This window comes from Sarcophilus harrisii, chromosome 4 (genome assembly GCF_902635505.1).
Source record: "Sarcophilus harrisii chromosome 4, mSarHar1.11, whole genome shotgun sequence".
NCBI lineage: Eukaryota > Metazoa > Chordata > Mammalia > Dasyuromorphia > Dasyuridae > Sarcophilus > Sarcophilus harrisii.
The window spans coordinates 30,404,015-30,665,161 of NC_045429.1; the positions used below are offsets into that span (position 1 = coordinate 30,404,015).

The 261,147-nt window shown below is 48.4% G+C and overlaps 8 protein-coding genes and 1 pseudogene across 11 annotated transcripts; 1 reads left to right on the forward strand and 8 right to left on the reverse strand.

Annotated features, from left to right (window-relative positions):
* The first annotated feature begins 78,438 nt into the window (after nucleotides 1-78,438).
* Nucleotides 78,439-127,460, forward strand: SLC6A9 (solute carrier family 6 member 9). Of its 3 annotated transcripts, none has more exons than XM_031969256.1 (14): nucleotides 78,439-78,709; nucleotides 81,993-82,146; nucleotides 95,675-95,831; nucleotides 96,177-96,308; nucleotides 96,439-96,709; nucleotides 107,391-107,523; nucleotides 107,714-107,848; nucleotides 107,949-108,052; nucleotides 108,420-108,657; nucleotides 109,171-109,305; nucleotides 109,433-109,532; nucleotides 111,597-111,697; nucleotides 125,690-125,860; nucleotides 125,954-127,460. In XM_031969256.1, exons 2-14 carry the CDS (start codon nucleotides 82,120-82,122, stop codon nucleotides 126,146-126,148), a joined length of 1,899 nt encoding a protein of 632 aa, XP_031825116.1. In that variant the 5' UTR covers nucleotides 78,439-78,709; nucleotides 81,993-82,119; the 3' UTR covers nucleotides 126,149-127,460. The 3 variants fall into 3 exon arrangements, with proteins under 3 accessions (XP_031825116.1, XP_031825117.1, XP_031825114.1); XM_031969257.1 differs by lacking the exon at nucleotides 78,439-78,709 and adding an exon at nucleotides 79,718-80,089; XM_031969254.1 differs by lacking the exons at nucleotides 78,439-78,709; nucleotides 81,993-82,146 and adding an exon at nucleotides 86,333-86,526.
* Nucleotides 127,247-131,268, reverse strand: CCDC24 (coiled-coil domain containing 24). Its single transcript, XM_031968558.1, has 9 exons — nucleotides 131,203-131,268; nucleotides 130,886-131,071; nucleotides 130,610-130,798; nucleotides 130,153-130,265; nucleotides 129,569-129,643; nucleotides 128,664-128,718; nucleotides 128,213-128,279; nucleotides 127,987-128,107; nucleotides 127,247-127,910 (listed from the first exon to the last, which is right to left on the reverse strand). Exons 1-9 carry the CDS (start codon nucleotides 131,266-131,268, stop codon nucleotides 127,673-127,675), a joined length of 1,110 nt encoding a protein of 369 aa, XP_031824418.1. The 3' UTR covers nucleotides 127,247-127,672.
* A 2,455-nt stretch (nucleotides 131,269-133,723) lies between these two features.
* On the reverse strand, nucleotides 133,724-146,281 carry B4GALT2 (beta-1,4-galactosyltransferase 2). The gene is made up of 8 exons (XM_031968559.1): nucleotides 145,955-146,281; nucleotides 145,676-145,835; nucleotides 145,161-145,439; nucleotides 144,210-144,524; nucleotides 143,896-144,018; nucleotides 143,528-143,632; nucleotides 136,290-136,478; nucleotides 133,724-134,930 (listed from the first exon to the last, which is right to left on the reverse strand). The coding sequence occupies exons 1-8, from the start codon at nucleotides 146,163-146,165 to the stop codon at nucleotides 134,780-134,782; spliced, it is 1,533 nt and encodes a 510-aa protein (XP_031824419.1). The 5' UTR covers nucleotides 146,166-146,281; the 3' UTR covers nucleotides 133,724-134,779.
* A 303-nt stretch (nucleotides 146,282-146,584) lies between these two features.
* LOC116423572 (translation initiation factor IF-2-like) lies at nucleotides 146,585-149,181 on the reverse strand. Its single transcript, XM_031968560.1, has 4 exons — nucleotides 149,177-149,181; nucleotides 148,969-149,099; nucleotides 148,170-148,576; nucleotides 146,585-146,890 (listed from the first exon to the last, which is right to left on the reverse strand). The coding sequence occupies exons 1-4, from the start codon at nucleotides 149,179-149,181 to the stop codon at nucleotides 146,585-146,587; spliced, it is 849 nt and encodes a 282-aa protein (XP_031824420.1).
* Nucleotides 149,182-149,346: 165 nt separating this feature from the next.
* On the reverse strand, nucleotides 149,347-152,623 carry ATP6V0B (ATPase H+ transporting V0 subunit b). The gene is made up of 8 exons (XM_031969258.1): nucleotides 152,417-152,623; nucleotides 150,967-151,015; nucleotides 150,747-150,830; nucleotides 150,497-150,574; nucleotides 150,242-150,311; nucleotides 150,059-150,110; nucleotides 149,790-149,980; nucleotides 149,347-149,655 (listed from the first exon to the last, which is right to left on the reverse strand). Exons 1-8 carry the CDS (start codon nucleotides 152,481-152,483, stop codon nucleotides 149,629-149,631), a joined length of 618 nt encoding a protein of 205 aa, XP_031825118.1. The 5' UTR covers nucleotides 152,484-152,623; the 3' UTR covers nucleotides 149,347-149,628.
* An 8,449-nt stretch (nucleotides 152,624-161,072) lies between these two features.
* On the reverse strand, nucleotides 161,073-165,078 carry DPH2 (diphthamide biosynthesis 2). Of its 2 annotated transcripts, none has more exons than XM_031969259.1 (6): nucleotides 164,086-165,078; nucleotides 163,790-163,902; nucleotides 163,486-163,709; nucleotides 162,161-162,853; nucleotides 161,868-162,053; nucleotides 161,073-161,765 (listed from the first exon to the last, which is right to left on the reverse strand). In XM_031969259.1, exons 1-6 carry the CDS (start codon nucleotides 164,230-164,232, stop codon nucleotides 161,641-161,643), a joined length of 1,488 nt encoding a protein of 495 aa, XP_031825119.1. In that variant the 5' UTR covers nucleotides 164,233-165,078; the 3' UTR covers nucleotides 161,073-161,640. The 2 variants fall into 2 exon arrangements, with proteins under 2 accessions (XP_031825119.1, XP_031825120.1); XM_031969260.1 differs by having other exon boundaries at nucleotides 164,138-164,212.
* An 8,771-nt stretch (nucleotides 165,079-173,849) lies between these two features.
* Nucleotides 173,850-202,722, reverse strand: IPO13 (importin 13). Its single transcript, XM_031969261.1, has 20 exons — nucleotides 202,344-202,722; nucleotides 199,096-199,832; nucleotides 196,741-196,881; nucleotides 193,754-193,895; nucleotides 193,281-193,447; nucleotides 193,080-193,200; nucleotides 192,812-192,959; nucleotides 192,551-192,732; nucleotides 192,421-192,447; nucleotides 192,083-192,217; nucleotides 191,731-191,874; nucleotides 191,470-191,550; nucleotides 189,013-189,150; nucleotides 188,830-188,926; nucleotides 186,758-186,810; nucleotides 185,435-185,501; nucleotides 185,300-185,358; nucleotides 174,638-174,727; nucleotides 174,310-174,491; nucleotides 173,850-173,999 (listed from the first exon to the last, which is right to left on the reverse strand). The coding sequence occupies exons 1-20, from the start codon at nucleotides 202,437-202,439 to the stop codon at nucleotides 173,903-173,905; spliced, it is 2,904 nt and encodes a 967-aa protein (XP_031825121.1). The 5' UTR covers nucleotides 202,440-202,722; the 3' UTR covers nucleotides 173,850-173,902.
* Nucleotides 202,723-220,114: 17,392 nt separating this feature from the next.
* On the reverse strand, nucleotides 220,115-220,742 carry LOC111720333 (annotated as a pseudogene).
* An 8,607-nt stretch (nucleotides 220,743-229,349) lies between these two features.
* On the reverse strand, nucleotides 229,350-235,357 carry ARTN (artemin). Its single transcript, XM_031969262.1, has 4 exons — nucleotides 235,122-235,357; nucleotides 232,464-232,593; nucleotides 231,360-231,498; nucleotides 229,350-231,227 (listed from the first exon to the last, which is right to left on the reverse strand). Exons 2-4 carry the CDS (start codon nucleotides 232,506-232,508, stop codon nucleotides 230,746-230,748), a joined length of 666 nt encoding a protein of 221 aa, XP_031825122.1. The 5' UTR covers nucleotides 232,509-232,593; nucleotides 235,122-235,357; the 3' UTR covers nucleotides 229,350-230,745.
* Between the last annotated feature and the right edge of the window lie 25,790 nt (nucleotides 235,358-261,147).

Genomic DNA, 261,147 nt, shown 5'->3' on the forward strand with positions numbered 1-261,147 from the left:
GGCCCGTGGCCAGAGCCCCCTTTTCAGCATCCAGGGGTTGGCGCTCCCCGGCCAGCAGAGGAAACTAGAGTACAGGCAGCATGACCAGGAAGACTTGGAGTGGGCCTGGGCACACACAAAAGCACCGTGTTTTCTGCCTCTGAAAACCCTAGGAGCTGCCTGCAGCATGGGGAGGCTGAGCATCTTCACACAATCCGGGTCTTTCCGACTCAGGGGGCAACAATATAAAAGTAGGTGTAACAGTAATGAGTAAGAGAAGAAAGCTACAGTATCAGAGTAACAATGAGCATGATAATAACAATGTGATGATGAGGGTAACAGAGTAACCAAGAAGTCAGGAGAGTCCCCTCCCAGGCTAGATGGGCTAAAAAGAAGAATTTCTTCAAGAAACACAGTGGCCAGGGGCAGCTGGGTGGTGCAGTGGACAGAGCACCAGCCCTGAAGTCAGGAGGTCTTGAGCTCAAATCTAGCTTCAGATATTTAGCATTTCCCGGCTGTGTGAGCCTGGGGCACCTAACCCCAATTTCCTCAGCAAAGAAAAAAAGAAAAGAAACATTATGGCACAGACCAGAGCTTTCCAAACTGGGAGGACATGCCCCCTAGAGGTTCAGGGGGAGACGGACCCTGGGACGAAATAATGGCCCAGATTATCATATCTTTTAGTACAGGTCCCACAAAAATATAGTCACATTTTTCCTTTAATCAATCAATCAACAAGCATTTATTAAGTACCTATGATGTGCCAGGCACTGTGCTAAGCACAAGATAGACCCTGCTCCTAAGGATCTCAGTTTAATGGGGGAGACAACATGCACAATAGGACAGGATAGATTAAAAATGATTTAAGAGAGAACAAACTAGAATTAAAAGGCACCAGGATTCAGAGAGGTTGGAGAGACTGACATGAACTGATCCTGAGTGAACCAAGCAGAACCAGGAGATCTTGGACAGGGCGACAGCAAGATGATACGGCAATCAAGTCTGATGGACGTGGCTCTCTTCAATGATGAATTGATTCAGACTAGTTCCAGTTGTTCAGCAATGAAGAGAGCCATCTACACCCAGAGAAAGAACTATGGGAAATGAGTGTGCACCACAACATAGCATTTCCACTCCCTCTGTTATTGTTTGCTGCATTTTTGTTTTCCTTCTCAAGTTTTTTTTCTTTCTTTCTAGATCCGATTTTTCTTGTGCAGCAAGAGAACTGTATAAATATGTATACATATATTGGATTCAACATATACTTTAGCATATTTGACATGTGTGGGACTATCATGTAGGAGAGGGGGATGGAGGGAAGGAGGGGGAAAGTTGGAACAGAAGGTTTTACAAGGGTCAGTGTTGAAAAATTACCCATGCTTATGTTTTGTAAATAAAAAGCTACAATAATAATAATAATAAACAAAAGAGAAAAAAGGCACCAGGAAAGGTTTCTTACAGACCCTTTGGTAGGGTTGTTGAGTGAGACTTGAAGGAAGGCAGGAAAGCCAGAAGGCAGAGATGAGGAGGGAGAGCATTTCAGGCATGGAACACACCAGTGAAGTGCTCAGAGTTGAGATCTAGATTGTCTTCTAGTGGATGGCACAGTGGATAAAGTGCCAACTCTGGAGTCAAGAAGATTCAGCTTTCTGATTTCAAATCTGGCCTCCGGCATTTACTAGGTATGTGACCCCTGAGCAAGTCACTTGATTTCATTGATTCCAATTGACTCAATTTCCTCCTCTGTAAAATGAGCTGGAGAAGGAAATGGCAAACCTCCCTAGTATCTTTGCCAAGAAAACCCCAAAAAGGATTCTCAAAGAATCAGGCACAACTATCAGACGCAACAACAACTGAAAATGATTAACCAATAATAACACACTAGAAATAGCAAGAAACCCAGTTTCACTGATTCTGTGGAAAGAAGTAAAATGTTTAAATAAAAAAAGAAAAGGAAAGGAAAAAAAAAAAAAGACTGGGAAGGTAAAGAGGAGCCAGGTAATCAAAGCCTTTGAATGAGAAACAAAAAGTTTTCTATTTAATGCTGAAGGCAAGAGGAATCCACTGATGCAGAGTGAGTGCATGATATATTTAGACCTATATTTGGAAAGAACATTTTGAGAGGCTGATGGAAGATGGATGGGGAGAGCAGAGGCTGAGCCACCAAACAACAGGCTATTGCAACAGTCTAAGTGTGAGATGATGAGGTCGTGTACTTGGAGGGAAGGGCAGCTTCACATCAGAGAAGGAGGCAGAGGAAGGGAATATCACAAAGGTAAAATCAACAGACCTTGACAACTGATTAGATAAGAGGGTGGGGAGCCAGTGAGAAGTCAAGGATGATCCCAGAGTTGTGCATATGGGTGATGAGGACGATGGCCATGTCTTTGACAAGCAAAAGGGAAGTTTGAAAGGGAGGAAGGGTGATGTTTTTGAGGGATTTTAGGGGAGAAGTTAGGATTTGATTGTAATCGTAGCATAAATCTTTTTCTTCCTCACCCCTTCCTCACATCGTTAAGAAAGAAAGAAAAATTAAAACAAAAACACTAAATCTTGCTGTAAATATGTTGCAAATAAATAAAACCAATTCTCCCTGGCCTCCTTGGCCCTATCTAAAAACATGCTTATGACTCATTCTGTACCCTGAGTCATTCACCTCTCTATCAGGAGGTGGGTAGAATATTCCACTGTCAGTGCTTTGGAAATGAAGCTGTTCATTATTCTTTCAACAATGTTTGTCTTTACCATATTGTCACCACTATAGAAATCATTCGTTCCCTTCACTCTGCATGAGATCCTGCAGGTTTTCCCAAGTTCCCCCGGAAACCATCCTCTTCATAATTTTAATAGGATTCCATCTTATTTATGCATCAAAATTTGTTCGGCCTTGCTCTGATTTATAGTTCCCCCCCCCCTCAGATCCCCATTCTTTGTTGCCCCAAATGAGCTAGAAATATTTTTGTGTATCCTTAGTTTGCTTTGTTCAAGACTGATTCCTCTTATCTACCCCCCCCCAGTAATTTCTCCCTGATCCTGTTTTATTTCTCCATTGAGTAAAGTGTGTTTCTGTTCTCAGTTGTGTGTGTGTGTGTGTGTGTGTGTGTGAGAGAGAGAGAGAGAGAGAGAGAGAGAGAGAGAGAGAGAGAGAGAGAAAGAGAGACAGAGAGCCCACATGTGATTATTCTTTCTTCTCTAGTTCAGATGAGATTAAGGTCTGATGTTAGCCATTCTCATCTACTCTCATGTCATGTCTCCTTGAACACCCTGTTATATGAGATCATTTTCTCCTGCCTTTCTTTCTCTTTCTTTGCAGTGTCCTCTTCCCTTCTCTTTCCCATTCTTCTCTTAAGATCATTAATACATAACAGAGCCGACCTTGCCCAATTAGACTTCGCCTGTGACCCTGATAATGCTAGAGTGCAGAGGTGACACATGCATCTTCTTGCATATTTGAATGTAAGCAGTTTTTGCCTGCTTAATCCCTTGTGATCGTTCATTCATGTTTATCCTTTTATGCTTTTCTTCACTCCAGTGTTCAAACTTCAAAGTTTCTAGGCAGCTCTTGTCGTTTCATCAGGAATACTTGGAAGTCCTATTAAAAAGGTCCATTTCCCCCCTTGGGGATCATACCCTGTGTTGCTGGCTAAATTATTCTTGGCTGTAAGCTTAAGTCCTTTGCCTTCTAGAATATTGGATTCCAAACTCTCCACTGCTTTATAGTGGTAGCTGCTAAATCATTTTGTGATTCTGATTGGGGCTCTTCACCCCATGAATTCCTTCTTTCTGGCTGCTTGCAGCATTTTCCCTCTGCTGAAGCTCTGGATTTGAGCTGTGATCTTTCTGGGAGTTTTTATTTGGGGATTTCTTTTAGGAGGTGATTGGTGACCTCTTTCCATTTCCACTTTGTCTTCTGGCTCTAAAAGATATGGAGAGCCTTCTTTCAAATTTCTTGAAAAACATCTGGGATCTTTTTATTAGTCATGACTTACTGGTATCCCAATGATCATTAAACAGTTTCTCTCCAAATCATTTTCCAAATCAGTTCTTTTTGCTATGATATGCCTTGCATTTTCTTCTACTTTTTTCAGTCTTTTACATTTATTTTTAATATTTCTTGTTGCCTCATGGAGTCGTTGATTTTTGCTTGGTCCATTCTAATTTTCAAGGAGTTTGTTGCTAGGATAAAATTTTGTTCCTCTTGTGTCAAGTTGTTAATTCTCTTTTTAGTTCTTTCTTCCATAACTCTCATTTGTTTTCCAGTTTTCTCCTCTGGCAGAATCATTTCATTGATTTTTTTAAAATCTCAAATTTTAAGTCTTGCCACATCTGTTCTAGGAATTCTAGTTTGCTTTATGTCCACATTGTGTTTTTACTTGAGGCTTTGCTTGTAGATGTTTTAGAGACATTCTCTTCTTCTGGGTTTGCATCTTGAGCATCCCTGTCATCACAACTTTTTATGGTGGGCTTATTTTTTGTTTGCTCATTTTTATAACCTATCTCCTAACTCAAATTTGGTTTTAAGTCTGGATTCTGTTGCATTTCTTTAAGGGAAGGTCTCAACTGGTTCTATCATCATCACCTAACCTTGGTATTGAATGTTATGTTATTCTAGAATCTCAAGAATAGTTCAGATTGGGGATCTGCCAGCTTTTAGTGTTCCCAAAGTGGTCTCATCTTAAACAAAGTCTTTTCTATGCAAGTGATTCTTAGATCTATTTGTCCATCCTTAACCTGTCTCCTTATCTCCAAGTTCATATTCTTAACTACATATTGAAATATCAAACCAGATGTCCTATAGATATCTGAAATTGAACTCATCAAGATGACAGAGCCAAGATGGCAAAGTAGCAGGAAGTAGTGAAGGGAGCTATTCCACCTCAAACTCATCTAAAAACACCCACAAAATGCAACAAACCAAATCACTATGGGGAAATAAAAAAATGAGGGCGAATCATCTTTCTAGCACACATTGGTATAGGGAGACAAGTGGAGAAGTCTGGAGGCAGAAGAGGGCTCAGGGCAGAGTCTTGGGAGTTACTCATTGTTATTAGCAGGTATGAATTGGATGAAGATCCAGCAAAGAAGTATGGGAAAGAACAGTTAGTAGAAGAAAGTTTAGCGAAAAAACCCCAAAAGAGGATTGTCACAAAAACCTAGAGAGAAGAGTCAAAGAGACAATTTCAAAGGCTGTGGACAGATCAAGAATTGAGTAGAATTAGATTTAGCAAGTAAGAGATCATTGGAGGTAGGTGGTGCAATGTATAGAGTACCAACCCTGGAGGCAGGAGGACCTGAGTTCAAATCTAGCCTTAGACACTTACTAGCTTTACACACTTACCAATTGACCCAGGATAAGTCATTTAACCTTAATAGCTTCCAAGTAAATGGATAAGCTTTGCAAATAAGAGATTATCAGTCCCTTTGGAGAGAGCAGGTTCAGTTGAATGATGAGGTCAGAAGCCAGACTATAGAGAGTTAAGATGAGAATGAGAAGGAAAGAAGTAGTGTCTCCTACTGTGGATGGCTTTTTCAAGAAGGTTGGTATCAAAAGAGAGGAGAGCTATGGGATGATATTCAGTGAGGATGGACAGATCAGGGGGTTTTGAAGATCATAGACATGGACACATTTGCAGGCAGTGGGGAAATAGCCAATAGACAGGAAGAGGTTCAAGATAAGTGAAAGAGGGAGGATGTTAGAGGGCACAATCTGCTGGAAAGGATGGGTTGGACAAGTATCACTTGTGCATGTAGAGGACTTTATATTGGCAAGAAGGGTCACATCTTCATGTGAGATCGGGGAAGGAGAAGATAGTTAGAAAGGGCTTTTGAGTGTTGTGAAAGGAGTGGGGAAAAGAGGAAGCTCTCGGTGAATGGCCTCAAATTTGGGGGTTTTTTGGCAATGAAACATGAACAAGTTTCTCAGTTGAGAGGGTGGTAAAAGAAAGAGCCACGTGAGGTTTTGAAAAGGTTTTGGAAAAACCACAGTGCAGCTAAAATTAGAAGAGAAACAGGAAACTGGGAAAAAATATTTGTAACAAAGTTCTATAATAGCCAGTTTCCAACATATATAGGGAACTGTGTCAAATTTTTAAGACCAAAAATGATTCTTCAATTAACAAATGGTCAAAGGCATTGAATGGGTAGTTTTCAGAGGAAGAAATCTAAGCTATAAATGGTCATAGTTTAAAAGTTGCTCTAAATTACTAGTAGTTAGAGAAATGTAAACTAAACAACCCCAAGGAACTACCTAACACTCATCAGATTGACAAAGTGGACAAAAAAAGAAAATGACAAAATCTGGGGGGGGGGGGGGCTGTGGGAAGACAGGTACAATAATGCAGTGCAGTTAGGGAATTAGGAGAGAGCAGTGTCACAAAAACCTAGAGAGAAGAAAAATATCAAGGAGAAGATAGTAATTGGCAATAGCAAAGATTACAGGGAAATCAAGAAGGATGAAGTTTGAAAAAAGTCCATTTGATTGGTGATTAGGAAATCATTGGTCTAGGCATTCTGGAAAATAATTTGGTGCTTTGTTCCCAAAAGAGTTAAATTGGAGCATATGGGGTGTTCAGGGAGGACTAGCTCCTCTAATGTGAAAGCTGCTGAGCCCTTTTCAGGGCTGCTCATGCACCTTTGGTGTCCACCTGTCACCCAAATCTTACCTGTGGCTCCAAGAAGCTCTTGCATGTGCAGCAGGTGCTCCTGGAGAAAAAAAACCAACTCAGTAGATGGAATAAGCCAGGCTGGGGTAACCAAGAGTCTCACATTAATGAGCTAGTGGGGGATCTGCCCCAAGCATGTGAAAGTTTCCCTGGGGGGAATGGGTGGATGAGAACAATTTGGTTTTTTTTTTTTTTAATGGTATTATATTTTTGACATATATGCAAAGGTAGTGTTCAAACTTCATTTTTCTAAGATTTTGTCCTCCAAAGTTTTCTTCCTCTCTCCCCTAACACTCTCCTCCCGAGACAGCAAGCATTCTGACATAGGTTAAATTTGTGCAATTCTCTCAAACATTTCCACACTCATCATGTCATGCAAGAAAAATCAGACCAAAAGGGGGAAAAACATGAGAAAGAAAAAAAACAATGAAAAGATATAAATATGATGCTTCTATCCACATTCAGTCTCCTTAATTCTCTGTCTGGATGCAGACAGCATTTTCCAAGTCTATTGGAATTGCCTTGAATCACTGCTTTGTTGAGAAAGCCAAGTCCACCACAGCTGATCATCACATGATCTTGTTGTTGCTGTGTACAGGGTTACTCTGCTGCTCAGTTTCATGTAGGTCTTTCTAGACTTTCCTGAGATCATCCTGCTGATCATTTCTTATAGAACAATAATATTCCATTATATTCATATGCCATAACTTATTCAGCCATTCCCCAAAGAAGTATCCACTTAATTTTCAGTTCCTTGCCTCTACCAAAAAGGACTACCACACACACATATAGGTCCTTTTCCCTTTTTCAGTATTTCTTTGTATATAGACCTAATAGTGGCCCTCCTAGATCAAAGTACATGCACAGTGTGATAGCCTTTTGGGCACAGTTCCAAATTGTTCTCCAGAATGGTTGGATCAGTTCACAACTCCACCAACAATGCATTAGTGTTCCAATTTTTCCACATCCCCTCCAACATTTATCATTAAATTTTTCTGTCACTTTAGTTAATCTGAGAGGTGGGAAGTGGTAACTCAGAGTTGTCCTAATTTGCATTTCTCTAATTATGATTTTTTCTTTTTTTATGTTAAATATGTAAAAGTACATGTTAAACACAATATATGTATACATATCCATACAGTTATTTTGCTGCACAAGAAAAATCAGACTTAGAAATAAGGTAAAAATAACCTGAGAAGGAAATCAAAAATGCAGGGGGACAAAAACAGAGGGATTGGAAATGCTATGTAGTGGTTCGCACTCATTTCCCACAGTTATTTCCCTGAGTGTAGCTGGTTCTCTTCATTATTGAACAAATGGAACTGATTTGGTTCATCTCATTGTTGGAAAGAACCACGTCCATCAGAATTGATTGTCATATAATATTGATGTTGTTGTGTACAATGATCTCCTGGCTCTGATCATCTCCCTCAGCATCAGTTCATGTAAGTCTCTCTAGGTCTTTCTGAAATCATCCTGCTGGTCATTTCTTACACAACAATTAATTACTATTTTTTCATATGATTAGAAAAGGCTTTAATTTATCCTTCTGAAGAACAATTTGTTTCAATGGCAGCTGTGAAGGTGGCTGGAGCAGGTATTGTAGAACACTTAGAGCTTGGTCAGACATTCAAGACACAAAGGTCATCCACTGTAATCCGGGCCATTGCCAGTAATCTTGACGTTTTGTGTTGCCTCTTGACTTAACTCTGAAAGGATGAGGCTGATGACTTTGTGCAACTCTACCTTATTTAAATCCAATTCATGAGCAAATCCAGACATCATCCTATAATGTCACGTGTCCTCCTTAAAAACTAAGGGCTAGGGGCAGCTAGGTGGTGCAATAGATTGAGCACCAGCCCTGAACTCAGTAAGACCTGAGTTCAAATCTGCTCTCAGACCCTTGCACTTCCTTGACACTTTCTAGTTGTGTGATCCTGGGCAAGTCACTTAACCCCAATTGCCTCAGGGGAAAAACCCTAAGGGCTATCACCATGACTAGGCAATCTTTCAAATCCCCTGAGCTTCTTCAGCAAGGCACCAGTGGGCATATATATACTCTGACGGGGATGTGTTCTTCTGGTCCTGTCAATCATTCATGTACCACAGTCTCAAGTTCATTGTGGAATTCATCCCAATGATCCAGGGCATCTCTGTCTAAACCCCTTCCTCTTCACATGGTATTAAGCAGATTGTTAGCAAACATCAGATACTCAAGGATGTGGCCATAATAAACAGCCATCTTGGATGATCATCCTCAACTTGCTTAATTTCCTTTTTTGGAAATGTTCCTAGGAAATAAAGAGAAAACAACTAACCTAGATTGTATTTATTGATAGGACTCAGGTAAAGGCTGCATGTGTACTTGGCGTAACACTCGGTCCCGGCACTGTACGAGCAGCCTTATCGGCTTGTCAGTTAGACAGAACCGGTTTCTAACTTATAGGTGGCTGATGCCAAACAAAGCAGCTTAAAGACAGGAGAGTCTGGACTCAAACAGAAGTTTAATTACAAAGTGAGGGAAATGGCTTCCAAGCAAGGACGCATGTGCCAGATCAGACCCCCATCCCTAGTGGGAGGCAAGGTTCAGAGGTAGCGTGGGAAAATCTCAATGCTTTTACCTATGGCTACACAGAGAGCTCTGGACCTGACAGTGAGGGGTAACAGCAATAATGTGACACGTTTGATTCATAGCAGGGCTTCCTGACCGGAAACAGTTCTGGGATTTTGCTGTGGCTGAGTTCATCCAGAAGGTGAGCGCAAAGGACTGTTGTTATGTCAAGCTGGGCACAAGCTGGGCCCCAGCCTGTTTTTTCTGGGCCTTTGCTCTGAGTAAGGTCATCTCTTAATAACTTGACAAGCTCATAGGCTACACTAGAAGCGTCCTCCATCGAATACAAAAAAGTAATGTGTCACTATACTGGTTCTACAAAGAGGATACAATAGCTTATTTGGTCCCCAGCCAAATAACCTATCTGTGTCTCACTTCCCTCATTTGTAAAATGAGGTGCTGGAGGCAATGGCCTCTTTTTAGCTTTAGATTAATGATCCTCTGAGGTTAAGTAGTCCCAAGAGCATTGCACTTAGAAATGCTGTTCACACGCCTAGCTGATCACACTAGGTGTTCACACTAGCTGACCAATATCCCTGCCAAGTTTCTGAGCTTCTCACCCCAAAGAACCGGAGCCACCTAGTTTTTTTGTTTGTTTGTTTTGGAAAATGAAAAATAAATGAACCACGTACTGGGAATTGCATTGAGTTGGGCTGCATCTTTGGACTGTGTGTGGCTGAAGAAGCTAATCCAAACATGATGAAAACCAGTCAGAAAACTGAGGGAGGCCTGGGAACTTTGACCCTTAGTGACAGAGCCTGATCTACAATATCCCTGAACTCTCGGGTGAGGAAACACCCTTCCCCATGCAGGTCTGCACCTTCTCTACTACTTCCAGCCTCAGGGTTACCTGAGGCCCTGAGAGGTGGCTGGGCTCACCCAGCTGATAGATGCCAGAGTTGGGTCTTGAATTCCGGTCTCCCTGGCTTTGATACAAGTTTTCTAGCTGCTCGTCCTGTTTTTCTCTTGTATAAATATATATAATAATATACTTATATAAATAGTACCCTGTTTAGGAGAACACAAACTTCTTGAGGATAGAGACTATTTTTTTTTTGTTTCTATGATATATAATGTATTATCTTACACATAACAGGAGATTAATAAATGTTGGGTGAGGAAAAAAGATTTGCAGGCTAAATTATTCCAAATGTAATTTCCTCAGCCCTGCTTGGCACTGGTGGGATGGGTCTTTTGGACTCTAGGCTACCCTGGGGGATTGAAGGTGGACCTTTCTTTAATGTGATTATTCACGAGGTTCCCTCCAGTGTTTTACCTCCAGTATCAATTGACCAGTTCCCATCTCCTCAACTTTGATAGACCAGTGGGCCTCTCTTCATTATTTGTTAACATTAGTTAGCTTTTCTAAAGAAATGTTTACTGTGAAGACAAAACAAGGCTCAAAATACAAAAATCCACCAAACAAAAGTCTGTTGCTACATACAAGAAAATGATAAATTGAGTGAGGAGCAGAAAAGAATACACGGTAGAATCTCGGGGCTGCAAGGAGCAACATTGACTGACTGTTGAACAAGCTGCTTGAAAGAGTCATAACATTTGTGTTGACTTGACTCTCGTACAGACTTGGACTCAGACATGGCTTCTTCATGTTACAAATATATGGAAGACACCCAAGCACAACAGGAAGGCTAGAATAGTTCGTGTCTAAATGGAAAATTATTTTTTGTTTAAAACGTTATTCCAATACAATCATGTCAAGAATAACTGATGTAAAATGTCTTTATGGGAAGACAGTTTAAACTCATGGCATATATATCCCACCTTAAATCCATGAGTACCTCTCTCAAATAGACTTACATACAGCCTTCCAAATTAGAGTCAACCCTCAACATCTGATCAATCATTTGACGATTGATGTGAGTGGTGTCAAGTTATGTGATTTGTGGATCAAAGCATAGCATTTTCATCTTTTGTTGTTGTTTGTTTGCTTGGTTTTTTTCCTTTTCTTGTATTTTTTCCCCTGTGATCTGTTTTTGGGGTTGTTTTGTTTTGTTTGTGGAGCATGACAAATATGGAAATATGCTTGGAAGGATCGCACGTATTTAGTTTATATTGAATTGCTTGCTGTCTTGGGGATGGGGAAAGGGGGAGGAAAGTTTTGCAAGAGTGAATGTTGAAAACTATCTTTGCTTGTATTTGGAAAAATAAAATGCTTTTCAAATTATATGATTCTCCCTCCCCCAATGCTATCAAACAGCTTCTTTATCTCTTGGAGTCTTTCTCTAATGTTCTCAAGATGTTATTTGGACTCAGTGAGTACAAAATTCTTAATTTATGCCAAAGAAAGAGAGAGAGACTTAAGATTTCAAGCTTGAATTCACAAGTCAGACTACTCAGTAGATGAAGGCAGTAGCTACAAGCACCTTGGTCTCCTGCTGACAAAAGACACATTGAACATAAAAATATCAAAGAGAAAGGGGTAGCTGAATACATTATTAAGTTTTTAATTAAATTTTTTTTCTTTTCAAAATATATACGTGGATAATTTTCAACATTCACTCTTACAAAATCTTATGTTCTAGATTTTTTCCCTCCCTTGCCTCCACTCCTTCCCCTAGATGGCAATTAATCCAATATATGTTAACCATGTGCAATTCTTCTATACAGATTTCCACAATTATCACGCTGCACAAGAAAAATCAGATCAAACAGGAAAAAATGAGAAAGAAAACAAAATGCAAGCAAACAACAAAAAGAGTGAAAATGCTATATTGTGATCCACATTCAGTTCCCACAATCCTCTTTCTGGGTGCAGAGGCTCTCTTCAACACAAGACCATTGGAACTGGCCTGAATCACCTCATTTTTGAAGAGATCCCTGTCCATCAGAATTGATCTATCATATAGTATTGTTGTTCAAGTATATAATGATCTCCTGGTCCTGCTTATTTCACTCAGCATCAGTTCCTGTAAGTCTCTCCAGGACTTTCTAAAGTCATCCTGCTAGTCATTTCTTATAGAACAATAATTTCCCATAACATTCATACACCATCACTTATTCAACCATTCCCCAGCTGATGGGCATCCACTCAGTTTCCAGTTCCTCACCACTACAAAAAGACCTGCCGCAAACATCTGTTGGGTTTTTGTTCTTTAAAATATAATGGTCTCTCTGGGGGAGAGGGTTTCTCAGGGAGGTTTTCTGGAGGCAGCTTTAGTTTCAGTTACAAGTAAATAATCACCCAAAATGGCAGCCAGCTGATAAAAGTTCAGATCTTTTATTGTGTCCTTCAATATAGCCCAGTTAGCTCAGAGGCCTATCTCTCTGCTTGGTTCTAAGAGCTCCCTCCGAATGTCTCCAAATCCAAAGGTTTGTCCTTCAGACTCCAGCCAGCACCAAGGTGGAAAATGCAATGAATCTCTCTTGCCTTCGAGAGAGGGCTTGTGGGCTTCCTTCCAGAGTACTCCTCTCCGACCCCTGGGAACGTTCCCAAGTAAGTCCCTCGAGTAGCTCACTGGAGCTGTATTTATGCTGAGTGTAAAAAGCTGACTCTGCCTTCTGGAGGTAGGGATTAAGGGAGGTGTGAATTCAGATATCTCTTTCTAAACCCTGAAATCTCCCAAACATGTGAACTCCAATGAGTACTTAAATATTTCTTGCTTCTATGAGCTCTCTAAAGGTGTGAACACAAGCATTGTTTCTATCAGTTGTACTTAGTACCTTGTTTCAAGTTCTGGCCCAAAATATCTCCTTCTAAGAGCAAATCAATCATATTGAACCATGCCAAATTAGAGAATTATTGTCTCTATCAACTCTAATGGCTTAACAGTTTGTAAAGATTCCAACAAACATCTTTGCACATAGAGGTCCCTTTCTCTCTTTTATGATTTCTTTGGGATACAAGCCCAGTAGAAATACTGCTGGATCAAAGGGTACGCACAGTTTGAGAGCCCTTTGGGCATGTAGCTGAATACATTAAGAAAACTAGGGGCAATCCTAAAATCAAAGCTGAATGAGAATACATTTGAAACAATGAACATCCATGGAGAGTCATTCTTAATGTACACCCATAGAATTGTGAAATGGACCATAACAAATATGGAAGATTCCTTACATAAATCCATATAACATCAACGTAACATCTCCTGAAGACCCTTATAGGAAGATTAAAACCCTCTTTCACCAAAAAAGGAAGAAAATCGGTAGGCATTCATAGGACACATGATAAGCAACTCCAGAAATCCTTTTGGAGTAAGCCGGTATCACTTCACCATGCTGCAGTTAAGGCTGACAACAGGTCCATGCCGTTAGATGTGCCAGATATAAGTGAAAGTGATTTATCTATTTACCTACTGCCTTTGTTCAGTTGTGTCCCACTCTTCATTAGCCCAGTTGGGGTTTTCTTGGCAAAGACACTGGAGCGATTTGCCATTTGCTTCTCTAGCTCATTTTATAGATGAGGAAATCGGGGCAAACGAGGCTTGTTAAGTGGCTAGTCCAGTGAGACACGGCTAGTAAGTGATTGAGGCCAGATTTGAACTCAGTGATTATTCCTGACTCCAGGCCTGGCCCTCTCTCCATCACACCACCCATTGGTATTATTATTTCGCCTCTGGATGGAGCTAGGAAACAATTAAGGTCCAAGGATGGAATTAAAAGTTATTCCCTGGGAGATATCTGCATGGACTTGTCCAACGACACACTGCCAGAAAAATATTGAATAAATGGCTGAGTCATGTGGGTTTGTTTGTAGGAATGGAATTAGATTTGAAATTAGCCATTCAGGACCCGCTCATTGTCTGCAGAAACTCCAGAAGAGTTAGCCTTAAGTGTGCTGGACTTAATCATCGAGGTACAATGTGCCAAGAAATGGGAGCAGACATGCAGCTAACCTGGTTGCTAGAACTCTACGTCGAAGGACTGAGAACTGGCAAAGCTACTTACTGCCGTGAACACCTTCTCCAAAATCTCCCGGAGGACTCAGTCAATGAGATGAACTGTGAGCAGACCCTTCTCGTACTCGGAACTGTCGTCCAGACGTGAATTTCATTCATAAAAATGTAAGAATTCTATTAGATGTTACCATCTCAAATCCTTATCCTCTCCAAGTTACATGGAATAACAACAACAAAACTCTTTCTGCATATAGAGACTCAGAAAAGGGGATCAAAGTTACATGGGACTTCCTCTGCTAAAGAATCCACAGTGGTTCCCTATGGCCAAGAGGGTAAAATATAAATTCCTCTATCTGATGGTTAATACTTCTCACAATCTGGCTCCAATCTCCATTTCCAAACTGATTATACATTCCTTTCAATTAAGTACTCATACATTCCTGGCAAACTGGCCCTTATTCTCTCTGGATGTGTCTGTCTGTCTCTCTATTCCTCTTTCTCTCTCTTCTTTCTGTTCTCTTTCTCCTCCTTCTCTTCCTCTCTTTACCTCTGTCTCTTTATCACTCTCTTTCCCTCTCTCTATCTCTCTGTCTCTCTGTCTCTGTCTCTCTGTCACTTTTCCCTTTCTCTGTCTCTTTGTCTCTGTCTATGTTTCTTTGCCTGTCTGTGTCTCTCCCCCTCTCTGTCTGTTTTTCTCTCTCTCTGATGTCTCTCTCTGCCTCTCTCTGTGTTTCTGTCTCTGTCTCTCTGACACACACACATACTGGACAACATCGGACATTTCCATCCCCCACAACTGCATTTTGACCCTGACTATCCTCTGCACGGGGAGTGTCCTTTCTCCTCACTTCCACTTCTTGAAATCCCAGCCTGAAAACTCAGCCCAAGGACCACTACTTATATCAGGCATTTTCTGGTCTTCTCAGTTATTAGCGATTTCCTTCCCCACCCCCACCCCATTTGCATTTTATTTCTATTTCTATTCATTTACCTTCATTCCCACTTATCTATCTATGTGGGTTATCACTCCTTCCCTTAGAATGGAAGCTCCTAGAAGCACCATTTACATGAATTGCTCTTCAGAGAGAAGTCAGATGGGCCAGGGAACCCATGACACAATGACTGCAACAAGGGAATGGGAAAGAACAATAATCCCGAACAATCGGTGAATGCTGCAAAATTCCAGAGAACAAGAATGGCTCCAACCACAGAGACGGAGAGCTTCCGACTCCATCCCTCCGCACCCTGGGAGATTGTGGTCATGGTATCCATGGATTTTCAGACTTATACTTTTTTTCTTTTTTTTTTTCCTTTTTTTAATTTTAATTTTTATAACTTTTTATTGCCAGAACCCATGCCAGGGTAATTTTTTACAACATTATCCCTTACACTCACTTCTGTTCCGATTTTTCTCCTCCTCCCCCCTCCTTTTTCAATATATTAATTTTCAATGTGATTCAATGCTGATTTTTTTCTTCCTTCCTCCTTTTTTTCTTTTAAAAAGTACTCTTAGTTACATGGAATGACTCTAGGGAAGAGGAGAGGAAGATTTCTTTTGAAAATAAAGCAAACTCCTTGGTCTTTTTGTGCCTAACAAAGTGCCTCACAAAGGATCCAGAGCATGATCGGCCCTTAACGAGTGTGATGAGTGACGCAGGTGCCGCTGGTGCATCGGGCAGTTGGTGGTGGTGACCCTGGACTGTGACCACCCACACCTGGCCAGTTTCCCGGCTTTCTGCAAGGTGCAGAGAATTGGCCGTCACAGAAGGTGGAGCCGATTTTGGCCACCAGAGGGAGTCAGCGGAGTGCTCCAGGCTTTTCAAACATCTGCGGGATCTTCATTGAGCACCAGAGGGTGCTTTGCCTGCAAACTCCGATTTTTCAGAATGAAAGCAGGGAAGGGAACCCTGATTCAGTACTAGAGCAATGAGCCTGTTCTATCACTCTGATTTGTTATAATGACATTATTATACATACACACAATTATATCATAATTGCATTATATGTCATATTATACTATTATGTTATATTATGTATACATATATTATTTATACAACCTATATGAGGACATCTGTGATTTTATCCCACAACGTCATATTATATATTATGTAAAATAATATGTTATGCTTAAAAGGTCATCAGATCTTTTGGTCCAGCAGAGTCTCTATTAAGTTTAAATCCCAAAGAGATCTAAAAAAGGGAAAGGGACCCCCATGTGCAGAAAAGTTTGTGGCAGAAATTGGAAACTGAGGGTCTGCGCATCAGCTGGGGAATGGCTGAACAAGTGATGGGATGTGAATGTCACAGAATATTATTGTTCTGTAAGAAACGATGAGCAGGATGATTGCAGAAAGGCCTGGAAAGACTGACATGAACTGATGCTGAGGGAAATGAGCAGGACCAGGAGATCATTATATACTCAACAACAATACTGTATGATGATCAATTCTGACAGACGTGGCTGTTTTCAGCAATGTGGTGATTCAGGACCATTCCAATAGCCTTGTGATAGAGAGAGCCATCTGCACCCGGAGAGAGGATTGTGGGAACTGAATGTGGATCATGACATAATATTTTCACCTTTTTTGTTATTGTTTGCTCTGAGGTTTTTTCTTTTTCATTTTTCCCCTTTTTGATCTTATTTTTCTTATGCAGCATGATAAATGTGGAAATATATATATAGAAGAACTGCATATTTAATCTACATTGATTGGATTACTTGCTGTCTAGGGGAGGGGGGAGAGAGGGAGAAAAATGGGAACATGGGGTTTTGCAAGGGTGAATGTCAAATTATCTTTGCACATATTTTGAAAATGAAAAGCTATCGTTAAAATAATAAAATAATATATTATAAAAACTATTGTAATTATCTCTATATAATTCTGCCTGGGAAATTACCTTCCATCCAAATCACTATTTCCCTTGGTTCCCTGGGGAATCCACATAGTGGATAAAGCTCAATCAATCAAAACATTTATTAAGCACCTACTATGTACCAGCATATGAATATTTCACAGGAAAAGAGAATTGAACATGAAGCTGCATCTATTGCATAGAGCTTGGTTTTTATTTGCTTGTCTGCTTTTTTTTCTGTTTTAGCCTAGATTAAATTGAACATTGCCCTGCTGTTCAAGAGGGTCAACCAGATCCATGTCCAAAAGTAATCCTTCCTTTTCTAGGAAGTCTTCCCAGAGGCTGGATCCCAGGAACCATTAGACCAATGAAACCTTTCCCTTTCTAGAGTAGACTTGATTTATTGCACAAAGATGGAACACATAATCCTATACATCAGGGGCATGAGGATGGACTGCTGTTTAGCAGGGGTAAATGCTTGTGCTGAGATAGGAAAAGAGGACCAACTGGGTAATCTGGGACAGGATGAATGCAGACAGCTGGATGCTCCAATTAGCATGAGGAACCCTGTTAGGCGTGAGTAGCTGCCTTATTCTTAGGGGGATTGGAGGATCCCAAATGGGGCCATCCTAGATCTCCCCTTAGCATTATCAATGGAGGCACTTCCCAGCTCTGAGATTGTTGTGACTGTGTCAGACTGGTTATTTAAGTTCACCGGAGGGGATCCGGTGTCTCCTACACATGTTGGCACAATTGTACAGGACAATCGCTTCCTAGAGTGTTTCCTGGTTCCTTCACTGGGGATTGTTTGTTTGTGATATTAATTAATTCTTATACCACACCCCCCATGAAAATACCTTCCGCCTCACTCCATTTTATTTTATTTTATAAGGTCCCCAAGTTGTACTGCTACTAGCACATAACTCTTAGACTCGTTTGCTCTGCCACTGCATGTGCCGGCTCATTGTTGGTGGGTGTTGCTTTTATGTGTACGTGCACCGTGTGTCTGGTTGCTTTGCTTTATGATTATTAGTTCACAGAATTCAACTTTTCCTAATGCAAAGCAGGACGTGGGGAGCTTTGGTGACCTGCCACCTCGGGCCAATTGGTGTAGCTATAGGATACGACCACGGATTAGGTGTCCGTATGTAAACAAGGGGTTGTGAAATTTTATGAAGTATGAAGACTTGTGACACGGAAGGCTGCTCAAACCTTATTAATTTCTGTTGTATTAAGTAAACACAGTTACTGAGGTTGCTAGAAAGTACATAGAGGATTCAGATTTTCCAAAAACACAAACAATAACAGTGTGGTTTCTTTTCTTTCCTTTTTTGTTTGATATTTACTTTCATTTTCCTTAAAAAAAAAAAAAAAAACAGTCAACAATGAGGTGATTCAAATCAATTCTAACAGACTTGAGATGGAGATAGCCATCTGTACCCAGAAAGAACTGTTAGGATTGAATGTGGCTCCCAGACCTTTTTGTTGTTGTTTGCTCGCTTTTCAGTTTTTTCCTCTGTGATCTGATTTATTTTTGGTACAGCATGATAAATGTGGAAATATGTAGAGAAGAATTGTACATGTTAAACATATATTGGATTACTTGCTGTCCAGGCAAGGGGCTGGGGAGGGGGAAAATTTTGGAACACAAGGTTTTGCGAGGGTGAATGTGGAAAACTCTCTTTGCATATATTTTGAAAAAAAAAATCTATTATTTAAAAAAACATACACATCCCTATTTCTATACTTAAGCAGTCTGTCTATTCTAAGGAAATTAATGGGAGAAGGAAGGAGGGTGGAGAATGGAGTAGAGCATAAAGGAAGATACTACAACTCATGTAGAAGGCCCAGTGATTGGGGCACCTAGGTGGCACAGGGGATAGCACCAGACTTGAAGTCAGGAGGACCTGAGTTCAAATCTAGTCTCAGACACTTCACACTTCCTAACTGTGTAACCCTGGGCAAGTCACTTAACCTCAATTGCCTCAGGAAAAAAAAAAAGAAGAAGACCCAGTGCTAGGTTTGTGGGGGTCCTTGATAGTCCTAGTAGCTTCCTAAACCAGGTCACAGGTGATCTCATCATGAGCAACTGGAAAGTTTCTAAGCCCTCCAACTTAGGGGCTCTAATACATTTGTCAGGCTACCAGTGGCTTGATTCTGTTTTGGTGATTCCAGAATCACTTCCCAGACTACTCAGTCCTTCCATAGGCCTTGTTGCTGGAAGTGGAGCCCAGATGCCCTCAGTGAGTCGTTGTCCTGGGTTACTAGGAGTGAACCACTGATCACTGATGCAAACTTGGGCAGGAACTCCAGAGTCAGGCAGTGGGCTGCAGCGGATGGTCATGGGTGACCCGGCTTAGAAGGTTCTAGGTTCAGAAATTTTAAAGGAAATGCAGGAGTTTGGGGGGTTATGAATTAAGTCTGGACAGTGTACAAACAAAAATAAAAATTATCCCTTGGGGCAAGGGAGGATTTAAATAGCTAAGCCTTGGAGATAATTGAACAGTTCAAGAGTTTGGAACAGAAAAGAGAGTCAGCTCTTGGGGGGAACCCCAGGAGTGTTTGTTGTGATATAATTAATTCTCCAACAATCTGGTGTCTAGCTCATCCAAAGGGAAAACCACACCCAGGGGCTGGAGAGCCAGTTGGAGAGAGTTCTAGACCCAGTTGAGGAAGCAGAGACACGTGTACCCCAGACAGACTGTCAAGAGTAACAGTCATCAAGGCTGGACCCGGCCGAGGACTTCAGATAGCCTCGGCAATAAAGAATCGAATTGTTGTGGGGACCTTCTGAAGGCAAAATGGACTTTCCTGCAAAGAGAGAATTTTGGCAGGTTTGGAGTTAAAGATTACTTTGGCCACCCCCGGACCCTGAAATTGGCTTCTTTGTGCTTTTCTTTCCATCCCTGCCTAGTTTGCGCACCTGGATGATCGAGGGGGAGGAGTGGTACCTCCTCAGTAAAGGAGAAAGGTGGAGGAGAGAAGGGTAGTTTTAGACGTGAGATCTCTATGGGACATGTAGTTCAAGCTGTGTAATGGACTGTTACTCATTGTAAGGGGTTTAGAAGAGAGTGATGGGAGAGGAAGTATCAGAGATGGTTTTTCCAAGGAGTTTAGCCATAAAAGGGAGAGAAGATGGGAAGTAACTCTATTTGGAGCTAATCATTTCCATTGACCACTATCCATTTTTGACTTTCAATAACTTGCCTAAATAATACAGGGTTAAGTCTTCTTACATCATTTCTTTTTCTAATTTTGTTTCCTTCTTCTTGTTTAAAATAAATTCTTTGTCTCTGATGAATCAGGGCTCCGACTGCACAGACAGTTGACTCAGAGGTAACACCCACATCCATATCAGGTCTTTTCCTCTTTGTTAAAATGTAGTCAATTTCATTCTTTGGGATTTTTTTCTTTGTTTTTTTTATTCTGAACTTGAAAAAAAGTATTCCCATTCACACAGCAGAGCACAAAAAGAGGATCCTATTTAAAACTGTGAATCTTCATTTGAAAACTTTTGCTTTTACATATATATGTACATAATATGTATAATAAAATTTACAGTTAATTTAATTTGCTTGTATTTCCTTCTGAATTTCTTTCAGTTCTCTTCTATGAATTTAGAAATGTTACAATTGTTATTTTAAAATGTTATAATGGCCCGCACATTTTAAAAAATAGATATATTTTTATATTTTAAGATATTTAAATATACATTTTAGTTTTTATATTTTCAATATGTGTTTCTATTGTTTATTTATATAGCTATTTTAAATGTTTTCAAAATATATATTTTTATTGCTTAGCCTTCTTCTCCTGATTTACACACACACACACTTCACCTCAATTAATTGACTGAAAGGACCAAGAAGTCTCTAAAACCCTTGTAACAAATAAACATAGTTAAACAAAATGAATCCATACTAAAATGTATATCTCTTCTGCACCTTGTATCCATCATCTCTCTTTCAGGAGATGAATGACATGTTTATCATTGGTCATCCAGAGTGGTTGGTCATTGCTTTGATCAGGGTTCTAAAAATTTTCCAAATCATTTTTTCTTACGATATTGTTATCCTTAAATAAACTATCCTCTCAATTCTGCTCACTACAATTTATCAATTATCAATCCAATATTGTCAATTCTCTGGAATCATCTCTTTTCTCATTTCTTACAGAACAAAAATACTTCATTCCATTACTATAGGCCCATTGTTTCAACCATTCCCTAAATGCCTCAAAGGCAATTAGATTCTGGGTCTTGGATGCTAGGGCTCCTCACTCTTTTCCAGTCATCCCTTCAGGATCAAGAGTTTTGATTTGCCCTTCTATTTTTATCTCTCTATTATTTTCCTTAATTCTCAATTCCTTCCATGGCTTCATTCCTGCTTCTTTCCCTGTTGAAATAATATATTTCAACTTTCCTTTATTTGTTTCACATGAGTGAGTTTCATCTGATTCCCCCTATCCTTTCTTCCATCTTTGTGTATTCTTTTCACAAGTGGCAATTATGAGAAATAGAAAGGTCTACCCCCTTTCTCTTACTTTCTACACCAATGTATTCATCCTTTAGCCCTCCTGTCTCTTTCCCCTCTTAAAATCCTCAGAACAGAACCAGTCCAGCCTCAGGGTTCTTTTTTAAGCATTCCCAATACATTAAGGTTACAAAAGGTCATGTAAATTTGCTCTTCTCATTAATGTTAGCACTACATCATCTTAAATAAATTTCTAGGTTTCTCTGGATTCATGTTTGTATATCAAAATTTCTAGTTAATTCTAGTCTTTTCATTAGAAATGCCAGAAAGTCCTCTCTTCCATTAAAGGTCTATTTTCCCCCCTTGTAGGATGATATTCAACACTGCAGGACAAGTGATTCTGGATTGTATGCCTATATCTTTTGCATTTTGAAATGCATATTGAATAACAAGATCTCTGGTTTTTAGTAGTAACTTCCAGGACTTGTATCATTCTGACTGTAGTTCCTTGATACTTAAACAGCTTCTTTCTGGATACTCACAGTATTTTTCATTTGACATTGGAGCTCTAAACTTTGGCAATGACATTTCTGGGTCTTTTCCTTTGAGGGTTTCTTTAGGCAGTGATCAGGGAGGTCTTTCTATTTTTATACTACTCTCTAGTTCTACTAGATCTATACTATTAGACTATTTGATCAGTTTTCATTTGTGATTTCTTAAAATAATGAGTCCCAGCGTTTTTTCATCATAACTTTCAGAGATTTCAATAATTATTAAATTATCTCTCTAACCTCTTTTCCAAGTCAGTTGTTTTTGACAGTAGTTGTCTCACACTTGCTGATATTTTTTCAATCTTTGATTTGTTTTAATATTTCCTATTGTCTCCTGGAGTTATTGATTTCTGGTTTGTTCTATTCTAGTTTCCAGCAAGTCCATATCTTGGGTAGGTTTAATTTTTCTCTTTTATATAGCTTATTTTCCTTCTATTTCTTTACTCCAAAGCTACTTTTATTTTCTTGTTTCAACCTCTTTATTTCTTGTAGGTGTTCATGTGAAAATCTTTTTTTCCTTTGACTTAGGTTGCAGCTGTTGCAGAGTTAGTCTCTCTTTGAGGGCTCTCTAGATTTGCAATACTTTTATACTGTTGGGTGTTTTCTTTGATTTATTCATTGCACCAGCTTTAGTTCCCCAATTGAAGCTTTGTGATAGAGCATGCCTCTTTTCTGTTTTGCCTTAGGTGAGGCAGCTGGCTCTGCTTCATCTCACCTGGATATCCTGAGTTTTGTTTTCATTTTGTTTTGCTTTTTACTGCCCTATTGCTTCATGGGTTTAGTTTGCTTGGTTCTTGAAGTTCAGAACACTGGATTTCCAGTGTTTCATGAATGAGGATAGAGGGTTTGGGACCTCATAATCCCTGATCCTTGGATGTCCTCTTCTGAGTAGGTGACACAGGGATAGACTAGTCTTCACTATGGATGCTCTCATTCCCTGCATCTTCCAATATCCCTATCTTGAGACTTTCTTGATTGGGGGAGGGGGAGGATATTTTGGTTTTGCTGCCTCCTGACCCAGAACATTGTGGACTACACAATTCTCCTTCTGACCTTGTTCCTATCTTTTTAGACTTCAAAACTGGGCCTCTACAAGTGTCCTATCCCGGAACTTCCCTCATTTAGGAACATTCTCCTAGCCAGCCTTATGATCTGTTCATCTGGAATATCTCTTCACAATGCATGACCCCTTTTCCCACTGCTGAGTTCTTCCTAGAACTTTCATTTTGTGAAGGAGGCAAGCTGGCCTGCCTTCCTTCCCCTCCTGGTCCTCTTTTTGACTTTCTATACTTCAAAATCATGCCCCTGAATCAGGTTCCTTCATATTCCTCATCCATCACCCCAGCTTTTTAGCTTCTTTTTGTGTTGTCTTCCCCCATTAAAATGTCAATTCCTTAAGGATAGAGACTATCCTTCTTTTTAATTATATTTGTATTTCCGGTGCTTAAGAGACTTCCTGGAACATAGTAAATATTGAATAAATCTTTTCTTCTTTCCTTCCTCCCTCTGTCTCCCTTTCCTTCCATTCTTCCTCTTTCCTTCCTCCCCCACTCCATTCTCCTTCTTTCCTTCTCTCCTTTCCTTGTTCCTCCCTCCCTCCCGCTATTGCTCCCTCTTTTCCCCTTGTTCTTCCCTTCATTCCCTTTTCCTCCTTTCCTTACTTCCTTTCTCCTTCCCTTCCTTCCTCCCTCCCTCTCTCTCTCTCTTTCTCTTTTTTCCTCCTTCCTCTCTTCTTTCCTTTCTTTTTCTCTCCTTCTATCCTTCCTACAGTGTCCCTGGTTATCTCTGGTACACTGATGCTGACTTGACTGGCAGAGCACTGGCTGACTGTTGGAAAGTTCTGAGGAATAAATCACTTACTGTAATTTCTCTTTGGATTTCTTGATTTCATTTGGTCTGGTGTGAACTTCAAGTGTTTGTTGGAGTAGGTAGATGAGATTTGGGTGGTCTCCCTCCTGTTTTGACAGCCATACTTGACAGCCAAAATGCTTCCAATTTCATTCTTTGTGACATTTAGTGTTCACTTTATCCTTCACCCATCAATTCTTTTTTCAAATACAGCATTCCTAACATAGAGGCATGAGGCTTTAATGTAATATATAAATCTTGGGTTTCTCTATTTCTTTCCCACATATTTCTCCCTCTCCCACCTTTCCGTTGATGTCACAAATCAGTATGTATTGATTTGATTTCAAGCATCTTAACAAGGTCTTTTTTTCCATTTAATTTTAAGTACATCTTTATTTTTAATAGCTTTTTATTGACAAAACATATGCATGGGTAATTTTTCAACATCGATACTAGCAAAAACTTCTGTTCCAACTTTTCCCCTCCTTCCCTCCACCCCTTCCCTTGGCTGGCAGGCAGTCTCATACATGTTAAATATAACTTAACAAGTTCTTGATGTTGATGTATAGGTTTCAGTTATATTCAGTGATCTTTTTGCAAATATTTAATATCAGCACTATCGCATGCAATGACTAACTATTCCATGAGAGAGTAATGTCAGTTATAACTTTGGGGCATGCAATTACAGCCACTCCTCCAGTTCCTTTCTCTGCCTTCCCAAGGAACACTTAGGAGCCATCCTTTCCTTGAGCTGCAAAGTTCTCCTTTTTTTCTGGTTTCATTTGTAGCAAGAATGTTAAGATTGATAGAACTGACACCTTTTTGAAGGGCAGCCATTTTTCTTTACTGAAATGTAATTTGCAACAACTCTTTATTGATCCTCGTATCCTCACGACTGGGTATTCTGTCAAAAAGGATCGGTCTCTGAATCCATGGGGAATGGATTTTTATGGAGGAGTGTCTCTAGTCAACATGTTGGAGAAGCTTTAGAAAGATTTTACCCTTCCCTTCTCTTGAGATAGATCCAATGCCAACCTTTCCCTTGGACTTACAAAAAAAAGGCAGAGAATCTTTCCCCCTCCCATCCTGAGAGTAAGATATTTGTCTGGGTGATCCCGAGATCAAACTCGGGTTTCTGGATGCCCCTTCTGCTTTATGCTTCTTTCCCTAAACTCCCGTGGCTAAAAAAGTATGACTGACCTGTCAATAGTAACTCAATGTGCTTGAGAGACTGGATCAGTTTGTACCTGAGGAGACTAAAGAACTCTTTTCTGCACTTTAGTGACTTGCTTAGACGATACAGATCCATGAATTTGATCTCCTTGTAGAGCAGTACTAAAAAGTCTTCTTTACTTCCTGAAAGACAAAGCAAGGCACGCTGGGCTGGTTTATGTTTTAAGTGTTTGTTGGCGAGCTCTTGTGAATCTTTTATGATGATTCAGTCCGAGATGATGAGATGCTGTCACGGTAACAAGGTGTTAACAATGAGTCATCCATCCCTTTAAGAAATATCAGCACATCTGTGATTAAACCGGGTAGCCTGAACTCCCACCTGACTGTTCCTGACCTCTGACTTCCTCATTGTGATGAACTAACCGAGGGTGCTCAGGTCCCATCTGGGACACTACATGGACATTCTCAGAGCACAGGCTTGCAGTGACAGGGCAGTGCTTTTAACTCAGGGGCAGCACTCTGGACTAAGCCCTGGGGGGAAGCTCCTGCAGAATGAATGGCTGGCACAAAAAGGATATTGTGGGGATACTCAGGAGCAGGGGAATATAACTGAACTCAGGCAGAACTGGGCTTCAACAATGGCAATACCTGGCATAGACCTTGGCGATAAAATTCTATTATATTTACACCTGAGGAATCAGCAAATGCTATAAATCAGCCCCATTGCTTTGCGGATTCTTTACATTTAAGAAAGTGGTAGAAACAATGTTTATTAGCATGTTAACATGAAAACTTCAAAGTGTGTCCTGCTTTTTGGAGAGCCCTGTTGTTTCAGAGTTCCATTGTTAACCATTTACTGCACATCCTGGTCAGAATCATGTTGAGGAAATTTCCAAGAGTTCAAAAAGTTTAGTTTGCAAGCCTCTTAAAGGCAGAGACTGTGTTCTGTCTTTTTTTTTCTTTGATATTCCCAGTGCTTAAAATAGTATCTGGCACATAGTAGGCCTTAATGTTCATTGAATGAGGATTCTAAAACTCTTGCTCAATCCTTTCCTTTTAACCTCTCACCTCCCTTTGATTATATGGGAGGAAAGGCTGGGAAAGGGAAGCCCATGCTACTGGCAACTACCACTCCTTCCCAACCACTAGGTCTGAAAAGCCATTTCAGTTTGTTTGCATTTCTGTGCTACCTGCTTTGTCTGAAAGATCATATGACCCCTAAGAGTAAATTGTTGAAGAAATGATCAAGTAGTTCATTTTGATTTTGTTTTTAATATTATCTCTGTCATTAGCAACTCGATAAATACAAACATATCCTTATACAACAAACAGGAAGATGATCATGTATGATTCCATATAATTCTTGCACAATTTATTTTACTTTTAATTCAATTTAGCATGGTAGTTCCAACGCTACTCTGTTTGTGTCTCCTTCTGAACTTGCCTCTGCTCTACTGTATTTGTTTAAATGTTTTATTTATACTTTTCTTTCCTTTCTTTAAAAAAAATCATCATTATATAGTGCTCCCTGATTCTTTTCATAGATATTCCCTTTCATTTATATCAACTAAGTATAGTCCAACAAAACGATTTTGCATATGGGCTCTGTCTCATTCTGCACCTCTGGTCCATTTCTTTTGTGCCAAGAAATGGGAAGTATATTATCATCAGCCCTGATATAATGCTATATCATTATATATTATGGAGGAGTCTCTCTAGTCAACATGTTGGAGAAGCTTTAGAAAGATTTGACTCCTCCCTTATCTTGAGACAGATCCAATGCCAACCTTTCCCTTGGACTTACCAAAAAAAAAAAAAAAAAAAAAAAAAGGCAGAGTATCTTTCCCCCTTCCCCATCTCGAGAGTAAGATGGTTCCTTACTGGAGTCCTAATGGTTCATTGCAATGAATCAGAATTCTAAAGTCTTTCATAATTATTTTCCTTCACTATTTCATTATATAAATTGTTCTTCTTCCTTTTGCATCAGTTCATACAAGTCTTCTCAACTTTATCTGAACTCATCCTTTTTGTCATTTCTCAAATAATCAATTAATCAATCAAAACTTATTAAGCGCCTACTATGTGCCAAGCATTGTTTTAAGCTCTGGGGAGATAAAAAGAGACAAAAGATAGTGTCTGCTTTTGAGGAGCTTGCAACAGAGTGGGGGAGACAACAAACAAACAAACTGTATACAGAATAAGTAGGAAATGATTAACAGATGGAAGGCATTGGAATCAAATGGAACTGGTGAAGTCTTCTGGTAAAAAAAATGGGGTTTTGTTTCAGACTTAAAGAAGCCAGTAGGTGGTGATGAGAAGGAATAGTGTTCTAGACATGGAGGATAGCCAGAGAAAATGATTAGAGCTGAGAGATGGAGTGTCTTGTTCATAGAAGAGCAAAAAGACCAGGGTCATTGTACTGAAAAGTATGTGTCAGTGAGTAAGGTGTAAGAAGCCTGGAAAGGTAGGGCCAGATTATAAAGTGCTTTGAATGCCAAACAGAGCACTTTGTTTTTGATCCCAGAGGCAATAGGGAACCACTGAGTGAAGGAAAGACATAGTCTTAACTATGCTTTAGGAAAATCACTTTGGTGACTGATGGAGCATGGACTGGGGTGGGGACAGACATGAGAGAGGTAAATCCCCCCAGAAGCTATTGCTGTGTCCAAGTGTGAGGTGATGAGGGCTTGTCCTAGAGGGATGGCAGTGTCAGAGGAGAGAAGGAGATATATTTGAGAGATATTGCAAAGGCAAGATTGACAGGTTTTGGTAGCAGATTGGATTATGGAGGTGAGAGATAGTGAGGAATCTAGGATGGTTTCCAAGTTGTGAGCCTGAGGGATGGAGAAGGATGTTGCCCTCTACAATAATGGAAAAGAAAGAGAGAAGTAGGATTAGGGACAAGATAACGAATTGTGTTTGAGTCATGTTTAGTTTAAGATATTTCCTGGATATCCAGTTTGAGATGTCTGAGAGGCAGCTGGAGGTGTGATACTGGAGGATGGCAGAAAGGTTGAAGAAGAATATATAATGTGAAAATCATCAGGATGAAGACAGTAATTAAATCCATAAGAGTTGATGAGATCACCAAGTGAAATGGTAGAAAGGAAGAAGAAAGGAGGGTCCAGGACAGACTCCTGAAGGACACCTTCAGTTAGATAGCGTGAGTTAGAGGAGTATCCAGCAAAGGAAACAGAGAAGGAGTGATCAGAGAGGAGGAGCAGAAAGTGGGAAAGAGATGTCCTGAAACCTAGAAAGAAGAGAGTATTAAGGAGGAGAGAGTGACCAACAGTATCACAAGCTGCAGAGAGGTCAAGGAGAATGAAGGTGGGGAAAAGACCATTGGACTTGGCAACTCCAAGAGAGTAGTTTTGAAGAAATGATAAGATTAGAAACCAGATTATGAAGGTTTAAGAAGAGAGTTAGAGGAGAGAAAGTGGAGACACCTCATGTGAACGTAGAGGCCATCTTTTTGAGGAATTTAGCTACAAAGGATGCAGGATTGGGCAGTTAGATGGTGCAGTGGATAGAACTCTAGCCCTGAAATCAGGAGGACTTGAGTTCAATTTCAACCTCAGATACTGCACACTTACAAAGTATATGACCCTGGGCAAGTTACTTAACCCTAATTACCTTGCCAAAAAAAAGACACAAAATGATAGGTTTTCTCTAAATATTAAATATCAGACCCTAATCTTGAATATCAAATATCTGTTAGAGAAATTTGCTACAATTTTTTCTAATTAATTACTTCCTTTTAATTCTATATATATATATATATATATATATATATATATATATATATATATATTTTGCTGAGGCAATTGGGGTTAAGTGACTTGCCCAGGGTCACACAGCCAGGGAGTTTTAAGTGTCTGAAGCCAGATTTGAACTCAAGTCCTCTTGACTTCAGGGCTAGTGCTCTATCTACTACACCAACTAGCTGCACTAACCTTGAATTCTAAATGTATTTGTTTTGCTTGACTTCACATGTATGATGGTATATTGCTTGCTTTCTCAATAGGTGAGAAAGGGCCTGGAGGGATGGAGGAAATTTGGAAGTCAACTTTTTTTTAATGAAAGCTAAATGTATTGAATTATAGTATCACAATATATGAGAGATAGAAGAGACTTCAGTGACATTTAGCTTAGCCCATACTCAAAAGAAATCGTTAATATAATCAATAAACATATTTACTTAAGCACAGCCTCCTTGCCAGGTACATTTATTATTAAGGGTTTAGAATACAAAGTCAAAACCAAACAAAGCAAACTGTGCCTGATCTTCCTTAATGGAACAGAATGCTCACATTCTACTGGTAGTTTTGACCCATTTTATTAATAAAACCTAATTTGGATAGCTTGAATTGAAGTTTTTTTTTACTTAGACGGGCAAATTGTCTTTGAAAACATATGAGCTGTTTATAATTTTTTAAAGTTATAGTCTATATTCTAATGATAGAGATAACCAACTACATTCTATATATGGGCAGGATAATCTCAGAGGAAATATACAAATAGTAGAGTGACTAGGAAAGATGGAGAAAGTGGGGATTTGACCTGAGGTGTTTTTTTCTTTAACTTTATAATAGTATTTTATTTTTCCAAATACATGCAGAAATCATTTTAACATTCACTTTGCAAAACCCTGTGTTCTGAATTTTTCTTCCTCTCTCTCTCCTTCCCCCTTCCCCAAGATAGCAAGCAATGTAATATAGGTTAAACATATGCAATTCTTCTAAACATACTTCCATATTCATCATATTGCACAACAAAAATCTGATCAAAAGGGGAAAAAACATGAGAAAGAAAAAACTAAGCCAATACACAACAAAAAGGTGAAAATACTATGCTCTGATCCACATTCAGTCTCCATAGTTCTCTCTCTCTGGATGCAGATGGCATTTTCCATCACAAGTCTATTGGAAATGTCTTGGATCACTTCATTGTTGAAAAGAGCCAAGTCCATCACAGTTGAACATCACAAAATCTTGCTGTGTACAAGGTTCTCTTGGTTCAGTCCATTTCACTTAGAATTAAAATGATAATTGAATTAAATAAGTTAACGTGTTTACCTAGTGAAATAGTATAGATGGAGAAGAAAATATCCAGGACAGATCCCTGAAGGATACCAAGATCTAGAAGGAGATCCAGCAAAGATCAAGGAGTAGTCATATGGGTAGGAAGATGACGAGCACAGATTACTGTTGCTGAGGTTGGGAAGGGGACCCCAAAAGTTTGGGGTCACAGACCAATGTTGCAAGGTACCTCAAAATAATTTGCAGGCTTGAACCCATTTCCTGGTCAAGAGGCAAAGTTTATTGTAATTGTAATGCCATTACAAGTGGTCTAAATTCCAAAAGAATTTAGCAGAGAAATAGAAGCAAGGAGACATTTCTCTAGTTCTTCACGTCATAGATATAGTAATTTATGGCCCAGAGGTAGGACCAAGGTGTGATCTCAGGAATTTGGTTCTCACTGACAAAGAGATTATCTATTTAATAATCAACAAGGAACTGAGGAACTACCCAGAATTAGACATTGTTATTCTTAGACTGGGTGTGGGAGCTCCCTGAGGCAGAAAGTCAGAAGATTTAGAATCACTGACATACTGTTAGAACAGAAGCCCCCTAAGGCCAGGAGACTTCAAAATCATTGCTGTCTCCCCTAGAAGCTATATTACGTCACTATCATGAAAACCTAGAGAGAAACGAATATCAGGGAGAAGACAAATATTGTTAGTGTCCATGCTGCCAGGTAGCGTTTGCTTCCCTAAGGAGAAGGGCCATATCTTCAAAAAAGATGTAGGTAAAAGAGGAGGCGTTTGAGAGAGAAGGAGGGGAGAAGAGGGAACATTGGTAACTTAATTTGTATAATACTGATCTCTATATTAACTTAGATATTGTCATTTTTAACATACTGGCCCATCCAAGAACAATGAATATCTCTTCAGTTATTGTCTGCCCCTTTTTTCCTGCAAATGGTGCTTTGCACATATATCCATACATCAGATAGTCCCTCTTTTTCCTTTTGAGTATTTTTATCAATAGAAATGGGAAAAAACAAGGATAATTATGACAGACATTGAAAGAACAAGCCCTTTAGAGAAAAATATTCAACTTAGGCTATCCTCGGAACATCAGAGCAGCTAATTTCTACACAACTGCCGTGAGTACTTTAAAGCTTGATAGCTGAGAAAGACCCAAAACTAGAAGTGTTTGGGATCTATGAGACAGTCTACAATGGCTAATCGTGATATGATTGACAGACACATGGATTTGGGTTTTTTACTATAACATAGAGATGAGTCATTTCCACAAGAGACCCTGCTTTAAGACACATAAGTTTGATAAAGACCATTCCTCCAAATAGGTCTGAAAAGGATCTCAGGAGCCTTCTCAGAAAAGGGCCCCCAAATTACTGCAGAGCTGGGTCATAGCAAGACTTCGGAATCCACATTGCCATCCACCTCTTGAAACAGTGTATTAGAGGGAACGTTTTTTCCACTTGGCCAAGCTGATTGGAGGAAAGCTTTGCTGTTTGGAAGAGGGCAATGGGAAGGGGCGGAAATTCTATAGTTACTTTTCTCTGCCCTCTCAACTGTTTCCTGAGAGGTAGAAATCCCTTGGACCTCGGTCAAGGGAGAGAGCTGGAAGAGCTCCGCTCACCCCAAGTTTAGGGGAACTGTTTTTTTAGCTGACAGAATATATTGCCTCAGAGCCCAGCCAAGGGAGAGGACATGAAAAGCATTGCAATCCATGAGATTGCATGCTCTGTTTTCCTGAAAAGGCTTAATTTAAAAGCTTACAGCTTTACTTAAAGGCTTAACACGGCCTTGGCAGAGAGGAAACCGAAGGGTATTTAGCAGCCCTGGTCTAACCGGAGAGCCCAGAGGCACAGGGGAGAAGTTTTGTTAAACTCTTGTTTAACCACAGTCCAAAGCTGTAGGTTACCATGGCTGGACACATGCACCCCTATTTGTTTGCCTCAGTGCTATGGTTTCAATACGTGTTCCCTCTCTTCCCTGGACAATCTGTGCGTTCTGGACTGAGCCTGAGGCAAGCCAGCCTCCTAGTGCTATTGTAGATGCCCTTCAGGCTCATCTGATTCTCTATGACTTTTGGAATTTTCTTGGCAGAGAGATACTGGAGTGGTCTTCCATTTCCTTCTCTAGCTCATTTTACAGATGAAGAAACTGAGGCAAACAGTTAAGGGACTTGCCCAGGGTCCCACAGTTGGGAAGTATCTGAGGGCAGATTGGAACTGTGTAAGTCTTCTTGACTCTTGGTCTGGCCCTTTATCCACTGTACCAGCTAACTGCCAAGTCCCCTAATAGTTTAAATTAAGCACTGGTACAAAATGAGGCACCGCCAGGTCATTCAGTAGTTAACAAAAGGTGATTTATTCAACCATTCTAGAAGAAATTCATTCATGGAGAATGGATGGGGAGCAATTCTGTGGCCAACGGGGAAGATAGAACTCAGAACCAAGGCCAGGAGTTAGGGCCACCTGACCTCCAGCAGATTAGATTGCAGTAAGTGGCCCATGTTAGGAGCAAGAGGTCCTCTACCTCCATGGTCTCTGAGGGCCATTAAGGGAAAAGGTAGGAAGTAAGCCAAAGGACAGAGGGAGTAGAGATCCCCCGCCCCAGCCCTTTGAGCACACATGGAAATCTAAAATTGCTGCCCATTTGGTTTCATTCTACTCCCATATTTCTTCCAAGAAAACCCCCAATGGGGTCATGCAGAATTGGATACAACTGAACAATAACCTTAACAAACCAATTGATGAAAATTACTTACAATAAAAATATTCATTTTTCTCCTATTTAATGACAAACATGGCATTAAGTGATAAATGTACTTAAATTTCAATTGCAAACATTGTTTCATTTTTAACAACTTTATATACAGAAAGATTTTTGTAAGGAAAGAATCTCTTCACTTGACTTTTTTTCTTCTACCACTGACACACTGGCTATATGGCCTCACAGATATCCTGCTAAATAATAGACCAACATTTCCAACTGGTTCATATAAAAATCCACCAAAGAAAAAAATAGTAACATTAATGGAGACAAAGTTTACCTTGGAAAACAGTCTTAGTATGGCATTATAATATTTGATTCCACAGAATGTTTCTGATTGTGATGATTTCAAGATTGTGTTTGTAATTCATGTGCCTGGCCAATGTGGTTTTCAAATAGCCTGACATTTGTCCAAAGGAATGCAAATGTTGTAATATCCTGATCAGGTGATTACTTGCAGATGAAGTATTATAATAGAGTAACAGAGGGGAATCAGGCAAATTAAGGCCTGTGTATATATCTATCTATTGTGAGTCAGTTTGCTATAAAATGTTAAACCCATATGATGGTTTGGAAACAATTTGATGACAAGATGACAAACTTCAAGAACACATTGTACTTAGTCAGAAGTGGTCATTGATGTATTCAATGCACAAATATTAAAATTGTTGTACATGTGATCATAACAGTTTTGAGTTACTTGAAACCTGCACATATTTGTTATCACAGAGGAAAAATATGTTTTTAACATAATTGGGCAATTATTTATTGCTGAAGGTGCCATTAAGAAATTCTTAGCATGAATCCCTTGGACCATTATTGAAAATCCCCAAAGGGTTTGCAAACTATTAAATGGAAACCTGTATCTTAGGGGAAAAAATAGATGAATACTACAAAAAATGTAAAATTATCAAGAAAAAAGAAATAGATTATTTGCATAATCTAGTCTCCGAAAAAATACTGAAGAATTCAGAAATGAATTCCCAAAGAAAAATCTTTAGGACCAGATGAATTTAAAACTAAATTTCCCTAAATATTTAAAGAATAATTAGTTCTAATCCTGCAGGAAATGTTAGCAACAATAAGAAAAGAAATAACTCTTCTAACCTGTTACTAAGCTGCAAATATGGTCTTATGCAATGGAAAGAAAAAGAAGAGAAAGAAAAATACAGAACAATATCCTTAAAGAATATGAATGTAAAAACTTTAACATTAAATAAAATAGTATCAACATATTAGAAAAATTATATCTTATAACCAAGTTGGGTTTACATAGGAATATAAGGTTGGTTTGATATAAGATTATAAATATAATAAGCCATGTTAATAATATAAATAAAAATAATATAATCATATCAGTGGATGTTATAAAGTCTTTTTGATAAAAATCTATCATTTGTTTCTCTTCAAACCTCTGGAAATCATTGGGGAAAATTCAATATATTTCCAAAATATAGTGAATAGCATTTTTCTAAATCCAAGAACAAACAATATTTTTGATGGAGAAAAGTTAGAGGTCTTTCAAATAAGTTCCAGGATGTTATCATCACCATTTTTAACATATTACTAAAAAAAAAAAAAAAAGCTAGCTGTTTGAATAGGCAAGAAAAATAAATTGAAAGAATAATAAAGAATAAGTAAAGATACAATAAAGAAATAAAGCTATCCCCTTTTTTGCAGACAATATGCTGATAGAACTCTACTTATAGGGTTCTATACTTATAGAACCCTACAGACTCAACCAAAAATTGGTTGAAATAATAACATTAGCAAAGTCATAAGATAAATTCACATAAATCATTAGCATCCTTGTATGTTACAAAGGAAACCTAACAGGAAAAGCTAGAAAGAGAAATCCCATTTTAAAAAATGACAAAAACTATAAAATATTTGAGAACATATCTAACAAGGTTCAACCAGGTATTATATAAACCTTATTATAAAACACCTAACCTAAGATCTTTGTTGATATTGAAGTTCTCCCAGAACTATTACTTCCCACTCAGTATTCCCTGAACCACTTGTTAAAACTTCCTTCTCCCCAATGCACAAAAAACATCCCCACAGATGTTCCCTTAGAGCCTCTCTGGGAGCAGTTTCCCCTTCTTCTACCTGGTCAAATAAGAACTCTTCACTATCATCCAGTGGCTCAGAATCATCTCCAAGTCAGAGAGGGATCCCCTTTCTTCCAGGTAAAAACCACCCACTGTGGTTACGTAGCAAAAGTTTATGTTGCTCTCCTATCCTATTAGAAAACAAGACACTTCTCAACAATATGGCCACTTCGTCCAAAGAGGTCCCTGAAACCATTCTGGAGGAGGAAAAAGTCTTTCAATTGTAAAGATCTAAGTTATTTCTCCAGAGTATATGTAGCTCTGAGGGGATAAGAAGCTTGACGTCAAGGAAAGTCTATGTTGAGGAAGGAATAGGGAAGGGTCAGAATTAGCTAGAATTATATCCCAGAATAATTCATTCTTATCAAGCAAATCTTCCTGGAGAATGGATTTAAGAAATCATTGGACAAGCTTCTTTCCAGACTACTATTGATTTGTCACCAATATGGCTTCTGGTTGGATGCCTGGTTATTCAGTCATTATGCAGTTAAATGCACATTTATGCAGCTTTTCATCTGTAGAGGTGAATTTCTTATTCTGAGATGGCCATTTCGCCAATTAGGAACAGGTTTAGGACCTCTTGGGGTCAGGGTTAGCTGTCTTAAGTTTTTAGCTGACAAAATCAAAACTATCCCTAGTTATATAAATCACTATTTATTAGAGAAATGCATATCAAAATAACACTGAGGTACTACCTCAGACTTATCAGATTGGCTAACATGGCAGAAAAGGAAAATGACAAATGTTGGAGGGAATGAGGGAAAACTGGGACCTTAAGGCACTGCTGGTAGAGTTATAAACTGATCCAAGTATTCTGGAGAGCAATTTGGAATTATACCCAAAGGATTATAAAACTTTGCATACCCTTTGATCCAATAATACCACAGCTAAGTCTGTAACCCAAATGAATTTTTTAAAAAAAGATGAGGGGAGAAGAACCTATTTGTACAAAAAATATTTATAGTAGCCCTTTTTGTGGTGATTAAGAATTGGAAATTGAGCAAATTGAGGAATGGCTGAACAAGTTTTGGTATACGATTCTAATACTGTACTATAAGAAATGATAAGCAGGATGCTTTCAGAAAAACCTGGGAAAACTTACATTAACTGATACAAAGTCAAGTGAGCAGAATCAGGAGAACATTGTACACAGAAGCAATAATGAATAATTGTAAATGACTTAGCTATTTATTCTCAGTTATACAGTAATCCAAGACAATCCCAAAGGACTCATGATGAAAAATACTATCTACCTCCACAGAAAGAATTGATGTTGTCTGAAAACAGACTGAAGAATACTATTTTCTCTTCCTTTATTTTTTCCTTTCTTTCTCTTTATTTTTCTTTCCTTCCTTTTTTCTTTTTCCTTCTTTCTCTTTCTATCTGTCTTCCTTCTTTCCTCCTTTCTTTCTCTCAGTTCAAGTATTCTTGCACAAAATGAGTAATATGGAAGTGGTTTACATGATTGCACATGTATAATCTATATTGGATTGCTTACCATTGCAGTGTGGGGAGTAGGGAGGGAGGGAAAGGAGGGATAGAATTCCTAACTCAAAACAAAACAAAAACCTAAAATTTTAAAACATTGTTTTTACATGTAATTAGGGGAAAAACAATTTTCTTTAAAAAAGAAAGAAAGAAAGAAAGAAAGAAAGAAAGAAAGAAAGAAAGAAAGAAAGAAAGAAAGAAAGAAAGAAAGAAAGAAAAAGAAAAGAAAGAAAGAAATGGCTACTTTGTCTTTAGTGAGAAGGATACATAGGGTCCCATGTCCAGCACAGCATGGTATCACTAGCCAAATATTCAAATTGACACTGGACCTACTCCCCAATTTCTGCAATTTTTGTAACAGTTCCAACCAAGTTATTTATTAATGGGCACTTACATACCCCACAAATACCTATATGCAGTGGGAGGCACTGACAAAGTTCTTTCCTTGATCTTAACTCCAAAGGGAAGAACTTTAATTGCCTAGTCCTATAGTCTCCAGGCCCAAGACTAGACCCATGACCATTGCCAAGGAACTATTATGGATGAAGATTTTCTCTGCTCATGTCCTCCAAGCTCTCCCATACCAGCCATGCAGCCTAAAGGTCAGTCAATCAGAGGGACTTTCCAGTACATCTGTTCCCTAAGGTATTTCCTGTTACACATCCGTGGTTGCAGCCGTATATTCTTATTTTATAGCAAACAGAACTATCAGTTACGCAGACAAAATGGTGTTCCTCAGGAGCCATGTCCTTATAGGTGGGAAGCCATTGGGCCCTCAGTGGAGACACGGTTCCGGAATCCACACTGGAAACTCTTCTCTTTGGTATAATCAACAACTATTTGTCAAGAACAATTAACACCAGAATGACTCAAGTAAGCGTGATTTTGAATATACCTTTTCCATTTAACAATAGGAACCTTTTGTACTCTGTTTTGTTTGAGGAACCATTTACATTACCCAGCCCATAACAGACAACTCTGGAGAAAGGGTGGACAACCCAGTCCAGTTGTAACTAAGCCCAGTAAGAGGTGAGGACTTGCTATTTAAAAAAATATATACTATTTTATTTTGCCTCTTGTTTGGTCATGAATTTCTCCCTTTCCAGAGATCTGTCAAGTAGACTATTCCTAGCTCTTCTAATTTGTTTATGGTGTTTATATCTAAATCATGCACTCATTTTAACTTATTTCACCATATGGTATGAGATGCTGTTCTCTGCCTAGTTTATGTCCTATTGTTTTCCAGTTTTCTCAGCACTTTTTTGCCAAATAGTGATTTCTTAGCTTAAAAGCTGATGTCTAGGTTACCTTGGTCACTGACAAGTGTGTCATGAACCAAATCTATTCCACTGGTCCCACTATTCTATTTCTCAGCCAGTACCAGACAGTATTGATGATTACTGCTTTATAATACAGTTTGCTAGGTCACCTTTTTTTTTCATTCATTCCCTTGATATTATTATTATTATTTTTTGCTGAGGCAATGAGGGTTAAGTGACTTTCCCAGGGTCACACAGCCAGGCAGTGTTAAGTGTCTGACATCAGATTTGAACTCAGGTTCTCCTGACTTCAGGGCTGGTGCTCTATGTCCTGTACTACCTAGCAGCCCCCATTCCCTTAATATTCTTGATCTTTTTGAAGCACTTGCTTTTTAAAATTGATGTCATGTGAGAGCTGCTTGGAGAGCTTGGAGCTCCTTTTGGTCCATTATTAGAAAGCATTGTTTTCTAACTGAAGGTCATAAGTATGATCCACTTCATAACTACACTTCCAAGTACAAAATTACTATGGCCACTTATATAAATATATCCCAAAGAAAAAAGCCATGACAGTCATTAGATGTTGTACCTTGTAATCTTCTGTGATTCTTACCATGGCTCCTTTGTTAACTCCTTTTTCTGATTGTTTGGAATAGTTTTCCTTTGACTCAGTGTCTCTGGAATTTGTTTATAGCATTCCTGAGGATGTGGGGGTTGAGGTTTCCTTCAGAAGGTGATTGGGGGACTCTGTAGTTTCTCTGGGCCTCCATTTCGAATAAACCTGAACAGTTTTATTTTATGATCTTTTGAAAGAACAGCATAAAAGTTTTTGTTTCTTAATGTATTCTTAAATTCCCTTCTCTGAATGTTTTTGGGGGTGAGATTAGAAGCAGGAGGCTCACATCCAGTTCCTCAGCACCTGCCTGGTGGAAGGGTTTTAGTTAATTTGACTTAATTTATCTTTCTCTTTTATTTTTTGTTACAAAAGATATGGTGTGTGTGTGTGTGTGTGTGTGTGTGTGTGTATACAAACAACATGATTGATGACAGTATAAAGCATTAGCCATTAGATAGTGACATTTGATAAGAAACATGGACCTTCTAGTTATTAATTTGCTAAGGATCAGCTGTGCCACTGATGGGCTTTAAAAATTAAGCTGGTGGATGGGGCAGCTAGGTGATGAGTGCAGGGGATAGAGCCCCAGCCCCGAAGTCAGGAGGACCTGAGTTCAAATATGGCCTCATATATTTAATGTTTCTTAGCTGTTTGACCCTGGGAGAGTCACTTAACCCCAACTGCCTCAGCAATAAATAAAAAACAATCTGGCTTCACTCAATGAAAGTGAGCTTAAGAGTTCTCTGGCAGGCCTCATTTCCAAAATATATAGAGAATTAACTCTAATTTATAAAAAATCAAGCCATTCTCCAATTGAAAAATGGTCAAAGGATATGAACAGACAATTCTCAGATGAAGAAATTGAAACTATTTCTAGTCATATGAAAAGATGCTCCAAGTCATTATTAATCAGAGAAATGCAAATTAAGACAACTCTAAGATACCACTATACACCTGTCAGATTGGCTAAGATGACAGGAAAAAATAATGATGATTGTTGGAGGGGATGTGGGAAAACTGGGACATTGATGCATTGTTGGTGGAGTTGTGAACGAATCCAACCATTTTGGAGAGTAGTTTGGAACTATGCTCAAAAAGTTATCAAACTGTGCATACCCTTTGATCCAGCAGCGTTACTACTGGGACTATATCCCAAAGAGATTATAAAGAAGGGAAAGGGACCTGTATGTGCACGAATGTTTGTGGCAGCCCTGTTTGTAGTGGCTAGAAACTGGAAACTGAATGGATGTCCATCAGTTGGAGAATGGCTGAATAAATTGTGGTATATGAAAATTATGGAATATTACTGTTCTGTAAGAAATGACCAACAGGATGATTTCAGAAAGGCCTGGAGAGACTTACACGAACTGATGCTGAGTGAAATGAGCAGGACCAGGAGATCATTATATACTTCAACAACAATACTAGATGATGACTAGTCCTGATGGATCAGGCCATCCTCAGCAACAAGATCAACCAAATCATTTCTAATGGAGCAGTAATGAACTGAACTAACTATACCCAGAAAAAGAACCCTGGGGAGATGACTAAAACCATTACATTGAATTCCCAATCCCTATATTTATGCCCACCTGCATTTTTGATTTCCTTCACAGGCTAATTGTACAATATTTCAGAGTCTGATTCTTTTTGTACAGCAAAATAACGTTTTGGTCATGTATACTTATTGTGTATCTAAGTTATATTTTAATATATTTAACATCTACTGGTCATCCTGCCATTTAGGGAGGGTGGGGAGTAAGAGGTGAAAAATTGGAAGAAGAGGTTTGGCAATTGTTAATGCTGTAAAGTTACCCATGTATATATCCTGTAAATAAAAGGCTATTAAATAAAAAAATAAAAAAAAAAAGAGTTCTCTGGCAGAAACTCTGAAGAGTCATCTGTATATCTTGTAGAGTGTGACAAAGGGAAGGGAATTTCTCTCTCCTTCTTCCTCTCCCTGTGGCAGTATCCTGTGGAAGAAACATGTGATCATAGGAGAAGTGTGCATGTATGCACCCCAAAAGCCAAATTCAAGCACACTACTTTGTGAACTGCAGCCTTCTGAGGAAAGAGAGGGCTTGCAATTCCACTAGAACGATCATGGAGAGAGCTGTCTGCATCCAGGGAGAGGACCCTGGGGACTGAGTGTGGAGCACAACATAACATTTTCACCTCTTTTGTTGTCATTTGCTTGCTTTTTTCCCTCTTTTTTTTTACTTTTGGTTCTGCTTTTTCTTGATAATTGTGGAAATATGTATAGAAGAATTGCACATGCTTAACCTATATTGGATTGCTTGGTGTCTGGGGAAGGGAGTTGGGGAAGGGAAGGAGAAAAATTTGGAATACAAGGTTTTTTGAGGGTGAATGGGGAAAACTATCTTTGCATGGATTTTGAAAATAAAAAGCTATTATTTGAAAAAAAAAAAAAAAGGGCGGTGGGGCTTGGGTTTTGCTGCTCAGAGAAAACAGGCTTTAGGAGCTAGCAGAACTGGGAAAATGTCCAACTGCTCCTAAGGCAAGAGTTCCATTCCTATGAACAACCAGAGAGGTTCTGTAATCAAAGATGTCAGGTAAGTCAGATGCTGTAGGTGGTGGAGAATATGGCCAGCCAGCAATATGCCATGCAAAAAGTAGGCCCAGGGAGCCCAACAGAGTAACTCGTTAGGCCAAGGTGTCTCATAGAGTGAGTGGCAGGACATCACAAAAGAGCCACAGAAGGACCCACACTGTCCTAAGTGAAAGTTGTCCCTCCACTCATGTGAGCCCTTGCACAGGTCAACTCTGCACCTGAACGTTCTTCCCAAGGTTCTATATTTGTCTGCAAGAATGTTCTCTAATTTGTGGGGTGGGGGAATGCACTACCATAAATCTTCCTGTGCGATTTTATTATGGGACTCCTGTCCCAAGATCTATGGCTATGGGGCTCTCTCCTTATTAATGGAGATGAATACTCTGGCTGGTGAGAGCAGGACAACTCCAGAATTCTTCAGTCTTCAGTCTTCAAACATGTCACTTTGAGCACTTCTGGCTTCTGTCTTTGAGAGGGGAGATGGGCAAATCAAACTCTACTTCAGGTTGTTGATGGAAAAGACACTGGAAGATGAGAGGAGTCAGTGGTCTCCATCATTTCCCTGTCTCTAGCTTCTTATGCTCAAGACTTTAGATCAAGGATTCTCTCTCTCTCTCTCTCTCTGTCTCTCTCTGTCTCTGTCTCTGTGTCTCTCTGTCTCTGTCTCTCTCTGTCTCTCTCTCTCTCTGTCTCTCTGTCTGTCTCTCTGTCTCTGTCTCTGTGTCTCTGTCTGTCTCTGTCTCTCTTTGTCTCTCTCTCTCTCTGTCTCTGTCTCTCTCTGTCTTCTCTGTCTCTCTCTGTCTCTGTCTCTCTCTCTCTCTGTCTCTGTCTCTCTCTGTCTCTCTGTGTCTCTCTCTGTCTCTCTCTCCCTCTCTTTGTCTCTCTCTCTCTCTGTATCTCTCTCTCTCTCTCTCTCTCTCTCTGTCTCTCTCTCCTCCTCTCTATTGATTGGACTGAATCATCTTGCTCCTACTAGGAGAGTCCTTTCACTCTGTATTGCCTGTTATATTTTCCCATTCTCTGATTTCTGTTTTGCTATGATTTGGATAAATGAGTTTCTTTGCTATTCACTATGTGTGTGAAATTGGTATTTGGTGGGAAAGAGTCAAGCCATAGACCTAGAGCTTGGGATCTTGTTTCTTCCCCATAATGATTCAGTGATCAGCTGTTTGATGGAACCTGATCATATTCCCCAGACTAATAATATTTGAGAGAGCAGATAGACATACTTCTAGCCCAGTACACAGTTTCTCTGAGGAGGTCAGAGAGGAGGCCTCTGGTCCCAACTTCCTGTCTCTCCTCCTGGAAGGACTTAAAGATTCCCTTGGAGAAGGAGAGAGGCAGGGAGAAGAGTCTAGACAAGTCTATTCTGTTCCCCTTCAAGCTATACGATGACAGCCCATGAGAAATATGGAGCCCATTATGATAATGAAGTGCCTTTACATCAGAATAACTGTGTCCTCCGACAGACTGCTGAAAGGCAGTCACAGCAATGGGGACTTGCGTGCTGTAGTTTTAGGTGAGTCTCTTGAACTTAGATTCCTCGTTCTCCAGGGGACCCACCTGGAAGTGGGTGTGTTGGGAGGCAGTTGCCCATGGATTCATAGTATGAATGAAAGTGAGGAGAATGCAGACATGGTAAGGAAGGGACAAAAAGCGCAGAAAAGAAGGGGAATTCCTATTTTGGGTCATTTGGGGGTGATATCCAAGATCATAGCTTGAAATCTTTAGGAAACCCACAAAGTAAGGTCTCCCATTACACTTCATTCGTGCGTGTATTGGGTAGTAGAAAGTTCCTTTGGGGGAAAGGGGCGGGAGGAAGGGGGCAAACGGAATGGGAGAGCAGCTCCTGAAAAGAAATAAAACTATTTGTTCTTAAAATGTAACTACAAGGACTTTTATTTAGAAGTAGCAAATGATTAAAGCTCCACTTGTGAGGGTCCTACTGAAACCCCCCAAAGCTTCCTCTAAATTACAGTTCTAGCCCCATTTTACACCTAAGTGTTAAAGTAGGGAAAACCACCTAGATGAATCTTGGGAACTCTAAAAGCTACTTGGCCAAATCTGCTGCTCCAAGTTCCTGACAAACTCTGCAATTGTGTGCAATCCCAAATTGAGATCTAACCGATCTAATCCGAAACACAAGGCAGAGATTTGTTTCTTTGAAAATCTCTATTAAACTCGAGGCGGGGAGGAGGGAGGAGAGCCAGGACTGTCACCCATGGGCTCAGGAGACCAGAGGGAAAGTAAGCTGCTCATAGGGAATCAGAAAGCCATCTGGTGGGCAAACAACGCGTTACAGCCCTTCTGCTTGTTGGTCCAGCTGGGGTTTTCTTGGCAGAGACTGGAGTGTTGGCCATTTCTTTCTCTAGTTTATTTTATAGGCCAGGAACCGAGGCAAGCGAGATTAAATGACTTGCCCAGGCTCACACAGCCAGCGAATTATCCGAGGCTGGTTCTGAGCTCACGTTTTTCTGACTCCAGGTCCGGAGCTTTATCCATTGCGCCATCCCTACCGCTGGCAATTACTTCAGTTGCTGCTGATGATGGTAGAAATGAAAGGGAGGTCCAGGTCTCTGGACATCGCAGCAGCTCCAGCACCCAGAACTCACATGGTCATAATTATCATTTATTTTTTAAAATAATAACCATAATAACATTATGAATGTGATGGTGGTTTTGTTTTTCTAAGGAGAGTTTCTCAAAATGTGATGTTATGGACTGTGATAATGGTGTCTCTCTGATAAATAAAATTTTATTTGCCTCTAGAAAAAACAATATTTTAGGTTCAATCATTTGCTTCATATATTATCACAAGACAAGTCTACTAATTAGTTTTGTTCAGATGGCATAAGACCATATTTGTCCATGCCAAATGGATTCTTTATATAGGTCTGCAAAATAGTCTACAGAATAGCTTCTGTAGATTAATAAAAGGATCAAAAAGCAGGTCTTTACTCTTTGCTGTCTCATTTTCAAAGCAATCATTTCTTTTTAATTTTGAAAACATCCTATATTCTGCAAATTCATTATCTGTAGATATTTTCCATAAATGTTATCATTTTAGCTTTCTGAAACAAGTGTGAGGACCTTGTACTAATTTATTTGTGGCATCCAGTTTTTAAAAAAAAAATAGACACCAAGGGGCAGCTAGTTAGTATAGTGGATAGAGTCAAGAGAACCTGAGTTCGAATCTAGCTTCAGACATTTAACACTTCCTGGCTGTGTGACCCTGGGCAAGTCACTTAATCCCCATTGCCTCAGCAAAAAAAAAAAAAATTCGACACCAAGTTTCAAGGAAGAATTTTTCTTATAACATTAATTTGTGTCATCTTTACTATTGTTACTAAGAAAAATGACAATTTATTCTAAAAGCTAAAATATATTGGAAGTTCTTTGGCAAGGAAAGTCAGTGTTTTGTAAACATATAGAAGTATTTTCTTTATTCTTACATCATCACACAGTTTTGCAAAAGCTTTTATTTTAATGTAATGTTTTTGGCAATGTTGACTGTTCCCATATCAACTTAAAAGAGCGTGTCCTTAAATATATTTTTCAATTCAATCATCTGAAAAGCATGTAATGGACCCATAGCCCATAAAGAGCCGCATTGTTAATGCTTGTAGGCCTGTGTTTCATCCTAACATTGAATGAATTCCATCATTATAGAGTTCAATATCATTTTGATTAAATCTGTCAATTATATTGATGTGTTTACAAAGTAATAAATCTTCTCTGACATCAATACAGTCTGGATTTTCTGAGGCCCAGGAAGATTCAAAAAGGACCTCCCAGAAATCATAAACTTTGGAGATTATAGAAACTTGGTGAGCTAGAGTGTATACAGGCAAATCCATTGTGGAAGTCCCTCGGATTCTAGTTCTTTTGGTCTTGAAAGGACCCATTCTCAAGGCCTTAGGTGTGAGCAGCGAGACAGAGAAGAAGAAAGATGTGATTATCCATCTTCAAGAGGAGAAGCTTTCCTTCTGAATGTGGCAGAAAGTATGAGACACCACTGTGACTGGAAACAGGGAAATACTAAATCTCAATTGGGATCTCTTTGCAGATCTTGCATGGAAGTACAGAAATGGGAAAGAAACAAGAGCAGACATGCAGCCAGAGCGGCTTGGAGAAAGGCCGGGATGTCGAAGAGTGTCTGAGATCAAGAATGTAGCTCTTCCTGTTGGTGAAGTCAGAGTCCAGTCCATACCGTTTTCCTCCTCGTTTCCCCAGAATGCCGTGCTTTGGACATTCTCGGCCCCTTTCTCTTCCATCCTCTCAGCTTGGAGGAGAGCTGAGGAAGAAAGGAAAATCCAAGGCTACCACAGCATGCAATTAGAAGCATTTTCCTTTAAATATCTATTTGTGCTTTTTATGTTCAATAAATCAGTCAATGAGTATTTTATTGAGTATCTACTTTGTGCCAGACATTGTGCTGAGAACTGGGGATACAAGAACCAAAAAAACCCAACAACCTTTAAAGAAGTTTAAATTTTATTGGAGGCAGACAACATGAGCACACGTCCACATACGTGTACATATATATGTTCAGAATAAAAACAAATAAATATATATTATAAATTTAAGCTAGTTAACTACAAGGTGCTTAGCGAATAAAGGCAATCGCAATTCAAAGTTACAAGGCTATTTGCAGTGAATTACTGTATCTTATGCAATGGGGTGATTAAGATTGAGAAGAGCCCTAGGGGGAGATGGGAGTTGGAACTCATTGGAGAGAATTTTGTATTTTTTTGGTAACTTCTGAATATATTGCACAATATATTGTTCTGCCATTGAGTCTGGAGAGGGAGGGTAAGAAGGAGGTGATCTGGAGGGGCCAGAGTATGTGGGTGTCTCTAAGTGTACTTTTTAGCTCTGAATCACTACATTCAGCACATACACCACATACTTCACTCTCTATTACATCAAATTCAACATGTCACATCTTTTAATCAAACATGTATCTTTAACTACATCTGCTATTTTATCTACCGCAAGATGAAATGGGAAGATTTTAATTTGTCAATGAGTTGATCATATATATCTTTTAATGTTTACAGACAATACTGTTTCCCATAACAAGAACAACTGTTTGAAATTGCTGTGCAATTGATTTGCCAAGCACTACTTTGACTATATTGATATCTGCAGAAATAGTTTCTGCTGTCAAATGATGTTATATATCTTATTACTACTACTGCTACTTACAAAATTGCCAAGCAACCTTATCAAATGGCAGTGGGGGAGAGAATCATTTGATTATCCCAGGAATTTTATTTCTGCTGAATAGAAATCATATAATTTTCTCTGGAAAAAAAAAAGCCTTTTGCTGTGACAATGAATTCTGCATGCCCATTTTCAAGATGTTTCCATTTATTTGATTTCACACTATTTGCAGCTAAAAGTCTTACAAAGAAATACAGTGATCTTTATTCAACATTAGTAATTAGGAGTTCTTTTTAACTTGTAATTTTAACATTTTTTCAACTTTTGAGTTCCAAAGTCTTTTCTTCCATGTCACCCTTCCCCCATTTACTGAGATGAAAAACAATGATATCAATTGTGCACCATGATTTCTTGGTTGTCATTTTACTTTGCCTCAGTTCATATATGTCTTCCAAGATTTGTCTGAAATTACTCACCTCATCACTTCTCTTTTTTATTAGTATTTTATTTTCCCAAATACATGTAAAGATAATTTTCAGCATTCATTTTTTGTAAAACTTTGTGTTCCAAATTTTTTTCCTTCCCACCCTTACCGCTCTCTTCCCCAAGACGACAAACAATTGGACATACATGTACAATCATTTTAAACATATTTCCTTCCATCTTTGTCATGTTGAGAAAGAAAAATCAGATCAAAAGAGAAAAACCCAAAAGAGAAAGAAATAAAAAACAAAACAAAAAGAACATTAAAAAGGTGAAAATACTATGCTTCAATCCACATTTAGTCTCCATTGTTCTCTCTCTGGATGTGGATGGAATTTTCCAACCCAAGTCTTACTGTACCATTGAGAAGAGCCAAGTTCATCACAGCTGATAATTTCTTAATCTTCTTGTTAATGTGCACAATGTTTACTTGGTTCTACTCACTTCACTCAGCATCAGTTCATATAAGCCTTACCAAACTTTTCTGAAATTAGCCTGCTCATCATAAGAAATGTCTTATAGAACAATAATAGTATTCCATTACATTCATATACCATAACTTATTCAGCTATTCCTCAACTGATGGGCATTCACTCATTTTCCAGTTCCTTGCCACTATAAGAAGGGCCCAAACATTTTTGCACATGTGGGTCCCTTTTCCTCCTTTAAGGTCTCTTTGGGATATAGATCCAGTAGAGACACTGCTGGATCAAAAGGTATGCACAGTTTGATAGCCCTTTGAGCCTAGTTCCAAATTGCTCTTCAGAATTGTTGGATCATTTTGCATCTCCACCAACAATGCATTAGTGTCCTAGTTTTTCCATATCCCCCCCAACATTTATCATTAGCTATACCTGCCATCTTAGCCAATTTGAGAAATGTGAAGTGATACCTCAGAATTGGCTTAATTTGCATTTTTCTAGTCAATAGTGATTTAGAGAATTTTTTCCCATGACTAGAAATGGCTTTAATTTCTTCATCTGAAAAGTGTCTATTCATATCCTTTGACCATTTATCAGTTAGGGAATGGCTTGTATTTTTACAATTTGAGTCAATTCTCTATACATTTTTAAAATGAGGCCTTTACCAGAAACACTGAGTGAAAAAAAATTTTCCCAGATTTTTGCTTCCCTTCTAATTTTGGCTACATTGATTTTGTTTGCACAAAACCTTTTTAGTTTAATGTATTCAGAATTATCCATTTTGTATTTCATAATGTTCTCTAATTCTTCTTTGGCCATAAATGTCTCCCTTTTCCACTGATCCTAATTTGCTTATATTATCACCCTTACTAAATCGTGAACCCATTTTGGCCTTCTCTTGGTATAGGGTGTTAGATGCTAGTCAGATGCTAATGCTAGTTTCTGCCATACTCATTTCCAGTTTCCCAGCAATTTTTGTCAAATAGTGAGTTCTCATTCCAGAAGCTAGGGTCTTGGGGTTTATCAAACACTAGATTACTAACTGACTATTGTGTCTTATGAACCTAACCTATCCTACTGATCAACTACTCAGTTTCTTAGCTAGTATGGTTTTGATGACCACTGCTTTATAATATAGTTTTAGATCTGGTACAGCTAGACCATCTTCCTTTGCATTTTTCATCAATTCCCTTGATATTCTTGACCTCTTGTTTTTCCAGATGAATTTTGTCATTATTTTTTCAAGCTCTATAAAGCAATTTCTTGGCAGTCTACTGAATAAGTAGATTAATTTAGGTAGAATTGTCATTTTTATTATATTAGGTTGGCCTACCCATGAGCACTTGATAGTTTTTAGATCTAACTTTATGTAGATAGTGTTTTGTAATTGTGTTCATATAGTTCCTGGCTTTGTCTTTACAGATTGACTCCCAGATATTTTATATTATCCATAGTTGTTTTAAATGGGATTTCTCCTTTCTATCTCTTGCTGCTGGACTTTGTGGTTAACATCTAGAAATGATGATGATTTATCTGGGTTTATTTTATATCCTGCAGCTTTGCTAAAGTTGTTCATTATTTCTAGGATTCTCTAAATATACCATCATATCATCTGCAAAGAGTGATAGTTTTATTTCCTCATTACCTACTCTAATTCCTTCAATTTCTTTTAAGAGTTACAAGTATCATGGATAGAACACCAGCCTTGAACTCAGGAGAACCCGAGTTCAAATCTGGCCTCAGACACTTAACACTTCCTAACTGTGTGACCCTAGGCAAGTCACTTAACTCCAATGCCTCAGGGGGAAAAAAAGTTATAAGTATCATCTTCCCATGTAAGGAAGTAAACATTTTAACCTTTAAAAATATATAGATTTTTTTTTCTTCCCTGTTTACCTTTTTGTGCTTTTCTTGGGTTTTGCATTTGAAGATCACATTTTCTGTTCAACTCTGGTCTTTTCATCAGAAATGATTGAAAATCCCCTATTACATTGAATTTCCATCTTTTCTCCTGAAAGATAGTGCTTAATTTTGATTGATAATTGATTCTTGATTGTAATTCCAAGCTCCTTTGCCTTCTGGAATATCATATTCCAGACCCTCTAGTCCTTTAATATGGAAGCTTCTAGGTCCTGGGTACTCTTGATTGTGGCTCCATGATAGTGGAATTGTTTCTTTCTGACTTCTTGCAATATTTTCTCCTTGATCTGGTAATTCTGTAATTCAGCTACAACATTCCTTGGAGCTTTTATTTGGAATCATTTTGAGGAGGAGATCAGTAGATTCTTTCAATGACTATTTTACCCTCTGGTTCTAGGATTTCAGGACAATTTTCCTTGATGATTTCTTGAAAGATGTTGTCCAGGCTCTTTTTTTTTCATCATAGCTTTCCAATAATTCTTAGGTTGTCTCACCTGGTTCTATTTTCCAGGTTAGTTGTTTTCCAGAAAGATATTTTACATTTTCTTCTATTTTTTTTTTTTGAGGGAGTTTTATTTGACTCATTCTTGATGTCTCATTGAGTCATTCACTTCCATTTGTCCAGTTATAATTTTAAGTAAATTATTTTCTTCAGTTAGCTTTTTTTAAACTCCATTTCCATTTGTTCAACTTACTTTTAGAAGTTGTTTTGTTCACTGAATTTTTTTCCATTTCACCAATTCTATGTTTTCTTATATCACTTCACCAAATTTATTTTTAAGAAGTTTTCTTCAGTATATATTTTTCCATTTCACCAAATTTGTTTTTTAAAGAGTTGTTTTCTTCAGCTGATGTCTGTGCTTCTTTTTCCAGTTAGCTTTCTCCCCAAAGCTTTCATAACTCTGCTGGATAGCTCTCATTACTTTTCCCCATTTTTCTTCAGTCTTTTAAGATCCTTTTTGAATTCTTCCAAGAAGCCTTTTAAGCTGGAGACCAGTTTATACTCCCCTTTGAGGCTTCACCTGTAGTCATTTTGCCTTTGCTATCCTTTTCTGGGTTTGTGTTCTGATCTTTTCTGTCTTCATAGTAGCTCTCTGTGGTTACAACTCTTATTACTTTTTAGCTCATTTTAAAAAGTTGAACTTGGCTCCTAGGACAGGAGAAATTGTCCCAAGCTCTTTTTTATAGGGGGACAGGGACTTCTCCCTGACTTCACTGAGGCTGGTGGTGCTGCATTCTTATCCACTGCACTGGGTTAGCCTGGCCAGATCCCCAAGTTCCATGCTGGCTCTGGGAAGAAGATGGGCTTCACAGTTTGCCTTCGGTGGTTGCATTGGAGGCCTCACAGCTGGTCTGTTGATCCACTGGCCTTCTAAACATGGAAAGAGAAGCCAATGCTGTTGTACTTTGCCTAAGAGCCTCCTACTAGATTGTTCACACAGGGCATCCCTGCTCCAGGTCTCCCCATGACGTACTGTGCTGGACCACATCCCCTTTTCAATTGAGACAGAACTTCCCTGAGTCCTTCCAAGATATCTTAAATTGGAAAATTATTACACTCTGCATATTTGTGGATTCTGTCACTCCAAAATCCATTCAGAGGCTTAATGTAGCATTGATTCTAAGGGAAGTTGGGAAGAGCTCAGGTAATGTCCTATCTGCTCTCTGCTATCTTATCTCCATCCCCACCTTATCCTTTCTTATAGCACAATAGTATTCCATCATATCTTATAGTTTCCCTGCCTGTCTCTTTTAATGAGATCTAATTTTGCTTTTCCTTTGTCTGAGATCATGCTTGATAACCTACCTTTTTTAATTTCAACTGAAGCCTAATAGATTCAGATCTTTAATTTAACTCTGAATGTGTCTTTCTGTTTCAAATGTATCTCTTGTCTACAACACATTGTTGGATTCTGGCTTCTAATCCATTCTGCTATCCACTTGCATTTTATGGGTTAGCTCATTCTATCACATTCACAGTTATGATACTGTGTATTTTCCTCCACTTATTTTCCTCCTTCCTTTATCCTCCTTTCTTTTCATCTTGTCCCTCCTCAAAAGTTTGTTTTGCTTCTGACCACTGCCTCCCTTAATTGGCCCTCCCCTTTATCATCTCTCCCCCAGTCTCTTATTGCCTTCCCCTCCTGTTTCCCTATTGGGTGAAATAGATTACTATTATCAAATGAGAATAGTATGTGTGTATCCATTTATGTCTATATCTATCTGTCCTTCATGAAATTCAAGCATTGCCTGCCTCTCTTCCGCATTTTCTCAAATTTCACTATAAAAGCTCTTCCTTATGCATATCTTTTAACTGAGAAAGTTTTCCCCATTCTACTCCTCCCTTCTGCTTTCTACTAGTACTTCCTCTTTTTTATTCCACCATTTTTTTGGATATCATCCCAACATAATTGACTAATACCCATGTCCTCTGTCTATGTAAACTCTTTTTAATTTTCCTAGTTATCATTAATAACTTAGGAGCTACATGTTTCATTTTCCAATATAGGAATGTAAACAATTAAACTTTATTGAGTCCCCTATAATTACTCTTTCATGGTTACCTTTTTATTCTTCTCTTGATTATTCTGTTTGAATATCAAATTTTCTATTCAGCTCTGGCCTTTTCATCAGGAATGTTGGAAGTCCTCTCATTAAATATTCATTTTTCCTCCTGAAGGATTATACATGAAAGTTGCTAAATCCTGTGTGATCCTAACTATGGTTCCAAGATTTATGAATTGTTTCTTTCTCACTGTTTTTTCCTTGACCTAAGAGCTCTGGAATTTGGTTATAATATTCATGGGAGTTTTCATTTTGCAATCTCTTTCAAGATTAGTGAATTCTTTCAGTTTCTATTTTACTCTCGGGAGTTAAGACATCAGGGAAGTTTTCTTTTGTAATTTCTTGCAATATGATCTATGGGTTCTTTCACTAATCATGGCTTTCAAGTAGTCCAATAATTCTTAAATGACTTCTCTCCTTGATCTATTTTCCAGTTCAGTTGTTTTCTCCAAAAAGATATTTCCCAATTTCTTCTGTTTTCATTCTTTTACTTTGTTTTATTGTTTCTTGAAGTTTCATGAAGATATTAGTTTCCACTTGTACAAGTCTAATTTTTAAGGAATTATTTTCTTCAGAGTGTTTTTGTAGCTCTTTTTCCATTTTGTCAGTTCTCCTTTTTAAGGAGTTCTTCTTTTCTTCAGTGAAGAGTCATTTGGCCCATTTTTCAGTTGACCTATTCCATTTTTTAAGAAGGTATTTTTCTTATTTTGGGGAGTAAATTTTTACTAATAGCTTTATTTAAATGAGACACGGGAATTTCTCTACTAGAAAAGTACAAAATTAAAGACACATATTCCTCAGGTAAAGAAAGCATGGTAGTTGGTAACAGGCTTCAGAGGACTCAATGGACAAAAATGAATTGGGCCTGAAATGTCTCAGAGCTCCATGGATCAAACATCTGAGGTCCACAGCTTCCTGGAAATTTACATGGACAAGCAGAAGCTCTAATACAGCACATCCAAAACCCCAGATGCACTAGGAACAAATGGGCATTACAATTAATATTTAGCTTCTCATGGGAAAAAAATGCATGGAATGTCACCATTGGCTTAACTTCCTCATCCATCAGGGAAATTTAATCCTCCCTTCCTTCCTCCCTTCTTATGATCCTTCCTCCTCCTCCACTTTCTCCTTCCTCAGCCTTAGAAAAACAGCAAAGCAATAAGGGTGATCACTGCCATTGGATTTCAGGCTAAACAGGACTTGAAAGTTTCTGGAGCTCCTATTCACAGAAAATTTTTCTTTAGTGAATTTTGCAACTTTTTTTAAACCATTAGACCAACTATATCTTTTTTTTCCCCTGAGGCAATTGGGGTTAAGTGACTTGCTCAGAGTCACACAACCAAGAAGTGTTAAGTGTCTGAGGCCAAATTTGAATTCAGGTCCTCCTGACTTCAGGGCTGGTGCTCTATCCATTGCCACCTAGCTGCCCCCCAATTATATCTTTTTTAAGGTATTCTTTTCGTCAGTATTTTTTGTGCCTCTTTTATCAAGCTATCAATCCTCTTCATATTTTTCTTGCATCACTCTCATTTCTTTTCACAATTTTTCCTCTATTACTATTATTTTTTGCTCTCTTTTTTAAACTCTTCCATGAATTCTTGCTGGCCTTGAGTTCGATTAGCAATTTTCTTTGAGGCTTTGCTTGTAGCTGTTTTTACATTTTTGTCTTCTAAGTTTATGTATTGATCTTACCTTCCATTGTAGTAGTTTTTGATGGTCAAGTTCCTTTTTGTTGTTTGCTTATTTTCCAAGACTATTTTTTTTTTTCATTTTGAACTTTAAAGTTGGTCTCTGCTTATTGGTGGAAGGGGAAGCACAGTACTAAGCTTCAGGTTTTTCATGCTGCTGTTTTCAGGGTTAGCTCTGGAGTTCTGCAAGTTTTCAGTACTCTCACGGTGGTGTTATCCTGGGAGAGATGTGGTCACTCTTTTCCTGCTCTAACCTCTGATCTTTACTCAGGAAATTTGTTTGTTCCGCAAAAGCTCCAAGTGCTAGTGCTTCTTTTTGCTTTGGAACTGTGACCAGAGTCCTGATCCCTTGTGATTCCTCTCCTTCCGGGATCTGTGACCCAGAACTGCTTATGGGCAGTAAAGTTACCTCTCAGTGACAACTATAACTAACGCCAGTAAAGGGTCTCTTTTGATCTCTTTCTGACCAGTTGGTTAGCCCCCTTACATTTCTGGGGCTGAGAGCTCTCAAAGATGCTGGCGCTGCTGCTTTGGCTGCTTTCAAGGTACATTGCTGGTGCTCCTGCCATGCTCCAGACCTGTGCCGATCCTGGAGTTACAACACCTCCTACTAATCTCCTAAGTTGTCTTAGGTTGGAAAAATGTCTCCTGACCTCTTCTTGGCTCTGCCACTGCAACATTTGATTTGAGTCATTATTTTAAAATTGTTTGGAGGAGAATGTTGGGAGAGGTCAGCTGGAGCCTGGCTTAGATTCTACCATCTTGAATTATGAATCTTGATGACAAATATATTTGACTATATTTTCTGAATTTACATTTTTTAATTTTTTAAATTTTTTATTATTATAGCTTTTTATTTACAAGTTATATGCATGGGTAAATTTTCAGCAGTGGCAATTGCAAAACCTTTTGTTCCAATTTTTCCCCTCCATCCCCCCACCCCCTCCCCCAGATGGCAAGTTGACCAATACATGTTAAATATGTTAAAGTATAAGTTAAATACAATCTATGTATACATGTCCATATAGTTATTTTGCTGTACAAAAAGAATCAGAGTTTGAAATAGTGTACAATTAGCCTGTGAAGGAAATCAAAAATGCAGGCGGACAAAAATAGAGGGATTGGGAATTCTATGTAGTGGTTCATAGTCATCTCCCAGAGTTCTTTCTCTGGGCGTAGCTGGTTCAGTTCATTACTGCTCCTTTGGAAATGATTTTCTGAGGATGGCCAGGTCTATCAGAATTGATCATTATATAGTATTGTTGGTAAAGTGTATAATGATCTCCTGGTCCTGCTCGTTTCACTCAGCATCAGTTCGTGTAAGTCTCTCCAGGCCTCTCTGAAATCTTCCTGTTGGTCATTTCTTACAGAACAATAATATTACATAACATTCATATACCACAATTTATTCAGTCATTCTCCAGTTGATGGGCAGCCATTCATTTTCCAGTTTCTGGCCACTACAAAAAGGGCTGCCACAAACATTCGTGCACATACAGGTCCCTTTCCCTTCTTTATGATCTCTTTGGGATATAAGCCCAGTAGTAACACTGCTGGAACAAAGGGTATGCACAGTTTGATAACTTTTTGGGCATAGTTCCAAATCACTCTCCAGAATGGCTGGATGTATTGACAACTCCACCAACAGTGCATCAATGTCCCAGTTTTCCCGCATCCCCTCCAACATTCTGCATTATCTTTTCCTGTCATTCTAGCCAATCTGACAGGTGTGTAGTGGTATCTCAGAGTTGTCTTAATTTGCATTTCTCTGATTAATAATGACTTGGAGCATCTTTTCATATGGCTAGAAATAGTTTCAATTTCTTCATCTAAGAATTGTCTGCTCATACCCTTTGACCATTTATCATCTAATTTATTTATAATCTCATTCTTTGTGCCTAGGTCATGAACCCCTTTTGACCTTATCTTGGTGTATGATGTTAAGGGTGGGTCAATGCCTAGTTTCTCTGGCTTTACATTTTTTATTTTGTCTACATTTCTTCTTAGGTCGAACTTCTGAATCTTTGGATTTTCCCTACCTTTCCATAGCAACCCCTTTATCCTGGAAGTTAACTCCATCCTTGGACTTTCCAAATTTCTGTGCTCCTAATTCTCAGCACTTCCCCCTCCCCCCTCCAACCCTTTGATTCTCAGTTTCCTTTCACGGATTCTCTTTTCCCATTAGAATATGAGCTCCTTCACAGTAACCTAGTATTCAATAAATCTAAAGAATTCACTATTAGACAAAAATTGCTGGGAAAACTGGAAAGCAGTCAGCTAGAAAGTAGACATAAACTAACATCTCACATTATATGCCAAGATATACTCAAAATGGGCACATGATTTAGACATAAAGGCTAAAATCATAAGCAAATTAGGAGAACATGGAAGAAATTACATATTAGATTTAAGAATAGGGGAAGAGTTCATGATCAGATAAGAGGTGGGGATTCATGATGATAAAATAGATAATTATGATTATATAAAATCAAAAAAGTTTTCTACAAAGAGGCAGATTTCAGAGGAAGAAATTAAAGTGAATAATATTCATATGAATAAATAAACTACTAACAATTAGAAAAATATAAATTAAAATAACTCTGAGGTATGAGTTCATACCCATCAGATTAGCTAATCTGACAGAAACGGAAAATGACAATTATGGAGAGCATGTAGGAAAATAGAGACACGCGTTATTGGGTCTGTATCCCAAAGAGATTATAAAAGAGGGAAAAGGACCTACATGGGCAAAAATGTTTGCAGCAGCATTTTTTGTGGTGGCAAAGAATCGGCATTGAGGTGTTGCCCATCAATTGAGAAATGGTTGAATAACTTATGGTATATGGATGGAATGCATTACTGTTCTATAAAAAACGGCGAACAGGCTAATTTCAGAAAGGCCTGGAGGGACTTACGTGAACAGATGCTGAATGAAGTGAACAGAACCAGAAGAATATTGTACACAGCGACGACAAGATTATGTGATGCTCAGTCATGTTAGATTTAGCTCTTCTCAGCCATACAGTGATCCAAGAAAATTCCAATAATAGACTTGGGATGGAAAATGCCATGTGCAGAGAGAACTATGGAGACTGAATGTGGACTGAAGCATACAAATTTCACCTTTTTTTGTTTGCTTGCTTGCTTTTTCTTTCGTATGAGTTTTTGCTTCTGTGCCAATTTACTTTCACAACATGACTAATGTGTAAATATGCTTATAATGATTGTACATATATAGCTTTTGTCAGATTACTTGCTATCTTGGAGCAGGGAGGGAAAGGAGGGAAGGGGGGAAATTTGCAATCCACTATCTTACAAAAATGAATGCTGAAAACTATTTTACATATAATTAGAAAAAAATTAAATATTATTGAAAAGTAAAAGAAAAAAGAAAAAGAAACTGATCTAGTCATTCTAGAGAACAGTTTAGAACGATGTCCAAAGGGCTTAACCTTTGCATAATCTTTGACATGGCAGTACCACTACTATGTCTAAACCCCAAGGAAATCAAAGAGAAAGGGAAAGGACCAATAGGAACAAAAATATTTATAGTAATTATTTTGTAGTGATAAAGAAACAGAAACTGAGGGGATGTCCATCAATTGGAGAATGACTGAACAAGTTGTGTTATAGAGATTTGAAGGAATACTATTATGCTATAAGAAATGATGAAGGGGATGATTAGAAAAAGCCTGGGAAGATTTATATGAGCTGGTGCAAACTGAAGTGAACAGAATGAAGGAACAATCTACACAATAACAGCAATATTATAAAGATAATCAATATATGAAAGACTTAAGTAACTCTGGGCAATTGAATGGATGGACCACAGTTCCAAAGAACTCATGATATCAAATGACTTCCACAAATAGATAAGAAAACAGTGGTCTTAGGGTGTGTGTTGAAGCATAATTTTTTCTTTGTTTATTTTTCTTGCCCTTTTTTTTTTTGGAACATAGCTAATGTAAAAATGTTTTGTATGTCTTCATCTATATATATGTATATTTATACATATATATATAGGGTATTGCATTTCTTGCCTTTTCAATGGATAAAGAAAAATAATTTAGAACCAAAATGAATGTAAAATTTTAAAAAGAATGTAAGTTCCTTGACAGCAGGGATTATGTTTCTTTCTGCTTGGATTTGTATTCTCAGCTCTTAGGATCTTACTTAACATATGGCAAGTGTTGCTTGTTGACTTGACTGGACTTGAATGTTCTATATTACTGCTACTTTAACAGTCTCTATAATATTATGTTCATACTTTTTTTAGCTGCTCCGAAGCGTTTTCTCTTTAAACTGGTTATATAATTATTTAGCACAAAATTTTATTATTTTATTTTTAAATGTAAATTTAAATTTTTAAATGTTTTAATTAAAACATTAAATTTAAATATATATTTTTAAAATCCCAATTATTATGTGTAGCCATTTTTAAATTGTTTACATTTTTAAGGTTGTATCTTTCTTTTAACTAGCTTGTAACATCGAACTTATCAAAATGAATGCTGTTTTAGAAATACTTAAACCATGAATACTTATCCCAATTCCCATTCCCACTGACAAGTTGAGTCCCCAGAAGCTTGACCACAGAGCTCTCTCTCCCTCTCTCTCTCTCTCTCTCTCTCTCTCTCTCTCTCTCTCTCTCTCTCTCCCCCTTTCTCTTTCTCTGTCTTCCCTCCCTCTCCTTCATCCCTGTCTCTTTCTCAAGGATCTAGGGGTACGTACTTCTGAGAGGCCAGAGTACCACTGGCTCAGGCTCCCACAATTGTGCTTCTCCCAAAAGGTTATCAAGTGAAAATCAATTTGGTAGCTATGCCTTTTTCATAGAGAGGCATTTACTAAAGTAGTGCAGTAAGAATAGCTGGTACAAAACATCCCCCCAAGACATTCTCCCACAAAAACATACGGAGTCCAGGAGAAAGTGGTCTCAGATCTAGGGGGAACCTATGTAGAAAAATGGTAACACACTCTTTGTGCCTAAAAGAATTTCCCCTTGGGTATGTTATAGTTTTATTTTTGTTGGGTTTCATTGCAGATCCATGAATCTATGCTCATTCTGTCCTTGAATCTCAATGTAGATACCGCCACCAATTGATCCAGGGATGTCACTAGGACACCAATGGGAAGATAAAAAGTCCATAATACTCCAGACCTTGGGAAGCTTCCAAAGTCCTTGTCTTCCTTCAGGAGTAGGAGTTTGAGATCGGGGAGTAGAAAGGAGATCAACAATGAACCTGATCCAAGGCAATCTCAATAAACTTTGGATAGAAAATGCTATCTGCATCCAGAAGAATTATGGAGATTGAATGGAAATCAATACATGCTATGTTCACGTCTTTTTTCTGTGGGTTTTTTCCCCTCATTCATGCTTTTTCCCTTTAGTTCTAATTTTTATTTCTCAACATAATACATAAAGAAATGTGTATTAAAAAGATTAATATACATGGATAACCAGAAAAATAAAATAATTAATAAAAAAAAAAACAATGAAGCCTGATTTGAGACTTCTATTTCTCTCAAGTAGTTCATTTCATTTGTGTTAGCTAAGAATCATGCTGCTTCAACCCATCAAATGAATCTACTTCCAATTACTCTGATAATTTTTGGATGACCTCTGGGGGAGTCAAAGTTTCCTTAGCCCATCCTAATACATTGTTGTTTAATCATTCCACTGAAGGATTCTCTACATGTGGTTTAAAGTCTATGATTGATTGACTGATTGAGATGGATTTTAACTAGAGTATGAGATGGTTTTGACCTCATTCATACAAATCTAACAGATGTTACATGCAAAAATATTATCTAACTTTGTGTTTAAATAGTTCACATTCAAATGCACAGTGCAACAGCACAATTCAACCATGTCCTAATGGTGGTAGATGATGAAAGGGTATGATCTGGATGACATTCAAAATATTCTAATTTTACAATAATGCATTGATGGTAAAGTTGTGAATTGATTAAAAAAAACCATTTTAGAAAGTAATTTGGAATTTTTTTAAAAAGCAAATAAACTGTCTATGCTCTTGACCCAGAGTCTTCTAATAGCCATACACTCTCAAGAAAGTCAATAAGAAAAAAAGGACCCATCTATATCAAAAATACTTATAGCTACATTTTTTGTGGCGGCAAAAAAATAGAAATGAAATAAGTACCCCTCTATCGGGAACGGCTAAACAAGTTGGGGTGTGTAAATGTAATACAATACAATTGTGCCATAATAAATATTATGATAAATACAAAGTAGAATAAAAAGAGCTGATATAAAACAGAACTAGTCAAATAATATATATTGTTCTGGAAACAGCAAAAATGAAACACTTGAAATTGAATTCTGTGATTAAAATGATCAAGCTGGCTCCCAATCATCAATAGCTTTTAGGTCCACCACATCTGAGATCACAGGACCCTATGAAGAAGGGACAGGGAAGATTAAAAATGTGAGCGCCCCGCCATGCTGAACTGAGGATTTCAGGTGATCGTTGTATTCCAATTTTTCTAATGGCAAACTAGAACTCAATACCTTGCCCATCCATGGATCCTGAATGGAAGCTTACCAAAAGTCAGATGCACGTGATGGCAGAAACATCCCCAAAGCACTGATTCATCCAATTCAGAAGTGGAACCTGAGGATGTTGACTTCATTCTAGCATATCCCTTCTAATTATTTCTTATTAATATTGTTTATAGGTTGTTTGGTTATAGTTGTTTGGCTGTTGTCTCCCCCATTAATATGGCGAGTTTCTTAAGAAACTCAGAGGTCTTTTACCTCTTTTTGTATCTCCAGCACTTAGCACAATGCCTGTCACATAGCTGGCACTTAAAAATGTTTATTAAATTGACTTTTTATTCTCCAATGTCTGAAAAATGAAAGGCTTAATTAAGGTAGAAACTCCACAGGAGGTCGTGATTTCCATTGGGTGAACATGATATGGTCTAGATAGATATTAAAAACTAACTATGTGTCAGGTAATATGCTAAGGATTGATAATACAAATTTTAAAAATAAGATCAATGTGATTCAAGAAAATCACATTCCAATGAAAGAAAATAATACATAAACGGGAAATAGAAAAGGGAAAGGGGAAAATTTAGGGTTTCATTGTTGACCTAGGAGTTATGAAGGTGAAATACCATTTAGAACTACTGGAAAATTACAGAAAACTCTCTGTGACTGAGGCTCCCACCGCCCTCTTGGAAATTTTTCTGTTCTGTGCAGGATATTGTTAATTCACCGGCGATTACCTTTTCTGTGACTGCACGGTTTCTTTGTGGAACATACTAGATTTGCAAAGAAACTGTTAAACGGATCAGTCTCAGGTCCATTTCTTCCTCATGGGCCTTCCCCATGACTTTCCCCTCTTATCACATCTACCCCCTTACTCAGCTTTATTTGTTTTAATGCTTTTCCTGGGAGCTACAGGTTCCAAGGACTTCTGGTGACACTTTATTCTACCACCAACCTCTCGCTGATATTACATGTCTACAACCCAGGAACTTCCATCTTTCAACCTCTGCTTATAAGACAAAAGGTGCTGATTTACTCCAAGAAGGCACTTTAAATTTCATCCATATAAGGATCCAATAATGAAACAGTAGAAAGTCATTCTTAATTGTTCAGGCAATTGTTGATGATGAAAAAAAAAAAGATTTATGAAAACTTTTCATGTTCTCTCTCTCTTCTTCCTCCTTCTCCTATGTCTCCTTCCCTTTCTCCCTTCTCCCTCCCCCTTCCCTCCTTCCTTCTCCCCCTTCTTTCCTTCTCTCTCCTCTCTCCCTCCCTCCTTCCCTTCTTCTCTCTGTCTCTGTCTCTCTATCTGTCTCTGTCTCTGTCTTTCTGTTTCTGTCTCTGTCTCTGTCTCTTTCTGTCTCTCTGTCTTTCTGTTTCTGTCTGTCTCTCTTTGTCTCTCTGTGTGTGTCTCTCTCTGTCTCTGACTCTCTTTGTCTCTCTCTGTGTGTGTCTCTCTCTGTCTCTGTCTCTGTCTCTGTCTCTGTCTCTCTCTCTCTCTCTCTCTCACACACACACACACATTCACACTCTCTGTCTCTCTTACAGCTAGGCTTGCTACTGAGAGTTCCAGAGTGGGCTAAGATGGAGAGGGCAGGGTTTTTTCCTGTAGTGGCATCAGATAAACTCCTTCTGACTATGTTTTCCCCATTTTTAGGGACCAGGAACTAGCATCCCCCTCTTCGCCTTGACCCCTTAATACTAAATAACTTTTACAAAAAGAATATTTACCATGAGGGACTCTCACAGATTTTTTATTTGAGGTGATAGGGAACTAGTAGAGTTTATTTACTGACTGGGACTAGTTGCAGAGTTCCTACACATGCTCCGCAGTCTAAGGCACTTATTTCCCTTTGATATCAACCTAATTCTCCCAGAAGAAGGTTCCCAGCCTCTCCACACACAGAGGTTGCATGGGATCTGTGCATGTCCCGGACCCTGGCCAGACCAAGGGGAAATCTATTTGCAACATCCTGGAAGTGCAGACCAGAGAGAGAACAGTGGCCAGTTCCTCCTGAAATTGTCCAAGGCAGAACAGCTGAAGGTGATTTCTAAAATGAGTATTTCTTGAATAGTTTAGTTCTCCAAGGCAATCTGGCCATCTTGTGAAATAAGACTCTGCAGTAAATGGACTTTTCATTTATTTAATTACTCAAAGTTCCGTTCACATCTGCACAATTACAGAAAATAAGTCTGAAGGCTAGTAAAACACAATAAAATTTCAGTGAGTCAAGAACTAAGCCATTTATTCTACCACACTTCCAATGGAAAGCACGTGGTTCTGAGTGTTTGCTGTTCAGCTGATTACTTTTCTTTTGATTTAAAATGCTTTTGTTGTGTTAAGTCATGTGTATTAGAACTTTTAAAAATCGGTCAAGTACTCGGCTATTGTGGAGTGTGTCACACGATCCTCCACAAATCTCCTTCCACTCAATCTGTCACTTCTCTGAGATTCTTGAAGAACAGCACTGCACGGCCTATTCCAATGGATTATCCAAAGAATTATGGGAGTGATTGCACGTCTAGGACTATAAACATTGAGAACCAGAGGTGTAGGACAGCTGAACAATATCACCAGCCACTGAAGTATTTGGGACCGTCTCTGGCTTTGCCCCAGGTCTGGCATTTGCCCATTTGACACACTTGCTCCACTCATCGAAACTCCCGTCTCAGCAGCCTCTCTGAGGATGAAAGTTCCCGGCTTTCCATAAACCTGTGACAGAACAGAAGCTGGGAGTCTTTCTTGGGCCGCATCCGTAGTAGTTATGCCCTATAATCCTGTTGTCACTGGTCTGAAGGGAAGCCATCTAACTGCCTTCATCATAACTGACCCTCATCTTAGCAGCCAAGAATGATCACATAGCCGTGAACAAGGAAATCCTGTACAAAGATCGAGAGAAAAAGAGGCATCTAAACTGCATATCACTCATGGGAAGGAAACAAGACTAATAGGCCCAATTAGCAAGACCGTCTTCATAACATCCGCAATAGTGAAATGGTCATAGTAATACTAAATAGCAACAGTAAAAACAAAACAGGAAACATACAATTGGGTCTTTAATTTTTTTTATTTTAGATTTATCAATTATTTTTAGAATTCTCTTTTTTTTTTAAATTTTGAATTTTGAATTCTTTCTCCCTCCCACCTCTCCTCCAACCATTGTGAAGGTAAGAAATGTAATATCAATGACACATGTGAAACTGTGCAAAACATAAACACGCAATAATAATTTGTATTGCTAACATACAAAAGTGTTTGCAGTTATATACAAAAGAATTCATTTTGTCATCTGTTACACAGAGAATCACTCCTCCTTCTCCTCTTCTTCTCCTCCTCCTCCTCTCATCACCCACTCAGTACCTTCTTTTCTGCTAGTCTGTGGGAAGTATTTGACAAGCCGTAGAGCCATGTCCACATGCTTGTTGTGAGCTGGAGGAGCCGGGCTGGCTGGCCATACATTCAGGTCACCACAACCTCCTGCCTTGCTTCCCAGAGTGACCCAGAGCGGCTATTGGAATTCCCAGACACTATTGCAACAGATGTCCAGCTGAGGAAGGCGAGGGGCTGTGTCTGGGTACTCCGTACCCCACCCTCCAACCAAAGCAGCACTGGGGCTTGAGGTGCCCCGTGACTTTTTCACACAACACAAAAGCCTTCTAAGGTGATTAGCGAGTCCCCCCTTGCTGCACTGAGTGAGTGGCTCCCTCTCCCCTAGATCCCTCTAGCTGACTGAGTCCCTTCTATCCTTCTGCTCACCATACGGGTCCCATCTCCAGCAGGGCTGAGATGCACCTGGGCTCTCCTCTCAGGGGGCTCTTCCGGAAGCAGCCAGCTGCCTGGTGGCTAAGTGCATGGTGTAAACCAGGGGTCCTCAAACTTTTTAAATAGGGGGCCAGTTCACTATCCCTCAGACTGTTGGAGGCCAGATTATAGTAAAAACAAAAACTTTGTTTTGTGGGCCTTTAAATAAAGAAACTTCATAGCCCTGGGGGAGGGGGATAAACATCCTCAGCTGCCGCATCTGACCCGTGGGGGCCGCAGTTTGAAGACCCCTGGTGTAAACTGACTTTCCTCTAGTCCTCCAACTTAAATGTCCCCTGAGCCCCAAGGCTTCTGCTTAAGACCGTCACCATGTGAGAGACCTTAAAGGTGGCAAACGTGAGCCTCGGGCCATGGTTTGTTTCTGCCAGAGCCAAGGTTGTGTGCCTCTGTCTCCTCTGAGACATGGACTGTGTGTGAGCATTCACTTCTCCAAAGCACCATTTAAGAGGCAGATGTTCACAACATAACATTCTCACTCTTTTTGTTATTGTTTGCTTGCATTTTGTTTTTTTCTCATTTTTCCGCTTTAATTTGATTTTTCTTGTGCAGCAGGAGAATTGTATAAATCTGCATATATTGGATTTAAGATATTTTCCTAACATATTTAACATATATAGGACTACTTGCCATCTAAGGAAAGGTGTGGGGGAAGGAAGGGAAAGTGGAACACAAGGTTTTACAAGGGTTAATGTTGAAGAATTGTCCATGCAGATGTTTTCAAAAATAAAAAAGCTTTAATAAAGAAAAAAAGAGGCAGACGTGATTTTCACCCCAATCCCAGCCTGTGACACCATTCCTGGCAGAGCCATAGACATGTATTGTGAATGGTACAATTTCAGGTCTCAGGTCTCAGTATAATTTAGGCCTGTCAGCTTTGGATGTCTTGTAGGGGTGTGTGTGTGTGTGTGTGTGTGTGTGTGTGTGTGTGTGTGTTTGTGTGTGTGTTAGAATGGAAGCACCTATAGGGCAGGAACTGCTTCTTTTTTTCTTCCTGGTCCGAGGCCCTGTATCAATGCCAGAAACATAGTGGATGCTTCATAAAAGCTTGTGATTATAGACTGATAACATGCTTACTATTGGGCAGTTAAAATGCTCAGGTTATGTGGAGCTCTTTGGGATGATAAGAAGATGTTCTAGATGTCCTTATTCCTCCGCAAACTAATATTTCCTGCGGAGTTTCCTCTCAAAGTTTTCCTCCCCTTGGTCATTGAGAGTTGGGAGGAATGGATAAGTTTTGCAGCTGTCAGAGAAAGCAATAGCTCCTGATTGCCAGGCAGGTGAATAGCAATGGACTCTGGGAATTATCACCATCAATACAAGTGCAACCCAAGGAAGACTTCTCCTAACTATTTGGACATAGGACAGGGAAAGCTGCAGCCAGGAGCCTGCCAATCAGATGCTGGAACTTTATTCTGTCCTGAGACCTAAGTCAGAAGACTGAGATCACACTGGGAATGGAAAGGGAACATTTGGATTAGACAGGGAGCCAGAGTCCTCAATTGGGCACCGGCATTCCAAGAGCTAGATGTGGACTGGAAGGTCGCAAGACCTGTGAGAAACCCTGAGCACTTTCTGACTGCCTGGTACCACTGCTGCATTGCTATTACTGTTCCTGCTCATCCTGGACAATCCTTCACCACCATCCACCCCACCCTCCACCAGCTCAATATTTTATTCTCTTTCCATAATCTGTGGATGCAAGAGATGGGCTTTGGGATTTCACTGGGCAGATTCTCTGAAAATTTACCACATTTGCTAAACCTTACATGCATAAATAAATTGATTTGTTGTAGAAAATATTGATATATAGGGCCCAGATTGAGGTAGAAAATTTTCAGGAAAGCAGGAATGAAGATTCTAAAGTTACATATTGTCCCAATTTTTTTTTTTTACTATCCTGGGCAATTATTTTGTATCATACTCTAGAACAAAGAGATCATAAAAAAAGGAAAAGAACCCATATGTGCAAAAATGTTTGTGGCAGCCCTTTTGGTAGTGGCAACAAACTGGAAACTGAGTGGTGCCCATCTGTTGGAGAATGGCTGAATTAAGTTAAGGTATATGAATGTTATGGAATATTATTGTTCTGTAAGAAATGACCGGCAGGATGATTTCAGAAAGGCCTGGAGAGACTGACATGAACTGACGCTGAGGGAAGTGAGTAGAACTAGAAGAACACTGTGTGAAGCAACAGCAAGATTACACGACGACCAGTTCTGATGGATGTGACTCTTTTCAATAATGAGGTGATTCTGGCCACTTCCAATGGTCTTGTGATGAAGAGAGAAGACTTGGGAACTGTGTGGACCACAACATAGCATTTTCACTCTTTTTGTTCTTTGCTTACATTTTGTTTTCTTTCTCATTTTTTTGGTTTTTGATCTGATTTTTCTTGTGCAGCATGATAATTGTGGAAATATGCTTAGAAGAATTATGGGATCATTTGCTATCTAGGTGAGGGGTAGGGGGAATATAGGGAGAAAAAAATTTGGACACAAAGTTTTGCAGAGATGAATGTTGAAAATTATCTAAGCATGTGTTTTAAAAATAAAAAGCTTTAATTTGAAAAAAAATTAAAGAAAAAAGAAAAAGAAAAGAAATGATCAGGAGGCTGATTTCAGAAAGGCCTGGAAAGACCTTACACAAATTGATGCTAAGTGAAGTAAGTAAAACCAAGAGGACATTGTACACAGCAACAAGAAGATCATACAATGATCAGTTCTGATGGACGGGGCTCTTTTCAACAGTGAGGTGATGATTCAGGCCAATTCCAATAGACCTGTGATGGAGACAGTCATCTGCACCCAGAGAGAGAACTACAGAGACTGAATATGGATCACAACACAGCATTTTCATCTTTTTTGTTGTTGTTTGCTTTTTTCCTCCATTTTTTTTCCTTTTTGATCTGATTTTTCTTGTGCAGCAGGATAACTGTAGAAATATGTTTAACATATATTGGATTACTAGATGTCATGGGGAAGAGGTTGGGGAAGGGAGGAATAAAAATTTGCACACAGGGTTTTGCAAGGGTGAATGTTGAAAACTATCTTTGCAAATATTTTGAAAATAAAAAGCTGTTATTAAAAAAAAAAGAACACACCCAGAGGTGAGTAGTTTAAAAGAGTTGGGCCTTTTACATTGCACAAAGAAAATCTCTGTACAAGTCACAGGGATTTGACGGAACTGTGGGGCTGACGGCTTACAGGGTAGACTTTTTTTAGAGAGTTTGATTCTGAACCAGTCATGGGAATGGGTCAAGAATAGCAAGGGCCAGTTGGCTGAAGGCCAGCCCTCTCCCACTCCCCACTTAACCTGGCTCTCAGCCTATTCCAGGCTACTTTCTCTCCAATCCTAGGAGAGAAAGCTCTGGGTCTAAGCTGCTCTTTGTATAAAAAGAGAGCAGTCACAGGAATGTAAAAACAGAGACGGAGACAAAAGCACAGAGACTCCAAGAGATGAAGATGAAGAGAAGCTGAGACAGAAATAGTCAATCTAGTCCAGGAAGAATATTGACAAAAGGCCCTGGATCTGAAACAGACATGGAGACCCAGAGGGTCAAAAGCTCTGCGAGCGGTGCCCTTGTCCTCCAAAGTCTGTTCCTCCCTCCGGGTCCCCACTGGGGATTAGAGCAGCCACCAGACCTCGAGGGGGAGGGCAGAGTAATGAGCTTAGACCCTGTGACCCAGCTAATCCCTGGTGGCAGATGACAGTGGTCACAGATTCAGAGCCATTACTTGTCCCTTCCCAGACACTGCAGCCTTTCCAGCCTGGATCATAAGACCATATATTTATCCCAGGGAAAGGAGACTTCTTGCCCAAAGTTACCCAGGTAGTGATTGGCAGGGCTGGGATTTGGCCCCAAGTCACTCTGTCCCCGTCTTAACTGGGGATGGAGGCTGGCTGGGCAACCTGGAACTGTTCCCCAAGCCTAATGAACCTTACTGACAGCTGCGATGTGGGTGTCCTGGGAGCTCGTGACCACAAGCGCTTGTCCCCCTCTGCTATGGGACAGAGAGATACCCCGTGTTGGATGCCTCAAAGCCCCTGCCCCGAGCTGGGCAGCTCCCCACCCCCAGCCCACACCCTGGAGTCAGTCTTTACGTAATTCCCCCCTTCTCTGCTTCACCCTCCTTCCTTTGGACTTAAAGGATTCTGATAGATGAAGGAATCTGACCTGGAAGGAGACTCAGGTGACTAGTAGCCCTTGGTGACCCCAAGACTTGAAGGCCTGGGATGGTGTGCTTGGACCTTCAGAACTGTCATTGGCACTGAGGGCCTGTTCGCCTTGCACCTGCCTGCTCTGGGTAGCAGGGACCCAGCAGTCCCTTTCTGAGACTTGTTTTCCTTCTCTGAGAAATGGATTCAATCTCCCTTGTCCCTCCCTCTGTTCCTCCCAAGACTGGAGACCGGAGGTTGAGGAGGATGCACACCAGTTTAGCCTGAACACGCTGGTCTTTGGGGGGGGGCTGTCATCCAGCACTGGGGGTCCTACCTCAGACTCAAGGGTGGGAACCGCCACTAACTTAAAGAGATACGGGGGGCATAGATGGGAGGTTTCTGAACTGAGGAAGTGGCTCTCCTCTCCCCATTCTCCATTTATTTGGTCTGATTCAGTGTTCCATGAGCACCTGCTATTCAGGGAGATATTCTGGGGGCTGGGCTGGACTGCCCAGGATGCAGCACCCTCCCTCCATACTCTGTCAGTCAGTTTTTCTGCCTCACCCTTTCCCTATTTCAGCCCACCCTCCACTCAACTGACCAGAGTAAGCCTTCATTCAATAAACTACTAGTTCCCTGTCATCTCAGATAGAAAATCTGTGAGAGTCCCTCAGAACTGGTCCCCTTCCAAGCTTCCAAGCTACTTTCCTCTTCAATCCTCTGACTTGGGGCCAGAAGAGGTTGCCCCCTCTCCCTTTCTGGGGCTACCGAGGATGGGGGTGCAATGAGGGTGGGCCATTGACCACATGGCTCAGAGGAGTCTCAGAGGACAATGCCCCATCCCCTTGTACAGCAGCCCTCCACCCCCTGCTGGCTCCCCATCTCGAGGCCCATTCTCCCACCAGGACACCTGGGTGCTTTATCCTGGGTCACACCCCAGCCACAGGCTTCCTGGGAAGGGAAGGCGAGGTCTGTGAGGAGCAGATAAGTCCCTAGCAGTAGGTTGAGGGGGCTTATCCAGCCCAGGCAGGGCAGGAAGACCCCACCCTCACTGCCCCTCCCCTTTCCTGGCCTGCTTCTGAGGCTTTGATCACTAGGTCTGAGGGTTTGGGACATCTGGGCTCCCGGCAAGAACTGGCAGGTGCAGTGGAGGGAAGTCAGAGCAGTGCTTGGCCCTGGCAGGCCCTTCTTGTGCAGTCCCAAGGGAGGATCCCAGGGAGAAATCGGGCATTCTGGTTAATCTGCTGGTCTTAGGGGAAGGACTGAGAAACTGGGCGAGGGGCATCTCAAGGACTGGGGCTTCTGGACAGTGTCAGAAGTCAGGGAGGGTTAGAGGAGGTTCTAGTGCAGGGGGAGGTGCTCGCTGTGGGCCCCAGTTCCCAGCTTCAAGCCTGGCAGAGAATCCCTGTCTCTGGGATTCTTTCTGGGGTCCTCCTGGCCTTTGCTTGGAGCTGCATCAGCTAGAGGGAGCTTTAGGGGACGGAGGGCAGGCGCCCGGCCTGGGCCCCCTGGGATTCAAGCCATGAGACAGAGTAAACCTTAGTCTTCAGGGCCTCAGAAACAGGCTTGGGCCCCAGTCTCTCCCTCCCCCAAATCCACTGAGCAAAAAGCGTTGCAAGCAGCAGGAGCTTAATAAATGTGCCCTGAACATCCAGGCTACAGAGATGGCAGGGGGTGGCCGGGGGGGGACTGGGCCAATTCAGCACCATTTCTCAGGGTTGATATTATGGGGGAAGCAGGGAAGGGGCTTCTAGTATCAGCACAAGTTCCTGGGAACTGCCAAGGGGTGGGGGATGGAAAGTATCTGGTAGACCCAGAGGCCCATTAACTGCCCAGCACAGATACCAGATCCAGCCCCTGCTTGGGGGGAGGGACAAATGGGGGAATGTGGGTGGTTCCAATCTCAGTCGGGACACTCGAGTTGGGATCAGCTCAGAGTCGTGGTATCCCAACAGGAAGCCAGCAGCCTTTCCAGCGGCTTGCAGGCTGCTCACAGTTATAGCACAGTTATATAGGAGAGGGTGCTGTACAGACACTGTCTCCCTTTCCCTGCCTGTCTCTCTCTCCCCATCCCATGTGCTAACTCTCCGGATCAGCTCAGATGCAGGAGGCAGAGCTGTTCTCCAGCCCCGGGGTTCTGCACAGGGAGCTGGGAATCCAGACAGGGGAGAGCCGGATGTTCTCCTCACTGGGAGGTCCCTGCCTGAAGGGCTGGGAACCTGTGACTTAGGAGTCACAGCCGTGCATGAGCATCCAAAGAGCCAGTCCTGGGGGGTGGCTGGAGAAGTCCACAGTATGCAGAGAAACCCTATTCTTTCTCTGGCAAACTCCTGCTATTCGGTCCCCCTTCCTCCCCTCCAGCTCCTTTCCCCTAATATCTAAGCCTAAAGGAAGGAGAAGAGCCCCCAAATAACTACTCTTCCCTCCTTCCACCTCCACAGGATCCCAGACACGGCTCCCTTGCCATTCTCTCCATGTCCCAGAGAAGGCTGGCTTGGAGCCAGGCATCCTGCCCCTGGTACCTGGCCCAGTGGCCCAATAGATCCTAAGGAGCTTCCCAACTTTGGGTCTATCTTCATCCTCCCCGGCTCCCCTCTCTAAGTTCTCTCCTGGACTCACCTGGGCTGCAGATGGGGCTGTAGGTGAAAAGGGAGCTGAAAGGACAGGTAAGAAGGTGGTGCTGGGGGTGAGTGGACTAAGGAGAGGGGGATCTGGGGCCTCCAGGACAGTGCAGCACACACACACACACACACACACACACACACACACACACTCACACACACACACACACTCACTCACACACACACTCACACACCCTCTCACACACTCACTCACACACACTTACATACTCTCATACACTCACACACACACAAACTCTCTCTCACACACTCACTCACACACTTACACACACTCACATACTCTCTCACACACACACACACTCACACATATTCCACAGCCTCTTCCAACCCTTCCAGGATACACAGCAAGTCTCCCAACTGGGGACTACAAGTGGGACTGTTCAGAGGAGTTTCTCAGGAGCCAACCCATACACTGGAGAATCCCACACTGTCCCTCAGGAGTGACCGCCCAGCCTCTGTCCAAGGAGGGTGAGTTCGCTACCTCCCACGGATTCTGGGACATTCTGGGATTTGTAGGAAATGAGTTCTGTCCTCCAGGCAATTGGGCTTCTTTGTACTTGCCCCTGGTAGTCAGTCCTGGTCCTGTCCTCTGGGACCGAGAAGACAAAGGCTGATCCCTCCTTCACCTGACAGCTGTACGTGAGAACGCTTCTCATGTTCTCCCTGAACCTCCTTTTCTCCAGGGTCAGCTTCCCCACTTCCTCCAGGTAATCCCCATATGACAGCGATCCAATGCCCACCCCCAGCCCAACAGTCTCCTCGGCTCCCCTGCTGATCAGCAGCCTTCCCCTGGTGCCCAAATCTGAACCCAGAACGTGTTCTAGGGGCAGTCTGATCAGGACTACGAGCAGAGACAAGAAGGAAGGGGGAAGCGACTGGACCAGGAGGACCAGTTGGGGTTCTGAAGCCAACAAAGTTCTGTTAACTGTTGTACAATTACCTGGCACGGCTCCACAGAAGCCAGACTGGGGACAGAGCCCAGCGTTCACGATGGGCATTAATGTCACTATCTGTCAGCAGCAAGGAAGGCCCCCAGGAACACAATAGTGCCCCGTGAAGGTTCATCCCAACCAGTCTTCTCCAACTGAAAGCTGGAGACACGGCGAGGGGCTGGGCACTGATACCAGCTGTTGACTCATGGGCTCCCATAGTCAGTCAGTCAATTAATCAGAAAAGAGGTTGGGGGGGGGGGGGTAGAGCAGCAGGAAGTGAACTAGCCTTGGGGTCCTTGGGCCACACGGGGACGGACTTCCCGGTTCCTCTCTAGATTTTCTGAGGTTCCTTCCTTTGCCTCTGCTCTCATAACCAATCTATTCCCAACTGTTGTCACTTCAACTTCTCTACTGTTTCTCCATACCCACCCCTGGTCCTAGTCTACTGGAATAGCCACCAAACAGAGCTCCCTCCAGTCTAATCCATCCTTCATGCTGATTACTATCCTTTCTTGCACGAAAAGACTTCAGGTGACTTCCTGCTGCCTGCCAAGTAAAAATATCTCCAGAGCTTTGCAAGTTCCTGGCCTTTGGTAGGGGCTCAATAAATGTTTATCTAATTGACAGATTGATTGAAGAATCAAAACCTCAAAAGACCCAAAGGCTAGTGAGCAGAGCTACCTCAAGAAGAGGTAATGAGCTCCTCCAAACAGAGGCAGGATAATTACTTAGTAGGGTTCTTAAAGAAGCCCGTCCTTAATTTTATATATCTAGAGGCCTTATTGAATAAAATAAAGAGAAAGTCAATGAATTGGGCTTGCAACTAAAAAATTTGGAAAATGAACAAATTAAAAACCTCCAGTCAAACGCTAAACTTGAAATTCTAAAAATAAAGGGAGAGATTAATAAAATTGAAAATAAAAAACTATTGAATTAATAAATAAAACTAAGAGTTGGTTTTATGAAAAAAACCAACAAAATAGATAAACCCTTACTATTTACTAAATTTGACTAAAAAAAGGAAAGAGGAAAATCAAATTGTTAGTCTTAAAAATAAAAAGGGAGAACTCGGCACTAAGGAAGAGGAAATTAGAGCAATAATTAGGAGTTACTTTGCCCAACTTTATGCCAATAAATTCGATAACTTAAATGAAATGGAAGAATACCTTCAAAAATATAGCTTGCCCAGATTAAGAGGAAGAAGTAAATTAATTAAATAGTCCCATCTTAGAAAAAGAAATAGAACAAGCTATTAATCAACTCCCTAAGAAAAAAATCCCCAAGAAGAGAGTCCTTATTGTGAATACATCCAGCCATTCTGGAGAGCGATTTGGAACTATGCTCAAAATGTTATCAAATTGCGCATACCCTTTGATCCAGCAGTGTTTCTACTGGGCTTAAATCCCAAAGAGAAAAATCTTAAAGGAGGGAAAGGGACCCAACATGTGCAAGAATGTTTGTGGCAGCCCTCTTTGTAGTGATTAGAAACTGGAAACTGAGTGGATGCCCATCAGTTGGGGAACGGCTGAATAAATTGTGGTATATGAATATTATGGAATATTACTGTTCTGTACGAAATGACCACAGGATGATTTCAGAAAGGCCTGGAGAAACTTACCTGAAATAATACTGAGTGAAATGAGCAGGACCAGGAGATCATTATATACTTCAACAACAATACTATATGATGATCAATTCTGATGGACGTGGCCACCTTCAACAATGAGATGAACAAAATCCGTTCCAAGAGAGCAGTAATGAACTGAACCAGCTACACCCAGCGAAAGAACTCTGAGAGATGACTAAGAATCACTACATAGAATTCCCAATCCCTCTATTTTTGCCCGCCTGCATTTTTTTATTTCCTTCACAGACTAATTGTACACTATTTCAAAGTCCGATTCTTTTTGTACAGCAAAATAACTGTATGGACATGTATACATATATTGTATTTAACTTATGTTTTAACATGTTTAACATGTATTGGTCAATCTGCCATCTAGGGGAAGGGGGGGAAGGGGAAAAATTGGAACAAAGGGTTTGGCAATTGTCAATGCTGAAAAATTACCCATGCATATAACTTGTAAATAAAAAGCTATAATTAAAAAAATAATGATATGAACCAAATCAGTTCCATTTGTTCAATAATGAATAGAACCAGCTACACCCAGCAAAAGAACTCTGGGAGATGAGTGTGAACCACAACATACCATTTCTACTCCCTTTGTTTTTGTCCGCCTGCATTTCCTTCACAGGTTAATTATACATTATTTCAAAGTACAATTCTTTCTGTACAGCAAAATAACTGTATGGACATGTGTACATATATTGTATTTGACTTATACTTTAACATATTTAACATGTATTGGTCTGCCTGCCATCTGGGGGAGGGAGGGAAGGAAGGAGGGGAAAAATTGGAACAAAAGGTTTTGCAAGGGTCAATGCTGAAAAATTACCCATCTTGTAAAAAAAAAGAAAGAAAGAAAGAAAGAAGAGAGTCCTTGTTCAAGTCTGGGCTGGATGGGATGCTAATGAGGACCCTTCCAATAGTCAGAGATTCTGGAATTCTGAGCTTAGCACTGTCTGAGGCCTCTGGTCCTGGAATCATACAGACTCCTCTGTTTGACATTGAAAACCTTTCATTAACTACCATGTGCGTGAGTTCTGAAATTCCTTTCTCTGATCACAGTCTGCTATCGTTCCAGTTTTCCCTCTGCTTTGTAAATCCCAACCCTGCTCTTGTCTGTGCCATGACCTCCAACCCTTCCACCTCAGAGTTCTTTCCCAGATCATCACCCCGGCACTGACTATGCAGTGTCCTCCCTTTCCCATTTTGATCTTTTGGCAAATCAGCTCAACTCTTCACTATCTTCTGATCTGGACTCAATCGCTTTCTCATCCTATTTCTGATCTTGTCCAGCCAAGCCTGAGTCTTAACTCACTTCCTCCACCCATTCAGTGCCTTAACTTCTACTCATGTACTGCTGAATGAAGCTAGAGAATATCATGAAACCATGCTACGGATCTACTAAAATTTCTGCTATCCAACCTCTCTGGGCCCTCGCCACTGCAAGGCAAACTTTTTATAATGCTTCAATTGACTCACTATCCCACTCACCACAGAGACTCTTCCAAAATCTTTTCATCCTCACTCAAACAGCCCTTCCCTTACTTACCCTCTTAGCTAAGAAACTTGCCTTACATTTTTAAAAATAATGAGTCCTTCCCCAAGAGCTCCCTCTTTCTCATCTCACATTACTCATATGTCACTATCTCCTCTTTCATCTCATCTCACATGAAGAAGCGTCTCTTCTTCTTACCAAGACAAGCCTTTTACCGCACGAGCAATCCCATTCCATCCCATCTCCTCCAACAGATTGCCTCCTGTCATTTTCTCTCTCTCACTTATTGTCACTCTCTACTTATTTACAAACTGTTTCCCTCCTACCTAGAAACATGCCAGTGTCACTCCCATCTTCAAGAAATCCTCACCTGATCCACCCATCACCCCATCACCCCTCCTGCCTTTTGTGACTGAACTCCTTGAACAGACTGGCTCCAGTCCTCTCTTTTATTACTTTTTCCTCTTTATACTTTCTACAGTTATTCTGTGACCTCATGATTCACCCAAAACTGTTTGTTTCAAAGTTACCTACCAGTCTCTCAAATTGATTTCCCTTAAGCATGGGTCTGACCATTGGCTCTCCCTTTCACCTCTAGGTCAAATAAAAAAATCTTCTGTTTGGCTTTTAAAGCCCTCTCTAACTTGACCCCTTCCAGTCTTTCCATTAATTAACACGAACCTCTTCAGTCTCCTTATTGTTCTTAGCTCTAGACACTCCATCTAAGTCACTGATGGGGCCTGCTTCCTGGAGGGCTCTCCTTCCTCATCTCTGCCTCCTTCAGATTCCAGCTAAAATCCCACTTTCTTCAGAAAGCCTTTCCTGACCCCCCTTAATTCTAGTGCTTTCCCTCTGTTGATTATTTCCAATTTACCCTGGATATACCTTTTGTGTACCTGAATGTTGTCTCCTCTCTTAGACTGTAAGCTCCTTGAGAGCAGGGACTGCCTTCGCCTTTCTTTGCATCCCCAGCACTTAGCACTGAGCCTGGCACTTAACTGTTAAATGCTTAATGTTTATTGTCTGAGAGACTGAACCAGAACTCCCTTAGTTTTCCAGCTTCTCAAATAAGACTCATCTTCATACACAATTGTTCATCCTCCATTTTTGAAGAGGACCAATGACATCCCTGGGGGATGCCTTGCTGCTGAATTGGATTTCAGCTAGGCAAAGTTGCCCCAAGTCACCAGCCTCAGTCTCTTTTCCCGAGGCATCAAAGTCCAGCAGGAAGACAAAAATCAAGATGACAGGTGAATGCAGTGGATGACCTGGGCGTCTTTGATGTCTGACCAGTACCTAAGAGCTTCACGGCGGCACCTGCTTCAGCTGCCTTCATGGCAGCCATTGGAACAAACTGTTCTCTGCTGCCCGTGACTCTGAGAGCCCATGACTTCATTTGCATGCTGGGATACATACCCCCTAATTTGCTGTCAGTTACCCTCCACCTGGGTTAGCCCACCCGAGGAGATGCAGCGTGGGACAAGGCTGGCACCACAGGCTCTCGGGATCCCAGGTGAGAGCTGGTGCCCAAGGACACTACAGGCCTATCCCTACCACCTCCCTGCCAGCTCTGCTTGCTGCTCCTCACCCACAGAGCCTTATGCCTTTCTCCTGACAGTCTTGCACATCTGAAATTATGTTCCTACACTCAAGAGCCTCAGGAGAATTCTCAGCTCAGCTACTACCTCTTGTGGGAGGCCTGCCTTCCAGATTTCCTCCCAGCTGCCGGTGCCCTCCCCCCAAACCACCTTGTGTGCATTGCGGTGTAAGTATTGCCTCTTCCATTCAATTGGAGGCTGCCTGAGGAAAAGCACCGTTTCCTTTTTCCAGGTTACCACCTGGCCCAGCTACAACTGGGCCTGCCACCGGAGATACATTTCGGTGGCCTGAGAGAGACTACTGCGTAGGCCCAAATGTGTAGTAAGATGTAATTGAGGAGTTGTGTGAACAGGCGGGGCAGCCCTGGAGCAAGAGTAAAATAAGGAACAGGACCCTGGGCACAGCTGCAGCCTGCGTCCTCCTGCAGGGAGGACATGGACATCCTCCCCCAGTCTGTGACCCCCAAAGGGACAGGCCCACAGGGTCCAGAAAGGAAAGAACCAGTGTCTGCCTAGAAAATTAATTCTGGCCCATCCTCCCCTGCCCCAGTCCTCCCTCCAGCAACAACCCTACACCTAACTCCCCTTCCCAAGGCTCACACTCTCCCATGATGCCGCCTTCTTCCACACTAATGCGCCGGCCCCAGCGCTCTGGGCTGGGTTAAAGCCCTCACCACCGCACTCACAATCCCTCTGTGGCTCCCGCAATGCCAGGGGCAAACTCCCTCCCCTGCCCTCACCCCAAGCCCAGACTGGTGGCGGATTCTGAGTCCTATAAAGGCTGTTTCCTTGTGACATTTCCCCAGGGAAGAAGTATCTTCCTCTTTCCTCTTTTAAAAGTGTGAGGAGAGGTGAGATTGCACTCTGTCCTAGAGTGACACGGGGGAATGCGGGGGCTCTCTCTGCTCCTGGCTTCCTTTGGGAGGCTTGGGGGGAAAGGAAAGCAGCCCTGGGGTCATCGCCTCATCTAGGGCCACGGCCAACCCCTAGGGGCAGGCCAGGGCAGGCGGCGGCCCATGGGCCCTTCCAGGAAGGTGCGGCTGCTGCTTCCCCACAGGCCCAGGGACAGCCGAAGGAAAGGAGAAACTGCCCGGCCCACTTGTGGGGAGGAGAAGAGAAGGAGCTGTGTCTGAGCAGGAGGGAAGGAGAGGAGGGGCATGGCCCAAGCCCCAGAGCCGTGCCCTGGCACACGCCCCTCCGTGCTTCCAAAAGCCAAGCCCTGCCCTACCTAAACACACACACACATTCTCACTCACACTCACACACGCACTCTCACACTCACACACTCACTCACACACTCATACACACGCTCTCACTCACACACTCTCACACACTCACACACACATTCACTCACACTTTCATGCACACTCTCTCACACTCACTCACACTTACACACACACTCTCTCACACACACTCTCTCACACTCACGCTCTCACACACTCACGCTCTCACACTCACACACTCTCACACTCACACTTACACACACTCTCTCACACACACTCACACACTCTCACACACATTCTCACTCACACACACATTCTCACTCACACACTCACACACACTCACTCTCATACACACTCACACACACATTCACTCACACTTTCATGCACACTCTCTCACTCACACACGCTCTCACCCACACTCTCTCACACACTCTCTCTCACACTCACTCACACTTACACACTCGCCCTCTCAATCTATATCATGGTCTTAGCCCTTCTGCTCCAATGTCTTTCACTTTCTAATCATGAGATGGAGAAACTCGCACCCAGAGAGGGCGAGGGGACTTCTAAGTCAGCCAGCAAATTCGTGGTCAAGTTGTCCTGAAAGGGTGGGGCCTGGGCCCGGGGGGTTGGAGGCCCTTCCTCGCCGTCCTGGGGGAGGAGACCGAGGCGCAGGGACCGGCCCGAGGGGAAGCCCTGGGCCGCCTGACACCAGGCCGGATCCCAGGCTCGATGGGGCCCTGCGGCCGGAGGAGGGAGCAGCGCCCAAGTGTCGCGGCCCTCAGTTCCAGCCCCTAGGAGCTGCCTCCGAGCACCTGAGGGAGGGGGGAGGCGGCAGACGCAGCAGGTCTTCGGAGAGAGGTCACCTCTGACCTCCCTCACTCAGGCCGGCCCCCTCCTCACTCACGGCAGCCCCTTCCCTTCCGCTCCCAGACCGCAGCCCGCCTTCGAGGGACGGCCGGAAAGCTTGCCCCCAGGCCGGGCCAAGGAGCCCCCCGAGGGCCCGAGGCTTAGCGGAGGAGGGGAGGGAGAAGGCGGAGCGGCCCCTTCCCGCCGGCCAGGCCCCTCGGGGCGGGCTGCGGGCCCCTCCGCGCTCGGGGTCCCGGCCTCTGGGGGTGCAAGCCCGCAGCGCCCGGCCTGACTGCTGGGGGGGGGGGGGGCATGGCCAGCTCCCAGAGGCCCTTGGGGAAGGATCAGTCGCCGGGACGCCCAAGCCCCGAAGGGCGGCGGTGGAGGCGGGTAACCTCATTGCTTGGGAGGAGGAGCCTGGGGGAGACGGACGGACGGGCGGCGGGGGCAGGGGGGCGGGCCGGGGAGCTGCGCGGGGGAGGGGCTTGGCTGGGGCCCCGGAGCCGTCCCGGTTCTCCAAACTTGCCCCAAACTCCGGGCCCCCGCCTCCCTCCCTCCCCCCGACACACAAAACACAACCAGCTCGGGAGAAGCCTCCGAGGGAGCAGTCGGGGAGACGGACGCGGCAGCCTGCGTCCTGCGTCCTGCGCCCGGCCAGGCTGATGCAACTTTCCCTTTAAGAAATCCACCTGGACGCCGCGGCCCGCGGGGCTGAGCGCGGGGGGCGCGGGACAAGGACCAGGGTAAGGGGAGATGAGGCGTTGGGGGGGGCCGCTGTGCGTGCGTGAGTGCGAGTGTGAGCGCGCTGGCCGTCCCGGCGCCCGGGGCTCTGCCTGTCCCTGCCCGACACTGGCATCTGCGCCTCTTTCTGGGTGGCGTGTGTGTGTGCGTGTGCGCGCGTGTGTGTGCGTGTGCGCGCGTGTGTGTCTCCGCCTGCCCGGCCTCCGCGCCGCCGCCGCCGCCTCGGGGTCCCCAGGCTCTGGCTCGGGGTGTGCCGGGCGCGCGTCGGGGAGGATGCTGGACGGCCAGACTGCGGTGGGAACCTGTGCGCCGCTCAGCCCGCTGTGGCTCCGGGCGTGTCCGCGTGTCCCCACGCAGGGCCCGTCACCACGGCAGCCGCGGGGGGGAGCAGCGCGCAGTGCGGGGTTCCGCGCCGGCGCCGGCTGCCGCTCACTCCCGGGCATCTCCGGAGCCTCCCCGAAAACGCGTGTGCGCGCGTGTGTGCGCGCGTGTGCGCGTGTGCGCGCGTGTGCCCCGCGCCCCTGTCGGGGTGACTTCGCCTGGCCACGGGCCGCGCGCCCGCGCCCTCGCCCAGCCCGCCCGGCCCGGCCCGCATCTCTCCGCCAGCCTCCTCCTGCCCGGGGACCCCCCGCCCGGCCGCCGGCCCCATGCTCTTCCAGAGGCATTTCCCGGGAGGGACAGGCGCAGGGACGCTTGAAGGCCGGGATCGGTCAGTCAGGGCCGGGGCCTCTCGGAGCCGCCACAGGTGAGGGCGGGGAGCCTCCCAGCCCCGCCCCCGCCCGGTCTCCCCGCCCCTGCCTCCCTCCCTCCCGGGCCCCCCCTCGGGCGGGGTGGGCGGGGCCGCGGCGGCCCGGTACTTTTCCACGGCATGTGCCGGAGGCGGGGCCGCCGCGGCTCCCCCTCGGCTGAGGAGGCCCACACGTGGCGGCTGATGTAACCCCGACTCCCCCGCGCCGCATTTAAAGGGCCAGCGCCCCGCCCCCTGGAGCGGAGGCGCCGGGAGCCCCTTCCGAGCCGCCCGCGGCCCCCTCCCCGACGCCCCTGCTCCCCCCTCTCCGGAGCTGTCCGAGGAGGCCGCGCCCCTCTGCCTGACAGCCCTTAAAGGCGCCGCAGCCCCCTCCCCGACCTCCGGGCCAGCCCGCCTCCGCCCCCAGCCCCCCGTGCCCGAAGCCCGGCGCAGGCCGCCCCCGGAGGAGGCCCGGAGCCGATGAGGGGCTGGGGGATGGGACGGGGCTGGGGGGCGGGGAGGACAGACAAAGGGGGGCCGCGGGGTCCGCCCGGCTGCGGCAGAAGCAGCGGCGGCAGAGGCGGCCGGGGCGGCGGTGAGCGGGCGGGGGCGCCGGCACGCCCACCCAGGCCGCCTCCCCCCCGCAGACCTCCAGGTAGGGGAACCGAGGGGGGGCCCGAGGAAGCAGGGCCCCTGGGGTCGGGCCGGGAAGACCCCGGCCCCCCGAGCCGGCTCGGCAAAGGCCCCTCCGAGGCTGGCCCAGACTCGGCCTGAGAGGAACCCGGGCAAGGGAGGGGCGGCCGGGGAAGGGGGACGGCGGATCTGCATTTAGGAAAACCAGGTCCTCCTCCTTGCCCTGAGCAGGAGAGAGGAAGCCGCCCAGCGCCCGGGGCCAGGGGCCTGGGAGCGCCGGGAGCCGGGGGTCTCCCCCGGCCCCCAGAGCAGGGCCCCGGAATCCGGGACGCGCAGCACGCACGGCGGCCGCCCCGGCAGAAAAGGGCCGCGAGCCTCGCATCAGGAAAGCGACGCGCTCCTCCGCAGCAACTTACACACCAGCCAGTTGACCTCGGCTTCCTGGGTGAAAGCGGAGCGAAAAGCTGAGGGCCAGACTCCGGCGCTCTCAGGTCTCCTCCAGCTCGGAGCCCGCGGCCGTGCCCTGCGGCCCTGCCCCTCCGGCCCGGCCGCCTCTGCAGCGCCCGCCCTGCGGGACGGGCCTCTCCTGTCTGCCAGGCCCGGCACAAGGCGGGCGGCCGCCCCGAGGGCCTCGTTCCAGCGACCCTCCCCTGAGGCAGGTGGGACGGGGCCGGAAGCGCCGGCAGAGGAGGCCCAGGCCGGGCCAGAGCCCGCAGCCGGGCGAGAGCCCGCAGCCGGGCAGCCCTGGGCCAGGGCGAGCCGAGGAGGGGAAGGGGCCGCAGGCCGGAGCTACATCTCCCCCAAGGGGAAGCCTTGCCACCCCCCCCCCCCAAGGGGGATCCAGGCCACCAGGAAAGGAAAGGCCCTGAGCCCGGGCCTGGTTTTGTGGGCTAGTGTGAGTGTGTGTGAGTGAGTGAGTGCGAGTGAGTGTGTGAGAGTATGTGCGAGTGTGTGTCAGTGTGTGAGAGTGAATGTGTGTGTGAATGAGTGTGTGAGAGTATGTGTGAGTGTGAGTGTGTGTCAGTGTGTGAGTGAGTGTGAGTGTGTGTGAGAGTATGTGTGAGTGTCAGTGTGAGTGAGTGAGTGTGTGTGTGAATGAGTGTGTGAGAGTATGTGTGAGTGTGAGTGTGTGTGAGTGTGTGTGTGTCAGTGTGTGAGTGTGCGTGAGTGTGTGTGTGAATGAGTGTGTGAGTGTGTGAGTGTGTGTCAGTGTGAGAGTGATGTGTGTGTGTGAGTGTGTGAGGGTGTGTGGTGTGAGTGTGTGAGTGAGTGTGTGTGTGTCAGTGTGTGAGTGTGCGTGAGTGTGTGTGAATGAGTGTGTGAGAGTATGTGTGAGTGTGTGTCAGTGTGTGAGTGAATGAGTGTGTGAGAGTATGTGTGAGTGTGAGTGTGTGTCAGTGTGTGAGTGAATGAGTGTGTGAGAGTATGTGTGAGTGTGAGTGTGTGTCAGTGTGAGAGTGAGTGTGAGTGTGCGTGAGTGTGTGAGAGTATGTGTGAGTGTGTGTGTGTGTATGTGTGAGTGAGTGTGTGTGTGTGTGAGTGTGTGAGTGTGTGTGTGGGTGTGCATTGTGCTAAAAAAAATCTCTCCCAGAACTGGGCATCTGGAGAGTCAAAAATATCCCGTTATCCATCGAGAGGAAAGGGCCCAGGGTCTGAGAGGCGGCCCTGAGCTCCCTGCTGCCTCTTATGGCCCCGGCTCCTGGGGTCAGGAGGGGAAGAGATGCCCTGCAGCGGGGGTGGGGGCGCAAGGAGCAGGGTGTGCTTCCAGGCTGGGGGAGATGGGAACTGCTGAACTGAGTGGGCGTAATGTCCTGCTCCTCCGTTCCACCCAAAGCCCAACTTTCCAGGCCCCAGGCCCGTCCTGCTCCTCCCTTGGGGCAGCCCGGGCACTCACTGCCCTCTGTCCTTGTGTGCTTTGCCTTCAGCTCTTGAAGCCAGTGGCCTAAACAGAGCTGGACCCCAAGACTGAATAGAGCTGGACCCCAAGACCAGGAGTGCTGCCCGGGACTCTGGAGGCCCACACCCACGGCAGCCTGACTCTCTGGGGCCGCCATGGCCAAGAATGTCAAAGGGATGCAGGTGAGTGCAGTGGGAGCAAGGAGCAGGATGGCAGCGCCGCCTCCCCCCCTCGGTGTTTCTGGTCTGGAAGGCGCGAGCGACCGGCAGAGGAGTCAAGCCCTTCCCGAGCGGGTCTCAAGGCCCAGCCGGGCAGGCAGGGAGGACTCTAAGGATCCAGGCTTACGCAGTGAGTGGATGCCTGGCTTTTGGTCTCTCCCAGTCTCCTCTGGCAGAAAATTAGCCCAGGGCAGCAGGACGGGTCCCCCTGCGAGCTGTCCTAGGGGCCACTGCCCGAGCCCCAAAGCGGACCTGGGCTGTCAGGGTCCGGGAGGAAGAGTGTTCTCAGGGCCGGCTGGGAGGGGTCAGCACCCAGGGAGGGAAGAAGCAGACAGCAGATGGGACCAGTCCTGTGGGTGCCCCCCTTCCCCCCCCCCCCCCCAGCACATCCCATGAGGCTGTGGGGCTGTTTCTCTCTGGCCGTTCTGGGCCCAGGTAGGGTATGGAGGCCTCTGCAAACACTCTCCCTCCCCTTCTCCTCAGTATTTGTTTCTTCTGTTGCTTTCCCAGCTGGTTAAAGATTGATCTTGGGTGGGAAGGATACGGTTTAACTCAGGGCAGACTGAGGCTGCCCCCAAAATCGAGTGGCCGCTTGGTGAGAGGCCTGCCCCTCCCAACCATGCCACGTGAGGGCGAGTCCCGGGGGTCCCGGGAGGCTCCGGCTGCCTGCCCGTGGGGGGTCTGGGCGTTGACCGGGGAGGGGAGCTCCAGGGCGGCCCCTAGAATGTGATCCAGGGAAGTGGGGCAGGGCTGGGCCCCTGTGCAGGAAGGGCAGCCCCCGTGCCAGGCCCCTGCAGCAGGCCCAGGCCCTGGGCTCCCTCCCAGCTCTGTCAGTCTGCGGCTGCTCGGAATCCCGTTCCCAAAGCTCCTCTCTGTGCCCAAGTTAGCAGCGAGGGCCCGGCTTCTGCCCTCTGCCCTCCCACAGCTGGGCTCCCTGTACAGCCTGTATCCCAGGGACGGAGGTCCCGCTGGGTGCCTCTGAGATTCTAATCCTGTCTTGGACCGTGTCCCTCTGAGGATCCTGGGCAAACCTCTGTTCTCAGGCTTCCCATTTTGGACCTGAGGAGCTGTCCTTCCTCTCGAGTTTGTGCAGTCTCAGCGCAGAACTTGGCAGCCAGCCTCGGAGCCCGAGCCAGCGGCCCCTTCTGCCCCAGGTCTCTGCCTTCTCTGGCAGGGAGTGCCCCCCACCCCCACCACGGCCTCCCAGCTTCCCCCCGCTAGCCAGAGGTCTGGGGCCTCAGAATCTGGGTCTGGGGGCTGTCTCACAGCCACTCCCCAAGGGAGGCCGTCTCCACTCAGCAGCTGGACCCCCGCCAAATGGCTGGGGGGAGAGGGAGCTCCCCTGCCTCTCCAGCAGCTGATTCTCCTCTGTGTGGGAAGAGGAGAGCAACAGTGGGTCCCTCAGCCCCGGGCTGGGACAGCCAGATCTGCTGGGCTCCTTCCTGCATGCTCCCCAGACCTCAGACTGGGACCCCTGGCTCCCCTGCTTGCGGGCCGAGAAGTCCTTCCTGTGCCGTGATGGCACAGAGACTGTGACAGATGCAGGGGGCACGGGTGTGAGGTGGTCCCCGGCTCGGCCCCACCAAAGGGTCCCTGGGTCCGGGGCGTCCCCAAGAGGGGCTTCCCGCGGAGGCAGGGGGATGGTGAGAATGGCAGCTCCGCAGCATGTGCCTGGGCCCGAATCCCACGTGCCCCCTCCCCATCCCTCCAGCCCAGATGGGCTCTGCCAGGCTGCCTCGCTCACGCCTCAGTGGCTCCCAGGACATGGGCTCCCGAGAGGCCAGCTGGCCATGGAGCCTCCAGGCAAGGGGAGCAGCTGGACGAGTTGAGGGCAGATGCAGAGGGTAAGGCTGAGTCAGAACGAAGGGGGCTGCTGAGAGCCCAGTGACGCGCTTTCCCAGCGAGCCCAGGGCTGGGAGCCTCCGGGGGCAGGGAGAAGGGGGCTCAAGGAGAGACTGCGCTCTCTGGACCCAGACAAGGGACCAAGGGGCCGGCCTGCTCTGTGTCCGGTCAGCGGGGAATGCGAAGTGTGCTCTGGGAGCAGATCGGGGGCCATGAGTCCCCACAGAGGCTTCTGGAAGTAGGGGGTCATGGCTCAGGAGAAAATAGGCTCTGGGCCCGTGTTCTGGTCCCCAAAGCACCTCCCTCCCCCACCCAGCCCCCACCCCTCCTGGCTACCACCAAGCCCCTCTCCTGCCCCAACCTGCAGACTTGGGGATCTGAATTCCCTTTCCCCCCGGGGTTAGATCATGGGGGATTCGGAGCAGTGCTGCCTCAGCCTGGGGCCCCAGTGGGCAGCTCAGAGGGGCCAGGGCCAGACAGCCGGGCCCAGGCCAGGGCCGGACAGCCGGGCCCCCTCTGGGCCCAGGCACCTAATTGCTGGTTTTCTCCCCACCACCACCACTCCCAGGAAGAGGTCCTCTGGGGCCCTGGAGAGCCACTGGCTCTGGCCGCCCTCTCGAGGGACCCAGGGAGGTGTGACAGCCCGGCCCGTGGGGAGGGGCAGGGGGGCCAGGCCGAGGAACTTAAATAGCCCCAGAAATGTGGCCACGGCCGTTCCAGCTGGACCCCAGCCCAGCAGGCGGTGAGCCTGAGTGAGAGGTAGGACTGGTGCCCCAGTGAATGAGGGGCAGAGAGGAAGAAGCCAGTGTCCTTGGGGCAGCCGTCATCCCCTGGGCCCCTTGCGGTCCTCTTCCCCTCCCCCTGCCAGGCCCTCCTCGGGCTTTTCTCTGAGCGCACGTCGGCCCAGGGCAGCCCCCGTGGTTCCTGTCCCCCCCAGGCCGGGCTGGCCCCCCAGGGCCTCGGGCTCCACTCCCCGGCACGGTGGCAGTCTTGATACAGCAGGGGTCACAATGGTCTACGTGGCCCAGGAAGGGGAGCAGGAGAGTCTGTTTAGGAAAGTGGGCCTGGGAGCAGCTGGATTCCACTAATGAGGCCTCATTAAGGCCAGTGCCCAGCTGGGCCGCTGCCTCCTCCTGTCCCCGGGCTAGGGCTGTGTGTTCTGGGCACCTCGCCCAGGCCGGGGCAGCCAGAACCCTGCGCCTACCCTGGATCAGGGGTGACTGGCCCTTCCTGAAGTCAGTGAGCACGCCAGGGGCCGGAAGCAGGGACGAGCCTGACCCTGGGGAGGGCTGGGGAATCAATGAGCAACCCCCCGCCCGCCTCAGGGACTGGGCACTCTGGCCCCGGGGGCACCTGGGGGCGGGGGGCGCTCCTGAATTAGAGTCCCATCCTCAAGGCTGGGGGCCCAGCTCTCCAGTCTGAATTTCTGAGGGAAAGGCTTTACGGCCTTTGGGAGGACGAACATCTTCCTTCCTGCCCGGCTGATAAAGCGTGCCAGCCGCTGTCCCCCAGCCGCTGTCCCCAGACTTGCGCCGGGAGCAGAGGGAGCCAGAAGTTCTGCTTCTGGCTGACCATCCTTCTGTCCGGGACCGAAAAGTGGCCGTGTCTCACCAGGGAGCTGGGAGTGAGAAGCCCATCAGTGCCCGCAGGTTGGTGAGGGCATTCTGGGCCCTCCCTGAGAGCCGGGAACAGAGCAGAAAGAGCCCAGGACTCAGCACTGGAGAGCCGGCCCCGCAGTGCTTGGCTCCCCCCTCCATGGCTGTGTGGCCTTGGGCCTCGGGGCTGCTGCTTATGGAGCCTTAGTTTCCACCTCTGTAAATAAGAAGTCATATGGGATGGCCCTCTCAGCTCTGGGTCAGAATGGGGTTGTGGGGCAGGGGGCTGGTACCAGCCTCTGATCCCTGGGGACCAGGGCTTTTCCTCATGGTCCCCCCACAGGACTGGAGGGGCCCCTTGGCCTGGCTCCACTCACTCCCAGGGCCTCGAAGGGCCCTCTCGGCCCTGGGTCAGGATGGGGTTGTGGGGGCGGGGGGCTGGTACCAGCCCCCGATCCTTGGGGACCCTTCTGGTCCCCCTGCAGGACTGGAGGGGGCCCCTCGGCCTGGCCCCAGTCACTCCCAGGGCCTTGCCGCCTCCTATTGGGCTGGGGTCTCAGAGGGTGGCGGAGCCTCTGCGGGTGTGAGCATTTGTATGTTTTTTGTTCCAAGAACTTGCTGGGAAACGAGGAAAAGTACATCAGAGGCTGCTCTGAGTCGTCCGGGCTTCATGGGGACTGCAGGGGGGGCCGGGGGGGATGCTGGAGAAGGCAGAGCTCGGGAGGAGATGAGGTGAAAGTAATTCTGACGTTGGCCAAGCGCGGCAGAGGGAGTACCAGGGAGGCGGGAGGGCTGAGCTGGCAGAGGTGTGAATGAGTCTCGGACTGCGCCGCCCGCGCTCCCCACTGCTCGTCCCAGGATGGCGGAGGCCCGCGTCGGTCAGGGGGCTCCCTTCTCCCCGGAACAGGTCAGCACCGTCCCCCTCCTGGTCCCAGCTGGCCTGGGCGTCCCGCGGGCTTGGGGGGGCCGAGGGAGAAGGCATGAATGACTTGGGAGGGGGCAGGCACGGGGAGAGCGCCGCGGATAGAACTGACCCAGAAAGTCGCAACTCGGCTAAGAGTGAGAGAAGAGGTGGTTTGTGTGTGTGTGAGTGCTTGTGGGGGGTGAATAGGGGAGGGGGAGCTGCGAGGGCTCCCCCTGCCCAGGGACCTGCTGAGAATCTGCTCTGTGTATCAAAGGGGCATTGTCCTGGCTCCCGGGGAGACGGGCCGGAGGTGCCCAGGAATTGGACTAATCAATACAGCCTCATTGTCTGGGCCACGGCAGTTACTCCTGTGGGGAGGGGGGAGGGCACCAATGTGGTGCCCACAAATTCAGGGGGGGATGGGTGGCGGGAGTCTCCGGGGGAGACTTGGGGAGACGGGAGATGACCTCCCACTAACGTAGCTCCTCCAGGAGAGAAGTGCTCCAGGAGGAGTCGCCCGCCGCTGGTTTCTGGGGTCCGGGCAGGGGCTCTGGCGCCCAGCGGGATGTGGCTAGTGGGAGTGAGGGGATTCCACGGATTGGCCCCTCTCCTCTGCGTGTGGGGCAGGGGACAGGAATGGGAGAGTCTGGGTCACTCTCGGAAACAGTCGGGAGTGGCAGAGTGAGGAGATCCGGGGTGGGTCAGGTCTTTGGGAGAGGACGCAGGAATGAGAGCGCCCCGGAGAGGTTCCGGTCCCTGCCTCCAGCCCTAGGAAGTGGCCCCAGGTGTCCCTGAGCGGGCACGGCTGGCTTCCCTCCGCAGGGAGGTATCCCAGACATCCTGAGCGCCTTCCCCAGCAAGGGAGGAATTAGGGGTGGGATGGTGGTACCTTCTCAGGCTTCTCCGGCTGGGTTCCCACAGTGCCTGGGGCCTGGCCTGTCATGGCACTGGCTGGCACTCCTGGAGGGGGAAGGGAGGGCAGTCTTTTGTTTGCTCCATTGGGTCTTTGGGGCCTCTGTCCTTGTCAACAGAGCTCTGAGAGGAAATGGAGAAGGAGCCGTCTTAGGGACCCAAGTTGCCCGTGAGCTTGCACTGGCACAGGGTGCAAGGGGCTGCCCCAGGGCACCAGCCCCACTGCCAGCTCCACGAGCAGGGCGTTGGGCTCCCGGTAACTTCGCCGGGAGTCTCGGCCAGGACTTTGAGGGAAGAGGGTCTGCTCTTCCCCTGCCCCCACCATGATGGCCCAGCTTGCAGAGGGGGGAACATGACAGAAGAGGGATGACTAGGACCATCTGTGGAGGTGGGAGGCGGGACCTCAGAAAACAAGTGGTAAGAGGCAGGACCCTTTGAGATGGCCGACGGGAAAGAGTTCCATGTCTGGGGTCCCCCTTCCCGGCCGGAGAAAATTGCCAGCCTCCCAGATGGAGCTGCGGGGAAGGAGCCATGCAGGGTCCTGCCCTCTCTCTGTTGTAAAGTTTGTCTTGGATGTGACTCCGTCTCATGAGCTGGAGAGTCCTCAAGAAGTGCACGTCTGGCCGGGCAGGGGAGCTCCAAGAACCCTTCCTCGCCATTCAAGGGAGGGAGGGAGGAGCCCTCCCCCCGGGCCAAAGGGCAGAGATTGATGGGGTCTGCCTCACAGCAGCCCTGACACGGAGCAGGCCCGTCAGTCTCCCTCCCTAGAGGAGGAAACTTAGGCTCAAAAAGCTTTTCCCACCGCTGGGCCCCCTGGAGCCAGGATTCACTGCCCAGGGCTCAGCCCACAAGGGCTCCCAGGTTGGACAAATGCTTTCCCACAGTGGCAGAGCACCCTCCGTTCAGGCCAGAAACTGGTCAATGAATGGAAAATGGGCAGAATCAGAGTCTCAGAGTTATTCGGGACTCCCCCAAGATCTTGGGGTGTGCGGGAGCCACTCAGACGGGTTCTGGGAACCCATGGGGAAGGCCCTTCTCTGGGGGCTTTCAGCAGCAGTGTGATTTGGGGAAAATTCAGTTAACATCCAAGACCTACTGTGTGCAGAAAAAGCACTTTTAGGTGCTAGGGATACTGGGTAAACAAACAAGCAAGACATTTCCTGCCCGTGGAGAATTTCTAATTCCCCCCAACACACACACACACACACATACACACACACACACACACACACACACACACACACACACACGAGATCGACAATTATACAGTGGAATATTCTTACCCTTTGGTTTGGGGGTGGGGGAGAGCAAATTCTTAGGAAACCACTTCATGATTCTGCCCTGGAAACTGAGCAACCTCATTCTCAGGAAGGGCTCAGCGAGGGCGAGGAGGAGAATGGGGAAGTGCTCTGGGCCTCAGTCTCCCCTTTTGTAACTCGGGGGCCCTTCCTCCTCCATGCTGGTGCTGTTCTGAATCCCAGGGACCGGGCCACGGGCACTCAGAATTCGCTCAGCCAGCGAGGAGTTCCGGGGAAAGCTCCGGTCCCAGGTAGGAGCCCGAGGGCATCCGAGTCGTCCTGGGGCATTTAGCAACTCCTACAGGGCAGGATTTTTATTGAGGTATCTCAGGGCATGGGCTTATGCCGACAGATTGATCAGCCAACTGATTAATTAAACATCCTGGCAGGGACACTGAAAGGAGGCAGGGGCGCCCTTTGTCTCCAGAATCTCTCCTGGGTTGGTTGGGCGAGGGCCGAGGAAATATCGGTGAATAAAGGGGCCGCCACATTTTTCTGGCTGCGAGTTTTAGGAACCTGCGGAGAGAGGGCTGAGCCAAACAATTTCCAGAGACAGGCAGCTAGTAGCCCACAGAGAAGCAGCTGTTAAAATGAAGGGGATGTTCTGAGAGAAAAGGGGGGTGTGAAGACCTTTGGGAGGGAGCAGGCAGGGAAGAGGGGTATGCAGGGCAGTGTTGGGCGGCCAGCCTTGGCCGTGTTGCCCAGCAGGAGTCCTTCTCCAGCTCCTCTGGGCCCAGACCTCAACAAGGGCCTCGGCTTCCAATCCCACCCCCAAAGAGGCCTCTCCAGTGTTCTCTCCAACTGTATGGCAAGGGACAAACTGAGGCAGTAAGGAAAGGCTCCAAAGGAAACGAGTGTGGTCTGGGGGGACAGCGTTAGAGGCTCTTTGGGGGCCCCAGGGGAGGCTGTGCAGGGGAGGAGGATGAAGATCGAGAGGCCCCTGACTGAGGGGAGAACTTGGACCTTCGCTCCCCATTTACCAGAAAGAGAGAACTTGGGCCTTCGCTCCCCATTTACCAGAGAGGGAGAACTTGAGTCTTTTCTCCCCATTTACTGGAAAGAGAGAACGTGGGCCTTCTCTCCCCATTTACCGGAGAGGAAGCCGAGGCTGCAGGCGGCACTTCCCTCAGCATTCCCTTGATTGACATCTTGATCACTGGGGAGTAGCCCAGAGCCCTGGCCAGGACACCACAGGGAGGTGGGCATGGAAACCCATGATCGGGCAGCACTTTGAGGTTGGCACATGGCTAGTTCTGTGGGAGGCTGGAAGTTTTTCCAGGATCCAAAACTTCCTGGCAATGAGCGCTGTCCAAACGGCTGCCTTGGGGAGGGGTGGGGTGGGGTCCTGAGTTGCCCACAGGTGGAAGTGCTGGAGCAGAGGCTGAGTGGCTGCTTGTCAGGGAGACCCTGGGAGGTGACCCCGTTGCCCAGGGTCTCCCCTCCCCCTACATCCCCTCTCTGGGGTTCCAGGATCCTCTCGTATTAGAGGTCACCTCCTGCCAGATCCGTGCCCCCCCCAATGCCTATTTCCAGGACCCTCCTCGTGCCCTCACCCGCATGACTAGACAGGTTAGCACACGGCTCGTTGGTGTGTGTGCTGCTTGTTAAACTGAGCGGCGGGCTCGTGGGTGCTCAGCCAGGCAGCTCTGATGTGATTACCCACTGCTGGCACACGAGCCATGGTCCGGTGCCACCCCACCCCCCTTTGCTGCCCTCTCTCCCGGCCAGCCTTGTAGTAGGACCCTGGTGGCTAAGGAGGAGGAGGCGCCTGCAACTCCACTTGGTGCTGGGGAGCAGAAGGGAATCGATTCACTGGAATTTATTCAAAAACCACCCTGCCCTGCACTTGGGGAACTTCTATCTAGGGGAACAAAATAGATGGAAGACAATTTGTGGGGAGATAGGAGAGGAGCTCAAGGACGGCTTTGCTGAATCTTGAAGGAAACTGGGGATCAGAAGGGCCGGGCCGGGGGTTCTAGGGGACCATGGGTAAAAGAGCAGAACTGGGAGGTGGAGGGGCACTGTAGGAGAGCGTCTGCAAAGAGCAAGGGGAGTGACCATAGGTAATAAAAAAAGACCAGAACGGTAGGTCGGGGCCAGATTGTGAAAGGACTGAGACACAGAGCTTAGAAGTTTGTTTTATCTCAAAGGTAATAGGCAGTTTATTGAGTAGGAAAGTGACATGTTAAGACTTGTGCCTTAGGAAGCTCAAATTAGAAGCCGATTGGAGTGGGGTCTTGAGGCAGGAAGACCCAGCGACTGATTATTGCCAGAGTTCAGGCGGGGAGGGCCCACTTAAGGAGGGGCACCCCTCAAAACTCGGGCTTTCTCATCCCCACTTTTTCAGTCGAAACCTTGTTTCGCATCTCACTGAAAAAAGTGGGCCATTGGCCAAGACTCCCCACTTCTCACCCACCCCTCAGATGACTTCCCCCACTATTTCCTCTTTCATTTCTGTCTCCCATGAAGAGATAGTACTTCTACAACACGTGTCTTTGCTTCCTTCCCTCACTCTTTTAACTCTACAATCTGGTTCTTGACCTCATCATTCAATTCGAAACTGCGCTCCAAAGTTTCTGTTGCATTTCTTCAGTTATTTTCAGACATGTCTTGACTCTTTATGACCCCACTTAAGGTTCTTGGTAGACACGGGTTTGCCATTTCCTTTCCCAGGTCATTTTACAGATGAGAAAACTGAGGCAAACAGGAATAAGTCACTTGCCCCAGGGGTCACAGCTTCTAAGTGACTTGATTTGAACTCAGGTCTTCCTCCAGACGTGGTGCTCTACCTACTACCAAAGTTTCTACTGATTTCCCAATTACCAAATCTTCTCGTTCTTCCTCCATCTTGACTTCTCCAAAGCCTTTGACATTTTTTTCCTTGGGTTCTTCAGTTCTTTTTTTTTTTTTTTTTAATTTCAATAGTATTTTATTTTCCAAATACATGTAAAGATAATTTTCAACATTTATTCTTCTAAGGCTTTGTATTCCAAATTTTTCTTCTTCCCTCCCCTATCTCCCCAAGACAGCAAGCAATCTGATGTAGCCTTTGACATTATTGATCCCGCTCTTCTTCTGACTATTCTCTTCCCTAGGTTTTTATGACAGTTTTCTTCTCGTTCTTCTACTATCCATGTGACCACTGCTCAGTGGTCAGAAGATCTACTTCATTAAGTCACTCTCACAAACCTCCAGGGTTCTGCTCTGAGCTTTTTTCTCTCCTTCTATCCTATTTCTCTTGGTGACCTTATCAGCTCCCATGAATTCAGTCCCATACAGATGATTCTCAAATCTGTTTATCCAGCCCTAACTTCTCTACCGACCTCCAGTCTCCAAATGCCTGATGGACATCTCAAACTAGAAGGTCAATAGTCATCTCAATTATCTGTCCCCCAAACCTTTCCCTTCCCTAAGTTTTCTGTTCCTATTGAGGGCACCAACATCCTCCCAGTCACCAAGGTTCACAACCCAATCCTCAATTCCTCCTTTTCTCTCCCTCCCCCACGTCCAATCAGTTGAATTAGCCGGTCGATAATGACTTTTCTAGCATCTTTCACATCGTCCCCTTCTCTCCTCTGACAGTGCTATCAGCCTGGTCCAGATGATGAATTTCATAACTGGACTATGCAATAGCCTGCTGGTGGGTCCCCCTGCCTCATGTCTTTCCCCATCCAAGTCTGTCTTCCACACAGCTGTCAAATCGATTTTCCTAAGGCACAGCCCTATATGGCCCTCCCTGCTCAGTCAACTCAAGTAGCTATTTCCTCTGAGATTACATTTAAAATCAGTTTGGCTTTTGGAACCTATCCCTAACTTGGTCCTTTCCTTCCTTTCCAGTCTTCTTATTCCTTACTGTCCTCAGGCCATCACTCTGTGATCCAATTGACATTGGCATCCTGGCTGTTCCTACCAAAAGACTATCCATCTCCCGCCCCCAGGCATTTCCCTTTTTCCTGTTAGTCTCTCTCTGCCTCCTGGCTTCCTCAGCTAAAACTGTACCTTTTGCAGGAAGCCTTTCCCAATCCTCCTTTCATTTTAGTGCCATCCTTGTGCTAGTTATCTCCAATTTACCCTCCATCTATGCTGTTGGTATTTAGTTATTTGAAAGTTGTCTCCCCCTGTAGACTATGAACATTTTGAGGGCATGGCCTGGTTTCTGTCTTTCTTTTTATCTTGTGCCCGATGCAAGTGTTTAATATATGCTTGATGACTGACTGATGAGATCACAAGTAAGAAAGTATAAGAGAGAGAAGAGATCCCATGGTTCTTGGGGTCAAGTTCAAATAGGAGGTGAGGATGATGACAGAGAGCATGAAGACCAGCCAGATGAAAAGGAGAAATAAGAGTATCCAGGAGGAGATGTAGTCAACAGTGGGAAATATCACTGGGAGGTCAAGGATGAGGACTCGGACAAGACTATTAAATGTAATGTTTTGGGGTTTTTTTATATTTAACAAGCATCTATTTTATTAGCCCATCACCTTTCTGTCAGACGGCTACTAGCCACCTGCTTCATCCTTGACATTATACTTGGTTGTTGCATTGATCAAAGTATCTTTCACCATTTCCCGTTTTTACGGTGTATTTTATAATTTGTTCTCATGTTTCTATTTGCTTGATTCTGCATCCTTTCATGCAAGTCTCCCCAAATTTCTCTGAAACCATACTCTTCATCATTGTTATAGCACAGTAATATCCCATCTCATGGGAGTATCTAGATGGCACAATAGTTAAAATACTGTCCTTGGAATCAGAAAAGCTCATTTTTTTTTTCATGAGTTCAGATCCCGACTTAGACACTCACTAGTTGTGTGAGCCTGGACAAATTACTTCACACTGTTTGCCTCAGTTTCCTCATTTGTAAAACCAGATGGAGAATTTGGCAAACCATTCTGTTTTTGCCATGTAAATCTCAAAATAGGATCACAAAATCACACAACAACAAAAACTTCATCACACTCAGCCACCATAATTTGTTCAACCATCCTTCAAATGATGGCATCTTCTCGGTTTCCAATTCTTTGCCTCCACAAAAGCATTGCTACAGATATGTTTGGTACACAGAGGTCCGTTTTATTTCTTGGGATGTAGACCTGGGAGTGGTTTCTCTCTGGTCAGGAGATGTGGACACTTTAGCAGTACCTTGGACGTAGTTCAGGAAGGGCCGGACCGAGCTCTGGCTCCAGCAGCAGTGAATCAATCTGCCCATTTCCCCACGGCCCCTTCGACGCTCACCATTTTTGACATCCTTGCTGATCCGATTAGTTTGAGCTCAGGTGTACTTAATCCGTATGTCTTCATTAATGATTTTTTTTCATATGGCTATTGATAAGTCTGGATTTTTTCCCCTTGAGAACTGGAAAAGGGGATTATATTTGGCAATTAAAGATTGTTGGCAGCTTTGGACTGAGCGACGTCAATTGGTTCATGGACTCGGAAGATAAGATTGCTGGGGGTTCCAGAGTAAGTGGGGTATAAAGAAATGGAGATAAACAGCCTTGGTAGATTTTCCTCCTAGGAAATTGAGAAGGGGAAGAGAGAGAGATTCATCGATCAGTCAGCATGCATTTATTAAGTGCTTACTAAGTGCAGGACGGGGTTCACAGGATCCTAGCTCTGGAGCCAGAAGCACCTCAGAGGCAATCTCGTTCAACGACCCCATTATCCAGACAAAGAAACTGAAGCCTGTGGAAGCTTGTCCAAAGCCACACGGGCCATAAGTCTCAGAGGGAGAATTTGAACCCAAGCCTTTGGCTCCAGTCTCGTAGGCAAGGTCTGATTCAAGGGGGATTTTTTTTAATGATGGGAAGAAACGAGATCTTTGTAGGAGATGAATCAGTAAATAGGGGGAAATGAGGGCTGGAGAGAGGAAGTGCTAGTGGGCTGATCTCCCAGAAGTCTCCCACCCTCCAAGATTCTCCATATAAAAATGGTCTCCCTCCCAGAGATTGTGGCGGTTCTCCCCCCAGAGACCATCCCTCCTGTAGGTATTACAGGAAGTTGTATGTCCCCCTCAAAAACTGTCTTGGTTCTCAGGGTCTCCCCCCAATCTAAGGTGGGCATCGCCTCCTCCCTGGGAGATCAGTCTCAGGTTCCAGGGCCCTGTCTCCGGGGGTCCCTCCTTCCTCAGAGACTTCCCACCTATAATCGCTCTCCCACATTCTAGTCCCAGGGGATGAGTGCCCCAGAGGTTTGATTTTGTCTCTCTCCCCAAGGGCCTCCCTCACTTCTGTGAGTCTCTCTGGTTGCCCCAGTTTCCCCGCCAGCCCAGGCCCCTCTTCATGCTCAGCTGTGGCAGCCCACTGGTCCTGCCTTTGACATCACTGACAGGCTCTGGCCAGCCCTGGGCTGGAACCTGCTCCCCAGGGACCCCTGCCCATCCCCAGCCGATGGGCCAGGCCCACTTGTGCCAGCTGGCTCATCCCGCCTTCCACCATAGCTACTGAGCGGCTCCATCAGCCCCCAGCCCTTATGCCCAGCTGTGCCATCCTGCCTGGCTTGCCTTTGACCGAGTTGTCCTGCCCCTGGAGCCTAAAGCAGAGGAAGGGGTCCGCCCCCCCCCCCCCCGTGTGTCCAGCTGGCCCACGTGCTCAGCCTGGCGATGCGCTGGGCCCACAGGCCTGCAGGCAGGCCGATAGACTGGGGCAGGGAGGGGGCTGCACACCCTGGACACAGGACCCTTTGTTGCCAGCCCCGGCAGGGCTGCTTGGTATGACACTGAGCCGCTCACCATTCACACCCCCGAGAGCTGGGGAGGACGGAGGCCCCGGGGGACCCCAATGAGTCAGGCGGGCCTGCCTGGGGGGTCCTGGGCAGGCTGGGATGAGAGGCTGGCCCTGCCTCCTCTGGGAGCTGCCAGCCAGTGGGCACGGGGGCAGCAGAATGGCTGGCAGAGGGTCGAGCCCGGCTTCCTACTGACCGCCCCTCTCCTCTTTCCACAGAATGGTGCCGTCCCCAGTGAGGTGGCCAAACGGGACAAGAACCTCAAACGGGGCAACTGGGGCAACCAGATTGAGTTTGTGCTGACCAGTGTGGGCTATGCCGTGGGGCTGGGCAACGTCTGGAGGTTCCCTTATCTCTGCTACCGCAACGGGGGAGGTACCAGTGGGTGCTGCTTCGCGGGGCCCAGGGCAGGCCCCTCCCCCACAGCCTGGCACAGACACCCCTCTGCCCGGGGCACAGACCACCCCAGCTCCTGGCACAGACACTGGGGAGGGGGGCGGAGAGGAGCGCATCCACCCGTGTCTGGCTCCCAGGCTTGCTCCGACATTGCCAGCCCCAGCACACCCCCGCCTGCTTGGGCCCCGCTTCTGTGGGGAAGGAAGGGGCTGCAGCCCGTGCCAGGGGGGCGGTGGGCATCGGTCCCAAAGTGCGCCCTCTTCCTTGGGACTCGGGGGGCCCGGCTGCCTCCCTCCCTGAGCCCGGCCTCTCTCCCCTCCCCAGGTGCTTTCATGTTCCCCTACTTCATCATGCTGGTGTTCTGTGGGATCCCGCTTTTCTTCATGGAGCTCTCCTTTGGTCAGTTTGCCAGCCAGGGCTGCCTGGGGGTCTGGAGGATAAGCCCTATGTTTAAAGGTGAGGATTGGGGCAGTGTCAGGGTGCCCCTTCCCGCCAGGAGCACCCCCTCCCTGCCCTTGGGCTTGGCTCCCGCTGCCCCTGGGGCCCCCCCAGCCCCCCTGCAGCCTCTCATCGGCCCGCCCCACAGGTGTGGGCTACGGCATGATGGTCGTGTCCACCTACATCGGGATCTACTACAATGTGGTCATCTGCATCGCCTTCTACTACTTCTTCTCCTCCATGACCCCCGTGCTCCCCTGGGCGTTCTGCAACAACCCCTGGAACACGCGGGACTGCGCCGGGGTCCTCGATGCTACCAACTTCACCAACGGCTCGGACCTGGCCCACGGGTCCCTCAACCTCTCCCACCTGCTCAACCATACCATGAAGAGGACGAGCCCCAGCGAGGAGTACTGGCGGTGAGTCTCTGTCCCCAGGGGTCTGCTGGGGAGGGGAGGGCAGGAAGAACAGGAGGGGGGGAAAGGAGGACGGGGGGAGGGGGCGACAGGAAGGGGAGGGTGAGCTCTGGGGACGGGCCAAGCGGAGAAGGGGCTGGGGAGCTCCTGTGGGGAGCCTGGCCGAGGCAGGAGCACTGGGCCTGCGGCTCTGAGCTAGGGACCATCCTCCTTGAAAACATGGGCAATAGTCCTGTTTCTGGGGAGAACGTGCCAAGCATGTAAAGCTGGAGTCCCCAGAGGGCAAAGGGCGAGCAGCTTTGCGTATGGCTAGGCCAGGGGCAGGTGGGTCCAGCCTTGACGGGCCGGTGGGCAGGGCCCTCGCGGAGGCCTGACTGCAGCATGGACACGGGGTACTGGACTGGGGAGAACAGGGGGAGCCTGAGCCATAGCCAGCTGTGCGAGGGGGAGGAGTCCCAGAGCGGTGGTCTCTCTGAATGCGGCCCGGGCGCAGACTCCCTGGTGAGGGGGAGAGACTTTATGGGGAAAGATGCTAAATTGGAGGCTGAGAGAGGGCAGACGGGCTGTGCAAGGTCACCATCCTGCTCCTCCCCCAGCCACTGACAGCCCTGCAAATCTGCCCTTAACCTAGTCCTCTGCTGAAAAGTCTCCTGCGTGGGGGAGCGTGGGCTCGGCAGCCTCCCCGGTGCTCCCCACGCCCCCGGAGGGAGTCTTGGTTCCGTGCCCTCCCGTGAAGGAATTGGGCATTTTAGTTCTTTGTGCTCCTCCCTCTCTCTGCATCTAAACACCAGGGGGCAGGAATTCAGCTTTATATGAACTCTCTCTCCTCCTCAGGACCCAGCACAGGACTCGGCACACTGGTCCTTAAGGAAGATGCATGGATGGATGCATGGATGGATGGACAGACAGGGTGGATGGATGGATGCATGGATGCAAGGATGGAAGGATGGACACACAGACAAATGAATGGATAGCTAGATGGATAGATAGATAAATAGGATGGATGAATGAATGGATCGATAGATAAATGGATGAATGGATGATGGATGAATAAATAGAGAGACAGGAATCCATGGATGGACAGAAGGATAGATGAGTGGATGGATGAATAAACAGATGGATAGATTGATAGGTAGACAGGTGGGTCTTCAGATCTTGCCCGTGGCCTTTTGGCTTCTCTGCATAATAGTGATAGCTGCATCTGTATAGCTCTTACTGTATGCCAGCGCTATGCTAAGTGCTTTTTACACTTATTATCTCATTTGATCTTCATGGCAACTCTAGGAGGTAGATGCTTTTATTATCCCCATTTTACAGATAGGGCAACTGAGGCAGAAGAAGGCTGAGTGACTTGCCCAGAGTCATACTAGTAAGTGTCTGAGGTTAGTTGAACTCGGGTCTTCCCGATTCTAGGGCTAGCACTGCCACAGACCCTAGTATCACACAAAGGTCATACATTCTCCAAATCTTCAGGCCCCGTGATTCTGAGATGTGGAGAAGAGATCACAGGGTCACAGAAGCAGACACAGGTCTCCTCCTCAGGGAGATGGTCCCAGCTGGGAAACGGGACCAGTGTGTCCGGGGGCCCTGTTGAGAGACAGGGAGACCCGGAGAAGGGAAGGCTGTGGGAGGTGTCTTAGGTAGGAGGCAGTCAGTCATGGAAGCTGCAGGGTGAGAAAAGAGGTGAGGGCTTTGAGGGGCTCGGCAGCGGCAAAAATGGAGAGGAAGGACCAGAAGGGAGGCATTTCCAGGGAACAATGGATCGAGCCCTAGAACAGACGGGTCAGAAAGCCCAGTCGGTTCCCCTTGAAACATGGGGGAGGTCCAGGAGAGCCACAAGAGGAGAGAGAAGGCTGTGGCGCCCTTCTTACCACCCACGTCCAGGTGTGTCCCCAGCATCAGCGCCCAGGGAGTCCCCGAAAGTTCCTTGAGTGACAGCAGGAGAAGCCTCGTGAAGCGGCCTTGCTGAGGCCGGACTGAAGTCCGAGGAAGGCCAGGCCTCCTTGAGTCTCACCTGGGATGGAACAGAGGCTGAGCCCTTCCCATGGCTCAGGCCCAGCCCAGGAGTCTCAGGGCAAAGGCCATTCGCTCTGGGGAGAAGCACGGCCCGGGTTCCCTCGCTCCCCAGCAGTGGCTGCGGGCCAGCTCTGTGGTGGGTGCCCAGCCCTTGCAGCAGGATGGAGTGGGCAGACTTCCTGGTTAGGGAGGGCAGGAGTAAGTCACAGCGTGCCCTCTTCCCCATCCACCCCCGGCCCATTAGAGGCAGGTGAAATCAAGGGAATTAAAACATCAAAAGGGCACGTCACAGACCGAGGGACAGCCAGTGCCCCAGGAGGGAGGGACATCCCTAGGGACCTTCAGCGCTCACAGAGGGCTTCACAGAGCCCCCTCCCACCCCCTTCTCTCAGAGGACCCACAAGCTGAGGAGGAGAGCGACTGGCCCAGGACCGGGCCACTGAAGAGGGCAGGTTCTCTCCCTTGCCTCCCAGCCCCAGAGGCTTACGGCAGAGGGCCCAGGCTCTCAGCGCCCACTCTCCTGATGAAGGCATGAGGTCTGGCTGGGATGCTTTGCCCCAAGGACTAGGGAGGTGCTAGAGGGGAGGCTCCCCTTTGTGCCACGATGTTGGGGAGGCCGGGAGGAGAGAAAGCAGGTTCTGGTTCCCCAGGCCCGGCTCTCGAGGTGGTCAGGAACTAAAGGAGCTCCCCTAGTCCAGGGCCAAACTTCCACCCGGAGAGGTTGGAGGCTCTGAACACGCCCATAAATTTTATTGAGGAAAAAAGGAGGCTCTCACTCTCTAGAATTACTGCCTGCTAGTGGGCAGAAGAACCTGGAGGGGCAGAGGAGAAAGGCTCCGAGCTTTCCCGGAGCTCCCAGTCCCAGCCCCAGTTTTAAAGGAGACTCCCAGGAAGCCCAGGGCCCAGTCTCATAGCTGAGCATGGCAGGCTCCGGTTAGAGCTCTAGAGAGACGGAGACCAAACCGGACCTGAGGAGTCACCGGCCCACAGTTTAACCTGTTGGGTGAGATGTGGAAGGGAAAGGTCCTGGAGAGAAATGCAGCCAGCCAAGCCTGGGGGGCACACGGGCTAGTGTCCAGCCTGCTCGGGGCCTGCTGGCCTTGGCCGAGTGGCGGCCTGATGCCCCCTGCTGGGCAAGAAGTGCAAATGGCCAGAAGAAAGGAGGGAGAGAGCGAGAGAAGAAAGGAGAGAGGGAAGGAGGAAAGGAAGGAGGGAGGGAAAAAGGAAGGAAAGAGGGAAGGGGAAAAGGAAAGAAGGTTAGTATGGGAGAGAAACCAGAGGCAAGAAGACCCTTGAGGAAGGATGTTCCTGAAGTGGTCCAGTTAAGAGCTGCTAGGCCTTCCACTTAACAGGGAAGTAGGAGTGAGGAGAAGGGACTGGGGCAGAGAGAGGTTTGGAAGGCAATAAGAATCAGACTGAGACGATGAGTCAATCATGGGGTACTGCCCCCCCTTATTTTTCAGGCCCTCTAACTCCAAGCTCCTTGTATTCCCGGCCCACAGAGCCAAAGCAATGTCCTCGAGAGGACTAGTCAGGAAGAACAACTGCTGCCCCTTAGGGAAGTGGGAGTAACTCCAGATCCTTTCTGTCAGAGCTCTCCCCAACAGCTCCGAGAACAGCCTTCCTTCCCAGTGGCCCCCAGCCTTTTCCAAGGGGGCAGCAGGGAGTGAGTGCACCGGAGACCTAAGTTCGAGTCCCGACCTCAGACACTTACTGATTCTGTACCCGTGGGGCTTCATTTTCCTAGTCTGCCTCCCTCCCATGGCTGTTGTCAGGATCTAATGAGACGGTATTTGGAAAGGATTTTACAAACTTGAAGTTTTGAACCTCGTTGTGCTTGATCTCGGTCCATAAGATAAGGCCCCGGAGGACAGGAGATCAAAGGGCTTTCTTTGGCTGCATGTTCCACAATTGGACGTGACCTTAGGGTGCCACAAGTCTGATTTCAGGCCTGGCCTCTTCTTCATGAAGCCTCCGTGATCCCTGACCCATGTGAAAATAACCTCTCCCTGGTTCCTAGTAGCCTTAGTGCTTCCCACATGCTGCTTTCTGTCGAGCCTCTCCCTTTCTGTGCGTATTATTCTGTCTGGCTTATTTATTTATTATTTCAATATTATTTTCGCTACTATTTATTATTCATTGTTAATCTTGAATTATCTTATTTCCTCTTACCTTAGATTCTAAGCTCCTTCAGAGTAGGAATCTCAGTAGTCCCAGTCCCAAGTTCAGTAACCCCAGGAAGCTGTTTGTTGGATTTGTTGGATTCAGTGGAAGCGAGGTTTGTTCTCCTGTCCTCAGCCTCAGCGAGATCATAGCTGTGATTAGGAGCAATATAAAAAACTCCTAGCACTCCAAAACGGGAGAGATTGCCTTGTGAAGTAGTGAGCTGCTCGTCCTGGGAAGTGATGAAACAGAGACTGGATACTCAGTGTTGTAAAGGAACTCGCGTATCAGATGATGGATTAGATTCGGTTACTGCCAAAGCCTGAGTGAGACTGCTTCTGTAGTAGGTCTGTCCTTCCTGTGTCTGGCTCTGTGACCCAGAACCCCCAAAGCTCTGGCTTCATTCAGCCCGAGTTTGGTCTCAGGGGCCGATCCCACCGGGCCATCTTCTCTCTGCCCTCAGAGCTTCTGGCAAATCTCCAAATACACTAATTTCTAGATTTTTCACGTTTGTAGGTGGGGGGGGGGGCTTCATTTCCCTCACAATTACTCATGATAACGAAAACATACGGGTAAAGAACAACTTTATTTATTTTGCCCGTCAAAAAATGTAGACATATATATTAAAAAGGATTCTCGGGAGCCCATGATGGATACAGAAAATACTCCCAGAAGTTCCCCTCAGGAGCAACTGAATTTAGAAATGCCATTTGGGCAACCATTTGATATTTAATGTTTCAGTAAAGTTTTTATTAAGCACCTACTGCGTGGGAAGCCTTGTGCTCGGTATGAGGATACCAATACAAAGAAGGAACTCATCCATACTCACAAGGAGCTTGTAGCCTAATGAAATTAGGCACCCTAAGGAAACCTCTCATTCATATAAGGTTCTACACAGACTCGAGGTACGACCTGTGGTGTGAACCCTCCCTGAAGAGCAAACATACCCTGGGACTGTTGGACAGCAAATGTGCATTCTCTGTGAATGACTCACTATAATGACAGAGAATGGCAAGGCTAAATTGGCCCTCTTTGCAACCTCCCTCTCTTCCCCCAGACCCCCACTGATTTTGGTTCTGCTCCCCAAGGCCCAGCAGAACAAACCTAATCTGTCCAACCATGAATGAGAGCCCGTCAGATACACACGTCCCCATAGTTTCTCTTTTCCAGAAATATCCATAGTTTCTTCAGCCAATCCTGAACCAAGGCTTAAACGCACCTCCTTCCTACCAAATTTGGAACTGATATAAAGCCAGGAGGCTTTACCTTGTGCAGTGTGCAGTGTAAAGCTAGCATGTTCGATGATTGAGTCAAGATTCAAAAGGATTTCAACAGGTTAGAAGAATAGATTAAATGGAATGTAGAGTTGTAGCCTTTGATGCAAAAAATAAGCTGCACAAATATGAGCAGTAGCTCACGGGACAAAGATCTGAGGTTTATAGTGGACTGCATGCTCACTATCCCAAAGAGCCAATAAAGAACATGATGTGAGGGTGGGATTCATGAAGGATGCTAAAGTAGGAGTCAAACTGTTCCTACCCACTAGGAAATTTCAGGCTAACTGGGGGAAAGTACAGTCTCTCTATGGCACAGTGGATAGAGAGCTAGACTTGGGGTCAGGAAGAGCTGCGTTGTGTGATGCTGGGCAAGTAACTTAACTTCTATCTGCCTCGGTTTCCTTGTTTATAAATTGGGGAATCTAATAAAAGCTGCCTCCTAGGGTTATTATGAAGACTAAATGAGATATTTATAAAGCACCTTGTGAATCTTAAAGCACTATATAAATGGCAATTATTATTATAACTCTATATCCAGGGAAATCAGACAAGGTTTGTTGTAGGAGGTGGTGCATGAGCTGAGCTTTTAAGGAAATGGGAGATTTTTAAGAGGTCGAGGTGAAGAAGGAGTGTATTCTCAGCGTCAGGGACAGTCACCACAAAGACACAAAGTGGAGAAAGAATTTGTGCGTTTCCCTCCCTTTTAACCACCCCTCCCATTCCTGGTATCTTCTCTGTTGAGTCTGATATTTTTCTACTCTAAACATGTGTTTCTGTGTGTGTATGTTCAACCTTCCTTGTCCGCTTGAGATAAGAGTGAGGTTCCTTTGATGTCCCCTCCCCTCCCACTTCCTCCCTGTACACTCCTCTGAACCAGTCTTATCTAACTGCTTCAGTGCCCTTTGAAGGATTAAGGTTCTGAAGGAACTTCTCTTCCTATTAGACTGTCAGAAGCTTATTATAGAGCTCCTCAGATTTGCCTTTCTTGGTTTCTCTGAAGTCTTGGGTTCATATTTTAAATATTAGGATTTAGTTTTTAGTATTTTCATCATACATACTTGTTAGTTCTTTATTCCAATTAAGGTTCATTTCCCCCATATTAAGGGTAGTATCCAACTTAGCAGGGCAAATTATTCTTGATTGTAAGCCTATGTATTTTACCTTGTAGAATATTGTATTTCAAGAACTCCTCTCATTTTTGGTAGAAGCTTCCAGGTCCCGTGTAATCTTGATTGTTGTTCCTTGGAACTTGAACTGTTTTTTTCAGGATGTTGGCAGTATTTTTTCTTACCATAGTACTCCTAGAGCTGGACTGTGACAGTCCTAGAACTTGTTTGGGGGTTCCTTTCAGTCAGTATTCAGTGAATTCTTTTTTATGTTGAATTCATTCTCTAGTTGTAATAGTTCTAGAGCATTTTCATATATGATAATTTTTGAAATGTAGGATTCAGACTTGTTTTTAAATCATGATTTTCAGGGATTTCTAATGATTTTTAAATTATTTAATTTTCAGGACAGCTGTTTCTGGTGGCAGATATCTTATATTTCCTTCTAATTTTTAAATCTTCTGATTTTTGTTCTAAGATGTTTTGCTGTTTCAGGAAGTCAATGACTTCTGTTTGCTCTATTCTACTTTATAGGAGGAACTCCTAGATCTGGGCTATAACAGTCCTAGAACTTCTTTTGGGGTTCCTTTCAGTCAATGCTCAGTGAATTCTTTCTATGTTGACTTTGTTTTCTAGTTCTAACAATTCTAGAGTTTCCATATATGATTTTTTAAACCATCATATATAGAAAGACTTTTTTTTAAATCATGATTTTCAGGTATCCTGATGGTTTTTAAATTCTCTCTCTGATTTAATTTTCAGGTCAACTGTTTCTGATGTTGTTTTATGAAGTCAGTGATTTCTGTTTTATAGGGGAGTCTATTCCTTAGATCAGGTTTTTCTTTCTGTTGTTTTGTTTTAACTTTTTTATAAATTTTATTTTGAGTTATAAATTATCCCCCTCTTTCTAGTCTTCTCCTACCCACTGAGAAGGTAAACCATATGATAATGGGTTAACTTTCTCTTCTGAATTATATGTTCTCCTTTGATTCTTTCTTCTAGAGCTTTTACCTTTTGCTTCATTTTTTCTAAGTATTCATGTAGTTCTTGTAGTATTATTGCTTTAGCAGTTTTTGTTGTTGGTTGGTGTTAATTTATTAATTTTCCAGGTTTTCCGAATTGGTGTTTTTTATTAGAGCCAGTCTTTGCCCCCTGCTATCCTTTTCTATGGAGTGGTAAGCCCTGTTTATTCTTGTCTTGGGTTGTTTCACCAAGTTCTACCTCCTGGGGTTCAGCATCTTTGAATTTTTGAAGTTCAGAGCACTATTGTCATCAAAGAAAAAAGTATTAGGGATCTCAGGATCCAGGATGAGTTCTAAGGCACTGGGCTGAGTGGCAGTGCTGGTCACTGTGCAGATGATCTCCCAAAGATTCTCACTCTAAGGCTTTCTGCCCATCCTGGGGCTTCCTCACCAGAACTCTCAGTTCTTGCTGCCTCAGACATAGAGCCTCCTAGGCTGCTCATTGGCCCATCGCCATTCTCTTGCATTAATAGAGTTACCAGTGATATTACTTTGTCCATGGGAGAGTGTGATCACTCAGCAGAAAGGCACATGAGTAATGAAACCCATGTGCCCAAGACAGTTCACGCTTCTGGATGGCAAGACTTATGTCTCTAGAGATCAGGCTTCCCCATGGATTAATTGCTGGGCAAAAACCATTTGTTTCCCTCATAGTAAAGCTACTTCTCTGCTTACATCAGGCCCTGAAGCAATAACAGGCCCTTTTATTCTGCAGCCACTCTTGGCAAAGTACTGAGGAAAAGTCGTGCTTTTTCAGTGACAAGTAATCTCTTAAGGCTGGAGAACTACAAGACTTCCTAGGCCTTCAGTCAGTCCTCAGCAAAGATGAATTTCTCACTGCAAAACCTGTCTTTCTTCCCTCTCAAGCCAGAGGTGGGTAGTAAAGGGATTGCCCTTACAGGCAAACCCTTGAGAAGTTTCCACTCTCTCAGGCAATAATTGGTGCTGGAGCATAATCCTGCATTTTTCCAGCCCATCAGCTCTCAGCAAAGCCATGTCTTTCTTCCTGTCAGCATGGCTCCCAGCAGAACTGCAGCCAACTCTGAATATTTGTTTTTGGTCGTTTTTGTCCATTTTTTAAAAAAAAATTCTACCTTCTGTAAGAAACTCTCCTCCTGCGTCTTCGGTTTCAGACTCCTCTATCCTCAATTTACTCTCCTGTCTTCCTCTGATCATCTGTTCTTTTCCTAATTCTTGAATTCTGTAACTCAGATCAAGATCTCCTAGTAAACAATGACACATTTTTAACTTATAATGTGAAAATCAAAAAATTTACCTTTCTGTCAGGCAAGACTTCTTGCAATAATGATATGATTTTCTTGTAGTCCTTAAATGTTAATTTAGAATTTCTCTTTAGAACCTTAAAAACTTTGGAAACAGCAGCGTGCAAATAAACGAACCATGAACCCAAGGCACAGCATCCATCTTTATTTAATTCACCAGGTGTTTGGCCTTTAAACAGGTCATTTCAATATATTTATCTGGAGAAGGGTAGTGCTCTCTCAAGTCCCCACAACAGTCAGATCCTATCCTCAACATTTTATCTGAGAGACTATATCTTCTTAAGTAGATTTGATTAGTTTAATCATTACAAGTGTTTTTTCTAGCACTTTTAGAAATTTATCATACTATGATCACATAGTTTATTCTGTATGCTGGGCTACCTCTCCAATTTGGCATTCCCAGGTTTACAGGGTGATTTCCTGGAAAGCTGATATTTTATAAGGTTCTAGATGGATTAGAGTAATGGATCAAGAAACTTTTTCAAGGTCAAACAGCTAGTATGCGTCTGAGGCAAGGTTTAGATTTTCAGATCCAGTTCTCTAATCCATCTAGAACCTTAAATCTGAAAATCCAAACCTTTTTGTTTTGCTTGTGAGCATCTCTGCATCTTTTCCCCTCATGGGTCCTGGTTACCGCCTCTGTACCAGGCTCTCAAATTCCCCCAAATATGGCAGCAAAGCTCTAAGGAGGTGCTGGTTAAGACATCATTCACACCTTTTCTATCTAACCCATGGCCACGAGGGGCTACCTCCCAGAAGCCCAAATCACGAGAGCAGAGGCAGGAAGCAAAAAGGGGTGGTGAAGGCCAGATAGTCCTTCTTCCCAGTGCTCTTCTCCCAGCCTGCATTCCTATGAGAATAAAACGAGCAGCCCATCCCGTCCGCAATGCCTTGTTCTTGATGAATGGATCCTAGCTTTTTGGCAATCACTGCTCCCTTTTATCTATGTTCACAGATCACCCCTTGAGTAACAAATTCTAGGATTTTGGTAGAAATCGGAAGTCAGGTCATTGGAGCAAAGTTTGAAAAATCCCCCTTTTGCCCATTAGGCTATTTTCTCATTCTTTACTCTTTTTCAAAGATCCTGAGCAAGATTCATCAATCACTTCTGAGAGTTCTTTTAGCCCTTTGCGATGCAGTCCGGTTCCATGTGATGAACTAAACATCCTGAGGGAATCTGTATGTTCTTATTGTAACTTAATATCCATCTGTCCCAAAGATCATTGTCCCTGGTTAAGAAAATAGAAGCGAGTGAGAGTTGGGCAGCTATCTGGCTGCATTTTAGATAGAGCGCCAGGTCTGGAGTCAGCAAAGCTCATCTTCCAAGTTCTAATCTGGCCTCAGACTTATTAGCTGTGTGATCCTGGGCAAGTCACTTAATCCTGTTTGCCTCAGTTTCCCCATGTGTCAAATGAACTGGAGAAGGAAATGGCCAACCACCCCAGTATCTTTGCCAAGAAAACCCCAAACCGGGGTGGGGGGGTCCGATCGAAATGACTGAACTGCAGCAACCACTTTCATCTCTTCATAAAAGATTGCCATTCTCTCCAACAGAGAATGCTGGTTTAGCAAGGGGCCTGGTGGATGTTCCTCGCACTGATGGGCGGAGGAGGTGATGACCTTCTCTTCGCCCACCTTCCTTTCGCCCTTGTTCTCCCTTCAGAGGTGCAGCACAGGTTGCTGCCGAGCGCACCCTCTGCCCCCCGGGAGTACAGATGCCGGAGGAGGGATGCAGGCCGGAGCATCACCTCGGGGATTCCTTCCTGGGCAATAAGGGGTCCGGGGACATCCCTGGGGACACATCTTTTTCGTTCTAGGCGCTACGTGCTGAAGCTGTCAGACGACATTGGTAACTTTGGGGAGGTGCAGCTCCCCTTGCTTGGGTGCCTCGGAGTCTCCTGGGTGGTCGTCTTCCTCTGTCTCATCCGCGGTGTCAAGTCCTCAGGGAAAGCAAGTACTCGCCCCTTCCCCTGCTAGGATTTAGGGATCTCCCTAGGGACTAGGAAAGGCCAGAATGGTGAAATGGGGGAGGAGAGTGATGGGATGGGCCGGGGGGAGCAAGGGGAAGGGCTCAGTCCGTGAGTGTCTCTCCAGGAGGAGATGGGCTCTGAGCCAGAACTTCCCCTGCTGCTCCTTCCAGGTGGTCTACTTCACAGCCACGTTTCCCTACGTGGTGCTGACCATTCTCTTTGTTCGGGGGGTCACCTTGGAAGGCGCCTTCACAGGTATTATGTACTATCTGACACCGCAGTGGGACAAGATCCTGGAGGCCAAGGTGGGTATCTGGGCACCTGGGGGCCGGAGGGAGAAGCAGGAGCTGCCCGCTGCCCTGCCTGTCCCAGCTGACCGCTGACCCTCTTCCCTCACCCTCACAGGTGTGGGGGGATGCTGCCTCCCAGATTTTCTACTCCCTGGGCTGCGCTTGGGGGGGTCTCATTACCATGGCTTCCTACAACAAGTTCCATAACAACTGCTACAGGTGAAACTCAGATCTTGTTCCCTTCACCCCATGGTGCTCCCCCCCAACTCCACACTGGGCCCTCCGGGTTCCTGGGTGGGCTCTCCCAGCCCCACCTCTGGGTCTCAAATTCAACTGTGCACAGCTGACAAGCCATCAGAGCTGGAGACCCCCCCATGCCCACCCTGGATCCCCAGAGGCCAGAGGCCAGCCCTGCAAAGGATAAGGAAGGAGGGGAAGGGAGGCAACCAGAAAGACCTGGGACCGCTGGCTCAGGGAGGATTCTGGGGGCCCAGGGCTCCTTTTCCCAGGTCCTGGGGGTGGAGCGTACTGAGATTGCTCTGGACCCCGAGTCCAAAGCTGAGCCCAATTCTTCTTGCCCTTCCAGAGACAGCATCATTATCAGCATCACGAACTGCGCTACCAGTGTCTACGCGGGCTTTGTCATCTTCTCCATCCTCGGCTTCATGGCAAACCACTTGGGCGTGGACGTGTCCCGAGTGGCTGACCATGGCCCCGGCTTGGCCTTTGTGGCCTACCCAGAAGCCCTCACTCTGCTGCCCATCTCACCCCTCTGGTCTCTGCTGTTCTTCTTCATGCTCATCCTGCTGGGCCTGGGTACTCAGGTATGAGCCTGGGATGGGAAGGGGCCAGGCACTCAGGCAACAAGGCCAGCCCCAGGCTGGACACCCCAGCCACCAATGGGCTTCTCAAAGACAGCATGCCCAAACCTGCGCTCATCGTGCCCGTCCCACAAGTACTCCCCGCTTCCAAGCTTCCCTTTTATTCTTGAAGGGACGGCACCGCCCTCCCCCTCGGGTCACCCCCGGGGTGCCCTCAGCCCTCACTCCCACCCTCATGGCAGCTGTTGCCAAGGCCTATCATTTCTACCTTTCAGCAGCTCCCCAATATGCTCCCTTTCCTTCTCTGCCACTGCCAGCCCCTGGCGCAGACCCTCGTCACCTGGACCATGCTGGTAACCACTGGTGGTCCGCCTGCCCAAGGCTCTCCCTGATCCACCATGCTCCACCCGGCTGTCAGTGATTTTCCTAAAATCTGGGGCTGACCATGCAACCCCCTTATTTGGGAAACACTCCAGGATCCAGATTAAAACCCTGTTTGATGTTACATCCCTTTAGTTCTGCCTTCTGGAGACTTTGGTGACAGCGGTTGTGGATGAAGTGGGGAACGAATGGATCTTGAAGAAGAAAACCTACGTCACTTTGGCCGTGGCCATTGCTGGGTTCCTGCTAGGGGTCCCCTTGACCAGCCAGGTGGGCACACATCCAACAGGGGGTTGAACAGGATGGTTCCTTCTGGTGGATCATGGGGTATCAGGGGATGGCGGGGCAACCTGGCAGGCAGTGCCCTCCAGTGGTTAATGTGGCCTCTGTCCAACAGGCGGGCATCTACTGGCTCCTGCTGATGGACAACTATGCTGCCAGCTTCTCCTTGGTCGTTATTTCCTGCATCATGTGTGTGACCATCATGTACATCTATGGTAGGTGTCCAGTCATATGCATCTAGGGTAGCTGCCCAGTCCTGTACCTCTGTGGTAGCTGTCCAGTCATTCATGTACCTCTGTGGTAGCTGTCCGGTCATTCATGTACCTCTGTGGTAGCTGTCCGGTCACTCACATACCTCTGTGGTAGCTGTCCGGTCACTCACATACCTCTAAGGTAGCTCTCTGGTCAGTCACATACTTCTGTGGTAGCTGTCTGGTCAGTCACGTACTTCTGTGGTAGCTGTCTGGTCAGTCACGTACTTCTGTGGTAGCCATCCGGTCATTCACGTACTTCTGTGGTAGCTGTTTGGTCAGTCATGTGCCTCTGTGGTAGCTGTCTGGTCAGTCACGTACCTCTGTGGTAGCTGTCCAGTCACTCACATACCTCTGAGGTAGCTCTCTGGTCAGTCACATACTTCTGTGGTAGCCATCCGGTCATTCACGTACTTCTGTGGTAGCTGTTTGGTCAGTCATGTGCCTCTGTGGTAGCTGAGCGGTCAGTCACATACATCTGTGGTAGCTGTCTGGTCACTCACATACCTCTAAGGTAGCTCTCTGGTCAGTCACATACTTCTGTGGTAGACGTCCGGTCAGTCACGTACTTCAGTGGTAGCTCTCTGGTCAGTCACGTACATCTGTGGTAGCCATCCGGTCATTCACGTACTTCTGTGGTAGCTGTTTGGTCAGTCATGTGCCTCTGTGGTAGCTGTCCGGTCAGTCACATACATCTGTGGTAGCTGTCTGGTCACTCACATACCTCTAAGGTAGCTCTCTGGTCAGTCACATACTTCTGTGGTAGACGTCCGGTCAGTCACGTACTTCAGTGGTAGCTCTCTGGTCAGTCACGTACATCTGTGGTAGCCGTCCGGTCATTCACGTACTTCTGTGGTAGCTGTCTGGTCAGTCACGTACCTCTAAGGTAGCTCTCTGGTCAGTCACATACATCTGTGGTAGCTGTCTGGTCACTCACATACCTCTAAGGTAGCTCTCTGGTCAGTCACATACTTCTGTGGTAGCTGTCTGGTCACTCACATACCTCTAAGGTAGCTCTCTGGTCAGTCACATACTTCTGTGGTAGCTGTCTGGTCAGTCACGTACCTCTGTGGTAGCTGTCTGGTCAGTCACGTGCTTCTGTGGTAGCCATCCGGTCATTCACGTACTTCTGTGGTAGCTGTTTGGTCAGTCATGTGCCTCTGTGGTAGCTGTCTGGTCAGTCGGGCCCCGGGAGCTGTCCAGTCACCACATACCTCAGGTAGCTCTCTGGTCGTCACGCATCTGTGGAGCCATCCGGGTCATTCCGCTTTTTGGTGTGTTTCATAAATTTTGCCTCTGTGGTGGCTGAGGCGGTCACACATCATCTGTGGTGGCTGTCTGGTCCCTTTCAATACCTCTGGTGGCTCTCGTCTCATCTTCTGTGGGGCGTCCGGTCTCCTTTCGTGGTGCTCTGGCGTCCGCATACTTGGTGCCGTCCGGGTCATTCCGTTCTTGGGTGCTGTCTGGTCGTCCGGCCTTAAGGTGTTCCAGTCAATCACTGTGGTTGTCGTCACTAATCCTCTAGGTGCTCTCGTATCCATACTTTGTGGGGGCTGTCTGGTCCCCCATCCTCTAAGGTGGCTCTCTGGTCGACATACTTCTGTGGGCTGTCTGGTCATCACCTTGGGTGGCTGCGGGTCCGATATCCTCTGTGGTAGCTGAACAGTTAGTCACGTACCTCTGTGGCAGCCGTCCGGTCACTCATGTACTTCTGTGGTAGCTGTTCAGTCAGTCGCTTTCCTCTGTAGTAGCTGTCCGGTCAATCATGTTTTTCTGTGGTAGCTGTCCGGTCAATCATGTGCCTCTGTGGTAGCTGAACAGTTAGTCACGTACTTCTGTGGCAGCTGTCTGGTCAGTCATGTGCTTCTGTGGTAGCTGTCCGGTCACGCATGTGCCTCTGTGGTAGCTACCTGGTCACGTACATCTCTGGCGGGGTCTGGGCTGCTCCAAGGCTACCCCCATATACACCTCTGCCCCTCCCAGAGACTGTGCAGGGTGGGCACGGTCTCTGATGCCTTCTCTCCCCAGGACACCGGAACTACTTCCAGGACATCCAGATGATGCTGGGCTTCCCACCCCCCCTCTTCTTCCAGATGTGCTGGCGTTTTGTCTCCCCAGCTATCATCTTCGTAAGTGCCCCCATGGTCCTCCCCTCCTCCCCCAACTCCTGCTCAAGGAGGACCAGTCCCTCCTTTTTTGGGTTTAATCATTCAGAAATAAGCTTCCCAAAGGGTCTTGACAGCTAGCCAATGAGCAGTGGTGGGTGTAACTGTCAGAGTCAAGGACATGATGGATTTCCAGATGTGGGGATGGTCCTAGCCCACCCAGAGGGTAAAAACCTGGTCTTCAGCTCAAAGTGATTGAACAAATAAAGGAGCATGCAGCTGCTGGGGTGGTGGGAGAGCAGTGGGGCTCAGCATGACCCAAGAGCCTGCCCCGGCTCCTCAGATAATACTGATATAGAATCACAGAACAGACAGGACACCTCAGTGCCATTCCATATGACCCACCCCAAGGGAAGCTGTACCCCAAAGATGTGCATCTAGAGGCCTCTACTGAAAGCCCCCAGGGCGGGGGTACCTCTCCACCACCTCTCCAGGCAGCCGATCCACACTGGAACAGCTCTTAGTGTTGTCCCAACATCAGGCCTAAATCTGACTCTCCGTACCCTCCCCTCATTGCTCCTGGCTCTGCCCTCTGGAGCCCGGTGGACCAAGGCTAATTCCTCCTCATGACACAGCCACGGACCACAGTTCTTGGGCCTACCCTGAGCCTTCTGTTCTCTGGCCTAAATATTTCTACTTCCTTCAACCTTTTCTCGGATGGCTTGGATTCAAGGCCTTTTATCATCCTGAATACTCTCTGAAAGGAGATGCCCATAACCCAACTGGGCAGTAGCCCCGATGAGGTGTGCCTGAGTCAGAGGACACCCAGTGACTGAAGCTTTCTGGGCTGCCGTATCTTGCAGGTGACTCATTGGGAGCTTGAAGGCTCCTAAAACCCCCAAATCTTTTTAAGGCTGACTGCTACCCCACCATTCCACCTTCATCTTGAATTGATGAAATAGAACCCAAAGTTTTACATTCATCCCAAGCGAATATTTTGTGCAATTCAGTCCCATGTTCTTGACCATCAAAGTCTTTGGGGATCTTGACTTTTCCCCCCAGTTTGTTAGCTCTCCCTCTCCACTTTGGGTCATTTTCAAGATTGGTGAGAATATAGGACCAAGTAGATCACGGAGGAGCTCCACTGGAGACACAATGACATTGAATCATTAACACCTGCCTACTCTTCTGACTTTGGCCATTCAACTAGTTCTGAATTCACCTGTCCAAACCACTTCCTTCTACATCTTTTCTTCTTTTCCACGAGAACACCAAAGAGACATTTTTATTAAGTGATTTGTTGAGTAACCTATGTCTACAGTCACCCTCTGATTAAAAAGTTAATGAACCTACCAAAAAAAAAAAGAATCAAGGTGAGTCTCACCTGGCCCTTCCTGACATCTTGTAATCACTGCTTCCTTTCCTCTGCCTCTCTAAATTACAGTTCTTCCTTGGCTACTACATCCCAATATTGCCTCACATTAACCTCCCAAGCCTTCAAAATGTCCAGATCTTTTTCAGACAGTCCTAACCCTAACCCCACCCCATTATGTGCTTGGCAAGCTGGTTTCTGAACCCAAAGCTAAAGCTGTACATAATGGTCTCTTTAATAATACCTTAATGAAGCTTCCCAGAAATGCACGTCAAGCTCCCTGGTCTCTAGTTTGAAGATTTAATTCTCTTGCAACTCATCCTCCTCCTCTGCTGTCATCAGCTTTCATTGTCCCATCCCACTTCTGCTGGAGTCCTAGCCTTCCGATTATCCCCCTTTCCCGTATAGATCCAAAAGGATCACGCTTTTGGTTAGCTGCCCCTAGCCTTCTGTTCATTCTGATCTAGAATCCTTCTGAGACTGTTCTCCCAAGACTTTGATGGCCTCTTGTGTTTCTCCTCTGTTACCTGCCCTTGCTCCTTTTTTACATTTCTCTCTTTTTAGTCCCAGTTGGTTGGGATGCTCATTGATCTCGTCAGATAGCTTTCATTTAACTCCTTCTTAGAACTGTTTTTCTTTAGGTCTTCAGAATTTCATTCTTAAGATTCCTGTCCTCCACTCTTCTGAGGAGAGAGACAAAGAAACAGAGACACAGAAAGAACTCCAGTAGATAGCTTAATGACTAAAGTCTCCCATCACTAATATGTTATGACTTTGTCTCTATTTCCTGAACTTTTCATCCATATCCTCTCTCTGCACAGTTGGTCTACAATATTTGAGCATCAATATTGCTTCTACTTCAGTTATGGTGGATTTTTACCCACATTTCTCACTATGATCTCATCATCTTCTTCATGTAGGTCCTGAATGGCCTAGAGGATAAAGAGGAGTTCCCTGAACTCTATCTCCTTCTCTTCTGGAAAACAAGCCTGATTTTTGATCAGACACTTATCCTCCTCCCTCAAAAATTAACATTTTTTCACACCTAAATTAAAAAGACCCTGCGAAATTTTTCCCACTACCTATCCTCTTGGAAATGAAATCCACAGTACTGACTTGTTGGATTATTTGTGGGTGATTCTCACTTCCCTCTTGTCACCTGGTTCTGTTTGTTTTTACAAATTCCATTTGTGATTTTATCATAGGGAGTTCCCAGAGAAGAAACTCCCTCCTCTTCTATAACATAAAGCCTTAAAAAGCTGCATCATGTGCATTGAGAGGACCAGTGACTTGGCTGTGAATGCTAGAGGCAGGAGGGACGGGAACCTTCCCAGTTGGGAGGTTGTTCGCTCCCTGCTCTAGCAGGCTGTCTCTTAGCTGGTACCTCTTCATGCCTCTTTGGCACCCACTTACCAGGTGACAGCCACTCTCTCCCTCCCTTTCCCTTCGCTCACTAAGGTGTTACTTTGATCAGTTAGCTTTATTTAATTCTTCTCCCTCTGCCTCACCAATTCTCCCCACCTTCCTGAGGTAATCATCCTCCTTTGTTTCTTGCCTTCTTTGGGTCCTTCTCCTTCCAAATCATTCTCAATTCTGCAATCCTCCGCCTCACCTTTAGAATTCCTCTCCCACATCTGTCTGCCTTCTCCTTCTGAAGCCAGAAACAGAAAAAGCATTTTATGATGAACTTTTTGCAGTAATAGACCAATGAAATAGGTACATTTATATGTCAGGACTCAAGGAGCTGGGACTTCTTCAATGTGTACACTGGACACATTGCACCCAACGTAGCTGGGCTCATCCTTCAGCTTCTCGTCTGTCCCTGTCCATATGACTATTGGAGCAGACCAGTCCATTCAGCAGGACCTCTCCTTTCTTGAGAACTCTTAACCTCCCACGATTCCTGTGCTCTCTCAGCTGTCACCCTCTCACCATCACCTCCTGACCTGACCATCCACTTGTGCTTTTTCTGGATGGTATCTTTTACACCCCTTCTTGTGGGCAAGTCATTGCTGGAGGTTTCCCTTTGACTCACCCACAGTTCTGGTTCTTCAAATGTCACAGCATGATCCCAGCCACATGGAATCAGCAGGAGAATTCTGGCATGAAAAACAATGAAATTTTGGGCCTGGGAACAGGCTTTACTGAAGGCGCTGCATACCTGCCTAACTACATCTCAGCCCCTTTTCTATCTCCATTAAATTCTGAACCCACCTCACGGTTTGTCTGCACCCAGACAACTCCAGGCAACAAACTAAGCCAGTGAGTAACTACTGTGTGCTGAGTCTACACCAGCAACAGGGATGCTGTGTGTGGATTTTTGGGCTTCTCTTTTGAGCAGTCACAGATCTCACTGAGAAGAGCTATATCGCCCATATGTGAAAGCCCCTGGAGGATTGTGCCAGCTGTAGAGACCCTCTCTCTGTCACGGATCTCCAGAGCAATCTTTGGGAAGCTTCCAGCCCCCTAATAATTGTGCAGAATCACAAACCCTCAAAACACAGAGAGCCAGGGAGTCGTTGGGTCCTATCTGAATGAGAATTCCCCCTTGGGGGGACCCCCAAGGCAGCTTTTTCCTTTTTGGATACTGTGTTATTAGGAAGTTTCTCTTCATATTAAGGTCAAATGAAAGCTTTCTAACTCCAGAGGTTCTGCCCTCTGGGGCTAAGCAGTACAAAGATTCTCCCTTCCTCCCAGAACACCCTTCCAGATCACTGGTGCCCATACTCTCCCCAAGTCTTCTTTCCTCCCCAAAATTACCCCTACCTCCTTTAGTCAATGGCAGGAAGATCCTTTCCTATCCTGGCTGCCCACCTCTGGATGCTCTCCAGCAAACCAGTGCCCAGATGCCCAAATGTTGAGCACAATATTCCATAGCAGTCTAGAAGGATTCCTAGAATGAACACTCTTAAGGCAACTAAAGGGCACTACAGTGGATAGAGGGCTGACTCTGGAGTCAGGAAGAACTGAGTTCAAATCTCATTTTAGCCTACTTCCTAGAACTGTGTGGCCCAAGCCAATCATTTAACTTCTGTAAAACTCAGTTTCCTTATCTGTAAAATGGGCATGATAATAAAAGCATCCACCTTCTAAGATGGCTGGGAGTGTCGATTAGAATAATATGTGTAATAAAGTGTTTTCCAAACCTGAAAGTGCTATATTAGCTATTAATTATTCTTGGCCTAAAACTGCATCAGCTACTGGGATGCCGTTTAAAAAATGGCCGACTCATGTTGAGCTTGCAGCAATCCACCAAACCCACAGATCTTTTTCAGACAAAACATTGTCTAACCACAGTTCCCTCATTTTGTACTGATAAGTTTTGATTGTTTGTATCTAGGAGTAAAACTTTACATTTATTCCTATTCGGTTTTATCTAATGAGATCTAACCTGCCCAGGTCCTGTTAGAAACTGTCATCCAGTGTCTTAATTCTCCCTCCCAGATCCAGGGTTCAAATGCCAATTGTTCATGCATCCATCCATACTTTAACATTTTGATCAGTGATTGAAATAAAGTATCAATGGCATGCATAAACAATTGCCATTGACCCCTGGATCTGGGAGGGAGAATTAAGACACTGGATGACAGTCATTCCATTCCTCAGAGAGCACGTCAAAGGCATCAGAGTCTAAATGTGCTGGTACTGACATTGATGACTAGACCATGTTAAATGTTAAACCACACAGGGCCCAGTATAGATCCCTGAGACACTCTACTAGAAACCTTCTGATATCAAACCATCTGTGACTCCTCTTTGAGTCCGGCCATTCCAGCAATTACAAATATCTCTGGCTGTTCTGTTGCATACTCTATTTTCTTCCACCTTTTCTACAAGAATAATGTGAGATACTTTATTTCCTAAGATCTAGGTAAACTATAGTTTTAGAACTTCTTTAATGTGCCAGCTTAGTGACCCTGTCAAAACAAAAAAATAAAAAGGCAAAGATTTGAGTCTATCAGATAAAGCCAGGCTGGCTCCTTGCAATCACTCCTTCCCTTTCTAAATGCTCATTTAACTATTCCTTGAATAATATACTCTAGAACCCAGCTAAGAACTGAAATCCAGTTCATTTTTCTATTTAAAAAAAAAAAGGGAAGGATTTGAGTTCATCAGAACCCGTCTTAGATAAAGCCAAGCTGGCTCCTTGCAATCACTGCTTCCCTTTCTAAATGCTCATTAATTATCCCTTGGATAATATATTCTAGAACCTAGCTAAGAACCGAAACCCAGTTCATTTTTCTATATTGATCCTTGTTCTTAAAAAATAGGACCTTTGTCTTTTCTCCAGGCCTGTGAAACTTACATCAGTTATCACTATCATGGCATGGAAGTCATAGCTTCTAGCTTTTATCGCCCTAATCTAGAACCATGGAACAATTACCTCTCAGTTTGTTGCTCCAAGGGATCCTCTCAGGTAGAGATTGTGTTGTAGTATCCCTTGAGCATTGTCTCCTATGACATTTGGTGTGGCGTTGCTTATTCAGCCTCTCTCCTGCGGTTTCTCTCCTGTGACATCCCTGGCAGGCTGACTTTTTGTGTGGTGTCTCTGGAGTGGGCTCTGGGATGTCTATTGAAGGGTATCTTTGGGGTATCATCTCTAGTTTGGTGTCTCATACTACTTAATAAATAATGAGAATATTAATAGTTAACATTTACATAGCACTTTAAGGTTTGCAAAGGGCTTTACAAATATTATCCCATTTAATCTCCACAACAACCCTGGAAGGTAAGTAAGATCTTCCTGAGTCTACAGACCGCTATCTAGCCACCGGGCACGGTGTCTTTCACGTGGCTTCTCTCGTCTGTCTCTTGGACAGTGTCTGTGGTATGGTGTCTCCTGTGGTATCTCTCATGTTGCAGCTGTGGTGCGTAGCTATTGTGCTGTCTCGTGGCTCACAGGAGCTCTCCAGGTTGGTGTCTCCTGGGGGTCTCTGGCCTGCTGTCTCTGAAGTGCCATTTTTCACGTGCTGTTTTAGTGTACAGTCCCTTGCACAAGAAAGAGCTATCAATCTGTCAATCCTTTCCATGTCCAGGCCGGGTGAGGTTTCCCATGCAAGGGACTGTACACTAAAACAGCACGTGAAAAATGGCACTTCAGAGACAGCAGGCTAGAGAGCCCCAGGAGACACCAACCTGGAGAGCTCTTCTGTTTATTGGGTAGTTGACATTTGCCTTAGGTAGTTTCTGCTCTACTTCCAGTGGCAGTTTGAGGGGCCCATCCCATCTCTGTGTGTGCTCAGCATTGTTCTTCTTTCAGAGATCCTGGAAACCAGTTGGTCAGTGTTTTAAAAATGGAGTCACCTCCAGAAGGAATTTTGTCTGATTGCTTCTTAAGGTCATTCCACTTCCTCAGAGAGCACGTCAAAGACATCCAAGTGTAAATATGTGGAACTGACATGGAAGTAGATCATCCACCTTGTGTTTGCTTTAGCTCCCTCTCTCAATTCTCCTTCTACTTGTTTGTCCACTGCTTCTCATTCTCTTTGCTGAATCACCGTCTAACTCCAGCCCCTTAGTCTGGGTTTGGTTCTTGGGATTCTGCCTTTTATACATTTCCTTGCTGGCCTTATCAGCTACATGGATTCAGTGCTACCTCTGCATAAGTGATCCAGCTCCGATTGATTGCCCAAACTCAGGCTTTACATTGTCGACAGTTTGTTGGACAGCTCCTCTTAGATGCCTTATAGGCAGCTGAGAGTACTATGGACAGCTCCTCTTAGATGCTTTACTGGCAGCTGGGGGCACAGTGGACAATTGCTCTTAGATGTCTTATTGGTAGCTGAGGACACAATGGATAAAGGACTGGACCTGGAGACAGGAAGACCCGAGTTCAAATTCTGCCCAAAATACTCACTAGCTGTGTGACCCTGAGCCAATCATTTTAGCGCTGCCTACCTCAGTTTCTTCATTTATAAATTGAGTATAACAATGATACTTGCCTCACGAGATTATTGTGAGGATAAAATGATATAGTTCTAAAAGAAATTTTGTAAACCTTAAAGAGTACAAGTTCTTGTTATTCAGTCGTTTTCAGTCATGTTGTACTCCATTTGAGGTTGTCTTAGTAGAAATATTAAAATGTTTTGCCATTTCCTTTTCCAGCTCATTTTACAGATGAAAAATTGACCCAAACAGGGTTAAATGACTTGCCCAGGATCACATAGCTAGTAGGTTTCTGAGGCCAGATTTGCACTCAGAATGATGAGTCTTCCTGACTCCAGACTTGGTATTCTATCCACTGTATCACCTAGCTGCCCAAAGAGCTAGATAAGTGATAGGTATTATTATCATCATCGCCAATATCTCAAATTTAACATCTAGAACAGAGTATATAATCTTCCCAGAATCACAGACTCCTCCCTTCATTTTCTGGACTCCTCTCTCCTCTCAGCCTCCCTATTTATAGCAAAGGTGCCACCATCTTCCTAGTCACTCAGTTTGGTAATTATTATTATCCTCTCCCTCTCCCTCATTCCCATATCTGAAAGTTGTCAAGTCCATCTCTAAATAGCTCCTGAATCTGCCCGCATATGGCCGTGCTGCTAGTTCAGATTGTTGTTAGCCATTGACTGAACAAATATAATAGCCTGAGTCACTGCCAGCCTTCTAATGAGCCTCCTTGCTGCCAGTCTGTCTCCCATACAGTGATCACAGACTCATCCTAAGACCCTCTTTACTTAAGAATCTTCAAAGGTTTCTAATAACTTACAAGTTCAATTACAACCTCACATCCCTGGCTTTTAAGATCCTCCCAAATCTGATTCCAAGCAATCTTTCCAGTCTATTTCTGGACTATTCACTTTTATGAACTCTGCACTCCAGCCTGCCTTTGTTTGACATTTTATATCCCCACCTTGTACATCTGCACCGGCCATCCCTCAGGTTCGGAATATCTTTGTCCTCCTTCAAAACTGAGGCCTTCTCTATGCAGCCTTGTCCCTGGCTTTACCTCAGTGAGCAGGATTCTCTTCCTCCTCCAGTTACCTTGCATTTTCTTTATTTGTGTGCATATTGTATGCCATCAGCAGAACGTAAGCTCCTTGAGGGCAGGAGCTATTTTGCTTTTCTTAGGCTGAACTGAAAATAGAACCCTCTCAAAATGCTGGCAGGTGGGTGACATTTTTCTTCTACTGTCCACCTTCCAGTTCTCCCTGTACATAGATTTAGGCTGACCTCATGCCAATTCTACAAATCTGCTGCCCCTACAACTGCTCTTTGCTCTTTATGGGGCAGTGCTGTTGATGATCTTGCCTCAACCTTCTCCATAACCTTCTACAAATGGGTCAGTAACCTAAATCTCTTTTTTTCTGTCTCTCGCAGAGTAGCTTAAGCTTTGCTGGTTGAGACAAGTTCTGGACTACTTTTCTATGGTGATTTTTATTGTGGTGATTCCTTTTTATTGGTTACGCTTATGCAGAACGTCATATAATCCAAATTTTATAATTCCTTTTTTTTTTCATCTCCCATTTTAGTCGTTTGTCTGAATAGGGATGCTAGCTATGGTAGCTCAGAAAGAATGGCAGAGGCTTCATTTTACAGAGTTGGAAACCAAGGCCCAGTAAGTTTAAGTGACTCTCCTACAGTCATACAATAAGTCTTAGAGGCAGAGTTTCAGGTCTCTTTATTCCAGGATCAGTGTTCTTTCAACTCCTGGAACTATCCTAATGTCCCCGTTGTGTTGGTTTCATTCTCTGAGGTATTTTCTGGTCCTCTTCATGTCCAAAACTTTCTGATTCTCCTCCTGAAAAAAGTTCTCACAACACAAAGGCAAGAGGTTTCTGAGTGACCACTCTGTAAGCCTTCGACTTTCTTCCTTTCCCATAACACTGTTAACACTATGTTCTTCCAATACACCTCCTATCATCCTCCTTGTGTCTGCCTTGGAATTGCAAGCACGGGCTATCCATGTCTACACTATCTTGAGGCAGCAGATCTGGCTGCTTTGAGCACTTGTCTATGATGTCTTCAGCTCTCCACTTGGTCCATTGCTTGCTTCTGCTTCCTGTGAGCACTGGAGGGGAGGAGAATGAGCAGCCCAAGAAATGTCTCCACGTTGACTCTGGGTATAGGACCAAAATGACTTCTCTGACCTCTTTGAAGCTGTGGGCCGGACTGCCGCTGAACTTTGGCTCCCTTCTGGCTTCTTGCAAGAACGACAACAGTTTGGTTCTCCCAGCAAGAGCCCAGATTCCAGTTGTTGGGTGAGGATCTCACCTGGAGAGCACCAGAATCCCATCAGTATCATTCTCCTCATCCCTGACCCCTCCATTCTGTGCTGCATATGCAAGAACGCCCGAGTTCTCAGCTCCACAGCCTACCTGCTGGGAGGACCTACTACTCCTGGTCCTCAGAAGGCAAACACTATCTGTTGCTAGGGGCAAACTTGAACTTCTTCTGGCCTCACAGAATATGAGTCACTCTGCAACAGCACAGTACCTAAGAAGTGGGGTCAAGATAAAGCATCAGAGTAAATTTTGTGGAGAAACCTTCCAGAAATTTCACTTAAGCTACAAAATTTCGTTTATAAATAACTAAACTTGGAGAAAACCTTGAAAATGCAGCTTGTCTGAACCCACATATCCATTACTTGCACCATCAGCTTTGCGCTCTACCCCACTGGTTTTGTTCATTGGCTCTCTGTCTAAATCTACCACACCATAGTGGAATCTGAGAATTGGGAGGGATCTCATCAACTTGTCATTCATCTCTGTACAACATACCTGACCCATCTGCTCAAAGATGAACTCATCACCTTGAGAATCACTCAATGAACACTTATGAAGCACCTACTATGTGCTAGTCTACTTCTGTCCAACTCTCACTATTGAAATGTCTTTTTTAAACCACATTCCGGCAGTTTTTTCTGGTTATGTCCCCCTAAGTGTTCCCTTTTCCAGTTCCTTCTCTGAATTGGGTTCAAGGTACTTCACCATCCTGATTGATCTTTGGACATTCTCAACTTACCAACATCCTTCTTCAACCATAGCACCTAGAACTGAATGTAGTACTTCAAATGAGGTCTGAGAAAGGCAATGGGCCAAGAAACTATCGACTCTCTCTTTCTGGAAGCTACCCTCCTTCCCAGTGTAGCCCAATCCCATATTGGCTGTTTTGGCTGCCATGTCCTACTGTTAATAACCATTTGAGCTTGCGGTCTACTGAAATTTCTAGATCTTTTTCAAAACTTCTACATAACTATTAACTGTTCTACTGAAGTTGATTATTTGTAGCCATGTATAAGATTTTACATTTATGTCCAGTTAATTTCATCTTCTTAGATTCAGTCCAGTGCTTTAGCCTGTCAAAATCCTCTCGGATCCTGATTCTGTTACACGGTGTCTTAGCTCTCCCTTACCACTTGGTGTCATTCACACATTAGAAAAACATTCTATCTATGCCTTTATCTAAGTCACTGTTAGAAATGGTAAACAGCAAAGAGAGAAGCCCAGATCCCTGGAGCACTCCACTACGGACCTCCTGCCATGTTAACATGGAACCACTGACAGCTCTCTTTGAGTCTGGACATCTAGCTTCTTTTGACTTCAGATAATTTTATTATCCTCTAATTCACATCATCTCCACATGACAAGTTATTTTATCAAAGGCTTTGCTAAAATCTAGTCAAACTCCATCTACAGCATCGTTCTTATTGATTGAGTAATCCTGGCAGAAAAAAGAAGTGATGAGTCAGGCTGTATCTGGGCATCTTTGAGGAAGCCACACTGGTTTTTGGTGACTGATCACTGCTTCCCTTTCTAGATGTCCACCATCTAGCTCTTTAATGACTTCCTTCCCAGAAACTAAAGCCCACATTACTGCCCTTGAAGTTGCAGCCTACGTTGTCCTTTCACATGGTCTTCCTAAGGCCCAGGCAAGCAGCTGGGGGGCACGGTGGGTGGAGCGCCAGACCTGGAGTCAGGAAGACCTGAGTTTAAACTACTCCTTGGACATTTACCAGCTGTTTGACCCTGTGTGGGTCATTTAACCTCTGCTGGCCCGTTTCCTCATTTGTAAAATGGGAACTTAGCTCCCAGGCTTCTCAAATGGCATAACCGAGAAAAGCTCAGCACAGTGTAGCACATCGTACGTGCTCTGTAAGTGCTGTTACTATCATGCTTCTCTTCCTCCTCATGGTCTTAATCTGTATGGAACATCTGCTTTGGTGCCTGTTGTTCCCCTCATAGGATTTTCTAGAACTCTTCACAGAATTGCAGGACTCATCTGAACTAGGCTGTCCTTGAGTTCTCTCCCATTTGATTCACTTTCAGCCCCCTTGAAGCTCTTATTCCCACAGAGGCGGGACCTCCCTTTGTCAGCCAGCAGGGAGAGACCGGAATAGTTCCTGGGCAGACCACCAGATGGCTCCCACCAATCTCAGCACCCGGTGTGGAGTAGCCGGTTCCTTCATGCTGGGCGCTCGATTGGCTGGGCTGCAGCAGCTCATGACCGGGCGATGAGACAGGACCGGGTTCCATCCCAGGATAATGCTGCTCCGGCCCCCAGGCCTGCAAGACTCACTGCCTCCCCCAGGCGGGATCTGAAGGGCCTCCTTTCCCTCTTCAGCAGATCAGTTACCGCAGGAAGGAGCACATTCATGCCAGAAAAAGCCAGATTTCTAGGTCCCCCCACTTCTTTTTCATCAATCCTCCTCATTCTCACGGGGATACAGGGCCAACAAGAAAGACCTTCGAAGGGATGAACTTCCAAGTTCCCAGATATCACGGTCCCTTGGGGCTGGCCAGAGCAGGGCTTCCCCCCACCAACTCCTCCTGCTTCCTTGCCTGACAGTGGCCCAACCTCACACTTGACTGGCACCTTTGGGTCCCAGTAGTGAAGTCGCTATTCCCATGGGGCTCTACCCCCATCTTCTCTTGGAGCCATAGGTGAGCCCTGATTCTCAGAGAACCTCCTGCCTGGCTAAGGCCCAGAACAGTCTGAGAGAGGTGCAGCTTCCCCCTCAAAAAGCCTTGCCAGAGCATTTCGCGGGACAGTATCTCTTCCCTCCCTGCCCCCTCCATGTGGTTGGCATCTGGCTGCCTCAGGTTTTTGACTTTTACCTTAAAATATGGTAAATTCGAGGAAGGAAACTGCCAACTGCTGCAGGGAACGGAGCCGCTTCCACCTGTGTGCCAGCCTTTGAAATTCTAGCCATTTGTGGGCTTGTTCTTGGCACTTGAGACCATTATAATGGGACAACAGTCTCTTGACCCAAGGGAACCGTATAGACTAGAAGGATCAGTCCAATATAACGAGGTAAAATCTAACCAGGAAGTTCACAGGTACTGGAGGAGGGGTGGCCATGTAGCCAGATAACAACCAGAGAGGAAAAGGTCTGTTTAAGGGGCCTAAAAAATCAGTATAAGCACATTTGAACAGCAAATCCCCAAAAGCTCCCTTAGGGAGGAATGAGGAGCTGGCCAGCCTGCTGCCTCCGGCCTGGGTCTGAGCCCATCTGGAGGGTCAAGGCCAGTTCTGGGCAAAAGGTTGCCAAGCCAGAGAGCTTTCAGAGAAGGGTTGCCAGCCCACCAAAGGCCGAGAGTTCTTGCTTTAGTCCTCGTCCCTCAAAGGAAGTAGGGACATTTACCTTGGAAAAGAGAAGCCTCGGAGCCCCCTTTCAATGGGAAGAGCTGTTGCGGGAAGGAGGGGTTTGTCCCTGAAGGCAGCGTCAAGAACCTCCCGCCATCCAGTCCGAGCCTCGACGGTATTCTGAAGTGATCCTGCTGCCTCTTCGTTGAGAGACACTTGGGAGCTGTGAGGATTCCAGTGGCCCAGAACACTCCATCCCTGGAGTCTGAGTGCTTGATCTGCAGCCTTCAAAAGAGGGCGAGCCTCCTGCCTCCCCAGGCAGTCCTCTCTGAGCAGAGCCAGTCTCCCCGTTTCCTCGGGGCAGCCCTTAAGGCACTTCCCATGTTCCCCTCGGTCTTCGCCTACAAGGCCAATGTTCCTAATTCTCCATGTGGCAGGAACTGGGGTCAGATGTGGGTTCACTATAAGGAAAAACAACAGTGAGAACTGGCCCGGGGAAGATAGTGAGGTCCCCGGAGAATTTCAAGCCAAGGCAGGATTTGACAGCCTGGTTCATGGTTGGGCTCGATGGCATCTGAGATGCTTCCCAGCTCCAGTCCCGACCTTGGGAGATCCTGGATCCTGCCCCCAGAGGATCCTCCTCATCCCACCGCAGCCCCCCACATTTTATTGGTGAAACCCCCTCTGACTCACCCCAAGTCTCTCCCTCCCCTCAAGGCACATGCGCATGCGTGCGCGCACACACACACACACACACACACACTCCTATTCCCACACATACTCACAATCTCACACACACACTCCCACACACACACTCACAATCTCACACATACATACACACAATTTCACACACATACACTCACAATCACACACACCATCTCACACATACACACAATCTCATACAATCACACACATACACTCACACACACTCACATATACTCACACACACACGTCCAGGCCCAGGGCAGGGCCCAGTCCCTTGGGCCGCCATTGCCATCTGGCTTCAGACAAGTGAAGGCCTGACTGGGCCTGGGGCAGTCCCAGGGCAGGGAAGCTGGGCCAGTCCAAAGTTCCTGGCCCCTCATGCCCCACTTTCTCCTCGCCCCCTTCTGCAGTTCATCCTCATCTTCACGGTGATCCAGTACCGCCCAATTACCTACAACCAGTACCAGTACCCAGGCTGGGCAGTGGCCATTGGCTTCCTCATGGCACTCTCCTCAGTCATCTGCATCCCCCTCTACGCCCTGTTCCAGCTCTGCCGTGTGGACGGGGACACTTTTCTACAGGTGAGCCTGGGGTCGAGCGGGGTGATGGGGATCGGGGGGATGGAGGTGGGATGGGGGGACAGGGACACTCTTCTGAACCCCACTCTCCTCCAGCGTTTGAAAAATGCCACGACGCCCAGCAGGGACTGGGGCCCCGCCCTCCCGGAGCACCGGACGGGTCGCTACGCCCCTGCCACCGGCATCTCCCCCGAGGACGGGCTGGAGGTTCAGCCCCTGCACCCAGACAAGGCCCACAACTTGCTCCGAGGCAGCAACGGCTCCGCCCACCCCCAGGACTCCCGGATATAAGCACTGCTGCAGGAGACTGACCCCATCCAAACCCTTCCCTCCCCACCCTCCAGAGACTGCCCCACGCAGGAGGCAGCGAGCCCCTCGCCCGCTGCCGCCACCACCACCGCTAACCCCTGTGCCCTTTGAGTCTCTCATCCTGTGTCTCCCCCTGCCCCTTCCCCCAGTGTTTACAAGTCCCTTTTATGTGCCAGGACCGGGAGGGGGCAGAGGCCAGGGGCTGGCTCTCTCCCTTCACCCCAGATGTGGGGCCTAGCTGAGGATGGCTGGGGGAGGGTGGCAGTGTGGAAGGAGAGCAGTACGGCCTGAGGAGGCGGGATAGTGGGTGTCCTTTTGCTGCTGTTGGGGGAACAGGAGAGCCTGAGCTCCGTCACCCGGGACCCGGGGCTTTTGGCCAGCTCTTGGCCTAGGAAAGTTGGGAAGGGGCTCGGAGGCCATTGAGTGCCACCTGGAAACCAGAACAAGACCTGGAGAGGGCCACCTTGCCCTTCAGTACCGGGGAAGGGCAAAACCTCAAACCAGGGGCCTGTCCGGCCCTGTGGGAAACCAGCCCCCTTCCTGCTGTCTGCTGCTCTTGACTCCCCCCCAGAAAGGGCAGGGGTCCATCTTCCTGTGCCCAGCTTGCAGCTGGCTGCCACCCTGGTCTCAGATGGTGCCAGGCTGGCACACCCTTCCCAAGGATGCCAAGCTCCGTCCCTTAAGATGTAATGTGATACCCCACGCTGTTCCCACTCTACCTGCCGAGTTTAGGGGGAGATGGAGGGAAGAAGCCTGGGAGACTGCCTCATCCTGGCCCTGCTGGCCCACCTCCAGGCCGAAAGAGTCCAGCAGTGTTACCCGTGCCTCTGGCCACTGCCCTTTAGCATTAGCGCCCCTGTGTGGGGTGGGGGGGCAACATCTGTGGGCTCCTTTCTTGTGTCCAAATTATGTGTATTTGTGGTTGCCCTCCCAGGCCCAGTTTGTCTTCCAGGCTTGTCCCACCATCCCATGGGCCTCTGGGAATGCTCCTTCCCCTGCCCTTCTACCCTCCACCTCGGTCCCGAGCCCCTTGGAGTGTGGGCTGTGGAAGGCTCCACCCCAGGGGTGCCCAGGAAAGTGTCAAGTGATGGTGCCAAATGGGCCTGCCCGGGGCTAGAGGGCAAGCCCCAGTGCCCGCCCAGCCCGCCTGTCTTCCTTGGCCTGCATACTGGCCCTGTCCTCGGTCCCCCTGCTGTGTGTCTCCTCTAATTCCCTTTGGCCATAAGGGTGGGGCTCAGCCCTGGCCCAGCCTGGCCGGTGCACTGCTAGGGTTTAATGAAATTTTTATTCCTGACTTTGGACTGCTGTTGTTTTTCCCATGGGCAGCGGGCAGCGGACAGGGGTCTCTGGGTCCGCTCCACAGCCAGCTACCAGCTCAGAGCCCCGGCCCGACAGGAGGTCCGGGAGCAGACTGGGGCAGCAAGGGCAGACACAGACACAGACCCACACATGTCTCTCTTGATCCTTTATTCCCCAGCAAGGGTCCCGGCTCCCAGGCCGCAGCCATCAGGATGGGGTCCCTGCATGAGGCCCCCCGCTGGTCAGTGGCCCTTCATGGGGACGGGCCTGAAGGCGGCGGCCCCAGCGGCTCTGGTAGTAAGAGGGGCCTGAGGCCCGTGGCCAAGGAGGCCTAGGGGAACGGGAAGCAGGGGAAAGGGCTGGCAGCAGGCCACAACTCCGGGACCCCTGGGACTGCTGCCCGGAAAAGGGCAGGTCCTGGCTCCTGTGCAAGAGTGTCCTCTGCCTACAAGACAAGAGGTCAGCTGTGGCCCCAGCCCCTGCCCGGCCACCCTCCCCAAAGGCCCAGCCCTGGCCTGTACCTCCCCAGCTTTTGCCAGCCAGCATCTTGGCTCTTGCTCCCTTGCCAGCTGTGACAAGAGCCCATGGGTGTTGAGGGTCCCTGGAGCTCCTGTTCCATGGCTTTCTTTTGCTCTTTGAGTTCTGGGAAGAAGAGCATCTAGGCTGGCTCTGCGGTGGTGTGCCAGGGCCCCCCCTTGTTCCCCCCACATCCACAAACCACAGGAGAAAAGGGGCCCCAGATCCCACCTGCCAGGGTGGGCTCCAGCATCAGAGAGGATTCTGCCACCGAGTTGTGCACATTCTCCAGGCAGCGCTACAGTGACCCACAAAGTGAGCGCTCAGGGCCCCCCACCCGCTCCGGCTGGCCCACCCTAGCCTCCGGAGGGGGCCCCAGAGCTCAGGCAGGCTGAGAGACGGCTTTGGAAGGGAGGGGAAGTGGCATGTCCAGGCCCAACTGAGTCAGGCAAAAACCTGATCACACAGAAAGCCCAGCCGCACGGCTCGCCACTGGGGGCCCACGGCACGGGAAGCCCGCGGCACAGCTCGGCACGGGGGCCCGCCGACTCTCCTAGTTCCATTGGGGAGAGGAGCAGAGAATGCCAAGCCCAAGATGATGGCGAGCCTGGGGACACAGGTGGCAAGGCTAAATCCAGGGGCAGGTAGGGAGACCCTGAGCTGCAGAGGGGGACAGGCTCACCTGCAGGGCTTTGATCTTTCTCTCCAGAGCACAGCACTCCTCCTTCAGGAGGGTCCTGGAGCATGGCCAGAGGAGTCGAGGTCAGGACCGCACCCCCCCCCAGCCTCTGTCCTCGCTCCCAGGATCAGGTCTCTGCTTCCAACCCCGACCTCTCTGGCAGCTTCAGCGCCTCTGTGTCCACCAGACCCCCCCCCCCCCCCCCCCCCCCCCCCCCCCCCCCCCCCCCCCCCCCCCCCCCCCCCCCCCCCCCCCCCCCCCCCCCCCCCCCCCCCCCCAGGGCTCACATCCACGACTAAGCCCGTTCTCACGTCCCACCAACTGGCCCCTCTGCCCGGTCCCACCTTTCCTGGGTGACGAGCCTCAGAGCATCCCCCCGGTTCCTCCCTCTCCCTCATCCCGTGCCCAGGCAATCACGCGGCCTCCCCGGTTCTACCTCTGTGGCCGCTTCCCCCCTCCGTCCTCGTTCCCCACACGACCCCTTCACATCCCCATCAGCTCTCCTTGGACTGGTTCAGCAGCCTCCTTATGGTCTCCCGGACCTCGCGGCCTCACCTTCCCCAACCCCCTCACTCAGACATTGCCCTAAAGCCCAGCTCTGGCCCCTTGTTTCCCTGCTCAGAGGCCCTCGTGCTTTCTCCTGACTCTGGGATCAGTTATAATCTCGCAGCCCGGCCTGCAGAGCCCTCTCCCACCCTGGTCCGGAGCACCTGCGTTCCTACCCTCTCTCCCTCGTTTGCTTCCCAGGCTTTCGCTCACCTGGTTTCACCCTCACCTCATTTCCCTGAAAATCTTCACTGGCTGCTCCAGGCTAAGCGGACTGACCTTGGCCTTACCCTTTCTTGACTTTCCCTGGATCAGAGATCCTCCTCCCTGGGGTCTCCCCTACTGGGTCCTTAGGCCCTTACCGGAGATGCTGGATGACCTGGTCAATGTTGGTCACGTTGAGGCAATCCTTGATTGCACTGAGGTCCTGGCCGCTGCTTCTCAGCCAAGAGAGAGACTTCTGAACTCAGAGAGCCTCTCCCATCCCCACTTCCAATCCATCCTTCCACCTTCCCCATTCCCTCCACCATTCGGCCATTCCACCTGGCCCATCCCCCATTGCGGCCATGCGTCCACCCCCTGCACCGATTTGCCTGCGGCCGGATCTCCGTCCACCCTGCGCCCACGTCCGCCCATCCCCCCCTGCGGCCCTGGCCCTCCCCCCATGCGCGATCCTCCCCCCCCCTGCGGGCGCCGTCCACCCTGCGCTCGGGTCATCCCACCACCCATGCGGCCTAGTCATCCCACCCGTGCCCGTCCTCCACAGCCACCCCCACCTACCTGCCCCACCCACCAACCCATTTATCTATCCGCCCACTCATTCGTTTACTCCACACACCCTCCCATTCACCCACCCCCCCACCTACCCCTCCCTCCACCCCCCATCAGATACAGTTAGCCGCCAGGAACTTTCCCCAGCGGGGCGCCCGGGGCGGGCCGGCCTCACCTGAGCCCCCGGGTCCCCGGCAGCCTGGTCTCCAGCTCGTCCTCCGGACCGTTCCTGGGGTCTCCAAGGGCAAAGCGAAGTACTCTGGGGCTGTAGTGAACCCAGGCCTTGGCCTGTCCCCGGCGACCTAGGCTAGGCCTCCGTCCCACGGGCTCGGGCAGGAGGGGGAGCCAGGGGAGGGCGCCGGAGTCCCGGCCGCGGGGCCCAGGAGAGGGGCGGGGCGGGGGAACCCAGGGGGCGCCCCAGGGGCCGCAGGGACCCTCTGGAGAGAGGGGCAGGGCAGGGACAGGGGGGCGCCTGGGTCCGGCGCGGGGAACCTAGGAGAGGGGGCGGGGCGGGGGACCCCGGGGGGGGCGGCCTCGGGAGGGCCCGGGGGCTCAAGGGGGGGCGGCAGGGGGGACCCTGGGGGAGGGGCGGTCGGGCCGGGGGGGCCTCAGGAGAGGGGGGGCCGGGGGACGGGCGAGGACCTGCCCTCCTGCTCCGCCTTGAGCTGAAGCCCGCTCAGCAACAGCCTCAGCTCTCTCCGCACCAAGTCCCGGACCCGCGGGGGCGGGGTCAGGAAGGAGAAGGGGGCGGAGGGGGAGGCGGGGCCAGCACCACAGGCCGCCTGGCACTCCTCCTCCAGGAGGGCCTCCAGGATTTCCACCTGCCAGGTAGGAGGGAAGGAGCGGTGCTGGGGCGGAGCTGTGAAGGCCGGAAAACCCCGCCCCTCCCTGCCCCCACCCACCCTCACCTCTGACCGCAACTCCAGGCTCAGGTCCACTGCGGCCTCGCCCAGGATCCTCTTCACCTCTGCCCGCTCAGGGGGCTGCACGTGCTGCTCCACCAGCCCCCACAGGGACCGGGGAACCTGGGGCATGACGGGGCCCCGCCCCCTGCCCCGCCCTTCCGGGCAGGTGGCTCCTCTGCAGGGCGGGGCCTGAGGGGGTAGGAACAGGCTCCCTCACTTGTCCGTGACTCCGCCCCACGTGAGACCCCGCCCCCACACTTTACCCCCCCACACACACTTTCACTCCCCGGCTAGGGGTAAGGGCGGTTCATCATCCACACCCAGGTCCCGCCCCCACCCCGCCCCGTGCCCAAGCAGCTCCTCCTGGCGCCAGGCCCCGCCCCCATCTCGAGGCCCCGCCCCTTCCCGCAGGTCACAGGTCACGGGGCAGGACTGTCGGGAAGACTCTCCCGGTCCCTGGGCCCCCCGCTGTCTCTCCCCGGCCGTTTCAGGGTCCCGGGAACACCGGGTCTGACTCACCAGGCTGGAGCCGGGCGTCAGAGGAGCTGGCGCCGCGGGGATAGGATCCCGCCCCCTGCCTCCCAGTCACGCCGTAACCACGGTCACGACGGCAGCGCGCACATAAAAGCCTGCCCCAAGAGCATGTGGCCGCGCCCCCTTAAAGGGGCCGGGGCGCCCGGCGCTCTGAAGGAGGAGCCCGGGCCGGAGCGCTCTACTGCGCCCAGAGAATCCGCCGGCCGCCACGGAAGCAGATCCAGACTGAAGGAGGTCCTGGGCGGTGGGCGGGGGCTGCCCGAGCAGGAGCCCGCCCCAGGACCAAGGCGTGGAGGGGGGCAACGGAGACCCGCAAGCGCTGGGCGGCGCCACGGCCGCAGGCGGGCGCGCGTGGAGACGCTCAGGAAGGTTGGCGGGCGGCGTCCCCTCCCCCCCAAGGGTGGGGGATCTGATGCTGGAGGCGGCCGAGACCCCGACGCCGAGAGGGGGCCGCGCGGCCGGACCGCGCTTTGGCGGGGGCGGGGAGAGCGATCCGGGGCGCAGGATGGCCGTGGTCAGGCAGGGAGCGCGGGCCGGGACGGGAGAGAAGGGGACAGGAAACGTGGTGGGGCAAAAAACAAGAATAAAGGTGAAACTCGGGGACTGGCGCGTGTGTGGGACGAGGGGACCGAAGCGTCTGCAAGGCGGGGGCGCCTCCAGGAAAAGTTCTCAGCGGGGGGCGGGGGGCGGGGGCGGGGGCGGGTTCTGGGCATGCTCAGTCCGCGACGCCTCGGGGACATCCCGGCGGGGCAGCCGCCAGGTAGCCGGGAGCGGAGGGGAGGAAAGGGCTCCGGTTCCCGCTCCGCGCGGCGGCGTCAGCGGCCCGTCTCAGGGCTGAGGAAGCGAGGCGGCGGGGGAGTGACGGCGGCCGGCACAGGCAAAGGGCTGCCACCGGGGAGAGGGCGACAGAGCCTGGGGAGGGGAGCCAGGGAATTGGGGGAGGGCAAAGGACGATGTCGGTGGAAAGTCAGAAATAAAGGGCAAGGATAAAATAAAGGGAAGGAGGGAAGGGGGAAGAAATCGGGGAAAGGAGGGGTCAAGATGATTCAGGAAGATGGCCCCTAAGTGCCCCAGCCAGAGAAAAAGAAAAAACCAGGGCTTCATAATTCTGCATATAAAACCGCCCACATGGGCATAGCTGAGAACGAGAGGTGGAAAGCATTTGGCAGGAGGTGAAGAACCGGGCGGGTTTTTAACCAGGGTTGCTACAGCCCACCGGGCCGGGAGGAGGAGATGGATGGCAAGTTGGGGAGTTTGCCAGCCTGGCGCAAAGGCTGGGCTTCACTTCACAGCCTCCTGCAGATCTAGAACCCCCCCACACACACACACACTTTCAGAAGGTTCTGTTCTGGCCGTACTCTCACAAAGGCCCTGGCTGTGGGGCGGGAGGGATGGGATCCCTCGGGGAAATTACCTCCTCCCTTTTAGAGTCAGTGACTGAGGAAGCCCATGACTAATGACACATCGGCTCCAATCTGGGAGGGCAGATCTCAGCCCACAAAGAATGGGGTCTTCTCAGAACTGAAACCCGGTCCCTGGGCCCAGGAGGGGTCCTCTGGGGCTCCCGCTCTTCCTCGGGAGCAGCACCTGCCCTCCTTGTCACTCTGTACTTGCCTGGGCTTGTGGCTGAGGCTCCTGGGAGCAGGGACAGTCCTGCACAGCACTCCCTACACAAGCTCCCGGGTTTCCCGGAGGAGGGGCCCTCTCCCAGATCATGTTGCTCCCTCACCAGTGTCTGAGGAAGCCGCCGTAGCCAAAAACTCTCCTCCCCCAGCCGCCCGGCTGTTTCACCGGCCCGTTCTTGGGCCGTCCCTGCCTCTGAGCCCCCATGCCGGGAAGGGCCGAGCCCATTCGTGCCGCTGGGGGTCTTTCCCACCCCATTTCCCAGCTGCTGAAGGCTGAGCTTTCCTGTCAGACCCAGAGCCCGCAGAGGACTGGAGCCCCATGGACTCGGAAACAAGTTCCACTCCCCCAAGCTGGAAGCCCTGACGCCTCCAGGAAGGAGGCAAAGCCGGGGCAACTGCAGAGAATGAAGGGGAGCTCCTGCCGGCTCTCGGCCCTCCCTCCCCCTTCCTTCTGGAGTGACAGAACCCGGGGGTCATCCCTTGGTCCAAACCCCAAAATCTCCTGCCGCAGCTCCTTCCAGGAGGGGCACCTCTCCCCGCAGGGCATGTGGGGAAGGACTCCCTAGGTTCTTCCTGCCCTTCTACCCCCCCCCCCCCCGGAGCAATGAGGACCCTCATTCTGCTGCTTCCCCTCCCCCCACGAAAAGGCTCCGGCATGAAAACAGCTTAAGCTCAGCCCTGATTCTCTTCAGGTTTTTTACTAAAGCACTCAAACCAATTCCCGTGTGATATACAAAGATCCCCAAGCAGGGGAGGGAGGGTCCCCTACGCTATCAGGGGCCTAGCTTTGTCATCAGTCGCCCTGCCCAGCCCCTGACCCATGCAAGTCCGCCACCTCAGATGGACACGACAGCCCGGCTCTCCCAGGGGCCCGGAGCCTGAGTCTGGGGGCCCCAAAGCTGGTAGTGAGGACCGGAGCCTGGGCTCATCCCTTTCTGCTCTACCTCCTGCTCCCACAGGCCCTTTGGCAAGGGCAGGGAGAGCCCTCTGTCTCAAGAGGGCCTGGGGGTAGTGATGCTGGCTCCTCCCCTCTCAAGGAATTGGGGATTTAAATGGGGAAACTGAGGCACAGAGAGGTGAAGTAGGGACACAAGATCTCAGAGCTGGGAAGGGACCTCAAAGATCAGAGTCCAACCCCCTCATTTTACAGATGAGGAAACTGAGGCCCAGAACGGTTAAGGAAGTTGCCTAAGGCCAGCCAGGCAGTGGTGGGGCTGGGGCCACGAGGGGTCCCTGACGTGAGGCAGAGGGCAGCTGGGCCGGGGGGGCAAAACGCGGGTGGGAGGCCCCCCCCCAATGGTGCCAAGTCACCTCTGCCTCCCTCGGACCTGGGGTCCCCAGAAAACACCCCCTCGATAGAACCTGAGGTGCTGGGGGGGCAGGCACCCTGGCTGGGGCAGCGAGCCCCTCCCGCCCCCTGGGGTGCCGCTGGAGCCCACGGTACTGAGGATGCCCAGGTCCCTGAGCCAGCAGGTCAGAAAAGAGGAAGAAGCTTCTGCCTCAGACAGACGGACAAACAGACCGATGAGTGCCAAGCCACCGGGGGGGGCATCTCGAGTCCTGCCCCAGGAGAGGCATGAGGGCGCCCTGCCAGCCCTGCCTGGCCCAGCCCCCCCCCCCGGGGAAGGGTGGCCCCATGCCCACAGCTGCCAGGCAGCTCCTCAGCAGTCAGTCCCAGGCCAGCAGGCGCCCCCACCCCTACTCTCCACGGACACTCCGAGCTCCTGGGCGGCGGGCATCATCCTCGGGCCGGCCGTGGTGGGGCCCGGCCAATGTCCACGGTGATGTTGGTGAAGAGCGGCTGCCTGGACACCTCGAGCACGCGGTAATGCACCGAGCCAATGCCATCCCGCTTCATGGTCAGCTTCGTGTTCTGGATCTTGGTGAACCTGGGAGGAGGGGGCTCAGGGTCAGCCTCAGAGCGGGGCTGAAGGCAGGGGAGGACTCTAGAGGGAGAGGCCAGGAGAGTAGGGGAGAGCTGGGGAGGACTCAGGGAGCAGGGTCAGGAGAGGACACTAGTAGTAGGGGCAAGGAGGACAGCAGGGGAGGGATGGGGAGGACTCTGGAGGTAGGGGCCAGGCCAGTAGGGGAAGGCTGAGGAGGACTCAGGGAACAAGGGCAGTGAGAAGGGCAGGGGAAGACACTAGTGGTAGGGGCAAGGAGGATAGCAGGGGGAGGGCTGGGGAAGACTCAGGACCCTAAGTAGGACAAAGGGGAGGTCCAGGGCAGACACCAGCACTCTACATCAGAGATCACCAGCACAACCCACCGGTGCTCCGGGACGGCCCCAGAGCCAGGCAGTAAAACCCCAATGCAGGATGTGGAGGCAGGAGCTGGGGCCAATGCCTGACCTGCTGCTCGGTGCCTCTGGGACCTTGGGCAAAGTGCTTTACCTCTGAGGTGCCAGTTTCCTCAATGTAAGACGTGCAGTCTGAGCCCTAGGATCCTTGGGGATGCCATCGTGGAGAGAGAGGACCGGGAGTGCTAGAGACCGCTTCGAGAGGGGGGCAACACGAAAACATCGGCCTTTAGCCCTCTGCCCACCCATGCCCACGGGAGAGGAAATCAGGTACGAGCAACAGCAGAGCCAGGGGGATTCTGGGGCTCCAGACTGCTGTCAGATGGAGGAACTATGGAGATTGTGAGAGCCTGAGAGTCAGAGCATAAAGACAAGGAAAGACACCCTTGCCGTCACTCCCCATGCCAACTGTCAACTACAAGCACAGAGAGGGATGGGGCCTGCCTTCCTGCCATTGGCCCCCTCACCTTGAGATGGCCTTTTTAGGGGGAAATGGGAGACAATTTATTGAGGAAGCGATGTCAAAACAAGAAGCATTGGTGAAAAGAGAGAAATCTTTAGCGGAGAAAATCCTGACACCGAAGCAGGGAAGTGCAATAGGGAGCACTGGATGAAGATCCAAGAAGGTATGAATTTACTACAGATCATTCGGACAGAAGAAGAAAATCAAATCCGGAAAACAGATGGCAAGGGAGCACCCAATTACCCTCAATGAGTTCAAGTCACCAAGCATTGATTTAATTGATTCAGTGATTCTAGTATGAGAAAAAAGAAGCCCTGACACAAGGAGGCGAGTTTGGCCCAAGAAGTAAAGCTCAGAGCATCTCTATTCCAGCGAGGAGCATCTCCTAAAGCAAGAGTACCTGGGATGTCTTGAAAGATAACAAAGATAATCGTGTTTGACAGCCTTGATTATTGGCTTGGAGAAAATAGAGAGACACCCTCTTACCCCGCACGGGCTAGCCCCCATCGAGGGGGATGTCCTCCAGGGTGCCGGCCCACGAAGCCTTGAAGTCTAAAATCTCTCCAGAGAGAGCCTGGTTGTCCCCACAGGAAAAGCCACATGGAACCAGGCCGTCTCTCGTCCAGGTGAAGAGCCCCAGCAGCCGCCTGCCAGTCCGTGTTTCCTGGATGGGTACTACAGACAGAGAATGTGCAGGGAGGGCTGAATGACCATTAAGAGAGGTAGGGCATCCTTACCAAGGGGGCTTTGTCCCCAAAAAGGGCCACTCGCTCTCAGCAGTGTTCTGGAGAACGAGGTGGCCGTGAGGCATGGGGAGCGAAGCGACCCCTAACCGCCAGAATTGTCCCAAAGCGGTTGGCCGCCGGGGCCTTGGGGGGGCCCATGCCAGAGATCTTGAAGCAGCAGCTGAGCATTCTGGGATGGGGCGCCAGCTTAGATTTCGCCTCCTGCCCTGTCCCCTCACTACTTCTGGTCTGTCCTTTTTGGATCAAGGCCTGCCACCATGTGCTTAGGGGCAAGATGAAGGGGCTTAGGTGAAAGTAGCTGAAAGTGGTTCAGATCCAAAGGAGTGGTGAGTCAATAGCAATCGAAAGAAAGCGTCTTAGGGAATGCCCCAGAACTCCGTGCTTGGTACGGTATGTTTGTCAGTGACACATCTGAAGGCACATTTGTCATAATTAGCAGATTCAGAGAGAAGACAGAACTGAGAATAGTTCCATGATGACAGAATGAGGACCTAAAAAGACCTAGAAAGACTCAGAATCAATAGAAAGTCACACACTTGGCTAGAAAAAAAGGCAACTTGGGATCCACAAGAACTCTCTTCAAGTCAGAATCTCCCATCGATGTCAGACATACTTTCCACAAGAGAACTGGGAGATTTTTACATGGTGAGCACCACACAAAGTTATCTTTTTTATGTTAACAGTCTATGAAAATGGGGGGAACCTCATTAATGATGGTGGAATCATGGGGGGCAACCTCATTACTGATAGTAGAATCATGGGGGGGAACCTCATTACTGATGGTGGAATAAGAGGGGAATTTTATTACTGATGGTGGAATTGGGGGGACCTCATTACTGATCGTGGAATCATTCGTCAGCACAAAGACCAAGCTACTATAAAACACGAAGAATAAAAATGAGATAAAGATACAATTAGCAACAAAAATGACTCCAGCCTGACTGATTAAAATAAGCTGTTAACAAGAGGACAGAGGAATGGATAAAGAAACAGCAAGCAGCTCTCACCCATCAGACTGCCTAGATAGAGCAGAGCAGATTCCAAGAGACTCAGAAGGCAGCCAGGTGAGGCCCCACAGACTACGTGACCCAGAGGAAATAAGCTGAGGAAGGCTGACTTTCAAGAATGAAATTCTGTGGAAACAAAGTACCAGCAACAATAGTATCTGCATTACATTGGAGGGTTACACATACTCATTGCATCTCATTTGATCCTCACAACACTGCTGTCCATATTACTAGCTCCATTTTACAAATAAGGAACCCGAGGCTGAGAAATCAAGTGGCTTTTCCAAGTCACAAACAGCTCAAAAATATCTGAGGTGAGATCTGAACTCAGGTCTTCCTGATTCCCATCTGCTTGGTGCACTATCCCATCTAACTCCCTCCAATTCCACAAAAGGGGGGAAGGAAATTTTCTGAAGAAATAGATGAGGGGAGGCAGCTAGCCCTGAAGTCAGGAGAAGCCGAGTTCAAATCTGGTCTCAGACATTCAACACTTCCTAGTTGTGTGACCCTGGATGAGTTACTTAACCCCAATTGCCTCAGAAAGGAAGGAAGGAAGAGAGATGAGGACATACAAGGAACTCACTATTGTCTTTTAAAAGGCTGAGTCCAGTAGAGCGAAGCAAGGTGAAGGTAATGTAAGATGAACAAAGCGAACCTCTGAGCAGCAGAGTGGCAGTAACATTAGACTGAGCTGCGGCTAAACAACCGAAGCTGAGGGGGAAGGGAGGTTCAGAGGAGAGACAAGAATACTGCTCAGAATGAAATGCAATAGAAGAGGAGGTTAACTCGGCATAGTGAAGTAAGGAGGACCTGAGTTCAAATCCGGCCTCAGACACTTAACACTCACTAGCTGTGTGACCCTGGGCAAGTCACTTAATCCCAACTACCTCACCAAAAAAGAAAAGGAAAAAAGAATGCAACAGAGAAAAGGAGGAATTGCTCAATTTGAATTTTCATTCTATTTTCTCTACCAAGTAGAAGAAATTTCACACTTGGAAATAATAGAATAAATGTGGAGAGTAGGAAATGGATACCCAATATCTAGTTGCTTTGGGAGAATTTTTCAGGTGCCCTGGCCAAGGTAAATGAACCATATCCTTGGGCCCTGAAAAAGAAAAAAGACCAAAACAATTGGACAGGCACTGATGGTGAGGTCCAGAAGGTCCAATTTAAAAAGTGGAGGGGGGGGAAGGGGAGAAAAAAAATAGAATCTTCAGACTCTAGGCCAGAGAGCCCCACATTAATTCCAGGCATAATTCTAGGGCCCATTATTAAAGAGACCACTGAGGAGCAGTCAGTATAGAAAGCAGCGATTACAAAAACGATGGTGGCTTCAAGAACAAATCGTGCCCTTCTCCAGCAGGTTTAATTGGCTGGTAACCAAGGGAAAAGTGATCGATCTTAGAGATTATGGACATTACAATTCATTCAAGCACATGCTCCTTGAGGACAAAGGACTGTCTTTTGCCCCTTTTGGAATCGCCAGCATTTAAAGCGTTTAGAGCACAGTAGGCACTTTAATAAATGCTAGTTGATGGAGAGCTATATTTACCTAGATGCGAGGCAAGCATCTGATGAGGTATTTCATGCTATTCGTGGGGGAAAGCTGGTGCGCTGCCCGATAATGCAATTAGATTCTCAACTGGACGTGTGGTCAAAGGGAGAGAACTATCGAGGATGACATCATGGCCACTTGGTGGGAAGTGTCCAGGAGGGTATTCCCAAATCCAGAGATCCCTGTTTGGCGCTGTCTTTGGTGCCTTTATATTGACGACTGTGACAAGGCCATCAATGACGCGCTTATTAAATCTGTGGCTGACCCCAGGCTCCGTGCTCGATGACACATGTGGGCAGAGCAGAGCAGAGCACTGAACTGAATCTAATAAAATGAAATTGAATAAGGATCGATGTAAAACTGGAATCCCAGGTGTGGCTAGCCGGCATCTTGTCTGATTAAGACCTGAGGATCTCCGCGGCCTACAGATGCAATCGGTCAGGAGTGTGACATGGCGGCCCAAAAAGCTGAGGGGAATCTGGGCCACATTGAGAGGCGGAGCTGCTGGGAACAAGAGATCAATTGATCAATCCTCTGTCCAGGGCCATCCACAGGCTCGTGCTGGAAGAACCCATAGACTGGGAAACATGCGAAGGAAGGGGGCCAGTAGGGCGAAGAGCCTGGAGTTTGTGGCAAAAGAGAAGCAGCCAAAGGGACTAGAAAGTCTCCTAATTACTATTTTCTAAAGCTTGAAAGACTTTAGCCTCAGAGGACAGAATCACAATGGGAGGCAGCAGGCAGAGAAGCCTGATGTAGGGAAATACTTCCTGTCCATTGATTCTTTAATAAAGTGGAATGGACTGCTTCAGGAGGTGGTGAGCTGCCCTTCCCTGCAGAAGTGCAAACAGGAACTGAATGCTATTTGTCCGACAGGTCCCAGAAGGGATTCTTTTTCGGGTACACACTGGACAAAACTGGCTGCTGGAGTTCTGTCCAGCTCTTAGGTTCTAGGACTCTGCAAAAGGAAAATGGCATTGGGGAAAGCGATTGCAGCTGGGTCAGACCGAGCCCACACAGAACTGGCCTGGGCCCAAGGCCACAGGATCCTAAAGCCCTCAAGGGATCTGGTTTCAATGTATGTGAAAGGGAAGAAGTTCCTAAGGTCCTGGAAAATGGGGCCTTATCATGGCCAGAAATAGGTCAGCAAGAGAGCGTCAGTGAGATGGATTCAGAGACACATCTAAAGGCAGCCAAGGACATAGATGCCCAGATCTGCCCAGATCCGACCAGTCACCCAACTGACCAAAGGTCACAGAGAAACAAGATCCTACTGAGCTTCCTTGGTGACTGAGACACAGCCGTGGGTTGAGCCTAGCAGAACATGGCCCAGAAGGTTCAGCTCCCACCAGGAATCTCCCTCATTAAAATGACACTGCTCCTTAAAAGATGGAACAGATAACCTCAACTCCGGTTCCAGATCTCAAGCAAGACAACACAGTAGCACAGGCTTACCAGAGGCTGGGCCCCATCAGGAAGAGGGCTGCTCTTGCCAAAGACATCTGGTTAGCACAAGTGAGTCCCAGCATACTGCTGACCCTCCAAAGGGAGAGCCAGCATCACCCCAGAGTCAGGAAAATAACAAGAACGTTGGGGACAGAGAAGGGCCACAAGACGCACGGCCCAGAGAATTCTCTGAGGGGCCCCAGAGCCCGACCAGATCCTGCAAAGGGACAGGAGGTTGCCAGCGGACTGTGCTACTGCCTTGCAAAGATGGCCGTCCTCCAAATGACTAGCTTTGTAGCCTCAGCTGGAGAGGCACAAGATGCTGCAGCCTCAAGAGCTGCGTGAAGGGCCACTCCAAAGGTGACGGCAAGGATGAAAACCAGTGTCCCAGGGAAGGAACCCTGGGTAGAGTCAAGACCCATGGGCTGGTCAGGGAGCAAGAGTAAGGGACCTGATGGCCCTGAGGGCAAAAAGAAACCCCGGCATACGAGTGGGATGGGGAGACGTGGGCAGAAGTCACCCCAACAGGCAGGCAAGTAGGAACTGCAAGGCTGTGGGGCACGTCTATTGAGGAGAGCGAGGACCCTATATGGTTACATGGAGAAGAGATCAGAACTCAGAGGGCACAACCAGGAGCAATGGTGGGATAGGGGAGGGAGCAGGGATGACATCAGGAAAGATTTCCCACCAATGTGAAGTGCCCCAAAGTTGAGTGAGCTTCCTTGGGAAATGGGGGGGGTTTTAAGCAGAGACAGCACAACTTGCCAGGTGTGGAACAGCACAACTCCTTTTCAGGTGGGGACTGGCCTAGGCGGCTAAGTAAGCTCCACCTGACTGAAATCCCAAGTCATGGATATAAATGGTTCCCTGTCCACTTGCCAAGCTGGTCTCCAAGAAGTGCCCCAGCATCTGCACTTGGCCCTGTGCTCTTGCAATTTTTACAAATGAGCCTTCAAAGAAGGCTAGAGAAGGTCTTGATGCAGAAGTTTTTTCTAAGAACGTGGCGGATTCTGGGAATCCTCAGGAGCTGTCAGGCAGAAGACTGGGACTGGGCGGAGAAGAGGCGACATGGCAAAGCGGAAAGAGTAGAAGCTGTGAAGCCAGAAGACTTGAGCTCCAGGTTCCCTCCTCTAAGGGACTTAGAGAGACTTTGACCTCTGTTTCCTCCTCCACGGTCCCCGAGCCTATGGCTTCTACGTGGCCCTGGATGCAGAATCAGGAGGGAGACAAGCTGCCAAGGCAGACAGGTCAGAGGCCGTGAGCACTGTCCCTGAGTCACCTCAGAAAGCACAACCTTTAACGCTTTACATGCTCGATGTCTCACTCTCCCACCCACCCCGTGGGTGTTACCAAAGTCTGCCATTTCTCTCTGTAACATCTCTCCCAGACACCCCCTTGTGTCTGCCAGGGACCCTCACCTTACACCTGGACTACTACAACAGCCTCAGTGCAGGCCGGCTCTGCCTGCCTCCAGCCCATCCTCCACGTGAGGCGAGCTACGCTCCCTGCCCTACCCCTACGCCTGCTCCGTAAATCCCAATGGCTCCCTCTTACTCCTAAGATCAAATCCAACGCTTCCTGTTTGGCATTTGGTGCCCTTCCAAACCTGGCTCCTTCTGGCCTTTTTTTTACTTTGTGTTTCCAATCCAGACAAACTGAACCTCCTCTCTCCCATCTCTGGGTCTTTGAACGGGCTGCACCCCCGCCTGGGATGCCCTCCCTCCTCCTCCTATTTCGTGGCACCTCTGAATTGACAGGAATCTCAGCCCAATTGCTCCGCATCTACTCGGCTTTGCAAGTTAACGTCTGCGTTCCCGATGTTTCTCCTGCTTCAGATGTAGCCCTCTGAGGAGCAGGATCATGTGGCTTGCTGGAGATTCCCTGTACCCAGCACGGGGAGGGGCACCGGTTTTCTGCTTACTACCTGTGCTGCTGTCCAGCTCCTACTCCAGAGCTCACACACAAGCCAGCCTCTGCCCTCCGGCCCTCCTCGGGGCCACCTCCTCACTGTGGTCTCCCTAGCCCTCAGCCCCTCCCCCAGTGCTGGGTCCCATTGCTTTGTATCCTGTGCTTTTATGAAGAGGGTAGGTCTTCGCCTGCCGAAGCCCAGAGTTCAGGTCCCATATCAGCAGGACCACCAGCCCACGGCCCCCGCCTGCCAGCAGACCGCCTCCTCTTGCTTTCTTCCCCCTCCCCAGACTAGCACCACAGCCTGATGAATCCTTCCCTCACTCCTGGATTGCTTCAAAAGCCACTGGCTCCAGGCCACGCTTCCAGTCACCCAAGAACCCAGATCTGATGAGCTCACAGACAAGCTCAAGAGCCAACCTGTCTTTCCAGCCTCCTCTCCCACCACACCCTTTCCAGCTCAGCTCCCAGGGGCCCGCTTGCCTGCTGCGTCCCAGGCTCCGGCTCACAGGGAGCTCTCCCACTCGTCCTAAGACTAGCCTTCTAGGCCAGCTCAGCGGTGCAGGGGAAAGAGTGCCAAGCCCGGGGTCTGGAAGACCCGAGTCCCAACCTGGCCTCGGACACTGAACACTTACTAGTAGCTGTGTGACGCTAAACAAGTTCCAGTTGCCTCCCAAAAACAAACAAATAAATAAAAAGACCGACTTCTAGGTCCCACCTCCTCCACACCCCGACTCTAGGCCCTGGGCCTCTCTTCTTGGAGTGACTAGGTTTGAAGTGTCTCTAGAGCAGAGGCCACAGCCTCTCCCAGAAACAGATGCCCAACCTCTCGCTGGGTGTTCCTGGGGTGGAGGGCTCCCTGCACAGTGCCCAGAAGAGGGATGGGCAACAAGCACTGAATCTAATCTCTAAACATACTTAAAAGTATAAAAATGGTTTTCTTAAGAACTGCTAAGGTCTTTATTCTTAACTGTGCCTCAGGCTACCTGAAGGCACTGAGGGGAGGTACCATCTCAGGGTGTAGGGCGAGGGTCAGGGGCCATCTGGGGGGGAGTCAGGGGTCACCTCTGGGGGTTGGGCTCATTATGCTTGTCCCGATCATGCTTGATCATTCGGTATCGGCCGATGCGGATGTCTGGGCGGGAGACCTTCATCCCTGAGAGGGAAATCCTAGGGGAGATGGAGGGGGGTGGGACTTAGGCTGAGAAAAGATCTCTGAGCCAGGGGCAATGATGGAGGCCCAGTTAACCCTTAACTGCCCAGCCCTCTGCCCTTGCCCCTACAGATACCCCCCCCGTCTCTGTCATCCCCCGCTTAGCCCAGCACCCCAAGTCCACGCTCCTATCCCCACCCTCCTGGCCTGGCTGACTCCTGAGGCCAGTCCCCACCCACCCCACTTCACCCTCTCGGTACGACCCAAATCCCAGCCTCACCGGTTGAAGATGTCGTCGTCCTCACCTCCCCAGCCCCAGTACTCGTTGGGGAAGCCATTGATCTTCAGAAACTGGGCCTTGCTCAGACCCGATACACCCCCGAAGTAACCGGCATAGGGCAGCCTGCAGAAAGCCAAGAGAAAGGGGCTCAGTCTAGCAGCCTGGGCCCAAGGGCTCCACTCACCTCTCACCTGGAGAGAACCAGGAGCTTGAGGGCAACGGCAGGAGGGGGCTGGGCACGCCAGCAGGGTCTGAAAGCAAAGACCCCAAGCCTCCATTCCCAGCCCCCCAGGAAGCAGAAGAGCCTTGCTCACCGGAAGCCAAACTTGTCCATGGCAATGGCAAAGTGGCGAGGCTGCTCCCCACAGCGGTAGAGGTTGCGGTCATCCATGGGCACCAAGTCCACGTCACTGAAGATGAAGCAGTCATAGGCAGGGTCTTCCTTCAACGCCTCCAAGAAGCCAACATTGAGGAGCTTGGCCCGATTAAATGTGTCCTCACCATGCTGGGAGGGGGGGGGGCACAGGGGAGGAGGCAACACGAGGTGGTCACGAGACTGCCCCCCAGCAGACTCGGCTGGGCCCACGGCCAGCCTCGGGACCCCCAGGCCAGGCCCCGTCCTCTGATCACTTCATAAGACAACCTTCTTCCGCTACCCCCGAGAGTAAGAAAGAGACCCTCCCAGGAGGAAAGAAAGCATCCTCCCAGGCCCACAGATAATCCAGGGAGCAGCTGCTCGGGGCCAGGCTGCAGTAGGTCCCGCTCTCAACAAAATGGCTTTCTGCTGGAGGTTAAAGTAGAGAGCCACAGCGGGACGGGCGCCTGAGAGGGGCTGAGCTCAGGCCCCAAGGACATGGAGAGCTGAGGTGGGGGTCAGCACCGCTGCTGGCACTTCGAGGTCCGCAGGTGCAGACCGGCAGGGTAGCCCTCCCTGACTGTACAGCCCCAGGCAGCCCCAGGCCTCAGTGTTCCTTGGGTGCACAGCTCTCATCTTGAGAAGCAAACCAAAAATCCAAAGAGGAAGAACAATTTGCCTGGGAACCACGGGGAGCAAAAAGCAAAGGGGCTGCTCATCAACCATAAAGTGGAAACTCTGCCCAGTGCCAACAGTGGCATTTTCTGGGCCACAAGGAGGAACTGGCAACATCTGACTCGTCCTAAAACTTAAAAACAAGCAGCTGTCCAGGGGAGCAAGCAGCTGGGTGAAAAAGGCATGTGATGCAAACAGGTGGGATTGTATCTGCAGGTGGGAACACCCCAAGCACACTGGCACGTGTGCCAGTGGGGACACCCGGGCACATTGGCTCATCTGCAGGTGGGGACATCCCAGGCACACTGGCACATCAGCAGGTGGGAACACCCCGGGCACATGGCTCATCTGCAGGTGGGGACACCCCGGGCACACTGGTAGATATGCAGGTGGAGACACCCCGGGCACACTGGCACATCGGCAGGTGGGAACACCCCGGGCACATTGGCTCATCTGCAGGTGGGAACACCCCGGGCACATTGGCTCATCTGCAGGTGGGGACACCCCAGGCACACTGGCACATCAGCAGGGGGGAACACCCCGGGCACGTTGGCTCATCTGCAGGTGGGGACACCCCGGGCACACTGGCACATGTGCAGGGGGGGGGACACCGGGAACTGGCCATCGGCAGGTGGGGAACACCCCGGCACATTTTCCCATCTCAGGGGGAAACCCCCGGGAATTGGCTCATCTCAGGTGGGGCACCCAGGCACTGCACATCAGCAAGGGGAACACCCGGGCACACTGTACGTGCAGGTGGAAACCCGCACACTGGCACATGTGCAGGTGGGGACACCCCGGGCACACTGGCACATGTGCAGGTGGGGACACCCCGGGCAGCCTGGCACATTGCAGGTGGGGACACCCCGGGCAGCCTGGCACATGTGCAGGTGGGGACACCCTGGGCACACTGGCATGGGTGGGGGCCCCTGGGGCACACTGGCAATGGCAGGTGGGGACACCCGGGCAGCCTGGCACTTGGGGTGGGGACACCCCGCCCTGGGCCAATGTGGGTGGGGGACACCCCACCTGGCACATGTGCAGGTGGGGACACCCCGGGCACACTGGCACATGTGCAGGTGGGGACACCCCGGGCACACTGGCACATGTGCAGGTGGGGACACCCCGAGCAGACTGGCACATCGGCAGGTGGGGACACCCCAGGAACAATGGCACATGTGCAAGTGGGGACACTCTGGGCACACTGGTACATCTGCAGATGAGGACACCCTGGGCACATTGGTGGTATTGTTCCTCAGTGGCCCAGACTGGCCTCAGGGGGCTCCAACCTTAGTGGTTCAGGGCTCTGGGCTGGCTAAGCGGGGCGCCTGACCTGCTCCCTGGACCCCCTTTCCCCCTCCCCCACACCTGGCTGAGCGAGATGCCATAGCCAGCGCTCCGGGGATAGGAGGCAGTTAATCAAGGTGGTGCCCCGTTGGGGAAGGGAATGATGATGGCCACGGTTTGCGAGGGGGGGTCGGGGGAAAGCGGCCCCCTTCCCCAGGGTTCCCTCCTGTTGGGATCCGGCTGGGTGAGCCAAACAATCAGCGCCGGGCCCAGGGGGAGGGAGGGGCGCGGGGGAAGCCGGGGCCTGGGCCCCCCCCCGGGATTGAACCCCCACATACAGAGCTGCCTCCCACGCCCTGCGAGGGGCCTCACCTAACCCAGGTGGCACGTCAGGGCACGGGGGCAGGGGCAACGTGGTAACCGAATGGGCCCCCCGGGGGAGCCTCCAGGGGGGCCGGCCTGGGGGGGGGGGGCCCGGCCCGCCCGGGGCGGAAAGGGTCGGGTTGGCCCGGGCATGGCACTGAAGGGAGGGTGGGGCATAGCGCCAAAGAGAGGATGGGGGGCCCAGGGGCCAGACAGAGGAGCAGCACGGCCTTGCAGATCCGCTCCAGGGTCCCCCCCAGCAGCCTGCTCATCTTCTGGCTGCCCAGCTCGGCCTGGGCATTGGTCCTGCCGGCCCTGCCAACAAACAGCCAGCTGGTTCCACCCTGGCAGCGGGCAGCCCCAGCTCCTGACGGTCTGGGGGAGCAGCGAGCCCCGGCTCCCACAGAAGGCCTGCTGGCTTGGCCAGACCGGGCCCTTCCCGTACGCCCAGAGGCCCAGAGCCGGGAGGAAAGGAGACCCTGGGGTGAGCGAGGCGGCCCCGACGAGGGCCCACAGGCTCTCCTCTCCTGCCTGGCTGGACTCCTCGGTCTACGGGGACGGATCCGGGACCCCACCCTGAGAAGCTGAGGCAGGAGCTACCAGGACCCTGGTTCTGAACAAGATGCCAGGAAGGGCCTTAGGGACTGCAGACAGTGGGCACGCCCAGGGCCCCGGGGAGGGAGGAGGCGGCAGCGGGTCCTTTTTCCAGTAGAAGGTGGCACTGACTGGCATAGGGGCACAGGTGGCACTGCCCAGGAGCAACCGCCCCCGCAGGCCCCACCATCACCTTCTCCCAGACCCACAGAAGCAGCTCCCTGCTCCCGAGGCTCGGGCCCTAGCCCCCGGCCAGCCCAAAGCTTCCATGTTCTCAGCCAAACAAGGCCCCATTCAAGCACATGGCAGCCGAGTTCAGATCACAACAAACTCAGAGCTCCAAGAGGCGCCGGAGGCAGGGACCGGGGAGGAGAGGCTCTGGCCCGGAAGGGAGGAAGGAATAAAGAGGAGGCAAGGATGAGGGTCTGAAGGGGAGGGGGACGAGAAAGGTGGGAACTGAATGAGCCAGGCCTGGGAGGATGGGGGACAAAGGGAAGCCAAAGCAGGTGGGGGCTGCTGAGCAAGGGGGGAGGGGTTGGAAGGGGAGGCTGGGGGCGCCCCAAGCTGGGGGCTTGGATGGGGGAGGGGCGGTGTGCAGGGATGGGTTAGGAGGAGAGGACCCAAAGGGCTGTGGTCTTCCTCCTTGGGGGAGCAGTGCCACCAGGCCGAGGGGGTCTCACAGACGGAGGGGGGGAGGGTCAGAGAGAACAAGAAGAGACGGAGGGTCAGCACTCGGGAGCCGGTGGGGCGGGGCCCAAGGAGGGCAGGCCCCGCTGGGCCGTACAGGTGGGAGGAGAAGGGCCGGGCCGGAGCAGGGCAGGCCGATGCCGGGGGCCGCGCTGGGCCGTACAGGTGGGAGCGGCAGGGGCGGGCTCGGCGCCCAGGGGCCCGCTGGGGCCGAGAGGGGGTGGGCTCGGTGCCCAGGGGCCGCTGGGCGGTACAGAAGGGAGGGATGGGGTGGGGGTGGCTCGGCGCTCAGGGCCCCTCCCCGCCTCCTCACCAGCTGCGCTCGGCGCTCAGGGCCCCGCGGGGCAGGGCTCGGGATCGGGGCCGGGGCCGGGCCGGGCCGCGGCCGCTCCATCCCCCATGGCCCCGGAGCCCGCTTAGCGCCTCCCCGGAGGCCCGATGCCGAGTCCGCTCTCGCTCCCGCCTCCTCCTCCGCCTCCTCCGCCGCGGGGCATGGTGCGGCCCGCCCGGGGCCGCCGGAGCCGGAGCCGGAGCCGCCGAGACCGAGCCTCGCAGGGGAAGCAGGGAGCGGCGGCGCGCGCCCCCGCGTCCGCGCCCCCGCGCGCGCTCCGCCCTGCCCCGCCCCGCCCGTCCGCGCGCCCCGGAGCTCCAGGCCGCAGGCGCAGAAGCGGCGGAGGGAGGGGCCTGAAGAAGGGGGTGGGGCCTGGACAGAAAAAAAGACTCAGGCTGGAATTACCCCCAGAAGCCTCGGGGGCGAGCCCAAGAAACCCACAGGTGGCGGCAAGCTGATAAAACCCCGACAAGCAACTGGGGGAGGGCGGGGCCTGCGAAATAGGGGCGGGCCCGTTCATACAAAATCTATAGTGGACTCCCCGGGGGCGGGGCCTGGGTGGAGGGGAAGGGCCATTCATAAAAAATCTACAGCGGACGGTCCCGGGGGTGGGGCCTCGAGAAGAGGGGCGGGCCCATGCAAAATCCACCGAGAGCTGCCTCGGGGGCGGGGCCGGACAGCACCTGGAGAAGCCAGAGGGAGCTAGAAACGGACCCTGGGGCAAGGGGGGAGTTAGAGGAGCCGTCCTAGGCAGGGGGTCAGACAGCTCTGGGCTCCCCACGTGGCGTGGCTGGGTTGGAAGAAGCCTCGCGGGAGCCAGGGCGAACTGGGGAGACTGGAACAAAGTGGGCGGAGCTGGGAGGAGGGGCTCCCGGAGAGCCGCCCAGGAGGGCCAGGGGCACTGGAGATGGCCTGGGGAGATGCCCGAAGGGCATCAGGTGCAGAAGGCGCAACAGGGCACAAGGGCAGCTAGAAGGCCCTCCACACACGCCATACTGGATGACCCGCTCCCAAGTGTGTAAGCACTGGCACAGGAAAGTGAGCCCCACCAAAGGGAGTGGGAGTCTCTTCCCCTTCCCTGGGGGATGTTGGTGGGCCCAGGTAAAGCAAGACAGATACCCCCTCCCCTTCATGAAAGAACGAGCAGGGAGGCGATGGCTGGGGTAACCCAGGACACAGACCTTTATTTCAAACACTGATGAGGTGGGGGTGGGGCAGAGGGCAGGACAGGGGGGCAGAGGACATGCCCTCCCAACCCTGAGGCCAGGGCCTGCCCCTCTGAGGGACTCCAGAAGGGCAGATCGCAGTGAGGGCCAGAGGGACACAATATGGACACCGAGGGGAGGGGCAGCTCCCCTGGCTGGGGCAGCCAGGCCCCCCAGGAAAACCAATAAATTAAGAGTAGGTCACAGCAGGGCAGGGCCCTCCCACTGCTCCAGGCCTAGTCTCCCATTTTTACTTTAGAAGTCTGCAAAAAAAGCACATGAGCCGGACAGACAAAGGACACACAAAGAAACAAAAAAACCAGGAGTGAGCAGCAGAGTCACAGCCCCCCCGTCCCTCCCCCAGCCCCAGGAGGGGCCCCAGGCTTGGGGCTCATACCTGAAGGATGGCCACAATGACCCCAAAGAGGCCAATGGCACTGCCAAAGATCTCCACGATGAGGATCTTGACGAAGAGGCTGGCGTTCTGGGCATCGGCCAGGGCAGCTCCACTGCCCACGATGCCCACGCACACGCCACAGAAGAGGTTGGACAGGCCCACAGTGAGGCCAGCACCGAACATGGAATAGCCTGGGAACAGAGGAGGGGAGTGCTGAGGGGGGCCCCACCAGAGCCCTCCCACCCCAGGCCCCAGAGAGCCTTGCCTACCTGCGTGGTAGTTCCGGCTTCCGATGGTTTTGGGGGTGGTACCGCTGAAGGGCTGCAAGAGGCAGAAGTGCGGTCAGGACAAGCCCCAGCCCGGGGGCCAGCTCCTCCCGCCCCAACACCCATCTGCCAGCCCCGGATGTTGGTCCCAGCCCTCTTCTGCCCCCATCTCTGTCACCCCCCTACCTCTGCCATGTTGCTGATGACAATGGCCATGATGATGCCGTAGATGGCCACGGCCTCACAGAAGATGATGCTGTGGGATTTGGAAGCATAGGACAGGAGCTTGAGAAAGTTTGGTCCCCTTTGGGACCCGACCCCCTTCACCCTTTTCCTGGTGTTTTCTAATCTGGCTTCTCCCCCCCCACAGGAAACAGGTGCAGAGCAGTCTTGGCCGGAGGCTAACCTGGGCAGATGCTTCTTAGGCCTTCCCAGACTCACCTTACCAAGTTCTTGGTCTTGATCCTGGGGGCCTTGACCCCTCCACCGATGATGGATGAGCCTGTGATGTAGATGCCCCTGGGGGGAAGTGCCATTGCGTGAGCCCCGATCCTCCCCAAGGGGCTCAAGCACCAGTGAGGGCCCACCTCGCACCCTTCCCCAATCTCTCATAAGCAGGCCCCAATATCCCCAGTCCGCCCCACATCCAGACTCAGAGGGGTTCTCCCCTTGCCCCAACACACACACTCACCAGGCTGCTCCCACCACAGACAGGGAGATAGCCAGTCCTATGCCGAGGTTGGACCACATGTAGGGTGATGTCTCTGTGAGGAACCTGAGGCAAAGGAGGGAAGCCTCAAGAGGAGGGCTCTGGCCATAAAGACTCCCCCCAGCCCAGCCCTGGCCACCTCCCCTGCTCTGACCACAGGACCTCCCTTCAGGGGGAGCTGGGAAGGGCGGCCATGACTCACCAGGCTACATCAAAGCGGAAGCCCAGGTCAAAGATTGTGTAGCAGATTCCTAGGAAGAAAGCACAGAGAGGGGACTAGGAGCGGGCCCCACTTCTACAAGCGCCTGGGCCGCCCCAGGGCAAAGAAAGGAGTGGAGGGGTTCGGCCCAACGGAAGGGGGCGGAATGCAGTCTCTTTTCCTGAGCCCGGGGCAGCTCCCCAGGACCGAAGGGGCCCCACCTCCCGCAGGCCTGCCTCCTCTCAATAAAGATGGGGCCAGGGCTGCCGGAGGCTGCCTGGGGCCGCGGTCTCCGCAGGAAGGCCCCGATGGCAACGCTCTGGGGCCTGTCGCCGCCTGCATTTCTCAGTGGCCCCTTTGCTCACTTTACTGGCAAACAGGGTGAAGTGACTGCTCAGGGTCACACAGCCAGAGAGCGTCTGAGGCCCCAGTTAGTTCAGAAAGGGGAGTCTTCAGGGCCCAGCCTTCTATCCCGGGTCTGCCAGGGCCCGTGCTCATGGCCTCCCATCCCCGGCCCACCTGGGCGTCCTCCCCGGCGACCCCCGGGCCACAAGGGGGCCCTCCCGGCTCTCCCACAGGCAGTGCCCGCGCCCCCGGGGCCCCTGGGAGACTCAGGCAGCAAAAGCTGCGGGCCCGGGGGCGGGGGCCGACCTGCCCTGGGACCTGTTTACCCAACAACCTGCAGAGACCAAGGGGAGCCTAAGTGGCTTAGAGCAGATCAAACCTGCCGGGCCCGGCCCCGGGATTAGGGCGGCAAAGGGGAAGTGGTGGCCAGGGCCGGGCTTCCGGGACCCCGGGCAGGGTGCCTCCCTCCGCGGAGCAGGTCCGGGCAGCCCCAGAGAGGAGGCGGAGGGGGGCGCCCGGGGGAGGGGAGGCGGAGGGGGGCGCACGGGCACGGGGGAGGGGAGGCGGACGGGGGCGCACGGGCACGGCGGAGGGGGGCGCACGGGGGAGGGGAGGCGGAGGGAGCGCACGGGGAGGGAGGCGGAGGGGGGCACGGGAGGGAGGCGGAGGGGCGCACGGGGAGGGAGGCGGAGGGGCGCACGGGGAGGGAGGCGGAGGGGCGCACGGGGGAGGGAGGCGGAGGGGCGCCTGGGAGGGAGGCGGAGGGGGCGCACGGGCACGGCGGAGGGGGGCGCACGGGGGAGGGGAGGCGGAGGGGGCGCACGGGGGAGGGGAGGCGGAGGGGGGCGCACGGGCAAGGACGCGGGGTTCGAGGGCACGATTTCGGGGGAAAGGGGGCTCCCGGGAGGGCAGACACGCCCCGGTGGGCACGGACAGGCCCGGGAGGGCAGCCGCGGGCGCGGGCACGCCCGAGGGGAGGGTCGTGGGCACGGACACGCGCACGGAGGGTCACGGGGGCCGCAGGCACACGCAGGACGCGCGGGCCGGCTTCGGGGACGCGGCTCCCTCGGCCCTCCCCCCGCCCGCGGGCCCCAGGCCCGGCTCTCACCTACGACAATCACGCAGCTCCAGAAGGCCACGGACAGGCCGGAGTAAAGCAGCGCGAGTCCCGTCATGGCGGCGGCGGGGCCGGGGTCCGAGGATGGAGTCGGAGCCGGAGGTCGGGGGCCGGGGGTCGGGGGTCTCGGGTCTCGGTCGCCGGCCGAGCCCGAGCGCACTGAGCTCTGCCGCCTCCGCCCGCCCGTCCCCGCGCCGGGTCACCTGACGTCAGTACCTTTGCCATGTGACCGCAGGCTCCGCCCCCCGTTCATCCACGTGATCCCGCGGGAGCGACCCCGCAAAGGAGCCTGGGAATTGTAGTCGGCCGAGAGATCCGAGGAAGCGCCGGGTCCTGGTCCCTTACCAAGGGAGAAACGGGCTGGCGGAAAATGGAGCCGCAGCCACCAGCTTTCACACCCCACGGCACACCCCCTCGCCGCGCCCCGGAGCAGGACTGGCTGGGGCACACTCGGATAGCACGTAAATCTGTCACTGCTGGTGCGAACTGGCCCTCGGCGCCCAGACAGGAAAACGTCCCCAAAATGAATGAGAGTCTGGGGAGGAAGAGGGACCAGAAGCGGTTCCGCGCCGAGGGGGAGGGGGCGCGCCCCGCGCCTGGGGGGCAGAAGTGCGAAGTGCGGCAGAAAGGGCCGGACAAAGCGCAGGCTCTGCTTTACCCCGGAGGCCTCTGGGAGCAGGGGCGGGGCCCAGGGGCACCGGGAGTCTGGCCTCTGCCTGGGCCTTCGTGTGGCAAAGTGCAGTGACTCAGCCGCGAGGATCTCCGCTGGGGGGGGGGGGGGGGGGGGGGCGGGGGAGCCCCGGGGGGGGGGGGGGGGGGGCAGCCAATTAAACGGGGGGCGAGGGGGGGTCCCCCTGAGCCTGTGAATAATGAAATGGCAAATGCGTGCGGGGGTACAGTGAAATGCCTTCCACACAACCAGCATTCGTCCGCACTCTGTTCAAGCTGGTAGGAAACAGAAGAAACGCTGATAAAAGTGAAAGAATTAAGAAGAGATCATTTTAATGGGGGGAGGGGAGCCCGCAGATGAATGCACCATGTGATACTATTTTAAGAGATTTCTCCTGCCCTTCGCGTTCCCGGGGAGCCTGCCCGGGCTTGTGCGCCCCCAAAATAAAACAAACATTCACGAACTCCATCCTCAGAACAAATAGCATCACTCCAAAAAGCAATTTCAAAGATAATCGGAGAACTTTCAACTAGTGTAGGACAATCCTTTTTTTTTTTTTTTTTTTTTTTTTTACATGACCAAACCATTATTTTGCTGTACAAAAAGATTCAGGCTCTGAAATATTGTACAATTAGCTTGTGAAGGAAATCAAAAATGCAGGTGTGCATAAATATAGGGATTGGGAATTCAATGTAATGGTTTTTAGTCATCTCCCAAAGTTCTTTTTCTAGGCATAGCTAGTTCAGTTCATTACTGCTCCATTGGAAATGATTTGGTTGATCTCGTTGCTGAGGATGGCCTGATCCATCAGAACTGGTCATCATATAGTATTGTTGTTGAAGTATATAATGATCTCCTGGTCCTGCTCATTTCACTCAGCATCAGTTCGTATAGTCGCTTCCAGGCCTTTCTGAAATCATCCTGTTGGTCATTTCTTACAGAACAGTAATATTCCATAATTTTCATATACCACAATTTATTCAGCCATTCTCCAACTGATGGACAACCATTCAGTTTCCAGTTTCTAGCCACTACAAAAAGGGCTGCCACAAGCATTCGTGCACATACAGGTCCCTTTCCTTCTTTATAATCTCTTGGGATATAATCCCAGTAGTACACTGCTGGATCAAAGGGTATGCACAGTTTGATAACTTTTTGAGCATAGTTCCAAACTACTCTCCAAAATGGTTGGATTGTTCACAGCTCCACCAACAATGCATCAATGTCCCAGTTTTCCCGCATCCCTCCAACAATCATCATTATTTTTTCCTGTCATCTTAGCCAATCTGACAGGTGTATAGTGTATCTTAGAGTTGTCTAATTTGCATTTCTGATTAATAATGACTTGGAGCATCTTTTCATATGACTAGAAATAGTTTCAATTTCTTCACCTGAGAATTGTCTGTTCATATCCTTTGACCATTTTTCAATTGGAGAATGGCTTGATTTTTTATAAATTAGAGTTAATTCTCTATATATTTTGGAAATGAGGCCTTTATCAGAACCTTTGACTGTAAAATATTTTCCCAGTTTATTGCTTCCTTCTAATCTTGTCTGCATTAGTTTTGTTTGTACAAAACTTTTCAGTTTAGTATAATCGAAATTTTCTATTTTGTGATCAGTAATGATCTCTAGTTCTGCTTTGGTCATAAAGACCTTCCCCTTCCACAGGTCTGAGAGGTAAACTATCCTGTGTTCCTCTAATTTATTAATAATTTCATTCTTTATGCCTAGGTCATGAACCCATTTTGACCTTATCTTGGTGTATGGCGTTAAGTATGGATCAATGCCTAGTTTCTGCCATATTAGTTTCCAATTTTCCCAGCAATTTTATCAAACTAGTAAGTTCTTATCCCAAAAGCTGGGATCTTTTGGGTTTGTCAAAGACTAGGTTGCTATATTTGTTGACTGTTTTATCCCTTGAACCTAATCTATTCCACTGATCAACTAATCTATTCCTTAGCCAATACCAAATAGTTTTGGTAACTGCTGTCTATAATATAATTTTAGATCTGGTACAGCTAAGCATTCCTTCATTTGATTTTTTCATTAATTCCTTGAAATTCTTGACCTTTTGTTTTTCCATATGAACTTTGTTGTTATTTTTCTAGGTCATTAAAATAGTTTTGGGAGTCTGATTGGTATAGCGCTAAATGAATAGATTAGTTTAGGTAATATTGTCATCTTTATTATATTTGCTCACCCTATCCAAGAGCATTTAATATTTTTCCAATTGGTTAGATCAAACTTAATTTGTGTGAAAAGTGGTCTGTAGTTTTGCTCATAAAGTTTCTGATTTTCCCTTGGCAGATAGATTCCTAAATATTTTATACTATCAGTAGTTACTTTAAATGGGATTTCTCTTTGTAACTCTGACTGTTGGATTTTGTTAGTGATATATAAGAATGCTGATGACTTATGTGGGTTTATTTTATAACCAGCAACTTTGCTAAAGTTGTGGATTATTTCTAATAACTTTTTAGCAGAATCTCTGGGGTTCTCTAAATATACCATCATGTCATCGGCAAAGAGTGATAATTTGGTTTCCTCATTGCCTATTCTTATTCCTTTAATCTCTTTCTCAGCTCTTATTGCTATAGCTAGAGTTTCTAATACAATATTAAATAGTAACGGTGATAGTGGGCAACCTTGTTTCACTTCAGATCTTATTGGGAATGGTTGCAGTTTGTTTCCATTACATATGATGCTTACTGATGGTTTTAAATAGATGCTGCTGATTATTTTAAGGAAAGTCCATTTATTCCTATACTCTCAAGTGTTTTTAATAGGAATGGATGTTGGATTTTATCAAATGCTTTTCTGCATCTATTGAGATGATCTATGGTTTTTGTTAATTTGTTATTAACATGGCAATTATATTGATAGTTTTCCTAATATTGAACCAGCCCTGCATTCCTGGTATAAATCCTACTTGATCATAGTGTATTATCTTGAGATGATTTCTGTAGTCTTTTTGCTAATATCTTATTTAAGATTTTAGCATCAATATTCATTAGAGATTGGTCTATAATTTTCTTTCTCTGTTTTCAGCCTACCTGGTTTAGTATCAGTACCATGTTCAGGTCTATAGAAGGAATTTGGTAGGACTCCTTCATTCCTATTTTATCAAATAATTTATATAGCATTGGGGCCAATTGTTCTTAAATGTTTGGTAAAATTCACATGTAAATCCATCTGGTCCTGGGATTTTTTCTTAGGGAGTTGTTTAATTGCCTGTTCTATTTCTTTTTCTGAAATGGGACTATTCAAGCAATTTACTTCCTCCTCTGTTAGTCTGGGAAGTCTGTATTTTTGGAGGTAGTCATCCATTTCACTTAGGTTATCAAATTTATTGGCATAAAGTTGAGCAAAATAACTCCTTATTATTTCTCTAATTTCCTCTTCATTGGTGGAAAGTTCTCCCTTTTCATTTTTAAGACTACTAATTTCATTTTCCTCCCTTCTTTTTCTAATCAGATTTACCAAAGGCTTATCTATTTTATTGGCTTTTTCATAGAACCAACTCTTAGTTTTATTAATTAGTTCAATAGTTTTTTTACTTTCAATATTTTTAATTTCTCCTTTTAATTTTAGAATTTCCAGATTATCGGTGTTTTACTTGACATACCCTTGACTTTTGTCTCGCCACTGGACTCTGATGACTCTGGAGAAGAGTGAGGTAATTATGATTTTAGAAAGTAGACCAAGAAGGGGAAGTCAGACAGGAAATAACACACAAATTTTGGAGGCTGCTTCAAGTATATTTCTTTTTTTTTCCTTTTTATTATAGTTTTTTATTTACAAGATATATGCATAGGTAATTTTTCAGCATTGACAGTTGCAAATCCTTTTGTTCTAACTTTTCCCCTCCTTCCCCCCACCCCTTCCCCCACATGGCAGGTTGACCAATACATGTTAAATATGTCAAAGTATAAGTTAAATTATATATATATATATATATATATATATATATATACATGTCCAAACAGTTATTTGCTATACACAAAGAATTGGACTTTGAAATAATGTACAATTAGTCAAGTATGTTTCCAGAGGATTCTAAACCATAGTAGTGACTTGATGAATCTAATTATATTTACTTTATTAGCTCAGAAGAATGAAGAAGGATCCTTGGATTGGAAAGTTCATAAAAATGGACATTGATACTTCACATGTGTAGGGAGGTTGTGAGAGAGTCCCCAGCCTCAAGGACATTCAGGTCATTAGGCCCAGATGGAACTGATTCAGTGAGATTGAGAAAACTGGCTGATGGGATTGCTAAGCCTCCATCTGATATGTGAAAATGTCACAGAGAACAGGAGAACTGGAACAAGACTGCAATGGGCAAAGGTGGTCCTTCAAAAAAAAAAAAAAGAACAGGATGTACCAACTATTGGCTATGAGCTTTCCAGCAAAATCCCTAGCTGTATTAAGAAAAGGATGGTTAGTGAGTGAACATCTGGAAAGGGAAGCCGTGATCAGAGAGGTAGCCCAAGTCCTGCCAAACGAAGTTTCTTTGTGGGTTGTGATTAGATTGGGGAGGAGGGGTGTCCATGGGAAAGGGGAGCTGGTCCCAGGAGTCCTATAATGCCAATATGAGCATAGGTTCAACTGCTCCTGCTCCACCCTATCACTGTTTCCAGGTTCATTCCTAATAAAGCTGCCCTGAGTTTAAAAAAAAAAAAAAAGTCTAGGGTGTGATCTGAATGTTATTCAGCCTTCCATCTGCAGGAACTCTCCCTCATCTGCTCAATCTCCCAAGTTCCTCCTCCAGTGAACACTCAATTTTTCCCTTTTGTGTTAACTCCCCCTGCTTCCATCTTGTACTGGACGCTTGGACTAAAATCATTGTAAATGAGCTTTTCTAGCACCTACGTAGAATGTGAATAAAACGGTGCGTGGTGTAATGAGATACGTGATGTAAGAGCAGCTTCGAGTAACATAGACATGCAGAATACAACCCAGAAGCTCCAGCACTATTGGGGAATGATCAATGTCAGGGTCCAAGAGCTTTGGCCTGGGTTCATAGCACATGTGGGGCTTCTTCCCAAGCTGCTCTCCTCTCCCTAGTGCTCTCTCTCTAGCATGTAGCCCCAAGGTGATCAGGACCTCTCGTCCCCAGCCCTTTCCTTCCCCACCTCCACCCCAGCACCTCTGCCCCCTCCCCTCAGCAGTGGCTATTTACTGGCACGCATCCCTCCCTTCCCTGCCTCCCCCAGCCTGTTGCTGCTGCTTCCTCTTCTCCAGTCTCAGAGACTGAACAAGGCCTTTCAGAGCAGCCTTCTCCCTTTTCTCAAGAAGCTTCCTCATTTCTCTGTGGAAGTCATAGGAAGTCATTTAAGGGCATAAGAACTTAGGAAACCTGCAGCTTTCTCAGAGCCTCTCATTGTCTCTGTCTCTCTCTGTCTCTCTGTCTTTGTCTCCTCTGTCTCTGTCTCTCTCTCTCTTTCGGTTTTGGACTTCTCACATAGGCAGACACTTCCATCAGTTTCCCTGGATTTTTAGCAATACGAGTCAAAATATCTCACAGTAGTGTTCTGGGAAAAGCTGTAGAGAGACAAAAGTCCGATAACGTGGCCTGGCCAAATGGACGGACGGTGATTAATTATAATCACCACCCACTAGGAAGGTCTTCGTTTCCCCGAAATTTGTGCTTTGATCTGGGCTATTTAAAAGGTTATCAGTGACTTGGAGAAAGGCCCAGATAGTATTGTGCTTTCCTCAGTCTCGCAGGTGACACTTGAGCCAGGAGGGATGCATCTTACACAATGGCTGACCAGCAGGCTCCAAAAAGTTGGTGATAAGGTAGAAGCCTTGGGCTGATTTGAAGAAGGTGCAATCCATGATAATTGTGGCCATATGTAGAGAAGAATTACACGTTTAACATCTAAGAGAGGGGTGGGGGAGGGAGAAACAAAGTGGAACACAGGGTTTGGCAAGGATGAAAATTATCTATCCATGTTTTGAAAATAAAAGCTAAAAAATGAATAGGGTGGAATATTACAATGCTATAGAAATGTATGTGAAATACACAGAAAAACATAGGAAGACTTTTCTGAACTAATGCACAATGAATTAATTGGAACCACTGAAACAATATACACAGTAACTACCATAATGCAAATTAAAACAAGAAGAAAAACGAAATTATAATTGAGACCCAAAGAACAATGATAGCTAGAATAGCAGTGGTTGGGGGTGGGTCAGGAGTGGGAATACCACATGTAATATTGATCTTGACTGTTCTAAAAAAGAACACTTTTCTTTTGTACACTTTTAAAATTCTTTATTATAAGGAAAAACTTTATGGAGGATTATACTGGGAAATGAAGGAAATATAAAAGCAAGATATATCCATGAACTAAATTTTAAAATAAACCAACCAAAAAAAGGTGCAATCAATCCACAAGAAAGAAAAGTCCAGTCTTCTATTGGGCATCAAAATTCTAAGACAAGAGCGGTAAAGACAGACAGCAGACATTCTGGAAAAAGACCAGGGTGGGCAATGGGAGGCTTGTGGACTCCAAGCTCAAGGAATCGAGATTAGTGGCTAAAAAAGCCAGTGTGATTTGGGTTGCATCCAAAGACATAATTTCCAGGAATAAGGTGATGGCCCCACTGCTGTCTGCCAGACTTCAACTGGTGAGCTGTGGTCAGGTCCGGTCCCTAGGGTTAGAGGGGCATGGACAACTGGGGAGAGGCTCTATCCCATGTCACATGAAGATCAAAGGAACTGGGGGTGTAGATCTTGGTGAGAATAAGGTCCCTGTGGGACAAGGCAGCTTGCTATTTTTGAAGGTCAGACCTGGGGAGAAATATGGGACTTGTTCTGTTGGGCCTGGGGGCCAAATCTAAGGGGAGAGGCAGAATAAAGATTGCTTTGGGGGAAACACGTTACCAATGAGAGCTGCGCACTGTTTCCGGATGAGAGAGGAGGGAAGAAGGTGTTCCAGGCACGGGGGACAGGGAATTGCAAGAACAGTTCTGCCAGGATGTGGAGCACGTGACCCAAGAATTCAGCCTGGAAGGAAACTATAGCCAGACTGTGACAGGCTCTGATGAGGAGTTTGAATTTAACAATACAGCAGAGGCAATAGGGAACCTGTGAGGCTTCTTGAGCATCAGAGTGATGTAATCCCCTTACCTACTTTATCATTCAGACAGGAGAGGAAAAAGGCTGGCTTTGGGAAGACCGAGGAAGCTGTGACTACCGGCCAGGTGAGAGAGGATGAGAGCCTGACGCTGGCAGCGTGGAAGTGCAGAGAAGGAGCTGGATGGGGGGTTGTGAGAAACAGCAAGATCTGACAACTGATTTTTGGGGGCACAGGGAGGGGATGATGGTGGGAGCAGGCAGTGCCTTGGACAGACAGAGGAAGAGAACTGAGCCTGCAACACATCTAGACAGCAGCCAGCAAGGGATGCGGCTGAAGCTCTAACAAGAGCCACATTGGACCAAGGCGAAAGAGCCAGGGTAACCCAGGCATACTCCTTTCCCATGCTGGTGAATCCGACCCTGGGGCCAACTCCTTCCCCAAACCCAAGCAATTCCTCAGGTAAGACCCGCAGACATTCGGGACGCCCTTACATCATTTACTAATGCATTCTACATTTTTTTTAAAAATTAATTTTAAATTTTATTGCTTTAATTTTTTTTTTCTGAACTTAACAAAGAAAATAGGAATTCCCAAGAATCTGGTAGAACACGGAGATTATACCTGAGAATGTGACCCTTGTCTGGTTTGTGAGGCGCTTTTCTTTTTAAATATCTAAACATTCAACCCGACCTTCCTTCCCCCCAGCTCCACCAAGAGGCTGATTCTGACTGCAGAGAAGGGCCCTCCCCAGTACCTTGGCTCCCTCAAAGGGCCTGAGGCAGGCTCTTCCAGGCCTGGTGGGAAGGTCAGGGAGTCCCGGATGCCCCCAAATCCCCTTAGCTTTTTTACATGGTGTCTATCTCCCCGTCACACAGGGAGCCCACTGTGGGCAGGGTTCCCTGGTGTTTCCGTTCTTTACACATTTGGCATAGGGCCTGACAGAGAGTTATATAGTAGGTGCCTGATCAATGCTCTGGGACACCAAGAGGACAATCCCATGAGACAGCAGCAGCTAAAGGGACAGTGTTCAGTTTGGGGGTCACCTTAATCTTGGACTCTGTTAGTCAGGAGTCAGAAAACCAGAGTTCATAGCTGACCTCAGACACTTACTAGCTGTGTGATTCTGGGCAAGTCACTTCACTGCTGCCTGCCTCAGTTTTCTCATCTGTAAAATGGGGATAACAACAGCCCATAGCTCTCAGGGTTATTGTGAGGATCACACAGGAGCCACCCAGTGCCTCACACACAGTAAGTTCTGTATAAATGCTTGTTCCTTCCCCCCCATTGCATTCAGTCATCAATAGAGGGGGACAGAGAGCAGGAAGGCCAGCCTGGCGCGAGCCTGCTTACTTCCGCCAGACTGGCTACTGGCACCTTGGGCAGTCCTGGGATCCGCTCTTTCGAGGAGTGCCAGGGTCTCTTCTCGGAGTCCCACTTGGCCCCAAGGCTCCTCAGCTGCCAGGCTCATCCTCATAGGCAATGGGCACACCGCGTCTCCCAGCCACCGCCCGCATCGGTGCCGTCTGGCCCAGCTGAGGTTCCAAACCCCGCCAAGTTCGGGAAGCCAGGAAGGAAGCTGGAGGGGCCAAGGGAGAGGGTCAGCCAGGAGCCTCGGCCCCCACCTCCCAGCAAGTGAGCATCCCAGAGGGGTCAGGGGAGCGGGGGCGGGCACACTGACCTGCTGGACTGCTCTCGGCGAGCTCAAGTCGGGGTCGCTGGCTCAGGGCTGAGGTCTCTAGGCTGTCGGAGGCGTGGGCTGGGGCCGACGCCTGTGGGGGGCGCAGGTCTCCAGTGATGAGTGACACGTCGGGTGCATCCCATAGCTCAGACTCCGGGGGCGGGACGGGCACGTGGAAGGGGGAGCCTGGAGGGACAGGGGAGGGAGAGCAGGGATGAGCCCTTGCCTTTTCCTCCCCTCCCAGCTGGAACAAAGTTTTGGGGCTAAAGGACAGGGAAGGAAGCCAGGCTTACCTGGCAGCAGGTCAGAATAGTGAGTCAGGTAAGGCCCTAGCCCCAGTAGGCCCCGAGCCGGGTTGCAGGCGACTTCCAGCTCATAAGGGGTGAGCATCGGCCGGAAGAAGCCTCTGCTGGCACCACTCTGGGGTCGGTCGAGGGTCCTCCAGGGGCAGGCCAGGAGCACGAAGACGTCTACCTCTGGGAAGTTGGCCAGCTTGGCGGGGCTGGGCCGGCCCAAAGACAGGACGTAGGCCCGCTTGCCAGCAGCCTGCACCAGTTTCCGAAGGTGGCCCAGAGCCTCTCGGTGCCCTGCCCCCCCCGGAGCACCTGCCAGCAGTCCCACCACTTGGGCATCCCGTGCCCGTTCCACCAGATAGTGGCTCCGTGCTCTGACGCGGACTGCCCGGGGGCCCTCAGCTTGGGCCCGTCCCGAGTCTGGCAGGCAAGAAGAGAAGGGGCGGCTGGGGGTCCAGCCCAGGAGCAGCTGGAGCAAGTCTGGGGTCATCTCAGTCCCGCCGCTGTCTGAATTCTCAGAGCCCCCCACATAAAAGGCCCCGTAGTCCTCCAGCTGCCGCCCAGGGCCCAGTGGGAAAAAGCGCCCAAAACGCTCCAAGGGTGGGTGATCCCAGCCCGGGGCAACAGCGGGCAGAGCCGGGTGGGAGACCACGATGTCCTCGTACTGGGCACGAAGAAGAGCAGCTAAGGCTTCTGAAGGAAGAAATACATGGTCAGTTTATGGGACTGGCTGGGTGGAGAGGGCGTGGCGGAGGGCAGCCACGCCAGACCTGGCCTGGAGAGCAGATTGGATTGGGACGCGGGGAGGCTCAGTGCGGGAGGAGAGAGGATTAAATGGGCCTCCGAGGTCAAAGGGGAAGGAGGCTGCCCAGCTCCACTCATAACTTCCCTCAATCAGAAACTGTGTCCCACTGTTGCCCTCCCAGGAGGTCACAGACCCTGGATGGCCACCACGTCACAGTGATAGGTTGGACTCCAGGCTGTCCCAAATGTTCTTTCAACTCTGAGGTCCTATGATCTGGGCAGTCATCCCAAGGACATATGGGGAAACTAAGGTTCTAGAAGCAAATGGGGAAACTGAGGCAGCAAAGTAAGTGACCCAGGCTGACTTGGGCAGTATAAAGTCTCAGCCAACTTCTCCTCCCCAAGAAATCAACGTTTACTAAGCACCTGTTGTGTGTCAGACCATGCTGAGCACTGGAGATACGAGGAAAATCGAGACAGTGCCTCTTTTTAAGGAGCTCCCGGCTAATGAGGGAGAACACATACCCAAGGCTCTGGGGACCGCCACAGGTCTCTCCCCACCCTCCTCTGCCCGTCCTCACCCAGGGCGTGGGCACAGGATGGCTCACTCAGCAGCACCACAGGCTCCGCAGGGTCCGGATGCAGGGCTCTGAAGGCCTCTGCACACCGCTCCAGGGCCACCGGGCGCTGGCCCAGGACGTGGGTGACAGGCAGGGAGCCCGAAAGCGGGCTCAGGCAGGCGGGGCCAAAGTGCACCAGGGCGTCGGCCTCAGCCTGCTCCGCCCCCAGGACGTCCACACAGCAGCTGTGGAGAGGTAGCAATTAGAGGGGTGGGCAAGGCCCCCGGAAGACCTCCCAGCTTGCCTCCAGCCCTCGGGCTCCCACCTGCCATAGGCCGTGTCGCCCAGAACAAAGATCTTGGCTCCTGTCATCTCCTCCAGGGTCCGGGCCACAGCCACGCTGTCTCCTAGGAGTTCATCTGGGAACTGCAGGGCCACCTGAGCAGCCAGCAGAGAGCCCTGCTCAGAGCTTGGCCCGGCTCGGGGCAGGGGGGTGTGCCGCCCCTCCCCCCAGACCCCGCCCCCCAGGCCTCTTCCTTAGCCCCCCCTCCTCCAGTCCCTCTCCCCCCTCACTTGCCCTCCGGCTTCCCCCAGTCCTCCCCCCTCCCCTCCCCCACTCGCCCGCTTGGCTTCGTGCTCCAGAACGAAGGCCTGCACCCGCTCCAGCTCATACGTGCGGCCCAGCTCCGTGAGGGGTGTCAGTGGCTCCGGGACCCCGGCCTCTCGCTGCAGGGCGGCCCCTGCTGGGCTGCTGAAAGTGTCTTCCATGTCACCTCCTACAGCAGAGGCCGCCGGGCCTCGGGTCCGAGCCTAGGATCCGCTCCGGGACCCCACGGGGCACCCCACACCTCCACGTGGGTCTGCCCTCCAGTTTCGCTGCTATTTCCGGGACCACCCCCTCGCCTTCATTCTTCGCCAATCCGAGCTTGTGTTTTCCTTCTTGCCCCGCGCCAGTAGCCAATAGCCTGCTCCCAGCTTCTGAGCCAATGGGAAGGGGCGTATTTGTCCTAACCTCCGCCCCAACCGCAAGCCGCAAGTCTTTGTGGGAATTGTAGTTTCCAGGGCCCCAGGGGAAAGGGGCGGGTGACGTGGTAGGGCTGGTAAAAAGCCTCGGAGCCGCATGCGCAGCCCGCTTCTTGTGTTCCTTCTCTGTTCCCAAGGCAACTGGGTATAGAGGGGTAGTCCATGCTAAGTCGAACTGTGACTGCGGCGGCCTCTACTACGCAGCGGCTGGCCCTCAGGCCCTGTCCGAGCTCCTCTAGCCGTCGTTGGCTGTGACGAAGCTGCGGGTTCGGATGCTGTGTAGCCACGGCGGGAGGTGGGGGAGGGTGAAGTGGAAGAGACAATCACACACACACACACACACACACACACACACACACACACACACACACACACACACACACCCGCGGTGGCTACTATGTAGTCTCACAGTAGAAAGCCCCGCTCCCCAGAAATACAGGTTGTGTGGTCCCACGGGAGCCCTCCCGGCCGAGCGGCAACGAAGCTGCGGTGGATACTTTGTAGCTGCCGGGCAGCAGGTGGAGGCCACTGCCCTGGATACAATGTGGCCGCCGCTCGGGCGGGGGAGGGGCCCCGCCGGATACAAAGTAGCTCGGGCCGGCGGGAGGCGGCTCTTCCCCCCCCCCCCAGCAGCTCTGGGCGGCCAAGCGAGACGTTCCATGAAATCACTGAAATCACGGGCACTCCCAGCCCAGGTTTCCGCCCCCGTATAAGGAAGTGGGGGGGACGGGTGGGGAGAGACTCGCGCGAGATCTTTCCTCTGGGAAGTGGCGGAGCAGGGACAAACGCCCAAACCTCCTGACTCCCGCGGGGGGCCCAGTCTGCCCGGAGACGGCTCTTCCATCTAATGGAGCCGACAGTGGGGAGGGAGGGAAGCCCAAGATCTTTCGCGAGACCGCTGGGAAGCAGCTGCTCCTCTCCCCTCCTTCCCCCGGCGGCATTCACTAGGGTGGACTCCAGGGAGCCGGGCCGGTCCTCGAGACTGAGGGGATGACTGACGCTGGGCCTGGGAGTCAGGAGATCCGGGCCTGAGTCACTTCTCCCGTTATCCAGGAGACGTCTCTTCCTCCTCTGCACTTCCTAATTTAAAAAAAAAAAAGCAGTTTGGGGCTTTTCTCCAAACATCCTTATGTTTGGGCACGTGACTCCACTGCTCTCAGTCACTTTTAGTGACTATCGGGTCTCCCGAGTACGTCTGACATTCAAGGCTTTTTCACAACCTTGCACTCAATTCTTTCTAGTCTAAAGGACTTGGACTAAAATACGGACTTGGAATCAGGAAGAGCCGAGTTCGAGTGTGTCTCATACATGTTCTAGCTGTGTGAGCCCAACGAGCAAAACCATCTAATCTCTCCTCCTCAGTTTCCTCCTCTAGAACGGAGATGATAAAATTCACCTTCCAGTCTTTTTGAGAATCAAATGACATAATGTATGCAAAACACTTTGTGAATCTAGATGTGCTAAATAAACGTTCTTCACTCCTGTTTTTTTCCTTATCATCCTAAACCAAACTGGAAGACATTTCATTCAACAATAACACATATAGTACTTTTTGGGTGGTAGACGCTGTGCTAGGCACTTTGCAATTACTTTCTCCTTTGGTCTTAACCCTGGGAGGCAGGTGCTGTTATTATCCCCATTTTACACACGAGGGAACTGAGGTACAGAGGTTAAGTGATGTGCCCAGGGTCACACAGCTAGAAGGAGTTGGAGGTTTTCCTAACTTCAGAACAGGCTCTTTATCCGCTAGGCCACCCAGTAGCTCCTCTGCACCTCTCCATATGCTACTGCCTGGATTGTTACCTCTACCTAGAACGTCCCCAGCTCACCCCTCTTGTCAGATGAATTCCCACTACTCTTAAAATCAATGAACCGACATGCATTTATTGAGTGCCAGCCCCCAAGAAGCTTCCAGTGTAGCTGGGGAAGATGACAATTTGAACACCTTTAAATAAATACAAAAATAAACACAAATCCCGGGCAGTGGGAGGACATAAGCAGGTTGTGGGGAGCAGGGAAGACTTCCTGTAGGAGGTGACAACTGAGCTGAATTTTGAAAGAATAGACTGGGCAGTGCTGAAGCAAGCAGGGAGTACAATCTAGGCATGAAATATCCACCACCAAGTGCTACAGGTGACCTAGAGCATTTATAGAATTGTTGTTTCCCTAATGCTTTAAGCTTTGTAATCTTTAAGATAACAAAGACTCATCCAGACTTTCCTTGGAGATCTCCTGTGATGGAAAGTCCACTCCACCCATTAGTCCATTTCACTTTTGGATAATTCAATTAAACAAACCTTTATTAAGCACCTGCTGGTGACAGTGGATAATGCTGGGCCTGGAGTTCATATCTGGCCTCAAACACTTCCTGCCCTCAAGGAGCTTACAATCTAACCCTGTAGACAATTCACAAGAGGAAGCTGGAAAGAGGCAGGGGAACACAAAGGAGACAGTTTGTCCTATGGAGCTGAAGACAGGCAAGCCTGCAGGTTGAGAGCAGAGTGAGTTGCAAGCTGATTTCTGCCCCCTATAAAGGAAAGCTTTGGGAGGAACTCCACTCTCCAGCCCTTCAATCAGAGCAGGGAGGAGACTGGGGGTGGGTGGGGGAAGTCGGGGGGAGGCATTGGTATCCAAGGCTCGAATTAGCAGCAGGTGGTGAGATTAGACGTGATCTGGAGATAGTTTGTGATTCGAAGTGAAGTGAGCAGAACCAGGAGATCACTGTACACAACAACATCAATATTATATGACAATCGATTCTGATGGACGTGGCTCCAACAGCGAGATGATTCAGGCCTGTTCCAGTGATCTTGTGATGGAACCGTCTGCACCCAGAGAGAGAGAACTGAGGGACTGAATGTGGATCACAACACAGCATTCTCCCTCTTTTTGTTGTTGTTCGTTTGCATGTTGTTTTCGTTTTCTTTCCTTTTTGATCTGATTTTTCTTGTGCAACAAGAGCACTGTATAAATGTTCACACATATTGGATTTAACATATATTTTAACACGTATAACATATATTGCCATCTAGGGGAGGAGGTGGGGGGAAGGAGGGGAAAATCTGAAACACAGGGCTATGCAAAGTCAATGTTGAAAAATTATTCATGCCTATGTTCTGAATATAAGAAGTTAAAAAAAAAAAAAGTGATCCTGGAAGGGCCATCTTCCTTTTGTGGAGGTGAAACCAGGCCAGGATACGTATAGAGTAGAAAGCAGTTACTGTTAAATTTTTTCCCTATACATGTGCCGGTTTATCCTGGATGACTTGTTTATGGTACTTCCCTAAGTTCACTTTAGGAGACCCACCCCATATGTGAAAGAGCCTCCCTCACTTTCTGCTGACATCTGGAGTTCTGGCTGGGGGACCTTGGTCATCACCCTATGGCTCCTTGCTCTCAGTACAAGCCAGGCCCATTTTCTCTTCCTGGCGTACATATCTCTGATGGCTCCAGAGCTGTCTAATGTCAGCCCTCATCTCTCATCCCCTGCTCTTGCCAAGGGACCAACCCAGCCGATTTCATTTTTAGAGTAAGGATGTTAAAAGTTAATGTGATCCAGCTCTTCCGGCAATGAATGTGCCCCCTCAGCTGTCAGCAAACAAGGACTTTGCATTAGAAGAAGGCAATCAAATGAAAGTTTGATGGCCTAAAACCACGTGGTTCCTCCTTTGCTGCTGCTGTTGCCAAAGCAGAAGGGGTTAGGAGGGAGCAGGGCTGTTAATACAGCCAAAGCAGCTTCGTCGTCACATGGCCAGTCCTGTTCCCAGTCCTTGACTAGTTAATGGGGCTCCACTCCAAGCCCTTCCATGAGAGAACCTGGCCCAGATCCTATGTCCTACCAGCACTGGTGCTGGAGAACCCAGGGTGGCTGGGACATGCTACCTAAACTTGCCTACTTACAACCATTCCTCTCACCCAGTGCTCCTCCCTCTGCCCTCCCTCCCTCTCCTCTCCAATAGATGAGTGGCTGAGGCCCTGAGGAGGGAAGGAGGTGACCGAGTCCACCCAGTGACCATGGCTTTGTTGGACTGGTCCCCATCCCAGGGGTACCAATGCCCTCTTGGATGAGTTGGGTCTCTGCATGCCCTTCACTTGCAGCCCAAGGTTTGAGGAGAGGGGAGGGAGCAGAATGGTATCAAAATTTACCAAATACAGGCCACCTAGCCTCTGCCCACGTTCTGACCTCCTGTCCAGGGCAGCCCCATCCTTCTGGTCACGCAGATTTACAGCCACACTAACCTCCTCTCCTCCCTACCCTCCCTCACACAGCAAAGCACTTGTGAGATCCCCCTGGTTTCACTGCCATAGGCGATATCCAGCTCCCTCTGTCCTCTACACAACCGCTGCCCTCATTCAGGCCCTCAATAATCCCCGAGCTATCTCAGTAGCGGCCTGCGGCTTAAAGCAGCTTCCTTGTCTCAAGCTTCAACCAGGCCAGCTGTGCTTTAGTCAAAGCTTCTTAAAATGTGGCCCATGACCCCAGAGGGAGTCTCGTAACTGACTGTGGGGTTACAAAATTATGATTTATTGTCTGTAAATGTTTGATTTGGATACCTATTTTATACACCTATATACCCAGGGTTGTCTAAAAATTTCTCAGGTGAAAAGGGTTGTGAATGGAAGCCCTGCTCTAGGCAGCTGTCAATTTATCCTTCCTTTAGCAACACCTTTACTTTAACACCCTCCTAAACAATCAGCTCTAGAGGCTCCCCATCACTTCTAGAACAAATAAAAACCCCTGAAAGCTTTTCATATTCCAGCCTCCTCCTAACTCTCTGGTTTTCTTAGACGTCACTTCCTACCCACCCCATGCTGTGATCCAGTGGCCTCACCTTCCCTACTGACCTTCAAAGAGACTGGCCATCTTCTCGGGCCACTCCCCCTCCCATCCCTAGAATGTTCTGCCCCCTCCCTGCCCCCTGGACCCTTCAAGTCCTGGCAAAAATCTCATCTCCTAATAGAAATGTTTACCCAGACCCCCCTCAATTCTAATGCCTTCTCTCCATTGATTATTTCCAATTTATCATGTATACAACCTGTTCGCTCAATTGTTTGCAGGTGGGCCCCTTACCCCATTAGGTTATGAGCTTCTCAAGGACAGCTCGTCTTTTGCCCTTCTTTTTGTGCTCATCCATCAGCATGAAGGCTGGAACAGAGGCGGCACACAATCTCTTGCTCAATAAACTCTAGACCTGCTTCCTCCAGAATCCGATGCAAACACCCATGCGTTTTTTGAGTCCTTCGCAGCCAGATTCTGACTCATCCTTCCAGCTTTCTCACACATTATTCCATTTGGTGAATCTGTGGTCCAGCCAAGATGTCTTTTGGGGCTCTTCTTCATACAGGCTCCCCTTTCCTCCCTGGCTTTCCGGGCCTCCTACCCTCGCCTGAGCTGTAGATTCCAAGGTTCCTGGCTTATTGTGCTGGTTTCTTGGGCAGGGCCCTTCCACGAGGGGCTGTGCCTTCTCAATGTCTTTTCTGCATGCTGCTGCCGAGTCCTGAGCGGGAGAAAGAGCTCACTCACTGGCATCCATCTTCAGAGCTCCCAGTCACTGTGGTTCAGTCACATCCTCTTTAACCCATTGCCAGACTGAACGTGAGGAAGTTGGGTCTCTGGGACTAGTCTGGGGCTATCTTAGTTGGAAAGTAATCCTCCCTCCCGCTCCACCTGCCTTTCCAGCCTCGTTCCCCACATCTCCCCTGCTCCATTTTCTGGTCCTTGGCTTTGTGCAATACATACAAGTAGCTATGGAAGAAAGAAGGTTCCTATAGAGATGAGGGCTCTCGCAGCTGGAGGGGGGAGGCTGGGAAGGGCTTCCTGCATGAGGTAGCATGAAGAGTCAAAGGTGAGAAGGGAGAGCTGGGGCCGGCGAAGGAGGGCAGAGCAAAGACTCGAAGAGATGGAGCACTCCCGCTGGAAGGTGGAACATGTGGATGAAAGCACTGGGAAGGTGGGAAGGCCCTGCAAGTCTATCAAAGGATTTCCTATCTGATGCTGGAGGGAACAAGGAGCCACTGGAGCTTAAAGTGTACGTGCACCTATTGGGTCTGTATCCCAAAGAGATCATAAAAAAGGAGAAAGGACCCACATGTGCAAAAATGTTTGTAGCAGCCCTTTTGTAATGGCCAGGAACTGGAGACTGAGTGGAAGCCCATCAGAAAATGACTGAATAGGATACAGTATATGAACGTAATGGATATTTATTGTTCTATAAGAAATTATGAGCAAGCTGATTTTAGAAAAACCTGGAAAGACTTAACACGAACCGATGCTGAGAGAAGCGAGCAGAACCAGGAAAACACTGGACACAGTAACAGCAACGTTGCATGATGATCGCCTTCAAACATGACTCTTCTCAACAATGCCGTGATCCAAGTCAATTCCAACAGACTTGGGATGGAAAATGCCATCCACATCCAGAGAGAGAACGATGGATGCAGACTGGATGCAGAAAGATTATTACTTTCACCTTTGTTCTTTCTTGGGACTTTTCCCTTTTGTTCTGATTTTTCTCACAAAATGAATAATATAAAAATGTTGAAAGTGATTTTACATGTGTAACCGCTATCAGGTTACTTGCTATTTTGGGGAGGGAAGAGGTAAAAAAAAAAAAAAAAAAAAATTGGAACTCAAAAATCTTACAAAAATGAATGTTGAAAACTATCTTTACATGTAATTGGAAAAATACCACTGAATTTTTTTTTTTTTTTTTTAAAGTGGCTGTTGTGGGGGAGAGGGTGTCAGACATTTACTCTAGTAAAATCATGGAAAGAATCTTTCAGGGGCAGGAAGACCAGGCAGAAAGAAAAGGGCCAATGAGTGGGAAGAAGGGGACATGGATGAAATGCTGAGGGTGTAAATGTCCAGACTAGCAACTACTTCCTTCCAAAAATATGAAGTCTCTTAATGGCTCAGTGGAATGACCTTCTCTTGACCTCTCCACAGCCTCAGACACCATCCCTTCTCTTAGATCCCCTCATTAATCTGGTCTCTCGGGGCCTCCTCCCTCCTTGCTCTGAGATCCTTTTCTGCATCCTTGTCATGTGCGTTTACTGCAGGGATCCCCAAGGCTGTCTTGCTCTCCTTTCATTCTAGGCTATCTCAGTCAGAGATCTCTTCAGCCTATGGCTTTGATGCTCATCTGCCTTTCAGAGGATCCCCAGAGACATCACTACCTTTTAGACATGGCAAAGTGGATATCCCACAGGCACCTGGAACTCGCCGTGTCCAAAACCGAGCCCTCTCCCCCCTCCTCCCCGCTCCCCTTCTCTCTTGCAAATTGTCAAAGGCACCCAGGGATATCCTTGCTACCAACTCTATTCACCCCGTCTAATTTTTTGTCATTGTCAACTCTTTTCACTATTTCCCTCTCTCCGGTGTTCCCTCGCCACCATCCTGAAGCAAGCTTTATCACACCCTCACACAGGGATGACTACGTTAGGGGCCCTGCCGCCCAACCCCTGCTTGCCTCAAGTCTCTCCCCACTCCAGTTCGTCCTCTCACGGCAAACTGCTCTGGCCTTCCTTCAGCTCCACTCCTCAGCCTCCGCCTTCCACCAGAGCTTTCCTTTGCATGCAGCCACATACCTCGGTGTCATTCCCACAGATTTCTTCCAGACTCCTCTACGTGTCTTATTTACATCCAGCTGTTTGCACAGCCTCCCTCCATAAGCATCTCAGCCCCTTAGAGGGCAGGTTTTTCCTCTCTTATATCTCCAGCACTAAAGCACGGTACCTGGCAAACACTGGTGGACTGAGTGCTCTGGACAGTAAGAGACTTTGGAGATGTGGATTCTGGGGAGAAGATAAGAGGCTGGACAAGCCGAGATCCAGATATCCACGGGATAGCTGGATGATAGGAGTATAGATTCAGAGCTGGAAGGGACCTCAGAGGACTTGCATTTGACAGATAAGGGAACTGAGGCCCCAAGAAGTGACAGACTCGGCGGGTTGGAGGGAAGCTCTGACTGCTGCTACTCCACAGTGCTAGTCACAAGTCTAGGAAGCATCTGCATCACCATCGAACACCTGGGAGCTGATGAGATCACTTGGGGAGACTGGAAGCCCGAGATGGGGTCCCAGGGCAGAGCCTGGGGGACACCTACACTTAGCAGGCTTGAGGGCAATCAACCCAGAAAGGAGGAGGAGCACACACCCAAGTAGTTTTGGGAAAAGCTGAGGGGAGAGTGTTCAGATGCTGATCGTTAGTGCCAAAGGCTGCAGAGAGCTCAGGAAACATGAAGCCTGAGAAAAGTCCATTAGATTCAGCAATTAAGAGATAGGGTGCCACGGAAGAGAGGAGGGTCAGAGGTCAGACTGCAGACAGATGTGCAGGCCCTGAGCACAAGGAGCTCTCTCAAGGCTTCTGACTGGGGAGAGGCCAAAAGGGCCGCAGCCTGAGGCGGAGTTGGGGGGGGGGGGAGGAGGAGGGGGAGGGCAAGCTCCAGGAGGCTCTTTAAGGCAGGGGGCCACCCCGCGTATCAAAAGCCATCGGGGAAGGAAACTGATCCAAGAGGTTCAAGATTGGAGTGGTGCTGGTGGGGAGGAGGGGCAGCTTCCTGGACACCCCAAAAAGGAAGCGATCTGGAATGCAAACAGCTGGTGGCCTGGCAAGGAGGAAGGCCGTGGCTCTGTGAGCCAAAGGAAGAGCGGGTGGAGTGCAGATAAGAAAGGTGGGGGTGGGGTCTCGGGGACGAGGGCAGGGGCGAAGGAGGACTGAGAAGGGAGGGTGTAGAACTCGGCCAATGAACGGATTTAGGTGGGGGGAGGGGATGGCTGCCTTGCTGCAGATTAGACAATAAATTTGTAGCCGCCCAGAGCTGCAGTTTGACAACTTGCTTTAGCTCCCCAGAGGCAGATGAGGGGGCTGGCTGACAGTCCCAGGCTGGAGATCGGCATCCTTGGAAGGAACTAGAAGGGCAGCAAGGGACTGCAGCGTAGATAAGCCGTTCATGAGGGACAGGAGGGACGCCAGTGCTGGAAAGAAGTGGGAGGGGGGGAGGGGGGGGCTGCAGGTCATGGGGAGATCAGCTGCAGGGGGCACCTGGACAGGGTGACGGACAGACTGTGGGATCCCTCAGGGAGGAGAGGCCATTCTCCCCCAGCAGCCCGAGAGCTCCTCCTTGCATCCCCAGGGCCACATCTGGACAAGGCACAGTCACAACCGAGCTGAGCCTAAAGTTCCCTCACCTTACACCTGACAAGGTGCTCTCCATCACCCGGTCCTGGGGCCATGAAGGGCAACGAGTTCTAGGAGGAAAGGGCGACTCCGAGCCAGCCCTGGCCCGGTCCCTGGGCTCCCAAAGAACACCCTGCCTTCCCCCGTGGCCGGCCCCTGAGTAGCACAAAACAGGAGGACCGAATTGAGTGGGGGTGTTTGGGGTTTATTCTATAGACACTCGGCCTCAGCCAGCCCTCAGTAGTCAGCAGTGTAGTCAGTGCCGTGGAGCCCCCGACAGAGCAGCGTGAACTCCTTCACCATCTCCTTCACTCGACGCTTGTTCACCCGTTCTCTGCAAAGGCAGGAAAGGAAAGGGCCGTCAGCTCCATTTCTCATGAGTCTGAGTCAAGGGGCCGGGGAAGGGAGGGGACGCCGCGGGACCACGGATGGCTGGGAAAGGACCCAGAGGGGGAAGGGCTCGAGGCACCGGGAGCTGGGCCGGGTCTGGCGGGCAGGTGTGCGCAGGTGTAGCAGGCTGGTCAGTGCGCAGGCCCTGGGGACGGAGCTCAGCCCTTCCACAGAGCAGCTCCCAGGTGCCACCATGGGGGGCCTCGAAGCAGGGCCCTGCCCCGCCCCCAGCCTCCCACCACCTGCCCAATCACCTGAGGACCTGCTGGCTGAAGGTATCCTTCTGTTCAGCACTGAGCCGGGGCGAGGGGAAACCCGGGGACTGCATCACCTCCTTGATCCACACACTGAGGCAGCTAAAGCAGTGTTTGTTGAGGGCAAAGAGGACATCCGCAAAGGAATCCATGAGGCTGCGGGAGGCCTGACCCCCGATGGCCTGGGGAGAGGGGAGCCGCCGTCAGGAGGACAAGCAGGCAGCCGCCGCGGCCCTCAGAGAGCCCTGCCCCGCGGCCTCGGCTCTCCTGGCTGCCCGGCACAGCAAGGACACCGATCGGCCAATCCCAGGGCTCCTGCCCGACTCACCTCTAGCACAGCCTGCAGCAGCACTTTGCCATCCTCCTGGACCACCTGCCCGATGGGTGGGATCTCCCCACACCGGGGCAGCAACTCTGTCTGCAGGAGGGACAGGTCACAGGTGACTTAGACTCCCAGGGAGCAGGGCCCCCGCCTCCCCAGGGCTGAGTCTCCTGCCAGGCCCCTGAAGAGGGTTTTCTTAATTCCTCATCTCACAGGGGACCTGCTGGGAGGCAAAGCCCAGCTGGGGGATTCTTGCCCCCACCCTCCTCACGGAGACCAGGACTTGACCATCCCAGGGAATGATCTGATCCGACTTTCTCATGTGAAATGGGAGAGGCTCAAGTGTCCCGAGATGGGACCCTGCTGTTGCTTAGCCCGGAAGGCAGCCCTGTCTCATCAATCTGCCTCCCTTCCTCAGGCCACAGCCAAGTCCTCTGGGAAGCGCCAGATCTCTCTGCCAGGACACTCTCTAAAAGGCTCTTCTAAGCAATAAGGCTAAGGCAGGGAAGGGAAGAAGAGGGGCTGAGAATGAGAATGAGAAGGAGCCGTGCAAACTGGCCAGAGGTCCAGGGCCCAGCAAAAAGAGCGAGAAGTGCCCAGACCCAAATCTGGGCCTACGTAACAGGTAGCGACCACAAGGAGCAAACCCAAGAGCCCAGGATCTGAGAGTTATTCCCACGGTGCTGGAGAGCAGTGGGGAATGAACTTGTTCTCCCAAGTCCTGGAGGCAAGAGGGAGAAGACAGAACAACACTATCCATAAAGCAGGAAAATAAGACCTGGGAGGGATCCTCACATCCTCCTGAAATGAATCAAGGCTTCACAATCAGGATGGAGGAGCACAGAGCCTGCCAGGGGAGAACACACAATCCAGACAATTCTTGCTTTCCAGAACGTGGAGAAAATGCCAAAAGAAATCTGCGTCCCCCAAATCCATGTGCCAACTTTACTGTACTGAACCGGACTCTCTCCTGCTCCTGCCCTTGGGAGCATTTCAGAGCCTCCCTCACCCCCACCAAAAAAGCTCTGAAAAAAACTAAACCTCTTCAAGAGAAAGTGGAACAACAGAAGTGGGGAGAAACCCCCACTGCTGCAGGCACATTGGGAGCTGGGCTTGAGACCTCTGGCACTGAGAGAGAAGGGCCTTTGCCCCACTGGGCCCATCCCGACGAGTCCCTTCTGTCCCCAGCCCCTGCCTGAGTCTGTATGTGCCCCGGCCACATGTTCTTCCCCTCGGTTCTGATCAGGCCCCAGCATGGCTGGCCCTGGCCCCTGCACATTCTTCCTCCCACTCACGCTTCCGTGTCTCAGGCCCCCACGTGTCCTTGAACCATGTGCTGTCCCCCCCCCAAGTGTGCAGTCTCCTTGTCTCCCTCCCTCCCTTCCACATCACAGGCAAATTCACGTTATATAAATATCTCTTTACACAAAGGGGTGGGGAACAATCCACACATGTAAGTGAGAATTGTCTATATCCAAGAACAAATGCGACAAACGCTAAAGCAAAGGGCTCAGTTCACTCTCACAGCCATCACCGAGACTGGCGGAAGGGAGGCTATGGGAAGTCATTTCTTATTTTAAAAGGCAGAACAAACCAAATATTAACAAAATGCCTTCTATAATGAGGAGAGAAACTCCCAAGAGAAGGAGAGCTGCTGGGTGAGGATCACCTAGAGCAGGAGTAGTTAGCGACAGATTACCCAGCCAGGAGGAGGAAATGGAGTTCAGGAAAACAGAGCACAAACTCAATAATACAGAGGCAGCAAGAGGGAACGGGCTCCTCGGCTAAGGGGCCATTGGCTGATCTCTCCTTCTGCTAAGAATGGCATCTGAGGAGTTCGTGATTAACCCTACATCCTACTCTGGAGCAGACTCTGACTGTAAGGACAAACTGTTGTGCAAGAGAAATTATAAGAAGCCTGGGAGAGGGCTGCTCTCCACGACGTGCCAGTAACAGTCTTCCCGACTCCCAGAGCAGTATTTGGTCCCCTGGACTTGAGTTGGGAGAGTAAAGCTAGATGCACTCCCATCAGAGAAAGGGCAGACAGGGGGCACAACCTCAAACCCAACAGGAGAATCGTCCTGATGCACAAAGAGCAGTGACCAACACTAAGAAATCCAGAGGCAAGAAAATCTAAGCGAGGAGCTGACAACACGGCCCATGAGTGCCAGTGACTAAGCATAAAGGCCCCGCAGACCAAGAATAAGTCCGGTGAACTCTAGCTCCAGATTCAACGAGGTAAGTTTAATCCTCCAGGGATCACGCAGACTTGCCGAGAGGAGACTCAGGCCTCAAACATGACTCTGGAAGAGGGAAACCACAGCTAAAAGGAACAGGAAAGCCAAGAAGGGAATGGGGGAGCATCCCACAGGAAGAATATACTCATGGGGGGAAGGGAGGAACCCCAGATTCAGAGTTTCCCTGACACAGGTTACTCCCAATAAAGAAACTCTTAACCAATTCAGGTTGTACATGCTCTGCAATCCAGAGTCTTAGAGAGTGACCTGGACACTGAAAAGCTGAGTGACTTGCTTGAACCCACACAGACAGTGAGTACTGGAGGCAAGATATGAACCATTCCTTCCAGACTCATATTTGAGGAAATAGGAAGGAACAGGGAAGTAGGAATGGGGCAGAGTTGGAAGAAGGGGTGGTAAGAGGGAGGAGAGAAAAAATGGGGAAATATCAGGAACAGATTGGGGAAAAGCAGAAGAAGATTTTTTTGAAGTGAGCTCCAGATCACTTGGGCAGAAAAAAGAAAGAGATAAGGAGTTCAGGACTTGCCTACGGCCAAGACAGTAATGGGGGACTTCTGTTATCCAGTTACTGCTGGAGCACTTGCTTGCTCTCCCCTGAAACTGGGGCATCGAAGAGCTTCCCGACTTTACTGAGCTTTACTGAGAATTCTATCGTTCAAAAGGTGGACAGGCCAACAGGGGGAAATTCTATTTTGGAGAGTCTGTCACCAAAAAGGAAAAACTCTCTAAGCTTCGTTAAAGAAAAAAGAAGGGGAACAAAGGGGCATAGCGTTACCAGATCTCAAAATTATTAAAAAAAAAAAAAAAAAAAAAAAAAAAAAAAAAAAAAGGACTTCTCCAAATTATTTGAGAACTGGCTACAAAGTAGCACAGAGAACAATGAAACACATCAGACAAACAAGACTGAGAAGTTAAATCTAAAAACTTAACACTGAAATCAGAGAAAATTTTCTGATGAAGAGAAAAAAAGAACTTTTTCAACAGGCAATGGGAAGAGAACAGCTCTGGAGTGAGCGGGAGAGAAGGTTCAAGTTCCACCCCTGAGCAGGTCACCAACTTGGGCTTCAGGATTGGATGCCAAAGTCCTTCCCAGTCCTGGCTCTAGGACCCCTTGATTCTATGTCTTTTAGAGGCAGCTGGAACTTACCAGACTATGTAAAAGCTCACAAAGACATGCATTTATTTCCCCAAGGTGGGAAGAGAGGCAAGTAATGAAGGATGATCGGACACAAGTATACAAGAGTCTTCCAGAACAGTGTAGGGTGCTAGAACTCAGGGCAGGCAGAAGGCTGACAACTAGAGGGTTGGTTTTGGTGACATTGGGGAAAAGAGGAAGGGTGGATGGGGCAATAATTGGCAACAGAGAAGGCAGATCTGCTCAGCTTGGTGCTGCCTTTTTCCGCCAAGCCGAACAATTTTGCAGCAGATAAAGGGAGAATAAAAATGGCAGATGAAAAGCTGAAACCAGAGAAGGAGAGAGGTAATGAGAAAACCTAGCGGCCTGAGAATCCAGATCACAAGGGCAGATGAGCTACATTCTTAGGAACTATAAAGAAATACCAATGGGATTGCCATCAGAGGTCTCTGAATGATCACAGGATTTTGAGATTAGACGGGAACTCAGACGTTGTCCAGGCAAACCTATACAGGAAAGCCTTCTACAACATAGCCCAAGAGTGGCCATCCAATCTTTACTTGAAGATTTCTAGGGAGAGGGGACCCCTTACCTCCCAAGGCAGTCCCTGTGGAAAATGGAAGAGGCACTAGACCACGGGAGCAGGGCAAATGTCCCAATTTTTTAAAAAAGGAAAGAAAGTAAGAGTTTACAGACTATAGATTAGCGAGTGTGGCTTGAATCTCTACAAAAATTCTAGAACATATTATTAGGAGGGATGGTTAATAGGCAAATGGAAAAGAAGATAAAACCCAGGCCTGCAGCACAATAACCATAGAGGGGATTTAAAAATGGTTGTGTGACTAGGCTCAGAGACGAGTTGTGAATGACTGATGTAGGGGTTTCCACATCTGATAGATGAGAGCAAGGGGTAGGGCCCTGTGAAATTGTTGCCAGAGAGCCTTCAAATTAAACCCAATAGAGCCAAGCCTGCCCCAGGGCAACATCAGACGTGGGTTCAAGTTTTTGTTTCTAGGAGAAATGCAGGATCGTTGAAAACGCCACCATTTCATGGCTCTCCAACACTGTCTGTCCAGATGCAGTGTGGTCTAGACATCCACTGGGAATGGATGGTAAAGAGCCCATTCCTTGGTCTTCTTGCACAGATATTCAGGCTGAACTGCTCGCAAGACTTCCAGCTCTTGTTCAGGAGCAACAAGCAGTGCCTCCTGGGAAGGGGAAGCACCGTTTTTTGTTACCCTACTTGGAGTTAGTGATTAGGGCTGTTAACAAAAGTGTGCAACAGCTCTCGAGGCATGTTTCTGAGGCAGGATGACTTTTAGGTGACCTTTCCATTGTGATCTTGCTGACTCTAGAGGTGATCCCCAAAGATGTGGTCTTTGTAGAACACTGTGGAACGCTCCAGTAGCATGTCCCTAATACAGGTAAAGTCTTACGTCCCTAGGCTGTGGAGACCAGGATGTGGAAGAATTGCCGAAGTCCTTGGGAATGCCTTTTTTCAGGAGCAACACCTGTGGCTTTGCTCTCCCTCCTGCGGGTGTTTAACAGCTCGGTCTCAGGCAGTCACTCCATCCATCTCTGCTTGGTGTGCTACTTGACAGAGCACACTGGCTCCCTCGAAGCTGGGCTCCCCTGGTTTGCTGACACAAACATGCGGTCACAAATCTGGGTGAGCCTCACCTTCTACTGCTTGCTGGTCCACAAGTCTCAAGTCAAGACATTTTCCTTCAATTCTTGCTGCAGTTTTAGGAGATAGTATCAGTTACCATTCTCCTCCATGAGATTTTGCAAATGGGTTTTTAGTCTAAAAGGAAATTGACCTTGGCTATGATCTTTTGCTGCTAAGCTAGAAGATGGAGGATTTGTCAGCTCAGGCATTTCCTAGGATGCTTTGGTCTTGAGCTCTGCTTTGCTTTGAGCAGGGTTTGCTTTATCTTGGCTAAACTTCCAGAGGCAACAGAAATCGTTCTGTCCGTTCCCTTCCCTTATCCATTCCTGTTTTTCCTTCCAACAATATCTGAATGGATCTCTGACTTCATCAATGTGAATCCGACAGAAACCCATCTAGCAGAACTCTTGCTCACGCTCCCCCAAAGTGCTAAGGATGGAACTGGGGGGTGGGGCATCTTCTTCCCTTTCTTTGCTATTGCAAGGATATAGTGGGAAACCCCTTCTGTTTTTCATACTGGCCATGTGGCCAGCTCCATTTAAAAAAAAAAAAGCTACCATGATTTCTTGATGAAACCCCTCACTGTGTCCAGACTGTTTTAAAATGTTGGGTTGCGGCCGATTTTGTTGCCTGATGATTTCTGTTCTTTCAATTTGGTGTTGATTTTGATCTTTGAAATAAGTGCACTCACAGAATCCTGGGAAATGATTCAGAAAGGAGCAAAAGCAATCAGTCTTTGTGGTCAAAGAGTCAATCCCATTTTTGTGATGGGATTACACTTTCCCCCACATCCAGAGCTTCTGTGTGATGCTTCTCTAAACAAGGGAGGGCCGCATTCTGCTTGCTCTTCATCACCACTTCCAGATCTATGGCTCCTCATCAGGAGCCTCTCCTTGGAGGCAACCTCTATCCGGACTGATTACCCCATTCAGCTCCTGGTTGTGCACAACCAGCCCCAGAGCATGTCCCTCCTCAGTCTTCTCTTCCTCAGTAATTCAAATGTAAAGTCCCTCAAACACTGGGACCTCCCAGTCCTTTATTCTCAATCGCTTGATGCATTCACTCCTCCACCATACTGGAATGGTTCTTTTCATCACCCAAGAGGGTTCCACTGCCAAAACCAAACAGTTGAAAATCCTTCACTCAGATCCTAACACCCTTCCTTCTCTGCACATGTTTCACTCCTAAAACTAAAACTATTCTTCCTCCCTATGACCTTAATCCTAACATTGGACTCTGCCTAATCCTTCAGTTGTATCCCAGGCCAGTTTCCCTGCTCTGGTCTCACTTTCCTGTCTTCCCAATCTTTAACCTAGAGTATAAATGCCATGTTACTCTATTCCCTGCTCTCCCATCTCAATGCCTCTGCCTTAGCGTGGATTTTACCTTGTCGAACAGCAGACTACTGCCTCCTGCCTCCTTAGCTCTGACTACTGTGCGGAGGGGTCCTCCAATTTGGGCTCTTCTCCCTTCCTGATTCTCTAATATACCACACAACAGCCATCTCTCAAACCTCCCACAATGCCCACTATCTGCACAGCAAAGAGCCTCAGACCCCCCTTTCTTCAGTCTTTCCCTGTCCTGTTGTGCATCTGGAGGAGGACCTCCAGGATCTCCTGATATTTATGATACTTTACCAAAGCCTAACGATCTCTCCCCATAGAGCTTCCTTTCCCTTTCTGAACAAAATTCCTTAAAAAAGCCATCTCTATTGCTCCTCCATTTCCCATCCTCCCACTAACTTCTCAGCTCTCTCTAATTGGGCTTTTGCCTTCAGCACTCCAGCTGCTCTGTCCAAAGCAAACGATGATCCAACAGCTTTTGGATCTCCCTTTGCTGGATCACCATCCACACCATCCTCCCTAACTGTGACTGTCTCCCAGGGGTTCTTCCCTGGAACTTCTCTTTTCTTTACACACTTTCTGGTGTTCTCATTACCTCCCAAGGGTTCAATTACTAACTGTAAGCTGACTACTCTCAGGTTTATAGATCTAGTCCCAGTTTCTCTCGAGGTTCAATCCCATATCAACAACTGCCTCCTGGACATTTCCCAGTGGATGTCCTATAGGCATCTCAAATTCAACAAATCCAAAACAGAACTCACTACCTTTTCCCAAGCCCAGGCCTCGTACAGACCTACCTATTTCTGTGGAGGGTTCCACCATCCTCCCAGTCACTCAGGCTGTGACCTCAATGTCATTCTCAACCCCTCTCTCACTCCATCTAACCATACTGCTAGCTTATCTTACTATTTATATGTCCACAATATCTTTCTTACCATCATCCCCCTTTCTTCACTCACAGGGACACTGATTTAGACAAAACCCCCAATACCTCTTTAGCCTTCTGATTGGTCTCCCTGACACTCTCTCTTTACTTCAAAACATCATTCTCCATCCCCTACCCAGACACTAGAGTGATTTTTCTAAGGGTTTTTGCTCTACCATGTCAAGTAGCCTTTTACTCTCATTCAATAAACACCAGTGGCTTCTTATTACTTCTAGGAGCAAATGCAAACTCCTTCCATTGGCAATCAAAATTGCCTCCTCCACCTAATTCTCCATCCCTCCCCTTTACACGCAGTCTGGCGCAGCCAAACTGGTTTTACTGTTGATCCTCCCACATGGCCCTCCATCATTTCTAATCTCAACACTTGGTGCAGATTGTCACCTGTGCCTGGACTACCCACTTTCCTCACCTCCATGCCTCTTACAATCTCTGCCTTCCATTAAAGCTCCGCTCAGATGCTGTCTCCTCTAAGTTTCTCCTCCTATTCTTCAGCTGCTGGCTGCTGCCCCCTTTTCAGAAGTGACCTTGGATTTATTTTACACAGACTTATTCTGCCTCAAAGGCAGGGGCTGTTTCATATCTGTCTTTTATTTGGCTGAGTCAGTCCTGACATGGCAATTCCTTAATGCCCTTCTCTACACGAGCCACCTTCTTCTGCCCAGGCTCCAGCCAGCAGACCCATGGGCTTCCTACATTGGGCGGCCAGAACCGAACACGGCACTCTGAAAGTCACCTGAAGAAACGCAGCACAGAACTGTCCCCATGAAGGCAGCCCAAGATCTACTCTTGGAAACAGGATACATTGAGCTTATAGTGCAAAAATTTTTTTCAGACATGCTACCAAGGCATGCCTTTGCCTGATGATGCTACAAAAATACCTTTTTTTTGGCTGAAGTAATTAGGATAAGTGATTTACCCAGGATCACACAGCTAGAATTGTTAAGTGTCTGAGGTCACATTTGAACTTGGGTCCTCCTGACTGCAGAGCTGGTGCTCTATCCACTGCACCACCTACCTGCCCCTGCTTTTTTGTTTTTTTTTTTAAACCAAGATCTGAGATTTTAACATTTATTCCTATTAAATTCCATCTTTTAAAAAATTTTCAACTTAGGAGATTCAGTCCAAAATCTGTCAAAACCATCTTGGACTGACTTGTCAAGCAGGTTGTTAATGCTCCTTGCCCACAGCTTTGTGCTAAATGTGATGACCTGTTAGCCATCTCAGCCTCTATTCCAACATCCTCAAACTTTCGTTCTAGTATCCTTTTATGCTATTAAAAATGATTGAGCATCTGTCCAGAGTTTCTTTTTTTAATATGGGTCATTTTTATAGATAATACGTTAGAAATAAAAACTAATTTTGAATTTGTAAAGGGTTTTAGAAACCTCTCACGATTCTCCGGACCATACTTTGAGAACCACTGCTCTATCCAAGCCACTGATAAAAATGTTAAATAAATAACACAAGTTCTAGCACAGATAACTGAGCCACTCAACTAGACATGAGATTACTGAAGAGTACCTAGGACTGGCCACTCAACCAGTTTCAAATCCAAACAACTGTGTTGTTTCTAGTTCATATCCCATAAGAATGATAAACTTTGCCCACCACAACCTGAGCAAATTCGCACTGGTAAGATTGTCATCCTTGTGTGGAACCAGGATGGCATCTGTGATCGCCGCTTCCTCTTCCGGATGTCTAACCTCCATCCCTCTAACAATATCATCCAGAATTTTTGCACAAATTGAAGTCAGACTCACTGGCTCACAGTCAGCAGATCTCATTCTCTTCCATTTTTTTCCTCTGACATTCTCCACAATCTCTGAAATATCAGCAACCGTTTCTTTCAACATTGGAGGACAGAGATCATTAGGTCCTTTTCCTACCGATTCCTTAATTAACCTTATTATCCTGACACTTCTAATCCAAAGATCATCTTCCCTGACAAAAAAAAAGGATAATTCCTTAACAGGAAGTTTTTCCGAAAATAATGTCCTAGCCTGAACCTCCGCCATCTCACAGAAGGTGGCGTTTTGGCCAAACTCCGGGAGGTATCCTTGCAGATAAGGCGACATCAGGGCTGTCTCAGTAACATCGGTAAAAACGGACAAGCCTAACGATCCATCCAGTTTGGAAAAACAAAGTGGACGAAGAGCACACATTGCCAACTGATGCGGCCCATGAGCACTTTCTCTATGAAAGACAGAGGGACAGTGAGCCTGGCCTAGAACTGAACAGCTGTAGGAAGAGGGGCTGGGTCACATTTGAAAATCTTCTCCTGCTGCCAAAACCACACCAGCTCTTAACACCAGTGCTGCCCGGGGTTATGGACAGCCACACAGCTGAGAAGCAACAGACCTACAAGGGAGCCGGAAAGCAACAGAAAGGCCCAGGGCGGGCAAGGAATGACCCAGACAGCCACAGGAAGTGCCCGAGAGGGGGCTTGCCACCTCACAGCGGCACCGTCCCCAGGCTGCACCGCCAGCCACAAAGCGCAGCCTTCCACCAACGGGATCCTTCTCCCAAACGGAGACAAGGGGAGGACGTGTCATTTGTCCCGGGCCCTTCCCAACAGGAGCTCGAGGACCTGAGGCATGTGGAGGAAGCCCAGGGCCAGCGCTCAGTGAGGGCAGCCACGAGGCTCACGTCCAGATGCGGGCTGGCCAGGACACTGGCTGCCACGGCACTTGTGAGACGGCTGCCATTTTTCACAGCTGTGGGCCATGATAATTATGTTACTCACCCCACAGGGCAGAAGTTTGTAAACACAAAGCACTGAATAAGCATAGGAGGGAAGGGACTGGGCAACAATTCACAGGAAAAAGATCCGAGAGCTTCAGTGGATAAGAACCCGCACGACCTCGGCCTGCGGAGCATCCACTGCCCCTCACCCTGGTCGGGCCACATGTAACAACTGTGCTCAGTACCAAGTGCCACAATGGAGAGGGATGCTTTACAACCTGAAGCACCCCTGGAGGGCGACAAGGCTGCTGCTGAAGGCCCTCAAGAACTCCTGTCACACAGGAGTCACTGAAAGAGACTTAACTCGGAGAAGAGAAACCGCTTGGGACACGGGAGCTATTTGCAAGAGCTTGAGGGGCTGTCATGGGGAAAGGTCAGTATTAGAGGCTTATTTCCAGGTCACCGTCCAGCGTTCTGCACAGCAGAAACCACACCGAGCCGGGACACAGACCAGAGGCCAGGCCGGCCCTGGAAGCACAGGTCCTCTGAATGCCCCACGGTAGCCTTTGTTTGCTATTTCCTGGACCCTGAGAGTCCTATGGAGGTTGGGGTGGGGAGCAGGGCTCCATACTCACAAAGAAGCCGCAGGAGGCCTTGACAGTCGGGGCCTCAGGGAACTTGAGTGCCAGCACACCTGCCCACAGGAGAGACAGGTCAGGTCAGGGAAGTCCTCCAGGTCCTCCCCAGGTCATAACCAGACCCCTACTCACCACACTGGAACACAGCTTTGACATCCAAGCTCTCAGACAGGAAGAGGTCCGGTTTCCGCTTCAGGGCCTATGGGGAGACGGAGCCCCCGTGAACCCAGCCCCTGACCCCCTCCTGGCCCCACCCCACTAAGCCACTCACCTGCCCTGGCCACACCGGGGATCCAGCCCTGCTGGGCTCCTCACAAAAGCCTGTTCCCTCCCTTCCCGCCCCCCCTCCCCCCCAGGGACCCAGGACACCTCAAAGCTCCTGCACCAGGTGGGGGACAGGAGGGAGACAATGGCTGATGAAGGAAGGCAGGGACACCGTGTGCTGAGACCAGAGGCCATCTGGGTCGAGGTGGCAAGAGACCCTGAGTCACCATAGTGGGGAAGATCCATAAAAGGAAGAACCAGGAGGGCCCAGGAGAAGGTCAAGGACTGTCGGCATCTCTGAGCCAAGCGGGAGCTTTCTCCAAATCCCCCCCGGGACCAGGCCTCCCAAAGAGGGCTCTGGGCAGACGCAGCGCTTCAGCTCTGGGCTCGGGGGCCAAGTGTCTCTCAGCCAATCATCTTCTTCTTTCAGCCTTGACAGGACCTCCTGGCCCCATCACCAACCCCACTGACCATCCATTCCCAGAACACTCCCGGACCCAGCCCTCCATAGCCTTGCCGCCTCCTCGGGGCTCTGACCCCAGGGGAAGGTACAGCCTCCCCTTTCAGAGGGTCAGAGTATTGTGGGGCCATCCCAGGCCCCTCAACTGCCCCCGGCCTCCCCACAGCTCACTAAAGCTTGGAGCAGCCCACTGCCAGGCTCACCAGAACCAGCCTAATGTCAATCGGCCCAGAGGCCCAGCTCCCACTTCCTCCTCCCCACATAGCACCTTCCACAGAATCCACCAACCCAAAGGTTCCCACTCCCTAGGAGTTTTGGAACAAACCAGATCCAAATAAGCCAAGAGACCTCCCAGCAGAGGCTCGCAGCAACGGGACCCCAAAATCCATGTGCTTCCCCAGGCCCCACGGCCCCTCCTGCAGCCTGGAGGGTGGGCGCCTAGCAACGGCAGAGCTTCCCCACACAGCCCACCCCCAGCCTGCCTACTAGACCCTCGTGTGCCCACGGGGGCAGCCTCTCCATGGCCCTTGTGGCAAATCCAGGGGGGAAGGAGGATTAGAGGAGAGTGTTGGGTTGTCAACTTCCACGGAAACAGATGGAGAAACTCTATTCAACTCAACAGAAAAAAAGTTGTCAACAGAAAGCTAAAAAGATATTTAAATTGAATTCCAACAGAAGAGAAAGAGAAAGAGAGAGAACAGAACGTGAATGAGTAAGAAACTAAAACACACCTGTGCCAGGAGTTGCATAAATGAATCAACAATATCAGGATGATCCCTGGGCCCTAAAATATAATAAATAAAGATGGAACTTAAGAAAAACTCATCCAAACAGCAACTCAACGTCATACAGTTACGTGGGCCGGAGGGCCTGCAGGAGGCGAGGGAAAGAAACAAAACATACAAAAACCATGGACTGGGAAAGCCCCAAACAGAAAGAAACAGCAGAGTGACGGTGGGGGGTGGGTTGGCCAGCCCCTGGCTGGCAGGAGGGCCGGGGACATTTGCAAACAAGTCAGGGAAGTCACCAGCACCGAGTACCGGAGGAAGGGGCGAGGGGAGGGACTGCCACCCTCCCTCCCCATCTCGGGCCTCCTTCCTCAGGCCCTCAGGCCAGTGATGCCCGAGCTCAAACCAGAGAGCCCTGGTCGAGGGCCAGGGTGCCAAGGGCCTGTGTAGCCAAGCAGGGCAGAAGGGCTTGAGCTCTCCTTTGGACTCACGGCTTAGGTATGCAGGATGGAAGGGAGGCACACCCCTCATCTCAGCCCCAGCAACCCCATCCCATTCTTCCTGGCGCTGCCCTCCTACCCTGGCCCTGTCCTAAGGCAACGCAGCAAGCTTCCCTTGGGATTCCTCCTTGACAGTACTGGGCAGAGGCAGGAGGAGGAGGGCAGAGGCCCGGGCATGCAGAGGTCCTGAGGCTGGAGTGGGTCAGGCAGGGAGGTAACTCATAAGACGGAACAGGAGGAAGGTCGATAACCAGGGGAGCAAGGGCGGTTGTGGCTACAGAACTGGCCCCGCTCCCCACTCTTTCTCCCTTCAGGCAAGGGCTCCAGGCAGGGTTCAGATGTGCACAGAGATGCCCCAGAAAGCTGAGCTTGGGCAGCAGCACCAGGGACAGCTCAGGGAAGACAGGGATGCACTGAGGGCCGTCATGCTACTGGACAACAGGAAGGGGGAGGCTCTAGACCTAGATCCACACGAGGGGTTCCCGAGGCTTCAGGCCCAGGGAGAGAGGGTCTCTCCCCAGAGACTAGGACATATACTGGAGGGGAGGCTACAAGCCTCCACTTTCCCACATCCCTCCATGGGATGTGTAGGAGGATCAGCAAGAGCTGGGGGCCCTGGTCCCTGGGGGCCAGATCCACCTACATCACCACTAACCTGCTCCCCCTCTGCTTTGTACACAGTAGGAAGGCTGAGAAATGCCCACGGGGACAATGTCTCTGTGAAGCCCCCATCATTGGGCTGCTGCAAGCATCACACTGGCTGGAGCCTTAACTAAGCAACCTTTTCTAGATCCCAATCAGGTGAGGGCCATAAGCTACAAACTGCAGCTCCTGACTGGGTGGAGTCTGTTAGGAATGTGAGGACCACCCACAGCCCCTCACCAAGCCGAGTCCTTACGGCTGAGCCTCACGTGTCCTCCCCTTAACATCGTGCACTCTGGAAGACCCTCCCAAATGCCTCCCGGAAAGGACTTTTGTAGGAGACACTGATATATGTCAGGGGTAAGAGGAAGACACTTCATCAGCTTCCTCTCCCCCTCACCAGCGTCTGCGCTGCCGCATCTGCTGGGCTGGGAGGAGGTCCTTGGCCCTGAGCCTGGGCCAGGAGGCAGAGCTGTGGCAATGGAGCGCCAGGCACTCTGAACTCAAGGCCGCCCTCACAAAGCTCCCAGACTATGGGTTGGCAACCCCAAGCCAAGTGGGGGCTGGCTGAACTATGACAGCAGAGAACCATCTCCCTGTTCCAAGGCAGCCCCAATCCTGCGGTAAATAAGAAATCTAGAAAGAGGCAGCCTCTTGTGGGGCCCTGGGCCTGCCCAGGGCCGCTCCCGCCGCTCCCAGGAGGAGCCGCTGCCGAGTGCCAAGGCTGACCCAGACAGACGCCCTCTCTGACTGCTCTCCCACTCCATCCGGCCACCTCCTCCGGGAATCTCGTCCCCAGCCTCTCAATCCCTTTCCAGTCTGGCCACTCTGGAAGGGCAAAGAAAGGGTTGAGAGCTCGGATTCCCACCCAGTTAGGTGATGGCGGCAGCGGCGGCGGCGGCAAGAAGAGGAGCATGGCCCAGCTAGACCTACCTTGCTGGAAGAGGGTGAGTGTGACAGAAGTGACGAGGAGGAAGAGGGCCTTGATGGGGGGAAAGTGGGCAGGTTCGTGGGCAAAGATGTGCACCAGCTGGAAGAAAGAATGATCCCCAACGTCAGCCCAGTCCCCCTCCAAAAAGGTCCCACACCCCTCCAGGTACCCCCACCACCCCATACCTGGCGAGTGAGGTCGAGGGCAGAGGCCTGGGGAATCGTGCTGTACATCTGTCCTAGCATCTCACACAGCTGGGGGACCATGGGTGCAAAGTCATCCAGCAGGGTCTTAACGGACTTCTCAAAGATGGCACACACCGCCTGGAGCAGAGCAGACGGGAGGCCAGCTGGAGCGCACCCACTGCCTCCCTGCTCCGAGCTCCCGAGTTCCCCTTACGCCAGTCTGGCCACACCATCTCGGGGAGCACAGCCCACATCCCTGGGACTGTCTACAAGCTCACCGCCCCCTCAGCCCGCCCAATGACCGCTTCTCCCACCTCGCCCAGTTGCCAACACGGGGACTGGAAGGCCACAGCCAAGGCTGAGGTTGGGAGCAGCCAGATTGGGAGACAGCAGCCCAAATCCCTGACCCGAGTGTGGCCCTGCAGCAGGTCACTTCTGAGACTTGGTCTCCTTATCTGTGAAATGTGTATCATTCCCCTTAAGACGACCTATCCCACGGGGACCTTTAAGAGCTACAGAAAGGAAAGCCGTCACTTTTGGACAGTACTGAACACAGGAGTGACCAGAGATTTCCTGGGACTACTCCAGGAGGCCATGGGCCCCCACAGCCAGTGTGTGCAGCAATTCCTGCTTCAGGCTGAAAGGGGATGAGAGGGCCTCAGCCTGGAGGCCCCCTCCCAAACCGGACAGCCAAGGAACAGGTTACCCCATTATGGCTCAAAAGGACCCTCAAGTGGAGCCCGCTTGGACACTGTGAGGTCCCAGAGAGAGACCAGTGGGGTGGCTCTCAAGCCCAGCGCCAGGAAGGTCTGATTTCAAATCCAGCCTCAGACACTCATTAGCTCGGTGACTCCAGGCATGTCACTTAAACACTTAGTTTCACAGTTTTCTCATCTATAAAATAGGATTAATAACAATATCTATCTCTCAAGGTAGTTATGAAGACAAAACGAGATAATACTTGTGTAAGGTTTTATAAATGCTGGCTATAATTAGCTTCTTGTGACTATGGGAGACTCACGCTGATTCTGTTGGAATCGCCAGCAGCCTCCTCTGACTCTGTGGAATCCCTCTAAGAGGGATTAGCTGTCTCTGTGACTCAAGAGGATCCTCGAGGAGTGAGCCTGTTCTGAGGATCTAAGGGAATCTCTTAAGAAAGCTTGGCCCAATCCGTGGCTGCTCCAGCAGAGGCTGGCCTCCCTGGATTCTGTGAGATCCCTTGTAGAAAGGTCAGCCCAGAAGATGGTGACCAATCCTGTGGCCCCACACAAGTGGGCCCAATGCATCACTCTATATCACAGCTTCTTAAACTGTGGAATGTAACCCACGTGGGGGCAAGTAACTGAATGTGGGGGTTGTGAAATTTTGATTTATTATTAGTAAATGTTTGATCCGTACACCTATTTTACATGCCTATATACCCAGGCTCATGTAAAAACTCCTCGAGTGAAAAGGGGTCCTGAGTGGAAAAACCTGAAGAAGTCTCGGCCTACAGACTCTCCAGGAGCCAGGACTGTGGCCTCCCAGGAGCCAAGAGGGATTAGCTCACCTTGTGACTGACAAGTTAGCTTGTTGTGTGGATCCTGGAGGAGAGCTTAGCCTCTCTGGGACCACAGTATGCTCTCAAAGTGGCGAGAGGCCGGCCCGTCCCACACCTCCCTCAGGGACTGTAAGAAGTCCAAGAGAGGCCAGTCTGCCCTGGGACTTTAGAGAAGGTTCACTATCAGGGAGCCCCTGGTTCTTTGTGATATTTGCAATATCACAATTAAAATCTGTTCTTTCATCTCCAGATCCTATCCTCTTCCCAACTTCCCTTTCCCTGACAAGGCTCCCGTTGCCCTGCTTCTCCCGGTCACTCAGGCTCTGGGCTATCACAGGGGACATCCTGGGGGAAAGCCTTATCCTAACAACATTTGTCCTCATCTTCTTTCCATTCACACAGACACTGGCCTAGTGCACCCTTACCCCCTCTGGTCAGTCTCCCGGGCTAAGCGACCTTCCCAAGAGCAGGTCTGATTCCCCCCCCCCCCCCCCCCCCCCCCCCCCCCCCCCCCCCCCCCCCCCGGAACTGCTGTGGCTCCCAGTCACCTCCAGGACCAAGCAGAGCTTCCTAAGCCGGCCCCTGCCCACACTCTTGTCCTTCCTCCTCTCCACGTACTCGGCCATCCAGCACCACTTGCAGGCCCGGGATGTTCCCCCTCTTGACCTTGCCTTCTGGCCCCCAGGGCTTTCCTCAATCTCAGCTCACAAGCCCCATCCTTCCCAACCCCCTCCCTCCAAGCCTGCTGGTGGCTCCGCCTGCCGGATCTGGCCACACCCATGGCTCTACATGGGGCCTGTCAGAACGGGCGTCCCTGGGGAGCAGGAGCAGCCCTCCGCACGGTGTCTGGCCCACAATGAGCAGAGCCAGAGCTTGGGACAGTATCTGAGCTCTGGGATGTTCCCAGAACAAGTTACCTCCACCACCTGGGCGTCATTTAGCCACTTGCTCAGCACCTTCTGGATGAGCTGGAAAACTTGCTGCAGCACAACCACCACCTGGGGAAAAGGGCCAGATGAGAGAGGAGCTGGGGCTCTGCGCAGGACGTCCAGAGCCTGTGGGGCCAAAGGAGCAGCCGGGGACCCGGGACGAGGCTCGGAGGCTGCAGAGAGGAGGCAGGGGAGCAGAGCTCTGGGGCTGGGGGGGTGGTGAGGGAGTGGGGCAGGGGCATCACCCACTGGGTTGGGTCCCTGTGGAATGGGCAGCTTCCTGAGCTCGGGGCCTTCATGCTCGTCCTCATGGTGACTGATGTCCAGTGTGGTGAAGAGGTTGGAGAGGAGCCCCAGGATGTGGACGATAGCCAACTTGTTCGAAGGGTTGGGCTACGTAGGAGAGAGAACATTCAGTGCAGATGCCCAGAGGGCCCATACTCTGAAGAATGGCCGCCCCTTCCCCTCAAGCAGACCTCCCAGCCTTGTTCCAAAGTGAGAAGGGCTCCCTGACCTTTCCCAACAGCTCCCCAGGAAGGCTTCTCCCCTTCCCCCATGCCAGGCACCTCCCCCCACACTCCCACCCACCCGCCCCCCTCACCATCTCCTCAGCCAGCTTCTCCAGCTGCTGGATGTAGGGGGTGATGAGTGAGTGGAGGTTTTTCAGAATCTCCTCAACTTGCAGAGCTGACAGCAGGAAGCCCAGGGCCTGCATCAGCCACATGCACTGGCTCGTCTGGGGGCGGAAGAGGCGAGCTTGAGCCTCTGCACCAGGCTCAGGCTCTGTGACCCCCGCCTCCCCCCCCACCCTTGCTCCCCCTCCCAGTTCTCCAGGTCCCCGCCGCGGGACCGCGGGCGCGCCCCCCCCTCCCCCGCCCCCCCCCCCCCCCCCCCCCCAGCACTTCTGCCCTCCCCATCTCCCACTGCCCGCGGCCGTACCTTGTGAATCTGCTTCATCAGCACATCCTGAGGAGGGAAAAGCACAGCCGTTAGCCGGGAAGGCGGGGGGAGGGGGGTCGTCAGCCAGGGGGTAGGGGCCACCCCACCTGCAGCCTCCACGCCCGCCTACCTGGGACACAGCCACAATGTTGGCGGCGTACGGAGGGAGATCATACTTGCACTCCCGGCAGATCTTCTTGAGGGTGGACACGGAGGACACGGAGAGCTCCGGGTTGCCCAGTGCGTGCAGCACCAGGGGCAGGACGTTGTTGATCATGACCGGGTGGTCTGCCAGCCACTCTGAGAGGGCCCCTGCGGGGAGAGAGCACGGGCTGAGCGAGGGCCCCGGGCCCTAGAGCAGGCTCCGGAGCCACCCCCGGCCGCGTCTCACCGATGGTGAACATGACGGTATCCGCCAGCTGCACGTTGCTGATGCTGATGCGGGGGATGAGCCCGATGAGCCCCGGCACCACGTCGGAGTAATTGACGTCGATGGTTTCCGCGATGGACTGGAAGCCGTAGAGCAGTGCCTCAGTGTGCTGGGGGGAGAAGGTCCAGGGCTGAGGGCAGGGGCCGGGGCGAGGCGGGGGCCAGAGACTTGGGCTGCAGGAGCCGAGCTGGGCCAGGGGAGGGGGGAGGCAGAGGGGGTGGGACTGTACCTGCCAGGAGCAAGGCTGCTCAGAACTGGTGAGCAGGCGGCCCAGCTTGTCATAGAGGTTACTCAGCAGCTCTGCCCCCAGCATCTCGTAGACGTACATGAGCGTGTCCGAAATGTCCACCCTAAGAACAGCCACCATTAGGGCCCGGCCACACACAGGCCGAAACCCTGCCCGCCAAGGCCCGGGCCCAGGCAAGCTCACCTGTAGATGCGGAACTGCTCCTTCTCATCAGATGACCAGAAGTTGTACTCTTCATCTGCAGGAAACTGAGCCTTGTGAAGGAGTACGTCCACCAGGTGGAAGTAGACGGGGCGATACAGCTGCTGGTACACGGCCTGCTTGTCTGCTTCCAGTGACAAGATGTCATCCTGGATGGGGGCAGGTGAGGGAGTCAGACTGGCCCAGCCGTCCCCCCCAGAAGCCTCCCTGTCTCCCTGCCACACTGCTTTACCTCGGGACGAGAGTTCCCCTATTTCCTGTCCCCACAGGCACCGAGTCAACCTTCCCACACGCTCTCAACCCCTTGGGATCCACCCCAAACCTGTTCCCCCTCGGCCCCCCGAAAGGCCGTCCCAACTGTCACTATTCATCCATCCCCAAGGCTCGTTTCCTTAGAACTGGCCCCCCAGGGCTCCCCCCCTCCCTCAGCCCGCCAAAGGAAACAGGAAACCAACCTGCAAAGTGTACCAGAAGGTGAGGGTCAAGGAGCTGGTGGTCTCATTGACTGGGTAGTGCCCAGGGATGCCCGTGCAGAACATGATCATATTGACCAAGGCCAAGAAGCTTTGCCAGTGCTCCACCTGGTCCAGCAGGGCCCTGCATGGGGCAGAGGGCAGAGGTCAGAGACAGAGGAGGGAGCTTGCCCAACAACAGGCCAGTATGGGGCAGGAAGCAGGGGCCAAGCACAGAGCCTTGCTGTCTCTTCCACCCACCTGAGGAACCACAGGCTCTCTGGGATGGTCCCAGATGGGTCAGGTTCGTCCCTGACCCAGCTCCCTGTCTATCACTCCCCCAGCAACTGATGACAGTCCTCTAAGAGTGAAGGAAGCCATCGCCATCCCCCAGGGCAGCCATTTTGTTCATGACTAAGTTTTCCCCAAGCCGTCCTCTCCCCGCTCTCTAGCCCTGCTGGGGCCTCTGCAGAGTCCAGTCCTCTGTCCATAGGCACCAGACTTGGTGGCGAGGACTCCGAGAGACCCCAAGGCCCAACTGCTGCCTTCGACAGACTGCGCTTCCCCACCTCATCCTGCTCCCTACACTCGGCTATGACAAGGGAGCCCACTCCCCATTTCTTCCTCTGAGCTCCATAAAGAGCCTTTGCTATCCCAGCTCACCCCTCTTCCCCCGGGGAGCATTTTATCCAGACTTGTCATCCATTTATCTGCTCAGCTCAGTCTCCTATGGGTCCCATATGGCTGACAGTGGCTTCTTAGTAGGAGCTTCCATGATCCTGAACTTTGACCCCAACCTCCCATCCTTCCCTCCCCCACCCCAGCCTCCCAGGCCATAAGCCCTACTCTTGCCTTCATCCCTTCACAGGCTGACCCTGGGCCTAACCCTTGAAGCCCTTGTCCAATGACTCCAGTCCCACTTAGCCTGACCTCAGGGCTGGGTGATCCCCATTACTTAGCCCCTTTCTTCTATCTCATGGGCTGCTGCTGGGGCCAGTCTCCCCTGTCCTTCTTTCTCTGAGGTCAGTTGGGCCTTCACAGGGGGCCCGGCCCCACCCAGGCTTCCTCCCTAAGGAGCTGTGATTCTTCCCAGAGCCTCTGCTCTGCTCAGACCTACAGTCTCACCTCCTGATCACCTCCTGCCCCTTTGCTCGCACCCCCTTCACCCCCAAGTACAATCTCTTAACTACTGGTGGCCTTTCAGCTGCCACAGGCACTCAAGTCTTCATGCACCATTTTGACCCTGTGGACCCCGCAAGCTGCCACCCCAGGACTCTCACCTCTTTCTCCACAGAACTCCCAGCAAGTTTGTCTCCACTTCCTCACCTCAAACATGTCTGTCAAAACCCACTGCCCACTGACATAGGGGACCCCTCCTGGCCCTGCCACTGCTCGACCCTTGGTCCTCGTCATTTGCTCTGCAACTCAGCCCCACATTCAGCCCAGAGCCTGGCACACAGCAGGCACTCGGCACACATTTGCTGAGGACGCTCTCCCAGTCAGAGTGGGAGCTGCTCGAGTCCAGGCAGTCCCATTATTTGGCTTTCTTGTTTTGTTTTTTAGCACATTCCCAGTGCTTAGCACACAGGAACAACTGAATGCATTGTGTGCCAGTCTTGTTGCCCTTTCCTTTTCTGGACACCCTCCAGCCAGTCATTATCCTTCCGAACCCCAGTGCCAGCACTGCCCCCAGGGCTCCAGAGAAGAGCCGACTGGCAGAGTCCAGCAGGGCCAGCCCCTCCCAGTTCTGAACCCTCTCAGCCCCAACGCTCTCACTTGCCATCCCATAGTCAGCCTGGGACCCAGAACCCCCAGAGCATCAGACCCACAGCTTTCCCGGCGGCTCCCCCAGTGTCTGGAGCCGAGTTTTAGGAGCCGAGTGGAAGGCCTTACTTTTAAATTCGGTAAATTTCCTCTCCCCTGACGCTGTCCCATGTTCTAGGCCATGAATCCGGTCTGGATTTTGACACTGATCATTCAGATTGCTAACTGTCCATTCTAGCTTATGGCACCTGCAGGTTTCCCAAGCACACGCAGGCCTCACACAAGCCCCTAAGACGGTTATGGATCAGCTCGGTGCCGAGGACAGGTCCCCAGGCGAGCCACAGGAGACCTCCTGCCACGAAGAACTATTCTAGGGTCTGCCCTTTGCCCTAGTTTCCAACCTCCAGGACTCTGCCACGACCCAGCCCCAGGGTCGCCATCTCTGCCAGAGAAGGAGCTGGATAGTCTAGCACACGCTTTGCTATAATGTAGCCCTCCCGCTCCACTCTTGTAACCATCTGGAGAGCTGTCAGCCCCGCCACGGAGGAAGCCGCCAGGACTCTGCCTCTTGGGACAAGCACAGCTAAGCCATAATAACGATGCTGGGAAACTTGGCCAGGACCTGAACCCAAGCTCCCCGGCTGAGTTAAGGAGAACACCCCCTCCCCTTTCAGGAAAGCTGCACCACCAGCCATGCTCCAGGGTCTTCCAAAGGTCACGGCTGGCACTTGGCAGTTTTACTGCCTGTTCTTTAGGACCCTCAGAGTGACCCATTGAGGCCTTCATCAGAGGCAGCCGGGCATCTCTGAAAAGCTTTCTTTGTCTCTGAAAAGCTCTTTCCTTGTCTCTGACTTCAGTGCATGTTTTTGAGTTCTTTCCCAATCCCAAGTTTATTCTGCTTGGCAGAGGAAGCGTAGTGAGGGCACAGCAGCCCCCCTTCCCTTGGTCTGAGGTTCTCTGGACCTTCCTCAGGGCCCTCCTCAGAAATAACCTGATCTCACCCCCCCTTTCTTCACTACCCCCTGAGAGACTAACTACAACTCCCTGCCCACGTGGGAGCCTGCTCTGCTCCCTACCAGACAAACCCAGAAGAAACAGCCTTTCAGAAAACGGGCTCGCCCCTGATTTGCCCCTGACTCAGCACCCCTTCTCTGCGCCCCCAACTTCAACTTCCACCGTGGCGGCAGCCCATGTCTCAGCTCTTCCGCTTCTCCCGAGGGCCTCACCTTGAATGGTTCTCTCCCAAAGCCACGGCAACTCGGCAAATCCCATGAGATGTCTCCATGTCCCCATTCTGTACCGCCTGCCGAAGCTGCTCCTGCAGCCCCAGCACCAGAGGGATCAGCTTGAGCAGCGTGTTCACATACCTGCGGGGAAAACCACCTATGGCTCTGCCCCTACAAGGGGTCCTCAACCAGAGCTACCCACAGGGAAGACCCCCCCCTCCCCCCACAAGTCCACAGGGAGACACCAGGACTTATAATCCCTTCTTGCCAAGGAGGGACCAAGACTGTCTCCTCCACTTCCCTCCCCCTGCCCAAGAAGAGGTCAGAACCCTTCTCCCAAATTCCCCTGCCCCAGGCTCAAACTCCCCTCTAAGAAGCCAGAAGCCCACAGGGCCCTCCCCAACCCCACAGAGAAGCATGACCCTGGGTGGAGGAATAAGCCACATGTACTTTTCAAAATTGCTTTTGAAGAAAAACTACACAGCAGAGGAAAGGGGCCCGGAGAGCCTGAGGGCCACTGGGGTTCAGACTCCACTGCCTTTGACCAAGGGAGCCATTTTCCTTTCCTAAGCAGGGAGTGTTTCATCAGGAGAACCCTGGGCAATGCCAACAGGGGGGCAGCACAGAAACCTCGGGCACAGCGTGACTGAGGCAGGCCAGCACTTTCATGGCAGCCCATGGATGGTGAGGGGGCGGAAGAGGAGGAAAGGACAGGTCATCGAGGCTGGCAAAGGCCCAGCGTGGCAGCTGCTCTAAGTGTCAGACACTAAGCCACAAGTTCTGTCCAGTCAGGGAGGGGGAAGGGGAGGCTAAGGTCTCACGCTCACCCCTCCCCCATGCCCCCCTTCTCCAGACTGTCTCGGGCCACTCGTTCCTCCTAGTGCCAGCGGAGATGGCGTCACCCCTTGCCGGCCTGGCACCCGAGGCCTCCAGACAATGAGAGCCTTCACTGCTGACCAGCATGGGCCAGCCAGTGGCGGGCAACGCCTGGTGCACAGACTCCCTGAGAAAGGTGAGGCAGCCTTGACTATCCCACCGAGGCCAAAGGAGGCCCAGGCCCACAGCAGGCTCCGGCCAAAGAGCCAGAACAGAACGCGGCCACCTGCCCCAAGCTGCAGTGGCCCAGCTCCCCCCCAGGAGCACGGGGCAGAGCCGGGGCCTGCGCTCTCCCTTGGGGACCCCCCAAGGCTGTGGGGGATGTGGGGACCTCAACTAGGAAGGCAAAGCAGGCAGGGGAGGTGAGGGGACCCTAAGCACAAAGAACGTATGACCAATGGCCGTTTGTGGCCTTGAATCATGAGGAAACATGCCACAGGTTTCCTCCAACTTGGCCCTGGCCCAAGTCTTTGCCCACCCCCCCATGTTCTCTACAGCCCTGCCCTGCCCCCTCACTCTAGGCCGAAGGGCTCCACCAGGATTAAAAATACACTTCAGAGACTTGTTGTCTTGGTACAGGGAGCACCAGTGATGGGTGGCAGCAGCTGTGGAGGAGGAGGGGAGGGGAGGAGGCCAGGCCAGGTGGGGGTGGGGCTGGCAAGGCAGCAAATCAGGAGTCTGCTCTGCGATGAGCACCCAGAGCACAAGAGGGCCTGGAAGCAGAGGCAGGCCCGGACTCTCTGGGGAAACCCAGTGCAGGGCAGCTCAGGGTGCCACAGCTGGCCTGGCCTGGGGAGTCTGGGGGAGGGGGGGCTGAGAGCCCCGGATGCCCCTCAGGGTGCTGCTGCTGCTGCTGGCAGGGTGGCAGTGGCGGCAGCAGCACCAGCACCTGACTTCCTGGCTGCCTCTCGCACTGAGCTCAACCCAGACCTGCAATTAGAGCTCTGAGAGGCAAGCGGAGAAAATGGGGAGTGTTGCTAAGCAACCAAGGGCTCTCCAGCCAATGGGAGCTCAGACAGCCGTGGGCTCCCTCCTTGGGGGAGGACGGGCATCATCCGGATGCCTGGCAAGGCCCAGAATGGTAGGCCCGGCTGCAGCTCCCAGAGGACGGCCCCCTCCCCAGCCCTACCTACACCTGCCTGGCTCAGTGGGGGGAGGGGGATCCCGAGCCGACTGGGAGGCAGGGACTGCCAGCACCCAGACTGATGCCAACAAAAGGCCGGAGCCCCCAAGGGACGGAGAGGGAAGGGGAGGGGGTCAGGAGGAAGCGCGCCTTTGGCAAATGTCTAGTCTCTGAGCCAGGTACAGTGTAAGCACCTTCTAAAACAGCGTCCCCGTGACCCTCCCACAGCCACAGCCTGGGGCTGGGGTCATCCCCATTTCACAGCGGAGGAAGCCAGGGCAGTCAGAGGTCAGGGGCCCTGCCCGGTGCCCTGTGCCCCTGCCCCATTTGGATCCCAGCTCCGGGCGCACACTCACCTCTGCGCGTCGGGCTGCGAGATGGCGTTAACAATGGCCTCCACGCTGCTGTCGAAGAGCTCGGGGTCGCGGAGGGCGCTGAAGGCGGCCTGGATCAGCCGCTCACAGTCCAGCAGCGGCACCTCCAGGGGCACCCAGCTGGAGAAGCACTTGAGCGCCTTCTGCTTGATGGGGCTGGGCAGGTTGGGCTGCTGCAGCAGCTGCTCCAGCAGCGGGAAGATGGCCCGGCACTCCTGGGCCAGCATGGCGCGCACCTGGCTCTTGCGGTACTGGGGCAGCCGGCTGGTTTGGAACTCCTCGGGCAGCACGGTCAAGAGCTCCAGCAGGGCCAGGCAGCGGCCCTGCCCGTCGCCGGGCGTGGCCTCGGCCTGGAAGAGGCGCACCATGTCGGCCACGGCGCAGGGCCAGGCGTCGGGCATCATGCTGAGGGCCAGCGCGGCCAGCGCCACGCACAGCCGCGTCAGCACGATCTTGGAGCCGCTGGCAAAGCGGCCGATGTGCGCCAGGAGCTGCGCCTTCAGGCTCTCGTACTGGTCAGCGGGGATGTCGCTCCAGTAGCGGGAGATCTTGATGTGCAGGGCGCTGGCCCCAAAGTACTGGATCTCGGGCACCTTGTCGGGCTGCAGCAGCTGCCAGCTGAAGTGCCAGGCCTGCGGGGAGACCTGGGCCTGCATCAGCCACTTCTGGGCCATGTTCTTGTTCTCGATGTTAGGGTCATAGTAAAGCTGGTGAAGGGCCTGGGGAGGAGGGAACAGACGCCGAAGGTTAGCATGGGGGGTCCAAATCACCGACCCTCAGAGCCACCCACCCCCAACAGGGAGGGCCAAGCCCCTCCCATCCCAGACATCTGGGCCCCTGGGTGCCTCCAGAGCCTTTCTTCCCCTTGTTGGGAGCACTCCCTGGCCAGAAATCGCCCCCCGGAGGGATGAGACAGAAGGAGACTTTCAATGTTGCTGGGCCAGGAATTCCTAGTGAGGAAATTCCCTTAATGGGTGCAGGCTCCGAGCCGCAAAGCGACCTGCCCAGGAGCTCTCGGCCAGGGTGAGGCCCCTGACACTCTGCCTCCCTTTGGTATTTAGGAGAGGATGACTCCCCCCTGCCTGCCAGCCCCCTCCCCAGGTTGCTCGAGGCTCTGCCCTCAGGCCAAGCAGAGGCCCCTGAGCCCCCCTCCCTGGGGCAGGCCATGGATGGGGCTTCTCCCCGGACCTGGCCGCCCTTCCCTGGCATCCGGCCTGCCACGCCAGGCTCCACACCACCCACCCACCCGGGAGGGAGCCGGCCGGGATCCAAAGGGGCTTTGTGTGTCTTAGACCACATTAGAACTGGAGGAGCCCAGAGGGATCATGTGATCCAATCCCCTCAGGCCCAGGTGGGGAGGGAGCTGCCAGGGTCTCAAGGCTCTGAAGTGCAGAGGCAACATTCGGATCCAAGGGCTTTCTGCATCAAGCTGCCCCAGGACATGAGGGCTCCTGGGGAACTGGACAGTTCCTGGCCTATCCCAAGGAACAAAGCACTAAACTAGCAGGCAGGAGTCCTGGATTCCAATTCTGGTCCTGGGACTCAATTCCTGGGTGATCTTGGCCAGTGCCTGCTTCTCCCTCCCTAGAACTCAATGGTTTCGGGGTCTAGCTGCTCCAAGCCCTACACCAGCCACAGGGTGAGACCTCAGGGGATGTTGGGGCCCAGGGGAATGGCTTTCCCAGAAGTCCCAGGGTCTGAGACACTTAACAGCCCAAGCCCACAAATCAGCAGAGTCTATAGGGCCTTGGGGCGGGCTGCCCCCTGCCCTTCCCTAATCCTATCAGGGAGGGATGTGGTGGGAAACCCAGAGCCAACAGAGCTGGGGCCTAGAACTCGGTGAGCTCAGCTCTGGGATGGCAAGAGAACAGGGTGAGGGAAGATGACTGCCACCCCTGCATCCCTGGCCTAACGGATGACAGACCCTCTCCCCCCAAAAAGGGGGCACTATGTGGCAAGATCCTAGCCAAGCCAGGGAGGCCTGAGAAAGGCCACCCTGAAGGCCCATTTGAGAGAGGTGGGAGGCCTGACTGGCAACCTCTTCCCCATGTGGGGCAAGCCCCAGCTCCTCCACCCTTGTGCCAGTTTCGATGCCCAGCTCACAGGGGGCCCAACGGAGCTGACTGGGACAATCCTGCCCTTGCCTGTCTCATCGGCCTCTCTGGGACACTCCTCTGAGCCCAGTCACTGGCTTCTCGTTCATCTGGCCCCCTCGGTGCTGGCCAGGTCTAAAGACAGGCCTTCAGTCCCAGAAAGCTGCTACAGAGAACAAAGAGGGACGGCCCAGGAGTCCTGGGGGCCGGCAGGACCGGGACAGGGGCCTTCGTTCACTTTTCCTCTTCAGGCCAAGTCCTCCTCAGGAGAGGAAACCCCCAAGAAGCTAGCACTGACTCCTGGCAGGGAGGGCATCCTTTAGATGCTGCACAGGGGCCTGGGGCCAGGACCCCGGGGAGCCCTCTTCTCCCAGCTTCCTCGCTCTCCCTTCGGCTCCCTCTCAGAGTCTCTATCCTCAGTTTACACTAGTAAAGGCCTGGGCATCCTTCTCCAGAAAGAAGGGGAGGGGGTGAAAGATGGGACACAAAGCCAGTCTTAAGAACCCCCCTCCCAAGCCCAGGCTGGGGCATGCTGGTCACATGAGCTTTCAGAACGGCTCTGTGAGGCTGAGGGTCCAAGAATCATCCCATCTGGACCCAAAATGGGAGGGTCTACCCCACCTAGGAGGGAAACAGCCTGGCTGACCACTGGGGTTTCTTAGCTGTGACTGGCCACTCCTGAGCGGCGGGGATGCTAGGGCCAGCCCTCCAAGCCTCGTGTTCCTGGCTGATGATTTACACTGGGCCGATGGTGCCCACCCGGCCCAGGGGAGGTACGGTCCCGGCTGGGGATGGCAGCTGGCACCAACCACCTTGGCAGGAGTGCCAGGCCAGGGCTCAGAGCTGGCATCCGGGCTGACAACCTACACTTCTGCCGTGGTCAGCGCCTGCTCTCACCAGGGCGGCCCGGCTGCCAGCTGCGGTGGGCAGTGACTGGGCTGCCCTGGCCGTGCCCAGCCTGCTCGGGTTCCCGGCTCGTGGCTGGCGATCTCGGCCGACTCTGGGCACTCGGGGGGCCGGAGTGCTGGGACCGGCGTGTCCACCGCGGCCGGGCGCCCCTCCGGCTGCCCCCTCCCATGCCCTCCTTGCCAGGTGCAGCCCCTGGGCACCGGTGCCGGGCCACGTGCCCCGACTCACCTTCTCCACGTTCTCCACGGTGAAGTCCAGCGGCGGGGGCTGCTGCACGCTGGGGCCGGGGCCGGGGCCCGGGGGCGGCTCCTCCCGCCGCTCCATCTCCGGCAGGCGGGGCGGGGCGTCTACACCAGCTGCCGGCCGGCCGTCTACACCGCGTTTACACCCCTCTGGGCGCCCGGAGGCGGGGCCAGAGCGGGCATGGCGGGGGCGCGCACAGTGCGGGCGGGGAGGGGACCGGGGCCGGGACCGGGGCGCCTCCTCCGCCGCCGCCGCCGCCGCCTCCTCTGGGCTGCCCTCCGGGCTGCCGCCTCCTCCGAGCCGGACTGCCGCTCCTCGGGCTCCGCGCCCGCCGCCCCCCACCGCCCGCTGCGCTGCGCTCCGCTCCCTCCGCCCCCCGGCCCTCCGTCCGTCTGCCCCCTCCCGCCCTCCCTCCCGCGTCCTTTTGGACTCTCGGCCAGGCCGGCCGGGCGGGCGCCCCGGAGGAGGGAGGCCCGGGGTCCTCGTGCTAAGGCTGCCCCTGCCGCGCCGGGGCCGAAGAGGCCCTACGAGCAGGCATCCGGAAGGACGTCCCTGCCTTCCTAGGACCCCGCCCCGGGAGAGCCTGGGAAATGTATTCTAAAGAGAGGGCGCGCGGCTGAGGCTGGATGGGAGAAGTAAGGGGCTGGGCCACGGTGGGGGTGTAGCTGAGGAGGAGAAGAGGGAGGAGTCGGAACGGGTCTAGTAGGGACAAGTGGAAGAGGAATCGGGGTCTGAGCCAAGGGAGGGATGGAGCGAGGAGAATGGAAGAGGAGGAGGAGGAGGAGGAGGAGGAGGAGGAGGAGGGAAGGACTGAGGACGGGATGACTGCCCTCACGCCTCCCCAGGCATCCCCAACCTCCCTGTGGCCTCTGCCTCAGTCGGGCAGCTCCCCTTGCCGCCAGCTGCCAAAAATAAAAAGTGGGCTGGACTCAATGTCCCTATTGCAAAGACTCGGCGCCCGCGAGTTACCCAGCTGTAGGAGGTGGACAGGGGACAGAACCAGCCGCAAAGGGCCCGATGACACCCGTCCCCAGCTGGAAAGGGCAGGGGCAGCTCGGGCGGCGAGCCCCCCATCCCTGGAAGTCTTCAAAGGCTGCCTGAGCACTGTGGGGAGATGCAGCAGCAGGGATCCTAGCGCTGGAAGCCCGCTGGTGCTGTCCTGGGATTCGGGGAAACCCTGAGATGGTCACGAACCCTCACAGCCAGGTTGGATTAAGCGCTTGCCGTCTGCCAACCGTCGCGGTTAGTGTGGGAAATACAAAAGCAGTTCTCTGTCCTCTACAAGCTTACATTCTGGCCGAGGAGACAACACGCAAACCAACGTACATATGAAATATACACGGGTAACTTACAAGTCACCTGAAACAAAACACTAGTAGAAGAAACATAGTATCTTCTTGTAAAAGATGAAATTTGAGCTGGGATCTGAAGCCAGCCAGAGAAACCTGGAATGTCAAACAAGAAGGGTCGTACTCCAGGGATGAAGGAGAGGAGGTGAACATCCGCTGTCACCAGATGGAGAATCTTATCTGAAGAACATCAGGAGGCTAGGATCATTGATAGGGAGAGGAAGAAGTTATAGGCAGTCTGGAAGGCAGGAAGGGGCCAGGTGATGAAGGTCTTAAAAAACCAGCTAGAGTGTCCTCTAGCAGGGGTCCTCAAACTATGGCCAGTGGGCCAGATGCAGCAGCTGTTTATCCCCCTCCCCCAGGGCTATGAAGTTTCTTTATTTAAAGATCCACAAAACAAAGTTTTTGTTTTTACTATAGTCCGGCCCCACAGCAGTCCGAGGGACAGTGAACTGGCCCCTATTTAAAAAGTTTGAGGACCCCTGCAAGGTGACAGTGTGAGGAATGCTGAGAAGTTGGGTTTCCAGTGTTATACACTTGGAGATAGTGTGGCACAGTGGGTACACTGGATTCCAAAGAACAATTAAGTGATCAATAGAAGCCTTGAGAAAGGCTCTTTATTTCCCTGTAGCTTAAGATAGATTTCTGTTCCCAACTGAGAGTGTTATTCTTTCTGTGAGTCTCAATTCTAATGAGTCTAAGGATCAAGCATTTTATTCCACACCCTCCATTTCCTCCTCCACTGTAAAATCTCTTTTGCACCTCTTTTTTTTTTTGGGGGGGTGCCTAGGAAGGCAAGGCAGATTCAGCCAATTAGAAAGAATCTTGTATTAAGATAATACCCCATCCAGCCCAAACTAATTGAGGTCAATGACCTGACTTGACCAAATCACTGCTTCAACTGCTTAATAGGTTAATTGAATATTAAACAGCATATCCCATAGGAGGAGTTTTCCACCATTTTTGAACATGGGATGTATGATGAGGAAGGGAAAACACGTAGTGGGCATATCAGAAAGATTGTAACCCAGAAGAAATGGACCAATCCATTCTCTGAAGGGGGGCCGCACCACACTAGCAAGTACAAAGTTTCTTTCTTCCCTCTTCCCAATGAGGAGTGGGGGCCACAACATTAAGATGATTTCCTAAGATTCTTCTTTAATAAAATTTCCTTGATATCTGATTTTCAGTGTCAGGAGTGTTATTTCTAACACAGGTGAGAAGGAACCACTAGAATTTATTAAGTGAGGAAGGGATAAGGTGATCAGATCCTTAGATTAGGAAGAGAAATTTGTCAGCTAAGTGGGGAAAGACACCAGCCATCAGTTTATTGGAATAGTCTAAGCATGAGAAGAGAAATGCCTGCACCAGAATGGGAGCAGTGTCAGAGCAAAGAAGAGGGAACATGGGGAAAATGAAACAATGAAGGACAGGCCTTGGGAACAGCTTGAATGGGGGGATGGAGAGATATTGAAGAATTGAAAAGAATACTTAGGTTTCGAGCCTTAGAGACTGGGGGTAACTTGATCATATTAGGATGATACCAAAATAATAAAAATAAAATTAAGGAGTGAGAAAGAGGAAAGAGGAATGCTCTGGGAGAAGGAGGAAGGGACATATAGGATAGGACGTATAGGACAATTCTTATATTATCTCACATAAAAGAGGTGCAAAAGAGATTTTACAGTGGAGGAGGAAATGGAGAGTGTGGAATAAAATGCTTGATCCTTAGACTCATTAGAATTGAGACTCACAGAAAGAATAACACACTCTCAGTTGGGAACAGAAATCTATCTTAAGCTACAGGGAAGTAAAGAGAAAAATAAGAGAAAAGGCAGGTAGAAAGGCTGATAAAAGAAAGGGCAGATTGGGGAAGGCAGTGGCAGAAGCAAAACACTTTTGAGAAAAGCCAGTGAAAGAAAAGAGAAAGAGAAAGATAAATGGGAGGAGATCAGGAGGGGTAGAAGGAAATATAGTCTTTATAATTGTGAATGTGAATGGGTTGAATACATCTATAAAATGGAAGTAGATGGCAAAATGGATTAAAAATCAGAATCCCACAACATATTGTTTACAAGAAACACACTTGATTCAGAGAGACAAAGAGTAAAGGTAAAGGTTGGAACAGAGTCAATTATGCTTCAGCTGAAGTAAAAAAAAAAAAAAAAAAAAAGCACAGAGTAGTAGTCATGATTTCAGACAAAGCAAAAGCAAAAACAGACCTACATTTTGTTATGAGGTACCATTGTGAAGAGTTAAAATAGTACCAGGAGTGGTCAATATGAAATAGATTCTGGAGAGCAATAGATTTGTATGAGAATTGGATTGGGATTTAGTTTCCACAGAGTTATGAAAACTGGAAAAATAAAGAGAAATGAAACAAATTAGAAAGTTGAAACCTAAGAAATGGGAATCTGGGACCCAGAACAAGGAATGTAATTAGTGTAGGGGTTTTAAATTTGAAAAAGAAATCTCTGGATTTTGCCCCCTTGCCCTTCTCTGGTTCCTTCACATGTTGTCTTTTTCCATCTGAGTATAAGGTCCTTGAGGACAGGGACTAGCTTTCTTTTTTCTTGTATTTGTATTCCAAGGCTTTGTTTGGTACATAATAAAAGGATATAATCAAGGATGATGAATTTAAAATAGAATTATTTGAGAGAGATAATGTGGGGATGGAGATTCACACTCTGTATCACCCCAATTAATGGGGACTCAGAGGAGGGGCTTGTGCTTCAGGATAAGAAATAAAGGCCTGTCTTTATGGTCTCTAAACATGTCTACTAGCCTGGATATCCACTCTTTTTTAAAAAATAATTGTAACTTTTTATTGACAGTACATATGCATGGGTAAATTTTTTTTTTTTTTACCTTATCCCTTGCACTCACTTCTGTTCTGACTTTTCCCTTCCCTTCCTCCACCCCCTCCCCTAGATGGCAGGCAGTCTTATACATGTTAAATGTGTTATAGTATATTCTAGATACAATCTACGTGTGCAGAACCAAACAGTTCTCTTGTTGCACAGGGAGAATTGGATTCAGAAGGTAAAAATAGCCTGGGAAGAAAAACAAAAATGCAAACAGTTTACACTCATTTCCCAGTGTTCCTTCTTTCCAGTGTTCCTAGCTGCTTCTGCCCATCATTGATCAATTGGAACTGAATTAGATCTTCTCTTTGTCGAAGATACTAGATACCCACTCTTGCAAGTATGTAAAATAAAATCTTTCCCACATTCATCAGTGAGTCAGTGAAGTTCTTGGTAAGATATTTTGTTTCTTATGGTTGGGAGAGCATAATTGGAAAAAGAATATTACATCAAAGTTCACGACATGGAGCAACTATGACAAAACATCCATCACTGATTATTAAGGGTTTGCTATTTTATGTGAATAGCACACAGGAGTCAGTAAGGAAAGGGGTTTTAACAATTAACAAGAGGAAAGACAAATTTCCTAGTGGAACTCACAATTAATTAGGAAGAAAAAGCCATTAAAGTGAACACACCAAGAAATGGGAGCATGCCATTGATTAACAGGCTAAATCCATAGAGAAGTTTAGCAGACTAAACTCAAAAGGGGGTTAGCAAGGGAAAGGGATTACACCATTGACTGACAGGCTAACCCTAAAAGGGATTTAGCTATAACAAAGAGAAAAACACCATGAGGCAGGAATCACCCATAGCTAGCGCACAATTAACCAGGAGGAAGAAGTCATTGAAGGGAAGATGCTATCAGGTGGGAAAGAGTGCCTTACAGACTTAGTTTTGAAAAGGATTTAGCAAAGATCTATGCCTTTTTTTCACTTCTCACCTAGGTTTTTTTTTTTTTTTTTTTTTTTTTTTTAATAATAGCTTTTTATTTTCAAAGTACATGCACAGATAGTTTTCAACTTTCACCCACAAGAAACAAAATATCTTACCAAGAACTGCACTGACTCACTGATGAATGCAGGAAATATTTATTTTACATTCTTGCAAGAACGGGTGCCTAGGTGAGTGGACACACCTATGAAACCCAAAGGCCACATTTTATTTCCTCTCCTGAAGGACAAGTCCCTCCCCTGATTCCCCATTAATTGGATGTTATAGAAGATGCATGACATGAATCTCCATCCCTCCTTACATAGCCAGTCCCTGTTCCCAAGGAGTTTACACTCTAGAAGGGGGAAGGTAACAGAGGAGAGCTAAGGGCAAAGAACAAAAGATTCTTTTCAAATCTCAGGCCACCATTTCTGATTACAAAAGTCAGTTCCTGCCCCCAAGGAGCTTACTCTTTTCAGGGCCGGGGTGGGGGAGTGGGGGGGAAGGAATGGGAGGAGGTGGTGGTGGTGGAAGATAACCTCCACCCTTGATTATTCTTTGGTGTCCTTGTGGGTCTTATTTTCCAATTTAATTTTCATAACTGTGGAAACCAAACGCCTATTTATTTCTCACACACCCTTGCATTTTTTTCTCCCTCCCTTCTCCTCTCCTTCCTCCCCTAAAAGGCAAATAATTCAACATAGATTAAACATATGCAATTCTTTTAAACATATTCCCACAAAATGACATCAAAAAGGAAAAAAACACACAAGCAAACAACAACAAAGCTGAAAATACTATATTGATGGGGGAAACTAGATGGTACAGTGGATAGAGTATTGGCCCTAAAGTCAGGAGTACCTGAATTCAAGTCTGACCTCAGACACTGAACATTTCCTAGCCCTATGACTCTGGGCAAGACACTTAACCCCAGTTGCCTCACACCAAAAAAAATACTACTTTGTGATCCAGTTTCAGTCCCCACAGTCCTCTTTCTGGATGTGGATGATTCTCTACATCAGAAGTCTATTGGAATTGCCCTGAATCACCTCATTGTTGAAAAGAACCAAGTCCATCATAGTTAATCATGACATAATCTTGTTGATGTGGACAATGTTCTCTTGAGTCTACTCACTTCACTTAGCATTAGTTCATGTAAGTCTTTCTAGGCTTTTCTGAAATCAGCCTTTTTTTATAGAACAATAATATTGCATTACATTCATATGCCATGACTTATTCAGCCATTCTTCAACTGAGGGGCATCCATGAGAGGACCTAAACTATAACCTTGGGAGTTTGACACTATAACTTGGAAAGTCTCAGGGGAGGAAAAGAAATAAAGGCAGGAACAAGGATGTATAATGAGATGTTGAGCGTGCCTTAAAGGATAGTTTGGGTAACCTTGGTTCCCATTATAGTTTTGTTAAAGATCCTAACAAGGCAGTCTGGGTACATTATGGCTTTCTTAACTATAGTAATAAGGCAGTCTGGGAAACTAAGCTCCCATTAAGGTTGTACTAACCAGATATTTGTGGAAAACCTAAGTCCCCAGATGGCTAGTTTAGCATTTCCTGAAAAGGGGAGAGAATAAGCTAGTTTCAGAATTCACAAAATTAGTAATATGAGTACGAAACAATTACACCAAATAGGATAGCACCCAAATTCTTCAAGGAAAAGTTAATTGAGTTACAGGAGGAAATACTAAAACTATATTAGTGTGAAACCTCAACCTTCCCTTGACAGAACTAGATGAATCTAACAAAAAAAAAAAAAAAAAAAAAAAAAAAAAAAAAGAAGAAGAAGAAGTTAAGGAGATGGATAGAATTTTAGAAAAATTAGAAATGATAGAAAATGAATGAGAATAGGAAAAAATTCTTTCTTTCTCAGTGTTACATGCCACCTTCACAAAAATTAACCCTGTAAATTACATGTATTTAACCTATATTAGATAGCTTGCTCTCTTGAGGAGGGGAAAATAGAGAGGGAGAGAAAAAAACCTGGAATACAAGGTTTTGCAAAAGTGAATGTTAAAAATTATCTTTACATGTATTTGTTCAAATAAAATACTATTTAAACAATTAATCCTGTACTAAGGCATAAAAATATTAAATACATCTTTTCCAGATCATAATGCAATAAAATATATTTAATAAAGAGCTGTGGAAACATAGATTAAAATTAATTGAAAACTAAATAAATAATCTAATCTTAAAGAAGAATGGGTCAAAGAATAAATCATTGAAATAATAGTTTCATTAAAGAGAATAACAACAGTGAGACAACATACCAAAATTTATAAGATGCAGCCAAAATATCACTTAGGGGAAATTTGAATTGAGCCTGCAAGTAAAAAAAACAAAAAAACAAAACTAGAAAGAACAAATGTAAAATCCCCAATTAAACACCAAATTGGAAATCCTGAAAATTAAAGGAGAGATTAATAAAATTGAAAGTGAGAAAACTATTGAATTAATCAATAAAGCTAGAAGCTAGCTTTATAGGAGTAGGAGAACAATAAAATAGACAAACTATTGCTTAAATTTTTTAAAGGAAGACAACCAAATTAACAGCATCAAAAAGATAAAGATGAATTCACCATCAATTAAATGAAATTATAACAATTATTAGGACCTAATTTGCTCAGTTATATGCCAACAAATCTAACAATCTAAGTGAAATGGACAGATATTCATAAAAATGTAAATTTCCCAGATTAACAGAAAAGGAAATAGAATAGTTAAATAACCTTATCTTAGAAAAAGAAATTGAACAAGCCATCAATGAGCTCCCTAAAAAACAAATATTTTTAGGACCAAACAGAGTCACAAGTGAATTCTACTAAACATTTAAAGAACTACAAGACTACATAAACTATTTTGAAAAAATAGGCCAACAAGGAATCCTACCAAATATTTTATATAGTATTGATGGTCGGTTGGTTGTCCTTTGTTCTTGAAGAGGACCATGATATCAGGGAGATGATGCCATGTAAGTGAATTCTATTTAAGGAGGGCTGTGCAAGGTCACCTGACTCACTTTCCCAGCAGAGCCATCTGGGTCCAATGGCCAGATATAAATCAGGGCAATACAAAATTGTTATTCTTTGAAGATGATATGATGGCATACGTCAGAATTCTAAGGAATTAACTAAAAAAAACTAGCAGAAATAATTAGCAACTTTAGCAGAGTGGCAAAATATAAAATAAACCCTCAAAAATTATCAACATTTCTATGTCTTACCAACAAAGTCCAGTAGGAAGAAAAAGAAATTTCTCTCAAAATAACTATAAACAATATAAAATTTACATGGGGGACTATCTGTCAAGACAAACACAATGACAAAACATTTTTTATACAAATAAACTCAGAATTTAACAATTGGAAAAATATGAATTGCTCACAGGTAGGCCAATCCAATGTAATAAAAATGATAATTCTACCTAAATTAATTTACTTATTCAGTGCCATACCAATCAAATCATTAGAAAATGATTTCACAGAGCTAGAAAATTCAATAATAAAATTTATCTGAAAAATAAAAGATCAAGAATATCAAGGGAATTAATTTTTAAAATGTGAAGAAAGGTGGCCTAGCCATACCAGATTTCAAAATACATTACAGAACTTAGAATCATCAAAACAATTTGATAGTAGTTAAGAAATAGAATGGTGGATCAATGGAATAAGTTAGGTACACAAGTCACAATAAGAAATGACCATAGTAACTTAGTATCTGATAAACCCAAAGATCCAAGCTTCCTCCCACCTCCCCAGGCAATTGGCGTTAAGTGACTTGACCAAGGTCACAACAGCTAGGAAGTGTTAAGTGGCTGAGGTCATATTTGAATTCAGGTCTTCCTGACTTCAGGGGGGTGCTCTCTCCACTATACCACCTAGCTGCCCCACATCCAAGCTTTTGGGACAAGAATTCACTTATTTGACAAAAATTGCTGGGAAAACTAGAAAGCAGTTTGGTAGAAAGAAGGTTCAGACTAAGTCACACCATATACCAAGATAAGGTCAAAATTGGTATATGATTTAGACATAAAGGGGATACAATAAGTAAATTAAGGGATAATGGAAAATCTTGCCTGTCAGATTGATAGGTAGGAGAAGAATTTATTACTAAAAAGAGAGAGCTTTATAGGATGTAAGTGTATAATTTTGATTACATTAAATTAAAGGGTTTTTGTATAAATAAAACCAATGTTATCAAGATTAGAAGGAAAGTCAAAAATTAGGGACAAATTTTTACAGCATGTGTTTCTGATAAAGGTTTCATTTCTCAAACATATAGAGAACTGAGCCAAATTCATAATTTCATAATTCATAATTCTATTTAATAAAGATCAAAGAATATGAACAGTCTTCAGACAAAGAAATCAAAGCTCTCTATTGTTGTTCAGCCACTTTAGTCACGTCCAAGTCTTTGTGACCCTATTTTGGTGTTTTTTGGACAAAGATACTGGAATGGTGTGCAGTCATCTTCTCCAGCTCATTTTATAAATAAGGAACTGAGTCAAACAGGCTTAAATGACTTGCCCAGAATTACACAAGTAAAAAGTACCTGAGGATGGAGTTGAACTCAGCAATTTGGAACTGTGCCCAATAAACTGTGTATACCCTTTTACTAAGCAATACATATTCACTGTTAGATCTGCATTCTGAAAAAAAAAAAAAAAGATTAAAAAGAAAAGAAAAAGCTCTCTGCACAGAAACATTTATAGCAGCTTTTTTTGTACATGTGTGATGGCAAAAAAAAAAAAAAAAAAAAAAATTGGAAATTAAAGACACAGCCATTAATTGGGGAATGGCCGAACAAGATGTGATACATTGTGATAGATTATTGTTGTGCCATAAGAAAGGACAAGCAAATGATTTCAGAGAAACCTGAAAAGACTTATGTGAACTGATACAAAGTGAAATGAGCAGATCCAAAAGAACATTGTTGCATGATGAAGAATTGGGAATGACTCAACTATTCATAGCAATACACTGGTCTAAAACAATTCTGAAGGACTAACGATACAAAATGTTGTCCGCCCCCAGAGAAAGAACTGATGGTGTCTGCATGCAGATTGAAATGTACTTTTTAAAATTTTATTTTTCTCAGTGTTTTTATTGGGGGGGAGGGGGCAGGTATCTTTCACAACATAACTAGCATAGAAATTTTTTTTTAATTCTAAAATAAAATAAATAAAAAATAAGTCTAGGAAGAGGAAGACCCCTAGATGAAAGAGGAGATTCTTTGCCTCAATTGCTGCCTAACCTTAATCACTGAATGAGTGCGACTCTGTCAAACTGAGCTTAAAAAGGCCAATGTCTCTCACTGCATCCAAGGCCATCTCCAATAGTCCTGATTTATATCTGGCTACTGACCCCAGATAGCTCTGGAGGGGAAAGTGAGGCAAATGACCTTGCACAGCCCTCACTCACTCAAAGCCAATTCACTGGCATGTCATGGCATCAAATGGTCCTCTTTCAGAATAAAGGATAAATAACAACAACCTGAAAATATGTTTTGCTTGACTGCACATGTATAATTTATATCAAATTGCAAAGCCTTCTCAATGATGGGGAAGAAGAGGGAGGATGGGAGAGAATTTGGAACTCAATTTTTAAAAGCTGATGTTAAAACTGGTTTTTTACATGCAATTAGAAAAAAAGAAAAGATTAAAGTAAACAGCTTATAACCAAGCACAATCTGCCTGGCAAAACTGAGTTTAATTTTACAAGGAGCAAAATGGACCTTTAATGAAAAAAATTTCCATACATTCCTGATTCCTCTTCCTGATGAAAATGCAGGTAGCAAGAAGAACATTGAAAAGCACACATTTATTTAATTATAAGGGAATTTTGGATATGAATTATTTAGGGAGATAAGAAATAAATATCTTCTCAGAGCCATAATATCTTTATAGGTGATGCAGCAAGAGGGTCTAGGGGTCAGTTTGTTCTGTTTTAATAGTCTTGGAAGATAAAAATAGAAATGATAGGAAACTAGAAAAGAGAAGAAAGGAAGAGCAAGGGAAAGGAAATCATTAGTATATAACAGACACATATAATGTAGTCATGGAAAAAGTGGTCAAGGCAGGAAGTTAACATTTATTAAGCACTACAATGTGTCTGGTACTATGCTGAGCTCTTTATAAATATTATCTCATTTGATCCTTACAATCATTCTAGAAGGTAACTTTTTGCTATTCCCATTTTATAGTTGAGGAAACTGAGGCAGATAGAAGTTAAGTAATTTATCAGTGATCACATAGTTAGTGTCTGACAGCATATTTCAATTGAGTCCTTCATGACTCCAGGCCCTGTGCTCTTAACAATTGTGCCAGATAACTGGGGGCATTATCATTTCCCAAAAGACAAATGGACAAAGCATATGAACAGTCAATTTTCAAAGGAAGAAATCCGAGCTATTAACAATATAAAAATGCTCTAACTTACTAAGAATTAGAGAAATGCAAGTTAAAGGGATTTTAAGGTTTTTCTCATCTATCAAACTGGTAAAGATAATAAAAGAAAATGATAAATGCTAGAGTTGTGGGAAAATAGACTTCTTGTGCATTGTTAGTCGAACTATAAATTGGTCCAGCCATGCTGGGAAGCAAGTTTGAACTATGCCCCCAAATCAACTAAACTCTTACATGCCATTTGACCCAGCTGTCACATGACTAAACCTAGGGTTTAGTTTTATTTTTTTAAAGAAAGTAGAAAAACTATTTCTAGTTCCACTGTTTCAGAGTAGACAAAAACTGGAAATGAAGGCTTCCTCCTCCTGAGGAATGGCCAGACAAATTGTGGTATATGGTTATAATGGATTTTTATACATTAACAAACGATGACATGAATCGTTTTAGGGGAAACTGAGAATACCCTTGTAAACTGATACAGGTTAAAGTTAGGAGAATGATTTATACAGCGCTATAGAGAAAAACAACTCTGAAAGCCTTTAAAACTCTGATTAGTGCAATGATAAAGCAGATGCACAGGAGACTCAAGATAAAGCATGTCATTCAGCTTCTGCCAGAGAGGGGGATGAACTTATTTTTAGTCGTGGTCAATGTGGAAGTTTGATTTGTTAGCCTTGGCCTGTGTAACGGGAGACCCCATCAATCTGCTGAGTTGTCATCACTCACAGGGAGGACACTCCAGTCGCTGCTTCTGGCAAAATCACAAGGCTAGGAGTGGATCACCCATGGACAGACTTTCTGTACTGATTCAGTGTCAGGTTGGGAAGAGCCTTTCTCTCTCAGCTATATAGGGTTCAAAGGGACCTGAGGCAGTTCTGTTTAGGGGGCTTTGGGTGACATTCGGGAATCTGAGGAAGTGAGCCAGCTCCTTAACTAACAACCTCCTAGGAGAGAACCATGCTGTAGGGCCTCCCTCTCCCACTCCAGTTGGCCATGTGACTCTTAAGAAACAGACTCTGGTCTTTGATCTTTTCTTCTTATTCATCCTAGGTGCAGGGAATGGAGTCTCTGATATGCTCTAGCAGTGGGAGTCCAGGAATCCAAATCATAAATCAGCCTTACTATTACTAATATCTGAGGAACAAGAATGGGGGAGAGAAAGGAAGTGTGAGGGGCAATTTATAAATGCAAGGGGAAAACACAAATTAATTAATTATTGAATTGAAATGATGTGTTTATTTTTAAAATTAGTATAGCTTTTTATATACAAAACATATGCATGGGAAATTTTTCAACACTGACCCTGCAAAACCTTCTGTTCCAACTTTTCCCCTCTTTCCCCCCACTCCCTCCCCTAGATGGCAGGCAATCCCATACATGTTAAACATGTTAAAGTATATGTCAAATACAACATGGGTATACATATTCATACAGTTCTCTTGCTGCACAAGAAAAATTGGATTTAGAAAGGTAAAAATAACCTGGGAAGAACAAAAAAAAAAAAAAAAGAAGAAGAAGAAGATGCATTTATTTTTAAAAGAAAAATGCAGTGGGTACTTTTGAATCATAAAATCCAATTAAATTACTTTAATAAAACTTGAAACACATAATACATGAATAAAACATTTCTTAAGCACTAACTGTGTGCAAAGCACTCTCCTAAATATTAGGGCTACAAATAGAAAAGCAGGACAGTCTTTGCTCACATTCTAATGAAGGAGACAACATATGGGAAAAGCTTCAGCTGGAGAGTCAGATGGAAAGGTCCTTAGGGTGCAGCAGCAAGACAGATGTTAACATGTTTCCACTGATAAAATCCTATAACTTTCTGATGTTGAACCATTTGACAATAACACAGACTTTAGCCAGAAAGAATTTCTCTTTCTGGGTCTTTAGTAGCTATGGCTGCTGCATCTGCATAAATATAATAAAAAGAATGTAAATCAGAGCTCCTCTTCTCAGTCAAGAAGCACAAGGAAACATGTCAGCCTCCTTTCCTGTCCCTAGCCAAGGCTTTTTAGAATCCAAACCACCATGCTAGAAAGGCATCAGAGCTGAGCCCAGAGGGATAACAGCAGGAAAAGCCACAGGAGCTCTTGCCCATCCCCAACTCCCACAGTCTCATGACCTTCATCACTTGTCACCTGGTCCATTTCAATGGCTTCCTAATTGGTTGCCCATCCTCGATTCTCTCCCCACCCCGAATTTTCTTCCAGTTAAAGCAGCCAAAGTGATTTTCCCAAAATGCAGCTGGCTCTGACCCTGTCAATCCCATCCTCAAGAAGTTCCAGTGGTTACTGATGATCTCCATGCTGAGAGAGAATAGAAGCAAAGGGTCTGAACCCACAGAAAGGGTCGGAGTCTGTCACCTGTCTGCTGCTCTGATGCTTTTGGACACATGAGAGAAGATGCATGTAACACTGGAAGCCATGGCCAAGTGTCTATGACAGGTCTGGCGCGTGAGATCTTGGCTGGAGATGCATTTGCTAATGCTGCCTTATTCTCTCTCTAAGCAGCCTAGCCCCAGGATTCCATCATTCTTACCCATGACCCTCAAGTCAGACATCGCTAATCACAAAAACATTACCCTTGGAATCCACTGCACTCCAGCTTCACTCAGAACTCTTGAATAAGTCTTTCTTATACAGAAATATTTATTGCAGAGATTTTTTTTTTTTACCACAAAGTAAATCTCACGAGCATATTGTAGGAAAGATGAAAAAGAATGAAAAGATTTTTTTTTACAAAGCTTTTCATTTTCATTTTCAAAACATATGCATGGATAATTTGACAACATTGACATTTTCTCCTCCTTCCCCTCACCCTCTCTCCTAGATGGCAAACAATCCAATATATGTGGACAGTCCCCTAAAGACATTTAGATGGAGCACATTTATGAACCCTTTCTTACTATACAACTTTTAAAAATAACTTCTGGCTACAAAAGGGCATAGATATAATTTTCAAAAGTTTGCTTAAGTTAGATGGTTTATAAAACAAAAACTTTGCCAGTTTATTCTTCATACTTTACCTTAAACTCAACAGATTTAAGACTCACATAGTCTAAGAGTATAGAGCTGATTTTATTCAGTGACAGGAAATGCTCAAATTCATTTTTAACTCCTAGTTTATATAATCCAGTTATAGCAATAGGAAGAATATGCTCAGCCAGTCTTGCATCTTTATGTAAAGATGGTTATAATATCTAACTACATCTGTCACTTATAGGCTCGTTCATTATAAAGTGTTACATATGTGTAACATATTTTGTCTATTCTGTACCATACAGTAGTAATAAAAATAAATGTGCTCTCCTAAGTTCAACGAGATGAGTATCTAAAATTGCCACATCTCCCAACTTCTCAGTCCTTCAATAGGCTAATACTGAAACCAGTTTAACAAACGCCAATTTTCAGAGTTGGAGGAGAAATTATTTTAATAATGATATTTAAAGGAGAGGATAAGAGGCCAGCCTTAAAAAGAATGAGTGCAACTTCCATTTTAGGGGACAAACCATACATCTGAATTTTGGAACGAATAGATGATTAGACAGTGGACAGCTATCAAAAAGTAGCCATGTTAAAGCATAAACTTCTGCATTCTAGATTATCTCTACCCTTAGAGCAAAGACGGAACACCAACATTACCAAAAGATTCCCCATCTTTCAGTCATTTAAATCCTTAGATTTGAAGGGGATTCTTCAACTCATACTCCTGTATTTTTATTTTCTTTGAAGCTTCCCCTTAAGGGATAACTGTCAAAAACTCAAAAGAAACATTTTATCTAAAGTAAGGACCAATGCTACAATTCAGTAACAGAGATAACAACAATTAACTATGTTACACAACAGACTGGTTACTTTTGGCTTCAATTGGAGACTGTTTTTGTATCAAGACAATGAAGAACTGATTTCCAAGTGTTCCAAAATACACCACATGACCCATGCCCACAAAAGAGACTGGAAATCAACACAAATAAGCCCAGAGTTTCAGGATTGGGGTCGAAAGGGCCTTGATGAAATGTACACCATCTGAAAGACAATCTAGAGTTCTGCAGGCCATGCATAATGTCTAGTTCCGACTCCAGTATGGTTTCTTGTAACTGTCATTGTCAAATCAAAGATCCAAAGACCAATTCTAGCAGCAGTGACCCCTGAAAACAGGAGACTGATAAAGATGAAAAGGCTTTGGACTCGTCTCTGCATAGCCCTTAATAGGATAGATTCGTTTGGTAAATTTGGCAAATTCCAGTTTCAATGAAAGTTTCAGATCTTTACGTAGGTACTACTGGGGACAATTCCTTACTCTGAATTAATCTAGGATGAATATCTTCAAAGGGAGAAGCTACTCTGTGTAAAGGACTTCCAGAAAACAGAGAGAACAAAGTAAGTAGTCTGGTGAAAGCCACTGTCCCATAATACCGGTCATGGCTGGGACCGAGATGAGAACACTAAGCTACCCAGACTTTGGCTGACCGTATAGCCAGTAGGGGTACAGTCAGAGCCCAGGACAGTCATAAAAGAGTCCACCTTCTTCAATTGTGGTTCATCATCCCATATGGAGTCTCTTAAGTGAATATGGGGGGGGATGTGAAATTGTGGTTTATTATCAGTAGATGTTTCATTTGTAAACCAATTTTATATACCCATATACCTAGAGTCACATAAAAATTTCTTAGGTGAAGAAGGGTCATAAGTGGAAAAAGTTTAGGAAGTCCTGTTATAGAGGAGAGAGTCAGGCCAACAAGAAATACTGGCTGCTCATTCTGGAGAGCAATTTGGAACCGCGCCCAAAGGCTATCAAACTGTGCATACCCTTTGATCCAGCAGTGCTACTATTGGGTTTATACCTCAAAGAGATACTAAAGGAGGGAAAGGGATCCACATGTGCAAAAGTTGTTTGTGGCAGCCCTTTGCGTAGTGGCAAGAAACTGGAAACTGAGTGGATGCCTGTTGGAATCTTTACAAAATGTTAAGACATTGGAGTTGATAGAGACAATAGTTACCTGGTGTGGCATGGTTCGGTGTGATTGATTTGATCTTAGAAAGAGATATTTTGGGCCAGAACTTGAAACAAGGTGTACATAAATCCATCAATATGGGAGGCATTACAAATAGTTACATAAGCACATAACAATATAACACAGGCTAGTAGTAATGTAACAAACAACATGAATTAACATGAGAATTTACACATTTACACATTGTCCATTAGTTCATGTGCCAGGAATCCAATGATTCCTGTAAGTTTTGAGGTAAACAATTTTTCATATACAACATTATACATGTCCATAAGTCCTAAAAATAGTCCAAAAGGAACCCATTGTCCATCAATATAACAGTCTAGTAGCAATGTAACAAATAACATGAATCAACATGAGAATTTATACATGTCCATAAGTCCTAGAAATAGTCCCAAAGAAATCCATTGTCCATTAATGTGCCAAGAATCCAATAATAGATTTTAAAGTTATTTTAACAGGCTCATTGTCAGCCATGCTCTTTCAGTATCAGATGTTTCTTGAATCTTCTTTGTTTTGAAGAACTTGAAATAGTCTCTTCTTGTGCTAGAAATCTAATGATTCCTGAAGATTTTAAAGTTCTTTTAACAATCTCATTGTCAGCCATGCTCCTTCAGTGTCAAATGTTTCTTGAATCTTCTCCTTTGTTTTGAGGTCTTTCTCTTTATCATCTGGTAATTATATTGGAGCTGTTCTGCACTGGACACTGCCCTGTTTGGTAAAAAGGCCTGTATTCTCCCCAACTGTAATCCTGATTGCTTTTCTGTTGGTTGATGCCATCAGAGTCCTGAATTTCTAAAGACTCTCTGGGTGTAACCTCAGCTGCTATCATGCCCCACCTGTCCTTTGATTGATACTTAGGAGCTGGGCCCTGCCTCTCACTTCTCTGAGTCAATCTACATTCAGAGGCCCAGTGAAAGCCTCGGTTGCATTTTGGACGTGGAGTTTGGGGTTTTCTCTCACCGTCTTCTCATTCTATCTCCATATCTGCATTGGGCCCTCAAATGTCCAACTTTTCCCCACTGAAAACATCGACGAGTTTCTCTAGGATATATGTAGGATATATGTATTCCCACTCCTGCTTCTTGGGACCTTTTTTGCCCATCAGATGGGATTCCTCCTAAGCTTTTGACTCAATAGCTTTCTATAAATTCAATTGTTTCAGTTTTGTTTATCTGCTTTGGGAGAAGCTTTCAAAGCCACAGCTAAGTTTTCTGATAAGCTTTCAAAGTAAAAAGTACTCCACACATGGACACCAAATGCCATCCAGAAATGAACTCACAGCCAATCACTGGAGAGTCAAATATCAACAGTCATAGAAGCCAGAATATTAGTTAATTTACCAATTCTTTTATCATAGCATTCATATCTGCTCATTTGTTTCTGTTATTCCCTATAATATCAATAGTCCAGTCTCTCTGAATTGTAATCCCAGTTACAGGACTGGCCAAATTTGTAATATTTGCAACAATGGTGATGAGGATATAACAAAAAGTAAAAACCCATCCATTGTAGATCAGCTTTATGTAAGAAGACCATCATTAGGATGACACATGGGCTGAATGTCCAAAGAAGTCTGGACCACTTTAAGCCTAACTTTATTGTCTATCCTATCTCCAGTGATGATTCCCAGGACCAGGACAGAGCCTGCCACTAGCAGTTAAGAGCAGACTATTTCCTTAGAACTTAATTAGAAACAGATATTGCAAAACCCACATCAGATCTCCCCAGGTGGATAGAGAATGACCGAGGTAAGGAAGAATGTAGTCTATAAAGTCCTCCATGAGGATTTTGGTCATTTTTACTCATTTTGACTGTAGATGTCTGCTACTGATGTTCTGATATTTCTGTTGTTAACTGGAGTGCAAATTACCAGAGGCAACACCACTAAAAAGCAAGGGAAAAAACAAAGAACTCTAGAAAACTTAAAAACCCCAGGATTTTCCTCTTTTCTTTCCAAACATCACTTTTCTTTCCTAGCCATCACTGCAGGTATTCCACAGCACTTTAGCCTTGAGGCTAGGGGAGAGGGCAGATGACTGTTGGAGGTCTCAGTGGAGGGTCCCAGAAGCCAAAGCTGTCAAGACAATGTCCTCAAGCAGAGCTCTTATACGGGGCCTGGGAGTGGAGCTCGGACTGACACCTGGCCATCGCTCACCCCGAGCTCACCCCCTCCAGTATTGGGTGCTGACCACTAAATTGAAGGGCAACCCTCTAAGCTCTCTGCAAGAGTTGCCTACCCGGAGGCAGAAACTTTGCTCTTAGCAATAAAAAGTTGTCAAAGAGATTGCAGGACTTGCACTTCCATGCACAGGACATGGAAAGCCTGGGAGCATTCTCGTGCTTGGGCATTCCCATAGTCCGGGCTTTCTCCCGTGCTGATGAGGTGGGCAAAGAGAAGAACCTGAGGGGGAAGGGGTAGAGGAGGGGAAAAGAAGAGGAGGAAGAGGGAGAGTGGTGAGAGGCAAGCCTGGAAAGCTTGAATGAACCTTATTATGAGAAGATAACCCTCAATCTACTCTTTCTGAAGGTGGGAGGCCCCCAGGTGTTACACATGGCACATATTTTCAAACTTTTTCAATTTGTTGTTCAGTTATTCTAATTTTTTCCCTCTCTAAAAAATTAGGCTGGCTGGATCTCTGGGGAAAAGGAGAAATGCTCAGGATAATTATAATGATGTAAGAAAAGAGATCAAAATTGTAAAAATATGTATAGAAGAATTATACCTGTTTAATATATATTAGATTACTTGCCATCCAGGGAAGGGGATGAGGGAAAGGGAGAGAAATCTGAAACACAAGGTTTTGCAAGGGTCAATGTTGAGAAATTATTTATGCATAAGTTTTGAAAATAAAATGCTTTAATAAAAAAGAAAAGAGATCAATAAAGATTTATTTTTAAGAAAGAAAAAAAAATCACTGGGTTCTTGATGGCACAGTGGAGGGAGGTGCAGAGTAGGATGGGCTCAGCAGATAGGGGCTTGGAATTCCAAGGAGTAGGGGAGCAGGAGGTGGTCATTCTGTCCTGCCTAAGATTTCAGAAGGACCAAGTGATTAGAAAAGATTTAGAAAAGAAAAAGAGGTGATGGTGATAGGGTGTAGCTTCTAGGAGAAATATAGCAGTAATCCTGAGGCCCCAAACTATTGTTCTAAAAATCTGTTTGTCAATTGTTAAGAACCATGCCTAAGTGAAGGGACAGGTCAATTCTCTGAGAACCTTCACAGCTGTGAAGAAGTTGCAAAGCAGCCTTCGCAGATGCTCCTTGTAGACTGGGAATGAAATAAATTGGAGGCAAGAGGGAAGAGGAGAGAGGTCAGAGAATGTACCTACCTCTCAGTCTCCTTGTATTATCATCATCATCCTCATCCTCTCACATGACGAGATCCATCCTATGAGTTAGACCTCCAGCAGCCATTGGAAGGTAGTTCTCGTATCACAACAGTCAATGATCGTAAAGTCTCCTGGCATTAGGAATGCTGTAGTATGTAGAAACTTTACTGACTACCAGATAACAATCTAGTTTGTTATCTAGAATGCTAGTTTGGTTAATAATAAAAGCAAATGGTGAGGCCCATACCTGGCTACACCTCAGTTCTACCTCTGAGCATATCGGTGACATGAAGAACCAGATCTCAGTCTTTTCCTATTAAATTGTCTTCTTGCTCCTAGTTCTTTGCTAAATGCTTTTGAAACTTAGCCCACTTCAATTGGCATTACAGTTCCAATACACTTTGCCCCTTGTCGTAGAGATGGGTTCAAACCTGCAAATTCTTTTTTTTTTTTTTTGAAGTTTTATGATTTTTTTTCTTTTTTAAAAAAATTTAATTTTATTTTATAAAGCTTTTTATTTTCAGAATATATGCACGGATAATTTGACATTGACCCTTATATAGCCTTGTGTTTCAGATTTTCTCTTCCTTTCCCCCCTTCCCCAGATGGCAAGCAATCCAACATATGTTAAACTATATGTTAAATCCAATATGTATAAACATATTTCTACAATTCTCTGTTACACAAGAGAAATCAGATAAAAAAAAGAAAGTAAATGAGTAAGAAAACAAAATGTAGGCAAACAACATCAAAGAGGGAGAATGCTATGTTGTGATCCCATTCATTTCCTACACTCTTCTCTCTGGTTGTAGATGGTTTTCTTCATCACAAGATCGTTGAAACTGGCATCAATCATCTCATGGTTGGAAAGAATAACATCCATCAGAATTGGTCGTCGTATAATATTGATGCATCAGCTACATCTGCATTGATGTAAGTCTCTCCAGCCTTTCTGAAATCATCTTCCTGATCATTTCTTACTGCACATTAATATTCCATAATATTCATATACCATGACTTATTCAGCCATTCCCCAACTGATGGGCATCCACTCAGTTTCCAGTTTTCTTGCCACTATACAAAGGTCTGCTGCAAGCATTTTTGCACACGTGAGTTTCTTCCTTTAAGATGCCTCTGGCTTATAAGCCCAATAGAAACACTGCTGGGTCAAAGGGGGTGCACAGTTTGATAACTTGTTGAACAGAGTTCCAAATTAAGCCTGCAAATTCTTTTGAGACACCTTGCGACACCCCCAATTTTTAGGATCTCCTTTTGAACCTCAACAATGGCATTGGCCATTGGAGAAGTTGGGATAAAAACAATACTTGTGATTTCATTGATATGAGAAATTTTCAAGTCAGGAAACTCATTTACCAAAGCAGCTGGGAAACTTTTCTGCAAACCTAAAGAGTCTTTGAGCAGCATCCTCGGCACTGAAGAGTTAATTGACCAGCCCAGGGTCACCTTGTTGATAGGCTAGACTTAAAACCAGGTTTTCTTGGCTTTGAGGCTGATTTTCTGGCTACTAGCTTATGCTGCCTCTCTTCACATAAACAAGACCTGGGGAAAAACCTTAGCTTTGGTGTTCCAATTTAAGGGAGACTGTGCTCATGGGGAAGCACTCAGACATCTCACTTCAGTATCTCTCTTCTGGGATCACAATGGGGTCAAGGAAGTGTAGGGATGGTGTTTGTTCTCTCCTCCCTAATCTGGCCCTCACATCCCTGACAGGAGCCTAGTGGCTAAAGAGCAGTGGAGAGAGCCTTCCAGCATGAAGAGCTCTGATCCCAGGTCCTAGGGCAAGAGATGGGGAAGGCCAAGCTGTTCCTCAACCTCTGCATGCCTGAACAAAAATTACATGATCTCTTGGGCAACTGGGTGGCGCAGTGGATGGAGCACCAGCCCTGAAGTCAGGAGGAAGTCAGGAGTTCAAATCTGACCTCAGACACTTAACACATCCTGACTATGTGACTCTGGGCAAGTCACCTAACCCCAATAGGCTCTGGGGAAAAAAAATTGCATGTTCTCTCCTCCAAGCCTTTGCTTTAATGTGAATGCTGTCCCTTGGGCCTGAAATGTTCTCCCTTCTATTTCCACTTTCTTTGAAGTCAAAGCTAAAATCCCACCTTCAACAAGAAGGGGTTTTTCCCCAATCTTCCTTAATCTTCAGTTCCTTCTCTATGAGACTATTCCCAATTACTCTAGAAATGCCAATTTCAGGCATTCTATTCTCGGGTCCTGTTTTGGAGTTACTCTGAGCACAACTATGCCATTATATCAAATTTTTGTTCTAGCGTTCCCTCCCTGCCTGCAATGTGTGTGTGTGTGTGTGTGTGTGTGTGTGTGTGTGTGAGAGAGAGAGACAGAGACAGAGAGATAGACAGAAAGACAGAGAGACAGAGACAGAGAGAGTCACTGAGAGAGAGAGAGAGAGAGAGAGAGAGAGAGAGAGAGAGAGAAGGAGGGAGGGAGGGAAAAATGGAAGAAGAGATGGAAGGGAGCAGAGATAGAGACAGACAGACAGTGACAGAGAAAGAAACCGAGAGAGGAGGGTGTGGAGATAAAGGAAGAGATAATGGCAGGGAGAGAGCAAGGACAGAGACAGAGACAAAGACAAAGGAGACTGAGAGAGCGAGAGTTTGCATGTGGTCTTTCCCATTAGAGCCTAAGTTCCCAGAGAGTAGGGACTATCTTGAGTTTCTTTGTTATCCAAGCACTCAGCATGGTTCCTGACTTACAACAGGTGCTTATACATCCTGAGAGATAAATCGACTTTTCCCCCTCGCCTCGAACTCCTCTCAGACAGTTTAGAAGCCACCTCTTCCAGGCAGCCTTCCTGTCCAGCTCTTCCCAGAGTACTTTGCCCTGCTGGGAGCCCCTTCTACTCCGCTGGGGTTCAGGGGTATTTGATGGCTTCCCCCACAGCCAAAGCTGTGAGCTGCCTCGGGTGACCCCCTTGCTCTTGCTCTTGCACAGTTCCTGGAGAGGAGCCCCGGATGGTGACGGAGCCCCTCCAGGGCTGGAGCGGAGGGGAGAGGGATGACTAATTCTGCCATCCCGTCCTGGTGTGCTTCCCCTTTCTGCTTCCCAATCTGAGAAAGGGGCGGGCGTTCGGTTGCCAGTTATGAAAACCAGACTGGAGAAATGATGCTTCCGTTGGAAGGCCGAGACCCACGGGGACACGGGGAATCACCTGCGTGGAGCTTATCTCCCCCTGAAGAATGGCAACTCCTGGAGGCAGGGACTGGCTTTGAGGGCAGATGGTGACCTGAGATTTGAAAAGAATGCTTTGCTCTTTGCCTTTAGCCCTCCCCTAAAATGGAAGCTCCTTGGGAGCAGGGACGGACTATGCAAGGAGGGATGGAGATTCAGGTCCTGTGTCTTCTGTAACATCCAGTTAATGGGGAATGGGGGAGGGGCTTTTGGAGCTTCAAAGGTGTGTCCACTTACCCAGGCTCCCGCTCTAGGGGGAATTTCCTGCATTCATCTGTGAAGTTCTTGGTAAGTTTTTTGTTTTTGTTTTTGTTTTTGTTTTTGTTTTGCTGAGGCAATTGGGGTTGAGTGACTTGTCCAGGGCCACAGGAAGTGTGAAGTGTCTGAGGCCACATTTGAACTCAGGTCCTCCTGACTTCAGGGCTGGTGCACTGCGCCCCTAGCTGCCCCCAGATATTTTGTTTCTTACCACAGGTTCCTTGCTGGATCTTCAGCCAAGTCACACCTGCTAACTCACCCCCCCCCCCCCCCCAGGACTCTATCTTCTCTTTGAGAGAAATAATTATTTCTCTCTTGTATCGATAACAAATTATTGAATCAGGACAAGGTCTTCTTTTCCGCTTCTCATTCAGAAATCGGCTAGCGTGGGAGATCTTGCTCAGAGACTTACAGAGGCTAAAATCTGATTAAACAACATTCTGAGGGTCCCCCCTCCCCCCCATTGCGGGCCCTCATCCCTCGAGCCTGGACCAGATGGATCTGCTTGCCCCAAGTCCCTCCCTCCTCCACTCCCTCCTCCCTTCAGCTTTCCGAGGGATCTTTCTCTGGTGCAAGTGCGACACATCCCTCTTCCCAAACAGTGGCTCTCAGTCACTTCCCCGGGGCAGATGTGAAATTCTCCGGCTTTTAAAGCCTTTCATGGCCTGCCCTCTTCTTATGGGAACTGGATGGGGATCGTATTTCCACAGACTTATGAAAACTGATTTGGAGAAATGGAGAAATGAAGCTTAAATTAGCAAACGGAAACCTGAGAAATGGGAGGCTGAGAGCTGGAACAGGGAATGAAAGAATGTAATAATCAGGGCGGGGGGTGGGGGTGAGAGGGAGGAGGGGGGATTGAAAAGGAAGCCTCTGGACTTTGCCCCTCCCCCTTCTTTGGTTCCTTCAGGTGTGGTCTTTTCCCTCACGAGTATAAGCTGCTGGATTGCCAGGCTTGGCCTGGGTGGCCAAGCGAGGAGAAGTAGAATAGGAGCTGTTTGTGGGATGGAATGGGAGAGCCACACTCGGTAGCTTCTGAAACACCCAATTCATGCAGAAGCAGAGGAGAGACTGGGCTTCAGGACAGGAAATCAAGGACTGTCTTTGCTACTTCCAAATTGTCCTACTAGCCTAGACACCTGCTCTTGCGAGAAGGTAAAAGAAAATCTTTCCAGGCTTCCTCAGAGAAGAGATTGTTTCTTCTGTCCCTTGCCAATTTTCTTGTACCTTAACCTTCCACCCACTCCGACATCCCCACACTTGTAAGTAAAATAAAACCAGACACTGCATCTCCCACCTCCAGGACTTTATCCTGGCTGTGCCCCATGCCTAGAACGCCTTCCCTCCCTATCTCCATGCCCTAGCTTCTCTGGCTTTCTTCAAGTCTCAGGTAAAATCCAACTTTGGCCAGGAAGCCTTTTCTGATTTATTCTCCCACTACCCGCCTTCCCCTTCCCTGCTAGCAGTACCTTCCTTTTATTCTTTATATCAACATCAGCCAAGCCTGTTAGGGGGTCTAGATTGACCCCAAGTGGGTGAAATAGCAATTGTTTCTAATTTGTCCAGAAACCCTGAGGGTCTTCCCCTCCCAGATTCCTTTCTTTATTTAGGTTTTTTTCCCTTTTTGACTAGGTGAAAGAGGTCATTCTTTGCCTCAATTGGGACCAAACCTGAATCACTGAATGGGTGTTGCCTCCATCAAACCGAGACCTGTAAAAAACCTTAGCTTAGAAAGGCCAAGGTCTCCCCCTGCCTCTGGGGCCATCTACAGTCCATCTGAAAGTGAGGCCGGTGACCTTGCCCAGCCCTCCCTCCCTCAAATCCAATTCCCTTGCACGTCACGGGATCTCCTCCTTGATGTCATGGTCCCTTGGAGAAGGAAAGGATTAGCATTACTCACAGTGACTACTTACTAGCTGCAGGAGCTTAGGCAAGTCATTTGACTTCTGTTTCCTCAGCTATAAAACAGGGATAATAACCCCCATGGATCTCCTAGCTTGTGTTAAAGCTCACATGAGAACATGGTGAAGTGCTTAATGATGAGATCCTGAGTCAACCGGTGGCAGAGAAAGCCCCAAGTACAGATAAGATTACTCCCTGAGGCAGGTGGAAAATGGCAGATGGGAATCAGCTCAACCTTACAGTCCCACCCCGTGCAGGGCTGGGATCAGCCCACCAATGGCACCCAATAAAAAGCCAGGTTACAGCAAACTCCTGAGGTAAGATTTCCCCTAGAACTCTGCCCATGGCCAAAGCCATATTCACTGAGTCCCTTTTGGGTTAACCCACCCCGGCATCCTGCCCCTTTCCTCTCGTCCCTTTCCCCATGCCCCAAGGCGTTTCTCCTCGCCCCATCCCTCCCCCTGCTCCTGGTGTCTCCTTGTTAGAGCTAGCTGACTTTTGGGGTGCTAAATCCCTTTTAGGGACATGGTATCTTCCCTTTCTCCTGGTTGTTGATTCCACTGGGGAACTTGTCTTTTCCCTGCTAACCATGTTCTTCCAAACCTATTCCACACTTTCCATTGCTGGGATCTATTGTACTTCTTCTCACAAATGAACCAACCCTTTTGCCAAAGAGAATGGCCATGGGAAATTCGTCACATGACAGAACCCCAATATTTGGTACCAAAGCCCAATATTTGGTGCCAATTGCCTACATCAGTCTCATCACTTAACAGTGGCTGGTGCGTGATAAGTCATAGAAATATGTAGTGATACAATTATATAGTTATAGAGTAACCATGTGATTCCAATAATAACAATATAACAAATAATAGTAACTATGGAAATGGTAGAGATCCTTAGGTTATATATGACAATGGTTCACCCAATTTCTCCCCTCGTGGGACTGTGAACTCTGCAAGAGCAGCTTTTGGGTTTTGCCTTTCTTTATATCCTGAGTAGAGATAAGTGTCCGACACACAGTGGATGCTCAATGTTTGCTGATGGCTTCAATCCAGAAATCCAGCCCCTGCTTTCATCAGCTCCCCCCCTTCCCCCCCGTGTCTCCCCTTCCCCAATCAGGATTTTCCTGCCTAGATAGCTCAGTTCCCTTATTGTAGACCCGAAGCCTATGGGAGAGAGGAAGGCTACTGAGATTCTTGGGAGGCAAGATGCACTGTGGGCTTTCCCGGGAGAAAAAATAAAAGGGCGGCTGCATGGCCAGGCCCCCAGCTACTGTGGGGCAGCCAGCCTTCAGATTTGGGGTCTGTTGGGCAGAGGGGCCAGGCCAGTCAGCTTCTGACAGCGAGCTCACCCTCGGCCACCCTTTGGAAGGGTTTTAGCTGTGATGATGGAAAGGCCATCCAATTCTCTCTTTCCTCGGTCCCAGGACTTGCTGTCCACATATGACGAGTAGGAGGAAGACAGAGGGGTTGAGTCCCTGTAGCCCCTGGATTGTTCAGGATATTTAGTTCCTATGTACATTTCCCAGGGGGTTGGAAAAGTCCTACTAGAGGGAAGAGAGAAAGTCCCCAGTGGCCGGGAAGAGACCTGAGAACTGAGAACTGACGACAAAGGATTTAGGAGGCTCTAACTCCAAAGACTTTATTTTGTAAAATCCCAAGATTCAGAGACCTCAGAGACTCCAATCCTACCATGCTCCAGATGAGGAAAGGAAAGGGCTTAATCACCAAGGTCAGGAAAGCCATTTCCCCTAAACCTTGGTGCTTCAAATCAAATCCATTTACAATGTGACAGCTAATCTGCACCGCCCCCCTCAAACTCTTCTCTAGGTTAAAAATGCTCAGTTTCTCCGATGATTCCCCAGATACACGGGTTCCAGACCCTTCTCCATGCTGATCGCCTCCCCTAGAAAGAAGCTCGTCAGTGACCTTCTTAAACACGGCGTCCATTGGCTGGACAACCATTTTGGGGGTATCACTAGAAGGGTCTCAGTAAGGTTTGATTTGAGGCTTCTCTGGGCCCTTCTAGCTCTGGCCACCTGTGACTTTGGGCTTAAATTGGGGGAGGGAGAAGCCAGAACTGGGCTGCCCCTCTGCAGTTGGGTTGGGAGATCACTTCTGGTGGGAAGGCCCCTGTCCCAGGGTCTAGGTCTAGGGAGACGGACAGAGCCCCTACTGCTGGAAGGGGACCTGCCCCAGGCTGCTGCTCTTTCGGGTCATCTTCAAGTGGCTAGAAGGACTGCTTCGTGGAAGGAATGGGTCTCTCAGTGCCTGGCATGAGCTCAATGGAGAATCCATCCCCAAGGGCCGGGCATGTGTGAACGTTTTCTGGCCCAGCTGGCAGAGGACAAAAGACACCAGCCGGAGCAGTAACATTGGTTCATTTGGGGGGCACCTTCCTCTGGTACTTTTTGGGTTACAAAGTGAGACCACCTCACTTTGGGAGGTCATCAAGACTATGGACAAGACTCCTCGTCCATAGACGAGACTATGGATACTCCTATTGGACAGAGGAGGACGTTGTGGCTCAGAGAGGGAGAGGAACTGTGGTCATAGGACTAGCCGAGAGCTTGGCTCCCAATCCTGCATCCTTTGTTGTCCTTCCCCCCACACCCCCACTCCCTAACTGGCTGTGGCCGGGGCTCACTACGGTGGAGTAGGGAGAACCCCGTGGTCCAGTCCTGGCTTCCAGGCCCTGTCCAGTGCCCGGAGCCGGCTCCTGTGCCGCTGGGAATGAAGGCTGACCTTCTACCATCCCAGACCTCCCTGGCTTCCTAAACTGGTGGCCCTCCCTCCTCTAACCAGGGCTTAAATAAATAACTTATATAATAAATAGCTGCCCCAGGGCCCGGGGCTGCCCCAGGGCCCAGATCTCCTCAGACCAGGGTACAAATCGTGCCTCCCCTCGGCTCCTGCGGCACTCTGTGGCCACCCTGCCAAAGGCCCGGGTCTGGGGTCCCGGCAGCTGTCCATCTCTTCTGCTCCCAGGCTCCGGCAGGCCTTGCGGGGCTTCTCCACACCCGCCCGCCTAGCCGGCAGGTGAGTAGCCCAGAGGTGGGCTGCCAATGGCTTCGGGCTCCAGGAGGGGGCCACTGCCTCAGCCTAGGCAGCCACAAGCGGCGGCAGAGAGGCTGTCCACCGTCCTCCAGGTGTTGCTGACGTCCATGAAGGAGACGGCTTTGTAGGCCGTGGGCCGGCAGCAGGGGTGGCTGAGCACCCGGACGGAGCCCCTCCCGGGCTGGGTGGGGAGGCGCAGGCGGCCTGTACGCAGCAGGTGCGCCAGGGTGATGTCATGGTTGGAGCGGACCTTGGGGCAGGCCCCGCTGCAGTACTGGAAGCGGATCAGCTCGTCCGAGTCGTGGCCCAGGCCCAGCTCATGCACCCTCACCAGCTCTGTGCGCAGGTGGCAATCAAGCTTTGCCCTCCGGGGGCCCTGGCTCAGGCTCTGGCCCCGGACTCTCTCCCGTTGGCCCAGCTTGCCCCGGGCCCCGGCCTGCGCCTGGCCTTGCAGCAGGGGTGACAGCGCTGGCTTTGGGCCCCGGCCTCCTCTCAGGGGCTTGGGGGTGCCCGGGATTGCATCTGAAAGAGAGGCACAGAGTTCTTGGGGAGCCCATACCCGCCTCCTTCCCCAGACCCCAGGAGCCTGCAAAGGCAAACGTCCGTCCTGGCATTCCCTCCTGCCCCTTTCCACCTTCTCCCCCACGCACTCACCAGGCAGGACATGGGCACTGGCTCTGAGGGCTCCAATGAGGGGTACCCTGGGCCCCACGCTGCAGAGGACAGGGGGCAGCAGCAGCAGCAGCACCAGCAGGAGGAGGGCCACCCTGGCTCGGCGCTGGCACAGGGGTGCCTACAGGAGGGAGCAAGAAGAGCGCACAGCTGGTGGAGGAGGAGACCGAGAAGAGATCCGGCTCCCCCTTAGGAGTCCTCCCCCCAACTGAAGCTCCCCCCACCCCAGCACTAATGGCCTGGAACCTCCTGGGCCCCCCTTCTGCTGGCTCTCGGCCCCCCCAGTTCTGCCCAGCAGAGACTTCCAAGCTAGCTCCATCCTTGCCCATTTGCCCCCCACCAGCCTCTGCCTCCCGGCCTCTCCCCAGGTTGGTCCCTCCCTCATCTCCAGATTGGCTCTTCATCCCTTCCACCCACCGGACCTCGGGGTGGGTGCCCAGTGTGAGGCAGTGTGGCCCAGCGACTCCCACCCCCGACTTTATCCTGAGGCCCCCCCCAAGGCCCCTTTGACTCTCCTCCAAACTGTCCCTTCCTCCAACTTTCAGCTTGAAAAGCTTCCTGCAGAAGGAGGGGTTTGGGCGAGTGTAGAAGCAAGCCAGGGAAGCTAAGAGGCAGAGGTGCAGAGGGAGAAGTCTGAAATACCCCCAGAGGGTGTATTTAATACTGGAGGTAATAGGGAGCCACAGGAGATGGAGGAGGGTCAGCCTTGAACTTTAGGCATCTAAAGCTAAAAGCCCCATGGGCCCTTCCCCTCCCCTTTCCCATGTGGGACAGCCCCAGCAGCCTTTCTCCGCCATTTCTATAACCTTCCACTTGGGACCCCTCCTATCCTTATTGAAGCTCTCCCCAAAGTCAGCCTGCCCCACTTCATCCCCTGCCCCACCTTCTCTCCCCTTCCAGCCTTCTGGGACTTTTTGCCTGGGGCCCTTCGCAGCTCTCAGACTAATACTCTGGCCATCCTCTTCCACTACCCAGGCTCTTCCTCTCGTCAGCCTCTACCTCTGGCCTCCGAGAGGCCCTTCCTCCAGCCTCAGCGTTGCCCCTCCCCTGGATGGGACCGGGGAGACCTGGGCTTGGATCACTTACTAGTCTGTTGGGAGGGTCCCTGGGAGTCTTTCTTCTCCACATCATCTCGGGCTGCTGGCTTCTGAACCCCTCCTTTTCTGCCCCTTCCTCTAGCTGGCAGCACCCCCAATCACCAGACAGGAAAAGAACCCTGGAAAGAGAAGCAGGAGATCTAGAGCTTTGCTTTGGACTCTGGGGGCTTTGGGAGCGATTCTTACCCCCCTCTAAGCTGCCTGAGGCGCCTGGGTGGTAGAAATGACAGAACACTGGACCCAAATCAAGAGCCAAGTTCAAATGCAGACTGATATATACTAGTATGTGACTCTGGGCAAGTGGCTCCATCTGCTTCTCTCAGTTTTCTCGTCTGTAAATTGGACATAATAGCACGTTTCCCCCAGGGCTGTTGTGAGGATAAAATGAAACCAACCTTAAAGGACTAGAGAACAGCTAGGGTTAACTATTCCTCAGCATCTTCCTCTGTAAATTGGAGAGGGGGAGACTAAGATCTCTCTCCAAGCCTCTTATTCTATACCTCCGAGCTGATGAGCCACGTAGGGCTCCGGGGGGCCTGGGTCTGGAAGCCCACAGCTACCTGTGCTCCCGTGCCCACTCCCCGTCTGTGGTGCCCCCCCCCCCTTTGTGGAGGCTCCGGGGAATTCTCGCCTTCGCTGTGCCCCTGGGGATCTGGGGGACTCGGAGAAAGGCCTTTTGTCTGGGTCTCAACTTCTTCCTAGCCCTACACGAGCTGATATGTGGACGCTACCTGCCTCACAGGGCATTGTGCAGTAAGGAGAGCGCTTTGTCCTTGCAAAGTGCTGGAGAAATGGGAATTGTGGGTAACAGCCTGGGGAGGAAGGCCGGCTAGAGAGGATGGTGAAAAGGAATAAATGGAGGCGAGGATCATAAACAAATCTTCGGTCACAGGTAGGGAGAATTAGACAAGGACTATGTGCCCCCCTCTTCCCCCAGGACTGTCACCTCTGGTCTGGGCGAAGGGCAGCCTCATGGAGAGGGGGCACATCTAAGCTGCCGTTCTAGCTGAAAACGGCTCCTCAGAGCGACCTGGGCCAGAGCCTAGGCTCAGAGAAAGGCTTGGGTAACCACCGGTCACTCTGTGCCTCAGTCTCCCCGCCACATCCCCACACAGCTTGGAAAGGCTTCCTCTGACTGGAGGAGACCCTGCTGTAGCTCGGAGTGGCCACCAGGTGACAGCCTCTGCCCGATCGCAAGGGCAGTCAGCACCGCGCGCGGGCTGCCCGCAGTTTCCACCTGTTGTTGAGCCAAGGTCTGGGGGCAGGCAGCGGCCAGCCCCTCCCTTTGCAGTCCTTGACCTCCAGAAGGCCCCAGGCTCTCCCGGTCCAGGCTGGGGGCTCTCTCCTGCCGAGTCCTGGGAGGTGGAGGGAGCTGGGGAGCCTGGCAACTCCCCGGATACAAGATGCAAGGCTCTGGCTACTTGCCCACCCCGCTGCCCGCCAAAGAGCACCCAAGGATGTGCCCGGGTGCTCCTGCCCTGGAACTCTGGATCACTCCATGGCTCTGCTGGGCTCCTCTAGCCCTGAGCCCTAATCCCCAAGCTCTGGCCCAGCTGGCAGGCCCCAGCCTCTCACCCAGGGCCTCCAGGCCGGCCCCAGTACACTCCTACACAGGGTGCCCCCTTTGAGCCTGGCACTGTTTTGCCCACACTTGTCCATTCTGAGCTTACCGGACACTCCCGGCCAAACCAATCTGCCCTTCCCTCCACGATGAGACATGATTGCCAGCCTGAAGCCCCCTTCCCTCCCCCAGGTCTGTGAGCATAATGACCTCCAGGCCCGGGCTGGGGCTCTTACAGATGATGCTTCCCCCCCCCCCCCCCCCCGAAAACCCAGAACGTCTGGTGGGACTCGGGGCAGCCCCTGCCCCCCCCACACTCCGTGTGAGCTGCTCCTCTGGGTCTAGGGTTAAGCTGCTGTGGGCTGTGCTGGGCCAGCCTGGGGTGGGGAATGGGCAGAAGGTCTAACAGGGCCCCACTTGCCTCCATGGTCACTTGGTGGGGGAGGGGAGGAGAATGTGGTGGCGGTTCTGGCTTGGCCTAGGGATGCCTCCTTTGGGGATCTCTAAGGCCTTAGGGGCAGGCCAGGCTGGCCGCCTCCCTCCCTTTGGATGATAGCTCCCTCTCCCCTTCCTGCCCCTTGTCCCTCCTCCAGGGAGTCTTCCCAGATAGCCAGGCTTTTGGTAACCTTCTTCCCCTTACCCTAGGGCCCTGTCCCCGGGGCACCTGCTGCCGCTGGGCCTCCTGGGACTTTCTGATGGCCCTTGGCAGTGAGTTCAGCCCAGGCTGCTGCCTCTAAGATCTCTCTCCCTAGGCCTGCCCTGGCTCAGGAGCTGGAGGGGAAGGATTAGCCCTCGGTCTTTTTCCGGGGGGAGCATCCTTGTCCTCCGCTCCCCCTCTTCCCCCAGTGGGCCTGCTCTGGGAAGATGCTTCTGCCCCTCCCCTCCCCTGCGACTTCCACCAAGCTCTGCCTACCAGGCTCTCCCAGCCCTGCCCAAGTGAGGCGGGAGGGAGACCGGAGGGGGCAGCGCTTCTCCACGCCCCCACCCCGGCCGGGCCAGGCCAGGTAGCCTTTGCTCCGACTCCTCCTGGATCCTTGGGGAGCCAGATATGGAGACTCCCCCCACCCCCAGGACGCAGGTACTCACCTTCCCCTTCAGCGCGGCGGTGGCGGCGTCCCGGGCCCCCGTGGCTGGGGGCGCCCCGTTAGGAGCCAGGGTTCCGCAGGACCACGCGGGGGCTCCTCACCTGGGGCTCCGCACCTGGGGCTGCCGCCCGCTCGCCCGCCACGGCTCCGCACCGAGCCCGACTGGGCTCCCTGAGGCCGCGACGGGAACTCGAGTTACTACCGCCTGCAAGGGGCGGGCTGGGGGCCGGGCGGGCTGCGGGCGGGAGGACAGGGGGCTGGGGCGCTCGGGGGGCGGTCTCACCGGCAGCCAGCGCGGGGCAGGGCCGGGCAGGGCCGGGCAGGGCGGGGCGGGGGCGGGACGGGACGGGACCGGGCTGGGCCGGGAGGGAAGGAGGCGTGGGAGGAGGCGGCCGCCGACCGGGGGGGGGGGGGGCCGGCGGGGGGGTGGGACTAGGGGTCCGGGGCCACAGAGGGAAAAGGCAGGGAGGAGCGGGACGGCTGAGGAGGTGACTGCTAGCTAGACGCCTGCCCCGGCGATCGGGGCCTGCTCCCGGGGTTTCTCCCCTGCCCGGGAGCCGCCTCCTTCCCGGGGCCCCCAGATGCCTGACCCTGAATCGGGGGAGGGCCCCCTTCGGCCGGGACTCCGAGCTCCGCGAGGCGGAGGGGAGGGACCGCACTGCCGGCGGACTCACTGGACGGCCCCGGAGAGCGGGCAGGAGGCGGGCGGGGGCCTAACCGGGAGCCCTGAACTGAGGAGATCCCCGGGGGCCCGGGAGCCCGGGAGCCGCGGGGTGGGCGCCGTGGAAAACGAGGCCACGGCGGGACTCACCGGTCAGCTCGCGGAGGCGGGCACGCGGAGGGTCCGCGCCCAGAAAGCCGCGGGGCTCGCTGAGAGGAGCCAGGGACCAGCCGGGCCCGCGGGCTTTGGGGCCCCGTCTGAGGGGCTGAGCCCAGCTCCATCCCTCTTCCTTCGCTCCGTGCCTTCGCAGCCGCTGCCGTCTGGTGTCAAATTCCAGCTCGGGAGTCACCTGATCCGGATCTCGGGGCTGGGCCGGGCAGGGCAGGGCGGGGGCGGGGAGGACGGAGGGCCCCCCGGTCCCGTCAGTCCCCCCCCCCAGTCCCATCCCCCTGGGCTGCTCACCTGGTAGCTCCCCCGGGGGCCGGCCCCTTCCAGCTACCGTGGGCCTCCTGGCACCTGGGACAGCGCCCCAGGGACCGGGAGGGGAGAGAAAGGGCACTAGTGTCTATTCGGAAAGGTAGGTGGGCGGGGGAGCTCCCAGGATACTGGCCTGAGGAAGAACTGCGGGGACGGGACCCCCAGTACAAGTGGCTGCGGGCAGCTGGAGACTGAGAGCAGGGAAGGGAAGGCCAGTCCGGGAAGAGCTGAGACACTTCAATGGCAGTGGAGGGGAAGGGGAAGAGGGGACTAATTGGTTGCATCCTGGGAGGATGAATAGCTTGTCTTGACTGAAGCCACCATTCTTGCCTCTCTCCTGAGAGCCCTACCCCTTGGCCCCTGGCGTGGGGAGGGCACACAGTGAGGAGTACCTGACTCACCACCTCACCAACCGTTTGGGGCTCTCCGGGCTGGGCCGGGCACCCGGGGCCCTGGGAGTCGGAGCCCCCACCTGGCTCTCCAGGTGAGTTTAGTTCCTGCTGCCTCAGAGAGCCCTGAGTAGGGACGAGGCATTCACTGGGGTCCCTGGAGCTTAGGCCTTGGAGCCTTGACAAGGCAGGGCTCACAATCCCAGGAATCCTAAGGGCCCATTCTCTCAAGGGTCCATCCCCCAACATTCTGGGCAACTTGGGCTTGAATAGGGAAGTCAGGCACTCCCTTCTCACAGCTACAAATTCTCACCACAGAGAACTTCCTGGTCTGGAGGGAGATGGGTCACTTCATCCTGACCCAGAGCAGGATTTCCTTTGACCAAAAAGTCTGACAGCTCATCTGGCCTCTGCCTGAAGACCTCCGGTGAGGAGGAGCTCCCTACCAGTGGGACACAGTGCGGCCTGTGGTGGACAGCTCTGATTCCTGGAAGTGTTTCCTTAGAGTAAAAGAGCCCTGTTCAGTCAACTAGAACATGACCAGTTCCTCTGTCACTCCACAGATATGAGGAGGCGTGGCCCTTTGAGTCGGTTCAAATCCAAAACATCCCCTGTTCCTTAAGATGATTAACATTTGGCAGGATTCTGAACCTTACCTCATCTCGGCCTGCCTCTCACGCTAAGTCCTCGATGTCCATCCTCCATGGCCCCCAGAAGTGAACATGACACACGGACCACATGTGCTCAGCCCGGGGCACCCCCTCAGCTCCCTCATTCCCAGAGCCGTGTCTATCTCATCGGCTTTTTGGCAGCCACGTGACACTGTTGATTAAGATAGTCTTTTTTCCAGATCCTTTTCAAAGAAATTGCTCTCTTAACCCATCCTCTCTCTGTACCGTACTTCAGTAATTAATGTTTTAAACCCAAGTATAAAATTTTACATTTAGTCCTATTGAAATTCAGAGCAGATTCCGTCATCAGCTGCTGATTATCATGGCCAGCTTCAAGCCATCCATCTGCTCATTTGTTAATTGGGCCGTCCCTGGCTTCACTTAAGCAACTGACCCAAATTATGGAACAGGACGGCCAGTCGGTAAACATTTCAATGGCTGCTTTCTGCCAGACGTCACGCAGAGTGACGAGAGACTGGTCCCTGGGATGGCACTAAGACTCCTCTTGGAGGAACTGTCTCCACGGTGATCACCCAGCCACCCCCCCAGGGCTCTCTGTGAGAGCCAGGATTGGAAACTCGAGCCACGAATTTCCGAGGCAGCCCCGGAAAGCTCCCAACGTTAGGCTTCTTGTACTGAGTCTCCTGGTCAAAAGGATGGCTCTTCCATTGTTCGTGGGGTGGAGCAGGACAGGTCTCAGCCTTTTCCCCACCACAGCCTATAAAGGCTCCCCCGCCCCCAGTCTTCCCTCAGGTTAGGTACCCCCACTTCCTATAACCTGGCCATATACTCATATTATCTATACATATGTGTATGTCCATATATACACATGTGTCTACACATAGATGTGTGTACATCTGTGATATGTCTACGTATGTGTGCCCACATGTATTTATTGCATTGCATGTGTTGTCTACTAGGTATTATTGCAGATGTGTCTACACATGTCTACACAAACATACATGCATGTCTAAACATGTGTGCATTGCATGGTCTGCACTACCGTTGCCTACATGTATGTGTGCATGTATGTATTGCGTTGTGTGCATGTCATATGTTCTGTGTGTCTGCATATACACATATGTGCGTAAGGCTTTTGTATCATTCACTATACTGGCCTTTGTACTTCAAAGGAGGAAAGGGGCTCTGAAAGGGAGAAGTGAGGAGAGGGCACATATCTGGTGTGAGACTGAGGGACTCAGGAGAGGGAGCAGCAAACTTGGGGGACTGGAAAAGGGGAAGGTGTGGATGGCAGCGCATTGCAGCAGGGTTGGAGCTCTGGTGCACGGGTCTGGGAAGGACTTGAATGCCAGGGAGGAGAGGAGGAAGGAGCTGATCTGAAGGTTCCCAAGGTTTACTTTGGACATTGACCTTGGGCAAGGGGGCAGTGGGCAGAAGAACAGGGAAGCAGGCGTTTTCTAGGACTGCCTAAAAAGGGGGCTCTCATGTCTCTGGGAATCAACTCGCTGGCTGCTTGCCAGGATCTGTCTGTCAGTCTCTGTGTTACAGAGATGCCGTGATCCCAAAACAGGATCCAGAAAAGGCACAAATGATTAAGGGTCAAGTTTCTGAAGCCCTTAAAGTCCCCCAAGAGCTGGTCGGTTTTATAGACCTCTACAAGGAGAAAGGGCTGAGCAAGACCTTTACTTGGGCCATTACTTTGGGGGTACACTCAAGGCCATTACTTTGGGGGTACATCTAAGGCCATTTTGGGGGGATACACCTAAAGCGGAGCTGGAGTAGGACAGGACCAGAGGAAAAAGGAGGGAGCCAGCGATTGAAATGGTACATGGTGGGGAAATAAGAACGCTTCTATGAGTTGCTATCCTATGTAGACCCCCCCCCCCCCCCCCCTCCCCAGAGGGATAGATGACATGGTCTACATCCCAAAGACTTGGGTGAGTCCCACTTCTGCTATTTGTTCCCTGTTTGATCCTAAACAATGTCTACTCTCTGATATCCATACAATGAAAAAAAGATGGACTAGATGGTTTCCGAGGCCCCTCCAGCTTTTAGCTATGATCTGACCATCCAGGTAGGTGGGAGCTACAGCCACTGAAGAGAGAGGTCATGCTTATGCTAAAATGTGGACTGCCTTGGACTGGGTTCTGGGAACAGGCTTCCTTACCACATGGCTCTCCCACTGTAACTGTTTGCTACCTAGGGAACCCTGAGGTAAGAGAGAAGGGTTGCATAGCTGTCACCAATTAGTCAGTCAATCAACAAGCATTTGCCTGGCACTCAGTAAGCACTTAATGTATGTCTACTTTCAGTCAGTCAACAAGCATTTATTTATTTTTTAAATGAAAGTTTTTTTCAATCAGCAAAAATCTGTCTTCTCTACCTCTTACTTCACCCCACCTCCCAATTGAGAAAGAAAAACAAATTCCTGTCACAAACATGTAGAGTCAAGCCAAAAAAAAAAAAAAAAAATCCACATTAGCCATGTCCAAAGAACATATGTTCCGTTCTATCTTCTGAGCCTTTGCCTCTCAGCGGACGGACAGAACGTTTCACCACGAATCCTCCAGAATCACGGCTGGTCACTAAGCCGCTCGGCGTTCCCACGTCTTGCAGAATTGTTTATCTTTATAAGGTTTTTGTCATCGAATCAATTATCCTTCTGGTTCTCTTCATTCTACACCAGTTCATGTATTTTCCCAGCTCTCACTAAATTACCCCTTCCATCATTTCTTATAGGCAGTAGTGTTCCAACACACGCATCTACGGCAGCTTGTCCGGCCGCTTTTCAAGCGTGGGCACCTCTCTCAGTTTCCCATTCTTTGCCCCCTCAAAAAGAGCGAGAAATATTGTTTAAAATTCTTTCTGCTTAGGCACCTCTAGCAAATGAGAGAATTATAAAGTGCTGAGCGCGGTGCAGGGCACTCTGTATAAATGTTAGCTCTTATCATCATCATTGTTGCTACCTCCTTTTCCCTCCTGTTTCATTATTCCTTGAATTGTATTTCTGTACTGAACTTTACAGGTGTGCTGTGTGTGTGAGTGTGTGTGAGATTGCGTGTGTATGTGTGTGAGTGTATGTGTGTGTATTTATTGGGTGTCTCAAATATCTTAAACTTTAATAGCTTAAAACTGCATTAAAACTTGGGGGACCCTCTGTACCCTTTCCTCCTTTGAGTAGTCCATCCCCCTGCTCTTTCCTTAGTCTGTATAGACTTCTACTTGGGCCCTGATTCCTTGGATAGTTTTTCCTGACCTTTCCCTCCTTTTCCATTGTCCTTTTAGAATGATCAAAACATAATAAAACCACTCCCTCGGTCCTCTGTCTATTTAGAGGCTTTGCCTGGGACCTCCTAGCTCTGGAACAGTCTACCACACCTGCCTTACGTTCCTCCCAGAGACTCACCCATCCCTCCCTTTTCCTATCAGCGAGTGGGAGCCTCCATTTTGTGGAAGAGACAGGCTAGCCTGATTTCAATATCCTCCCGATCCTGTTCCCAATTTCCTGCTTCTCACACCCTCCTTGATCTTCAGCTCCCTTTTGTTCATGGCTTTCCAGGGTGGAGGCGGAGGGGAGGGAAGACCGTTTTGGGGATTAAAATGAAATCTACTCCTGGGTAGGAACTGTTTTTCTTTTTATCTGTACTTGTATGTCCAGTGCTTAACTCCGGGCCAGGGATTTGTTGCTGTTCATTTGTAAAGTGTCATTGACTCTTTGGGACCCCACGAACCAAAACACTCCAGGCTCTTCTGTCGTCCATTATTTCCCAAACTCTGTCCAAGTTCTACCCACCTCATCCTCTGCCATCCTCTTCTCCTTTTGCCTTCAATCTTTCCCAACATCAGGGGCTTTTCCAATGACTCCCATCTTCTCATTGACATGAAGTGTCAGCTATAGTATTGACCTTTCAGGGAACAGTCTGAATTAATTTCAGTATTGACTGACCTGATTTTGCTCTGCAAAGGACTCTCAAAACTCTTCAGGACCACAATTCAAAAGAGTTGATTCTGCAGCACTCGGCTTTCCTTACACTCTAGCTCTGGCAATCATGCATAATGGAAAGACCACAGTTTTGATTATAGGGACCTTTGTTAGCAAGGTCTGCTCTGCTTGTCAGTATGCCGGCCAGATTTGACATCATTTTCCTTCCAAGGAGGAAACATCTTTCCCTTCCATGGCTGTGGTTGCTGGCAGCAGTGATTTTTGAGCCCCAGAATATAAAATCTGACACTGCTTCCATTTCTTTTCCCTGTATGTGGCAGGAAGTGATGGGACCCATTGCCATGATATTAGTTGTTGATGGTGCTGGTGGTTGTTGTTTTTAATGTATGGCACTTCAGGCCAGCTTTTACACTTTTCTTTTTCACTCTTATCAAGAAACTTCTTAATTCTCCTTCAGTCTCTGCCATCAGACAATATCTTCTGCAAATCTGAGATTGTTCATTTCTCCTAGGAAGCTTAATTCTGGCCTTTGATTCATCCAGCCTAGAACTCCACACGATGTAGTCTGCATGTAAGTTAAATAACCCTGTTGCACACCGTTCCCAATCTCAAATCATGTTCTAGGTTCAGTTCTAACTGTTGCTTCTTGACCTGCATACAAGCTCCTCAGGAGACAAGCTGATCTGGTCTCTGATGAGTTGCCAACTTTTTTTGTGATCTGCACAGTGAAAAACATTAATACAGAAGTAGGTTGTTGTTTTTTCTGGAACTCCCTTGCTTTCTCCATAAATCAGTGAATGCAGGCAATTTGGTCTCTAGTTCCGCTGCCTCTTCAAGAACCAGCCTATCATGGATCCACACTTAACACTGTATACCAAGATAAGATCAAAATGGGTCCATGATTTTAGGCATAAAGAGCGAGATTAAAAATAAATTAGAGGAACATAGGATAGTTTATCTCTCAGACTTGTGGAGGAGGAAGAAATTTATGAGCAAAGAAGAACTAGAGATCATTACTGATCACAAAATAGAAAATTTTGATTACATCAAATTAAAAAGTCTTTGTACAAACAAAACTAATGCAAACAAGATTAGAAGGGAAGCAACAAACTGAGAAAACATCATCCCAGTTAAAGGTTCTGATAAAGACCTCATTTCCAAAATATAGAGAGAATTGACTCTAATTTATATGAAATCAAGCCATTCTCCAATTGATAAATAGTCAAAGGATATGAAAAGACAATTTTCAGATGATGAAATTGAAACTATTTCCACTCATATGAAAGGGTTCCAAATCACTATTGATCAGAGAAATGCAAATTAAGACAACTCTGAGATACCCACTACACACCTGTCAGATTGGCTAAGAGGACAGGAAAAAATAATGATGAATGTTGGAGGGGATGCGGGAAAACTGGGACACTGATGCATTGTTGGTGGAATTGTGAACGAATCCAACCATTCTGGAGAGCAATCTGGAATTATGCCCAAAAAGTTATCAAACTGTGCATATCCTTTGATCCAGCAGTGCTACTACTGGGCTTATATCCCAAAGAGATACTAAAGAAGGGAAAGGGACCCTAAATGTTTGTGGCAGCCTGGTTTGTAGTGGCTAGAAATGGAAAATGAATGGATGCCCATCAATTGGAGAATGGTTGGGTAAACTGTGGTATATGAATGTTATGGAATATTATTGTTCTGTAAGAAATGACCAGCAGGATGAATACAGAGAGGCTTGGAGAGACTTACATGAACTGATGCTGAGGGAAGTGAGCAGAAACCAGGAGATCATTATATACCTCAACAACAATACTGTATGAGGATGTGTTCTGATGGAAGTGGATTTCTTCGACAAATAGAAGATCTAACTCAGTTACAATTGATCAAGGATGGACAGAAGCAGCCACACCCAAAGAAAGAACACTGGGAAATGAGTGTAAACTGTTTGCATTTTTGTTTTTCTTTCCAGGTTATTTTTACCTTCTAAATCCAATTCTTCCTATGCAATAAGAGAACTGTTCGGTTCTGCACACATAAATTGTATCTAGGATATACTGTGACATATTCAATATATATATATATATATATATATATATATAGGACTGCTTGCCATCTGGGGGGGGGGGGGGAGGGGGGGAGGGGAAAAATCAGAACAGAAGTGAGTGCAAGGGATAATGTTGTAAAAAATTACCCTGGCATGGGTTCTGTCAATAAAAAGTTATTAAAAAAAAAAAAACCCAGCCTACTCTTCTGGTAATTCTTAGTTCTCATATGGCTGAATTCTAGTTTATAGAATCTTTCCTTTCTTTTTCTTTTCTTTTTTTGCCCTGAGGCAATTGGGGTTAAGTGACTTGCCCAGGGTCACACAGCTAGGAAGTGTCTGAAATCAGATTTGCATTCAGGTCCTCCTGAGTTCAGGGCCGGTGCTCTCTCCACTGCGCCATCTGGCTGCCCCTAGTTTATAGAATTTTAAGCTAACCTTGCTGGCATGTGAAATGAACACAAATGTTCGGTAATTTGAGCATTCTTTGCATTGCCCTTCTTTAGATTTGGGGCAAAAACTGATCTGGAAAAGAAAAGCCCAGTGGCCACTGCTGAGTTTTCCAAGTTTGTTGACATATTGTTTGAAGCACTTTCACAGTATCATCTTTTAGGATTTCAAATCTCTCAGCTGGAATTCTGTCACCACCTCTAGGCTTATTACTAACAATGCTTCCTAAGGCCTACTTGACTTCCTTCTCCAGGGTGCCTGGCTCTAGGTGAGTAACCCTACCCTCCTGCTTATCAGTGATGTTAAGATCTTTCTTTCTTGCATAATTCTTTATATTCTTGCCACCTTTTCTTAATTTCTTCTGCTTCTGTTAAATTCCTACCATTTTTGTCTTTTATCACGCCCATTTTTGCATGAAACATACCCTTACCATCTCTAATTTTTCTTAAACAGATCTCTTTCCTTTCCCAGTTGATTATTTTCTTCTAATTCTTTGCACTACTCTTTTAGGAAAACCTTCTTCACCTTGCTAATTTTCTGGAATTCTGTGTTCACTTGGTATAGTTCTCCCTTTCTCTTTTACCTTTCACTCTCCTTCTTTGATCAACTATTTTAAAGTTTCACCAGATGACCGTTTTTGCTTTCTTTTACTTCTTTTTCTTCAGAATGTTTTTTGTCACTGCCTCCTATAGGATATTTCTGAACCTTTGTTTATAGTTCTTCAGGCTCTCTATCTACCAGATCCAATCCTTTAAATCTATTCATCACTTACTCTTCATATTCATAAGAGTTGGGGATGAAAAGTCCTCTTACACATAAGGGATTTTTTCTTAATCATTCCTATGTGGTCTAATGGTTTCCCCTAATTTCTATGATGTAAACCTGAATTTTGAAATAAGGAACTTATGGTCTGAACCACAGTCAATTCCTGGTCTTGTTTTAACTGATTGTATAGAGTGTCTCCATCTTTGGCCGCAATGCATACAATCGATCTGATTTTGATATTGACTATCTGGCAATGTCCATCTTCAGAGTCACCTTCCGGGTTGTTGAAAAAGAGTGTTGAAAAAGACCGATGAATTACCTTGACAAAATTCTATTAGTCTCTGCCTTGCTTCATTTTGTACTGCAAGGCCAAACTTGCCTGTGATTCCCATTATCTCGATTTCCTACTTTAGCATTGCAATCCTGTATAAAAAATGTGACTGAATCATTGCCTTGTTGGAAAAGAGGGATTTGCATAGTTCAATGAAACCATGAACTATGCAGGGTTAACCAGGACAGACGTGTCACAGTGGAGAATCCTGACAAAGGGGCATCCACCGGAGAAGGAAATGGCAAGTCACTCAGAATCTTTGCTAAGAAAGTCCCATGGACCGTCATAAGTGATGACAGATACGACATCGAGGATGAGCTCTTCAGGTCAGAAAGTGTCCAAGGCACTACTGGGAAAGAGCAGAGTTCAACTACAAGGAGCTGCTGAAAAAATGAAGTGGCTGGGTCAGAACTGAAAGGAAGTTCAGCGGTGGGTATGTCTGGTGAGAAAAAGAAAACCCGACACTCTAAACATCAATAATGGATAGGAACGTGGAATGTGATATCTATGAACCAAGGTAAGCGGGATGTGGTCAGACAGACAGAAAGACTAAACATCAACATTGTGGGTGTCAGGGAACTTAAATGAACCAGAATGACTGAATTGAATGCAGGTGATCATTACATATGTTACTGTGGACACAAATCCTTTAGAAGAAATGGAGTAACCCAAATAGTCAATAAAGGGTGAAAAAAGGAATATAGAAGCATATTCTCAAAAAATGACAGGCATTTAGCAGTTGCTTAATAAATGCCCTTTTTCCCTCTTTGTCCTTCTTCTGATCCTTGATGATGAAAGGATTCAGAGAAAACTCGTGTATCATCTCCCCATATTAGAATGTGAAGTGTATCCTTGTTTGGTCCTTTATAATTATTTGCTTATGTTTCACTTTGTATATTTCTCTTGGCTTCTGCATATCCACCTCAAAGTTTCCACGCAGCCTGGTCTTTTCATCAGTAATGCCTGGAAATCTTTTCTTTCACTTAAAGTACATTTTCCTCTATAAGATTATATTCAGTTTTGTTGCGTAAATTATTCTCCTTTGCCCTCTAAAATATCATGTTACAAGCTCACCGCTCCTTTTTAGTGGTGGCTAAATTGTAAGTAATCCTGACTGGCTTTTTGGTTCTTGAATTCATTGTTTCTAGCTGATTACAACATTTTTTTCCTTTGACTTGGAAACTTGGGGGTTTTAGCTATACAGCTAGATCCTGATTTATGTTAGAATAATGAATCTTGGGAAGTGATCATATTATTCAGATTTACTATTTGATGTAATAATCATTTAAAAAATAAGCAACTAGTCCCAGCCCAATAGAAATATATCAAAAAATATTGAAATAAATTTCTTATCGGTAAGAAAAGATTTCTGATTTAAGTTTATCTTGGGTAGTTATAGAAATCAACATTTTAAAAATTTAAAAATTAACGAATATCTTATCTAAAGATAACATCTGTATCGATGTTAAGACAAAAACATCATTATTTCCATTTAAAAGATTTTAGCAGCTATGCTCTTGTCTTCTCTTCCTTTGAATCTTCATACATGCTCTGGTAGGTGTAGAATTTTATCCACATCTCAATGAATTTGCATGCTGTCATTCTTATAAAATGAGCCAAATACATTGACTGACTTGGGACATTATCTAAAGTCAAGAAGGCCTTAAATGTGATAATGTTATCCTTGCAAAAGTTTTCAACAAGTTGGGCTAAAATAACTTGAAAAAGTCTTCAAAATCAGCTTTTGTCACCTATGCTTTTATTTAGCTGCCAAAGAACTGAAATTGATCGATGACAGAGCTTGAGGATTTTGAGATTTATAGGCAAGTATAGATTTTAATTTAAAATCTCCTTTAAAAGAAAAATCCCCTTCAACATTATCTTCTAACAAAATTGCCAGGTGATTCTTAGATAATTTAAATCAGGTAGAATTTTTTCTTTCCAAGAAATTTAAGTTCATCTTTTCCTAAAATGTTTGTTTCATCTGTAATAAAAATTTGTTGATCAGTGTATTCACCTTCTTTGATTAAATTTCTTAATAACATTGGAATAGTCCTCTCTTCCTCTTCTTCACTGGTTTCTTTGCCTGAAATTTTAACATTATGTAATTGAACTCAGGTTTTGAAGCGATGGACCCAACCAAGTAAAAGGAAATCATTCTTAAGAATTGTAATCTTTAAAAAAAAAAAAAGAATTGTAAGCTTTAATCCATACTGCTAAAAGACACCCCATTTCTATCATTGTAATGCTGCCATTCCTCAGAGTTTTTGTTGCTCTTGGTTTTGTTGGGGAGAGGGGATTTCAAAAAGCTGCTGTAGCTTTGCCTTTTTCTTTTATTTTGCCTTAACGTTTTATAAGATTCCATCAGGTAATTTCAGGCTTTCTGATATATCTTGTCCTATTTTAGAGTTACTGTGCCCATTTCTATGCCATTTGAGCATATCAGATTTTTGTTCTCATTGTGATGGCAGCGTTTCCACGTCAGGTATTCTTCCTTTTGTTCATTTTGTTAAAAGGCTCTTAAAAAAATTTTTTTTTTAACACAGCTGTTAGTAATAAGCAACATGTGTAGTAGCATGTGAAGATAAAGAAATGCAGACTGATTGCATAGAAGCATTTTACAATCCTAGACTAATTTGAATGCGTCAATCCAATTAATCAAATTTTGGCTCACATTTTCATACTCAAATTTTGTATTATTTGCACTCATGTCAGTCACCAACTGTTTGTAATATTCCTGGGTATTTCCATACAGAAGGTGACCTATGGATTCCTTCTAATTCTACCTCACTCCCAACTTTGAAGAGATCTGGGCAATTTTCTTTTAAAAGTTCTTGAAATATGGTTTTTAGGCTTTTCTGTTGATTGTGACTTTCAAGTAATCCAGTGATCCTTAAATTATCTCTCTTTGTTCTAGGGCAGTTGTTTCTGCTGTGAAATACCTCACATTTTCTTTTTTCTTTCTTTTTTTAAATCTGTTTAAATCGGGAGGATGACTTCAGAGAGGCCTGGAGAGACTCACATGAACTGATGCTGAGTGAAATGAGCAGAAGCAGGAGAACGTTGTACACGGCACCAAGAAGATGATCAATTCTGATGAACGGTACTCTTTCCAACAGTGAGATGATTGAGGCCAGTTCCAATGACCTTGTGACAAAGAGAGCCATCTACATCCAGAGAGATACTGTGGGGACTGAGTGTGGATCATGATATAACATTCTCACTCTTTTTGATGTTTTTTGCTTGCATTTTGTTTTCTTACTCATTTTCTTTCCTTTTTGACCTGATTTTTCTTGTGCAACAAGAGAATTGTATAAATATGTTTATACATGTTAGATTTAACATATACTTTAACATGTTTAACATATGTTGGATTACTTGCCATCTATGGAAGGGGGTGGGGGAAGGAGGGGAAATCTGAAACACACAGCTATGCAAGGGGCAAGGTTGTCAAATTATCCATGCATATGTTCTGAAAATATAAAGCTTTAAAAATTTTTAATAATAAAATAATAACTTATTAGATTGTTAACAGTAACAACAAAAAAAACTGTTTGGACCAGTAGTTTGCTAAATAGGCCCCACTGATGCTTCCCAAGCATTTATTATAAATCACCAAAGTACGTCAGGCACTGTGTTAAGCACTGGAGATACAAAGAGAGACAAAAACATTCCTGCTCGAGAAGCTCCCAGTTTCATGTACACAGACATTACGAGGAAGAGACAAAGCGCTTACAAAAATATCAAAAATGTCTACAGGATAAGCATGAGGTCATCAAAAGGGAAAAGGTACAAACAACAGACAGAATCAGAATTCCTGCAAGGAGACAGCGTTTGAGCTCAGTCTAAAAAGTAGCCAGAGAAGCTGGGAGCTGAAGTTGGGGAAATCTGGGCAGGTCAATTCCCCGAGAGCCTCCACAGCTGTGGATCATAGCATCTGAAGGAGTTGCAGGGCAGCCTTTGCCGACACAGGTGTTGGGAACTGGGAATGAGATAAATTGGAGGCAGAGGGAAGAGGAGGGAGGTCAGAGAACGCAACAGCCTCTCAGTCAGAGAGGTCAGAGACCAGCACCTGCCTCTCAGTCTCCTCGTATCATCCTCTCACGAGAGGAGATCCATTCTGGGTTGGATCTCCAGCAGCCACTGTCAGGTGGCTCCCGTGTATTTCTACAGAAATCAGTCAGCAAACCTATTAAATGACCACTATTTGCCAAGCATTGTGCTAAACTCTGGAATACAAAGAAAGGCAAAAGACACTGCCTGTTCTCAAAGAACTTCCGTTCTAATGGGGGACCAACCTGTAAACAACTCTGTGAAAACATTACATGCGGGATAGTTGGACGAGATTAGCAAAGGTTTGGGAAAGCCTTCTCACAGGCGGGATCTTAGCTGGGACTTAAGGAAGCTAGGGAAGCTGGGAGGCAAGATCTAGAGATAAAGAGGGAAAGAATCCAGGCATTGGGGCAATCAGTGAAAATGCCTAGAGTGAAGAGATGGAGTATCTTTTTTGAGAAACAGCCAGGGAGCCAGTGTTGCTGGGTCACAAAATCCATTAGGAAAGGAGGATGTATGAGGTACAAGAAGTCAAGAAAGGTGGGGATGGGCAGGTTATGGGGGATCTTAAAAGCCAGTTTTACATTGATTCTCCAGGTAATGGGGAGCCACTGGAGTTTGTTGAGTGGGAGTGATGGGAAAGTTAATTTGACAGCTGAGAAGAGGAAGAACTAGAGTAGGGAAAGTCCAGGTGTGAGATGATAAGAGCCTGGCATGCATATTTAGGGTTAGGGTTGTATGGAATAGAGAGATAAGGTGAAGAACTTACAGGAATGTATGAACTCTTTTTCTGTATTTTATTTTCATTATTTCTGTGTTTCCCCTATGACTTGTATAATCTGTGCAGGCTCATATCTACTTGAGCCTTGGCCAGCTAGAAACATATTTACTTAACCTGAGCTGATGACATTTATTGGTATTTGACATTTATTGATATTTAGTCTATTAGCGGGACCACTATCTGCTTGATTAAGCCTGAAGACCTGATTTTCTGTTTCCTAGAAATCAGGAGATTTCCCTGAAACTTTCCATTCCAATCTCCCCAAATAGCAACAACCAATTAGATGCCTCCCCTTCCCCTTCTCAATGCTCTCTTACCTGTGATGTAATTTCTTGTATAAAAGCTATGTATCTTTATTACTTTTTTTAGCCCTCCTACCGCAAGCTCTCTCTTTCTTATCTCGCAATGGGACGGCTCGTCCTCTCAAGGTTTTCAATAAACAACTTTTCTGCCTTCTACTGAGTGATCTCTGAGTAATCATTTTGGGTAAGGGTCTTCTACATCCCTCACAGGATTAGGACAATGGGAGGAGAGAAGGGTCAGGAGAGATGAGAAGTGGACAAGAGTGAATATCTCAGTGAATGGCTTCAATTTACTCAGTGAAACATGGTGAGAAGATGGAGGAGAGAGGAGCTATGGGAGAGTCAAGGATGAATAAATGGCAGAACCGTGCTGGTGATTAGGGTGGGGAGGTATAAAAAGACTGTTTCACCACCTGGAGGCTTCTGTTGGAGTCTGTGTCACATAATCTGTATTGGACACGGTCAGAAGGATTTTGTGATTTACTCTGGCTTCGATCAGCGAGAGGTGAACTCGGAGTAGAGGCAGCAGATACGTGGAGGAATCAAGGTTGCAGCTTTTCAAGGTGGCAAGAAACTAGAAACTGAGGGGATGCCCATCAGTTGGAGAATAGCTGAATAAATTGTGGTATATGAATATTATGGAATATTATTGTTCTGTAAGAAATGACCAGCAGGATGATTTCAGAAAGGCCTGAGGAGACTTACAGGAACTGATGCTGAGTGAAATGAGCAGAACCAGGAGATTATTACACAGAGCAACAACACTACTATATGATGATCAATTCTGACAAATGTGGCCCTCTTCAACCACGAGATGATTGATGCCAGTTCCAATGATTTGTGATGGAGAGAGCCACCTGCACCCAGAGGGAGGATTGTGGGAACTGAGGGTGGATCACATCATAGCATTCTTACTCTTTTTTGTTGTTGTTCGCTTGCATTTTGTTTTCTTACTTATTTACTTTCTTTTTTTGATCTGATTTCTCTTGTTCAGCAAGAGAATTGTATAAATGTTTACACATATTGGATTTAACACATATTTTAACACATTTAACATATATTGAATTGCTTGCCATTGAGGGGAGGGGAAGGAGGAGAAAATCTGAAACACAAGGTTATGCAAAGGTTAATGTTGTCAAATTATCTGTGCCTATGTTTTGAAAATAAAAAGCTTTATTACAAAATTAAAAAAAAAGATTGAGGCTTGATAGAACAAGATCAGAGATAGGGTGAGGGGCTGAGGGACTCAAAAGGAAAGGATGGTAGAGTTGAACTAGTTCACTAAGGAGTGAAGATGGGGAAAAGAGAATGTAGCCAGGGCAGAGCTGAGGACCTCAGAACCAGGGCCTGAGGGATTTCTCGGATGCTGATAAAGGGAAATTTCAGAGTTCATTCACATGGATTTGGAACTCTATGGATAGTGATAACGTTAAAGACTTGAGATCATCATTGTGGAGAGCTGGAGGTCCGGTGCCTGTGAGAGTATCAATATATAAGGCAAAATCCCCTAGCTGGAGAGGAAAGAAAGAGCATGAACTAGAATCCGAACTGATTGGAGAAAGACCCGATTTAAATCCTGTTTCAGATACTCATCTTGCGAAAAGGATTCACTTTCTCCAAAGCTCAGTTTCTTCATCTGGAAAATGAGCCATTGGTGGAACACATTACACTGGCCTCCCGATGCTGTTCTAAGGCTCCAATGAGATAATGTGTGCACCGTGCTGGAGAAGTGTCAGCTATTGCCATTGTCCTGTAATCCCACTGAGTCCCGAGGGCTCGATCCAAGAACATGAAGATATCCATCTTTCCCGGTGAGTTAGACAGTTACAACACAGGTTTCATCCTTCCAACCCCTAATTAAAATAACAGGTTGGGTGCCTGCAGGCTGGCTACTGAAGCTTCCCTCAGAGTCTGGGGCCCACCCTGGGGGTGCTAGGGCTCCTAAGCCCCTCCTGTGATCATCCATTGATTATCAGTTGATATCAATTGGCCGGTCAGATTTAGTTAACTTTTAGGATTGAGTATTTACTTTTGGTTGTTGTTTAGTCGTTTTCATCCTTCTGGGGTTTTCTTGGTATGTGGTTGACCATTTCCTTCACTCATTTTATAGACAAGAAAACTGAGGCAAACAGGATTAAGTGATTTGCCCGGGGTCCAAAGCTAGTAATGTCTGAGTTCAGATTTGAACTCCGGGCTTTCTAACTCCAAGCCTGGCACTCTGATCGTTGTAGCATCTGGCTGCCTGGGTTGTTAGTAAGATAATATAGTGCAAAGTACGTCCCCAAATGTCTGGGACACACTTGTTCACAAGCAGAGGCAAAGTCCAGGAGAAATGTGAGCTCAAAGGAACAAAATTGGGTGGATGCCCCTCAGCTGAGGAAATGGCTGCATAAGTTATGGTATGTGCTTGTAACCGAGTATTATTGTTCTACAAGAAATGAGGAGCAGGCTGATTTCAGAAAAGTCTGGGAAGATTTACATGAACTGATAGTGAGTGAAGCGAGCAGAACCAAGAAAACATTGTCTACAATAACAACATTATGTGATGATCAACTGTGATGGACATGGATCTTTTCAGCAATGAAGTGATTCAAGGCAATTCCCATCCACATCCAGAGAGAGAACTATGGAGACTGAATGTGGATCACAGAATATTTTCACCTTTTTTTGTTGTTTTGTTTGTTTGCTTTTTTTTTCTTTCTTGTGTTTTTCCCCCTTTGACCTGATTTTATTTTGCAGCATGATGAATATGGAAATATGTTTAAAAGAATTGTACACCTATATCAGATTTAATCTATTTTTAACCTATATCAGATCGCTTGCTGTCTTAGGGAAAAGAGGAAGAAAAATTTGGAACACAAGGTTTTGCAAAGGTGAATATTAAAAACTTTGCACGTATTTGGAAAAGTGAAATAATATTTTTAAAAATGTGAGCTCAGGGGAAAAGTCGGAACAGAAGTGAATGCAAGGGATAATGTTGTAAAAAAAAAAAAATTACCCAGGCATAGGCTCTGTCAATAAAAAGTTATAATATAAAAAAAAATGTGAGCTCAAACTTAGGATATGAATGGTATGGGGTGCAGTTCATGCCTCTTCCAGATCTTTTTCCTAGAAATCATTGTTCCTCCTTCGTGGGGCCCTCACAATGTTCTCTTTGGGCCTGGTACAGCATTCTCCTGGACTCCTTTTAGAGCCTGGTACCTTCTTTTCCACATTGTGTTTAGTTTGCCCTCAGTTCTTGGTGTAAACATGGCCACCAGTCACTGTTGTACTGGTCATTCTGCTAGGACAAGGGTTCTTAAACTGTGGATTGCGGCCCCCACCCACCCACCCAATATGGGGTAGTATAATTAAATACGGGGGCTGTGAAAATTTGGCAATAGTAAAAGATTTCTGAATGCTCTACATCCTGTAGTAGCAACAATTCTGCCAAGATTTAATTCTTTATATAAAAATAAGCAATTACATCCATCTCATTAGTATGTAAATGTGTTTTCATCTTTAATAAATAGTAAAATTATATGTATGCCAAATAATTGTTTTAAAATAAATTTCTTTATGGTTTTTATCCGTGAACGTTTGCTTTGTATCCCTGTTTTATATACTTACATACCTGATGATGAGTAAAAACTTCTCCAGTGAAGTTTGAGAAGCCCTGTGCTAGGGCAGGAAAAGTTAAACAGCTGATCTTTCTGGGTCTGGAAGCTTCTGAGGGAAGAGGATTGCTGTGAGCTATTAGATAGGAAGAGAGATTGGTTGCTCTCTCTACACACAGTTGCTCCGTGTCCCCGAACACATGGTGTCTTTAGTTCTCTTGTGGTTTTTCCTTCTTGATCTTAGGTGAGTGGACACCCCAGATGAGAAGTGTACACAATTGACTGACCCAGTGGAAAAATCCTACCAGAAACCAGAGTTGGTCGTAGAGTCCACCCTAGTGGCCAAAGACAGGACAAACCTAAAAACAGACATGATAGTCCCTGGAGAATGGAGGGACTCAAGGGGTCACGATCTCTCATGTCAGATAGAAATGCTGGCTATGGACGCTAGAAATGCACTAATCCTCAGAGTCCGACAGAGCCCTGTGCTTGAGAGCTCAATCAGGACTCCCTGAAGGAAGAGAAAGATTGCTGGAGTTAAGAATCAAGAGGTTCCCCTTTGCTCCCCCATGTTTTCTACACGCTGTGGGCCTTGGTGGTAAATCTCCTATCTTTATGTACCTCTCATCTGTCTGTTTGTTCCACTCTCTCCAGCCCTCACTCCCACATCACCAAGACTCGAGTTTCCCCATCTGTGGCACTGGGACGGTGTCTCGGACATCTCACGATGAGTGACCCCCACGCCTCAAACTCAATACATCCCAATACATCAGCTGCCTCAGAGTCATTCTTAGTTGTTAATTAACCTACCGCGTCCAAGTCTCATTCACGTCTCCCCACCTGCCAATCTCTCCCATCTGTCTGCTCCTCTCCATTTCCGATGCCATTGCTCAGATCTAGACCATGATCTCCTGCGCTGCAAAAGCTTCCTGGTTTGCTTCCTTGCATCCTGCCTCCCCATGCAGCGCATCCTTTACTCGGTGGCCAAGGTGATAGTCTGAAAGCCCGGATGGGACTGTGTCACTCACCCCTTCATGAATTCAAGTGGCTCCCCATTACCCCCGGGGTCTTTGTCTGGCATCCCAAGCTTTGCCCTTTCAGGTTAACGACACATTCCTGCCTTCACATGTGTCCATATGCATTATCTACGATGGAGGCTGCGTCGGCTTTTCCCGCTTTCTCCCGTGGCCCTTTGTGTCTCCCAAGGCTCAGGTCGGCTCATTTCTAGAGATGATGCATCTTAGCATTCCTGGTTTCTCTTAAGGCTGAGCTCAGGTATCACCTTCCACACTAAGCGCTTCCTCCTCTCCCGCCAGTTACTGTCTCCCCTCTTCCAGCTGGTTTGTATCCACCCGGATGCAGGTTTTGGTCCTCTCTTGGCTGGAATGAAAATCCCTCAAGTGACTGTTTCACTTTTGTCTGCAGCCCCAGCCTGGAACGGAGTGGAACCCTGACCACGGGGAACCCTGATTGCTTGACTGATTGTGTGTGGGATTGGCTGTGGGATGAGGAAATGTCCCATCTGAAAAGCATGTGAGTTTTTTAGAGACCTTATTGGCCAGAAAGAAGGACAATCCAGGGGCAAACAGTCCTGGAACAAGGAGGGTTGCTGCACAGAGATGGGCCCTGCACCCAGGGTCTCTGTGGACCAGGACTGCGTGGCCTAAGATGCAGAGCAAGGGACTCTGAAATAGGGAGCCACGGCCTTTTCTCAGACATCTCCTTCTTTGACTTCTCTTCAGCCTTTGATTCTACTGATAAACCCTTTCCCATGGATAATCTGTCTCTCTCTCCCCTTTCTCCTCTGTTTCTCTCTCTGTCTGTCTGTCTCTCCCCTTTCCTCTCTCTCTGTTTCTGTCTCTTTGTCTATCTCTGTCTGTCTCACTCCCCCCTCTCCCTCGCTGTTTCTTTTTGCCTCTGTCTCTCTGGTTCTCTGGGTGTGGGTGAGAGAGAGACAATTGTTCTCTCTAGATTTTCTCTTCCCTCTATAACTGTTCCATCTCAGTCTTCTTGGCAGATCCCTCAGCCGGGCGTCCCCCATGGCTCTGCTTTTCTCTCCCTATACATGTTCTCTTCAAGGTGACCAAGAATATCCTCAAGAGGTGAAGGATCAGCCCCTCTGAGGGCAGGAAGAAGGTGCATCTTATGCTCCCTTTGGTAGCCAATTAGGGGGGTCCTGTCTCCCACACACCCCCTGACCCTACCCTCCTGCCCTCCCTTCTCCTCTAAAGCTCCTGGCTCCCCCGTCCCCCACTTCCGGAGCAGAGCACTGGCTCATCAGGACCCCCATCACCAGCCTCTCCCTGGCCTCTGTAGCAGCAGCTGGGCCGATTACCTCCAGTCCAGCTCACTTGCCTGAGATCGTGATGGAGATTCTTGGAAGGTGGGCTCTGTGCTCGGGGTAGTGGCCAGTGAAAGATCCCAGCCCTCCTCTCTTTTTCCTTTTATTCATTCATTTGTTCATTGAGATGGGCGGATGGACAGACAGATGGAGAGAGAAAAGAGAGACAGAGACAGAGATGGAGAGAGACAGATAGAGAGAGAGAGAGAGAGAGAGAAGAGAGAGAGAGAGAAGAGAGACAGAGAGAGAGAGAGAAGAGAGAGAGACAGAGAGAGAGAAGAGAGAGAGACAGAGACAGAGAAGAGAGAGAGAGAGAGAGAGAGAGAGAGAGAGAGAGAGAGAGAGAGAGAGAGAGAGAAGGAAGGGAAGGAGGGAGGGAAAGAGAAAAGCAGAGATGGAAGGATAGATAGAGGAGTCATCTGCTCAGAGACCTAGTTGAAGGGAGATGATGAGGTCACGAGAGGCAGTAGAGAGAGATCTCATTCTGTTCTCCTCCTCCCCTTCCCCAATTCTCCCCCCTCCCGCCCTGGCGTGGGCACAGGCGCCCGCGCTCTCAGAAGCCCATCTCGGTGCCAGCCTCAGTTGCCCCCTCCCTCACAATCGGGGCACCCTGGGCCATCTGGTTTCAGACCCCACAGCACACGCCCCCTCCGCTGGGTCCCAGCTCCCACCTGGGCCGCCCTGGCCACCTCACTGCTAACAGGCGCAGCCGCCGGCCCCGGGGGCTCTGGGCCTGACCGCTCTCCCTGCGCCGGCTTCTCCCAAGGGAAACCTAACCTCCCCGCACTGGTCTCCCTCTGGGCTCCCCGCGCAGCGGCTGCGTCTGTCTCCTCTGGGGTTTGATTTCGGTTTCACGCCCGTGAGGGTTAGGACAGTAGCGCTCGGTTAGAATTTGTCTAATCATCCGCAAACACCCGCTTGTTTGGGGCTTGCGGGCCACGGTCTGGAGCTGGGGGGCGCGGGGCCACCTTGTCCGGCCTCTCCCGAGGAAGTCGGGGGCCAGGGCGGTTAGGCCAGAGTCACACAGCCGGCTTGGGCCACTTTCACTAGCGGGGCCGCGGGGCCCAAAGCTCGGAGCGCACCCCCCCCTCCCGGGGAGCCCCGCCGAGCTCCCCAGGCCCTCTGAGGGCGGGACCGCGCTGTCTCTGGCCCGGATCCGCACGTGCCTGGCGGCCATCTGGGCCGGATGTCTCTCCCTGCGGAGTGAGGCTCATCATCGGCCCCCCCTCCCCAGCATCCTCGCGCCAAAAGGCCCCGTTTCTGTTCCTGGAGCCCTCATTTCCCCAGGCGCCTCTGGCTCGGAACTTCAGAGACATCCCTGACACGCGACCCCGCCGCCAGCCAATCGATGGGCAAGGCCGCGAGCCTCCCTCTCCCCCTTCACCCCGGGGCTCCGGGAGGGCAGCCTCCTCCTTCATACCAAAGCTCGTACTGAACACAGAACCCTGAGCCCGGCACCCAGACAGGGGGTGGGGGGGAGCAAGGGGGGAGAGCTGGGGGAGGGGGTGATAGGGACTGAATCAGCCACACATCTACTGGATCTCTCTGTCTCTCTCCCCCTCCCTCCTTTCTCCCTCCCTCTGTCTCTCTGTCTCTCTCCCCTTCTCTGTCTCTCTTTCTTCCTCCTCTCCCTCCCTTGCTTACCCCCTCTCCCCCCTCCTAATTCTTTCCTCTCTTCTCTCTCTCCCTTCCCCCCTCTCCCCCTCCTTCCCCCTTGCTTCCCCTCAGCCTCCGTTCTTTTCTCTCCCCCCTAACTTCCTTTCTCCCTCTCCTCCCCCTCCCCACCCCGAAAGCTGGAAAACAGAGCAGCCAAGAACTGTGACCATTTCATCCTTCAAAAAGGAACATAACAATCGGGGAAATTCTCTTCTGAATCTGAATCTCACCAATGGGGGACAGTGGGAATGGAGGAAGGAACTGGTTGGAAAAAAGCGAAGGGAGCTGGTAAAAGCCTTTGCTTTTTTCAAAAGCAGAGTTTAAAGGGTTCAGAGGAAGGATACCTGGGAGAGAAAGGAGGCCCTCGGGACTAAAATCCTGAAGGCCAAATTGCGATGAGAGGCGCGTGGCAGAAGGAGGGCCTGTGCCAGACCCGTGTGGAAACCCAGCGAACTCAGGAACTTAGATATTCAAGATATGTACCAGGGCAGGTAATAAGCTGAATACAAAAGCAGAGCACTGAGCTGCACAAATGGCAGCAGGAAGAAAACAAGCATTTATTAAGCACCTCCTGTTGCGCAAGGTGCTTTATAAATATCTCATTTCAAGCAATTTGGAATTATGCCCCAAAAGTTATCAAACCGTGCATACCCTTTGATCCAGCAGTGTTACTACTGGGCTTATACCCCAAAGAGATACTAAAGAAGGGAAAGGGACCCGTATGCGCAAAAATGTTTGTGGCAGCCCTGTTTGTAGTGGTTAGAGACTGGAAAATGAATGGATGCCCATCAATTGGAGAATGGTTGAGTAAATTGTGGTATATGAAGGTTATGGAATATTATTGTTCTGTAAGAAACGACCAGCAGGACGAATACAAAGAGTCTTGGAGAGACTTACACGAACTGATGTTGAGTGAAATGAGCAGAACCAGGAGATCATTATATACCTCAACAACGACACTGTATGAGGATGTATTCTGGTGGAAGTGGATTTCTTCGACAAAGAGACCTAACTCAGTTTCAATTGATCAAGGATGGACAGAAGCAGCTACACCCAGAGAAAGAACACTGGGAAATGAATGTAAACTGCTTGCATTTTTGTTTTTCCTTCCAGGTTATTTATACTTTCTGAATCCAATTCTCCCTGTGCAACAAGAGAACTGTTCGGTTCTGCACATATATTATATCTGGGAAATACTGTGACCTATTTAACATGTATAGGACTGCTTGCCATCTGGGGAAGGGGGTGGAGGGAGGGAGGGGAAAAATCAGAACAGAAGTGAGCACAAGGGATAATGTTGTAAAAAATTACCCAGGATGGGTTCTGTCAATAAAAAGTTATTTTAAAAAATATCTTATTTCTACCTAGGAGATGGATACTTTCCCATTCCTGTCTTACAGTGGAGGAGAATAAGGTAGATAAAGTTTTAAGTGATTTGCTCAGGGCCACATAGCTAGTGAATGTCCAAGGTTAGATTTGTAGCTAGATTTCTTCGACTCAAGGTCCAGAGCTGTCACCACTGCACCACCCAGCTGCCTCAGGTGTCAGGGTGCAAGCAAACACTTGGGGGGAATCGCAACTGGAAAGGCAGACTAAGAACAGCAATAAGGAATGTGGGGATTGGGGAGCGTCACACTCCCCCTCTCCCTCCATCACCAACCACAATACTCTTGCCCAGACTCATTCCTAGCGTATTTAGACGCCATCATTTTTTTTTTCCAGTGCATTGATCCTGAATCTTTGACTAACTGATCAACTGACAAACTTGATTCGTCATCCCGCTCCTCCCGTTACCTCACTTACATCCCTCTCAGCCCAAGCCCACCAATGTTTCCTTCTAAGGCCCTTCCACCGTGCTCTGGAAATGTCTGCTCCATGAGTAAGAAACTTGCTGTCATCCTAAATCTCTTCCTTTCCCACTCATTCCCCCTGCTTTCTTCCCCTAATTCCCACTGATGAGACGGCCTCCCTTTCCGCCCCTTTAGCTCTGGCTGCACATTCACTCACCCTTCCACTTCCCCAGGGCCGGATGCGCGTTGGGTTCTCCTTTCTCCCATGACTGTTTCCAGGCCTGTCCTCTGCCTCCGCACTTAGTGATTTCACCTCCTTCAGACTCAGTAACCCAGTTCCTACCCGCAACCTTGTTATTCGTGATTCCAGGAGGCAGAATCAGGGGCCACGAGGGGAGACTGGAAAGAGGCCGATTCTGGTTGGATGTGAAGAGACGAAAGGTCTTTGCTCAGGAGCAGGAGGGCCTTCCTCAGGGGCAGAAGCTTCCCTTGCTGGCTGGAAGCCTCCTTGGGAGCCGCTGGGCAGGGCTCTGAGGCTTCTCTTATAGTCTCTCATTCATTGATCCGAACTATGATGCTAAACCTTGCTCCAGACTTTTGTGGGAAGCCTTTCGTATAAACTACGATCTCCTCACTCAGCCTCGAACTGCTGACTACGACCTCTCGTTCTGACGTCCTTCCCGAATCCTTCTGCCCCTATTGACCCGCAAAACCCCATCTCCTGGAGCCTCTGTACATCTATCTGCCCAACTCATGATCTGTGCCTGCAGTTCCTTCCCTCTGTACGTCAATCTTTTGAAAACTGTCTCCTTTTCTTTTCTTAATTAAAAAAATTTTTTTTAGTTTTTATTTTGTCACTTCGTTTCTAAAGCCCTTAATGTGTCCCCTACTTTGTGTTCTCTTCCTTTTCAGATTTTTAGAGAACCTTCTGCTTGGTCTCTCTCTCTCTTCCCCATATTATCTCCCCCCCTCTTTTTTCTTTTTTTTTTTGGCAGGGCATTTGGGGTTAAGTGACTTGCCCAGGGTCACATGTGAGTTAAATGTCTGAGGCTGGATTTGCACTCGGGTGCTCCTGACTCCCGGGCACTATGTACTGCCTCTCTATCTTATTTAACAAGCTCTTCAGTGGGAACCTTCCCTGAGCAGCCCCAAGAGCTACATAGGAGAAAATAAGTCAGCAGGCCGTGGGAACTGTGTGTGGATCTATGAGGATGGCTGAGTGTGAGGGACTGAGTAGTAGGCTAGACTCGCTGCAGGGAGGAAGCCAGATGAACACATGGAAGACAGAGGGAAAAGAATAAGCATTTATATGGCACCGATTATATGCCAGGCACTGCGCCAAGCATTTCACAAATATCTCATTTAATCCGCACAACAAACTTGCGAAGGCATGCTGTTATTCCCATTTAACAGATGAGGAAACTGAGGTAAACAGAGCTTAAGTGACCTGCCTAGAGTCACTCAACTAGTAAGTGTTTGAAGCCACATCTGGACTCGGGTTTGACGTTGTCTCGGAAAGACTCTGGGCCCGAGATGCTTCTTGGCAATCCTTCCCCGCAGCTGGGAGCACTTGGTGGGGCGGGGCGGCAGGAAGCAGTCCCTTGTTGCTTGCTTATCGTTCCTGGCGCTGCTACAGAGACGAGTCAAGCTGGGACAGATCCCAGAGAGCCTTGGAAGCCAAGGCAGGCGTGGAGCCGGCCGTAGCTCTAGTGGACAGGTGAGAGCCCAGGGCGGCCCCTGAAACGGTCCGGATGGCAGCCACCCTGAAGCAGCGGCTGTCGGGGAGCCCCAGGCCTCGGCATCCTGCCCTCTCCCCCGT

What these genes read in the sequence shown, in the direction of transcription:
- ARTN (XM_031969262.1), bottom strand. Translation starts at nt 232,508, where the DNA reads ATGATGTGGAGAAGAAAGACTCCCAGGGACCCTCCCAACAGACTA. An exon ending in GGGACCCTCCCAACAGACTA is followed by an intron (nt 231,499 to 232,463) that starts GTAAGTGATCCA and finishes TCCCTCCTGTAG; the next exon opens with GCACCCCTGTGCCAGCGCCG. An exon ending in CAGTGCCCATGTCCTGCCTG is followed by an intron (nt 231,228 to 231,359) that starts GTGAGTGCGTGG and finishes CCTCTCTTTCAG; the next exon opens with ATGCAATCCCGGGCACCCCC.
- B4GALT2 (XM_031968559.1), bottom strand. Translation starts at nt 146,165, where the DNA reads ATGTGCCCAGGGTGTCCTCATCTGCAGATGTACCAGTGTGCCCAGAGT. An exon ending in GTGCGGGTTTCCACCTGCAC is followed by an intron (nt 145,440 to 145,675) that starts GTACAGTGTGCC and finishes CTGATGTGCCAG; the next exon opens with TGTGCCTGGGGTGTCCCCAC. An exon ending in ATGGACAAGTTTGGCTTCCG is followed by an intron (nt 144,019 to 144,209) that starts GTGAGCAAGGCT and finishes GGCTTTCTGCAG; the next exon opens with GCTGCCCTATGCCGGTTACT.
- DPH2 (XM_031969259.1), bottom strand. Translation starts at nt 164,232, where the DNA reads ATGGAAGACACTTTCAGCAGCCCAGCAGGGGCCGCCCTGCAGCGAGAG. An exon ending in ATCCTGTGCCCACGCCCTGG is followed by an intron (nt 162,854 to 163,485) that starts GTGAGGACGGGC and finishes TTCTTCCTTCAG; the next exon opens with AAGCCTTAGCTGCTCTTCTT. An exon ending in CTATTCTGACCTGCTGCCAG is followed by an intron (nt 162,054 to 162,160) that starts GTAAGCCTGGCT and finishes CTGTCCCTCCAG; the next exon opens with GCTCCCCCTTCCACGTGCCC.
- IPO13 (XM_031969261.1), bottom strand. Translation starts at nt 202,439, where the DNA reads ATGGAGCGGCGGGAGGAGCCGCCCCCGGGCCCCGGCCCCGGCCCCAGC. An exon ending in TGATGAAGCAGATTCACAAG is followed by an intron (nt 192,218 to 192,420) that starts GTACGGCCGCGG and finishes TTCCGCCCCCAG; the next exon opens with ACGAGCCAGTGCATGTGGCT. An exon ending in TGCTGCAGGCTGTGCTAGAG is followed by an intron (nt 174,492 to 174,637) that starts GTGAGTCGGGCA and finishes CCCTCTCCCCAG; the next exon opens with GCCATCGGGGGTCAGGCCTC.
- SLC6A9 (XM_031969254.1), top strand. Translation starts at nt 86,479, where the DNA reads ATGGCGGAGGCCCGCGTCGGTCAGGGGGCTCCCTTCTCCCCGGAACAG. An exon ending in CCCAGCGAGGAGTACTGGCG is followed by an intron (nt 96,710 to 107,390) that starts GTGAGTCTCTGT and finishes TTTTCGTTCTAG; the next exon opens with GCGCTACGTGCTGAAGCTGT. An exon ending in ACGGGGACACTTTTCTACAG is followed by an intron (nt 125,861 to 125,953) that starts GTGAGCCTGGGG and finishes ACTCTCCTCCAG; the next exon opens with CGTTTGAAAAATGCCACGAC.
- ATP6V0B (XM_031969258.1), bottom strand. Translation starts at nt 152,483, where the DNA reads ATGACGGGACTCGCGCTGCTTTACTCCGGCCTGTCCGTGGCCTTCTGG. An exon ending in TTCCGCTTTGATGTAGCCTG is followed by an intron (nt 150,831 to 150,966) that starts GTGAGTCATGGC and finishes CCTTTGCCTCAG; the next exon opens with GTTCCTCACAGAGACATCAC. An exon ending in AAGACCAAGAACTTGGTAAG is followed by an intron (nt 150,312 to 150,496) that starts GTGAGTCTGGGA and finishes CAAATCCCACAG; the next exon opens with CATCATCTTCTGTGAGGCCG.
- LOC116423572 (XM_031968560.1), bottom strand. An exon ending in TTCCAACCCAGCCACGCCAC is followed by an intron (nt 148,577 to 148,968) that starts GTGGGGAGCCCA and finishes TTCCAGCCTGAG; the next exon opens with TCTTTTTTTCTGTCCAGGCC. An exon ending in CTGAGCGCCGAGCGCAGCTG is followed by an intron (nt 146,891 to 148,169) that starts GTGAGGAGGCGG and finishes GTTTGTTGGCAG; the next exon opens with GGCCGGCAGGACCAATGCCC.
- CCDC24 (XM_031968558.1), bottom strand. Translation starts at nt 131,268, where the DNA reads ATGGGGGCGGGGCCTGGCGCCAGGAGGAGCTGCTTGGGCACGGGGCGG. An exon ending in AGGAGGGCAGGTCCTCGCCC is followed by an intron (nt 130,266 to 130,609) that starts GTCCCCCGGCCC and finishes CGCCGGGGACAG; the next exon opens with GCCAAGGCCTGGGTTCACTA. An exon ending in CCGGGGACCCGGGGGCTCAG is followed by an intron (nt 129,644 to 130,152) that starts GTGAGGCCGGCC and finishes TTGGCTGAGAAG; the next exon opens with CAGCGGCCAGGACCTCAGTG.